This window comes from Acanthochromis polyacanthus, chromosome 7 (assembly GCF_021347895.1).
Source record: "Acanthochromis polyacanthus isolate Apoly-LR-REF ecotype Palm Island chromosome 7, KAUST_Apoly_ChrSc, whole genome shotgun sequence".
Taxonomy (NCBI): domain Eukaryota; kingdom Metazoa; phylum Chordata; class Actinopteri; family Pomacentridae; genus Acanthochromis; species Acanthochromis polyacanthus.
Window position 1 is genome coordinate 12,536,426 of NC_067119.1, and position 266,130 is coordinate 12,802,555.

The window sequence follows — 266,130 nt, forward strand, 5'->3', positions numbered from 1 at the left end:
TAGTGGAAAGTTTGTTTCCCTCATGCAAAACAACACCACCACAAAAATGATTCTGAGCTGAATCAACGCCTTTATGACACAGAAGGCTGACATAAGAAACATAAAGATTACTGGCTTACAGCATTACATTTTATGACACTCCAACACAAGTACTGTACTTTAAAAACAACATAAGTGAGTTCTGAGTTTCCAAAATCAAAGCCACTCAGCAACACACTTGTGTACTTGTTACTGCCTCTCTGGCTTAAGAAAAATGCATTCTGCACGTCTTCAGTCTTAAATTTCATCTCAACAATGGCTCAGATTGTGGACATTAAAAAAAACAGTGAACAAAACAGTAATTTGTCACTACATTTTTCAGCGTAAGGTGCGTCCCAGGAAGAAATACGTTGCTGTTTTTGTGTTTATGCCACTAATAAGTAAGTCTATAAGGCCACATTCTACTGTACGTTGCAGAGACATGAGTACAGCTACAGGAGCAAACTCACAGGGTTCAGGCGGAGTGGATTGTAGCTCAAAACTAATCCCTCTTTCACACCCATCTGCTGACCAATGGGAATGTCAGGCACCAGTTTGGCCTGCTGTATTGTGAGCCAGACAGTCACATCCAGCAGGCTCACGAGTCAATGACTGCACATAGACGTGGCGCTAAAGTGACTCTGGGGGAAGTTACCATCCTGATATGATCAAAAAAAATAAAAATAAAACTGTACAAATGCATGTCCTACAAAACTCAAGAGAAGCAGTAAAGGACATGATGTGTTATTTTCTGCCAGTCATGAGTTGGCAACCAGCGGTTTGCAGATTAAGTTATCTACCACGTGCAATGTGCGTCCTCAACAGCTTTATGAGTGACACACACAAACACACATTCAAGTTCAAAATGCACTCACAAATTAATTTCATGTCTGTTTTTGTACATAAGAAAAGTGTGCGTATGTCAAATTTACAGCACAGCAATGATCATTCCTTGGGCTAGATTTAGTGCCACAACTGCTTTTTGGTAATAAATTGGACACAGACTGTTTCCAGTCTTGCTCAGGAAATGGCAACAACTGGCAGATGCTAACAATTTACTTGACTGAGACACTTTTTATGCAAAAGCACAGTGAATAAGAATGCTAAAACATATCTTGTATTTAAAGTTTGATGGCACAGCTATGTTCAAGTTGCTGCCTTTCTTCAAATCTGGGACTGTGTTTGTTGTGGGTACGTGGCATTCATCTCTGGCTCCTCAGGACGCCTCAGTATCCGACACACAGGACTGAAAGATACACTACATGATATAGCACAATATTCTGCTCTTAAATGAAACTCAAACTTCTCACAGCTCCGACATTAGCCTGGTGCTGAGAGTTCTAAAGCACAAAAGAGCTTTTTCATTGTAGCGAGAAAAATATCTGTGGTGTGTTCTTGAGGTTGAAGGAATTTCATCGTACGACTGTTTATCATTTTCCTCTCAACTAAGGCAACCACCAAGAATTTTCAAGGGCACTCTGAACACGCACAGCAAATCTGTGGACATAGAAAAGGTGCCTCCATGAACCAATGAAGGGGCAGAAACCCACATTATCTCTCTTTTTTCCTGATGAAGTAAACAGTGCGATTGTTAATATGGAAATGTGGTGGTCAGAGAGGCAGACTAGAGACTGGGAGGTGGACATTTTTAAAGCTTGTGTTCAAGGATAATAAAAACAGAAAAGCCAGAGCTGCTTCAGTCTATTCACAGTTCCTGTAGCTGATGAGTATTTTCTTAGTTAAAAGATAAAAATGATGTTGGTTTAAATGTTCTTTGTAATTCCTCTTACAGTGTCCATAAACCAAGCTGCTCTTTTACTAAATTATTAATATCACAATAAGAAAAACACACATTTTTGCCCTTTATTCCAAATTTAATTAAACTAAAGTAAAAACTAATTGTGAAAAGGTACAACTTGCATATCTTCAGTCATGTCATAGATTCAGCTTCTTGTTGATTTTCAGGATTTTAACATGATCATCCACAGAAAGTATCGTTCGAAACAAACACACCAGTCCCTATAGCGATACTGTTTTATCTGACGTGAGTTAAATTGTAGCATCACCATTCATTCTAATAATCGTACAGTTGTATGGCTTTAAAACTCTGGAACAGCTGAGGTGATGCTAAACCAAAATACGGTGGACAATAAAGATATAAATATATTTAGTCAAAACTGGTAATGCACATTTCGACACACTTACACAAATTTTTCATACTTCAATTAAACACAACTGTATGTTAAAAAAAAAAAGATCGTTAAAATCAAGGGAGCTCAGTCCCAACAAAAATATGTGTTTTAAAAGCTCAGAATGTCTTGTAATTATGAGCATCACTTTCTGCTAATTGATGGTAATGCAACTATATTTCTGCATTAGTTTTATATTTAGAATTCAAATTATTTAAAAAAAATTGATGCCTAACAAGACAATTTGACTTATTAAAGCCTGCTAATCCTGCAGTTCTTCCAGTGACCTGTAAATTCTGTCTGACAGATTTTAATGTTAATTCTTGATGATCTCAGGACATATGTGTGGTCTAAAAAACTGCGGTCGAATTTATCTGAACTGTGCTGCACAAACAAAAAGCCTCCAGTAGATGGCAGTGTTTGCTCAGACAATGTCTCCAATCTAGAAATGCGCCAGAAGCAGAGTTGGTCAGGTTACATAAAAAATGCAATCCGGTGTTGTCCTGTTGTCTGCTTGCTTTAAATCATTTCTTCAGTCTGAAGAAAAGTGTGTCTTTTTCTGTCACCCTAGTTTTCTGCAGCACCGTTCAACTCTGACATATGAACAGAAGATACAATTTGAGGTGCATTTTCATAAATAGATGCAAAGAAAAGGCAAGCATACTTAAGGCAGCAGATTAACACAGCATTAATAGAAAAATACTTTTAATCTTATTTACCGTCAAGACAGAAAGTGAAATGTTGACTGAGCTTCAGGGACATTTCCAGGAGTGTGATGATGTATTAGGAAAAGCTGCTAATGTATATTCAAACATTCTCTAAATATTCACCCCAGTCTACATAAATAAGGTGGTGTAACAGATTATAATACAATCTGTTCTACCACCATGAAAGCACAGCAGACCTAATTAAATGAATATTAGAAAATTAACTAAATAGCATTATATTTGTGATAAATTGGTGGTGACTTTGTGCAATTAATTCAGTTATTTCATCACTTAAGATCAAATTATTTCACATTATGGTAAATGGTCTGTATTTATATAGCGCGTTACTATATCTGAAAGATACCCAAAGCGCTTTACAAGATACGTCACATTCACCCATTCACACACTGATGGCGGAAGCTGCCATGCATGGCGCTAACCACGACTCACCAGGAGCAATTAGGGGTTCGACACCTCGACACGAGCTCTCCGGGCCAAGGACCGACCCGGCAACCCTCCAACCCAAGACTGCCACTCTACCCATTAATGCCGCCCCGCAATAACAACAAAGGCTCTCTCTCGTGCTCTCACACAAACAAACAAAAAAAAAAAAATCAAGAAAATACAGATCACATTATAAAGAATTTATTGCAGGCAAACAAAACTATAAATAATAATATTTACAAACTATAAAACAACATTCCTTTTTATGGGATCCATGAAGTTCTGGTAAACAGTCTCTTAGTCTTGGGATAACAACGGGTTTTGCAGTTGAGTTTGGTCACCCTGACCTGCAAGATGTGTACATATTTAAAAAATATTCAAGAAATAAGCCAGATTTGGACGCATTGCATTGTCAGATGCGATGAAGGAGATATATGCACTGCATGTATGTAGTAAAAGAACAAACTCACACATCCACAGTGCGTTTTACATAAAGATGTTCCCTCTATGAGAATGTTTCCTTGTTTTTCTGGCCTTCTACTTTCTGCATGGGGCATTCCTTAGTATGTGACCAATTATGCACACATGTAATTGAACGTATCCGTCTTTAAGAAAATAACTACAAAATCCACAGCACACCATTTCCTTCTTGGCATTTAGTTGAAGCGTAAAGAGGTTTCGTAAGAAGTTTCAAATAACAAAAAGAAAACTTCCATGTGAAAAAGGTTTGAATACCTCAACATTTTGAACCGTTATCCCATTGATTGTCCCCATTTTCTAATCAACGCTGACCGAAAAAAAGTGTCAGAAGTGCAACTATGAACAGCTCTTTTTATTAAAATGCTTGTCTGCGGTAAAATAAAAGTTGCTAGTTTCCTTTGCTCTTCAACATTCCAGTGAGCTGAGAGGGAAAAGCACAGTATGTGTCTGATGAGCGCCACACATTTGGACTCTCACGTCATTGTTGTCGTTTCCTTTCCGATTCCAAACAAAAACTCTCAAATGCTTCTTCTATCTCGGGCTCCATCTCATCTTCAAAGTCGTATCTGTGGAGACAGCGATTTAGAAGCACTCGTGTTACTTTTCAGATCTTGTCACCTACAATATGTGGAAGTAACTGCCATTGGAACGCACACAAAAACACAAGCTTACAGACGCACACAGTTCTGAGAAAGACAGGAGCGAGTTAAGCCCTCTTTCACACCCAACTGCTGACTAAACTGAATCTGAGGCGCTGGTCGACCCTGTTGCATTGTGGGCCGGTCATACACATTCGCCGAGCTCAGGGGCCCACGGGTCAGTGGTGGTCATGTGACTAGCCTGGTGAAATTACCGTGCGATCACATGACCAAAGGTGCGCTTGCACGTGGGGCACTGGTGAACTTGTACAGTTTGTGATGAGAGTAAAACAATGAATCGATGATTCACAGCAAAGAAAATAACCGGAACATGTGAGGAGTTCTTATATGCAATATGACATAATGAATAAAATGGGAACAGCGAAATTATCCCAAGACATCACTTTAACTTCAAGTTTAAAACGTGCAAAATATGAATAAATGTATACGTTTCTTACTCAGAAATCTCCGAGTGTCTCTGCAGTCATCGATTAAACCCCGAAAAAGTCCTTCTGTGCATCAAAGTTAAATGCTTTGAAGTTTTTTTTTTCCATGGAAGTAATTGCGTCCTGCCTTCAAATGGTGTATGCCTCTACATTGGTACTTCCTCTAGAAAATGTCAATCTATAAAATCCCTACCTGTATCCATCCGCTGTAGCTGAGAACAACAGCTCTTCTATGACTTTGCTTAAATGCTATAAAGCCGCACAACAAAACGTTTTTATATTTAGGAGCAATTTAATCAAACATGTTCAACCCAGAAATCGATTCTTAAGAGGAATGAAGTTGCGCAAAGTCCCACCCTGCAAGTTGACCGGATTGGTTACTCCGGTTTCGTATGTATGAAGTTCTGGAATTTGAATTGTTAAGGCGTCCATCAGTACCGTTGTGGTTTTAAAAATGGAAATGATCAGCCATTGTGTTAACTGACAAGATAAGAAACACCATACGGGCATGTTATCAAGGTAAAAACTTGATTTTCACCACAAGGAGTGTTTTGTTTTGCTGTGACAGGCAGTGAGGGGGTTATTAAATGGATGTTTTATAAGCATCTCTGTTTGCAGCTATCGACACTTTACCAACGTAACCAATATAGTTGTTTTGAGCCAGACGGAAGGAAGTGTTTAAACCATACTGACATCTGAAAGGCCACTGGATGTACAACTGTATTGAATAAGCTGCCTCAACTAATGCTAGACAACAAGCCCTAGTATTACTGAGTATTAATGTAGCTGCCACAAAATACGAGCAGCACTGAAACAAGGTATTATGTATATGTTATTACCAGGCACATTTGATTAGTCATATGTAATATAACCAGAGCAGAAGACATCAATAAATCAACACGTAAAATAAGTGACCAAAACTATTAAATAAGGCCTGTTTACTGTCATTTTGTATATTAACAGTGTGTACTTACACTTCATTTCCATTTTCTCCGTAAATATCATGGAAATAGTCCTGCCTGTCCAGGATCTCTTGGTATTTTTCAGCATATTCTGTAAAACCGGAAATACGAACATTCAGGCACGAGAGAGAGAGCGAGAGACTGGAACATGAATACATTTCCATTTAGAGTGGTAGTGGACGGCTTTTCTCTGACATTTAAAAGCCACACAGAACAGCATGGTTGAGGACAGTACAGGCGAGTCAAGTCAAAGTGTTTAGAACAATTATTTCTATCAACAATAACGATACAATGTGAAAAGGTCTATCCTGTTGCTTCACTGGCATATTCTGTACTTTTTAGTTGGTTTCATGTTGCCATTTAAAAATCACAGAACATTTCTATAAGCAGTACCAACAACGCATACACACGAGAGTCTATTTCTATCAACACTCACTGTATTTAGAATTTCAGCCTAGTATTAAAACAAGAGCCTATTTTAAATTAAAATTGTGCACATATATATATATATATATATATATGACAATTTGCAAATATCTGCCTTTAAATTATTGCCATATGCATTTACTTAACAACAGTACACTATTCACAAAGATCACAACAAAGATATTGAAAAGGATTCATGTTCTGATAAAAACACTGTAAGACAAGGGAGCATGGCTTAGAATGCTATTTATAAAGCAAATTATAAGTGGTATATCACTGCTATATATAACTGCATGTAATAACAGAATTGGACAACCACAGTAATCATGAAAAAATGAAAAATGCATTGTGTAAGTCTTGAAGCATTTTCATCACTACGCATAAACCGTACAGAAAACACACGCTGCTGTAGCATGGATGAGCATACATAGGCTCACCTGGGTCTGCTGCTGTAAAAGGAGTGCCGTCTTCTGTGTAGAACGTAGGTTCATTCTAAGAGGGGGGGTAAAAAAACATGCAAAACAGAAAAGCGCAGACAGTGAAAGATGTACATTGAAAAAGATACAGGAAAACTGGGCGTACGGCACAGCCCTCACTGACCATGAAGTAGTTGGGGTCATTTTCTGGAGTGGCGTTGCTGGCAGCTGCAGCAGCACGAACTCTGCCCCAGTCACTGGATCTCAGCTCCACTAGTTTCAGCAGCATCTGCCTCACATCTCTGTAAAGAAAAAAATAAAGTGTTACTCATTCATGACACTGGCGCTGTCTGTGTATGTTAATAAAGTTAAACCTCCACGTATGTCAGTAGGCATCAGTTTCATCCCAGTTGTTTGGAAATCTTTGACAACGAAATATCTCACCAAAAAAATGTTTATACCTGAATTATTTACACACAAGAGATTTTCGTTCAAAGCTTTCCGATAATGAATGACTGTGTGCTCAACAATGCCACGCACGATCATTCAGTGCAACTACGCTTGTCGTTATGAATCTGACTTTGGCTTGAGAATAAGCACTGAGCAGCATCCTGATATACAGACCTGCTGCAGGTAGCATCCAGTAGAATAGTTTCTATTCTTTGGATCAGCTCTTCCATGTCTGCCTTTCCACTCTCTTTCCACGCGTCATCCAGGACAGACCCTGTCAACTGCAAATTCAAAACACATTCTCATTTCCTCCCTTACTATCAGAAATACCTAGAAAATGCTGAATGCAAATCATGGACATATGTGAGGGATTTCTGACACCTTGAGAAGTTTGACAGCGCAGATGAGATTTGCATCCACAGGGTTGGAGAACAGACTGTTCATCAGATCTTTCAGACCACTGAGGAGGATATCTGCTCGTTTCGGAGGTCCTTTTCCACTTTTTATCTAAAAACATTCACACCGTTGGCAGCTTAAACGTCCAGAGCTGGCTGTTTTTTCACGAGATCCACAATATATGAATTTCCTTTATATATGACTATGAAACTGTGTAGGTACATTAGTATAGCTACGTTTGTAGTGACAACGCCTGAAAGAAAACCTTACACACACCAGCAGAGAATAAGTGCAGCCTCTTACCTCCAGATGAAGATAGAGCTCTCCCAAAAACAGCACGAAGGAGTGGAATTTCTTTTGAGTGTCTGTGTCTCCTTGAACGGCTACATCCCTTTGTTCATACTCTTTTCGACATCTACAGCAAATTAAACAGCAATCTCAACAATGGCATATTCTACTGCTGTGCATTTTAGCTCCTCTATTTATTAGGCCTTACATTTAGATTCAGTCAGACTGTATTCACATTTGAAGTCCTAATTCTGCTTGTGAAATACCAACATCTTCTATTGCTTCTATCTCATCCACTTCAAGAGTCGAATTGCTACAAAAAAAATCGAATCTGAATCGGATATAAACACACATAAAACTCAGTGAAAATGGAAATAAAATTACCTCTGCAGGAGCAGCTGACGGAAGTTGCCATTTGGCGGGCTGATGGTGAGGTGATGCGACAGATAGTTACAAAGCCTGGCACCAGTGTAAGAGAAGTTTGGAATGGCAGTCGACTGAAATGGAAACAAAACGTAATAATCAGTGGGGTACCTTGTAAAAATGTGGGTTTTGTCAGATGAATATTTTTATTTATATTTAATGTGAATGCTGTGTTGAGGCAGGGCCAGGTCGAAATCATAGCATCTGAGATTTCTGAAAGCAGTTAAATTTGGGACTATAATATGCATCTCCCAACCTGTGTATAGATCAGCTCCACCAGCTCCTTCAGCGACTCTTCAGTAGTAACCCAGTCATTGAGAACTGCAGTGATGCAATCAATTTCCGACTCAAAGGAGCCTGGTGAGGAGCTCAGGTGTCCAAGGAAGTCTGTGACCATATCGGCTAATGTTGCTTCACCGTAATACCTTTCACCGTCATCATAACAGGTGGGATCCTGTACAAAAAAATCACAGTTGAATTGTGAAAAGATAAACAAACAAAAAAATCCAGCACTAAAAGCAGAACTTCAAGCAAAACATTACTATAAAATGTAGTGGTGATGGTGTAAAAATCCCTCTCACTTCGTATTGGTTAATTCCACCGGGGACAAACTCTGGAGCACTCGCTGAAAGCTTGGATGACTTTACCAAGGAGTCCACATCGTGAAACCCTCTGGAGGCAGACGTATTGCTGGCATTTGCACTTTGTTGGGGTTTGCTTTGTCTTCTAAAGTCTGGAAGAAGAAGCATGTCTTTAGGCAATTGCGATATATATCTATATAAGTCAAGAGTCTGTTATTTAGTTTCTGTCACACTTCCTAGCAAAAAAAATATAATATTATTTATATATGATATCATAATTTTAAAAAAATTGGGTCACAGATATGCATTTTCTTTTTAAAGCAGGCTCAGCCCCAGTAATTATGAGCAAATGTTAGGAGATATGAGCAAATACTAGGAGTATTTAAAACCAGGGGGTGAGTATTTATAGAAGCAGGACGACACATGTGGGATTGACCAAAACAAACTGCAGTTCCTTAGTTCATGGTAATGAGTTAATTTATCTAGCACAATGTTGTAGCACTCTGATATATTTTTAACAGCTTTTGTTCAACAAGACAGTCACCGCACAAAGAAATGAACTACACAAATCTCTGAATAAACACACAAAACTGGGTTCTTGGTAGGATCGGGTCATTGTTGGATTCAGATTTTGCAAGATTTTTGATGGCACAAAGAAAATTCTGACTGACTTTAACCTGGAGGGAAATTGTCTGCAGTGTGAGCACAAAGAATGAAAAAAAAACAAAAAACAACAAGCAATCTAAGGCATAGCACGACAGACATCCACCATGAATGGAACACAACAGTGCACACCACTATACTGTAATGTTTATAAAATAGAAACCGTCCACATGAGAAATGAATGTTAGTTGAGTTCAAAAATACAAAACAGCACAGAGTAGGACACATTGTCAGCAAGTTGCTAGAGGATTCATTCAGTCAGGTCAAATGTCTTTCTAGTGTTGACGTGCAGAGTAGTGTGAAAAGCACCTGGTATGCAGAGGTTGTAAAAATGCAAGTAGTAAAGCATCTATAGTATGTGTAAGCACAATTTTTGTCAGGTTTGGTAACACCTGTGTGCATTTAGAAAAAAGCGGTACATAAGGATTGTAAGTTTCTTCAAATATTGCTAAAATAAATAACTGAAGAAATTCAACTTTTTTATCATTTCACCTTTATAATTGTGTCATATTGCACATATATTACTTAGTTATCTCTACTTCTAGCCATGGTTGTGCTGTTTCCATAGATATTCAGGATTTAACATGCCCAGAAACTACTGGGGATTCACACTGAAAGGGCAGCTAGGAGACAGAGCATGTCAACCTTATGGGGCAATCCCTGTGACTGGTTGGCTGACATCTCAGAAATTAGTAGTGGATTGTGCTGGCTGTGAACTGTAGTCCTGGAGCAAAAGGTTTACACGATGCAAATCCCAATTTCGTCTCATACTGATGTACTAATTTACTTTTGAGACACTTTTACAACCGGTCGATACAGGTTATTGAATCACGTGGTTTTGACTAACATAAGTACACAGTCTTTATGCAAAAGATCACAACAGACCTTCTTATCATGCAAACACTGGATTCATTTAAGTGCAGTTTTACCCAAGGAATAACAAATTAACTCTGTTTTTACCACTTTTCTGCCCTACTCCCTAACATGACCAATTTGATCAGATTTTAAAGGGAAACGGTTTCTTCCTCTTTGCCCTGTGCTGCAGGTTCAACGTAAAGCCAGATTAGCTGTAGCAAATGTTAGCTCTGCAGGCACAAATTTCATCTGGAAGATACAGCCTCACCCGTGACTCACAGGTAGCCAACTATGTGACATCTGAGTGGGGTCTTTATTTAGATGCAGCATTAGCCCACATGAAATAACAATCCAACAAGTGCATGTCGCAACGCCAAAATGCTAAGGCTATCTTGTATTTAGCAGCGAGCTAGATAATGGCCAGATTTAGCCTGGGTTAAACCCCCGACGCTTCACAGAGGAAATGTCAGAGGGATGAAATTTTAACTGTAAATACAGGTGAACCCAACTGTGACCTTTTTTCACCATGTCAGCCGGCGACACGGACACAGAACCGAATCTGAAAGCAGCTAACTGGCTGTTGACGCTAGCAGCTCGGCAACCTCCTACCTCCAGCGCCCATGTCGATGGTCGAGCCAACGTTGTTCTCGGCGAAAGGCGGGGATGTCCGCGGCTGCCTCAGCGGCTCCCTTTGGTTGAAAAGCGTCGTTTTGGAGTCAGCGTCTCCGGTGCCACCACCGAACCCAGGGTCTGCTGGAAGATTACGGGTCCTCCCCGCTCCGGGTGCTCGGTCGAAATTGTCGTTCATGACTGCTCGCTGTCACCCTCGACTCTCAAAACAGCATCTGAAAACGATGGAGAAACGCCGCTCAACGTCTCCACCGCTTTCTGTTTCGTTTGGCGGTAACTGATTGTGTTTGATCGCAGTACAACACGCCCTATCTCTCTTTCATGGTGGCCTTTTCCCGATCGGCTGGGTATCACGGTGTTTAACGCAACACAACTTTTTGGGCTACTTCCTTTAACAACAAACTTACTGTCACTGACAATGTTTGATATCAAAATTAAGCGTTCGTCCTCTAGTGGCGCGGAGGGGAAGCGCAGCAGCACAAAAATGAAAACAGCATGGCATCATCAGTGGTGATAAGATTGTTGTTTTTATTCACTTAAATAAACAATGAAGCAAATACATATATTTATGACAATATAGAAATAAGCCTCCATATTTCATTATCCGTAGAAACCCTTTGTTCATGATGTAGGACCTATTTATTAGGATTACAATTCGTTTCACTGTTTGACTAGAATATATTTATTTCTTTGTTGTTTATTCAGTTTAGTTTATCTGTGTTTCATTTTTTCTGATTAGTTTATTGTTTGTTTTATCTGTTTATACATTTTTAAATATATATGTGTCATGGTGTACTTGCACCTGTAGGCCCCTGTAGGTTTTTGCCTGAGCAAATGAAGCAACACAAGTCAGGATTTTTGGTTCTTTTGTTTTCTTACTTCAACTGGATAAATAAAGTCACAAAAATGCAGAGATTTTGTTTGGACAAGGTACTTTTTATGTGTATGTAAACTACATACATGCCCATGGTGCATTAGTGGTTCTGATTTTTGACAAATCACCAATGCACATGATTTAAGCAAGGCTTTTGGGTTTGTTTGTGGAGTTTTTTTCAATAAAATATTAAGTGGTCAGAGGAATGGAAAATAGCAGAAGGTCCACACTTGTATAGTGCTTTGTAACACTTTACAATGTGTTTCTCTTTACTTTCCTCACATATACACTCACACACCGGTGGTGGGGTTTGCATTTTATAAGTTATTGTACTTTATTTTATTTTACATATTTTATTTTTCAAGACCATTTGAGTCTTTTTAAGTGTTGTGTCCTTCTGTATTCATTCCATGTTTTTTTGCTTTGGTTTTTTTAGGATTCACTGAAAATCTCAATTAATAGGTGAATTTCCCATAGAAAACGACACCCCCGATGACAAATTTGTAAATCAAACTCACATATTATTGATTAGTTTATTTTTCTTCCTCCTGTCGGGAGGTCTAAATACTGTTTCCTAGAATCAGTAAATCACTTACATACTTATAAATACTGTACAGCCTGTTTGTTTAATCAGGTGAGTTTTTGCCCTTAGTCACAATCACGTTTAAAGAAAGACGTCTTAACATGTCATTCTATGTAAACTCAGGCTCAGGTTGTTAAAGCTACTAAATTCCCTGAATAAATACTGAGGACATGACCTCTGTCTGCAGCGTAAGCTACTGCTTTGTTTGTGGGTTTAAGCGGTGGTTGTCTGCATTACATGAACATGTACTGATGGACCTCATATTGATGTAACATATTTTCCTAAGCACCAAGGATTGGATGTCAGACCCGTATTTATCCACGCCAGAAAACGCCGTGGACCGGTGAAACCCTCCCAGAAATGCCTCTCTCCCCAAGCTCACCCAGTAGCTGCCCACTACGAAGCATGTGTTGCACCAGACATCTCAGTGTAAGTATTCATTAGTTGTTTTAGCCTCCAGTCATTTTCCACTTGTTTCCCAAAGCTGGATCACATTATGCCACAGAGAATTCCCGTGCCAGAAATGCAGAGACCCGCTTTGATGAAAGATTACTGCACCTATTTTGTGTTATTGCTGTTTTTGCCCCCCTTGCCAGTGTCTTGGAGGGAGTTCAAACATTCACAAGTATCGGGAATGCAGAAGATGACAACTGACTTGGATTGGTGTGTGTCTGTGCATGTGTGAGTGTGTGTGGTGTCAGCAGTACATTTTATGTAGCTTATATCCCTGTTAATTTATTGTGTGTATCATTATCTACACATACAGAGCAATTAAAAGCGAATCAAGGAGGAAAATACAGAGCTACTGTATGTGGTGTAGTTTCATACCAGGAACCAAATTAGCCTTCCGAGTGTGTGTTCAGTGTTTAGTTCGTAATAGGAAATAGTATTCAATTAAATATAGACTTCCTTTAAACACTTTACAAAGACATCTAAATATTTAGATCTAAATTCGTTCAGAACTTGTTGAGTTTCCAGGTCTTTCTTCTTAGGTGACGCCTACAGATTTATCCTTGGGACGCTACTGTGAGTCTGGCCTCAGAGGTGCACCAGTCACACCATATTTAGCAGTTACTTACAGGAGCAGAGAAAATGTAATAGACAGTGGTACGTAAGGTGCAGAGATGATCATGAAATAACGCTCCACATGTTGCTATCGGCCCTGACTGTCATGGTGGAATGTACTGCAGCATTCCTCAGTTTTAATCATTCGTCACGGTGATCATTAAGGACAATATACTGTAGCTTTAAGGAAATTCTTTTCCCGCACTCTGGATTATTAAAGCGCAGATTGCTTTTGTTATTTTCTCTCCTTCAAATCTGGAGTCACAGGATCAACTTGGATGAATTTGGGAGCGAAGACAATGCCCACTGCCTTTTACACGCCTCCTCTCATCCAACGGTCTCCCAGTTTTTCATGCCTGTCTCCAGATAGATGTTCTAAAAGGCAGGATAAGAGAACATGAGGCCCGGAAGCCTGTGGTGTTAATGTTCTCCCCACAGTCTTTTGATCTGGCATCAACGCAGCTGTCATTGATTAGTGCGTTTGCAGATGATTACTGAGGGAAGTGGGTGGTCAGGCACAGGTCATATCTCTCTTTCCTCCCTCACACACATTTAGATCCTCTTCCATGAACCCGTAGGCAGCACTGATGCAAACCTACATGACAAAACTGTTTCATAATTAGATTTTTTTTGGACAGTATTATAAGCAGGTGCTTCAGCAGATATCTACCTCCAGCGATCGGGGGAATGTTGCAGCAATTCCACAGTAATGGGGAGATCTTAGGAAATGATGTCAGCATCTACAGGCCATACCAAGGAAGCTGCCTCCCTCCCATTTTGTTGTGGTCGGTCTTGTATGTTTCCCGTTTGTTTGGGAACTAATCATTAGTGCAATGGTTGCCACATGGAATATCTGGCTAGGCATTAATGGTTGCCTTTTGTCCCTTTCCTACCTCAGACAGCCAGATAAGGAGAGACCATGACCTGAACATTCACCAGAGTTTCTCTGCACTTATGCTAAAATGCACTCTTTTTCCTGCAGTTCTCTCAGTGCTTGATGCATGAAGGAAGAACTACCACCATGTTGTAGAGGAGAAAATTTATTTTCACATAATAGCATTCCTATAAAAAGTAAATAACGCAAAGCTTTGCTTGTGTTCCCCTCCAGTTAAATATTTCACAAAATAAATAAATCATTAAAATTCAGTCAAAACACAGTGGTTAAGTATCAAACAGTTGTTTAAAATGTGTTGTATTCTCTATTATTTAATGCTGTCATGATAAACTGACTGACCCTCCTCTTTAATGTGTCTCACCGGAGAATATGGATTATAAATAACGTCTTAAGATACTTCTGCATCCACTACAGTTCATTAGCTAGGACAGTATCTTCTGTGTTGTCCACATTACACACATACTCCAGCTGCAGACTGTTTGGCACAGAAAAAAATAAACGTTGCATTCTGCACCCCTGAAAACACAGATATTACCTGCTCCCAACAAATAAAAATGCATGATCTCAGTTAAAGTCAGGAGCAGAGACCGCTTCTTTGTGTGACAGTGTTGGTTCCCTTTTTCCAAATGAGAGATTTCTCAATTAGAGTCTTTTGTTTTACAGCTTCTCAGCAATGAAAACCTCTCTGTCCAGTGCTACGTATTCTCCCTCAACTAGGTGAGTTCTCCAGTTCATACCATGATTGGGAGGAAGTGTGTTGCCATGTTCTTCCTGCGGGTTTTCTTTCCCCTCATCGGCTTCCCGTGGACGTTAAGACCCACAAACATCTGACGCTTCTTGTTCCTCCATTCGGCCGATGCGTATGTGTTGTAGCCGTTCTCTTCAATCCGCTCCTTCAGGGTGCAGTCGACGCCAAACTCTCTCTGCAAAAACAACATATATCAGGTTTCAGTGTTTTAACCCCGACGTGTGAGGTTAAGGCAAAACACAGATCATTTTCTTGTGCAAATCCATTGTGGTCGTGCATGGTACCATTTACTACTCCTCAATCTATACTGCATGCTTTGCTTTGTGTGCTCGTGGAGGAACTAGAGTACACTTTGAAAATTGCATAGCTCTGCTAGAGGTTCCCATGTGTGCACTGGCCTGGTTGTGATTCAGACTTAACCCGGCAGCTAGAGAAGTAAAGATAAGGCATCCTTTGATAAGGACTGAAGAATCTAACACTATCTGTCTCTCTGGAGCATCCAGATTGACCTCTGACTCGGATACTAACCGCTCCGTACAGCTCTCCCTTCCTGCTGATAGCCAGATAGTAGTTGCTGTTCAGGCCTTTGATGGCCACCACTCCCACATCCACTGATGTGATTTCCAGAATACCTAGGATTTAAGCAAAAAGAAGGATACATCAGTATGTGTTGCCATTCAGAAAAAGCATAAAATCCCTGCAGTCATCAGTGAATATTTGCTGTCTTGACTCTTAGTTGTTGTAAATAAGAGTGCAGAAGAACATGTGAGACTGGGAGAACCACACAAACTCTTACAGACATTAGTATAATGGTGAGAGACATTGCATTTGCATGTGGGAATGTGTGGGAATTCTGAGTAAGGCTGCAATTATTCCTGAGCACATTCATCATTTCTGTGATATTATAAAGTTACTTTACAGCCTACACCTGTGTAACAGATTCCAGCTGTGCAGGTCTTTTAGTTTAAAATTAATAGGTGGATTCCATGGAGATTTTGAGGTTGTTTACGTTCTGTTTGGTATTTCGGGTTTCCAAGTCCCCTATACAAATAATTCAGGTATCTCGTAGGCTATTAGAGGGGTTAATTTAAACCTCAGTTAACAAGGGCGTGTTTTTGCTACAGACAGCTGTGGTTATTTGTGTGGTCTCAGTATCAGAGGTCGGAGAGATATAACTTCCTAATGTGTCCTTTGACCACAGAACCCACTTGTCTCGTCTTATCCCGGTGTGTGTGTAAGTGAACCCCACTGGTTCCCATGGCATGTTTGATTTCATGCCGCCCTCCCTGACTTCCTTTCTCTTCTTCCTCTGAGCTGTCGTTATTGTATCCCAATAAGCACACATATGTGAATGCACACACAGACACACACTTCAGCGTGGGGGCGTGAACTCCAGAGTCGACGACATCCTTTGATCAGGTCAGCAGCTCCTCCTCTGTCTGATGACTGTTTGTGTGGCACCCTGCTCTACCTTCAGACCCACTCCAGTAGCTGGGGGGCCTCTGGGGTTGCCAGCGCTGTACATGAGTGGACAGCGGAGGACGCAGGTGTGCCCCCAAAGAACAATCCCTCTCTTAAATATACAGAAGCTTCAGTCCTCATCCGTGAGGTCTTGACTGTATCAGTTTCTAGTTCAAACAGTGGCACCTCGGGGCAGTGAGGTCTGAGGCTGCAAGGCGGTGGTGGGGACTGTGACACAACGGCCATTGAAGATCTGAGAGGAGATGGTTTCTGTATGGGATCGGATGTCGGGTATGGAGTGAGGATGTAAGACAATCTATGGCAGTCTCTGGCTGCTCTGTAAACATGGGAGGGATGAAAGGAAGGAGAACAGAGGAGGACAGAGGAGCCATGACAGTGAGACTGGGGGTGGAGTGAGGATTAGAAAGGCTGTAATGATCACTGATCAAAGTCAGCCACCGGAGGCAGGGGCGAGACAGGTTGTATATACACACATGCACATGGACACGCACTAATGCACTCTCTCTCTCTCACTGGCACACACACACACACACACACACACACACACACACACACACACACACACACACACACACACACACACACACACACACAGTTAATGTTGCAGCAGGTGAATGGGCACTTGCACAGAACTTGAAAACTTCCATTCACTGTTCTCTGCTGAATAGTCAGCTTGATTCACACAACACAAAATACACTCTTCATGTGACTCTCTCCACATTACAACATTATGCCATAAACATTTGCTTTGTATGGGGCACATTTTAAAGCTCCCATATGCAAAATGTGGCCTAACGTGTGCCAGCCAGGTGCAGCTGTTGAAGTGGAGAGACAGCAGTTTTTCTTCAACACGCTGGTTGCTTTTTCCTAATGTGTGGCTTATTTGCTATGCTCTGTTTGGAGTTACAATGGTAAATGGTGCGTCGGTTGTGGAATGGAGGCGCATGATGCCAGTGAGAATTAAAGGCGGTTTTTCCACAGTGGGATGCCAAAAAGCATGTGTTTTGCAGCTTACAATGTTATTCTTTCTCACTCCTGCTATGGCAGTTTTTTTAAATAGATGTTCTGGTCTGCACAAAACAACATCTGGATAGATAAGTCGGAATTTAAATTTCCATTGTTGCCGTTCCCATCCAGAAAAATGGTGTGGAGAGAGGCGTAAATCAGGATATATGGTAATAACACTTGATAAGGACCACACTGAGTATATTTACATAGAAGGGAGATCCAGCCTTTTCCCCACCTCTGAGAAAAGCTATACATCTCCCTCCTCAGACCTCCATAAGAGCACCATCTGTGTTTTACCATGCAAAAGGCCACTGCTTTGATTAAAGGAGATGAATGTGTGCTGAGATGCACACTTACACACACACACACACACACACACACACACACACACACACACACACACACACACACACACACACACACACACACACACACACACACACACACACACATGTACAGCCATATGCACTGACTGAAGTGCAAAAGTCTTGACCTGGTCCCTGCAGCACAGAAACACAACTGGTGTGTTTCTACAAACACAGAGTCTTGACAGTCTCACACTCTCACACCATCACAGACATGGATAATTAGCCTCTTTACTCTTTTACCGCCAACCCGCTGCCCAAGTGACTGGGTCAGCAATATTTCAGTAGTCACTCAGAGCTGTGAGCTCTCTATAAATTTAAGAGAACTCAGCTGTGAATCATAGATATTTTAATTGCGTACTTAGGTATGCAGATAGCTACTTAGCTGACTTTAACATAATCTGCCTCCCTTTTCTCTGTAACCTCAGCACAGGCTCACAGCGGGTTGGAAAGCCATGTGGGACAGTTTTGCACTGGCATCCCCATAAATCTGTGGGAGGCTGGATACTGGCTCTTTAACAGACAGTGAGCTGGGTCCTTGCAGGGCCACAGGCAATACCCAAAACCAAAGCCTGCACACCCCATACAGCTCCTAGACAAAGTATGATGGATATATACATTTGTCTATCAGAATCTTAAACCGAGTGTATCTTTGCATCGTGACTTCTGGTTTTGGAAAAGACTGGCCGGCTTTTGCTCATCGTAAAAGAAAAAAAAACTTGATATTTTGTCACTTCAAGGGAGCATCAAGGGTCTACAAAGGACGTCAGTCCTGGGATCATGTCTAGCCCCAGGGGCCAGAGGAAAGACTGAAGCTGCTGTTGTGTAGTATCCTTTACCTTGTGAACCTGATCTGAGGGCACATAATCCACACACAGTGTCCCCAGACCCCCTTAGGACACAGCTTTTTGATGGCACCACCATTGATACTGAAGATGCACAGCTTTGATGTGGCCACAATGATGTTCAGCCATGTCATTCATGAACTTGTACCTCTGGAGGATCTCCCTTTCACCTCCTTCCCCGATGCTAATTCAAACCGAGTTTTTGCAAAAGGCAACACACTCCTTTAAAATGTGATTTTGTGAGCCAGTATAAAAGATGACAGGGGGGTAAATTATTCATCAAAGATACATAAACTTCATGGTGTTTTCACACAGCCACTACTATGATAAACTGAGTCAGACTTCCTTGCACCATTTTGGTTTTACAACCTAAAAGAAACTACTAACAAAGACAGATGTAAAGGGGTCACTATGTAATATGGTCAGGAAATAAAGCTGCTTCTGTCATGACCTTGTCAAAACAAACATCTCCCCTGACGTTCTGCCTCCCCGTGCCATTTCCTCTAAGTCACTTTGATTGAATGTGTGGTTTAGCTCTCCCAAGAGGAACATTAAAGGTTCCATATACCCGGACTACGGGGATCAGGAACAGAGAGAAAGAGGGAAAAAAAGAAGCATGTGACAATGCGGGAGATGTGTATATATATATATATATATATATATATATATATATATATATGTGTGTGTGTGTGTGTGTGTGTGTCAGTAATAAGCGAGCACATGTGTCGTCTTTGGCTACTATATGATCACACACCCACTGGAGCATGTGAGTGCCTGCTGGCTGATAGGCACACACACGTAGCTCAGTGGGAACGCTGGGAGACTAATGAGAACGCTATTTTACTGACTGATATACTGAAACATACAACATGTAATCACTTTAAAGACACGTTTCTGTGAGTGAGCACGTCAAACTGCTTTAAACAAATGTCTGATCTGTGACTGAGGGTATGTAATTTGCTTGATGCCGGCTGGCAGAAGGGCAATCTGAGTGGGAGAGTGAGTGAGAGAGAAGCAGACTTGGAGAAAGAGTCAAAAAAGCCATCAATGAGACTGACATTCATATCCTCCTCCCCCTACCCCGCTGCCCCCCAGTCCCCTGTTTTCCTGTGGCTGTTATCAGTGCTGTATATCCAGGGTTGTGAAGACGGCCTGATAATGGCCAAGTTATCTGCTCCTGCTCCTTTTTAAACCATCTGAGAGCTACCATCATTGTGCTGAGTGTTTGGACAGGAGAGATATCAGTGGGATGTCTGGTTTAAAACAAAAAGCTGACTCAAATTGGGAATGCTTCTCCCAAATTAACAGCCAGCTGGTGAGCAGGCTGGTGGTCTGTGGAAAAGAATGAAGAAATATGGTTTTCATTGATGTTTTTGCCAAGTTGTATATCCAATTTATGTATATGTGTGCTGGTGCAGAGTTAATGCTTGAAATCCTGATTTTTTTAAATGAGGAAACCCAAAACATTGAGGTCGTTTTATGGGCCAGAATTTTCCCTGAATGAGCAATCAGCAGGTGCTTTTTGTTCTGTGTAATGCCAAAACAGAACAAAAGTTTTGGTTGTGGAGATTAAAAGTCTTGATTTTATACTGGTAATGTGAAATGGTAATGAACTTTGAGTCACTTTTAACTTTTGAATTCACTCAAGAGAATCAGACCTCAGATATGGTCAGACTTGCCTGTGTTTGTGCACTAGTCTGCCCAGTGCGTTACTTACTTAGAGGGTCATCCTTGCTCTTGGTTCCATTGACATTTCCATTCTTATCAATCCTCAGGAAAAACTTCTGGAAAGAGAACAGCTTCCTCCTCCGTATGTCCCCTTGTAGGTGGTTGTAGCTGCGCACATGCCTCCCCTGCGCTACCCTGGTCCGACCTGCGGGGCCTCCGGTGGCCCTGGGTTCAGAGATCACTTCAGTCTCTGAAATGTTCTGTGGCACCCTGAGAGTTCGCGGGTTGGCGAGCCTCAGTCTGTCTCTGCGGAGCTGGTGGCCGGAAGCCTCGGGTAAGGACAGGGAGAAAACCACCAGGGTGACCAGTACAGGGAGAGACAGGGGGTTAAGCAGTCTGGAGTTAACCCCAGAGCCAAAACAGGACCCTAACCCAGGCCTGGAGCAGGACGAGGCAGAGGCAGCCTTACTCCCTCCAGCAGCCCATCTGGTCATGGTAGTGTGCTGTGAGGAGGACTAGAGGCAGCCTCAGAGCCTGGGACATGCTGCTGGGGTCGAGGATAGACTGGGAGGGCAGGGAGGGGAGCCCTCCACAGTCCAGACTGGGTGAGATGGTCCCTCTGCAGAGTCCAAATTACTCAGTGTGTGAGTGAAATTCTTAAATCTCCCCCTGAAGGATTTAATAACTGTTCTGCAAGTCTCTTCGAGCTGATATCCACCGAGTTCCTTTTCTTCACCGTTGAAAGGCTTTTAGGCTGATTATCAGAAAGTGTGCAGTCCAAGTCTGTTTTGGAAAAGAAAACAGTCTGAATGAACAAAGATTACATAAAAGAAAACACACAAAACACCATGTGATATGTGGGCATTCCAGTAACAAACCTCTTTTTCCACTCTCCTTGTGTTTTCTAATTCTTTCTAAATTGTTTGTGAAATTTTAACAATTAGTCTTGGCTGCTCCAGTGTTGGCCCTTGTATTCCCAGGCAGTTGCTCAATTTCAGGGGAAAAAAAAGAAGAAAAAAAATCCAAAAAATATACAGTTTCTTGATATCCAAGCGCAAAGTTTGCCAAAAATCCGGCAAAAATCTTTAGTTCCAGTGAAATAAAAAATTATGCACCGATCCGTCTACCTGTTCGAAAGCTGCTAGAATCCACATGTGCTGGAAAGCATTTTCAGATTTTACTCTGAGGAGGAAAAACAGGATTCAAGACTTAAATAGGAACGTTGGTCAATCCAGGCGCATGTCAGATAATCCATCTGTCGTCTTCTGTTGCCCTGCTGCTCTCGCTCTCTCCTCATCTCTCCCTCCCTCTCTCTCTCTCTCTCTCTCTCTCTCTCTCTCTCTCTCTCTCTCTCTCTCTCTCTCTTCCCCTAAATGACTCCACCTTCGTGCAGCATGGAGGTAACGGTCTGGGGAGGTCTTTCTGTCTCAGGATTGAGTCAGAGTTGTTTGCCTCCTTTTCCTTGATTTGGAGAATTCCTCACCTGAAGAATGATCACAGAAAATGCTTGTGTGTTGCTGTGTGACTCTGTTAGTTATTTGATCCCTCCCTCCTTTACTCGACTTCCCCTCTAACATATGGGAGCAAGTACTGCTCTGCATGTGTGTTTTTGAGTGTGTGTGTGTGCCTATATACAAGCAAATCTAACTTATGAGAGTGGGTGATATGAGGGCTTATCTCTGCAGATGCTGCAGGGCAGGAAGTAGCAACCTAGTAGTATTGATTCAGTCCCTGCAGCCTCACATTGTTCCTATGATTGCTTTATTAGTTAATCAGACAGTGGCTTTGTTTTTACTGGGTATGGTTTCAAAAATATAGAGTTTGCTTGTGTTTTTCATTCAGTGTGATTGTTGGTGGTTGTGTGTGAAGGAGACAAGTGTCACACATAGAAATGAACACACTTGTTACTCATTAAGACGTGATGAACTCGACAAGTGTCCATCCTGATCTATCTCTACAGATAAAAATCACATTAGGTTACGATTGCAGAGTCAAGCCTGGATGCTGCCTTATCACTGCCATCTTTCTAAGGCCTCTCTTTTTTCCCCTCAAGGCACTTTATCGTCGGGCATTATCTCTCCTGCAGTGCTGTAATGCAATGAAGCTCTCCAGTTTCACTCACCAGACCTCTGCCTTCCTCTGTGACTCAGGTGTCTGAGTGGCCGTCAGCCAGTAAGACTCTCTTACAAACCATGCATCATTTGCTCCTCAAGGCAAAGCGAGCGCAGGATGGAGAAATTCACAATGGACTGGACAGCAAAGTTTATTCTGTGAAGTAAATGTGCAAAATATTAGGCACAGTTCTCACAAAGTACACTGATGAGGCAACATTAGCTTATTTTTTACTGATTTTATTCATGTTTCTTACTGAATCGTCATTAACTACACACAAGGAGGAGATGAAAGGTTGCGTTTATGAGGTGCAACTTAATACCAGCGAGAACTTTTGATGCCCATTAAGAGGAGAGCAGTGATGCATGACCTTATAGTGAGACTTTTAACAATCCAGTGTAATAAGCTAACCTTTCGCTGGCAGCCTTATCTATTGTCCCTTGTGTCTTTAATGTCGGCATCTTCCCGGTTCGGTGCTTTTCCTTCCCTTAAGTCGCAGATTTTTAGTGCCTGCTTTAATGTCTGTCAACGATCTATGGCCGGAGCAGCAGCCTGCTCTTAACTCTGCTCTTGGCGTGGCTTTATCTGTGGATACAAACAAAACAATCTTATCAGCACTTCCTTTGTGGTGTCCTTTCCCGCTGTGATAACCTGAATCAGTGCAGAGGACAAGGAGCTGGGAGGAGCAGGAGGCATCACTTATATTGATTATGGTTGTAGCAGTAACAGTTATGCAGATTTATTTACAACGCTAAAATGACCTCGACCTCACCTAAATGACATTGGACCTGTGCACTATGAATGAATCCGTACACATTTTAATGCACATTTCTTTTACCAAATTCACTAATTGGTAAAATGGGTAACATGTTTGTTTTTACTTGCTCATTTATTATTTTACAGTTTACGAGTCTGAAAACTCTGCTGTCCAAATAGATACTAAACCAGATAAATTGTTGCACAAACTTTAATCATTTGATCTTGTACAATTATAATGCTATTTTCCTTCAAAATGTGTGAAAATCTTCTTGTTCAAACACTTGCTCACATAATTTTGTGTGATTTAATTGAAAATATCTTGAGACTAGGTGATTTTTCTAAAACATATTGAAGAAAAATGCCATTTTGGTCATAGCTGCTTGGCTAAAATACCTTGTAGGGTATTCTGCATTCCACATTTTTCAGCGGCTTGGTGCTGACTAGGCATCAGCATACCAAGGCAAAGTTCTGAGCTCATAGATTCTTTCCACTGACAACTAAGAACAGTGTTTTTTCCAGATATCGTTTAAATTAATTCACATTGAAGGCGTGTGTTAAAAATTTTTAGATAAGAGACAGAACAATCCAAAAACTGCACAAATACACCTTCAGGTAATATAAGTGTTCTTTCCACTAAGACTGTAATGTAATGTCGGTGCCTCAGAGGGATGTAAGCTTGAAATGATGCTGACAGACTCACAAGATTTGCAGGATTTCTTTAGAGGCCAAGGAGCAAATTCTTTGTAGACGTAATCATACCTTTGTTTTTTCTCCTAAACGCAATATAAGTGAGATTTGCAGGGTCTGCAGATGGACTCATCTCCCTCATTGCTCTACAGCTTCAGCATTTAACGTATCTTTATAGATCTATCTCCCCGAATTGCATTTCAAAGTTCAGGACAGGAGACAATAGAACAGACAAATGTGCTTCTGATCCCTCCCTACAGGCTGCAGCTTCAGCTGTGTTCTCACACTGTTCTCAAAAACAAAAACATAATTACAACAAAGGCAACGAAAAGTCAAATGCCGGAAATTTATACGCATCAGTGGAGATTTGACGGTACACAGCTCCATCTGCCAAAAAGAAAAACAGAGCAAGGTGACACACATGGAAAGTTTTCCTTTTATTTGTTTTAGTGTGTAATTAAGCGACTTTCGCAAAAGAAGGTTTCAGTTTTCAAACTGAAAACTAGTAAAGCTGTCAGGTGTTTTTGTTGCATCGATGTTGCTCGGCTGTTGTTCTTAAGTCCTTAATTATGTGATTTTTTTTCTTTGAGTCACTCTCAGTTCACATGATAAACAAACAAACGGTATCTTGGTGATCGTTTGGTGACCACTGTGTGCAATTAACACTCCAAAAGTCTGTCAGAAGGTTACCTTTACAGATGTTTTAGAGGAATCAAGTTGTGTCAGGGATATTATATGAGAGGAAAATGGACTTTGGTGAAACATAATACATCAAACAAATAAACCCATCAGTATTGAGCTGGTTTTTTTCAAAATTTCTTTTATTACTTGAACGTTTTAATGTCCTTTCCCAACAATCTATGCTGTATTTTGTATGGATCCCATTGTACATCTGGTTACGAAAAGCAGAACTGATTATAATTACTTATGTTTTGTTGAACTTGGACACGACTGGAACAAAAGTACCCATTTTCAGTCAAATTGAATGCCCCAACTGATAAGATCTCCATGCGTTTCTATTTTAACAACATACAGTATTAAGTGATCCTTTATAAATCTGATCCTTGACATATTTGGATTTCCGCTAGAATGTTTCTCTTCCTGTAAAGCCACAATGGGACTTTTGCTCATGAAACCTATGAGACCTCCAGCTTTAACATGCAGAATTTTTTGTGTGATTTTCTGATGAAGATCTGATAGTAAACATTTAATACATTTAGTACATTTTTCATCAGTACATTTTATACTTCATGATGCATTTTGTATCTTATTTTTCTATATTTGTTATATTACATATATTACATATCGATAATTATCTATTCTATTTTATCTGCACTGCTTTTTTAATGAACTGAGATTAGGTCAAATCGTTCAGTATGTTAACCAAAGCTAAAGTAGTTTAACAGAAGAGGTCACATCGTTTCTGAAATTCTGCATTTTTTTTCAATAAAGACGGCATACTGCGAGCAGAATCTCAAATCGGAAGCTCTTGTTTATGTGGAACATGCCAAGTAAATGCATATTCCACTGTTTGTTTCTGATGTTAAATTTTTCCTTGTATTCCTGGCTTTGCTGAATCCCGACCCTTTGTGTCAGCAGGTGTATCCAGAACTGTGTGAGCTGCCGTTTCATATCCTTGATGCACTGCATCACATTAGCAAGTTGAACTGTGGAAACTCACCTTTTTCATGTCATGTGTCTCTGATTTTGCTTGGCCTCATTGTCAGCGTGGTGGCCCCTCCCTTTCGGTACACTATCATTAAGCAGATGTTTTACAAAGAAAAGCACCTCACTCCGAGTCGCTTAAGCTCAAATCCGTATGTGGTCTACGAGGGAATCAAACGCACAACTCACAAACAACCAAACTGACCTATGGGAACCATGTGTGCGTCTCTGTCTGCGTTCCCCAGGGCCCGATCTGTGTGTGCTGGGTCAGAGGAGGCAAAGGCTTTAATAAAGGAACAGGCCTGGTACAGGGATGCCAGTCTGACTGCCTGGGGACATCCAACCTGATGGGGTCCAGATGAGAGCCACCAGACTGGACTTCTTCTCCCAAAAAAACAGCCAGTTTGTGCACAGATTACCCTCCGCTGCCTCTGTCTGTGGGTTTACACTGGGATTTGAGGGGGTAAGCAGCCAGATTAAAGAAACATTCTGCTTTAATGGCACTTTTTTCATAGATCACAGAGAAATGTGTTACTCCACACTCTGAGGAGATGAGTTTGCTCAGCTCATGCTGGAGGCCTCGTTTTTCTGTTGGTCATCAAATGTAAATATTTAATGTGTCCCTGGCCGTTGCATTGGTGGGTGTCTGGTAACCTTACAAGATGAGGTTGCCGTTTCCTGCTTTACGGTGATCAGTAGATGTTTGTCATGTTATCTTCCACGTCCTGAACAGACACTTACATCATCCTTCTCTGCTGAGTGTTGGTTTCAGCGGGGCAGAGGAATTTACTTACTGGTCAGATACTGGATCAACTCATCCATTCTGAACTGTGTTCCATCTTTCTGAGGTGACAATGCAATATTTTACAACTGTTAGACTGATAAATATGATGCTAGGCTACACTGTTTACAACTTAGCAGCTGTTTTTCTACTGCAATATCTCTGGATGCATTTGAAAAGGATGCAAATCAGTAAGCAGACAATCTTAATGGTAATATATTTGCATAAATGTGATGAAACACTTCATTATGAAGAATTTAATTTCCTCGATTCGCCTGCTTATTTAATCAATTTACAAATTCTTAATTTATTTTTCAGAAAATATATTACATAAAACATTATATATTGTAAAAGAAAATAACAGTGTGATGAGGACTCCATTAATATCAGCAACCCTTAACCATCAGGTACCTTGATGCAAAAACCTCCTGGCAACAGAAAAGGTGCTACAGAGAAATTAAACATGTGTTACATCATATTAAGTACACCAGATAGGATAATTTATATAATGAGTAGCTTATTTGGTCCACAAATGAGCTTAATACTCCCTCTCTGCTTCCAAAACTCCAGTATTTACTGAATAGTCTACATTTTCCCAGAGCCCACATTGTACTACAACAATTAGGCGGTTGGATGTACTTGAAAGTTCAAGTTGTAAATGGAAATTGTCCTGAATCTGACTACATTTTTTGTTGCCAGAAACAGCAAAACAGAGAAGAAAACACCAAAAGGCATCCTTGTTTTGAAAATTTAACAGAAATGTCATATCTTGGCATTTGAGTCAAGCATGCTGTAAGCATCATTGTATAATGTCCTGAAGTTTTGCAGGCAACATGTGTTGGCTACTGTTGGCACAGCGCAGAGAACGTCTGGAAAATCTACAAACAATGAAGTAAGCATTTCACTCTTCAATCCAAAACCACAGTTGTTTGGCTTTCGAACACTTGACTTGTGTTGCACAAAATTAAGAGTAATTTTATGAGCATTTTACCCTTTCTAGAAAACAACCAGCCATTAGACACTTATGTCGTTTTGAAAACAGCTGAAATCGAACTGTGCCAGTTAAGTCACTTTCACGATGTTGTAATGAGTAGAGAGAACAATACATATATTTTAAATGTTTGTTAGTAAGAAAGAAAGACCTTTAGTTTTTTCCTGTTGACTTCATTATTGGCTTTTTATTGGCCTGCTTTTTCCTGTATATTTTTGATCATCCAGGATTCAGTTAAAAAAAAAGAAAACATTTTTAAATGATAAATACACAATAAATGGCTTTAATAATATTTTTGATTCTAAAAGTAAGGGGGAGTCAGTGAATTTAGAATCTGTTCTGTAATTTGCTTCTTTGTTCAACTTAAGCAGCACACAATGACATAACACAATGAGTAATGTGGTTTAGTAACACAAGTGGACGGTGTTTGCTTCGTCATGATAACACACAGACACACACACACTCACTGGCAGTTTTAGGACATGATGCTCCACACTGACCCAGCATTGTGTTACTCCTTCCATTACTGCTGACTAACTCTTGGTCTCTGGCTTGAATGACAGCAGCTGGGTGTGCGGAGCTGAGCAACGTCCGTTCGTGTCAAGTTTTCTGGCACAGAGGAGCCTGGGAAATCTGGGCCAGCTGAACCCGATCCCCGAAACGGAGCCTGGCGCTGCCGATTCGGGCGTTACACATCCAGCAGCATGTGGCGCTCTCAGGAGAGAATGACCTTGTCCGCATGAAAGGTTACGAAGCAGAAGATGGTGATGCAAAGGAGGATATATTCTTATTTATATGACTATTGAAGTGATATTTTAAACTTACTTTTGCTTTACATTTTACAATATCTACTTCATTTTAGACAAGGAAGTTCCTGGCTTCAAACTTGACCAGAATAATGTAATTAGGGATCGACTGATATGGGTTTTCCAAGGGCGATACAGATGCCGATTATCGTTACTCAAGAAAGGACCGATGAGCATTACATGTAATGTTTTCCAGCATGTGATAATAGAGAGCTTGTCGTGAATAACTAGGCTTCTTCATTAATACACACGTGGACAAAATTGTTGGTACCCCTCAGTTAAAGAAGGAAAAACCCACAATTCTCACTGAAATCACTTGAAACTCACAAAAGTAACAATAAATAAAAATTTATTGAAAATTAAATAATCAAAAACAGCCATTACTTTTGAATTGTTGATTAACATAATTATTTAAAAAAACAAACTAATGAAATAGGGCTGGACAAAAATGATGGTACCCATAACTTAATATTTTGTTGCACAACCTTTTGAGGCAATCACTGCAATTAAACGATTTCTGTATTTGTCAATGAGTGTTCTGCAGCTGTCAACAGGTATTTTGGCCCACTCCTCATGAGCAAACAGCTCCAGTTGTCTCAGGTTTGATGGGTGTCTTCTCCAAACGGCATGTTTCAGCTCCTTCCACATATGTTCAATGGGATTCAGATCTGGGCTCATAGAAGGCCACTTTAGAATAGTCCAACGCTTTTCTCTCAGCCATTCTTGGGTGTTTTTGGCTGTGTGTTTTGGATCGTTGTCCTGTTGGAAGACCCATGACCTGCGACTGAGACCAAGCTTTCTGACACTAGGCAGCACATTTCTCTCCAGAATGCCTTGATAGTCTTCAGATTTCATCGTACCTTGCACACTTTCAAGACACCCTGTGCCAGATGCAGCAAAGCAGCCCCAAAACATTACTGAGCCTCCTCCATGTTTCACCGTAGGGACAGTGTTCTTTTCTTCGTATGCTTGGTTTTTGAGTCTATGAACACAGAGTTGATGTGCCTTACCAAAAAGCTCCAGTTTGGTCTCATCTGTCCAAAGGACATTCTCCCAGAAGCTTTGTGGCTTGTCAACATGCATTTTTGCAAATTCCAGTCTCGCTTTTTTATGAGTTTTTTTCAGCAGTGGTGTCCTCCTTGGTCGTCTCCCATGAAGTCCACTTTGGCTCAAACAACGACAAATGGTGCGATCTGACACTGATGTACCTTGGCCTTGGAGTTCACCTTTAATTTCTTTGGAGGTTGCTCTGGGCTCTTTGGATACAATTCGAACGATCCGTCTCTTCAATTTGTCATCAATTTTCCTCTTGCGGCCACGTCCAGGGAGGTTGGCTACTGTCCCGTGGGTCTTGAACTTCTGAATAATATGAGCCACTGTTGTCACAGGAACTTCAAGCTGTTTAGAGATGGTCTTATAGCCTTTACCTTTAAGATGTTTGTCTATAATTTCTTTTCGGATGTCCTGGGACAATTCTCTCCTTCGCTTTCTGTTGTCCATGTTCAGTGTGCTACACACCTTTTCACCAAACAGCAGGGTGACTACTTGTCTCCCTTTAAATAGGCAGACTGACTGATTATGAGTTTGGAAACACCTGTGATGTCAATTAAATGACACACCTGAGTTAATCATGTCACTCTGGTCAAATAGTTTTCAATCTTTTATAGAGGTACCATCATTTTTGTCCAGGCCTGTTTCATTAGTTTGTTTTTTTAAATAATTATGTTAATCAACAATTCAAAAGTAATGACTGTTTTTGATTATTTAATTTTCAATAAATTTTTATTTATTGTTACTTTTGTGAGTTTCAAGTGATTTCAGTGAGAATTGTGGGTTTTTCCTTCTTTAACTGAGGGGTACCAACAATTTTGCCCACGTGTGTAAGTGTGACTATAGTTGAATATGTGAAATAGTAGTGATTAAATAAGAACCTTTTCCTCTGTTCACGTGGGATCGACTGAGATTGACCAGTTTGTCTTGCAGTTACACCAGCTGTTCTTCTCTATTTTCTTAATCTTTTACTGTTCTATTTTTTCTGTTGTCCACTAAGCCTCATATCTTAAAGCATTATTAATAAACACTATTTCAGGATAATTTGTGGCTGCCTTTTAACTTGGCAGCTAGCTGTTAGCGTAGCATTAGCCACTGGGAGAGAAGCTACTTTCCTGGTTTATAGCAACAACCTGCATTTCTTGTTCAGTTTCTGAACTCTGCTTGAGAAACAGAGTGATGACAGAGAGAGGAGGCCGCATCAGACCGGAAGCGGCGCATTGCATTTATCAATAATCTGACAATAAATTTTACCAATACCGATAATCTGTAAAATGCCAAATGTTGGTCACAGTAATCAAACAGGTTGATAATCAGTCTATCCCTAATGATGATGGATCATAAAAATGGTGGGATGGATGAATAGAAATGTAGCAGACTAGCTGAACACCATCATACCTACACATTAAAAGTATTCATAAAAAGAATTTATTTCATGCCTCAGTTACAAAGCAGTGTTTTCACAAACATCACATTTGTTAATGGAGACATGCAAATTACAAATCAGTAGAGGTGACACACCCTATGCATGACAATGATAAGGCCTGCACAATATCACACAAACACGGCGGCCATCTTTACAGTGACCTGAGAGGGATGACCTGCAACACCTCTTTCTCATTGGTAAATCAGAGAGGAGCACCACAGGTTCTGACTGCAGAACTGTGCAGGTTCTGCAGTGGATTTAATTATCGTGGACAATCGGAACAAAAACAACTAAAGCAGGAACTTGTACCTGGAATAATGTAAACACACAGTGCCAGCTCTGAAAACAAAACCACATTTCAAGCAGAAAAAAGCTAAATCTATTAGTAAAAAACATGTTTTTTTCTGAGTATTATTAACAAATTAATAAAAATGTCACAGGTATTTTTTTAAATTCTGCTTTTACAAGCTTCCTCACAAAAGCTACATGTAATAACTAGTAACTTGACTGTTGAGCTGTGAATCATTAGCACCTCAATTATAGAAGCACCTTTAGAAAAAGGAAAAAAAAAAAAAAAAAAAAAAAAAAATCACATAAAGCACCTTCGGCCCAGAAAAGAATTTACAGTAGGTCATGATTTTCTTCTGAATAAAGAAGGTGCATATTGTATCTTCAGCTATAATCTGATTTAGCCATAGCTCTTGTGTTTTGATACATTTTTGTAACCTTTTAATTGTTCTTCTGGATTATCATAATTTTTAAACCAATAATGATAAATTACATGTTTTTGTGATGCATGTTGCTTCATTTTCACATACAATGAATATTATTAACTGAAAACATTCATTGTATGGCAAACCTTGCATGCTGTCCCGAAGCAGCAGGAATTTGCCCTTTAATAAATGTAAGGAAAGTCTGATAAGCATTTTCCCCAACATTGAACACCTCAGACAGTTCAAATACCAATTAATCGTCAGTGTCTTGTGTTGTTTTCTTGCTCACTCTACAAGCAAAACGTTCCATTGTAAAAAGTTACGAAGATCGAAAGAGGTGAAAAAATACAAAGTCCTGCTCAATCCAGGCTTGTTTGTGCTGAGTAAAATGTGCTTGTTCAAGTGGTCATCGGAGCACTTTGGTTTCTCAGTCTGTGGATGGCTTTCTACCAGTATTTCATGAGGATAAAGTTGTGTCCAGCCCTGGTTATGGCCCGCAGGTGGCACAACACTGTCTTTGGACTGACCTGAGAGAACAGCGACCCAACAGCTTCAGCTTGTCACAGAAGCGAGAGGACATGGTGTTCTTTTTGCAAACTGGACCTGAAAAAGGAGCACAGCTTGAGGTCAAATACTGTGAAACACTGAAATAGAGATAGCAAGAAAGTCAAGTTTAGAGCCATGTTAACCCAGGCACCCCCATCCCCTCCAAAAAAACAAACCAGAAATGTCATGAAAAGCAGATTCAGTATTGGCACACACATGCATTTTCTAAGTCATGCAGACAAACCGACTGCTACATACGAACCTGCATTTGTCTTGCATTCCTGCATATTGCACTTCCTGAGTGTTTCTGGTTTGGAAATCTTCTCACAGAGGCTGTTTGGCATTAAAGCCGAATCCTGCTCACTTACACAGCTGACTGCACGCTGCTGCTGACCCCCACCGCAACTCACAGAACACTGTAAGGTCACACACACAAACATCCACACACACAGCGATAATTTAGTCCAAGTCTGTTTATTGTAAACCTAATTATTTATTGTAAAAAACCAAACACACACACAAAAAAACATTTTAAAGAGTTCCTGAATGGGCAACGTGGGACTGACCTCCTCCCAGTCCTCAGTTTTCCAGTGAGTACAGGGCTTTAAACTGCACAGCTCCGTGCTGTTCGGCCTCAGTGTGGTGCTACAGCGGTGAGGCTCGGGGCAGTACACCAGCCGCTCCTTGACACCTTCACCACAGCTGCCAGAGCACTGACGAAAATGCAAGGATTTTAAGTGGGTATCTGCTATCTACTGAGACTGGAACAAAATATATTCCATCTATATTTGCACCTTTACAAAATGAGACACCAGTGTGACAATATTCACAAATTTATTAAGTTGGGAGTGACAACATACATGAAGCATCCTCATAGTAGAGGTTACTTGTCATGACAGCAGCAAAAACTGTCAGCCTTGATGGAAATAGTTATTAGAAAATAGAATAAAATTTGTCAGCTCTAAACTTCAAGACCTGTGGGTTTTAAAAGACATGCGGCCTTAATAAAAATAAAAAATAAAAAATAAAAAAAAAACAGCAAAATGACACCATTAGAGACAGAAACTGTGAAAACAAAGAATGGTTGGCTTTTAAATTTTCTCATGGTCTATGTGCGTTCCACCTGGAAGCTAAAAATCATATTTCATCAAAATTGCTTTATTCTACATGTCTCATTTAAAAATGAGTGAAAAATAAACCATTTGGTCTCACTAGGTCCTGTTAAAAAAAGCACTCCTTGGTATAAACAGGAAGTCATTAGTACTCAGCTCTGGCCATTAGTCATATGACAAATTCAGAGACTTTTCAGATAAACTGCGCTGAAATGCAGGTTGTGTTTATGCAGAGTGGCAAGTAGATAAGCATAGAAAAACACACGTAAAATATTAAAATATTTATAGTACAAAGAGCCACAATTTTGGCAAGAACTAGTAGCACCTGTGGAGAGTTGGAGGATGGCTGTCCATGTTGAGTCCAGTTTTTTTCAAAATGTGTGAATGATGGCATAACTATGTCATGCTGCACAAAATACTGTTGTTTTTTTTTTAGTTCCCTTTACTTCCAGCCATGGTTGTGCTATTTTCATAGAGAAAAAAATAGCCCACAGTGAGTAAAAATGTGACAGGGGCAAAAACAAAACAACAATAACTAATGCAAATGAAACAAATCACCCCCTTCCTTTCATGTTAGATGCGTTCTGAAAATGTTTCTGTAAAAAGTTTTGGCATTAAAGGTACATTTCCCTCAGATTGAAAAAGTAAAATGGCAAAAGAAAACCACACAAATAAAACCCAAGTATCTGAATAACTAGATACCACTTGAGATGTTTTAGAAATGTATTGCTATAAACATCGAACCAAAAGTGTCATGTATATTGACTGGAGTGTATAATGCTCCTACCGGTCCCCAGGGTGATATGCTCCAGGTCATGCAGGACTTGTGGGGGCAAACCAAAGAGCCGAGGGGTCTACTGGACACATTTTGACAGTGGAAAGGTCTGAGAGGACGTTTGCTCTGAGAATCGACACACTGTACATCGCGGTACCTCCTCCCCACTGATGCACAGTCGTTTGGACACTGTGGAGAATGTTAAAGTGCAATAAATGTCTCAGATAACTTGATAGCTGCGACAGCAAACAAACCAACTTCGTCATCCGGAAAAGCAACCGACAACAGACGGGATTATAATTAAGTATTGAGTGTAATTAACAAGTAATAAGTGTAATTATCAGATTCAGTGACAGGAGGAAATCTAATGTTACTCACCTTGCTCCAGCTGCCACTTTGCCAGGTGGCACAGGGCTGCAGGTGACATGTGCGTGCAGGCTCAGGTCTCTTCATGTTGGCACAGTCCTCTTCCTTCTGGGAGCTGCACATGACCGTCCGCCATATCGCCCCAATCCCACATGTTGTTGAACACTGAGGAAGAAGACATATTTAGGTTTATTTTTAATGACAAACCGATCAAAAAGACACAAGGATATTATAGTGTTGATGTTTTAGGAGCTTGGAAGGCGAGAACTAGAACTTCTTAAAGGGGGATATATTCGGTTTTGCAGGTTTTAGTCTTACAAAAGTAAATTCTGTAATTTTATATTGCTTTCAAATCACATTGCCTATTACAAAACAATCTTCAAACATTAGCTTATGCTTTGGAAAGAGGTAAAAATTAACGTCATGTCTGGTATTGTGCTTTTGGAGTTGTCACGAAATGTCTGCACCCACCTCACTCCAGTTTCCTACAACCCAGAATAAATCCAAGCTGACCGGCTCTCTGGCCATCAGGTTGCTTTGGTCACTGGAGATGCTCTTCGGACTCCCCAGTTTCTGGTTTTGGTTCTTAGAGCGACCACCTTTAGGCTTGGAGGTGGGCTTTTTAGCACGAGTCGTAGAACTGTTTTTCTTGGGTGTGACTGCAGGCTTCTTCATTTTGATAATCTTCACTGTGCTTGATGCTGCAGTGGTGAAGACTTTTCTCGCAGATGTCGAAGGAGCTCTCGTTGTGTAGAAGCCAGCTGTTGATGCAGCTGTGTGGTCCCTGGACAAAGGAGTGGTCAGAGTAACCCTTGTTGTCCTGAAACGTGACGTGGTGTGGGTGCTAGATGAGTATTGAGTGGTCTTTGCCCATGTTTCAGTGCTGGTGTGTGGGGTGGAGTAGGTAGTTGTGGTTGGAGCTCCGGTTGTGTGCACAGTAGGTGGACTTGTTTGTAAAGTGGGTGTGATGAGTATATGTGATGTTGGTGTGGTTGATTTAGGAAGTTTTCTGAGGGGTGTAGCTGTGGTGAAAACATCGAGATCAATAATCCCTTCCTCTTCCGTCTTCTCGGTCCTCTCCTCAACAACGTAGTCATATCCTGGAGTGTACATCACCACATTGGGAGTACTTCCCTCCTCCTCTTCCTCCCTCTCTTCTACCTTCTCCTTCTCCACAACATCTGCTTTGCTGTCCTTCTCAGCAAAATTGGGTTTAGCAGGAAAAACTTTCCCTCTCTTATCCTCATTTTTCCCCACCATAACATTGAACTCATAATCATCTGCATCTATGATTTCGGGGACTGTGGTTTCAGGGGTTGAAAGGGAAGTGGTGGTCTGGAGGAAAGCTGTTGTAGTTTCTTTGGTGGTTGTTTTCTTTGCAGTTGTAGGGGCTGCTGTGGTGCTCACAGGAGCCCATGTAGGTGAACTAGGAGGCTTAGTGGAGTTGATCTTAGGTGGGTAAATACGGCGATATTTTGGAGGAGGTCCTGGTCGCCTACGAAGACTTGAGTTAGGGCAGCTCTGCAGGGCGCACAGTGATCTAGACCTCGGTTTGGTTGTGGGGTCACAAGTGTTTTTGGATGGCAGTGCACATGTGACCGTGCGTGATCGAACACCTCCGCCACACGTGACAGGACACTGCGAAGTAAATTTAAAAATAAACACAAAGGATGGTATTAAGATTTTGGGATTCTTGCTTTGAAAGTCTTATCTGCAGAATTAAGGCAGGAGAATCAATGAAAATAAAAAAAATAAAAAATCATCGAAAAAGGCTTACTTCTTCCCAGCTGCCAACAGCCCATTCCTGTCCACAGGGTACATCTCGGTTGCACGGCACCACAGGTTTAGGTTTAAGGAGATGCTTGCATTCCACAGGGTGGAGCACTCTTTCCTCCCCTGAAACTGTGCGAACGCAGAGAACTGTTCGCTTCCTCAAGCCGTCTGATCCACAGGTGGTTGTGCACTGCTGCCAACCCCCAACCCACCACCTGAGGCAAAGGGTGTAGACAGGAAGAGGAGGTGAAGAAATAGACCACCGGCAATCAAACAAACAGGGAGAACATGGCAAGTAGACAACATTGTCATCTTTTTCTAACACTGAACAGGGCTGAGAATTATTTCAAATATTTTTAGCACTGCCAGTGCATTACCTGAGTTCCAGTACCAAAACCAAAAGAATGCATTTCACCTTGCTTGGAGGAAAACACGTTTTTCTGCAAAACCCTTTATTTTTCAGATATGCCAAACTATGTAAGAACTTCACATAAACAGAATAGTCTAAAAATGGCAAAATGGTGACTTAGAATAACTTTCATCTGTTAGTTCTGATCAAAGAGTAAGAAAACAAGACTATTAATCTCCCCAGACCATTGAGAAACACATTTCAGTCATTAACAGAAAAGTACAAAGCCTCCATATTCTGCCCAAATAATTGTGTCATTGTGTAAATCAAAAATCAGTGTCCCAGAAAGGAGTTCAGGACACATTGTCTCTCTTGAGACTGACTGAAAAATCTTGATTAGGTAGCAAAAATGGTAGCATTCTACTTCAAAATCAGCCACACAATTTATTGGGTGAATCAAGAATTGAGTTAGAACCACAGTATTTGTACTAAAGTTGATAGTGACAGAAAAAATATATTTGATGGTACATACCTAGCAGGACAATCCATATTCTTGCACTTTCGGTGTCTGTCTTGTGGACGGTTGTCAAGGTCACACAGTGATTCATCCACTACGCCTACATCCATCTCAAAACAGCGTACAGGCTGTTGTTGCTCACCTAAGATGGATCAAAATTCAGAAAGAACATCAAAATCAAATCAAAAATAGTGAAATCTGCCTACTATGATTGCATTACTGAAGAATTGAGTCAGACCAAGGCCACAGGTGGTGCTGCAGTCCGTCCATGCTCCATGTCTCCATGTGTAAATAGGTTCAAGGACCTCATTTTGAGTGTCTTTAGTCTTCTTGATGACATATTCAAACTTTAGACCTGGATTTCTCTCCTGGAACAGCAACTGGACAACCACAGGAATGTCTAAGTATAATTTCAAGTCTAAAGACATTACTGGTAACTTCACACTGGAATATCTGCAAACTGTGAAAATGAATTTTCACCATCAGTCCATTTAAACCCATTTAACTTCTAGGAACATGATAGCCTACCTGGAGCATGACCGGCTCTTTGGTAGGTCCAGGGGCAGTGAGGTTCTCCATGTTCCCGCTGCGCTCGTAGAAGAACGTCGTCCCTCCGGCCTCATACTCCCCGTTCCACTGGATGATGTAGTTGCCGTTGAGGAAGTACTCCTCGGACCCCATGCTCCTCAGAGCCAGGAAGTTACCTGCTTCCTCCACTTCCTTCACCAGGATGTCCCGCGCCCCCTCGGGTATCACCCCCACGTCCATGTACCCTGGGAGAGTCGGGGAGGGGAGTCAGAGTTACACCAGGGTAATGGATGCCCCACCATGGCTGCTGCCACACTCACATCCAGACTACCAGACAGTTTCTCTCTGATCTTTAATAGAGGGTGGGCTCAGTCTGGGGGGTGGTTGGCATGTGTGTGTGTGTGTGACTGTATGTATTCGGCGTGGGGGGCAATGCCCTCTCTCTGGTTTTTATTGTGCGTGGATGAGGTGGGGGGGAGGGAGGTTTGCTGCATGGGGGGAGGACGAAAGCAGCAATGAGTGGGTCTCTGGAGTTTAATGATGTTTGTGGGAAGGTGTGTGTTTGTGAAAGGAGGGGGAGGTTCGCCCTTGGTCGAAGTCTTTTGAAGTCTTACACATCTGGGCTGGTTATCTGGAAAGGATGCTTTGCAAAGAGAGAGGGGAGGGAGGGGGGAAGGAGGGGAGTCTTTATTGTTTTAGAGCCTCTTTCTCTATTAATCTGTCTTCACGGTATGTTGATTTAGCGGGTGAGTTATACTTTTCCAAGCACAGTTAAAGCAACCATCTTTAGACAAATGCAAACACTGGCCCTGCAGACACACATCGCACCCTGCCAAGTACAGCACGACAAACAGCTGCACAGTGTGGACAACACTGCTTCCATGACAACAAAGAAACAACACAATGGCGTAATGCTAATGAACTGTCCTGAGATGACTTTCCGCCCGTAGACATAAATTCGAATTCTTCGCTTTTTCGCACTGTTTTGGCGGCTACATCAAAACTTTGCCTCACTAACAGCTTGTCTGTTTTGCATTACTGAAAATTTCATAATTGTATGATTTCTTATGCTGAGCTAATTCAATTAGTTTCCAGCTGGACGAGTCTCCTTTTGTGTTGCACTCACCAAAGCCTTCTCCTTCATCAAACGACTTATAAACTGTTTCGCAGCTTGTGCCATCGCCCAAACAGACTCCACAGCGATCCTCCTCTGCATTTGAGTTGATGCCATAGTCACAGCCTACCTCCTACAGATAACACACACACACAAAACACATAAAAACACTGCCAGAAATCACAACACAGGATAATTGACAATTTACACAGAAAATCTCAGTTTTTTTGCTGCAGTACCACTACGATGTGTCACCCTGTACTGCTACAATTAACCCCCTAGCCTCTATTAGTCTCTTACCCAGCCACACTACCTTGCACACTCCGTTAACACAGATGTTTCTGGAGTTGTTGTTCATGAAGCATGGCGTCCCGTCCGTCACAGTGTCGAGCATCTTCTCGGAGAAGTACTGATTCACTGGTCGACAGTGCAGCTCACAGGGATTCACTGATGAAGGCCGTGATATGGGAGGAAAAGAACTGCAGTTTAACAAAAATGAAAGACTGACTATGTGTAAAAATGTCTCATGAACTAGTGATAAGGCATTTTTTCCACAGAAAATCATCTGTATTTTATTTAATTTACTTTCTCTTGTTTATATCCTAACCTCTGGTTCTTATTACTTTTAATATATGTTTTTATTGCAAAGCCGTTTGTTTTTGATCTGTATAAATAAAGACTATAATAACAGTGATTTGAATATACAAAATGACAAGAACACAGAACTTCAGCAAAGACAGCGGCTACACTGAAATGTTGCATGTAACTGGTGAGGGGCATTGCAGTTGCATCGCTGAGGGCTTTTAAGTGTAAATGCTGCCCCCTGTTGGCTGACAGACAATTACATAAACTGATCTGTGTTTTTTTGTTTTGTTTTGTTTTTTAAAGTGGATGAGCATGGAGGGGCTGAGTGTCCCCATCTATTTTTTGTCTGAGGTTTTAAGCACTCACATGGGTTAGCCACAGGAATCCACTGGTAGAGCTCATTGTGGTAAGGCACAGTGTCAAACTCACTGCACAGCATCTCTCGAAAGGTGGGACTATTATTCCGACAGGGTTTCGTGTTGCAGGTTCGATAACGCTTCCTTTCGCCAGTGCAGTACTTGCCCCCAAACTCTGGTCTGTGGAAAACAGCAGCACACTTTCAGAATTTCATTTTTATGCAAGATACAGTAGCAGTGGCAGCAAAATGCAAAAAATTGGCAAGAACAGTGCAAGAAATAGTTCAAATGCACATCATGGCTCTTACTTAGGGTTGTTACATTCCCTCTCTGCTGACTGAACTCCAGTCCCACAAGTCCTGGAGCAGTAAGACCAGGTGCTCCACTGTCCCCAGCCTCCATTCACCGTCTCTGGGAGTTTACCCACGATCACACACTCACCGGAGATGCACCACTGAATGAGAAAATGATGGTGAGATCAGTAAAATAACACTGGTAATATGACGCAAATAATACTGAAGTCTTGGCACTTCCCAAAACAAGTACTGCTAACCATCCCTGTTGCCATGGAAATAAAACTGAAAATCAACTAGCACTACTCACCTTCTCTGGTCCACAACGAGTACCATCAATAGGCGAGTCCAGTTTGGAGCGACAGGAACCGTTCACAGAACACCAAAGAATCTGGCAAACATTCTGAAATAAAAATAACACAGAGGATGATATCAGGCTTTTGGGATTTGTGCTTCAAAAATACAGTCAGGAAAAGTTACACTCAACAATATACAGTCAGGAAAAGTTACACTCAAAAATATAAACGCAACACTTTTGTTTTTGCTCCCATTTTTTATGAGATGAACTCAAAGATCTAAAACTTCTTCCACATACACAATATCACCATTTCTCTCAAATATTGTTCACAAATCTCTCTAAATCTGTGACAGTGAGCACTTCTCCTTTGCTGAGATAATCCATCCCACCTCACAGGTGTGCCATATCAAGATGCCGATTAGACACCATGATTAGTGCACAGGTGTGCCTTAGACTGCCCACAATAAAAGGTCACTCTGAAAGGTGTAGTTTTATCCCACAGCACAATGCCACAGATGTGGCAAGATTTGAGGGAGTGTGCAATTGGCATGCTGACAGCAGGAATGTCAACCAGAGCTATTGCTCATGTAATTAATGTTCATTTCTCTACCATAAGCTGTTTCCAAAGGCGTTTCAGAGAATTTGGCAGTACATCCAACCAGCCTCACAACTGCAGACCACATGTAACCACATCAGCCCAGGACCTCTACATCCAGCATGTTCACCTCCAAGATGGTCTGAGACCAGCCACTCGGACAGCTGCTGAAACAATGGGTTTGCATAACCAAAGAATTTCTGCACAAACTGTCAGAAACTGTCTCAGGGAAGCTCATCTGCATGCTCATCGTCCTCATCGGGGTCTCCACCTGACTCCAGTTCGTCGTCATAACTGACTTGAGTGGGCAAATGCTCACATTCAATGGTGTGTGGCACGTTGGAGAGGTGTTCTCTTTACGGACGAATCCTGGTTTACGCTGTTCAGGGCAGATGGCAGACAGCGTGTGTGGCGTCGTGTGGATGAGCGGTTTTCTGATGTCAATGTTGTGGATGGAGTGGCCCATGGTGGTGGTGGGGTTATGGTATGGGCAGGCGTCTGTTATGGACGAAGAACACAGGTGCATTTTATTGATGGCATTTTGAATGCACAGAGATACCGTGACGAGATCCTGACGCCCATTGTTGTGCCATACATCCAAGAACATCACCTCATGTTGCAGCAGGCTAATGCACGGCCCCATGTTGCATGCATCTGTATACAATTCTTGGAAGCTGAAAACGTCCCAGTTCTTGCATGGACAGCATACTCACCGGACATGTCACCCATTGAGCATGTTGGGGATGCTCTGGATCGGCGTATACGACAGCGTGTACCAGTTCCCGCCAATATCCAGCAACTTCGCACAGCCATTGAAGAGGAGTGGACCCCCCCCCCCAATAAAACAAAACTGCACCTTTCAGAGTGGCCTTTTATTGTGGGCAGTGTAAGGCACACCTGTGCACTAATCATGGTGTCTAATCAGCATCTTGATATGGCACACCTGTGAGGTGGGCTGGATTATCTCAGCAAAGGAGAAGTGCTCACTGTCACAGATTTAGACAGATTTGTGAACAATGTTTGAGAGAAATGGTGATATTGTGTATGTGGAAAAAGTTTTAGATCTTTGAGTTCATCTCATAAAAAATGGGAGCAAAAACAAAAGTGTTGCATTTATATTTTTGTTGAGTATCAAAAAGCAATGAGAACGAACTATTCCCTACAAGATTTCTGACATTTACTTTGAGCTGATGTTCAATACTCACATCAACCTCAGGGCAGAAGGTGGCATTCGGACCGTACTGGAGCTGGCACTGGTGGTGGGTGGTGTATCGGACACCGAGGCGAGCCAGCGGGGTGGTGAGGTCCCTCTTGGAAGGACGGTCATCGAGACAGAAACCCCAACCACGACTAAGACACAAACAGAGATGTGATACTGAATGTGACCTTTTGGAAGAGATGGAAAAAATAAAGGAACAGAGGGCGTGGTCACTGAGAGAGATTCCTGACAATGAAAGAAAAAAAAAGAAAACCTGAAAGTTCAACAGAGAAAGACTTCAGCAGAGAAAGGTTTTGGAAAAAAAACTTTTTTAAAAATGCAAAAGTTGTCTTGTCACCATGCAGGTGTTCCCCCCCAGTGATGGCAATATGCCAGAATCTGAGAAAACTACTTGTCAAAAGGTAGCTATTCTAATAGCTTTCAACAAATATGAGCTCTGAACTCTGACCTTGCAGCTGGTGAAAGTGTTTACAGAGTAAAATTCACCACTGACACACTTTTCAAGAGAAAATAATGAAAGCCAGAGCAAGCATTTGCAGATATTTGTGTAAGGGTGGCCACCCTCTAATGTTCCGTCTTGGCTCCTCTTTCTTTTCTGTCAGTTGCTGGATTCGCATGAATTGAGCCTCCTTGACATATTTGCACTCCTGTTCTTTGCTTCCCTTTTAAAAAAAACTTTGCCATGGTTTGCTTCATTTCTGGGTTCTTCAACAAGCACCACACCCACTGAGCTTTTTGGATCTTTTTTCATCGTCTCCATGGAAATCTTCACTATCATATTCACTTTCTCTGCGTCCATTTACCATTGGAGGTTGGAAGCAGACACACTGTCATCAATGATTTCACAATCTTGGAAATCCACACAGTTTACAGGCAACTCTTACATTCCTCACAAAGACATATACACTGCTCAAAAAATTAAAGGAACACTTTTTAATCTAAGTATTGCATCAAACCAGTGAAACATGTGGGATACTGATCTGGTCAAGTAAGTAACTGAGGGGCTTTTTAGTCAGTTTCAGCTGCTTTGGTGTTCATAACATTAACAACAGCTGCACTAGAGGGGTAACAATGAGACAACCCCCAAAACAGGAATGAGTTTCCAGGTGAAGGCCACTGACATTTTTTCCTTCCTATTTTTTTTCCTGACTGTTTTTCACTAGTTTTGAATTTGGCTAGGGTAAGTGTCATTTCTGGCAACATGAGGCGATACCCGGACCCTACAGAGGTTCTACAGACAGTCCAACTCCTCCAGGATGGCACATCAATGCGTTCCATTGCCAGAAGGTTTGCTGCGTCTCCCAGCCCATTCTCAGGCGCATGGAGTAGATTCCAGGAGACAGGCAGTTAGTCTGGCAGAGCTGGACAGGGCTGTCGAAGGTCCTTAACCGATCAGTAGGACAGGTATCTGCTCCTTTGTGCAAGGAGGAACAGGATGAGCACTGCAATAGCTCTACAAAATGAGCTCCAGCAGACCACTGGTGTGAATGTCTCTGATCAAACAATCAGAAAGAGATGTAATGAGATGGTCTGAGGGCCCAGCGTCCTCTAGTGTCCGCTGTGCTCTCTGACTGGCACCGTGGAGCTCGGCTAGCATTTACCATAGAACACAGGAATTTGCAAGTCCACCACTGGTGCCCTGTGCTTTTCACAGATGAAAGCAGGTTCACCTTGAGCGCATGTGACAGGCATGAAAGGGTCTGGAGAAGCCGTGGAGAATGTTATGCTGCCTGTAACATTGTTCAGTGTGACCGGTTTGGTGGTTGGTCAGTGATGGTGTGGGGAGGCATATCCATGGAGGGATGCACAGACCTCTACAGGCTGGACAATGGCACTCTGACTGCCATTAGGTATCAGGATGAAATCCTTGGACCCATTGTCAGACCCTACATTGGTGCAGTGGTCCTGGATTCCTTGTGGTGCACGACAAAGCCCAGTCTTATGTGGTAAGAGAACTCCTGCAGTTCCTGGAGGATGAAGGAACTGATACCATTAGCTGGCCCCCATGCTCACCTGACCTGAATCCAATAGAACACCTTTGGAACATTATGTTTTGTTCCATCCGACACCATCAGGTTGCTCCTCAGACTGTCCAGGAGCTCAGCGATGCCCTGGTCCAGTTCTGGGAGGAGACACCACAGGACACCATCCATCGTCTCATTCAGAGCTTGTCCCGGCATCGTCAGTCATGCATACAAGCACATGGAGGCCATACAAACTACTGAATACCATTTTGAGTTGCTGCCAAGGAATTTCAGCAAGATGGACTAGCCTGCCACTTCAGTTTTTCACTTTGATTTTGGGGTGTCTTGAATTTAGCCCTCCTGGGGGTTGATAATTTTCATTCCCATTAAACAATGGGGCACTTTTCATTCCTAACACATTAACCAGTCCATATCAATGTAAATATCCAGTTTGTTTTTTTCCCCGTATTGAAATATGATGTATTTTCAAAGCGTTCCTTTAAGTTTTTTGAGCAGTGCAGTATTAAAACTTGCAGAATCATGTTATTTTTTACTAAGATTAACACAGAACAACAAGCAGTTTGTGGGCGATTTTTGCTCCTGTGACCTTTTTACGGTACAACCATGGCTGGAAGCAGAGAAATCTCAAAAATAACGTTTGTGCACATGAATAAAGCTAGATATTATTTAAAAAAAGAGGACAAAATAAATGTAAATTTGATGCTTCATTTTACAAAAACTGAAAAAACCTGGAATCAACATGCATCACATTTTTCCCCCAAAGGTTTAACCAATACTGGAAAAAGGCACCTTCAAAATGTACCTCTATGTACTACTAATATTTTACAACAGTGTTTTTAATTTCTTTTCATATCTGCCTCCTCTCTTCGCTATGGAAACAGAGTGCAGTTCAATCTAGTTTAGCTGAATAATTTTTGTCACACAACTGTTTTTCACAGCTCAGACAGTCATAGCTTTCCAATCAGAAAGGGCAGAGAAATTTTGGGTTTTCACAGGATCTCTTGAGAGCAAATGCTTTCCTTTTGGCATTTTTTTAAAATGAAAAATTTAGAACTATCCCGATTTTCAGCTTAGATTTCATTCTGTTTGATTACTGAACTGCAACTTACAGACAAGTAGGTCAAGTCATGTTGTAAAGATAAAACCTGAGCATTTTTCCTGCTTTTTCACTTCCGGGCTCAAATAAGTGATGTGATGTTGGTGGGGTTATTTTGAAAGACAGCCTGCCTTTCCAACCCGCAGCGAGGTTTTTCAGAATAAAATATGGGTTGAGCCTTACTCGAGGAAGCGTGTGATGTATTCTTTGGAGCAGGACGACCAAGTGAGAGGCGAGCTGTCGTACATCAGCTGTCTGGACATGATGAACGGGTGTCTCCCTTCCAGCTCACAGTCGTTCCCCTGGCCATCATGATGAATTCCAAAGCTGTGTTCAAACACAATCAACAAGACATTTATGATATTATCATTACACACAGAAGAGTTTCACAAGTCTGGGCAGCCCTTATGCTTGATTGTCTGAATGAACAATTTTACAGTCAATTTCTGTTATGATAGGAAACTGTTGGCTGATGCTGGTATGTTTACACTGCTGGCTTGTCAGGTAGATATTAATGCCAAAAAAAAAAAACACCTAGTCATATAAAATATGTATTTCTGAATTTGAGAAAGGTCTGTAGTCATTTGACAGATTTGTGAATTTCTATCATGTCCAGTCAGTACAAAGTGGAAAATTGTGTTGTTTTGTTGCCCATAAAGGATATTATGCAGATTAGTACATAATTTGCACATTATATTAGTAGTATATTGTGTGTTTGGCCTCAGTCCAGGTGTTCAGGTTAAATGAGGATCTTGATTATACTTTTCTCCACCACTCAGTAATTACAACTATATGTACCTTTGACTGAACTAAAGTGACACTGAACAATCCTTTGGAGCAGATCCAGTGTAAAAAAAAAAACAACTGAAAATAATATCTTCTGTTCTTTAATCTAAAGTTGAAAACAAATCCAGCACCTCTGTTCCTTTACTTTCACTGTTACTGAATGATCTCACACCCACACAACAACAAGCCTCTCAGATATCTGTCGTTTGTATGTCCGGTCACTGGATACTTAGTCATTATTTGCATACAGGCAATTCACTAATGGGCTGATGAGCTAATGCAAGATTTTATGACAACTGTACATGTATATCCTCAAACTGATCATGGGAACAAGATGCTTTCTTTTTCCCACTGTTCTGATATTCCATTATTTGGGATTTCTCAACAAATACAAAACCACAAGGAATGACCTGTGGCCCATTTCATGAGCGATGGTGAAGGCGACAGGTAGTCCCGAATCCTCGTTGATGTTGCAGCTGCGGTGAGGCTGACACATCCCAGATAGATGAGACAGACCGAGGGTTTCACAGGGTTGGTTCATTCCTGCACATATGTCTTTCCTGAGGGGGAAATCACATTCAAATTATGTGCAAACATGCTATATTTCTTCTAGAAGTAACGAAATCTACTCAAATTGCTGACATCCTTGTGCAAATTTGTGTGTCTCTTGCCTGGTAACCAGCACAGCCACGTCATGATGAGCTGGGTGTGTGTCGCTTTGGGGATTCAGGTTTTTCTGCCAAGCACAGAAACTAGCCAAAGTGGTGTCTGCATGGTGAACGATCTTCAACCCTTTCTGCAACAAACAGCACGATTAGAGATGCAGAAATCTTTAAATTTCTGCAATGAATATCTTCTCTTTCAGTTGTCTTGACTTCTTTTACATCTGAGTGTAATATGTTTAAAGAGCCATCGCCCAGAGCTGTAGAGATGGCATCATCTTCAGAATGAGAAGGAGCAGGTCATGATCTGCGATACAACTAGTTCACCTTCATTCACTTTCTTGGAAAAAAGCAGGTTTTTTTTTACACAAAAAACAAGAGGATTCTAAGTAAAACAATGTTTCCTGTGCATTTTTAGCAAAATTCAGTTGAACCTCTAGAGACCAAAAGGGGACAAGAACACATCAATATATTCATAGCTTTAAATTGTGCAAACAGACCAAGACTTCAACTCCGTAGTGTCTTCATCAGTGTCAAACTGGACAAAGGCATGAGACAATAAATCTGCTAAAACAATAAAAACAGGCCATTCTTAAAGTTTTGTCTTGTTACGGATATGATCTTAGCAGTGTGAGATAAATGAATTGCTTGGTTTCTCATGTTTCCTCTCAGTTGTCACATTTGACAGATCTTTATTCTAGTACATTTTGCACATTTATCTCTTAAGTTTTAAGGGATTTGTGACCTGTTTTTTCTAGCATGGTGTTATTTGCATGACCACTGACTATAGCGGCTCCCACCCTTAAATTCATCATCCAATAGATTTGAACAAAATGGCAATTACACACATGGTTTGAGTTCATTATTTCAGTTTACTTCATTCTCTGTCCACTTTGACTCCTATTAGGACACAGTAGAGTTGAAACAGTCTGTTTGCACAAACTAGGTTAAGAATTCATCAGTGTACTCTACTCCCTCTGGAAGTCAATGTGATTCTTTGCAAAGCTGAGAAATAGGAGCGTTATACTTTATCCAGTGTTACTGGATATTTGACTGATTTAAACAGTTCTTGCTGTCCTCTGGGTGTTTAAATGTTTGTCACACTTATCTCAGTCAAACTTGGAAAGACTGAAGCAGTAAACCCAGCTGAGTGTGCAACAAGCTGTAAGTGGAGTCAGCTGTCATGATAGGAATGCGTTTCCTTTGTTCGACATTTAATGTTAGAATTGCCAAAGCAAATGTGATAGAAGCACATTAAAGTTTGTTTAGGATTTCTTTGAAATTACCTCTTCTCCTTGTAACAGGATGAGGCGCACTAAGATGACGTGGATGGCATTCCCAATACTGGCATCGTGAAAGATCCCAGCCACCTGTCAACATAAAGATCATTCACTGCTGAAAATGTTACCCCATGTACAATAACTAAGAATGTGTGAGAGCAAAAGTAAAGAGCAAAAGAGTCATTCCATCTCATTTCAACAAATCTGAGGAAATTTTGTTGCATGACCTCCTCTGATCATCTCCAAACTTTTTTTTTTAACTATCCCAACATAAGAATAGATTACTTGCAAAGTTTTAACATCATATGATTGCTATTTGCTAAGTTATAAAATATTTAAATCCCTATTTTTCCACTCGGAAATTGATATTTTAGGTAGAAAGGCTTGATTTAGGAAGATAATACTGGGAACTGACTGATGATATAGACTTACAAGTGATCTGAAGGGTTCAAACACCTTAACAATAGAGCAGGAAAAAAAATTTTGGAATGAATATACCCATTTCTCTGTGGTACAGGGCAATTTAAAAATTTGGCGAAAATGGCATTTTTCAAGAATTTAGGCATTTTTTTCACAAATTTTAATAAGTAACAAGGTTCATATGTTATAAAAATCTCAAAGTACCTTAAAAGTTCTCTCTAACCTAAAAATATCCAAGAGCTAGCTAGTCTCCTTAGACCTCAAAACGATGCCTATTTATGAAACAGACTGAAAAACACCATACATATATTGGCACAGAAACCAATGTGGGACATGGAGTAGAAACATGAAACTTTGTCTGTATAACAATAAACATCCGAATAATTGATATCTGAAGTATCAACATTGTTTCTTGAATCCTTCATGGCCAATTTAACCAAGAAATGCACTATGTTTTATAGGCGTTTTTTTAGGAATTCTAACTAATATATTGCAGTTAAAATGAGTTATATTGCCTTAGGTCCCATGTAAAACATGTAATTTGTCCCCAACTTATCACACCACTATTTCTGTCCTTTGAACTGCTTGAATTTCTCTGAAATCAGGCCATCATCTGCACCAGATATGTGGTACTGTCCACCACGGCGTGTTGAAGGAGCAGTGATTGGACAGAGGATGTGGGCTGTAGGCACCCACACTACGTCATCCTTTCTAGGCCATGTGAACTTCTTGCTGGGACCTTTTGGGTGCATGAATTTCACTTGCAAATCTTCAAATTCAGCTGATAAGTCAAATACGATACCGAGGCTGTCCTGAGAATGCAGTCTGGGAGTGATGCCATTTCTTCTTATTCAGTTACTGTATGAAAGAAAAAACAATGTCTATATAATAATTAACTTCAGATATGCCCTTTGTAACTTATACTACGATGCTGATGCTTCAGATTCATCTTTCATCTTTAGTTGGTCATGTAAATGGTTCCTAAAAACAAAAACGAGGATCAAAATATATAGTAAATTGATTCAGCAGTTGCTCATCTTTGGCACAAGAAACAAATATGAAAGTAAGTTCACACATACTTCACACATACTAGTTCCTCCAAAAAAATTTGAACCGCGTACCATGTATCCCACATGCACTTTTTAATGCCTAAAGTTAGGCTATTTTGGGTCTACACCTGAGTTCAACAGCCTATAAATCAATAAATAAGCTTTATTTTAATGTTTTAAAACTTTTACCTTATGCAACTTTCATTAGTAAAGAAGAAAATTCATTCTTTCAATGTCTTTTCACAAGAATAAGTCCTAAAATAGAGGCATGAAAAACCCAAAATAAAGTCGCCCATGAAATAATAAGGATATTTTGGGAAATTCCACAGTCCAGTATTTTTTTATTTTCATTCATTTCTATACTTTTCTCACCAGAAGGGTAAAAGTTTTGGAAGGGGAAAAAATTCTGACCATGTAAAAGGAGTATAAATTGCTTTTTTTAGTAGTTTAAAACCCTAAAATCATAGGCGAGGATTAAGTTTGGACTGACTATGGGTATTAGATTAGATCATTACTGCTTATACTGTATGTTTATAACCATAATACTTTGCATTTGTTCATAAAATTACCCAAATAAAGCCCAAAAAAAATTTTGGGAGGATCTGAGAAAGTGGTGCAACAAGCATTTGTTGAATTGACATGGAATGACTCAAAATCAAAAGTTAATTCAAACCATGTTCATTATGGTGAAGATGTAGGACTCCACATTATCACTGCCATGGTATTCGATGAGTTTGGAGTCAGCCACTACCATGGTCTCCACCCACCGCTCTCTGCTGACTGAGCGCTGCGAGCGAGGCCGAGTCTGATCCTCCCCCCTCTGCTGCTCCCTCTCCCATTCCTCCCTCTCCCTCTCCACCTGGACGGAGTCACTTGGGGCATCTAAAGCATGGATAATGGAAGTCATTGCTTGCAATACGGTCTTGGCTTATCCTCGCTTGACACAGGTGCAGACTGAACAAAAATGCTTACTTGTGCAAACACCTGCAGGATCAAATGTACACAAACTGAAATACACACCTCGAACTCCACAGGCATTGGGCGTCTTTTTGGACTCAAGGCTGCGTTTTTTCCTCTGACTTTCTGCAGAATCTCTTGGATAGACGACGTGGGGCTCTGGAGCCTCTGCAGGATCATGTGGAGATTTCTGAACAGGTTCAATAAAATAGTGGCCCTCTGGCAGGGAGAAGAAGCCTCTCTGAAGGAAAAAAAAAACGACACCTATGAATATACATCAAGTGATCAGTCTGGGCAGAGCAAGTTTAGGCTTTAATCAAATATTTCCTGACATCTGACAACCTGAAAAGCAGAGCAAACCTATATCATCTTAATCATTAAGAAGATGTTCTCTCTAATCACACCTCCATACTACAACTACTAATTAAATTTTTGATCCCAAAATTGTGCTTAATGCAGCTTTAAATCTCTTTTCAAATGCAACACATTCTCAGACCATGACTAAAAGAGCAAAGTGCTTGTTGCATGCATTTGTGATATTGCATTTATGAGGCCAACAACAACATAAAGTGTAGTGTTTCAATGGTTCCTTTGCGTAAAAAGTGAGAAGGTAGACCTTCTTTTAAAGCCTGCAGAAAAGGCCACTCCACAGCAATTTCCATTTGAGTGGAAACTATCATTAGTCAACAGATCTGAATACGAACCTTTTCTCCTTCCCTCGGGCACATTCTCTGTCTGCTGCAGCCGTAATACAACTACTTCTTTCTAAGTATGCTATGCGTGTCCTTACTGGTGCAGACTATTCACTTGCTGATGAGTTAGGTGTGCTGCTGAACACACACATAGTTACACACCCTTGTACACAAATACAATTATATAAAAACATGCAGTGCATGCATACACATAAGAGGCTAATCTCTGAGTCTTTGTTGCACAAGCATTAGGAAAGTAGCAAGTTGTCCTCATTAAAGTGATTGTGTTTGGTTACAGGTCGTGTATTAAGCTGAGCCCAAACATGCCCAGACTTTTTCAGGATGAACCCTCCCCTCTTTTGTTAAACCAGTTCGCAAAAGACATGAGAGCTGAAAAATTCTTCCAAGAGCCAAAAGAATGGAAAGAAGAAGGTGTATATCTGCACAACTAAGTAAAGAAAGAATCTTCTTCCTTCAGGATGAGTTGTGTATGAATAAATGTATCCAGGAGATGAAATATCAAGAATTCTGAGAATACTCTTGTTCCAGGAGCCAAAGGCAGATGTGAAAAATTAGGCCATGTACTGCTTACAGTTTGGCTGGTTGTGGTTCCAGGGATCTACCCTGCTGTTTACTGCAGTTCTAAACTGTTCAGCTTTCTGGGTCATGCTGTCAAGTTTTACATGTGTCTCTTGGATAGAAACTATCTCCAAGTGAATTCATTCAGCAGTCTGGAGAGCTCTCTTTGGGTATCCTATTGCTTCATTCAGGGAGTTCATGAAGTACAAATTTGGGGTCCCTCTGGAAAGAATACATTACCCCACCTGTTACAAGGAGTGTCCACGAACTGAAGCAGAAACTTAGTGGGATAAACTTCAAGATAGTTTTTGACATTATAAACCACCACTAAAACAACAAAGACAATGTAAATGCCAAACAAAGCTTTCTGTACATGCCTAAGGTTTAGTTATTTTTCTCCAAACTCAGATTAAATAAAACACTGAGAAAGGGTTCTCCAGCACTGATTCAGAGTGTGGCCTTGAGCCAGGGCTCCCAGAGCTGTGGTGGACTCATCTACAAAGCATGCATGCTGATATGCGGACGGTCAGCTGGGAAAGCTTCCCAGAGGCCCTGTGCAGAGAAGACTCAGCTGATTACAAGGCTGCTCTATATCTCATGCAAACACTCTGTTCGATAGGAATAATAAATCACCATGTTGTTGTTTTTGTATTTGCAGCATGTCACAGGCAAAATGCATGTTTTTAGAAAGATTCTATGATATTCACCATTATCCTTCCTATCATTACCTGTATGCATTTCTGAGAGTTAAACTTCAAGTGAGCCCCAGCAGACAAAAGCAGGTGGTGGAGTGCAGATCAGCCAAGAAGTAATGCCACAGAGAGGCCCATCCAAACATTCAGACCATTGCTCTGCATGATGAGGTGCATACCAAATCTAGTCCTACTGTGCAACACAGCCTGCAAGGCTTTGCTCGTACAGTGTGGTTATGGTGTTATTAGTGATCCTTAAATTACCAGATACAGATCCTGTCTGATGTCTCCGCTCATCAAAGAGAGACAACTTAAAAGGGCACCAGCTAGGATTTAATTTTTAACAAAAATGGAGAATTATTCTGGCACAGCTTTTTCTCGGACTCCTCAATTCTCCATCAACCGCCTCAAACTGGAGTTTACTCTGCACTTTCACCACCTCTTCTCCCTCTGCCACCTCCTGCTCCTCTCCTCTCCTCCCCGTTAATCCCCCTCCTCTGGCCCAGAGGAAGCATGTTGTTTGGGTGTGAGGTGCCAGAGCCAGGGGAGGTTACCATAACACAGGTCTGTGTTCTAAATACATCGGCCATGTGGAACTGCTTTACTTCTGTTTCCTGCTTCTGTGGGTTTTGGAGTGCAGGCCAACTGGGTCTGAAATAAAGTCTCTGCTGTTACACAGCCTGTGGCCTCACAAGTGATTAGTGGGACGCAAGGAGAGGTAGGGGTTGACGGTGCTGAAATGTGATTAATCACGACTATTTTCTAGCAAACAGATGCGCATTTATTCTTAGACAAACGTTTCTTGATAATTACAGGTTTCGCTACACTTTTCTTTCTTTTACCTCACAAGATAATTCCACCTGTGAGCTAATTTATTCCTTGGGGGTCAAAGACAATTTTTCATCAGCATCGCGCAAAGAAAGATTCATTTAAGCGAGGAAAATACCAATATAATAGCTCTGAACTTGTGTGTTCTTGCTTTGTGTTGTGCCTGGGGGGTTGCTGAAGACTCCTCTGAGAGAGCTTTGGCTTTCCTGAGGTCGATTATTTTCCCACGAAAAAAACAACAACAGTGAGAGTATTTTAAACCCAAGCGAGTTGTCCCTCATGGTCTCATGTGTACAGCGAACAGCAAGTTGTAACGACATAATGTGAAGTAAATATAGCATAGCTTGCTGCAGTAAAGCACTTATTTGAGCAAATGCATCCTTGTTTTTGCAACCAGAGACAGGATGTTAAAATGACAAGGAGAGGTGTGTATAGCAATCATCAAGCACTGTTGACCGCTTTGTGTCTGACAGAGCTGCAACAGCAAGTAAATTAGCTGATTAGTGAACTGACAAAATAGGACTTATTTGATAATTAAATATGTTATTAAGAAAGAAAACTGTTTCAAACTCCTAAAATGTGACCATTTACTGATTTTCCTAGTTGTACAGTGGAGTAAAATTAATATCTTTGGGTTTTTCTTCTATTAAACAATAAAAGGGATTTGATGGCATCACATTGAATTTAGGAAATTAAGGGGATACTCCACTGTTTTTGAAAGTTTTTTTCAGTGTAAAGCATTAATTGATTTTGTCCAAGCTGCTCTTAATTTAAAGATGACACATCAGATTACACAAACATATCAGTTGGAATCCATGATGTGTTTTGTTGCTACAAAAACATCTTCCAAATCTTTGCTTCACATGCATATCATTTAATGTTTTTTTTTTTTTTTTTTTTTTTTTTGCTGTATTCCTCATGTTTCAGTTTGTTTAGCCCTTAATAACTCCTCCATTGTGCTACATCAACAACTAATTATCGTGACTTTATATTTCAGTGCAGCCCCTCTCTCTTTTTCCTGAGGCTGAATGACCTCCACAGCAGCTGGAAGGATTTCACTCCCACATCTGTCTGGCTGAGCCTTGCTGTTTAGTGGTCTCTGTGTGGTTTTAGCTGCTATAAACCTTCTTCCACAGAACAGAAAATCAGTGTAATGGATCATAGCGGTTTGCGTGGTAGGTTGGGGAGAGAAGGGGCAAACTGGGGCATTTGGTATTACAAGGAGAAAACTCCATATGCGATAGTTTGAAGATAAGTGGCATTTGGAGTGACGCAACACATTCTTCCTTTGAGGATTACTGGAGAGCATGTAAAGTGGGTCAGATATAAATTATGGCACCACTGGGCAGGCTGTCGTTTTGGTCTCGTTCTGACTCACATGCAACAAACGAGCTGCATTTACAAGATTTGGCAGGAAGAGGCAGTGCAACCCACACAAACATGAGAGGCAGGAGGCAAGACGCTGCAGGAGAAGGAATTCCTGCTGTGACACAATCAAACATGAACACTGAAACATTCTTCATGACTAAAAGTGACACATCCTACCATTTCAGAGGAGGGAAAGTTCCTCCTTCTCTACATCCTCTTCCTGTAGGTGTAAATTATGTTAGAAGAACCCTGTAGCCTGCACTGATGAATGAAAACTCAACACCTCAGCAATCAGGACACCACAGACTTTTCCAGATATGTTCATATGGTGCATATGTCTTTTCATACTAAAAATATGCTGGACTGCTCCTTCATCTTTCTGTGGCCCAGCTGTCTTCTCTCCTTTGTAGTTTTGAATTACTTGTATGATTAGAAACATTACAGCTTAAGTTTAAAAAAAAAAAAAGCACAGACCCACTGAGCAAAAGGTATGGCCATATTTCCTGTCTCTCAACATGTCAAATTTTACTGTTTGGCTCCATAAAATGTGACAAAAACTATTACTGAAGCTCTCTTTTAGTGTAGAACAAAGTAACGCTGCCTGTCTGAGGGTCGGGGTGTCGCAGAGAGTTTGTGCAGGAACAGACAGCAATGCGAGCGTGACAGGAAAGAGGAAAACATCTGAAAGACAAAGAAGACAGAAAGGATCTCATGGCTGACTGAGGAACAGCAGCCGACAGCGGGTCTGCAGCACAGTCCCTCTGCAAATAGTGTCAGGAAGTCTTTGAAGAGCAAACTAACAGACAGGGCACTGTCAGATAGAGAGATTTTGCTTTACAGGCAATGCTACTCCAAACCAGCTTCCACAGACTGATGCGACCTCACCTGTGTAGCAGAACCATTTCTTCAAGATGCACCAAAGTATCCTGCATGAAAGCTTCAATCTAATGAATGAGACTCAGGTTAAAATCAACCATCTTCCCCCATCAAATAGTGTGACATCTTACCAGGCCTTTGCAGGTGCTGATGGCAGCGGTTCCCAGCACATCTGAAGCTTCCACGGTGCCAAGAAGGTGGCAGGAATTCCCCCCAGAAGGACGATGCTCTGTGCTGCTGGCGCTGCCGTTTCTCCTCTCCAGGATGTATTCATGGGAAACCAGGTGACTGTTTGCAGTCAAATTGAACATTAAAGTTCGCCCCTTGTAGTTGACCCTGTAGTAAACCTGTCCCTCCACAGCAAGGGGTCGTAGGTCACGCCTGACTCTCCCACTCATAAAGTGGTGGGACAGAGAGTGGGAGATGAAGCCTCCATCAGCGCTCGTTTTCACTGGATGGACAATGGACAGATCTGACTGGGACAACTGACCTGTAGAACACAGCAGAATGAACACAAAGGGGCTGTGAAGCATTGATCACACTGATTTAAACCTTTAGTGCATGTTAGTATTGACATGCACTTCACCACACAAACTTTTTTCAACTCTTGCACTCAATCAAGAACATGCACAGAAATGCAGATTACGTTGAAGCTGCACCACACTGACCTTGCTGTGCAAAGAGGGAGAGCAGTCTGCCGGAGTCTGAGAGCTCTCCGTGGCCGGCTGCCAAAATGAAAACAAAGTGCAGCAGAAAAAGAACCGGGCTCTCCCGCGAACATCGCATATTTCATGAAGCCAAACTCAAAGCACTGGGAAAGAGTCGTCGGCATCGGAGTTCCGGTGGCGTTGGAGGAGACCTCTGCGATCCTGCGCTGCACTGTGTCATGACATGAACAAGCTGAGAGGGGAAACATGCGCCGAGGAACACTGGGAGCCAGATCATGGTTTTAAAAAAAGAGGGAGAAAGCTCCGTCTCTGCGGAGGAAGGAGGGGAGGAGTGTTCTTTGGATCAGTGTCTACTTTCCTTGCAGGATCAGCTTCGGCGGAGGAGGAGTACGACATGGATTTGAATGAACCAGCCCGTCCAGACTTGTCCCCTGCTGCTGCAGCGGCGCATCGTTAATGTGAGAGGACGCTCACAGCAAATTAAGGATTCAGCTTTATGGATGCAAAGCAGTGCCTAGATCAGTGTTGATTTAACTGTGAAACTTTAACTATCAAAATTGGTGTTTATATTTGTCCACTGATGACACATGGTCCAACACTTTAAGGATATGTTTCTTACAAATGAAAGGCTACATTGTTAAAATGCATAAGAAAGAGTCAGTAGTCTGCAGGTACAACTGTGTCATTGTTCATAAACTGATACATATCCATCTTTAAGTGCTTCATAGTCTATAAATGCACATATGGGACTTGCAAACTCTACTCTAAACAATGCTCTTTTCTTTTCCAGACAAACAATAGGCAAATCCTGTGCAAACACATGCATTCTTTAGTTTTCTTTGAGATTAAAGGACAAATATTGGCTCATTTCATATTGCTAGTGCATATTTTAAACAACGATGACTAGAGGGGTTTGCCCTTATCAGTTAATATCAACCAGAAATTATAATCCTGTGTGCAGGTTTCAAGGAAAGTAGATGCAAATACCCTCAAACTACATGTTAAGCCTCTGTTGAGTTCCGGGTTCAAGGCTTTTCTGAGCCCTGAAGGCTGTAAGCCCTTTCAGTACATACTGCTGAGGATCGCTTCTCTAATACAGTATTTATCCCTGCAGCAGATTTATGTGTGACTAAAAGCCTTCTGAGACATGACACATTCCCTCCTGTGTTGTCTTAGACCATGGGAAGCACAGAAGCAGACAATAACATGAACTCTATCTGCAGTGTCATCGCAGCGTCCTGTCCATTTACCTCGGAATCTAAAGTACAAAAGACGTGTGTGTGTGTGTGTGTGTGTGTGTATAGAAATGTGGTTATGGACCTACAGCAGATTTATCCCCTGTAGTGTTTTTCAAAGCTCAACAAAGAGTCAAGTGTGAGTCAAGCAGGAGTTGAATTACTTTAGTTGTTTTAAACAAACTATTTTGAAGTCCTGCTGTAGTGGTTGCACATGGAAAAAGGCTTTTAAACAGGAATATAAAGTTTTTCCCTTATCTCACTGAAATCTGGGCTGGGGAGCAGTTCATTTTAGAAAATTCAATGCTAAAATAACACTGCAAATATCTGATAACGCACAGTTCTGCAGAGTATGACAGTTCAGCTTTGAGCTGATCTCCACTGATCCTAACTTCCCCTCCCTTGGCAGACAAAACCAACAAAAACAAGCCTAATGGGCCACATTGGGGAGTTCCACCAACAGGACCCAATGAAACCAGCATGCAGCAGGAGTTGTGAGCTCTCAGTGTTAAGACTTAAGAGAAAAGCAGCTATTTCAGAAGGAACCGGCTCTGCTTTACTGGAACCAACACCCGCTGACATTGAAGGACAAATGGTGTACTGTTGACTCGTGTTTGACATCTGAAACGTCTACCAATGGACAAGGCAATTTGTCTGAGTTATTAACAAACGATGTAAAACTTTATTGCTGCCAACAATTTTTCTAATTAATGAAAGTGATCACATGTTTCTGAGTGAGGTTGGATTTTAATGTTGAATTGTATCATCGAACAGCATATTTTTCTGAACTTTATTGCTGCAGTCAGCCAGTTTTGTTCCAAAAATGCATCTCTGCCAAGTATCCAGATTTAATTCCAGAAAGTTCTCTGGATCAGATTCAATCCCAGAATGAATCGCCCTCTTATCATTCCCAGAGACATTACCCAAAATGACCCCCTTAAGTCCCCTGTTACAGTAATGTGCAACAGACTGTGAAATGTCTGAACCTGGAAAATAATCAGGACCTTTTGTTAGTTTTAGGTGAGAGAGAGAAGCTTTAACACAGAGAGGCTGGTGCCACATTCCTCATTAAGGCTTCCCTCTGTTGTGGTGAGTAATATGTCTGAGGCAGTTTATTATTTTTACTGGTTCTGGAAATGCCTTAGTGTATGATCAGCATTTTTCCAACTGGGCCAGTGATACCCTTGATTAATACAGAGAAAATATAAGTAAAATAAAGTTTATGTGCCTCTTGCATATATAGAAATTTCACACTGTATAACTGCAGAAGTTTTCTTTCTTCAAATTTTTGTTTTCTATAGAAAGAACATGAATTTTTACCCTCTCAAAAGTCTTGATCTGAGACTATTTAGTTCACAACAAGCCCCATCCATTTAGACCACAAGCGCCAAGGACAAAAAGTTGGCATTGTAACATTTTTTTTAATGAAAACCTTGCATCAAGCATAAGTTTTTAATCCATTTCATTTTTATGTTTTTTGTTTAAAAGGATTCTTCGCCCTAAAAAGTATTTGGGTACTTACAAATGTATGAACTTCATTGCACTAGATCAGAACAACATGTCATTGCCTTCTTTTGATGAAGAAAGGACAGGCATTTAAGAAACAAAAGATGGGCGTTAATCCAAAAGATGACACAAAAGCAAACCACTGTCCTTCCTAAAAATCCAAAAAAGCTAACAAAAGCATGGCATCAGCTGAAGTATGAAATATAGAAACACAACAATTAGTATAATGTACAAACCTGAGGCAAATGAACACAGCGAAGAACTCAGACAGGTGATCAGTAGGTCTAACATGAGGGAAGAAAACAAGACGAAATGACACAGGTGAAACTAATCAGGTCAATCAAAAGGGACGGAAAAGACGTACAATGAACAGAAATAAAAACACAAGCGACAACAGAAAAGTCCATTTCAAAATAAAACAGGAAGTTAATTGAAATTACACAGAAAAAGAAAGAGAAATAGAGGCACAGTAAGCAGAAAAATACAAGAATAAATCACAAAAACAAAGCTAAATAAATTAGCAACCAAAACCTCAGACTGGGACACGTTTGCTTGCAAAAGTGCTTTCCAACATCTGGACAAGGAGTCAGACAGTTTCTGTAATTGCTCAGGTTAAATATTCCTTCATGTTTCAACCAGAATAATTCAGTATTGATGAGCTTACTTTTCTGCAGGGTGTCCTTCAAATGCTCTTAGGTCAGGAGTCTATTGATTTCTCCTGAGATAAATATTCCTTGTTTTCTGCTGAAAGATCCACTTTTGTTGCTTGGATATTGTTTTGGGTGTTTTTTGTCTGTTTGCACTCAAAATTCCTCTCTTTGCTTTGTAGTTTATGATTGCAATTATAAATACAAATTCACCAGTATAAGAAACAATGGCAGACTTTAATGATTCCACCTCTATGTGTCACCTCAGTGTAGCATCATTGAATTTCTCAATAAAAACGTTACACCATCAGATCATTTCGGTTGAATTGGGACTCATCCAAACATAACACATCCCTGAACAGTGCCGTCTTTCTGCACATGTTCTTTAGATAATTTGATTCATAGCTGTCCTTGACTTTATGAAGTTTCTAAGTAGTTTTGTATAGTTTTTCTAAATGCATTTTCCTTTGAATCAAATCCTTGTTTCTCTTATACCTTGTGAAATAACCAAATGAACCACTTAGAGATTTGCTATTCTGTCCAAATACTTTTAGAAGTCACTGTGTTTGCACTGGCCTCGTTACCTTCTTCAGTATTAAGAGGATACATTAAATAGATGGGTGTACTATATGCATCAAGTCTACCTGTGTGCACTTCCCTTCCTGACCACATGGGGCGATGCTGAGCTCCACGCCGTGAACTTTGTTCTAGTAGGAAATGGGCGTGTTTGTTCAGTGTGTTAAATCCTTGGAGTTGTTCTTCAGCAAGAAAACGACATGGACTGAAGTTTGACTGGTAAGCCGAGCTGGTATAATTCGATATCTGCAGAAAACTAACTATAAAATTAATGTTGTCTTTCATTCAGTCCTGCAGTCTAACTGTGGAGGAGCCTCTGACACGGTTTTGTTATTCAGGGATTTGTTTATATTGGCAGGAATACATTTATAGTGATTGTCAGTGTTTTTGTGCTCTGTGTCAGTGATACTTTGCACCTGATTTAATCAACTGGAATGTTTCAGTGTTTTGTTTGCTTTATGTTTGCTCGCCTTGTCATTGTGGTTGTTATCCTTATAGCTTGCAGTGCTTTAGACAGGATTTATTATTCTTATCTGTATCATAAACAATAAAAACACCTCCCCCTCCCATAAACAGGAGTACACTCCATCTGAGCCACAGGGCTGCTCTTCTATACCTCAGGGAACAAACGCAGAGATGGAGGATTTCTGGGCAGGGGCCTTTTGGGTGCTGAAGATTTGGCTGTACCTCATAATCAGCCTCATCATGGTCCCAGCCATGTTTGGATTCTCGCTGGGCATCTCGGAGACCTACATGACCATCCTGGTCAAAACTTTAGAGGTGCTGTCTCATATTTCTTTATGTCCCTCACAGATATTTGTGCTTTATATCATGCAGTTATTCTGATTATTCTAATTCTTTAAAACATGAATATGTCCTGTTTGTCCTCCTCTACAGTGGGCCACGCTGAAGATGCAGCGAGCACATGCAGATAAAAAAACACTAAAAGCTTCTTCATCTAATGGTGAGTAGAAAACTGTCTGAGGATGGATAGATAGACGTTTGTCATAAGGGCACTCTTCTAAAAGTAAGATGTTGTCATATCCTTTATTGAGAAATGTGGAGGTTCAGGGAGAGATGTGTTTGCTGCAATACTGGATTTCACAAGATATTTTATTACAAGTCTGGGCAGGCATGTTGCACTGATACCACATAGTTTTCAAGGGTAGCAGATAAAATGCTCATCGTGTGATAGCGCAGTTAGATAGCAGGTTAAAATTGTTTTATTTTAAAGCTCCAACTGCATCGAGAAGTTTCCAAGTGGCACCGTGAATCAGTTTCCTTGAGAACGTTTATGCTAAGCAACAAGGTAAAGGTGCTCTGGGAACGCTTCCTATCTCGCAAGATGTAATCACTCAGCTCTTTATCAGCCACTAAGCTGTACACAGTGGTATTCCCCACTGTTACACATAAAGGCTTTTTCAGCAAAATGTGGTGTTTCCAGAGTGTGTTAGTGTTATATTTTTCAATGTGGGTGATGACTATAAGAAGTGCAAGTGTGTAATTCACAGAGACAATGCAGATATTGTTCTGAAAGTTTTGATTGAATATTGAATTCAGTTTGTTACTCTAAGTGTTGGACTTTGCCTGCTGAGTTATCAGATAATGAGACATCTGAACTGAGGCAGGCTTAACTGTTCTGAGAGCTGTTAAAAATGAGATACCAAGCAGTGACACTGTCATGACTTCAGACTGCATTTGAAACGGCTAATTTCCTGTGTGATATATTGTGTATCAGATCAAAAGGTGTCAGGCCTGCTTTTAGGTCGCACAGTTGTTAAGGGGGCCTTCTGGGTACTGAAGATTTGGATTTACCTCATAATCAGCCTCATCCTGGTTCCAGCCATGCAGAAGAATCTTTCTGTTAAAGTCCCTGCTGTTATTAAATCTCTTAAAGCAATATCTCATCTAGGCTGTAATCAATACAAGTATTCCATGTCTGCATATTGTGCCATGCAACACTTGCAAACTGAGATAAGTCAGAATTGTTGATTTTTTTTTTTGCACAATTTCATGACCCAGATGGTTTAATGCTTTGATTAATTGTGATCATTTAGTTGTGTTTTTCATTTTTACATTATTCTTGCATGGAAGTTACATTATATACAGTCCTAAATTAACGGCTCATATCATTTAGTTTCTTATCACAATCAACACAGTCTAAAGAGATATGAGATGTGGCGAGGCAGACTTAACTTCCAGCTTGGAACTAAGATAAAAATTCCTATCAGTGTTTCAATTTGAATCTCTGTGTGTGTGGGTGTGTTTCAGGACTCATTCAGAGAGAAGATGGTTCTATGGAGAAAGAGTTAGAAGAACTTAGACGCAGTCGCCCCAAACCACCAGTGGGTGGTGATTTCACACTCAGTGACTGTTTCTATTTCAGCCGACGAGGAATTGAGAGCATTGTAGAGGATGAGGTAAAGTTACCTATGATTCATTGTGCAAATGTTATTGAATTATTATCCTTGCCTGATTTTAAATTTGTTTTCAATTTGAAATTTAGGTAACCCAGCGGTTCACATCTGAAGAGCTGGTGTCCTGGAACTTACTGACTCGCACCAACAACCATTTCCAGTACATAAGTCTGAGGCTGACACTGGTCTACAGTCTTGGTATCTTTGTTAGATACTGCATCCTTGCTCCACTCAGGTACACAGATACTGAAGGGAGTCTGTTGACTGCAGAATCAAGCTGTCAAGTTTATTAGTCCACGAGGGTACTTCATAAAAGTCACCCGGAAACAAGAGGTGTAATTCCTGTTTTAGGGCTTTGCCATGTGCTCTGAGATCACTGTCCACAAACAATCTATACTTAAAGCAATCAAAGCAATCAAAGGAGGAAAACTTTGAGCTGATCTGCTGTTGCTCAAGGACAATGTGTCCATCCACACAGCATCAAGTGACAGAAGCAGCCAATATTTGAACTGTTGCCCTATGAACCCTACTGACCCAAACTGCACCTTCTGACTTCTGTTTCCCAAGCTGAAACATCACTTGTGTGGTCGCCATTTTCAGAGTGTTGATAAAATCATGCATGCTGTTAATGAGAATCTGGAGGCTCAACATGTGATTTTATTACCACAACGATTTAACATCAGTGGACCGGGTGTACTGAAGCCATCGGTGCTGTCGACCTACAGGGTGCCGGTGGAAAATGGACGACTGTTGGTCGAAGAAGGAGGGGAGGAAGGTGTGTTTGTAGGAAGAGAGAGAAGAGGAACACCAAGAGTCTAGGACTGAGAGTAGGGACTTTGAAGGTTGGAACTATGACAGGAAAAGGTAGAGAGCTGGTTGAGATGATGCAGAGGAGGAAGGTGGACATACTGTGTGTCCAGGAGACCAGGTGGAAAGGTAGTAAAACTAGAAGTTTAGGAGCAGGGTTCAAGTTGTTCTACCATGGTGTAGATAGGAAGAGAAATGGAGTAGGAGTTATCTTGAAGGAGGAGTTTGTTAGGAATGTCCTGAAGGTAAAAAGAGTGTCAGATCGAGTGATGAGCCTGAAGCTGGAAATCGAAGGTGTGATGTTCAATGTTGTTAGTGGGTATGCTCCACAGGTAGGATGTGAGCTGAAGGAGAAATTCTGGTTGGACCTTGATGAAGTGATGCAGAGCATCCCTAGAAGTGAGAGAGTTGTCATTGGTGCAGACTTCAATGGACATGTTGGTGCAGGAAACAGAGATGATGAGGAGGTCATGGGCAGGTTTGGTATCCAGGAGAGGAACGCAGAAGGACAGATGGTGGTTGACTTTGCAAAAAGGATGGAAATGGCTGTAGTGAATACGTTCTTCCAGAAGAGGCAGGAAATAGGGTGACCTATAAGAGTGGAGGTAGGAGCACACAGGTAGACTACATCTTGTGTAGACGGTGTAATCTGAAGGAGATCAGTGACTGCAAAGTAGTGGTAGGTGAGAGTATAGCCAGACAGCATAGGATGGTGTGTGTAGGATGACCCTGGTGGTGAAGAAGATGAAGAGGGCAAAGGCAGAGCAGAGGACCAAATAGTGGAAGCTGAAAAACGAAGAGTGTTGTATGACTTTCAGGAAAGAGTTGAGACAGGCTTTGGATGGTCAGGAGGTGCTTCCAGGTGACTGGACAACTACAGCAAATGTGATCAGGGAGACAGGTCAGAGAGTACTTGGTGTGTCATCTGGAAGGAAAGGAGATAAGGAGACTTGGTGGTGGAATGAGGAGGTGCAGGAGTGGATCCAGAGAAAGAGGTTAGCTAAGAAGAAGTGGGACACTGAGAGGACTGAAGAGAGTGGACAGGAGTACAGGGAGATGCAGCATAAGGTGAAAGTAGAGGTGGCAAAGGCCAAACAAGGGGCTTACGATGACTTGTATGCTAGGTTGGACAGTAAGGAGGGAGAGACTGACCTGTATAGGTTGGCAAGGCAGAGAGACAGAGATGGGAAGGACGTCCAGCAGGTTAGGGTGATAAAGGATAGGGATGGAAGTGTGTTGACAGGTGCCAATAGTGTGATGGGAAGATGGAAAGAGTACTTTGAAGAGTTGATGAATGAGGAAAATGAGAGAGAACGAAGAGTAGAAGAGGTGACTGTTGTGGACCAGGAAGTAGCAAAGATTAGTAAGGATGAAGTGAGGAGGGCATTGAAGAGGATGAAGAGTGGAAAGGCACTTGGTCCTGATGATATACCTGTGGAGGTATGGAAGTGTCTCGGAGAGGTAGCAGTAGAGTTTCTGACTGGGTTGTTCAACAGGATCTTAGATAGTGAGAAGATGCCCGAGGAATGGAGGAGAAGTGTGCAGGTGCCCATCTTTTAGAACAAGGGAGATGTGTAGAGTTGTGGCAACTACAGAGGAATAAAGCTGATGAGCCACACGATGAAGCTATGGGAAAGAGTAGTTGAAGCTAGACTAAGGGCAGAGGTGAACATCTGTGAGCAGCAGTATGTTTTCATGCCAAGAAAGAGTACAACAGAGGCAATATTTGCTTTGAGGATGTTGATAGAGAAGGTCAGAAGGAGCTGCATTGTGTCTTTGTAGATCTGGAGAAAGCTTATGACAGGGTGCCCAGAGAGGAGCTGTGGTTTTGTATGAGGAAGTCTGGAGTGGAAGAGAAGTATGTTAGAGTGGTGCAGGACATGTATGAGGACTGTAAGACAGTGGTGAGGTGTGCTGTAGGAGTAACAGAGGAGTTCAAGGTGGAGGTGGGACTACATCAGGGATCAGCTCTGAGCCCCTTCTTGTTTGCTATGGTGATGGACAGGATGACAGACGAGGTTAGACAGGAGTCTCCATGGACTATGATGTTTGCAGATGACATTGTGATCTGTAGTGAGAGCAGGGAACAGGTGGAGGAGAAGCTAGAGGCATAGAGGTTTGCCCTGGAAAGGAGAGGAATGAAGGTTAGCCGCAGCAAGATGGAGTATCTGTGTGTGAATGAGAGGAACCCAAGTGGAAGAGTGAGGTTACAGGGAGAAGAGATCAAGAAGGTGGAGGATTTTAAGTACTTAGGGTCAACAGTCCAAAGCAATGGAGAGTGTGGAAAAGAGGTGAAGAAGCGTGTACAGGCAGGCTGGAACGGCTGGAGAAAAGTGTCAGGTGTGATGTGTGATAGAAGAGTTTCAGCTAAAATGAAAGGAAAGGTTTACAAAACTGTGGTGAGACCAGCCATGTTGTTTGGTCTGGAGACAGTGTCCCTGAGGAAAAGACAAGAGGCAGAGCTGGAGGTAGCAGAACTGAAGATGCTGAGGTTCTCTTTGGGAGTGACCAGGATGGATAGGATCAGGAATGAGTACATCAGAGGGACAGCACATGTTAGAGGCTTTGGAAATAGGTTGTTGCTAGAGATACGGGCCCGTACCCGTAGCCTGTGGACTACGGATACGGCACTTGCCATTTGCCAATCAGATACGCGAGATCTGGTCACGTTACTCCCGGTAGATGCTAGCGGTACGGACCCGTAGCATCGGTACTACAGGTACGGACCCTAAACCTGACCCTAACACTAACCCTAACCTTAACCTTTGCTTACCTTTCAACAGTTTGCAGTGGTTAGCAGCTTCTTGACTCGCGTACAGGTCCGTATCTGTCTGGCAAATGGCAAGTGTCCGTATCTGTAGACACTACCTTGGAGATAAAGTCAGAGAGGCCAGACTGAGATGGTTCGGATATGTCCAGAGGAGAGAGAGTGAATATATTGTTAGAACAATGCTGAGTTTCCCACTGCCAGGCATGAGGCCTAGAGGAAAACCAAAGAGGAGGTTTATGGATGTGGTTAAAGAGGACATGAAGGTAGTTGGTGTGAGAGAAGAGGATGAAGAAGACAGGGTTAGATGGGGGCAATTGATTCGCTGTGGCGACCCCTGAAGGGAAAAGCCGAAAGGAAAAGAAGAGGACCGGGTGCACTGAAGTTGAAAAACAATGCAAGAACAATCTTTCTTCTGTGATGTTTTTTTGGTGAGGCAGGAAACCTTGTGAAGCACCCTTGTATGGTAGTGATACTATAGCAGTACTACCTTGGGATGGGAATAATGTCAGTGGATGGATGCTAAATGGTTTACTCTGGGGAAAAAATATGTTCTGTTTGAGTTGAGATTGATGCCTATAGAAAAATGCAAGGTGTAAGAGAGGAAGAAGTTAAAGCTATGACCATTTTATACACAGCTTGACTAGTTTATTTTTTCACAAGTTTGCAAATAAGTGGTGCACCAAAATTTCAGTGAACAATGCACCCTTACAACACGCCTTTAATCCTTATGCCATGCTTCTCCTACATGTTGAATTTACTCCTACTTCTAACCTGCTTAACAATGAAGTCTAAACGCATTACTCTCTCTGCAGGATAACACTGGCCTGCATTGGCCTGAGCTGGTTGGTGATAGGAACGTCTGCTGTTGGATTACTGCCAAACTGGAGGTGAGCGTAAAATATAACTAGTCCAAAAATCAACATTTTGTGCACCTTACATTTTGCTTCACTCTTGTGGAATCAGCCTCTGACTTAATGGTGCATCATTTGTGCATGCAAACGTCTGCTTTCAGGATAAAGTCGTGGCTCAGTGAGTGGGTCCATGTTATATGCTACAGAATCTGTGCCCGAGGACTCTCTGCTGCTATTCGCTATCACAACAGGTAGGATTCCAGATAAGTGAGAAAAAAAATCAGAAATAGCTCTATCTTTGGATTCTGACTCCACTTTTCAACTCACAACCACAGGGAAAACAAGCCCAAGAAAGGCGGAATCTGTGTCGCCAATCACACCAGTCCTATCGACATCATGATTCTCTGCAACGATGGTGGTTATGCAATGGTACGCAGTGAAATCCGCCATGAAGCAACATAGTTGTACATTTTTATATTAAATTTATGAACATTAATTTGTTGTTTTGAGCAATGAGAATTTCTAAAATCCATCCTCAGGTGGGGCAGGTCCACGGAGGTCTGATGGGAGTTATTCAGAGAGCCATGGTGAGGTCTTGTCCCCACATCTGGTTTGAGAGAGCAGAGATGAAAGATCGACACCTAGTGACCAAAAGGTTAGTTTCCACTCTCTCTCTTTGTAACTCCACATTTCTTCAAGGGCTTGTCATTGCTTGTCTTTCTCACTTGTGTTTTCTTTCTGTGGCTGCCGTGGCACCAAGAGAGGTTGGCGTTTTCCTGGCAGTAAAGAACTTCTCGAGTTTATGTGTTTCTTGCTATCCTAGTGAGAACAGATATGTTCTGGGATGTTGCTACTGAACAGTGACTCATGCAGTTTGGCATCCAGTAGCTTATTGTTTCCCCTCGTGCACCAAGACACCCATGATAGATGTTAGATGTACCATCAAAAAAAACACCCCAAAGACACAACATGTATATATTTGTATTGTCATGAAATGGTTTTCATTACATATTGTGTTCCAGGTTGACGGATCATGTGAATGACAAGACAAAGCTTCCCATATTGATATTTCCAGAGGGTGAGTGTGATCATGTGGAAAGATAGAGTTACTTTCTCCACAACACCAGTTTGATGTATGTGTCTTCAAAGAGTCTCAGTGAGTGTTGTTATTCCAGCTCAGTGTCTGACAGTAGTCTGGCCACTGAGCTGTGACAAATGAGCCGATATTTAATGTGGGTTTGGAAGCAGCTCACACAGCTCTGTCTCTTTAACTTCCTGATGTCTGGTTTCTATAGGAACCTGCATCAACAACACATCTGTCATGATGTTTAAAAAGGGAAGTTTTGAAATCGGGGCAACAATATATCCAGTAGCCATTAAGGTACTTCAGTCTTCTCCAGCATTCATTCAGATATTTTCTAGCCTTCTAGGTCACATATTTCTGCTCCTCACTGCTTGTCTCTGTATGTTTTAACCTTTCTTAGTATGACCCAAAGTTTGGAGATGCTTTCTGGAACAGTTCAAAGTACAGCATGGTCAGTTATTTGCTGAGGATGATGACTAGCTGGGCCCTCGTCTGCAACGTCTGGTACCTGCCGGCCATGCACCAGCAGGTATGTTTGACATGAGTCAAAGCGTGTAAGCACATGTATGCATTAAGCCATGCATATGCTGCACAAATGCAAACCCCACCCTTCTACATATGCACATGAACAGTCATGTTTCCATCACCGCAGAGGACATTATACTGAACTGGAGACTGTGGACTTGCCCTCGCCTTAAGCAGAGGTCCTAGCTTTCTTTTACCTTCCATAAGCCTAACCTTTCCCTTACCAAATAAAGTCATTGCTCTAAAATTGAATGATTATAGGGACATGCAGACAGATTTATGACACCACAACATGAGCAATAAACACATCACAGAAGACTGAGTTTGTTCTTTATTCAAACATGTCAGGAAGGGGAAGATGCTGTCCAGTTTGCCAACAGAGTGAAGTCGGCCATCGCTCACCAGGGAGGACTAATAGATCTACAGTGGTAAGCTTGAAATTAATCATTTTGGAAATTCCCAACAAGGTGGTCAGTTTCTTTGAATGGTTTTTCTTCTCTGTTGTTTTTGAACCAGATTAAGCCTTATTCTAGATAAAACTAGAGAATATTTTTAGAGCTCAAAGTCTGCTCTTCCACAGCTCGAGAGACAAAACTGTGATTCTAACTGAAGCCTAATTTCAGTTTTGATTTTGTCTGACATGTTTTTCTCCTAAAATTAGTAACAGGAAGCATACTTGAGACTTAAAGATACCCGAGTTACATATAGCTCAGGTACACTACTGGCCAAACGTTTGGAAGAAACTTCAAGTTTCTGTTCACAATGCCTTTCTTTAAAACCAGTATGAATTCTATGTATTCGGGGACATATTTACTGCATGATCAGACTTTGCTTTCATTGATATGCACCATTTTCCTCAATTTACCTTTAGGTATACATTGAAGTTACCAGACAATTGCTGAATAAATCTTACCAAACGAAAAGAAGTGCTTAGTGTTAAGATTGAGAACATTTACTAGAGCGACAACTTCAGTGCAAAAGTTTTAAAAAAATCACAGTTTACAATATTCACTTTAACTGTTTGACTTTTGAGAGTGCATACAAAAATCCTAATAAATCTCAACTGTGTCCATATCTCTAAAACTACCACAGAAATGACTAGAAAGAAGCAGCCGAGGGAAGAAACAAGAGTACAGATACAAACACCTGATAATTATAGTACAAATGTATTCTGATGAGTGACTCTTTATAATAATCATGTTTATTTTGTTGCCAAGTATACCAGTGAAACTATGGCCTTTTTTTGTACAAATTTGATCTTGCTTCCAAACTTTTGGCCTGTAGTGTATCTCCTTGAAGTAAAAATATAAAATAAAGTATATGGGAAAAGACACCTGAGTCGTATATAACTCAGGTATCTCCTTTAAGTTTCAATTATGGCTTCTCCTGTCTAACCTATTTCCTGTTATTATATACTATTATTTATTCTTGTTAATTGTAGGAGAAAAATTAGAGAAATATATCAGACAAAACTGAAATAAGAAACTCCAAAGCTATAAAGTACCAGGCTTTGAACAATAAAACATTTCCTCTGGATTTAAATCCAATTTCTCCACCTAAAAGTCAGGGAAACTGAACTGTTGTCTTTGAAGACAAGTAATTGCACAATTACACATGCAGCTAGTGACCTATTGTCAGTTTAAATTCTGACTTTCCTAAGAGTAACAGAAGCAGTTCTGTGTCTGAACATCAAACATTAATATCATGAAAGCGATGTACTGGCATTGATCAAGAAGTGTGTTGTATGAGTTTTAAGTGATCGTCATCAGTCTCAGTTTCTCCTGACTCTGTACGTCTGCCTCTGCAGGGACGGAGGCCTGAAGAGAGCGAAGGTGAAGGAAACGTTTAAGGAGCAGGAGCAGAAGAAGTACAGCAGCATGGTGGTGGGAGACGACAGCAGCAGCAACAGTGATGGTTAATATAATGGACAACCCCCTTTTTTTGTTATTGGAAAAACATATACGGGGAAAGGCCACTCTCCTCCAGTGTTTTCTCACCAACTTGACCTGTCAGGGGAAGCAGTATGACAAACTAGACACTGTGAAAACTCTGATACAGCTGAAAAGAGGCGAGTCTCAGTGACAGACAGACGGCACAAGTGCAATATTGAACTTTATGAGGAGAAAATTGACCGTGAAAAGGGAAAGCTCTGCATTTTTACTTCTCCTTCAGATGCCTGCTGTTTTGATTGAATGTTAATGCTGAAAAATGCTCAGAATGAAATGTGTGATTGTAGACAAGCCACTGGTTGGACAAACTGGATTCATGACTGCCTATACTTTTACAGCTAGTTGGCCTGTTCATGTTCTATTCATTGTTCAGTTTTTGTCAAAAAATAAATTTTAGTTTACAAATTGAAAAGTCTGTTTAGTTATTTATAAGGTAACATGACACATTTTAAAGACATAAACCAGAAGCAAATAGAATGACTTTGATTTTAACACTAAAGAAATGGCTTAATGCATTCGTATTTTGCAGAGATATGAAGTAAAGTAATTAACACTGATAAGAACCAAACTATGCCACATAGTTTTCAGTTTAAAGTACAACCTTTTGGAATAATCTTCAAATGTAACACTGATAGAGATGAACCTTCATTTTTGTTGTTCCAAAAGGAAACTTGAACACCTCACTTGTTTTTCACAAAGCTGCAAAACCAAAATATGGACCAAAACTACACACAAGTTTGGCACTTAAATAATAAATACTCTGAGTAAAAGGTCAGTTCTTTAAATGTTCACATGAGTTTAAACAGCCTTAAAGTATAACACACAGCACAGACTTTTTGGATCGCTCTTCACTGGAGGATTTTTCGTAAGTGCAGTCCTCACAGTCATCAGTTGTCTCTGGGATTTCCTCTTTAGCGTCTGAAAGCAAGTCAGAGACAGATTTGTTTTAAGGGCTTGTTCTGTAAATGTGCGAATCTTGATGCAGTGATGTTTCTTTTTTTTTAACAAAATGTCAGTATTGTCACCTTCATTCTGATGATCACTCAGATCCATGTCTTCCTTCTTTAACTGTGTAAAAACAAATATTTAATCACAGTTTGTTTGTTTTTTTCCTGCTTCCGCTAAGCCAACCACTCATGAGCCTCTAAATCATGACTCTACTCACCTGCAACAATTTTTTCCCCCCCTTTCTCATTTTGAGTTCCTGATATCTGCAAATTTTACCAACAAATGAAAGGTCACATCATTGCCAAGACACTGAACAGAATTTATTTCTAAGGAATTATGCCTGGTAGATATACAGACAGCTTTTCTTTAAAAACATGTGACCCAGATGGAAAAACAAATGGTACGTTAAAACACTTATGAGCCAGGTTAGTGCCTCACATCTGCGTCTGCACAGTTCAGACGACAAACAGGTTGCTGTTGATTCAGTCAGACAGTGTTTAAATTAAGCTGCTTTTATCTCTCAGCAATAAAAGCCAATAAATCTGCACTGCAACAAATCTTCAAGGGTTTTGCGATGGTGATCCTGTGTCCTCAGGACAACACAAGCTGCCAAATCTAGCCAACAATTTTCGGGACTTTTCAGTTCTACGTAAATAAAATAGTTGCAATTTTCCAGTATAAAATTGCACTACTATCTCTTTTTCATCTTTGTTCAGCATTGCAAATCAAAAATCCTTCCAAAGCTAGATCTAATTTCCCATCTCACCGTTGCAGGTAGGAGTCACAGTGTCTGTTGACAGGTTGGATTTTCCCCTTCAGTCCATCTGGTTTCCATGTTGTGCTTGTGTCTACTCCTACATCCACCCTGCCTGCAGCTCCAGATGCAATAGGCATTGCTGCCAGGAGAAATACAGATGAAAAGAAAAAAAACACCTCACAGTCATCTGGATGTAAACCTGCTGTTGCAGATAAGATGGTGCTAAAAAAAAAACAACTTTCTTGCCTCTCAGAATTTCACACACTCCTTGTGCTCTTGTTGTTGACTGGCTGTTTGCTGTGTGAGCAGGAAAATGTGGCCGCTGAGTTTATGGAGGTGTTTGTTGTCGTATCCATGGCAACGGTGCCTCAAAAGAATGGAACAGCAGTGAGGCCTCAGTGAATGTGATGAATCAACTACTTTACTTTAAAATAATTACAAATAGTCCGAAACACTTCAACAGGTGGTCTGTCTTACAAAATCATTTTAGCAGCCAAGAAAAACAGCCTTTCAGTGATCATGTTTTTTTGAGTTTATGCACTAAGTCCTCTAGTAGTTTGATTTTTCTGACTGTCCCAGTAAAAAAAAAACTATGAACAGAATGACTATTGTAACATACAACATAATTGTTTTGCCTTTTTTTCTTTTCACATTTTAAACAACTGAAGCAAGATTTTAAATTTGTGTACTTTTACCTTTGTCGTAATTTTTTTAGTCTATAAATATGATTCTGACTTCAACAGTCACATCTATCTGTGAGCTGAATTAAATTGAATTTATCATTTCAAAAGATTTAGTTTGAAATAGTTTAAACAAATTAAACTTTAATTTCTTGACAGTTCTTTTCTCATGTTATTTGTTGTGCGAAAAGATGTTTCATTTTGAATCACATTTTCTCTCTTATTCCATACACAATTAGACAATGTGACTGAACAAAAATGAGCATTTGCAATCAATAAAGAAACTTCTGAGGAGCCCAGCACTTTATTCTTAGTAACTTACAAACAAATAAGCCGGTTTTACATCAACTAAACTGCAGCATTTACAACAGTTGAAGGTCGAAAGAGTCAGAAATTCCAGCAATCATTGATGTTTTTGATTATAAGCAGCTGCTATGAAACAATCATGAGCATGTTCAGATGACCCGTGTGACCTGACAGTCCCTGTTAGGATTCTTCCTTCTCATCTCCATGTGTGATGGTGTAGCAGAGCGACTTGTAGTCGATGTTGCCAGCTGGATCAATGGGCGCGAGAGCGAAGGCCTGATCCACCTGCAAGTTTATGAAGCAACAATTTGCCTGCTGAACGTGATTTTAAAGAATGTCTTGCAAATGTGTCACCATAAAAACAGAAAGCACAAACCTCCTCTGCTGTGAATTTATCAGCCTGGTTCATCAGTAATCGTTTAAACCTGGATAAACAAGACAAAATAAAATCAAAGATGCTAGAAAGTCGCAGCTGCTATGGGAAGTATGAATGATATAAAAGCTAATTAATTTAAAGCCTCTTACTCGTCCTTATTAACGAAGCCTGTCCCGTTGGGGTCAAAGAGTTTGAAGGCAGCCAGGATGGTGTCTTCAGGATCAGTGCCTTTAGGAAAACAACATATCATCTGAAAGTTCCTCAGAGAGATTCAAAGATTCATTTAAACATGTAAAAAGTGCTCACCATTGAGTTTCTCCCCAAAAAGAGTCAGAAACACAGTGAAGTTGATGGGACCCTTTCCCTCATTCAGCATCTCATCCAGCTCCTCATCTTTGACATTAAGTTTCCCTGGAGCACACACATACGTACCAATGCAAACATAGTAAATCAGTTTTATTCAAATGCCAGAAGAAAAGCAGAATTTAGAAGTGGAGCTTAAAAATGATCAGAAGAGAAAGGGCTGAAAGTACCCAGCTGTGCATAGGTTTCCTTCAGGTCCTGCTTTTTGATAACACCATCTCTGTCCTGGTCAATGCAGCCAAATGCCTGCAGAATAAAAGCAATAATAATAATAATGAGAATAATAACAATGATAATCATAAGGTATTTAAAGAAAATGTGACACATTTTTCAGTTGTAGAAACTTTTCTTTCAAATACAAGCCTTTACAAGGACCAGCAGGTTGTCATTCATTCAAATGAAATTCAGTTTTTTTATCCTGCATAATTCAGATGATGAAATTCTTACATAATCAGATATAGAATAAATTGCAATTTAGGCTTTTCTTTGTAATAACAACAAACAAGAGTCAGCAACTTGGTTACAGACAGCATTATTCTGAATAACAAGTGTAAAACATGCTATTGACAATCAGCACTTCTGAACAGTTTTATTATTATTAATTTCGTATTGCAGAAAAGGAAAATGGTTGCATCAATTTAATAGGACAAGGACATTTCTATAAATAAATAGGGGTCATTTTCCATTTGATGTGATTGAAGTTAACAAAATGTAAGTTTTATAAAACTGCTGAAGCAATGAACTCTACTGAATAAACTTGACCGCAACCAGAGTATATTTGTCATTTGTGCAATTTGTTAGTGAGGCCGCTCTGTCTGTTCCAATTGTGTCATCTAGAAGAGGTATATTTTCTAAATTATACATTTAAAAATGAAATATCACAAGTTTCCAAGATGCAGCACTGTACCTCCTTGAACTCCTGGATCTGGTTCTGCTCAAACATGGAGAAGACATTAGAGCAGGACTTCTGTGCCCCCCTTTGTCTCTTATTGGACGCCTTCTTACTCGCCTAAGGAGAACACAAACCACTTAGAAGTAGACAAAACAGCTCTTTTTTTTTCAAAAGTAGCATAACATTTTTAAATACACAACAAGCTAGATACAATATAAGAAGAGGATAACTGAATGATCTGATGTTTTTTTCTTTTAAACATCATTCCTCGCTAAAAGTATCAAAAAACTGCAAATGCTCACTGACTTACCATGTCTGAATGATCGTGCGTGGACTCCCAGCCAAAGGTGTGATGCTGGGGTGGGTGTTATGTACGGCCCATCTTATCTTCTGTCCTCCTATAATAGCCTGCGATGGGCAGCACAGACCCTTACATGGCCAAGGCTGCTCTCGGTGTGTCGCTGAGAGAACCTGATAAGAGGTGAGGCAGTCAGGATTCCTCTGGGCTGGAAAATAGAGATATGAAGAGAGAAGGGAGAGAGGAGACGAGGGAAAGTGACCTCTGATGTTTGACAGTGACTCAAATAAGCAAAACTGAGAGGTCAAACCATGCTCTAAAGCTTAACATTATGTGCAAAATCGCATTGCATTATGCAGCTCAGCAGACAGAATTCCACATCAAATTAGATTAGATAAAGTCATGGACAGAAAGATGTGTGGACTATCTTTTACTTCAGTAGTGCATTTTGCTGATACATTTCTTTTAACGTCGTTCCTTTCTCATTTTAAAAAAAAGCTTTGTGTAAATAAAATTACAATCTTAACCACATTTTGTTCTAAAAGAAATGCAAAATCTCCCAAATACTGAAAATTTTCAAGATACTTGACTGGATGATTGCTCCAAGCATCTTAGAGAACTTTCCCCATTCCATCTGTGGATTTATTCTGTCTCAGTGCTTTTTGTTTTTCTTCATTTATTTCCATACTGAGTCCATGATGTTGAGATGTGGAGGTAATGCCATCTTTTGCAGGGCTCATTGTTCTTCTTGTTGCTCTTTATTACTGTGCCTGTATGTTTTGGATCATTGTCATGCTGGCAAATGAATATGAGAATAATCAGAAGCCTTTCAGATGGAAACAAAGCTAATATAAAGTTTTTTTGTATTGTACTGCTAATGAGTTATATTAACACGTGGAGATCTATGTTCACAAAGGCCAGCATGATAATAGCTGCATTTACAGGAAAGAAGATATTTTTTCACTCTATGTTTGATAGCTTTCACTCAATTAATGTGACTTTGGAAACTCTAGCTTCAATTTTTTTACCATGTTATTGGACTTGTACTTTCCTTGCAAGTCATTAGATTACTATTTTTGATGTAATTTAATGGCACTCTTTGTAAATTTGTAAAGTTGACAAATGAGAAATAACACAAACTAAAAGTGCAGTACTTTATTGGAGCAGTTTTATTTACAGTCAAGCTTATTCATATACAAAGCACGTTTCGTCATGCACATAAGACATCATACTGGCTAGCATACAAAGGTTGTTTAAATATACAATAGCAAAGAAATAATATAATATTTCTCAAACAGGGATTACACAACAAAGCAAAAGATTCAATTTAGTCTTAATTTACAAAAGCATTTACAAAATCCTTGTCTTGTACAGCAACCAGGCTCTGGTCATATAATACAATCAATAATCAATAATAATATATCTTACAGCCCACACTACAACAGGCGGCCACACACAAGGAGCATGTATCCTAAATGATGCTTTCATGCCACCTAATGTTTTAGTTGCAACAGCAAACCAGTTCTTCAAGTTCAGAAACACTCAGATTGCTACAAGTTGGTCTATCAAACACAGTTTATAACACAAGTGGTTTGATGCTTTCTTGTCCTGACATCTCCCAGCGATGAGTACTCAGCTTCCCTTTGGAGCCAGAAGGAGGCCTGAGCTGCATATTCGTGGATGACAAGACAACAATCTTCTCCAGTCAGAGTTTCTCGGCCACCGTTTTGCCTGGAGACAGCTCGGTGCACAGCTCTGTTTACTGCGTCAGCATGTATGCAGCCATCTTACAGGCCACTGCTGAGATTAGAGCCGCTCCACGACCGCTGCCCTCTTCTGACTGGATGAAGGTGATGTCACAGTGAGGCGTGAGGTCCCGGACCACTTTGTGGAACCTGTCACGGAAACTGAGAAACAGAAGCAATATGTCAGAATCAGTCAAATCTCCATTTGTCCACCTCCTCTGCTGATGTTCATATCCTCCCTAATGTTTACCTAAGTAACTGTCTATTTTAAAAGTAAATTTGGGGGTTTATTATAAGGAAAACAAGCAACCACTGAGTCCTGAAGCTATACACTGTATGTTTACATAAAGATGTGGAGGAAGCACTGTAATCTGCAGAGGGCATTTTTTCTTGCTCTTCCACAATGGATTTCCCCTTTATGACTAAATATTGGTACTTTGCCTGCGAGTTGTTTCTTATTTGATGCATTTACTGTCAATTGTACAACATGTGAATGATTTTTTGTTAACAAATAGTCTTTGTCTTCAAATAACCAGAAGCATGATTTCATTAGGTTGGATTTATGATTTCGAAAAAGTAAACCCAATCATATAATCAACATATTTACTATTACCATACAGGATATAATAATGTCATTTACTACATTCAGAAATTAGGATCTTTTCATGGTCTAGAACTCGCAGCCTTCCTCACCATGGGTGCAGCTTGTAGACAGATCCGTCAACCCCCACTGTGATCTTCAGGGATTCCTCGCAGCGTCGCTCACGCATCCAGTTTATCACACCGGCCAGTCCAGCGCCGCACATGTGAGCAGAGCGAGTGGAAACACTCTCACAGACCAGATGCACAATGTCACAGTCCAGCTCTGAGGGCAGAACACCCAGAGAGGACAGGATATTGTAGATTTGCTTCCTGTCCCCGGTGTCACTGAAAAAAAATCCAGGAAGCAAAATTTTAAAGAAGATGCACAATACACATTCTGTAGTACACTGAAATTTTGCATATTATTGTATTTCCAGTTCCACTGTTAGTGTTACTAAGATAAATAGTTTTGATTGTTTGCATGTACAATTAATGTCTGACAAGATCTTATCTTTTTAAAGACTATGTTAATAATACAAAATATTTAATTGTCTCAGAGCTGTTAGAAAACTGCATCCAGATTCACCGATGCTCACCTCTCCACCTGTGAGACATAGCGCGTCTCAAAACTTCCACGTGTCTTCAGCTGCTCTGAGGCTTCGCCGTTAAACAGCAGATCTTCATTCACCAGCTTCATCAGAACAAGCCTCACCAGCTCGCCCATATACTTCCCGCTGATCAGCTTCTCATACCTGCAGGAGTCCGAAAGAAAACAAGAGAGAGGGGACTTTAAAAACAGTTGTGAAATGATGTGTAACATCAGCAAACAAGTCATTTTCTCTGCGAGGGGCTGGGTAAGGAGGAGGGCCGGTAAGGAGGGCAACGTCAAGGCTAAAGAGGCTGGGCTCAGCAGTTGTCTGTGTGAAGGGGCTGCCAGTGCAAACAACCATTAGGCAGAGAGGGATCATTAATCTGACACCGCGTCCTGCTGACTGCCCACTGACGTATGAGGGCCATAGCCATTTACAAACATCCTGAGGAAAAACAGCGTGTAGCATAGCAACTACACAGACACCTCAGGTGAGAGGCAGGTGAGCACTACCAGAGAAGGATGATTAGTTTTGAAAAAGTGCTAAGAGGGCGAGGGAGGGGGCATGTGGCACGTTCGAAATTACAGTCTGAACTCCATGCCAACCACTTTGGGCTTCAAAAACTAATGAGCGGTCTTGTCACGGGTGCCTGTGTGTGCTGAGCTTTCCTGTGTGAACTTGACCGTGCTTAGTGTTTGAGCTAAACGTGTCCTTTTACTCACAGCTGATGCCCGGGGTTAATTGAGGACTCGTCCACCACTCTGTCGTACTCCAGCCTGAACTCCTCCAGCTCGCCGTTGTCTCCGAACGCCCCCCACTCTGTGTTCACGCACATCCGACCCTCTTCGCCTTCCACCAGCTCCACAGTCCTCATCTCCTCCATGTAACATGCATTGCAACCGGTGCCTGGTAAAAAAAGAAACAAAAAATGCAAACTTTAAGTTGGAGGTCTGTGCATTTTTGTGTACCTTTATGTGCCGTCAGTGCATATAGGAATGCAGCTTCTTACCAACAATCATCCCAACTTCACAGCTGCGGTCCTCGTAGTAGCAGGAGATCATGGTGGCTACTGTGTCATTCACCATGGCAACCACGTCCATCTCAATGTCCTATACAACAGAACCAAATTAAAAAGCATTAGACTCATGCTGCTGTATACAGGTGCAGTTGTGTTGTTTACTACAATGAAAACTAATACACGGTCACTCACCCCTCGTCTCTTGATGGCATCTCTGAGCAAACCAACAACATTGTTCCCTTCTGCCCCAGAGGCCTTGAAGCCTTTGGTCCAGTTCAGCAGGATTCCCTGTGAAAATACACAAGATAATCTTTGAATATACAAACTGTACAAAATAATCAGATGCGTCTGTGAATCTTGCATGTAAAAGGGAATCAAATGGTCTTTTTTTCTCAGAGTAAAGGGTGATTGGGGTCATTTTTACTCATTTTAATACTGTTACAAAAGTAAGTCTGATGCACAGTGTCACATCTTACCTTATCAAGGTCCTCATGTCGTACTGGAAAGGAGAAGGTAAAACCCAAAGGAAGCTTCTTGTGCTTGATATGGTGTTTGTCCAAAAAGTCTGACATACACTCTGCTATGTAGTCAAACAGCTGCAGAGACAGAGAAAGAGAGGACATGAAGGCACAATAATTCATTTTAAGAGTTTTTACTTGAAAATCACATCACGTTTACAGTCTCTCAGAAGATTTTAGGAGCTCTTTGACATTTTTGAACAGTCACCTTAGAGCTATTCCAGCTCTACTAATAGGAAACTACAAATAGCTGGCAATAAAAAATGATCACCTATTGAGAAAGAATATATAAATAGAGTTACTAACCATTTCTGCAGTCCCTGTCATGGCATCTTCAGGAATGGAGTACATTTGGTTCGTTGTCTCCACCTTCCAGCTCCTCTCCTCGTCTTCACCCACTTTCACCAGCATCACACGGAAGTTTGTGCCCCCCAAGTCCAGAGCCAAGAAATCACCCACCTCTGTCACAAAAAAAAATACGAGCAAAACTGTTACACCTGAGCAGCACGTACAGCCTTTCACTGGCCAGCAGCACATTACACTTTACTCACATTAGCAGGATTTTATCTACAAAGTACTGAAGAAAGATTATCTACCTGATCCCTCAGGAGTGGAGCAGACATAAGTTGGAAGCATTTTGACACTGGCTTCTTCGTGAGTCTCTAAACGCAGTCCTCTCTCCATTTCACGCTGCATCCTCTTCATGACTTCTTTTAGCTCTTCTTTGTTCCGACGGAACTCTGACAGGATCTGCTCCACCTGTAATCAGAGAAAAGAGACAAGCAGGTCAGAAAGCTGCACACAGGTTTTCCACAGTTTGACACTGGACAAATGTCAGAGAACCAAGTTGTATAACAGAGTTTTCAAATGCAAAAATTACAAGTGAGATGCCAAACAGGCAGAAGAATGACAGCAAGACACTGCTTTAAGATACACAACTATAAAATTAAGTGGAGAGGCCACTAACTTATGCAACAGAACATATTTTCAACAAAAAACTGGACAAAATAAAACTTTTCATCCAATTTCTCCAGGCAGAAATGACTTACACTTCCAGACAAAAAGCAAATCTTACCATGAGGATTTTGTCAGCCAGAGGGCCGTAGCCGTTAGGCATCTTCACCATCTGGTCGAGATGAGAGCTGATACAAGGCATCTTTGCAGGTTTAACTAAACGAGCGTGTGTGTGTGTGTGTTTCTAGGTGTTTGGTGAGTGTGTGTCCACCCTGTGTGTGTGCAGAGTCACTGAAGTGTGAGTACCACTGAATGAGATCCTCAGCTGGTTTTATGCTCAGGTGAAGTGGGCAGGACGCACCAAAGGCAAATGCCCACCCCTTTTCAACCTCATTCTATCTGGTGATGGTGCAAACACACACCCCCAACACACACACACGCACGCACACACACACACACACACACACACACACACACACACACACACACACACACACACACACACACACACACACACACACATCGCCTCTGTGCAAGGTTAGAAAACTCTAAATCTATGTGACCCAATTTCTCAAAATTAAAACTTTGGTCTGGATTAAAGTCCAGATTTAGTTCAGGGAAATATTTTATATTTTTCACATATGCACTACCAGTCAAAAGTTTGGACACACCTTTTCCTTCAGTGTTTTTTGTTTGATTATTTTATACATCGTAGATTAATATCGAAGACATAGAAACTATAAAACAATAAATATGGAATTATATTGTTAACAAAATCGTGTTAATCTTCAGTATTAATCTTCAATGCAGAAAATAATACAAATAAATAAAAAGTATTGAATGAGAAGGTGCGTCCAATCTTTTGACTGGTAGGCTTAGTAGACCTTTTGGATGAAATTAGATAACATGCATTCAGAGGCTTTTTTTTCTCTTGATATTTTGTACAAGAGGCTTTATCATAGTCAAGTATATAATTATTTTATTCCTTTGGTAGAAAATATCTCTAATCAAACATAGAAACATGAACAACACATAATGGTGACTTGGTTAATACACTCGCAGATTCACAAAGCACATTCTGAATAACAGGTTTTTATGGATGATGACATTTTAAATGGTTTCACACTGGCTACAATAAATCTACTGGATAACAGTAATCTCATTATGATCTGGTGATATATGCTTTTGCTTCTCTGTCTTATGCTTTTTATTAAACATTTAATTCAGTTTAATTGCTGCTACTTTATCACAGCTCTCCTGAAAAAGAGACTTCTCAAATTTCCTTTGTTAAATTAACCTCATTAAAGATAACCTCACATAAATCTTTGTGATTTGTCACTGCCAATTACTCAGTACCCATTGCTGTAAAATATTAAATAAAGTTTAGTCAATTATTCTTTGATCTCGTGTGGCAATGAGTGACCTGCGGGCCACATATGACTCACATAACTGGGCTTTTGTAACACGACAAATCCAACAAATCCTAAATCAAATAAATCCCTTTTTAGAAGAACAACATACAAGGTTAAAGGGTTGCTCAACGCTCGGACTTCAGAGGCCCGAGATAGTTAAACAAGTTTTTAAAATTAGAAACATGCCTAAAATTAGCAACAGTTTGGGATGAATGACCTCCAAAACTAACAATAGTCATCCAGAGGTGAAGGTCTCTGCTGCTTATCAGCTCTTGCAGTTCACCTGACCAGGGTTCAAAGCTTTTCTTAGCCCTGATTGTGCTACATAACTTTGACCCTCTTCCCACAGCTCTAACGGGAAGATCTGATGGTAAAAAGAGGGACACTGACCCATTCACACACACTTTTTAGAATTTATACCATATAACCTATATGGTACCTGGTAATCCGTATGTTATATATCTGATGCAACACGATATCAAAATGAAACATCCAAGATGGCTTGTCCATTATTTTATACACATTTTTAGAATGTTCAGCTGCGATGTCTGGCATGTTATGAAATTGTGGAATCTCGTGATGAAACATGAATGTCAAAAGAGGAACGTATTACCACTAACTTGGGGTGTTTCCAATGTGTTGGGCAAAATCTCCTTCCCTAAGAAATCTATTTGGCTTTAATCAGCTGTAAAATATTGCATTTAATTGAATTTCAACTGTACGTAACCAAAACAGTTGAAAAGAATTCTGAATTATAAGAAAAAATCTTTCAATTTGCAACATAATGCCAAGTAATATTGCTTACTGATAGTGTGTGGTAACAAAAATAATAATTTTTTACAATTAATTTTGTATGTAAATCTCTACATAGTTAGAATGTGATTCTTGTGTTTCGTGCAAAATCTGCTCCTGTCTGAAATCTCTTCGACTTTTAGTAACTATAAAACATCACATGCATTTAATTCTAACTGTACATGACCTGAGCTGTAACGCGCGCACACACACACACACACACACACACACACACACACACACACACACACACACACACACACACACACACACCAGCCAGACTCGGTTTGCACTGAATCCATTTACGGAAAAGAGTTGAATGTGAGCCAAGTGCTTGTCAATGGCTGATTATCCAGTTAATTTAACCTGCTGGGCTGTTTGCACAGAGACCAGCATGATGGATCTCCAGCTGTCTCTCAGAAGGAGCTTCAAAGACCGGGAAACTATGCTAGTCGATTATAAGAAAGGGAAACGTAAAGATCTGTAGGTGTATGGTGTATTACCACATACTGTACATCAAGGAATTTGTGCCACAGCCCCCTTTTCACCGCAGCACAGGAGCGGATTCATTCAAATTAGCACAATGAGGTGGAAACCTTTCAGCCCGTCCTGTCACATAGACCCTCATTAACTTGTGCCCTTCCTGATTTACCAGAAACACCTGAATTATTTACAGGTTTTACCCTTTCTAAGTTAGTCTGCTCATTTGATTTATCCACAGACATTGCAATAATTCGTTTTTCTTTTCATTATGTGTGATGCATGAAAATGCTTGCATTACAATGAAATATATGAGCATCTGTTTGTATCAGTTGGTATGCTAACTGAAATTGTTGATGCATAGATACTGTAGCTAAGTAAAGAATAACAACAATGAAATGTTACACTTGGAGTTGAAACATTGCACCTGCAATATTTCACTTTCATGCACAACAATTCAGTGTAATGTGCAATATTCCAGTTTCATGTGCAATATTTCATTACGTTGTGTGATACCACTTTACTGCCTCTGTGCCTTCGCAGGTACTACTTCTAACTTATATATTGTATAGCTTTATTTTAGCATACTTGTTTTATTTTCAACAGTGCATTTTACTTACATCTTATTGCTTTTAAATCACTGCATTTTCTAATGTCATGTAATTGTGTTTTGTTTATCAGTACGTGGCAAAAGACTCTCCTTAAGGATCAATCAAGTTTGATCTTATGTTATCTAGATAGATAGATAGATAGATAGATAGATAGATAGATAGATAGATAGATAGATAGATAGATAGATAGATAGATAGATAGATATTTTCATTCCTTGTCTTACAAGGTCACTTAATCATTTACATCCCTGGAACATTATTCTATCATTACTTTCGTGAACTAAATCCATTTATATCTATTTACCTTATCCATCGTATCACGACGAGGATCAAATCCCAGAAGTCCTGCTGACCATCGGTGCTCTGCAGTGGAAGTTTACTCCTTTTTTCCCCCCGGGATTGATTCACAGATTTCTTTTCTTGAAGTGTGAAGTCTTTCCTCAACGTCCGTGAAGCAAAAAGAAAAATAAATAAACAAACAAAAAAACACGATTATATTGTCCTCTGATGGGATGCTGCAATATTATATTCCCAGTGGATGATCTACATAATGACGCGCAGCAACTCTCCAAAAACATTTACATTTCTGCAGGATTTACGAGGCCTGCAGCTGTTAAATGCTTTCGAGACAACGTTACAGATTCATTCTTGGTGATATTTTAGAAGAAGAAATCTAAACTCCTTCTTGGACACATTTTTACGAGAAGAAAACTACGGATTTATCTTCATTGGTGCAAATAAATTACCGATAAAAACTGTAGATCCGTCTTCATTCTTGCATTTAAATGTTCCAGTTAACATCCCCGATCTGAATCCGCATCCATCAGTCAGTTCATCAAGAAAAATCGATGAAAACGTTGGATTTACCTTCCAAATCTTCACTCCAGTGATGAAGATGAAGTTTTTGAGCAAAAAATGATTTTTTTGTTTTTTTTAAAAAAAGATAGAAATTTCAAAATTGAGCAAACCTCCAATCGGTAGCTGAACTTGTCGGTGACAGCATCTTAACTCCAGGATCACTTCCTCCCCAGCTGACCTGGCAACAGATTCACCTGGAGGCTTCAGCGGTTTCCATGCCAAAATGAATTCAATGTGTTGCCTGGGAAATGAATAACAGGCACACTTCTGGCATGGAAAACACTTACTTACACCGAGTTAAGTGACCAGGGGGGAAATGTTAAATGGAGCAAGATTACCATAGAAAACGTCAATTGAGGTGCCATGTTTTTGGCGCACTAAACAGCTGGTAGATCAAAAAAAAAAAAAAAAAAGAAAAGAAAAGAAAAAAAACCCCACCAGCAACAGTTTCACAGCTTTAGGCCCATAATCAGAATTAAAAGACTTAATGTGAGAGTTTTTCTGTCTGTTTTCAATTTTTAAAAAAAAATCAAATTTATTTAAGCAGTATGCCAAAATCATCATAGTTATTTGCAAAAACATGTATTTTTTTTTCTATGATTAGAAATTTTAAGGTTTTTATTGTTCGGCTTCACATAAGCAGGTAGTAGTCATATACATAAATATATGTATATTAAGGATTAAAAATGTATGTTTTTTCTGTTTTGTTAAATTACAGATAACATCTAGTAAATATCACAGAAAAAATATGTTGTGTATATATTTTAAAAAAACAACAACAACAGGGCAAACCAGGACTTTGATGTCCACATTAAAAACCTCCAGTAATTTGTTCTTTCACAATGTTTGACCAAAAGTAACTGTTTTACAGTATCTGAGTCCACTAATAATATCATTATTTTCTTGATCTATTTTTACTAAATCATAAACTGCAAAGCTCTTAATATTCATCTTTCTAAATACCAGGTCAGTTTGTTATCTTTTTGTCAGAATATATGTCAAGGAAACCCTGATAGCTTACAAGTTCAATAACACTATGACTGTGTACAAGCATGTCACTTTGAGTTAGTTGTCTGTTTAATTACCAATTTTTGGAATTTTCTTATGTCGTTTTACAATGTTTAATGGTGCTGAGCTACGCTTTGAAGTAAACATTAAGATAGAAGCATGAAGATGAAATTCATGAATCCATTTGTGGTTGATCACACGGGATACTTTTATGCAATCATGGCAAGCAGAATGAAATGGCAGTGTGCCTGATAGCTGGTTCTTTTATTTATTTTTCCATCAGAACCCCAGAGAAGGCGTTGCAATGACCAAAGTGCAGGCAGAGCTGGATGACAAAAAATAAAAAAATTTGGCAAATCACCTTCCAGAGCAGAAAATATATCATCAATGCTGAAATGTATGTATGTAATGCATTTAAAAATACATATACATATACTGGATATGGAAATATGGAAAGTTCACACTTTCAGAGGCAAGAACCAATTTCTTATCAGTCATAAGGTCATAGGCCTCACAACTGTCACTGTAAGACTTAAAACGTGCTTCCAGCCACACCAGACATTTGATTATGGTTTAACGACTGTCTAGTGATTTATCTACTTGTTAATAATTAAAAAGCTTTACATAACGTCTGGATTAAAATTTGAGTTTTTTTCTAATAGTAAAGAGAGATTTATTTTTGTTTCCCATTTGGGATTATAAAAGAATGCAATTTTACAGTATGTAAGTCGACTAAAAATTGCATTATTTTGAAGATTTTTTTTCTGTTATTTTTATGTTTTCATATTTTCTTTTTAGCATTACAATATTTCACAGTTTTGAAAGTAATTTCCTGGCACTGTTGTTGCCAGATTTCCATCAGATTACTTTTATTCCAATGTACATTTAAATACTTTAAGCACTTGCACATGACTGGTGTCACAAAGCTATTGTCTGAATAAACTGTCATTTAGATAAACTGTGGTAGTAATTGTTCCCATATCTTTGCATTATCACTATGTCCTGTGCCCTTGATTATAAGTCAATAAAGGTGTCATGTGCCATTTAAAATAGCTTTGAAGGTCCAGGTCAGCTTTTAGAATGCAGTTTTTGCAGTTCACTAAATTTTGACTGAAATTTCATTCATACATCTAAATGAGCTGATTTTATTCATTAGTGTTACATTTTCAAGATTATAGACCACAGGATAACCGCAAAAGAGTATTTTCATTATTTTATATGTCAAACCCAACAATAAATCAAATCATTTAAAGTCAAAACAGAGATAATAGACATACCAAACACATACAGTCTTAACACTGGAAATAATGATATAGTATTGCCTCTAATCTTCCTAAATGTCATCACTGATTACATTTTTAACCGCAAACATTTTTGGTCAAAATTTTTCTGTTACAAGAAATGTTAAAATTTCAGGTTAGACGTTGAAGTTACATGTATTTACATATTTTCATGTTAAGACTGATTATGTTTGATTGATATAAAAGCAGCAGTATATAAAATGGACGATAAAGCTTTAACAAGTAAATCATAATCAGTTTTAGGCCAAACATCACCTTTGTGGCACTATATACCGGAACTATGAAAACAGCGGTGTACTTGTTTCCACCCGAGCCAATATTCCATTGAACCGTTTGGGCACCGTGACGTGGTGGTGATTGGTCACGAAAGTACACCTTGGAAACTGAAAGTTAGCGCTAACTACGTTGTGTTTAGGTCACTGGACGCATGCTAAACCTATTTACGAGTTTTAGTTTATGTGGAATAAGAAGTTTGTTTGGGTGTTTTGACGGGAATCAAACAGTTTCCTGCTGATTTGCTGGTAAGTTAGCTGAGGCCTCCCGTAAAGCAGGTAGCATATGTAGCTAGCAGCATACTTGACTAGATTTATTAAATGTAAACAATTTTTAAACCATATATACGTTATCGGTCTGCATTTATCGCTTTCAGTTAACCTATGAAAAGAAATAACGTGCTTCGGCCGAGAATGGCTAACAGTAACTGGCTAGCTTGGTAGCTATTGACGAGGCGGCTCCTTTCACTTGTTAGCAAACACTTCAGTCAAGTTTGTGTAGCAGCGCTATTGTTAGCAGCTAAATTAGCTAACTGAGCTGGATAAGGGATAATGCACTCATGTGATCCTGCTTGTGTCATGTACCTAATTAGACCCTCAGGGCTGACTGACCAGAACTGATCCGGAACCGACATGAAGCTCTACAGCCTCAGCATCCACTTTAAAGGAGCGACCAAAGCCAGCCTCCTCAAAGCGGCCTATGACTTGTCCTCCTTTAGCTTCTTTCAGCGCTCCAGGTGCGCCAGACTGATTACTATCAACATATCTGATCAAGAAAACATAGTTGCCAGAGTTGTCTTTAACTTTGCAGTTACCAGCATACGTTTACATTCCATAACACCATCACTGACTGCTTCTTTGTGTTTCCTGCTTGGTGACATTGTTGTTTTGGTTTGTGTAGTGTTCAGGAATTCATGACCTTTACCAGTGCCTTGATTGTTGAGCGAACATCTCAAGGAACTCGTGCCTCTGTCAAAGAACAAGGTAAAAAGCTAGAATACATACGTGGAGAACTGTATTAATCTAGAGGGAAATTACAGTCACTCAGCAGCCACCTCACATAAACAAAAACGAGGATGGACATAATAGACCACAACTATACAATATTCAGATTATTGTCAATGAGGAGGAAAGAAACTTGAACCTGTTAAAGAATTTAGGCAAACAGTAATTTCAGTTGAATGAGATTTTACTTAATTTGACTCAAACCAGTTGACTTGAATATTCCTCTTTTCTTGTCATTGGAATGCATCATATAAACATACCACTTTAACCCTTAGTGTCAATCAAACTGAATTCCCAAAATGACGTCTTTTGACATGACTGTTTTAACTCATTTCAGAATCAGCCACTGTGTGTTATGACTCCTTAGCAGGGTTGTCATGGAGAGCCTTGTGAAAAGCTTTATTTTAAAAAATATCATGCTTTATGATAACAAACTGCACCGATACATTCTAGGTTCACCGATGCCATAACACCAGGAAAACTATTTGGAGCACGCTTTTGTTTTGATGATCACACCACAGATGGTTCCTCTTTCTTTCAGAGTACCTGTGCCATGTGTATGTGAGAAATGACAACTTGAGTGCTGTGGTCATCGCAGACACAGAATACCCACAGAGAGTCTGTTTCACATTGCTTGACAAGGTGGGATTAAGAATATATATAGCACAATATTATTTATGGCAGTTGGCTGTCAATTTCAGTATTTAAACTTTTCTCTGTTTTTCAGGTATTAGAGGAATTTTCCAGGCAAGTGGACAGTATAGACTGGCCCTCTGGTAATACTGAAACCATAAACTACAAAGCCCTGGATATTCACCTTTCAAAATACCAGGTCAGCTTATCTTTTTGTCAGAATTTATGTTCAGGAAAGCCACGATGGCTAATAGGTTTGATTTACAATGATTGTGTACCAGGAATTATGTCAGTTTGAGTTTTGTAAATTTCTTACATCATTTGACAATATTTGAAAGTGCTGAGCTACGCTTTGTAGGAAACGTTAAGATGGAGGCATGACGATGAACTTCATGAATCCATTAGTGGTTGAATTTATTTTTATGTAACGGTGGGAAACAGAATTCCACGGCAGTGTGCCTGATAGCTGGTTGTGTTATTTGTTTTCCCCCCAGAATCCCAGAGAAGCAGATGCAATGACCAAAGTGCAGGCGGAGCTGGATGAGACAAAAATCATTTTGGTATGCGACCTTTCTAAGCAGAGACCCAGTTTATTATTTAAAGCTGTAAAGTATGTATGTTATTCACTTAAATATGTATTTTTTCTAGTTTAACATAGCAGAACATACATATTGGATATGAAAGCTCACACTAAAATCCTAAACTGAGAAGGGCAAGAAGCAATTTCTTCTAAACTTCAAGGTCATAGGCCTCACATTTGCCTCTATACAGTTTGCATGAACTGCTTTTTAGACATGCTTTCAACCACACCAGATGTTTGTTTAGTTTCTCCAAACCAGCACACTGGAAGGATAGAGTACAAGGTGGCCATGATAGAGAAGAGGAGACATAAGGCTTTAAACTGGAATAAATGCTACATATTTTCAGGCGATCTCCCCAGAGAGACATCAATACTCTTGCATTGCATGAAATGTGTCGGAAATGATTGCAGAACATTAAGAAGAGAGAACCAGAAACAGCAGTACAATACTTTGCTCACACCGGAGGTTGAAGAGAATGCTGGAGTTTCTGTTCTGGAGGCGACAGCGAATTGGCAAAATGCTGACCCACTTTATGTTATGTCACGTCTAAAAGGTGTTCGTTGACGGACCATCAGAATTCTTTTTCCTTATCTGGAAGACTGTAAATCCTTCTTAAGACATAGTGGTAGAAATTATCATCAAACCAGATTCTGTTATTGGTGGATTGCTGATAAGGTAAGATAAAAGTTATTGGTCTCTCTCCAGATAAATTCATGTGTTGCAGCAGCTAGATACAGATGAGGAAGCAGGGCAAAAATTCCAAAAGTACAATGAGGCTAAGAATACAGATAAATTAATGATATAATAAAGAAATGTGCATTTTTTCACACTGATATGTACAGATATGACACATATGACATTTTTAGACAAATTGTGATCCAAATGAAAGTCAAGTCATAGTTTCGCCCTGTGTGCTATTTTCTCAAGAAAATTTTGTCTTCTGCAGCACAACACCATGGAAAGTCTGTTGGAAAGAGGAGAGAAACTGGATGATCTTGTGGCAAAGTCAGAGCACCTGGGAAACCAGTCCAAAGCCTTCTACAAGACTGTAAGTACTGATGACTCGCCTCACAAACGCTGGACTGCATTCCTGTAGTCAGTCGCTCTATAGAGACTGTATGTGTGTTTGTGTTCAACCCCGCAGGCACGGAAACAGAACTCATGCTGTGAAATCATGTGATGTCGCTGCCTCGTCCTCGTGGACACACCTCTCTCTGCCTTTCTGCTTTTCCTACAACTCCCATCATGCACCAGCCGCCAGCTCTCAACAAGGACAGAACAGACGCGGTCTTATCCAAGACGGGCTGCCAGGATGAGAGCGAGAAAAGGGTGGCCGGCCGTAGTGTGAGCTCTCTGGATTGTGACTGATGGGAGCTGAAGGAGTGATGGGGTCTGGTCAGGGGATAAACAGTAACATTTGAATTATTTTTAACCTTTCAAATGGTAAACATCTGTGTGGTGTTTCAGTACCAGCTGCAGGCATACTAGTGTGACGTTGTGTATTGGTGATGTGTCGTTGAAACGTCTTCAAACCATTTAATGTTATTCAGATTGAATCAAAACTTAATAGTTTGATCTCAACTCTTAATTTTTTGGAAAAGTATTAACCACAGTTGTGCTTTTGCTTTGAGGCAACTCTGACAATCTGACAGTCTTATCTCATGTGTTGTTACAGCATGTCACTGTTGCTGTTCAATTGTTCAAAACTGTTTTTCTTGCAGGCGTAACCTTTTATGCCCACTAGGGGACCCTGTTTATTCACTTTATTGTTCCATCACACCTCGAAGTTGAGGTCAATCTAAAACTTTCATGTGAGTGATCACGGCAATGTGATACCAAAATCTCACAGCATAATTTTTGAACATCTCTCCTATACTGCATTAAGTTACATAATTTGTTTGCTGTTTTCTGTCTGATAGTGTTAAATGGAATCTTCAACATTCCCACTTTGAATGATTGTGTTGTTGAGTGATGATGCAGATGCTTAAAGCTGACAAGAAGTGGGAAATGTATAAAGATGTTTCCCATAGATGCAGCCTTATTGCAGTATGGCTAACTTATAACCCTCCCCCCTGTCCTGTTTCTTCTCGTTTGCTAGGTGTACCATAGCCACGCGTTTCTCTCTGACATCCAGCACACATGACACTTGAGCAAATTTTACACAAGTCTGCTCGGGCGTGTGCACTCCAGAGCACGTCTGTACCTCTCAAACCCAGGATCGCTGACATTTTGCCATCTTTTGTTGCGACTGAGGTGATTCTGGGAAGCTTCAGGTGCTGTTGCACTCCCCGGCCTCTTATTACGTGCTAGCATCTTTACTCACAAAATGGATCTAACGTTTAAAAGACAGCAGACACGTTGAGGGATATCATTACAAATCCACTCTTTACCACACTCCACAACTGACTTTGATTTACTGTGAGCACTGTTGGCTTTTTATTTAGGTCTGATTGGGTAGAAAGTTCTTTCTTCAGGAATTGCTTAAGATAAAGAGATGCCTTTGGTTGTGTATTTTAGATGTTTCTCTGCTTTTTTTCTCTCTGCTGTATGTGTGTATGATTTGCTGATATACAACATCCAGCTGCAGGCCGCGTTGGTGTCGAGTGCCTGTGTGTATGACGTGAGGATCGTGTGTGGAGTCTGAATTTGCTCTTTCTGCTTTTACTGTGTAAACCTTTGTGCAATATCTGCAGACTGTTGGTGTGTGTCTCTCTGTAAACTAGAGAGAATAAATGGAAATATTTCTCATAAAGGACAGTAAATTGACCTTTGTATATGCTATTCTTATGACTAACTCCCACGTGAAGTTTGACCAGGGTCTCTGAGATATGTTGAATTTGTTCTTTTAAAAATTCCAATTAATGTGTTGAATTTGATCATCTGTCAGATCTGCGGAGTTATGCTGTACCTACGAGATCAGGTCTCACTGACCAGTGTGTTAGACAGTCGACACTTTTAACGTTTTGATCCAGATGTGGTCTTCAAATTTAAAACGAGTACTTAAATTAATAAACTTCTTTTCTGTCTGTATTAACATTTTGTTTTTCGAACATTGACTTGTTCATACACTATTTGCGGAACGTGTAATCTTGCTTAGATAAACAGAAAAATAGTTCCTTGTGTGCCATGTCTTCATTGTTTCAGGCATCCATGTGGAAATTATTTTTCCAAAGTACCTGTGAGGTGTTAGGATATCCCGTGAAACTGAAGAAAAAGTTGCTCGTGACAATAACAGGAAATCAACAGTCTTATATCAGCTAATCTCTATGTTGACCGTTAAAGAAAGAAAGAAGCTGGTGCACCTTTCACGTGTTGTAGGAAACCTTATAAATTAGCGTTAACAAATCATGAAGGATTCGGAGGTATGGCAAATTGTGAAATATCACAAGCAAGGTGGTGAGTAATGAGGTCTTTTCAGTAAAATTTAAAGAATTCATTGCAAAAATCCGTTCAAACCTTTAAAATGCCTGTAGATCACTCAGAAGTCTTCTACACAAATCAATAATTCAAAGGTCCCATTTTAGTGTCTGTAGCTTTAAATGCAACTGATGTGCGGCTGTCTACACCCTCTTCAGGAAGAAGACTCTGCATTTGTGATTGACAGCTCAGTGCTCTGACGGCTGTATTACAATGCGAGATTAGTGGTGCAGCAAATAACATTTAAGTTAAGAGTTTTATTTGTGAGATATAACCAATCAAATCACTCCAGAAGACAGAGCAACCATGGCTAGATAAAGGTTCAGAGCCATATATAATGTATAAAATAAAAATTGAATGAGAAGGTGGTTTCATTAAAGTTCCTGCATAAATCTATTCACTGTATCTGACTGGGGGTAAAAAGTTGCCTCCCAGTGCTTTACTCATCGTACGCTTAAGGCAAGATTAAGGTTCTAAACTTTCACCAGTTTATGACACACACATTTATGCAAATTTTCATCCACTAAATGTAAAAAACCCACAAGCCACAGTTTATTATAGTCAAAAATCATACAGTAGTTACAGCATCCTGAGTAGAATTATTAAACTGTCAATTTCCAATAGCTACAAAATAATCACTATACATTTCTAGGTTTTAACAGTAAATGCTGACTCAAGTAGAGGCGATTGATTGTTCCTGGCAGCTTTGAGACTTTTCCCAAAACATCTGTAAGAATCAAGGGAAGATGTAAATGCTACTAAATAAAGAGAATATAGATAGAGTTTACAAAAATATAAAGAGGTACTATTCCAGGCAAAGAAAGCATGCTTAAAATGTAACTGCCCATTTGTTGCTGCTACAAAAATATCTACACAAACTAAAAATACTATAATCCCTGTGTCTGAGACACAAATACACACAGCTTATTGGTCAGTGGAGCAAGCTGTGGCCTGAGCCGCCCCTCAGTAGTGCAGTATTCACAGAATATGACCGAAAACAAGTAGCGCAGTCGGACCTGCCAGAACAGTGTTTCACATCATCATGGAGCTTTTAGTCAACAGGAGCCTCCAGCAGACAGTAAAGCTAATGGAAAAACCCACTTAGTTGAGGGAGGGTTTTTTTTGTGGTTTGATCTTTAGTTCTATTAGAAGCATCATCACCAGAGAGCAAAGTCTGATTTTAGATTGCAGTCTACGCTGCTGTGACCTAAATTGACCAGCTGAGCAGATGCAAGGCACTTTAATCCTCCCTACACAGAAGTCCTCTGTTGTCCTCGTACTCTCACCTTGCTGGGCTTTCTAAAAGGGAAACAGAAATGAGTGTGTGGCATGACGAACAACAGCAACATGAATATGATATGGAAAAGTGCAGATTATGTGAGGTCATTGTGATGACCTGGGATACAAAGTTCAAACATGTGACGCTAGAAATCAGGTGAACAAACAGCACTTTCTAAGATCACTGTCAACAAAACCAAATTGAAGCTGCAGCAAAATCAAGTTAGGACTTGTGTCTGTTTTTTACCGTTGCGGTGGCGACACCATGCACTTCCAGAGGACCGCATAGAGAGCGAGTATAAAGGCAATGAACACTGTGGCTGCTATTGCACCTAAAGTATAAAAACATTAATTTGTTCATTAAAAACATAACTAGACAAAGTAAGTGTAGAGTAGCATTATCTATTGCATGTTGTATCTCGAGCTGTAAGTAATGTAGACATAATTTGTTTACCTACTTTACATCCTTCTGTGGTGAACTAACCACTTCCTCCATAGAAAACAAAAACAAAGTTTTTTGACTGTTTATGTTCATATTCATGCTCCTAATTTTCCCCTCTATATCCACTGCATGTACTGTATGCCCAAATCCAAGGAATTTTCCACTCTATAAAAAAAAGCAACTGCAGTATCCTTTCAGTGCTTTGGGGATTTTTCTCTGTCACAGGCTGTTACTTTTCAGAGCTCTGTAGTCTAGTATCCAAACACTGCTGGGAAGTTTAGTTCCCTTTTCAAATTTATACTTTGTATCTGCTGAAGCTAGACACAAAAACACTATTTTATCCTGACCAACAATGAGTTATAAGTCAAATGAAATCAATTAAAATTTAAACCGCTTAACTTTTGCTCTCGGTGACAGACATAATAATATGCATATTCAATGCTTGTAATCTGAAGCAATGACAGCTTTAAATTTTAAAACAATCGGGCGTTATCGTCAGGTGGCATAAAGGCACCATGCTCAGGTTCAGTTCAACAGTTTGGTTACACATTTGCATGCTTTCACAGTGAAACGCTGCCACTATTGTAGGGGCTAATGTCAGCCCGTACCCTCCCCAAGCAAGGAGAGACACAGAAACACAAGAGAACTGAGGTCAACAGAGTGCTAAAGTTCTCTCGTACAAGGTTCAACTGATAAGCAAGAAGCAGAGCTGCTACTGTGTGTCAAAAAAAAACAAACAAAAAAAACATACAAAACCTTAAATTAAGGTTGAATGATCTGGGTAAAACATGCAATTGTGATTTTTCTGACAGATAATGCATTCTGATTTGCGGTACATTAATTCAATGTCAAGCTTCAGTTCAACATTCACTGTGTAACAGCTTTAAAACGTGATGAAACACTATGAAATGAAGGTCACACAAATGGGGGTGGCATGAATCTGTAAAACTAGCTAGTACAAATCCTGGGTTAGAAATGCTGCATAACTTGACATTTGCTAATTTCATTTAAAAACACAACTTCGATCTCAAATAGATTCATTTTCAGCCCTTCCTCACATTCAAAGGCTCACAGAGCAAGTGTGTGACAAAAACCGACAGTGTTAGAGCTGAATGTTTTTTTGAAAATCCCAATATCTGCATTCCCTTGCAATCATACTCCTACGAGAACTGCTAAATAAGACGCTTCTGAATATTTTTTAAGCTTGCCCGACCGTCAACAGTGTAATTTCATTCCTTTTCCCTGAAACTTTTGTTTTTGTTAGCCGTTGACTCAAGGTGGTGCATCTTTCAGGTCTTACATGGTGCATAAAGACATCAGAGTTTGGACAAAAGCAGAGCTCACCGGGGATGATTCCGCTGCTCTTGGTTAACGAGTCCTCAGCGTGAGAAGGAAGAGTGGCAGCTACAGCTGAAACTTCATGAGGAAGAAAATAGAAATACTTGAAAACAACAGAAAAGAGAGTTTGCTACACACCGATCTCAGTGATGACACTATTCGGAATTTAAAATGTCCACGTGGACATAAAAGGCTATGATCTAGCATGTTAATTACTCATAGATAATGAAGCAAAGAAATTGTAAAATTATACATCAATTAAGTAATACTTTCATAACAAATTCACATGTATTTAGATCTTCATTCCAAACCAACTCTTGCAAACTCATAACAGACAATTGTGGTAAAACTGTGTCAGAGGTGAAGAATGAAATCTGTGGCTATTCAGTAAATTACTTATGAATAGTTTGGGCATGAATGAGTCAGTTAACTCTTCTGATGTCTCATTTCATGAATAGATTCATTTTTTACACTCCCCAAAGAGGTTTTAGCCAGGACCAAAGGAAAACCACCAACTCTACATAATGAGAATAAAAAAATATCTATATATGTTTTATATCAATTGTGATCACTAGGGTTTTAATTATTCTAGCATTATAGCAATTTTTACTCGTCAAATGGTCAGAAGTAATAGGAAACTAAATAGATTTTAGTCTAATTAGGTAACAGAGATTCACTGAGTACAGTGAAGTACACAAACAAATCCTGCCTACTGTCCTGTACAGTCACACCCCCACAAAGGCCCAATCTCAGCCCAGAAAAAAAGACCTCAATCTGAAACTCCCCTCACTGGTAAATTGATTTTTTTTTCATGTGTGGTCTGTGATTTTTCCCTTGACACAGTGACAAATTTGTGTTTTTTGGAAGGCGGTTACTGAACTTCCTTGGAGTTTTGCCATTTTGCGTTGTGTCACGGTGATCTGTAAATAGTACTGACTGCCAGTCATTTGAAGTTGACACATACCGCTAAAAGGAATTCACCTGAAGTTGATTCCCCTGTTGGTTCGGCATTGTAGCCTCATTTAGGTAGTGCAGAGTGAAATCCCCTTTTTATGTGGCAGAAAACAGCCACAAAGTTCTGCTTTTTAGTTGAATAAGATTAAATATCACAGTATAAAGTAGATAATTAATCAGTTTAGACCACCCTGCTAAGCTTAGACATGTAACTCAAGAGGAAGATAGAGCAGATAAAGCTTCTCACCATTTCTTTGTTGAACAGTGTGCAGAAGCTGCTCTCTGAGATCTGGGTCGACCATCTGAAAATGCAGCAAAACACTCGTGTTGGAACAAAATTATGTAGTGCACAGATCACTGAGAGGTCAACGTGTCTTCTGCAGATTAATATCAACGTAATTTAGTTGCATTTGTTGAAGAAGAAGGTAATAAAAGAGGGCAGATGTGCACAAAGTCATGCTGTTTGCAGCTGAGGTGGAAACGTGCTGCAGGAAGTTCAACAATGTGGAAAATCTGAGCGCAACGACAGGGCGAGAAGATAAGAAACTGTGCGAGATAATTAAATGTAAGTTAAGGTGCAAGTTTCCAAAACATCTGCGCCATGGCAACAGTTTTGCCTGTTAGTTAAACGCTGATAAAACAGCTGCGAGTCCAGGTAGAAACCTTATAAACAACTGCAGCAGTTCTGCGTCAGGCTTCAACCGTCGTCTCCAGATCCCGAGACTCCAGCTTGTTTTGGCACATTGCCGTTCGCCAGGAAGAGAAAAAGAAGGCTGTTTCCCACTTTTTAGCTTCTCACCTTCGAGCTGTTTCCGTCACTGATGACAGCCCTGCTCTTGTTCTTCACCTCTGTCCACATTTCTGAGGCTGAGACTTCATCAGTTCTTGCTGTTTTCTTATCACCTCAGCTGTGCGCCCAGACGCGCCTCTCCTGCTGCATTCAGGTGCCTCTTTAGAACTCGTATTTTACGCAAACACAAGACAAGATACATCTATTTGTATCAGTAGAGTGAAGTGTTCTTTTAATTAACGGTTTAAATGCCTCATGCGGTGAAAATCCATGACTTCTACGGTTGTTAAACACTTGGAGATGTAAAGTAAAAGTTGTTAAGATATGAACACTTAAACTTCTGCATTTCCCTCAAGCCCCCCACCAACTCAATAGCCTCCCAGCTTTACAAGTGAGTAAAAATTTCAAAGAACTCCTACACACCAGCTGATGAAACAATAGTAATCTGTCTGTCTCAGACTTTGAACAGTCTTGCCTCCTCACTGCTTCCAGGTGAGCTTTTCAGAGAGAACAGCTGCCTCTCAGTTCACCAGGATGATTTGCTTTCTGGAGCTGCTTCTTCTAAAATGTCTCAGCCACAAGCAAAGCACAGCAAATGTTCTGCTGTTGGCTGCAAGAGTGAACACAAGAGTCTCCATGCACTCCCAGCATGTAAGGAAACAAAAATCAAACCTCTGTTGCCAGACATTGGACTGAATATGAAATAGAGAATGATACGTATCCCTTTAAGACTACATGCTAACCAGTGCTCACTTCAGAGGCAAGTTTGGTTTAGACTGGCTTTCTTAGCATAAACTGACTCAAACCCTGAAACCCCAGTCAGAGATAACAGGTACCACAGTTGTGGTTGAGAACTTTTTTTTTTTTATCAATCCGAGTTTTCTGTTTCAGGTTCTGTGTGCTTTCACATAAGACATTTTTTAACGCACAACGTAGCTCTTCTTATGCGCAAAATGAACCAGTTGTCCTTTCAGTCAACAGGTTGTTACAATGGAGAAGTATAAAGAACATTAAAAATTAATTAGTGCAAATGATGTAAAAGAGGAATGTTGGTAGAAAACTTGGTATATTTATTTCACTGATCAATGCAGCTGCTTATTCCTGACGTGACAGCTGCACATCAGAGCTGTTAAACTTTAAACTTCATTCTTTTCAACATGATATTCATGAAGTGCACTTTGGTCTGACATTGCCCCATAATGGATGACATCATTCAGGTGATACCATTCATTATGACATGCCAAAGTGAAATTAGTGTTACTGATTGAACATTATCAGTAATAAATATCAATAGTTAATGATCTAATCTGTGTTTTATTAGCTGCAGACAACTGTAACGTAGAATGGTTCGGGAAGCAAATGAGGACCAGTTATAAAAGCAAATTTGTCTTTTGCGTCACCGACTGAATACACGTAGGTTAAAGTGACAACATGATGCAGTGTGTGCTACTGTAACTACAAGGCTTTATTCGGTGATACTAACAACGTACAGCTCAACAGGTTTATCGCTCCTTCTTCATCTAAAATTCAAAATTGAAAGGGAGATGCTTCTTATAGCCCATTAAAATCCAGAACCTTCTCCAGAGCAGGTTAACTGTGCAGCATCAGTTACCATTGTATAGCAGGCTAAAAGAGAGCCACCTTCATGACACTAAAAACTAGTAATTTTAGGTTAAAGAGCCAAAAAAACAAAACAAAAAAAACATGAAAAATACTTTGTAAAAGCGAGAGGTCGGCAGCAGCTTTCATTTTTTCTTACAACTTTTCGGTGCCCCCCCCCCCCCCCCCCACCACCACCACACACACACACACACACACACACACACACACACACACACACACCACTACCACTACTAAAATTAATCTGATCCACCCCTGCTGAAGACATCAAAACTACAAAAAAATACATATTAAATTATGTTGTAAACAAAAAAAATGTTAATCTTCAGTATTAATCTAAAACGTAGAAAAAAGCATTGAACGAGAAGGTGTGTCCAAACTTTTGACTGGTATTGTGTGCATATATAAATTCTTTAATCTGTAAGTTCACAAAGCCATAAAGAAACTCAAACTGGCCTTTCCTATGCCATACATATACAGTATGTGGCCACAACCTGCTTAAATAGAGACAGTCCAGCCGCCACTAATCCACTCTACTTTATGTGCTATCGGAGCAGTTGACTTTGTTTTTCACAACTGTGGTGTGACAATTTTTCGTTTTCAGAACCAGTTCGACAAGATCAAAAAACCACAGGCTGAGGTTACATAAGCTAGGTAATGAGTGGGGAATGTGTTGGATGGAAATTCTACTGAATGAATCAGCGCAGAGATACAGTAACTGTTGACTGATTCAAAACTGAGATGAGATACATGAGATTCTAATCATGTGAGGTGGTTGGTTTCATCAAAGTCTTACCTTTGACTTTAATTAAAAACTTACTGTCTGGATTTGTAAAAGAGCGAGATGTGCGGGTAGTTTTGATTACACACAGGTCTAGTAATATATATATATAATTCAGATTTTTCTACTTGAGCTCCAGTGTGTAGGATTTTGTAGGAATCAGTGGGGTTGTAGACTACAAACAACTGAGCATTCCTTTGCTTTAACCTCTCAGAGGCATCAGGGTGAGTAAAAAAAAAAACAAAAAACAAACAGAGGTGGCTGCTACAGAGGTGGAAGGCCCCTGTAGAAAGATGGTGCCACAACATGACAGACACCATAAAAGAAGAATGACTACAGTAACAAAAATATGTTTGTGAAATATGAAAACATAATTAGAAATATTGTAGTCCATTTCTGCCAATAGAATCACCCTAAATCTGGATCTTTAGAAGTTTAAACAATGGTATCAGCTCTGGGAATGATTTAATCTGCTCCAAACCTTCAATGATAGCTACTGAGTAAAAATATACGTCTTTTTTTTTGTTAAAGAAAACATTGCTTGTATTTACTGCAGCCTTGTGTTAGAAAGTACAACATAGAGAAGAAAACCAGCAGAAACTGTCTTCTATACTAACAACATTTGTTATAGCAGCTCTTGTCCAATAGATGGCAAACTAAATGCTTTACTCTGAAGCTTTTGGCTGATGATGGCTTTTGGAAAATGAGAGGACGCAATGAAATGAATAATTATTAAAAAGCCTAAAATTGTCTGTATTTTCAGATTAACCGAGTAACAGGCAAAGGACATATTATTGAACATTTACTATTTTAAACAAAAAAAATGTCAGTGTGTTTCAGTTATTTTCATTTTGAATTAGCACACAGTTTCAGCCTGTGAGCCATAAGTAACTACGTTTTTACCCCAAGAAGAACATGCAAACACACAGCTTTGTTATTCTTGGAGAAAAAATGACAGTAATACAGATGCGACCTTTGCTGAAGTTATACACCTTATTGGTTTGTCACGACTTTAAAATGGCAAAAACAAAAATATGTCAGCGAAAAGAATTTGATTTCTTGGAGTTGGCAAGTTAGAAATGCACCAGGGAATTTCACTTCATATAAAAGTGTATTATCAGTTAAAACCAATGTCTGGCTATGAACTGCAGATTAAAATGTCAGGAAACTTGGAGGAGAATAATGTTGTTACGAAGTGGCCTGTCCTAACAAGCAGAGAGAGTTCAAGTGTAAGATTCCTTTTTATTTTGATATTTCAGTCAGACCTTTATCACAGTAAAAACACTCTTCTTTTACCATTAGTCACTGATGGAGGAAATCCAGAGAAATGAAGTCAGTCTACAGAGAAATACATTTCCTTTTATTGCTTTTATACCAAAGCCGTTTTACTATAATTGTGTTCCTTACTAAATAGCAAATGCAAGTAAGAACCAACAGGAATTTGAAGCTCTACAAGTCAAGTTTATACACCCGATGATTTGATAGTCATTCAAACCTTCAGAGTCATTTCAGTAACTTGCTGCTACTGCCTGAGTTACATGTTGGAAAGGTTAAAGGAGATGTGCATCTTTCTACCATGCGCCTGTCTTCTCTCTCTGCTTCAAAAGTTCAGTTGTCTTATCAGTGTGAGCAGTGACATCCTGTAGATAGCATCTCAGTTTCTTCACACTTTAGAAAAAATCTTTACACTGAGTTCATCTTCTTCTTTGGTAAACATGTTCACATATAAAAGCACCGAGAGATTTATTTTGACTTCAAACACAGAGGTGTTTCGAATGTTCCTCAGGGGACTTGCTGTGTGTGTTCCATAGAAACTGCTGATGCAATCTGAAAGCTACTATTTCAAAAAGACTCCCATATGCAAATAGCACATTTAAATTACTACTACTACTACAACTTCCAAAACATGTTGGAAAGAAGGCTCTCTTTACGACTAATAAAAAAAAAGTATTTATCGTATTTATACTTTTGAAATGAGCAAATTATACATATGTTGTAGAAGTTTTAGTTTTGTACACAGTATACTTTTAAAAAATCTGCAATTTTACAGATTTCCTCCTTTATATTTTACACGTTTTTCCTTATTTTTAAAATACACAGAAATATCCCTAAAATGATAAAACTTGAGTGTAAATTTACATTGATCAAATGTAAAATAACAGTAACGCTGGTATCTGAATAACTACAATGAAATTGTTTTATTTACATAAAATGTTATTAAAATACATAAAATGCTAATTTATAGTAATTTCAGAAATATATTACATTATTTAATAGATAACACTGAGTTAGTTAAATTTTAATACTGTACATATAAAGTATTTATAAAATGAGGCACAATTATGGACTATTTACAGAAAAAGAAATACCGGTTTCTCTGTAATTTACATAGATTTGTTTGTTAAACGACAGATATCCTGTACAGAAGGTTTTACAACAAAAACATCAAATTAACGTAATTTACATCACATACTCAAAAGTCTAAAAGAATACTTATGATGTCATTTAAAAATAAGGCTATTGTGAAATTTCATTTTGTTATTATAAGGGAGTAGTTTTGAAGTCCAATTAATGTGTTTGTTCTACTCTTCTATTGTTTTTATGTTCTAAAAAGCAATAAAAGGTGAATTACAAAAAAAATAAGGCTAGAAAGTGTATTTTAATTATGGAAAATTACTGTATTTTTTATGAGATGACTATTTTCCCTACTTTTACAGTAGTTTCAGGGGGCTCCACCTCCCGAAACTTTATTGTTTTTGTTTTGTTTTTTTACAGGCTTTTTACAGTATACTTATAAAGTAACATTAGATATATAACCATATATGACAGTACATGATTCCTGCAGACATTCAGAGGGTTCGAAACTGGATTTGACTTCACTGGATGTGACTTGTTGTGGCTCTGAATAATCCTCCACCATGGAGTATATGTAACTCTTGTTTGTGATGCTTGTTATTCGTTGAAGGGTCGGTCTGTCCCAGTGCAGAGTGGCTGACTGTGGACAGTAATCTGCTTGGATCAGCTTACAGGAGGGTGGCATGGATGAAGGAGAGGAATCAGAACCAGGAGAACACAGTATGTTTGCAGGCTCAGGGTCTATCAGTGTGGTTGTTTCCATCAGAGGAGGTCTGGCGTTCACAATCTCAATGACACAGCTGATGCACTCTTCTGCCTTCTGAGAATGTAGCCTCTGATCAGTCTATACAAAGATGCAAAGGGTGTAATAATAATGCAAAAGTAAGGGAAATTAATTGCTAATCTTAGTGAGTTTTAATACCAAACACTTGCAAAAATCTGCAGACTATTGTAGGTTCTTCCGGGGATCGATTATCGTCTATATCTACCTGAGTTAGTCCAATATATTCTGAATAGTTTGACATTTCAATGCTCTCTTCAACAATATTTTAAAATATGCATGTGAAAAACATCTCCTCTGGTTAGCACATATTCATTGTTTCCTCTTTGTGCGTGATTTTGCTATTCCCTGGTTTTTCCATACCTCATTCAGGTAGCTGTCAAACTCAGGGATTTTAATGTTCATACCAGTAGGATAAGCAAATATCTTCTTCAGCCTGGACAAACAGAACAGAAAAGAAGGTAAAGGTGAGAGACTCCAAGTCATCTTCTTCAGGAATTATTATTTAGGTGAAGATTTAAAGCCGATATTACTCACACTTTTCTTTGGGGCCACAGGATAAAGGTGCAGCCCAGCAGTAGCAGGATGGGAGTCAGAATCTTTGCCAAGTGAGCAGAATCTATGATAGGAAACAGAAGATGAGGTTCATGCAGTCAGGGCCGGCCGCTGGCATAAACACTCTATGCCATTGTTTATAGCCACATCCACTAAAGGGGGCCACACCACAATAAGTGTGTGATTCGCATTTTGTCCCTGTCTTTATTCCAATAAAACATAAATCTGTTAATGCTGTTAATCATGTGCATGTGTGTTTTAAACCAATTACAAGCTGTGCACATGATTTGGTAGTTGCCCTGTGCATGTTTTGGGGCCACAAAAAAATCTTGCTTAGGGCCACCAAAGTCCTAGGGCCGGCCCTGCATGCAGTCAACTAGTAAGATTCGAGCTTATGCACAAGACTTTTCTGAGAAAAAAAAATCCACTCATACTGTTGAACTGTTGCGTTGGATGTTATGAAACTCACAGTTGACTCTGGTCCTGATGGTGATGTTGGCCGGCAGCCCAGGACCTTCTTTAGTGAGAGCGCTCACTGAGCAAACATATTCTTGGTTCTGCTTCAGACCATCTATGGTCACAGACTTCTTCAGGGGATCTGCCACTGACATGTTGAACAGCTCTAGATATGCACAAGAACAAAAATGCTTTATTTGTTTTTGTTCAGCAGATAAACCATTAAAATGTGGCTCAAACCAGCATTCATCTGAGACTGCATTTAACGAATAAATGCAGTAAATTCAAGCATATGACTGTTCTGACAGTTACTTTATTTTTCACAACAGTCGTACTGTGTATTAATTTTCAACACACACACATACAGAGATCAAAATGAAGAATTATTCAACTCTGACAGCTTTCCTCTGGACTCACTTGCAACCTGACCAGGCTTCATATCAGATACTGCTTCCTGGACTGTAACCAGATAACCAGTGATGAACGCAGGATGAGTTGGATCATTTTCATTGTAACGCCACTCCAGCGTCACGGATGAGGAAGTGCTCTGAACAGGTTCAACCAGACGTGGGGCCTGTACAGGTTCTGAGGAAAATGGGGGTGGTATTGAGGAAGGAAGACAGATAGAATCAACTAGAATGACAGCAACACACAGAAAGCGGCAATGCAACTTCCCCAAACTGATGTGAAAAGTCCAGGAGCTTTCTAGCTGATGCACATGCTGATTTACTGATGTGGTATTTTTCCTTTCTAAAACCCAGTGTTCTCACAGTTTCTTCATTGCATCATTATTTATTTGCTGTTTTTTGTTGCTTCATAAGATACTCCACTCTGCATAACAAATAACAGGAAGAATGCTATCTTGTGTTGAGTAGATGTCCTAATTATGAAGACATCTGTGTCAAAATTTTTGCTACCACACCTTAGTAAAAGTTTCATTTAGTTGCAATTTCAGTATGTCTCAACATACAGGCTCCTAAGGCAATACACTGGGACGAAAAGCACAGTGCAAAAGATTCAAAGTCATAAAGAACTATTATCTGTGTAGGACAAGAACAAGGAATTCTGTTTTAAAAAAAATTGTATGACCCCATCATGGAGTCAGTCTGTTATCATAACTGCTACAGTCAGAAAAAGAGGAACTATTTGAAGTTCTCCAAGTTGTTGAAAAATAAGAGTCAAGTATCAGTGCACTTACAAGACCTGATGCTATCACATTGATTTGATTAAGGTCTGTTAATCTTTACTGCACTTTGTGTGACAAATTATCACATTAAACTTATCACTGAATTATTTTTGAAAACTTCCTCAGTTTGCTTTTAGTGCAACTTTTGCACTGACTCTTCTCCTTCTATGTTCCTGTGATAGACAGAATGCCTAATCAACCTCATGAAGAAATACGGTGGACAAATGTGCATTAAACACACGCACGCACGTTTTCAGAACATTTGAATACTCAGTCAAAAAAAAAAAAAAACTCACTGAGCTCCTTTGAGTATCCCGTCTGTATCTCCAGCAGCTTGTCTCCATTTTCTGTGCATCCATAAATATTGAATGTATACCTGCAACCTGCTGTGAAATTTTCTACAAAACAAAAGTGTACAACAATAAATGCCAAAATAAAAAAATAAAAAAAACTCTACAGCCATCATTTAAAGGGGAACAACAAAACTACAACTTACCAGCGGGTAGGAACACGGTGTTGTCTCCTTCTGGCACCTTCATCCACTGCAGAGTACAAGGCACTGCATTTCCCAGAATGCAGCTGTAGCTACACCACTCCACAGTGTAGCTACAGGTGACAGTGCTCTGCCGATCCCATGTCAGATTGAAGCCGCCATCTGTGGTGCTGCTCAGCCGCTTCTGTACGGGAAGTTTTTCTGTGTAGTGACACAAACTTCGGTCAGTTTACATGTACACTGCTGGATGCAGTGAATTAGACCATGTCTGAGTAGACTAACTCAGATGTTAGCAAAATTTTGGCCTTCAAAACCCAAAAAGAATGGCTCCAGAGGCTTCAATCCCCAGAGGTGGTTGAAACACAAATGCTGCACACATGTGTGAACATGCATTGATCTGTTTAAATAAGGGCATAATGACAACACAAGAGAATGCTACAGTCAAACAACCCTTTTGCTATTTTACAGTCATTTAACATGGGCTAGAAGCAGAATTCATCAGTCAAGGTTATCTCCATTAATAAACTTTTGTACAGGGTAAACACACAGTATTTAAGAGCAGTGGACTTACAGTTTTTTGTCCATTGCAAGCATTATAACTTAAATATGCCATTTCTAATTGTTTTTCATTTTGATATGGATTTCTTTAAATCTTGCACACCCTTCATCTGCGTCTAATGACCACACAAGGGGTCTGACCCTCATTTTGGAAACCACTGAGTTAACTAAATCTACAAGTGTTGGCATTAATAATGTTAAAATCAGGAAATGGGACATAAATTCAAAACCGATCCAAAGAAAGACATCAGCCAAAAGACAAAGCTGAACAATCATTCAGTTTGCTACTCTACCTGTAAGCTGTTCATACATTTTTAGGACATCCAGCTGACAGATGTACAAAATAGCAATACAATATAATTACAAACAATAACACAGTATAATCTTGTGTGGTGAAATTACTTTTTCAAGAAAGCAAGCATCACTTTTACTTTCTTAGCTGAGTCCAGGGAAGTTGTTCACCTGTATAGTCCATTGGTGGGATGGTGATGTGGGCGGGGATGGAGGAGCCGGTGTGAAGAACAGCCTGGACAGTGAAGTCACACTTTCCTGGTCCGATGAAGATCTCAGCCTGGCTCTGTCTGCTGTCCTTAATATCTGTCCGGATGTTCCCCTCTTGTGACCACTGAACTTTGTATCTTTGGACATTTACTGCTGTTGCTGTTCCAACAATGTGCTGTGAATAAAATGTGTTATTAATGGTGGAAAAGGGTTGTTCTAATGGTGACATTAAACTTCCTGAAAACCAAATTGAATCTGGGTGTTGTACCACCCAATTATCTGCCCTAAATGAACAAAATTGCTTAAAGGCTTACTGGATTCCACAACAGAGTAACTGAGCGATTCAGCGGCTGTATTCTCCTCCATAAATCCAAAGTCACCAGTGGATCTGAGAAACATCACAGGCAGCAGAGCATTTAGTACCAGAACCAGTATACTTGTTGTACGTACTATACAAACTTTAATGTGTAGGTTTGATGTATTGTTGGTTCATCTGATTGAATGTAAAGTGAGGAAAGGAACTCTAGGGAGAAAAATGAACCTTTCTGGTGGTAATCACAATGTGCTGGGCATTAATGCTTTCATTGCCATTTATTATTTTTGGTTTTAACTTTGTCTGACTGTGTTTTTACTCAGACTTCATTGAATCTGGACCCTGCATACACTTTTCTGTCCGGGTAAGACACCATTTCATACTTACCGGTCGTGAAGTTTATGAGTGGTGTCCATTCTCCCCACAGTCTCCCATTGACAGAGCAGCGTACCCTGGTGGAGTAGTCAGTGTTGGGAAGCAGATGTTCCAGTTTGACTTCACAGAGACCACTCACATCATTGCAGTGCAGCTGGTACACAGATGGTAGGTTTAAAAAAAACACATGCATTAACATATCTGGCTTTTAATTCTGCAGTGTGAGCATTTAAACCACAGTAAATGTACCTTGGTGGTGTCATCTGGGACTGCAGAGACCTGACAAAGGGGGTTCATTTGAGTCAAGTTACCTTGTATGACCCAGGACAAGGTAACGTTTGTCACCCCAGGGATCACTCTGTCCCACTCCACTATAGGAAACACTAATGGTGCACACATATGAAAAGCATATTATAGCAAAACTCAATTTTCAGCATTGGAAGAGAAAAATCGAAGGTCGTCTCAAAAGGTATTGCAAATTTGTATGTGCATGTGGTTTGAGCCTTTAGACTTTCAAAAAAACAAGTATATTGAGTATATACAAACAACATATACTGTACATTCCATAATCTCCAATTTTTTGTTTGGAGATTTGCATGACTTTCTACCTCTGTCTAAGATGTTGAAGCTGTAGCTCTCCTCCTCCTCTCCCAGTTTGTCCTTCACCGACACACTGATGTTGTATTCCTGCAGCTGTGGCACAGCTGGGAAAGTACAAGGTGATTGCTTGCAGCTGATGGGAGCCTGACCTGAGTTTCTGCATTTTCAACAAGAAAGAAGTGCATAAGAGCAACATTTTTCCTTTCATTTTGTGACAAAATAACTATTGGCTGCTTACTCTATGGTAAAGTTTCTAAGTCCTATTTGTCCAGTAAAATACAGTTGTCAAGTTGTCGTATAAAGATGCATATCCTGAGAAAATAGATATGAAGGTAATTCTAAATAATTTAGACATAAAGGTTGTCTTACGAACATAGTTATTTGCATAAATCGAACAAACACTAGAGATTGAGTCAGAAGACAAGACCAAGAGGTTCAAAACAAGATAAAAAAGAGAAACTGAATGCTCCCTACAATGTTATTTTGCTAGTAGGAATTGAATATACTGGACCAATATTTACACAACTGCTCTATATATGCCTGGCATTCTGCAGCAAATGCATTTTTAGTGGCGTGTACCCTATGCGCAGAGTGTGTGTTTGAGGGTTGCGATAGTCTTGTCGTCTGACTACATCCCAGGCGCAGGTGACAGTTGTCATGTCTGAAGTCGCACAGTTGAAGTTTACAGGCTTCTGGGGAGGAACTACAGCATATACACACACTTACACACATGTACAGGTTGTTCATCAAAATAATAAAGAATAAAAAGAATATATATAAAAAAAAAAAACAATTCAAACTCACAGCTGACATAGTTCAGGCTGTCTTGTCTGCCTGTTGTGTCATTGCAACTGATTAAAACAAATGTAAAAGGACCCGCTGGAAAAGCCAGGTTTTTTACAGTAATGGCCTTGACTCCATCTCCAACACTCTCAAGAGGGTATGGCTTGTTCCCGAAGGCCATGCCCGTGATATTGACTCCTACTGGGGGAACACAGCAGAACTTAGGGTTGCTGCCCTCCCTCAGCACTTGGTCGACGGGATATATCTTGCTCTTGTTCTTTGCCTTGACCCCTAAAAGACAGAGCAAAGTTATTGTGCAGTCTGATAAGGATCTAGCCAGTTTTGCATACAAGGAGATGAAGAAATGTCAATGACATGTTATAGAGCCTTTATAAGTCAGCTTACACCACCTCTTAATACAAAATTAAGAGATCAAATAAAAAGTTTTGCTGAATGATAAACGATAGACTATTAAAATGTTTCCCATCTCAGAGTAGGAGGCGTGTTCCAACAGATGTTTGAAATGACTGCAGCCCACACTGCAACTGCAACACTTGAGAAACACTGATCTAAAGCGAGATGAAGGGGAACAGAGCTGGGGACTCACTCTTTCTAAAAAAAACAGAGACTAGTGCTCATTGGATGTCATCACAAAGCGTTAATGAGTGCTGCAAGGATAGCACTTTCCTCATAAGAGTGTATTAGTTGTTCCTGAAGGTTATGCTTTTGATTCTTGTTGGGGCAGTAGAGCAGAACATGGGCCTGCTGTCCTCGCTCAGCACTCACACTTTGAGTTGTGTTGTTTGTGCAGGTATTTCTGACTCCAGAGTTGCATATTTCTGATCTAGAGTTAATAGTTCCATCAACATCCCAGCTGTTTACTCTTCTCTTGTTTATTTTTTTGTTCATTTCTCTGTTGCCATTCTGTTCTTTCGCCCCTTTACCCTCACCACATCCAGTCGAGAAAGACAGCTTCCCTCCCTGAGCCCGATTCTGTGGGAGATGTTTTTCCTGATAAAATGAATTTCTTATGCTAAAAACGTAATTTTTTCCCCTCACTGTGTTCAAGTTCTTGGCCAAAGAGAATCTCTGGATCTGTTGGGTTTCTATCTATAATATCATACTGTAAGATCTTACCCTTATCTGCGAATTGCCCAAAGATAACTCGTGTTGTGAATTGGCTGTATGTTAATAAAGCTATCAAGAATCACCATCTCAGTGAAATGGTACACTAAAGAAGTTGCTTTTTACATATGTGGTTTGGTTTTACTCACATTGATTGGGAATTAACAGAATAACATATTACCATCATTGGTTGTCCAGTTGCTCCAAGGACTCGGGACGGACTGATTATAGAAATGTCGTATCCTGACTGAGTGATCAACACACTCCAGAGGCAGATCAGAGATCCATGTGTGATTCTGTGAACCTCCAGAGGATACATTCACGATCGTCTAAATTCACAAAATCAAGATATATCATATATGAATTCCATTAGACTTTGTAAGTACTGTTATGTTAAAATCTAAACTACCAGTACCGTAAAATTACTGAACTGCATCTATGTTTAAAACTAAAAAAGAAATCCAGAAAACAAACTCTGCAATACTCACATTATAAACAATGGTGCGCTTTTCAGTGCGACCAATCTGGATCTCATAAACTTCACCCGCTGAGACGCTGTGGTTTACCACCCAGCTCACCACAAGACTTTGCCTGTCACCAAGCCTGATGCTTAGGTTTGATGATTGCCAGACTGGCACGAAATACAACACAATGCATGTAAAGTTATAGGATGTAACAAGCAAAGAGCTTTAAAGCGACTCAAGATATTTTAAGTTGATCCAACTTACCAGTGTCATCACTGCATTCACTGTAATTCACAGAAAATATTCGATGCAACCAAAGCAAGTTAATGAAGGATATTCTGACATTTATCATCCTCCTAGTTGAAAAATGTTCAAGGTCAAACCAGAGTTAAACACCGACATTTCACTGCACCCACTAACTGAAAGCCACGAGTCAACGGTAAATAGCAGCCTACCGTAGGATTGCATAACGCAACATCGGAACTCGTGGGAGGAGTGTAAAAAATCAAGCTAGTATCACTATATTGTGTCTTACGCAAGCAAAATACACTGTCAACAGATGTTTGCCACAATAGTTTTATATACACAATATTAATGGGACATCACAGTTCTGATTATAGAGATTACAAGACAACACATATTGAAACAAAAATATTACTGTATACAGTGCATGAAGCAATTTATATGCAATAAATTATCAGAAAAAGCAATGAACTGAAAACAAGATACACCCATTCTTTACAGAAATCAATTACAGTATCGGATAGTGAGATTTTTGGCACTTAAGTGAGAAAAATAACGATATAGTTTAAGATTCTCCTCCAACACAGTGTGCATAGGTAGCATTTCCAGAAAACTGTACATATATGTAAGATTTTTACAATAATGTCAGTATATTTTTATCTCTTGTAGATGCTCACAATCCCTTATAAATATTACTAAAGATCAATAGCACTCTGTACATAGTTTGGGGCTCAACTGGTTTCTCTATGTTCATGTTTAAGTGCTGAAGGGAAAAGGATGTCAATACTTCTGTCCTGATTTCCTGGTACTTTAGTGTTTGTAGCACAAAGGTGCATCTGTCATCAAACAAGTGCAACAGACAGCTTTAAAATCATAGTAGCAGTAAAAACATGGGCAGTACAAGTATAAAAGCTGATTTGCAAAAGGCACAATGGTTTGATCACACTGGAAGAGAAAGACTAGTTCAGCACATACACCGCTAAAGGCACATAGTGTATCGTTTATACCTTCTCCCTGCAACTACCCACAATCCATTTGATTAGTCAGGATTTTTTTAAAAATAATGAAACTATATCCATCACATTTAGATGAAAACAAATGCACACATGCACAAAGAAGCAACCGATACATTGTTTGTCCAGTTATACGTTAGGCAGCTTGCATTTCTCTGTCATGATCCTCAGAGGTAAACAATGTTCTCCTCTCCTCCCTCCTCCCCATTTTGTCCTTCCAGGGAGAGGTAGGCCTGCGGGGGGAGGAGAGGGGTAAGAGAGGGAGAGGAGTAGTCCTCGTAAAGTTTGTGACCTGTGACCTCCGACCTCCAGGGATCTGGACACTGTCGGTCCAGCAGTGGGTTGAAGTCTGCTGGTAAGAGAACGACACAAACTATTAAAACAAAGACTGTGTTTTGGCTGTGCTTCGATATGTATATCGGTTATGATACATGGTGACACAACCAGGTGTTGAAGACTTCAGTGACCGGGATTGAAAGAAGAACACGACAGGTAAAATCAGGTGTAATCAGGGAAAGAGTGCCGCCATTTAGTTTGTCCATGAAGGAGAGAAATTCAAGGTAGGCAAGTATGTAAATAAGCAGTTAAGCCACCTAAGAGGTGATAATGATTGCAGGTAGACTTGGAGGGAAAAGTTGTCGTGCCACAGGAGATAGTTTGCACTAACCTGAGGTCTGACATCATGCTCCGTCAGCAGAAAGTATATTACTTTGAACTGACAGTGCACTAAGAGAACTAAATTGAGGAGGCATATTAAAGGAAAAACCTTAGATAGGCAGAACTGGCAGTAGAAACAGGACAGTAAGGTGAGAAAGTTAGAATTTGTTCAGTAAAAGTCAGAAGTACAGGACTTGCAGTACAATCAAATATCTCTATTACTGGGAGAATTGGGAGGGTGTGGACAGAACCTGTGTAAGACGGTCAAAAAACTGTCCAATGAAGCTGCTAAGACAAGTCAGTAGATCTGAATAAGGTGAAATAATGTCAGTTAGAGGCTAACATAGATAAGTAGCATCAGTATTGTCACCTCCTGGAGCTCACGTGAATGGGGCTTGGGTCTGTAGAATACTGTATGTGTCGTACTGGGTGTTCTGCTAGTGGAGATGGTGGGCAGTTGGAACTGTCATGGAAGGGGGTGGTTCTATCTCGAGCTGTGGGGGACATGTGGAGCAATAGGGCAGGCTACTAAACTCATCAGTAGAGGGCGTAGTGGGGTGGGTTTCTTCACTGAGTGCTCATCGTTCTTGTCAAAGTACAAATACCTTGTGTTTGCCTGAAATGAAAAGGGTACTTCAAAAAGCTCTCAACCCCAACTAGAAACAGATTTCTGGACAAAACTGTAAACTATAAACTCTCATATCACTGTCCACAAACACTCAAATATTTGAAGCAATCAAGACAAATCAGAGTAAAGCTTTCAACTGGCTGTTGTTGCTCCAGAACAATGTGTCGTCTACACAGCACCGTGGCAGAATGTGACTGTAAACTGTTGCCCCATGAACCTTACTTACCCAACCTGTACCATGTGACTTATATGTTTTGCAAACTAAATCCTACTTGCGTAGTTGTCATTTTCAGAGTTAAGTCTTACATGCTGTTGAGGAGAACATGGAGGCTTCTTCCAAGCTTTAACATCAGTGACCAAGTGTATTGAAGTTAAAGGAGACTATATTGAGGAGTAATGCAAGAACTATCTTTCTCATATGAAGTTTGTTGGTGAGACCAAGAATTGTCTAAGGTACCCTCATACAAATGCAGTATCACGTTGTGGTTTCTACAGTTTTAAATGATTTCATATGCAGTATAGTGAGTCGTCTTACTGTTATTGGTCCTCTGTGGCTGTGCGGTGACCCTGCTGCTGAATGGCTGGATGGAGTCATTCAGAGGTCGTGGACAGCTGTGGTTGTAACTCGGGTACGTCAGACCATCCAGAGGCTGTTTGTTGTGTGTTTGGCTCAGCAGGGTGTTGAGGCTGTTGTAGAGGCTGGCGCTGAGGCCGAGGTTAGCGGTGTAGCTGGAGCTGTGCAGAGGCCCATCGTGGTTCTTCCTCTGCATGGAGAGCAGATGCTGGTTGTTGGTGGTGGGCTGATGGAGGTGGTTCTGTTGGAGGGAGGCGAGAAAAGCTGCCTCGTTCTCATACACCGAACAGTTACCATCCAGGCTGCCTGAGCGGCTGTGGCTGGTCACCTGGGGCTTTGAAACAACAGCAGAAAAGCAGATATGATACGGTTTGTTTAAAAGGGTTTAGTGTTTTGTTTTGGGGGTTTTCCATCTCAAATCATCAGGGACCTTCTGTTCAACCATCTCTGATTTGCTTGAAGCTTTTGTCTGGTGATAATGAAAATGGTATCTGTGAAATGTTAGCTTGATCTATCAATTACTTTCTGAAATACGGATAGATTTTTAAATTACACACACTGTTTTGCACATTTAAATTTAAACGACAATATCTTAGGAACCATTAAAGATAAAAGCCTGGAATTTTCACTGCTATTTCTCATCAAGCTATTGATTTACAATCAGCAATATTGAACAAGTAGATCAAACAGTTTCTGACTATGGGTGTGTAAACACATACTTTAAAAAAAACTGCAGTCATGATGACGTGCAATCTTTGAAAACAAACAAAAAAGGATAATGCAGAAGTCAACAAGTGATACTTTATGTACCATACTATATAGCTGCATGTCACAATAATACAAAACAAATAGAATAACTTTTAAAATGAAATATTTGATCACAAAAATAGGAAAAAAATACTTTCATTAAAATTCTACAACTGATTGAACTGGTATGGCAAGTTACACAACAAAAACAAAAATATCACCAGATCGGCTAATCCAAGCAAAACATTTTTAACATGAGCATATTGTTCATTATTGGACACAACTTTGGAGGCACAAATATTGATGTGGAGGAGACTTGTTATGTAGTTTTGTCTAATTTTGGGGGGGAATTATCATCATGAGGTCATTAGCATGAGACTTTATATTCATATTCACCCATGTTAGAGTTTATTTCAGCTACTTGTCCAATATTGCAGATTCTGAATCCACTGCATAACGGACAATAAGTGCAGGTGAAAATGTCAGGCTATTTTCCTCTACAGGTAAAAGCGAGCCATGTTGCCATCCAAACATAGCCTCAAATTTCAGTGTGCGAACAAACGTGCTTGAAAGTGAAAACAGTTTCTCAGAAACTATTTTATGTAGCAAGCTGAAATTGTACTACTATCTTTATATCTATCCATAGTATATGATATATCAGAAATAGTCAAGTTTGTTCTAAAAATGTGATGAATTGAGATGAAATGACCCTTTTCACTTTTGATTGCTTGGATCCTGATTAACATTTTCATCTGTACACCACTCCTTCCCTCTTTCTGTGCTTTAATATCCCCTGCTATAATACACTATCACCCTGACGTCACTCCTCTCCCTCACCTTGTATCCATCCAGCGGTATCGTAACAGGCAGGCTACTCTGGCGGTTGTGTCTCCAGCTTTGGAGCAGCCTCTGTTGGGCTTCGATCCTCTCCTTGTCCCTCTCCACGCTCCTCTGGCCTTCCCTCAGTCTGTCCAGGTTCTGCTGATACTCCAGCAGCTGAGCCTTGAGCTCCTCACGCTCACACCGCAGCCTCTCGGCCTCCAGGAGACACTGCTGCTCTCGCTGCTCCAGCTCATTCTCCTGTTCACTCTGTAAGAATACAAAGCTTATACACATCAGGGACATAAGACACTAGTTATCTATCGTCCTGAGGTTCCAGTAAAATCAACTTCTGTTAGTTGATTGGAACTAAAAGCTTTAGAACGTGCAAATAATATGCAAAATGAGATTGAGATTTCCATATTTAAAAACATTTACCACGCTTAAGTGATCTGTTCTACATTTAGGTTTGTATATTTAAATCTATATGGTGTGCATTATTCCTGCTTTTGCACTCATCTAAAAGTAGGCACAAGCAAAAACACAATAAATGGAGGCTGATGAGAGAAAATGATGCACAGATCTGTAACAGGCAGATGTACAAACATGTGTTCAAAAGCAAATTAGGTTAAAGCACTTAACCACAAAACAACATCCGAACTTTACTACACATTATGTACTGATGGTATCAACAGCTATGTGAAAATATCTGATCATGAGGGTGAATTTATCTGGCAGGTGTTATTCATCTGTGGCATCCTTCACTTTTTACGTAAACAACTGTTTCTATATTCTAGTATTTTCTAGTAATCTAATATAACATGTCAACTAAAGGTGTTTTTTAGCTCTAATTTTACAGCTTAAATAAATGTGAAATAAGATTTTTTTTCTTGTTTTTCTCAGCAAAAGAGGACATCTCCGCAGTGAACCAAGGTCAGCCTGATAAGAGGAACAGAGGAGAAGGAGGGGCACTTTGTTTTTCTCTTCAGTTTCTGAAAACTGCAGCCTGTTTTCATCGTGATCAAAGATTGGGCTAAAGTTCAAATTCAAATTCTACTTCTCTCATTTATGCTCATGAGCAAAATGCATATAAAACACAGAAATCATAAATTAAATTCTGAACGATTACACATACGATTGAAACATGACATAATCAGCACAAATCAAGTGAACTATTTCTCCACTACAAGAAGATATTTTATGTGTCGCACCGAACTGGCCTGGAATAAAAACAGCCTGGAAGGACAACTGACAGACACATGAGAGCACATTTAAAGAGCATCAGCAGGAAGCTCACCTGTTGTTTCTCTCTGGCTGAACACTCTTTGTCCCAACGTAGCTGCTCTTGTTTCAACTTCACATGGAGTTTCTGAACATCATCCACGTCTTCTTTCTTCCTCTCTAAACCTTTCTTTTCCGCTTCTTCTTTCTTCTTCTCAATATTCCTGTTCTTCTCCTGTTCCTGGGTGACAACAGACACCGGTTTATCATTTGTTGTCGATGTTCCAAAAAGAGGCAGCTGAACTCTAGCAGGAGAACAATGATTTTATGGTATGTGTTTTTATTTTAATATTAATAGTATGTGGCTGATACCAGGCTGCTTTGGAGAGACGTGATGGTTCGGAGCTGAGGTCTTTCTCCCTCCTGGAGAAGGAGTTTGTGGACTTCATAGCAACTGTCCTGGAGCGTCACAGCAGCCTGCAATCATGAGAAAACACTTAATCACACTCAAGCTACTACCTGTTACATATGCATTGACATCATAGTTGAAAATTCCAAAGGGAACGCAAAGGAAATGAACACTCGTCCTCCCAATGAAAACAAGAAAAAGGCAGAGGGCTTTTATTTTGAAAAAGTTCTACAACATTTACTCATTGCAGCAAAACCTCTGACAGGTCAAACACAGATATGTGCAAAATGTCCTAAATATATAGAAATGTTTGAACATGAGCAGAAATCTATAATTTTATCAAACTAAATTACCTTACTATTAACGTGAATAGGTGCCACATGCATGGACGGTAAATCTTGCCAATATGTATGCTGAATTAACTAAACTAATTAAACTAATTCAATGAGAAATGTTTGTTTGCAGAAGCTAATATCTGAAAGCAGGACAGAATGCTTTATTGCATCAGATTCAATTATATCTTGAATTGTCATCTGGTTTCAGAATTTTTTCTGAAGACATTTCCACCACAAAACGTGCAGAAAAAGAACAAAGCGATGCATAAAGAGTCACATAAATGCAGAAATGTAAGTGTCTGATAATCGTTTTTCTTTAGGAAAGGTGTCCAGTCTACGGGCTGCTCAGCGGTGTAGTGGTTAGCACTTTCACATTGCAGCAAGAAGATCCCTGGTTTGAATCCCGGGGTGGGCCTGGGATCTTTCTGCATGGAGTCTGCATGTTCTCCCTGAGCATGCGTGGGCTTCCTCCCACAGTCCAAAAACATGCTGAGGTTAATTGATTATTCTAAATTGCCCGTAGGTGTGAATGCGAGTGTGATTGTTTGTCTATGTATGTAGCCCTGCGACAGACTGGCGACATGTCCAGGGTGTCCCCTGCCTTCGCCCGAGTCAGCTGGGATAGGCTCCAGCACCCCCTGCGACCCTAATGAGGATAAAGCGGTGTATAGAGGATGGATGGATGTCCAGTCTACCAGGGCCCCCACCTGACCTCCTTTTCTCTCCCTCTGATGTCTGGCAGAGCTGTCCTCCACAGCTGCCACCCATTACTAATTATCTCATCCACAGAACTCTGGGCAGCTGTGGTTCGGCACACCTGAGAATCATCCTCGCAATAAAAGCCGGTCTCAAACACCATACCCTGCCAGATCGTAAACTCTGCTCTAGTAGTCAGTTTGCTCTAGCCGCCTTTTGCAAGTCTCTATTTTTGAGAAAGCCTTGTACTAATCCCTGTTTAGATCGCCGACTCAGCCGCCCGGTCTCCCCAACCCAGCTTGCCCTCTGCAGTCCCGGATTCCCCTCCTGACCGTCACTCCCCCTTAGTTTCTTTAGACCAGTGATTCTCAACCCTGTTCCTCAGGACCCCATGTCCTGCATGTTTTAGAAGCGTCCCTGCTCCAACACACCTGATTCAAATGATCAGTTCGTCATCAAGCCTCTGCAGAAGCCTGATGACGAGCTGATCATTTGAGTCAGGTGTGTTGGAGCAGGGAAGCATCTAAAACATGCAGGACATGGGGTCCTGAGGAACAGGGTTGAGAACCACTGCTTTAGACAACCCCAGCTCACTTCCCACTCGCTCCTGGTTTAATTTGTACAATAAATCCACCTTGTGTTCCTGCCTCAGTTCCTCGTCTGTGTGCTCTCTGCTCGGGTTCACAGTCCTTCCTAATGTTCTCATTAAATCTATCTCCATGACTGTCATATTAAAGGTTTGAATTTGGCAGCATTTTTTTTGAGTGTTTTCTGTCAGAATTCAGTCTATTGAACGCATATCCCTTGGAAATCCTTATCAGATATAGATTTAGGTCAGATTAAGGTTGATTTCATTCTATTTAAGGTAACAAACCTATAAATATTGCATTATTCTAGAGAGAAAGAAAATAGTGTTCCATGGCAGTCACATGACTATCAACAATACTATAATGTGCACTTTGTTTTTTTATATTCCATGTATATACACTGTGTCCAGTACTAAATATTAACTCATTCTAACCAGATATGAACTCATTTGGTTATGAGCTGTGGGTTCTTCTCACCTGCAGACTGTAGAGAAGCTGAGTCAGGCTCTGCACACTCTCTGCCACCTATAGAACAGTGTGTTAGCACAGTGGAACAGTAGGATAGATTTTTTTTTAATTAACAAACAATGCTCAAAAAGCAGTACAACCTTTATGAGTGTCCCTTTGGTGTCGCTCTTTCTCAGCTCCACAGCTGAGCTCCACAGCACATTGTCTAGCCCTGTTAACTCGCTGTCTGATCCCAGAGAGGCAGAGCTCATACTCAGCGTGCTCAGATAATCCGCTGTGGGGACATGGAAAGAAGAAGGTATGTGGTAAATGTCAGGGCTTGCACATATTATAATATGTGGTTCGCCCACATCAGCAAAGGTCAAAGACAAAGTTAACAAAATGTCATTTAGAAGAGCAGCTTATGTCTGTGACTCACGTTCAGAGGGAGACTCCTGAATGCTGCTGCCGTGGCTGTTGTAGCTGCAGCACTCTGGTCCTCGGACAGGAGAGCTCTGGTTTTGAACAGAAAGGCCATCACGAGCCTGAAGGATGGTGATCAGGTTCTCCGCTGCAGGAAAGACAAATATTGTCAAACCTTATGATCATACTACAATAACTCTACAGCATGCTATACTTATATTAAATTATTTAGTTGCAATTTTCTGTTTTCCTATCGGACAGTGTGCAGACTTTTTTGTACAGAAATTGGCCAATTTACGGTATACACATTTCTGAGATAGATATACAGGCCTATTTAAAACAAAAGATTAATACCGTATTTGTTTAGACTGATGCACTTTACAAAGCTGGATTTTTGCTGACTAAATACGTGTACACCTTGAAAAACATCAAAACAAGGAGTTGTCAATGCAAAGAACTGCACAACACAGCCTGAAAAGATGTTTGATCAGCCAAAAGAAGCATAAACAACCTTTGTTAATCTACTATAATGATGGATTTAGTGAGTTTGAGAGAAGTTAAATGTATGAAAGTTTTAACAATTTGGCTATAACAATCCTGTCATCGTTGTGTATAAAAGCCTTATTCTTAGATAAAGTTTGCCACAGTGATTCCCAGGTACAGACTTAAATTTGGTTAGAATAGAATAGAATATTCTTTATTGTCATTATACAATACAATGTATAACGAGATTGCAGAGCTTATCCTTTTCAGTGCCAGGAAATCTTAAAGATAGAGTGAATATAAATAACAGTGAATGAGGTAGTGGTGTCTTTTGCACAGTTACAATATATTGTTGGCTGGGTGTGAGACATTTGAGAGTTCAGGGGTGGTGATGGTTCTCGGGAAAAAAAGCTGTTTTTAAGTCTGTTTGTCCTCTCTTTTATGCATCTGTAGCGCCTTCCAGAGGGCAACAGATCAAAAAGCTGAGAACCGGGATGTGAACTGTTCTGGATGATGTTCTGAGTTCTGCTGAGGCACCAGGAGGAGTACATGTCCATGAGGGAGGGGAGAGGACAGCCAACAATCCTCTGTGATGTTTTGACTGTCCTCTGAAGGCTCGCTCTGTCTGCCTCAGTGCAGCTCCCGTACGAGGGGGAAACACAGTACTCACCACAGTAGATTTGCCCCAAACCGAAAAGCTTTATGCAGTCAACCCCTAGTCATAATCATGTGTCATTTTTCAGCTTGTGAATTCTGCAGCCACACAGCTTTACGTTTCTTACCTTCTCTGAGTGCAGCTGTGAGCAGTGAGGAGGCCGGTTGTGGCGTCTCACTGTCCATGTACTGTGCAGGTTGTACCAGTAGGTGGCGATGCGGTGCAGGTTCTGGTGAACGGAGGGTTAACTCTGTGAGCTCAGCATAAAGCTGCAGCTTCTCCTCCAGGCTGTTGCAGATTCGCTGATCCTGACCCAACAGTGTCTCTATAGAAAACAAAGATGAGGATTTATTATTGCTTATGGTTTATATCACAGGATTTTATTTCATGTTTTGTAACAACACAAGCTCTCCATGATATCGATAAATGCCCGACAGACACGCAATTGAGATTTTTAGTGCATGCATAGTTTACTTTCTTACCTTGGAACTTGGTGATCTTCTGGACTCTCACCTCTGCAGCTTGCCTGGCTTCCTCTGTCTCAGCCGCTCGCTCTTCCTCTTCCTCTTCTTCGGGACAGCTGCCATGTAGACCAATAGGTTAGGTAATGAGTGACACAAACATTTACACACATTAACTAGGCACACACAGACTCGAAGCAGGACAAACACTGTGGACTTGACTTGAACCACGTGTGCTCACCTCTCTACAGCTTGGCGGATGTGTCTCATCCATGCATTCCTCTCCTCCCTGGTGGTCGTGTGAACTTCGTACATCTCTGGCCCCACAGAGGAGGCAGAGATAAGGAACATCCCTCTCTCCTCATTGGCTACTTCTCTAACGATGAGCTTCTGCAGAGGAATTACTGGGGGCTTCTGGTCCTGAAGGAGTAAAGCCAAAGAAATGGGTTGAAGGATGGAGAGGATCAGATTGATTCATAGAATTGTTTGGGTTGATTCTCACCACAGCAGCAAACACGAAGCGCTGGTCTTTCTCTTGCAGGAAAACCAGAACGTCAGTGAGAAGAAGAGCTAAAGTATCTGAAAAAAGACGACACACGTGTAGAATGGTTATCTCAAAACAAAAAAAGAAACCTAGTGGTGCAAATGATCTCCTACACACCTTTCAGACGCCCCGTGGCAGTCTTCCAGTAGACGAGCCCTTTGTGCTGCAGAACCCTGTGTTTGCTGTGCAGGTCCTGTTTGCGAAACATTTTGCCGTTTTTGAGCTTGGCGAAGCTCTTGTTCTCCAGTCTGGCCAGAACTTCCTGCAGCTCCTGACACCTCTCATACTTATTCACAGTCAAATCCACAGCTGCGATCACGTCACGGATCTGAGCCAAAGCACTTGACAAGTCTGAGTGTTCCTGACTTCCCTCTGTGGGCAGAAATAGCAGATCAGTGTAATAGAAGTAGCAGAGAGGTCATAAAAACCATCCACTATTCACACAGTTTTTCAATTAAGCAGCACTCAATGTAAAAACAGAAACCTTTAGTCTTGTTGTATATCGATTGTGTTTAAGACATGACAATTTTATACATCCAGTAACTTTTATTTGACACAAAAGAAGCAACATCTTTACTGAACCCCTAAAAAACAGAATGCAAAATTGATCATTTTCTCTAATCATGCAAAACACACTTCAGTTGCTGTGACACTTTACTGATCCAACTGCATATTGCCACTTTATATGTAATGATCATAATCAGGATCATGTTACAAATTTTACACCAAAATTTGGTATACAAGAATTTAAAAAATACCCAAAATACCCAATGTGCCATTTGTGTTCCACAGAATATATAACAAGTTCAAGAGTGGCATATATTTGCATATTTGTTTCGGAAGCAGTAGAGCTGATTTACCCTGAGTGTACTGTAGTATCCTCTCCAGCAGTACCGGATACTTTGTGATGCGCTGAGTGACCAGCAGGATAAATTCTGGGACTCCTCTTCGTCTGACCAGAGAGTTATTGCTCTGTTGCTGTGAGCAGAGAAAATTTAAAAATGAGAAAATGAGCTGTTCAATTGAAACATTTTGCTATAAAACTGTGGGAGGTCAGAAAACAGGAGCTTACTCTGACAAAATTTTGGAATTTTTTGTTCTGTTGTTTCAGTTCTTTGAAGACATTGACAGCCTCGATGTGGTGACTGCAGAACTCTCCGTACACCTGCTTCATCTTCTCAGCGTTTTCATCTGAGAACTGACAGAGAGCATCGGATGCTGAGTATATATGCGTACTTGTGTGTATTTATGAGCAGGAATCCACCTTCACCAACCTGCTGAAGCAGTATATCGCCAATCTGACGGATGAGGTAATTTCGGGAATTGTCAATCTCCGTTGCGGCCTGCCGGCGTTCCTGCAACGCTCTGAAGAGGTTTCTGTGGAAGAGCAGCAGCGGATCCAAGCAGGGAAAGATCCGAGCTACGCAGTCCCAGTCCAGCTGCAGCTCCTCCAGCATTCCTCTCCTGAACACCTCGGACATGACGGTCAGGGTCTGGATGTGGTGCAGCTCCGTCTGCATCAGCTCTGCATGGTGAAGAGCAACAGTGGATTATGGGTAGTGAAACATCTGGTGGAAATGTCTGTGTATACAGTTGCTGATGGTTTTGTTGGTTTCTGACAGTCTCAAAATAAACCTCAGAGAACAGCAGGGTTACTCTAGCTGACAATGAGTAGGATTTTAACATCTTAACACTAATAAGGGGTAAGATTGACCATACATGTTTTACAGAAGTCTACACTGGATGCAGACAAAAAAGGGCATCTTTGGAAAACATTTACAGTGGTAAGTATGGACAGTGTATCTCAGTATTTGTCAAAGGCCAGCTCAGAATGTGGGGAAAGTCAGTCCAGATCCAATCCTAAATTGTATTATAAGTACAACATGTTATGAAGTGTAACATTTTCTGTTTGAAATTACATTTTCTATAGATAAAAATGTTTAGAGTAACCGTGAAAATAGAGTGTGGACAATATTCTCAGCGTGTCCCCACATGAATCTGGTTCTAATGTGGTTTAATTCCCTTTTGTTGACATTGTTGTCATGGCCACATTAACTGCTGGAGAGAGTTAATGTGCATTGCTGTTGCCGAGTTATTGCATTAACGCAAGACCAGAAAATTTGATCTCCATCTCTAAATCACAGATAGAGATTGTGTCTCATTTTGTCTAATACACAGTTTTTAAAACTAGTATAAATATAAGATTAAGTCTGAGTCAGAAAAAAAAAACATAGATTAACTGTCTGAGCTGTGTCTGCCTTGGTTTTGTGCTGGACCAATCAAAGATGAGAGATAACAGATAAGATCAGAGATGTGATGCTAGTGTTGTAATCATACATCTGAGTCCAGGGACACTGACTCTTCTTTACTGTCTTCAACTTGAGGATCAAATGTTAATAAGATGCAGACTTCTGAGAACTAAGTTTTCGAGCCTCTGGTGGTTTGATTCTTTGGCTCAAGGTTGATTTTAATCAACCAAATTTGCTTTATAATGACAGAGAACGTAAAATATGAAGTGGACATTTACATGAAAATACAATAGTACTGGAAACTGATGATATGATGAAAGAAAGAAAGAAAGAAAGACTCTCACCATAAATAACATCCTGTCGTTTGACCGTGTGCCTGTCATGTTTCCTACAAAACTCTGGACTGACTGCGAGACTCCACGACTCGGCATCGAGTCCCAGCAGGTCGGCTGACAGGTCACTCAGCAGAGGAGCATCGACAGCATCTGTAGGTACACACATAATGAACAATGTCTTAGTTCTAAATCACTGTTTGAACTGATGCAGCCACCACACGCCGTAAGTCCCCCTCCTCACCCTGTGTGGTGATTGGCAGGTCGGTGGACGGGGGAGTCGCTGTGACTGGAGTCCCCTCATCAGACAAAGAGCTGTTGGTGCAAACTGTGACGCTGCAGTCAGCATCCACCACTGCTGCATCACTCAGCCTCCTGCAGAGGATCAGCACAAGTAAGAATCAAATATGAAGCTTCTTGACAAAGACAGAGTGTATGTATTAGACTGCATTTTTTTATAAAATACAAAAAATAAGCTTTTATTTATTTCAGCATTTTGAAACAGATGATAGTTTTGGAGGCTGAAGTTAAATTTGACTTTTTTTTTGTGTCAGACAGGACGGAATGGAAGGAAGAAAGAAAGACGTTCCCACAGAAAAGAGATTAGTGATAAATGATTAATTTATCCGGTTTATCTGACCCACTCAATAATAAAATTATAGGATTTACACATTTGAAAACCTCCCGAAATAAAATAAAATACCAAATTAATCTATTTAAGTCAAAATAAATGTAAAATTTGATTAAATTGTTTTGTTGTTGGTGGTGGTGGTGGTGGTGATGTGGCAGTCCAAATAAAAGTATTGCCTTGACTTTACCTGCTGTCTATGGAGATGGAGAGGCTTTTGCAGAGAGGAGCGACTGTTTCTCTTTTCTCTCTGGTCATCGCTGGCAGTGAAGATGAGGATGAGGAAGAAGGAGTAAAAATGGAGGCTAGAGAGTTGTCTTTCATAGAGTCTAAAGGGAAGATAAACAGGAAGAGTTATTAGTCATACTTTGGAGGCCTTCCCACTCCACAAATAAATACTTCAAGTGTTTTATTTAGTGTTCAGATGCTTTGTTTGTATCTGTGTAATCATCGACTGTAACAGCAAATGGATCACAATACTCTTTCGCTGTTTAAGCGGGCAGAGAGCCTGCAGTTGTGACAACATGTTGTAGTTAATGAAGGTGATTATAAATGACCTTTACACCTTTTCCAGATATCAGATATTCAGTGAAGACATAGAGATTCACATTAAGAAATAAAATGATCCTGTTCATGCAGCAGAAACCACTGTAGGCATACACAAACACATAAACACAATCCAGGCCAGGTCCCCCACTGAGCTAGATTAAAATTTAACTTTTTTTTCTTAACCTGCAAGAACCCAGGGAGGAGCAATGGCTTACTTAATCCACTAGTGTACAAACAAGGGAGGACAGGTGAAAACTAAATGAATCAAAGGACAAGGGAGGACACTGGTGGGGGAAGAACTCACTCTGCGGGAGAGATAAGGTCTTGCTTTTGATCAGCAGTGCATTCCTCTCCTGTAGCTTCTGGGGGAAGACATAATCATATTAACATGAGCAGCTGCAAATCCTTGTACTATAAATAACAAGATGCTGTGGTTGTAGCACAAGAAATTCAGTCAATATTGGAGTCAATTTATGCCTAGCTGAATCTGCCCTCAGTTATTGTGGTTGTGCATCACTAGCTGACGATGTTCAAAACATTCCAGGCGTTCCTTTGTGACCACATACTGGAATTTACTCTTCCTGTGATCTACTTCCTCTCAGCCAACCTCTACTTCAGATTAGTTTTCTTTTTTGGCATTTTGCCTTCATTAAAAGCATAGCTTGACAGGAGACACAGGGTGAGACAAAATGAATAACCATAAACAAAAGGGGGATTTTAACTGGACGGCTCAACTGTGCGTGTCTTGACACAGTTGATCAACGGTGACCAATTTTTAAAAATATTTCCCAGGAATCATATTAATATATATATCGCAATAATTAGATCCAGAACATTGAGTGGCAAGTTTGATTTATGGAAGTGTTAGCTATAGCATAGCCACAACTGCAGAGTGACAGTTTTTCAGCTCAGAAAGTGTATTTAAGCAATGTTTCTACCAGTGTGTCACCATTTTGTCCATATAATTAACAAGCACAGCAACACATGTGAAAATCCACAAGCTCACAGTATGTGGTTTGACAATAGGTGGTAGGCATGGGTGTAAATAATGCATGCATGCAAAAACAAATGTTTCAAATATTCATAGGATTGGAATGCTTTTTGATGGAGGAAATGCACTTTGTTTGCCCCTCAAGGTCAATGCAAACATACTTTAGTGAGAATCCCATAAATAAGAATGCCTTGTTTACAAGAAAACGCCACAGGACACCTAAAATTCTAAATTCGTTTATGTGACAGATTTACAGTCTGTTCATGCAAACTACTAGTAATAACAATGTCAAGTAATTGAACTACTGAGAAATTGTGTCACTCATGAAATTATACTCCATAAAAAAGTAAGCATTAGCATGACTCTTTGTGTCAGATCTCGTAAAATACCACCACACTGTTTGTGTCTGCACTGCTAATCATGAGCAAAATGAAAGAGCCTATAATATATACATTTATAAGTTTATGATTACTTTTTGTTCCTACTAGAATTTACATGCTTTAAAATTCAAAAACACACTACCTTTTTCATAAATTACATTGCTGCAGCACCTCTTATCCCTCTCTGTCTGAAACACTCTGTTTTAGCTACTGTCTCTTTAAGACCCACCTCCCGAAAACCTAAGTCTGCTGTGACTGGTCTGGTAGGCAAAAAAAAAAGTGAGGTACTTAAAGCTGCTGTCTGGAGTTTGAATCGCAGCGTCTCCCAGAACACTGTTGGTCCCACCCTCCCTCCCTCTGATTTCGCCCCTTTATTTGTGCACGCGCGCCGTACATGAGAGAAGTGCCCGGAGTGCTGCAGCATCTCGCCTGTTTTGCTGTTTTCCCCTCTTCTACATTTAGTACATTTAGTAAATAATAAAGGAATTACGTTAGAATGTTGTATTGAGTCTAACTTGTCCTAATACCAAAATAACATGAATCTGCTCGGACGAACTAGTAAAGTTTCAATATGTGATTACACTCGTGTATCCCTCTCGATGACGTTGTTTATCAAACTTAGTGCATTTACGCGTGTATATGTGTTACATTGTTTATTTATTTCTATCTAGAGTTCAGAATTGCATGACTCCTCTGACGAAGAGTATGTCCCAGACGCCCCAACATCTTCCTCCAGAGGTCGGGCATCTAAACGAAGCCGTCAGGCGGGCTATGGAGGCCGTGGTCGGGGAGCGACGCGAGCACCCCGAGCCAAAAAACGTCCTGCAGTCTCTTGGCCTGACAAGCCGTGGGATTGGTAACTTTTCTGGAAGTTGCTGAGCCCTGATGCTCTCTCCTCCACAAGCAAAACAAATGTGCGCGCGGTTGCGTAGTGCGTAGCTCGCCCACCTCTGCATGGGCTTGCTTGCTGTGCGCGTAACCGTTGATTGACAGCATGACAAAGCTGAAGCTCGAACTTGATTGGTCGGCAGCAACCGGCGCTTTTTGGAATAACATGGGGGTCTATGAGAGGAAGGCGGAGCTCAGGAATAAATTTTCATATCGCGTTATTCTAACTTTATATTATAGTATCGAACTAGACTAACACATTTAAGCTTTGTTAAAAAATGATACATAGATTGAAAACAAACGGAAACTCCGGACAGCAGCTTTAAAGCATCCCCAGATATACACTACCATTCAAAAGTTTGGGGTGACCCAGAAAATTTCATGTTTTTCAATTAAACTCACACTTCTATTCATGTGTTACCAGAATTGCAAAGGGTTTTCTAATCATCAATTAGCCTTTCAACACCATTAGCTAACACAATGTAGCATTAGAACACAGGAGTGATGGTTGCTGGAAATGTTCCTCTGTATCCCTATGTAGATATTCCATTAAAAATCTGCCATTCCTAGCTAGAATAGTCATTTACAGCATTACTAATGTCTAGACTGTATTTCTGATTAATTTAATGTTATCTTCATTGAAAAAAATAGCAACATTTCTAAGTGACTCCAAACTTTTGAACGGTAGTGTCAGAGTTTTAGAAGTTGCAGAAGCACCTCTAATGAAGAAATAACGGTAAGGGAAACTGATAATGGTTTGTTCATTTGTGTAAATGTGTTACATGATGATGCAGATAAGCAACAGAAGAAAAGCTAGGTTGTAAAATCAGGCATTTCAGACAGATAAGTGTTAGTTTTTTTTCAGTGGAAGAGAATGACTCTCTGGTTTTGTAAGCTTGCAGATCTTTCCCATGTGCAAAAATATAACACTCTAAAGCAAATGGAAAAAACTACGAAAAGAAATATTTTATGGGCTCTTTAAAATAGATCAAACTCAATGTCGCCCCAGATATGCATTGTCTGTCACCAACAGCTGTTTTTTAAATGTTTGTATAGTCTTTCAGGGTGATTTTTTTTTCCTTTAAACTATTTTGAAATCCTTATTCTAGCTTGTTGATTCAGAGATCAAATGGCATGCGTGATGTTGACGGTTACCTTTCCACAGGCCGCAGCAGACTCTCGACAGTTTTTATGGACGTTCATGAAACAATCTGTAAGCAAAGGAAGACGAAAACTTGGTTAATTTCATAAGTTAACTGATAATACACACAATTACCACATCTCTGGAGTCAGTGTCCAGATGGCTGTCAAACTGCGCTGCGTCTCGTGAGCAGCGTTGACTTCATGGAAGGAATGCAATTGACTTCATGTCTTCTGCTGAACAAAACATCAAGGCAGCACGTGCGAAGAAATTTAAACAAAGCCTAAACAGTTCAGCCACCACAGGACATAAAACAACAACACCACTGACAGTGTAATACTCACTGGAGCACTGCAGCAGCTCCTTCCCAGAAACAGACTTATCACAGGCCACACAGAGAGCAGGACCAGATGGAGTTACAGGAAGAAACTGGTGTCCGTTAGCAACTCCTGACTTCTCCTTTCCCTCCTTCACCTCTTTCCCCTTCACCTAAAATACAAGCCATAAATATTTTTCATTTTCTCATTCAGCTGACATTTACTGCAGTTAATGCCCATTATCATGTAAAACCACCAAAGTAGAAATAACATGGGAGAAGGAGGCATATAGAAGCCATGCTCCTGCTGAAACACACCTGTTAAAGTGAAGCCAGAGGAGATAAAGAGGCCCCTGAGCGAGCTTTTCTGTTTACTTAGTTAAGGTCCATGGGGACGGCTGCTGTTCTGATGTTTTATCCTCAGGAGGGCCTTTGGGGGATTCCTCTGCGTATGTGCGCGATGGAGCAATGTTTATTTTCTTATCAAACTTTACAAGGAAGTGTAAGAGTGTGTGTTTGTTTTTCGACGGTCCGTGTGCATCATGTGTCTGTACATACATGGAAACATGTCTTCGAACACACACGTGTTCACAAGATTAAGAGAATACTACGGAATGTGTTTTGGGTCCTCACGCTGTGTGGAGGGAGGTCTGTATGTTATGTAAGAGAATATTTTCATTGCGTCCTGTTGCTAAGACCTGAAGAGAGGGAATTTTCTACTTCGCCAAATAAAGGCACCGCGCTCAGACAATGGGACCCCAGCGCAGGAATTCTGACCTGGCTTGTCTCAGAGGCGGTAAGCTTTTTACTGCGCTACTCCGGGAAGCCTTTCAGCTGTGGCTTTCTTTTTTTTTTTACTTTATCATAAAGACCAAGTATAGGGATTTTCAATCACGTTTTAAACACATGTGGGGTAAATCTTAGCCAGCAAGAATCATATTTTCCACTGGAGTCCACTTTGCCACCTCACCTTGGTCTTGCTTCGAGTGCTGGACATCCTGCTCTTGAGGAAGCTGAAGGTCCGGCTGACTTTGTACTTTTCCGACTCGACCTTAGATGGAATTATGTATTTATCCCACTCCTCATCCTCGATCCTGTGTCAGTGTGAACATATTTGTCACCACGATTCCTTACATCACTTTGGCCTGTGTGAGGCTCTAATCCAAACATGCACACTGTTTCTAATATGAGTCACTATTTTATTAATAGACTAGAAAGAGTTGAATAATCAGGTACACTGGTGTCATGCTGGAATGAAAGAATGTCCAGACAGTCTTCCAGGACCCCTGGTCTACAGATTATTACTCTTAACAACATGCTTGGCATGCTTGGAAGTCACTATGGACTCTAGTGGCTGCTATTTATAGTATGACCTTGGCAAAATGCAATTAATAATGTGTCAACTATTTACAGCAACTAGTTACATTGGTCGTTCTAGGTGAAAGGCAATAATGACAGAACGTAAAGAAGAGAAACATGCAACATCACATCAAACTTGTCATAAAAAGTGCTATAATCTAGTTCCGGACATCCCTACATCAACAAATACAGCTGCAAAGAATCCATGTGGTAAGTGGATGAGTTGAGGAATGATTTTTATGGCGGGGTTAGAATGAGTTAAGCCACGCATGCATGGCTGTGAGGCCGTTTTGGTGAAAACATACTCTTTGAGGAACTCTGTGAGGGTGAGGTGTTGGAGCGATGCGCTGCTCTCCTCCTCTGCTGACTGGGCCCGCTTACGGAAACCCAAAACCCTGCATGGATATAGAACACCTCAGACCAGGTTGCTGTTGTGTCTCAGCTCATTAGGTAACTCAAAATGTGATATTAAAAATTAGAGCATTTCTTTGACTAACAATGTGTGTCTGGAAATTAAGATGACTGCAGGTTTCAAATATGGACAGACACAATGATGTTACATTATGCTTTGGTAGGTCATACGTTATAATAGCTGATGCTTTTATGCAGAGGTAGTATCCACATCTTGTTAATACTGGATGGACAAAAATGGTTTGTGAGTCTGATCAGACTGGTGTTGTGATTACTGTACGGTTAAAGTGATTTATTCTAACGCAATAATCCAAGGCTCTGATATGATAATTTAATTGCCTAATATGATGTTCTACAGTGTTTCCTCTGTTAGCAAGGCATGGTTACCAGCAACACATGATGAGCTTATGAGGCAGTGAGATGGAATCAGCTGTAAAATGAACAAGGTGAAGTGGCATTTCTGAAATGAAATCCAAATAAGCAAAATGTGTTACATGGTAGGACTGTGAAGCACATGTTAATCCGAAATTAACCATTAAAATCTATACTTATGGTAAATACTACAATATGCGCATGCTGCAAATTCAGTATTGCTGATGTGGTCTAGAAATGAGTGAGATGTTTCTGAGGTCTGACATCCAAGAAGCCCTGAGTTTGGCTGTTTATTGAGGGTTATTTTGAGGTTGCAATCAGAGAATATACATATATATGTATATATGTATATGCTGGCCCCAGTTTCGCAACAGGAAGTATGTCACATCCTGCACACTCAGACTCCAACCACAGGCTTAACACTAAAGAGACACACACACAAACACACATTTCCACATGCAGACCCCATCTAAGCCAGTGTCTAACCGCTGGTCAACACCGATGCCTAAAAAAGGGAGGAACCTCTGTGCAATACCCTAAACACAGCTGAGCAGATCTGGCCTGAGCTTCATGAAATGATACGCTGGTTTTACCTCTTTTCTCGGGGCGTCTCAGTCAGGTTGAACGCTCTCTGTTCTGTAATGTATAATAACGAGTATGAGCAAATTAGTAAGCCAGAAATGCATACCAAAACATTTGAAAATACTGTTATAGATAGAAGTAAGTCAGCTAAGAAGATTAAAAAACCACTATCCCCGATTAAAGCTGAAACAAATATAGGGATCATTAGACAAGTCCTGATCTAGCAAACAGCTCCAGAGAAAGAATAAACACAGCAGCAAGTCTTGTCCTGAAAATCCAGATGACAGCATAGATGGAAAAAAAAATTAAAAACCAAGAGGGAGACAAAACGCATACCCAAAGGGAAGCTTAAAAAACCCTCAGAGCAGAAACAACTCATTATTCAGATGATCTGTAGGAGCTGAGCATTTTTCCAAAACCTTAATCCCCTACTTTTCCACCATTATTATATATGAATTAGTTTTTAGATGACTATTGTTTTACTAAGAAAAAAACCCTTAACATTGAGCTTTGCAGTCTGTTTTTGATCAATTCAAAATAATAGTGACCCTGTTCCTTACTGAGATAATAACTTGTTACACATTGAGTGTTGTGCTCACCACCAAGAATTAAACTGTACCACAGAGCTGCATAATTCAGCCAACAGTGAAAAACATCTTTTTTTTTGCAAAATTGTGTAAAAACAAAAAACAAAACATGGAGCCCAGCCGATACTTGGCCAGTGCCGAAAGTGATTTTTAGGAGAAAAAAAAATGTTGACTTTGATATTTTTGCCGAATATTCATATGTATATATATGTATATTCAGCACAAATTGGTCAACATATATGCCTAAACCAAAATCTGGTGGACCAATTTATTGATCGGGCTCTAGAAAATATCTGGGAAAATACTTATTTTACAGCAAAGTGATTGTGTTTTGCACTGTAAGTTTTTAAATCTTCTTCAAATATATGTTTTACAGAGGGCAAAGATACCAGTTGTGCCTTTTAATTGTGCAGCTCTTGTTAGTCACCAGTTGGTCCCATGATGTATCAAAAAGAGCGAAAAGACACCAAAATGCCTCCACCGACCAACCAGGTTGTTGTCCGATGCTGCTCTTGTACTTACTAACTTGGTTGAGACGAGAGAGGGATTTAGACAGAGATAAAGCTTGAAGTAGAGAGCGACTGCTGCTGAATGCTCCATCTACACAGGACAGAGCATGGCCTTAATGCTGCACATTCATATTTACTCCAACGCAGAACTGATGCTAAACACACAGAGAGCTTCAGCTGATTTATGACAGCTGTCTGGTCTTCCCCCCTGTTGGACATGTGGCACATTTGTCCATTCAGCTGGCTCTTGGGAACACAGAGGTCGCAGGGCAAAGGAGTCATAGTTCACTCACCTTCTGCTAAATCAGTGATAGTCGCGTCTCGGTTTAGCAGAGGCCGTGACGGCTTCGCTTTAGGGGAGGTGTAGGAGTAGGAGCGCAGGCGAACCTCAGCTTCCTCTGGGTTCTGGGTGAAGAAACATATCAGAAAGCAGAAGTTCACAGGTTCAGGAAAACCGGAGAGCAGCAGAATCCTGCCTGGTTGACATTTTCCACCCACCTCTGACTTTCTATCCACTTTATTGAGCTGTTGACAGTGTGTGCTTATCTTGATTACTGATTGTCAGTAAGGCAGACTTTGCATTTGATGTCAGACATGACTCTTCATTGTTTAATTGCATTTGTACTGAATTTTTTACAATAAACCTTTATGCAAAATTGATAAATGAATGAAAGTGCAACACAGAAAATAATGGCAGACATTATTTGAGTTAAATGAAAAGAGCCTAAAAACAGGTGACCTAGTAAAAGATAGACGGTAAAATCTTCATAGACATAAGCATTCAGCAAGAATAATCTCCAGTCTAGAGGACAATATACTCATATAATCACTCTTTTAATTTGTTATTTGAAACAAAGATGTTGGTGAACCAAAAGGCGGAGAATTTGTACAAATATCTTGTGACAAGCCAGACAGGATTCTACAAACAGAAGTATGAAGGTCTAACCTTGGTGGACTTTTGTGTGATGTCGGAGTGTGCACGATTAAAATCTGGTGACGTATCAAAGGAGTCCCTCTCCTCTCCTGAGCTGGACTGCAGGATGGATTGCTGCTTTAAAGACGAGCAGGGGTAGGAATGTCCCAGTAAGTCCTCCTCTCCACTGTCACACTCCAGACTGGGGCTGTTTACGCACAGAAATACAAACACACACATGTTGAGGTTATAATCCCGCAGTACGATAAATTATTCAGTGGCTGCTACTACATCAATCTGCATTAAGGGTGAGAACAAACTTGGAGACTTGAAGAATCTTTGTGACAGTCAAGAGTTGTCACACACTCACTTTTGCTGAGTATAGCTGTTGACAAGACCAGATCAAACTACAGACCCATATTAAGCTTTGCTCAGACACAAGTCTGACAGGATCATAATGTCAACATCTGGTCAAAGATTTAAAGTCTAAACTCCAGAAGATTACAAGACAACAAGCCGGTTTGTGTTGAGCTGCACTATTTTGCAGAGACCGAGGCAGATGCACCCCTATGACCTAAGAATTACCACGGATGGCCATCATGGACAAATCTGCAGCCTTTTGATGGCTTGTGCCAGATTCTGCATCACTGAGGAAACTGGAAGGAATGTTCACTTCAACGGACAAACAGCTCAATTGTATTCGAGCTTCCTGTCACTTTCCACACCTTCACTGACTAGACACTGCGCTAAATGTCACAAAATTGTTTTGCTGAAATTCCAAACGGAATAGTCTTAGCACAGGTTAAATAGAAGACTGCCTATGATTCAACACATTTCAAATCTGGTGCAGAGGTTTAACGATCTGCTGCATTGATTTTTTTTTTAAGAAAAGTAGGTCAGCCTGCATGCAATAAAAAACTAATCCAGTTTGGAGGCAGTTATTAAATTTCTTTCATAAAAATAGTTCACACTTTGATGTTAAATCGAGAATTAACAGCAATCATCTCCTACCTCAGGCCCCGGCTTGACTCTGTCAAGCTGCATCCTTTGTGATTCAAACCCGGAGAAACTGGCAAGCATGTCTGCGTCTGACGCCTCTGTGCTCCCTCGAACAAACGAAGGGCGGAAGCCAGGGGAGAGGAAGGAAAAGATGGGGAGGAAGCAAAGGGAGAGGGGGGAGAGATGCGAGGGGATGGCTCCCTGTGACTCTCTGGGCCAGGGTCTTGGACTCCTCTCAGCCCGTTGTGGGGTGAGGACGGGTACCGGTTCTGGGAGCAGTTCCCTGAATTAGGTGGAGTCACGGAGAAGGAATCCCAGCAGGAGCTGCCAACGTGGGACGTGGGACTGACCTCATCCTCCCCTGGAGAGCGGTATTTAATGTCAGCGTCGTCCACCTGGAAAAGAAAAGGTGAGAAAGCAGTTAGAAGGAACCGGAACCGTTCTACTGCCTGATTTGTAGCTCGTCCACTGAAACATTTCACATCTTGAGCCAAGTCTGCCAATTTTATGAATGATATCACTGCTAAACATTGTTTTTTCACTCTAGCTGAATAGAAATAAATATCACAACTCACCTGGTCTACCAGCATGGCGTTGGCGTAAACTTGGTCTTTGCCGTGTATCATCGCTGACAGCCTGGCAGCTGCTGCTAGAGTCGGGGATGAGGCCTGGCTCTCCCTGATGGACTGGCTTTTCTCTGTAGAGAGGGAAAAAGCCAAAGAAAGAGAGAGAGAGGGGATTTTTCAATATTACATTTGGTTTCCACAGCAACGCCAAATAACTCACAAACACAGGAAGTGACATACACATCCTGGGCAGTTGCATGTCATTGTTCAGGACTAACAGTCTCTGTGTGAGTGTCTGTGTCTGCCTGAATGGCTCATTGCACACACACGTGAATTGGTGTGTGCATGGAGTTGCGAGCAGACTTCTGTAGACATGTTTCTTCCCCACCCTGCCTTCGATACGGCAGGCGAGTGGAAATAACTCCCGGTGAGCACACAGTAGCATTGAGAGGAACCCTTTCAACACAGTGGAGTCACTGTGAGCAGCAGTCTGGTTTTGCTGTTAAACAGGAGAAAACACTCCTGCTCTGAAAACACACACACACACACACACACACACACACACACAGCTCCCTCTGGGATGTAAAACGCACACCCTCTCCACAACAAAATTTCTTAGAAGGTATTTTGGGATAGAAACTAACTTACACACATAAACAAAGAAGCTAAACGTTGCCAGTCACGACACACATGACAACAAAACCTTTGATGAGACATTTACAGTCAAGTATAGTTTAGGATTTTCTCTACAAAGCTGAAAAACTCAACTCTGATGCAAACATGGAAAAAAAGTAGCTTAAATGTTTGAGTCTGAACAAATGCAGTTGCTCCGACTGCAGATGAGGAGCATGTGAAATGATCAAAAGCTCCAAAACAGCAACTAAATTGTGAGCCAACTGCTGTTTTCAAGGTTGAGAAAGCTCAAACGTATGAGTGTTTTTAGTTTAAGTAGGTTCCACAGTTTTTTTTCTAATATATAGAACTCTTTTCTGTCTAACTTTGTTAAATCCCATGTCCACACTCCCTATGCAGCCTGTTTTACGTCTGAACTTGTATGATTGAACCCTGATTGAACGCTAAGAAAAGCACCTCAATAAAACATGAATCTGGGATACAGACTTCATTTACTAGTGTTTTTTTTCTGTTATTGGTCTACCATCAGTCAAAAAGTGTCCCTTTGAGAAACATCAACTTCAAAATCAATGATCTTCAAAGCAAAAAAGTTTTTGGCTTTAAAACTCCAATCAAACCAAACAAGTCATAAGTAGGTCAAACAAAATCCTATCACCTAATTATACTTTTTCAGAAATCCACCAGCTTTCTCTCAGTGCTCCAGTGCAGTCTCTAAAAAGGCATAGAGCAATAGGCTGTCTACAAATTCAGTGGCTTACGGGTTATAACTGTATTGTACATCTGAATTGCAGCATTGAATAAGAGATTTCACACTGCACATTCATTCGAGATTTAAAAAAAATAAAAAAATCTAATCACATTAGCAGCCGGTGCAGCACTTGTCACACTAACCAGAAGAGGCAGACTCATTAGCTCAGTTATATTATTATGCTCATAATGACCATCTCACCTCAAGATGGCCAAGTTGTGCCTCCAGCAATGCCAGCGGGGCAAAAACATGTCTTTGGCATGTTAAACAGTTATTAAAACGAGACTCAACAGTCTTCTTTACAAAGGAATCTGCAGTTTATCCATGGTTTCCAGGCTTCCAGCACCGCAGAATGGAGAGGAGATGTCCAGCATTTGTAACAGAGAATAAATCAGACTAACAATTGGCTGTGCTTCCTGTAGGCGGTAAGTCCAATAAATCTGAGAGGCAACAGGGAGTCAGGCAGACATTGATGAGGACACCAGATGATTCCTGTTACATCCCCATCTAATATAAATGAATTAACTTGACTACTGCAGCATAAACAGAGCACCCCACATCAATCCTGAAAAGTTTTGAAGTCTGAAGTCTCTCAAGTAGAAAGCTGCAAAATGTTACAACCTGTAGTTAAGAAATGTCTGGACCTTCTTAGTTCCACGTGAAAACATTACTCTGTATATGAACCTGAATCAAAATCCATTATACCTGCACACAGTCACGTTAGACCTTCCACTATGTATCACAGGATTAACTTTAGTCCAACATCAAATCCACGGAGGGGGGTTAGATCCTGGATGTGGGTCAAGCTGCTATTTGAAAGCAGATACCGTTTCATATAAACCCACTTCGGGGACTTGACAGGCAGGCCTAATAGTTCAGGTTCTGGGCCCGGTCCAAAGCCACAGCTGGCTGCCATGGGCTCAATCATTCACACACCTCTGACCCATAAACACTGCCTCAGTGAACATTACTGTCAGGCAGCGTGATCTGTGTTTAACATTAGTTAACTGGGGAAATAACAGAGAGGCAGGGAGTTCATATTACTAACAAGTTAGACCTGCACTAAATCAATCTTTCTGTCTTTATCGCCGAGACAGACGCTGCCGTCCGCATGCTGCCGCTTGAAAGGGAGTTTCAAGAAATGCAGAGCCATGTGTGGGGTTATTTATATAGGATTTTTGCTGGTGGAAGATATATTTGGAGTGATGTGATATTCAGAGCATGTCCCTGAGTGAGAGCCAACCCTATACAGTAGCGGTGCCTGGAGTGGCTGCAGAAAGTAAAAGAGAGACCAAGGATCTCTACAGAGACTCAGACAAAGACAGCAGTCAGTGCCAGGTTTCCAGACCAGGGCAGTTAAACACAGAGAGTGACCCCTCAACCCATGCACACCCCTGGGAGAGACGGCAAGAGAGGGAGAGATGGAGGAAGGCAGGATGGAGAGGGGGGAGGCAGGGCTGTCACAAGGGCTCTTTCTCAGGGTTCGCTCTTTTTAGAAGCTGTTTGGCAAAAACAAAATAATCATAATTATTCATTGTATAAACACCTCAGCTTGTTTATTATGAGTACGCGAGGATTATTTGCCCGTGCTGTCCCTTCTTTCATGATGTCAGTTAATCACACTAAACAACTATTACTTTGGAGATAGCGGAGAGAAATTAGGATCACAGTGAAATAACAAGCCGAGTCTAAAAGAAACATAACAGCGGGAGAAGTAATTATTTAACTTTAGTGTTCAGGACGTTTAAATCATAAAAGCAATTGTCCACCAAAATCCACAAACCCACTCTGAGTTATGACACCTGCGGTCAAACATCCCGGTCCAAGCATCACATTCCCATTGTGTTTACATTTTGGTGCGTCACCCTAGTCGAGAGAGCCAGGAAGAGGTAAAGCCAGAGTGAGCAGTGATCACTTCTCAGAATGGAGAAATAAACTTGTGGCTCTGTACACCTGAAATCACATTTCACTTCAACAGGTGCATTGTTACACCACAGCCGACTTCTCAAAATGTTTAAATCCCCCTTGAAGACTACATGGTCAGTTTAAAAGGTTTATTTAGTGCCACTGTTTCTGCTTCTTGGTGGAAGAGCAGCACAGACAGGCAGTGTGTATGAAATGTGCCGACGTCAATCACAATTACCAAACAATAACATGGACAATCTTGCGAAGGTTTATGGTGAAAGACGAGGAAAAGACCGCTGGAGTTGAGCCATGACACAGCCATGGCAGTAACACGATCTTCTTCTGTGTCTGTCTCTCAGTTTCTCACTCTTTCTCTCTCTCTCTGTCTTCTCAACAAACACAAAGCCACTTGCACACAAGCAATGAACTGTTTAACCACTATGGTTTAATTTTGCACTATTTTAAGAATCCACTTAAGCTCTCCCATGACTAACAATGAAGCAACAAACTTGGATGCCAAGTTTAAGTACCAGTATTAACTTGATTCCGGTTCAGTTTCTCATAATGAACCAAAGCAAACACCGTTTCAATTACTTCTTCAGTGACACCTAAACAAAAAACGATTATCAACTGCAGGTGCCCGATCCTACATATATGAAGGCATGTGTTAAACTGTGGGCCTACCTTTTGTCAGATGAGGGCACGACTCCTCAGTGGGTTGCATTCATGCACACGACAGTGTGTCCTTAAGATGCCAAAAGCCCCAAACCACTCAATCAGCCTCAAGTGGACGTCTGACATTCCCCAACATACTGTCACATATCAGATTACATCAGTGACAAACATTTAGTTATCTCACTCTGACTGATGCAGTGCTGCAGTGGAGGCCTCTGAGTAACAATGTGTAATGGGAACAGTCTAATTTTAACTTTATTGTTCCACCATGAATGGTAAAACTTGTCTGCCAACATGGCAGATTGCAGTGAGCTCCTAGATTTTCCATCTCTAACACGGACTAGCTGCATCATCTCTATGATCGGTGTTTAAAAAGCAGTCAGCTTTCTCTCTCAAATGAATCCACATGCATCCAACGTGTGTCAAACTCTGCAGATGTCAACATGTCAGAAACACATGCTTCAAGGATATTTCTGTCAGTGAAGTGAGAAATGAGTAAGTCAACATTTATGGCAACTGACATAACTGTCAACGTGAAAGGGCAGCAGGACAGATTTTCACAATAATTACTGCAAATACGAATATGTTACCTTTTTTGCCCATCTTCCTGCGCATCCTCATCTTAGGAAACGAAGGCCAGGAGTAGTTGAAAGGAGAGTCTGAGTCAGAATCCATGATTTCTGATCTTAAAGAAAATCTTCATCTGAACAGCTCAAAGTGCTTGATAAATAAATGAGCAGTGCCTCGATTCACATAATTTCCCACATGGCCGAACAGACAGCGAACTAGCTGCAGCACTCACTCGCCTTTTTCCAAAGCCCTGGTGTAGACACTCTGACACTTCATGAGTGAGCCAGCATGTTCCCCTGTGTCTCCCCCAGCCAACCCTCTCCCTAGAAATCCTCCCCTTCCCCCCTGCAAAACTCTGAACCAACTGTCCAACAGAGCCGGGACTGAACCCTGTCTTCTCCCTCTGCTTCTTCTTTGAGTTTTCTCTCTATTTAACACTTCTTCCTTCCTTCCTTTTCTGACGGCTCCTCTCAAAACTGTGGCGACTTCTGGGTCTCTCTCTTTCTCTGTGTGAGTCTCCCTCATTCACTCATCTACCACACACAGTATACTGAGTGAGCGGGAGGGAGATCAACACATGCTGACAGGAGCAAGGGGGAGGAGGGTACTGACTGCCGGAAAGAGTGACTGAAGGACGCAGAGAGAAACAGAGAAAGACAAAGTCAAACAGAGGAGTGACTTCAGAGTCTGCAGCGAAGACAAACATGAGGGCAGACAGCTCAGCGGAGGTGAGTCTCAGACATGGGAGAAATCATTAACCCTGTGAGTTCATCATTGTCTCAGAGATATACCATGTCTGCAGAGCTGCACGCTCCACACACTTCAAGGTACAAGCAGTCCTGCCCAAATATGCCGAATGCCACATCTGAAGAGACTCCTTCTCAATCACTCCATTCTCTCTCATTCTCTATATTTTAGCATGTCAAAGCCAAGCTGTGGAGGGAAAAGGAGAGGAGGGAAGGGGGGCAGACAGACAGCCAGCCAGGTCAGCAGCCTCACCATGGAGACAGCAGTGAGAGCTGCTGCTGTTTTCTTCTTCCACGTCGTTTCTTTCCTCCTTTCCCCCTTTCTCAGCAACCTGCAGGAGTACAGTGCTCCGTTTGCTGCAGCGAGGATACAAGCAAAGCCTCTCAAATGGGACGGTAAAGGAGTTTTAAGAGACAAACGACACAATAGCGAGGTGGAAAGAGGCCAAAACATGGGTTTATAAATGCACATAAATGAAGGAATGTGATTAAAAAAAAAAGAAGAGAGAGACAGAGAGAAAAGGGGGATGAGGGGGGTTTTGTAGGCAGAATATATGCAGAGGAGGGGAAAAGAGGTACACTGTGACTATAGAAAGTAGTTTCTGTGTGTGCATGGGGAGCGGGGGGGAGGAGGGTGTTGGCACTGTACTGGTGAACATTAATGCTGTCTTTGTGGGGTCTGTGTGAGCTTTAATCCTTTTTTCCGTTCTCCAATTAGATCCCTCAGTCGGGGTCGGAGACTCTTGTTGGCGCTCCTGGCGTTGCACTTATCGTCTGTTGTCACTCTGCCAGACTATCCATATCATAAATCCCTTTCTCTCTTTCTCTCCTTTTCCCCCATTACACACACACACACAACACCATTTTAAAACTCCTCTGCTCTCCTCTCTCTGGGGATCTCAACAAGCTGCTGGAAAACTGCATTCAGCAAAGCCCTGGCAACCCCCATTCAGCCACAAACACCCCTTTTTTTCACTTCCCTATACCCCTTGCCCCCTTTAGAGCACTCTTCCCTGCTGCATTCTTCCTCTGAAACACACAAGTGAACGCACACACACACATCGACCTCCTTCCTTTCACCAGCTACGGAGAGCAGAGCTCTTCAGGCTGCAGTGGCCTTTGCTATTTGTTCACTAAACTCACATCAAAATGCTGACCTGGGAGGTGTGGGTGTGCACATTTGTGTGTTTGTATGTAGGTATTTGGGTGCAAGTGTGTGTGTGTGTGTGTTTTGGGTGGGGTATTTAAATATTGGGGGCATTAGGAGGGCAAAGATGGGGGAAAGGGAAGGGAGGAGGGAGCATTTAAGACCAAATAGAAACGCTGTGATTTTTCTCTTATAAACTCTAAATTATTATATTTATATTGTAAATGTTGCAAATCCTTCTTTGGCGATAACATATATAATTACAGCCATGCCAGTGAATTTACAGTAATCTGGACAGGGGAAAGGAGAGATGACATCAAGAAGACAGGGGGAACATGACAGCTACGTTCAAAATTCCTCATCCCTCCCTGAGGGTCTGTCTACACAAGTTCTGTCTGTCTATTTGATGACGCATTCGCTCGAGTTAAGCAGCCATATTGCCATGTGTCAAAAAAACAGGCTGTTATCACAATGTCAGCTTTACTGCTTTACTAAAAAACAGAAACACTTACTGGTCACTTGTGATGCCTGACAGCTCCGGTATGTCTAATGGAGAAATTAAATTCTTCAAGGGTCAAATAAGCATTGTTATCCCGGAAAAATGTCATGTATGAAATGTGAGTCACTTCCAGCCTGAGCTGTATTATTTCAGTCAAGCGTGCCACTGAGGGGAAACTTGAAGAAAACAGTACACAAGTGACCCATATTATTTCATCTGAGCCGCAAAAGGCATTTAAAGCGGTTGAACGGGGTCGTGAGGTGGAAGTCATCAAAGGTTGCACAGAAGCTTTGAAAATCCACAGTCAGACAACCCAGACAGATACTCACAGATACACATATGCATACAGAGTCGGATGGCTAAAGCATTTAGCATGGAAAACTACACCAGCCACAGGACATTAAGATTGCAGATGTCCAGTGCCAAGTGTTAGAAAGCCCCAAGCCTCAGCTGGTAACCACAGCATTCTTACACTGAGGCATCAGTCTGTTCTGCAGAAATACAAGGCAATTATTAACCCACAGGATGTTCCCACTCTCAAATCCTTCTCTTCCCGTCCAGAAGGCAGATCAGAGTGAAGCCACCTTCAGCCATGGTGTTAGGAGTTCACTTCTGTTCTCCTGAGATTGTTGGCAGAAGCAGGATGACTCAGAGTTAACTACAGGACTACATGTAAAAGATTCCTCCTCAGTGCCACAATAACTGCAAACACAGAGTGACAAGGCTGCAAAAATTCAAAACAGAGGGTGGGGGGGGAGCAAAAGCCGCCGTGGGCCTGAAATGTGATCCTATAGTCAGCAGGGATGGTAGACAGCCATAGTGGAGGATTAGACCTGAGTTCCAAGTTCTGTTCAGGAAAGGAAATGTTTCCTGCAGTTGGACTCACTTAACTATTGGAAGCTACTTGGATAACTTCCTATGAATATAACACCACCTAAAACAACAATGATCACTTTCAGTCTGCACAAAACATGAGCTTCAGCCGAAGTACCGCAGGCTCTAAAATTAAAACCACGTCTAAAACAGGCTTCTGTTGAAAGTAACACTGCTTGGAAGAAATCTTAAAATCTTTACCAGAGTCAGACTGCGAAGGCTCGTCCTCTTCTTCGTCCTCCTCATTCAGGCAAAACATCAGCTGCTCCTCGAAGTCCTCAGTGAAGAAACTGGGAACCTTTAGTGAAACAGCATGCACATTTCCACAGTGAGACTTTCACTTTATGCATACCACAAAAAAAAGGACAAGCAGAACTAAGTGCACTAGCATACATGTGTGGTGAGTGCCAAGGGGTGTGAAAAAGATCAATTAGGAAACCATCTGCATCACATTAAACAGGTCCTATTGGATGACCAGGATCATGTGCACACGCCACACCTCTCAGAACATGAAACACACTGTTGACCGCTCACAAAGACATCTATTCAGTGGCGTGTGCAAGGTGCCAATTCCAGCACCTTGACAATAAGAGTGAAACAACGTGCAGCATTGATGGCAGTCGGTGCCTTGTTTTAGCCGTGACCGCAGTTTGCCACTAGCTGGTGCAGATGTTTCAAGGAGACTGAATGAGGGGTCCTAGAGGTTTCAATCTGCCACTTGTAATAACATATTTCAGGCATTTTTAAGTAACACCTATAGTCCTCAAAGTTTTAAAAGGATGGGTAAGGTAAGTTTATATCTAACTCATCAGTTGAAGCTGTTTAACTCTGTGAACTCCGAGCAGATTCTGGGTGTTTTTTGCTCCTGTCACGTTTTTACTAACTGTGGGTTCATTTATCACTGCAATGAGAGAACTCAAAAAAATTCTGTGCACTATAGCAAAGTTATAGTACCATAAATCATAAATAAGAAAAACAAAAGTTGTATTTATTTGATTACTTACTTTATAAAATTCCAAAAAAAACAACCTGGACTTACCATGTGCAACAGTTTACAAATGTACACAGGTGTTACCAATGTTAGAAGAAAAAAAAGAGGGCTGTACATATTAAAGATTTTAATACTTGGATTTTTATTTTGTTTCCTTATTTGTCTCCTATGTGTTCTGTGTAAGCACAGCCTGTAGTTCAGCCACACACAAAAAACACACAAAAAACTGAAGTCTTGTCACATGACTGTTGGCTGTAGCCGAGTCACTAATCGCTTCTCAGATGCAACGACGGGCAGAGCATTCTTTAGTTCTTTACAGAATTTGATTTCTGCAAACAGTTGATTTTTGCTATTTTTTAAATGAGACATGGAGAATAAAGGGATTTTTGATTAAATCATACAACTTCAAGCTTAGGTTATGTTAATTTTCCCTATAGAATCACATGTATCACATGATTCAGAGACTGCCCAAAATTTTTACATGTTACAGTTGTGTTACAGTTTCTGTAGGTCTCAGTAGGTTTAGGGGTTCAGAGGGTTAAACACTAGTTCTAGGAAGATTTACCGTGTAAATGAAATATATTCTGGTCATATTCTAATCCATAACTGCCAATCTAAGTGACTTATTATAAGCAAATCAATCAGTGCCTTGTATCAAATACTTACATTTTCTTCACCAGCAGAGCTTCCTCCATTTATGTCAGGATACAGCGCTTAACAAAGAGAAAACATATAGCCATTAAACTTCAAAAGAGCCTCAAGAAAGCACGGATGTTTCAGTTTTTAATGATACCATGTAAAGTTTTAATTTTATATTCTTTTCAAACCTGGGGGGATATTTTTTACTGTGTGGCCTTGATCTCCTTTCTTTTTATTTAACCACCATGTGCATCCCAGATCAAAGGCCACAGCATATGATCACTTACCAGAAATAAAAACACGACACACAGAAATTAGTGTTTGGGTGGTTTGATTAGTGGCTCGAGGTCATGTAAATATATAAAGGCAGGAAATGTACAAGAAGGAAGTAACAGCAACTCACGCAGTGCAGACAGGGTGGGAGAGAAAGTCAGAGACAAGAATAGAATCATGAGGGGAAGTCCAAACAAGGGTTAAAAAAAGACAATATGTATCATATAAAACACCATTAAGGTCCTTCTGATTTTTCTATGATACCAGAAAACACATTTCCTGATATATTGATGTCTACTAGCTCAACTGTTGTTCAGAGAAGAGGGAGAGACAGAGAGAGGAGAAGAGATATAATATTTTAAATTTCATCTGGCTATCTTGTGTGTTTATAGCCATGCCAATAAAATATCTCAAACACTAGAAGACAGACTGCTATTAAATTCTGTAGAGTCATTCATGATGCCCAGAGGCTTAAACTGTAAAGACATTGTTGATTCCCAGACTTCTCCTCTAGCACCACCAGCAGGTCAAAGTCGTATCGCAGTATGATTTACAGTCACTGCACAAAAGGCAGAAATTGCATTCAGATATCTCAGAGTAAATTGTAATAATTTCGGTGTTCACCTGACCTTTTGTACAGCTCCACCATCAGGTCAAAAACTTTAGTTTCTGAGCAAAATAAAATTCTTATCATCCACATGTGTACTTTGAGGTTTGTAATAGCTAACAGATGTTAGCTAAATAACATGCTAAGCTAAGAAGTGTTTTTATTTTTTATCGTTTTGATGGAAAACTTCTGAATTTTATTTCATTTTATTCATTTATTTTAAGTAGCAGTCATTTTTAAAATCCAGGAAAAATGATTGTCATAGATGCTGGGTAAATTGTGTGCACTATTAACTGTATTTATTAAAATCAGCCAAATGTCGTTGATAATTTATGAATAACTGACTAAGAATTCATCATCCATCCATCCACTGAACTCCAAAACCCATCAGCAGATTTGAAAGGATATTTGTCTTTTTTAAAAATGCCAAAATCACACAACTCATCTAGCAAGAAACTGTAAAAACAAAAAGAATCATCAGACAAACAGGCTTTCAACCAACAATGTGTGCCATGTGGGGGGGAATTAACCAAATCCAAGCTTAAAATCTGTGATATTTCATGTTTCATTTTTTAAAAATGCAAAAAAAAAAAAAAAAAAAAATAGCACTTGCTCTAATCAGATTCAGTAAAAAAAAAAAAATCTTTACTTATTGGTGCAATCAAGCAGCAACGAGCAGCTCAGATTTGACTAACAGTCACACAACAACAACTCAGGGACTTTTCAGCTGAAATAGTCTCAGAGCAGGAGACAAATATGGAAACAAATTTAAAATGTAAGTAGTAAAGTATCTACAGTATGTAGAGTCACTTTTTTTCCATTATGGTAACACTTGGAAAAATCTTGCACAGGTTGATTCTTGGCTTTTAATTTTTATTATTTTTTTTTAGAAAACAAATAATTAAACAATTTAAACCTCTGCTTTTTAAATGATGTATAACTTTTTGATGTTGTTATACTGCACAAATCAGATTTTTTTGAGTTTTCTCAACTTCTTGCCATGGTTCTCCTGTTTCCATAGAGGTGCAGGACGTTATATTGGAGTGAAGAATGAGCTCAGATTGAGTAAAAAAAAAAAAAAAAAAAAACGTGACAGTAGCAGAAACTGCTTGGAGTTCTGAAGGTTAATCAGCAAATTAGCTGAAAGCACTGTTTCTCTTTACACCTTGCTTGCTGTCTTGATTGGTGATTTTACTGTTTAGTTGGGCTTGCAGTACCTATAAAATCCCAGATGAGGGCAGTCACTTTCTATTAGGGTCTGCATGGGACCACAGTTAACATCCCTAACAAACTACGGCTATAAAAAAAATTGGCACATCGTTGCAACATGAAAGAAAAGAATGAAGATAGTAAGGTTTAGTTTATCCAGGCCAAGCCCTAGAAAAGAGACAGATTAAGAGGTGTGTGATACCATTGTCTGCAGGATCATCCACTAGTTCCTCCTTCCCTAAGATGGTCTCCACCCGGTCCCTCCTCAGTGCTTTGATCTGAGAAAGAATAAATGCAATGCTTGGGTGTAAAGATGCAGTAAAACCAACATCAGCAGAGCAGGTCAAAGCAGCCAAAAGCAGTGCATAGTGTGGATTGTGACTGGTTTCGTCTTTGGTTTGCTTTCTTAATTACACAATTTATATCTGGCTTTCTTGCTGAATGGACTTTTAGGTATATCATTTTCAGCAATAACCAGAACCATTTCTGTCTGTGTAGAAATTACCTCTAAAAAGGCTAAATCTGTGACTTTTTTTGGTTCATTTGGTCAGATGTTACCTTTCTACACAGATCTTTACATACAGTACGCTCGCACATACCTCTCTGAGAAAGTCCACATCTCTGAGTCGGTCTCTGAGAAGCAGGATATCAGCGTGTCTGCTCTCCTCTGAGCTCCACCTCAGGTTTTGTCGGACAGTCAGAGTCAGGTTTCCTGTGTCATGACAGAACCTCAGCAGCCTGGATCTGTCTGCCCACACCTGGGACAGGCCTGCTGGAGGTGTAGCCAGAGGGTTGGGTGGGCTGCAGCCGGACATCGGTATTAGGGTCAGTTTCTCAGAGAATACTGTTTTATTTTGCATTTTGGATTAAAAGACGTTCCAAATGATTAGAGCATTTAAATAGATATCTAAAAGTATGCATGATGGTCCTCCTGCGCTTCTGGCCAAGCAAACAGCTGTGAAGAAGATTTATGGATCCAGATTTTTTCTGACTGACTGAGTCTGACAGGTAATACTAACAGGTGTTTAGCATTTTATGTGTTTGTAAAAATGCCATTCAACAGGTATATTTACAGTAACCGAGAAATCTAAAGAATGACAATTATCTGAGGATAAAAGCTCGAAAGCTTTCCCTTGCCCGTGTGTGTGGGAAAGCTCTACACTGGATGCAGAATGTTTCAGCAAAAACAGTGACTCATTTGTCAGTGTCTCTCCTGTAAGTGTGCTGTTAGAGCTTGTAATCTTACTGTGAGAGCAGATCCAGGAGCTCAGTGTTGCCTGCTGTCTGTGCCAGCTGCAGCGGTGTGACTCCGTCTTCGTTTGGCAGACTGACAGCCATCAAACCCCCCGGCTGGCAAAGCAGCAGCTCCGCCAGCCGACACAAACCCCATCGCACAGCCAGGTGGAGGGGAGACTCTCTGGGACTGTGCTCTGGAGATGTGGGTAGAAATAAAACACCATTAACATGAAAATTCTGCAAAGATTAAAAAAAGCAGTGGGATCTAAGACAGCTGCTGAATGAAAGAGGGAAGTGGGATTAACAGTAAGAGCAGTAAAAACCTGACATGTTGAGAACCTTGGCTTGATAACCATCTAATCATTGTAATTAAATGAAATGTCAATAATTGATTTCTTGTCTTGTACAGCTCTGAGTCCCTCCGCTCCACTGACCCACTTAAAGGCAATAAAAGCCTTTTAGCAAAGTGGTGACAGATTTTTGTTCCTGTTTCTGCATTTTTCTGTGTCTGTCTCAAGATGTGTTCCCTGTAAATGTCATGCATAACATCAGTTATTCGCAAGAAGCTGTTAAACTCAGAAAAATGCTAATTTAAAATGTATTCTAGCAGCATGAATTGATCTTAATCTTAACACCTTTACATTTCTGACAATTCCTTTCAGGCTTCAGTACTATTCTTTTTTTCTAGTCTGTGCATTTTGGTCTTTGGTCAAGAGAAACTTTAAATTCTAAGAGGGGTGGACAAAATAACAAAAACACAGAATTACTCTGTGGTGACTCCCTATTTGGTGAATCTCATAATGTTTGAGTTTTCTTTTGACTGTCAAACTATTTGATGTCTTTCAGAACAAATACAGTCTGTTACAGTTTTGTTGTTTGACATTTATCGTCAGAATTTTGGTTACTTTTACCCAAAGCATTGCAGCACTTGAGGCTGATTCTCAAGCAACTCCATCTTGACTTCAATAAGTCATAATTTTAAAGGCAACAGCATGAGTCACATAGCAAAAGGGAGTTTTTGACAACTTTCAGAAAGGTCTGACAGTAATTACGGTATTTTCATAACTGAGTTTTCAAGGAATGCAAGGCAACTTGCAGAATTACAAAGAGGTCAGACAGATGCTACTTGAACTGACTGTGCCTTATCTACAAAGACTGCAAAAATGTGGGAAGACGAAAATGAGTCATAAATTGTACACAGTTTACACTGCAGTTCAAATGATTTATCAGTTAATTGATGTTATCAGCCGATACAGGCTTATCAGTGATATTTTGGGCGATATATGTTGTCTAACATATATATGCTTTTTTTTTTTAAAGAACATTATGCAGTAAAAGATGCTTGGGGGTAATTCTGGAATAACATCATCATGTCGTGCGTAGTCAGACCCACTGGGTGCATCTCATTGTCACTGAGCCCAGGATGCACTGATGGTGCCCCTGCAAATTGTGACAGGGGATTTACTTTGGCAAACATTTGCATGGAACGAGGCAAGAATTGTCATTAAAATAGCTAAGAAATAGCTAAATGTGTGTAGCAGAAAGGAAAGAGAGAGTCAACTGAAATGAATTGCAGAAAGGAAAGATGACCATGGTTTGGACAATCATGTATTTTCCAGCAGAACTCAGTCTGACTCCACTGCTTACAACACTCTTGGTGCTCTCTGCAGTACATGTGGCAGAGTATGCAGTACAGCTAAGCAGACAGTGGTGTGGTGTCTCCACGGTAAATTGCAGAAAGTGCATTTCTTACTCCATCACTTTACCTTTTCAGTATAACTAGCGCATGTATAAAGGTGATCCGCAAATATATCCATATTTGAATTCAGCATAAATCAATCAATTTCAGTATCTGTCCAAAAAAGCTACAGTTGGTCAGAATGTAGATAATACCTTGGCGGGGGGGGGGGGGGGGGGGTAACAACTGAGGGGCTGTAGCAAGATATTACTTGGCAAAACCACAAACATAACCTCAACCATGGCCATCAAACACAATTAACATTTAGATCAATATCAAACAACAAACATATCACAATCGATCATGCTATTTGCTGCAGGGGGCTATTTAACTGCAAAGTACTACACTGTATGCCATAATTTATTCATTCACTTGCACATCCTGTGACTGTGGAGGTATTGTGATTAGATACGTGATTAGAACTGTTCTTTGTTTTCCAATGGACAGTTCAGTAACCATTAAAAAAAAATATGAGCATTACAGGTGACAAAAGCAAACCTTTATCCACATACCGTCAGAAAACTAATGCTTCAAAACAGCAAGAAATTGAGCTTACTTTAAAAAAGAAACAATCCAACATTTATTTCAAAGCTATCTCCACTTAAGGCTTTAAAGATTCATTTTTCCTTTTGTCTGTATCCAAAAATCCATCATGGTGCAAGCCTTGTTGAGCTATGACGGCAGATTTTGCAAGATAACACATTTTCCAGCAGTATGTCAGAATTTTAATGCTCAGTTTTCAGAACTGCACTCAGTTTGGGAAAAAATAATAATTAGTTTCAGTGTCTCTTGATTTTTGAGACAGAAGGGAGGGTTATTCCAGTTCCTACACTGTCTTTGAAGTCCCTCTCTGGACACTGAAATTCATCTCTGTGTATCAAAATTAAATACGTAGAAGTTTTCATGTTAGGGAAAATAATTCCCTTCTGCCTTTAAACAGCATAGATGTAACTCTACATCATTGCATCCTCCAGAATGTGCAGACCAATCCCTGTACTACTTGCAGCAGCTTGAGCACAACAGTTCGCCTGTGACCCTGCTAAAACACCGTAAAACTATTATGCATACTGTTTAGCCCTTCAAGTTGAGCTGACTGGTTCTTTAGGTTTGTTAAGTATAAAAATCTGGAGTTTCAATCGTGGAAAATGCTAAATCGCGACGTTCACTGTGTAGTTTGCTCATGATGTGTCTTCGAACATATAAAAAACACCATATGACAAGAAAACAAGGTAAAACATTTGATTTTCAACAGAGGAGCTATTTAAGTTTTCCATTGCCTTCAATAATATTGAATGCTCTGTAAGCAAATGGTGACTACTAAAGGAAAATTGGGAATTGATTATTGAGTCATCAGCAATAGAATGATGTCACAAGCAGCGTTATTAAATTAACTGCAGACATTTAGAAGGAGACGCTGCGACAAAACAGACTGCCATAACTATATTACGGCTAAATCTAGTTTGTTATTTATGTAGGTGGCCCTACACAAGCACTGGGATCATACAAACAGATGGTGGCATCTAGTAAACATGGTGGTCAGCGTGGACAGAGGCCATACACAAGTGCACATATGCACACTCCGACTCAGATTAATTGAGCTCTGCCTCGGGCTACTTCCAGTTGGAAAGACTCTATTAACCACATTACATGCTGCTAATTGACTTTGATGAATTTAGCAGAAGCTCGCATGTGAACATCGTTCACTTCCGATTTCAGGCTGGTGGAAATTGGGAATGATGGTGGAGAGGATATGGGAGAGTGAGGGGCAGCAGAGTTGAAGAGTTCAACCTCCTTGTATAATACTGGCTTCAAGCATTCAGAGCAATGCTGAGTTTTGACAAATGTTATGACAAAAGCTGACTGCCCTCATTTTTGTAATTTGTTCATTAACCTACATGTAAATAATAAAATATAATAAATCCCTCTTTACTTGTGTCTGTCTTTAAACCAGCTCTCTCCAATTCAAACATTCCCTTTCCATCTGGCAAGTACTTATCTATTATGCACCATTTTAAATTTCTATGTCCTTACGTTGTTATTATTAAAAACCAAATAGAATATGCTTCTGATTAGTATATCTGTGCAGGAATGCCCACTATGCATGATAAAGACAATCCTGCCCTCACCGTCTCCACTGTGGCTTCCCAGCACATTCCAGTTCTGGGGGATATCCAGGTTGGCCATGGCCAGGGCTACGCGGCGATCCATAGCCCAACGAGAGCTCTCCTGGCCCAGGTTGAAGAGGCTGCTCAGCTCCTTGTGATCGGTGGAGCTCAGGCAATGTCCATGGATTACCAGGTGCTCTGCCAGGTCCTGAGAATAAATCAGTCATGAATAAGATACCATCTGTGATTACTGGACGACTATAAAAAAAATTAAAAATACTTTTTAAACTACTGCTTCTCTGTATGTCTTTCTAAAGATACAACTATGCAACAAAATAGATTTCCTTTTAACTGATTCCTATCAAAAACAAGCATGTTTTGGAGATTTTTTCTTAATTATACCCCTTGACATGACAAAATGAGTGACTTTCCACTGATTCCACTAATAACTTTCAAACAATAATTTTATCCTCTTACCAAATACATATTTCTGGGAAACCTAATATGGGTTATTTCCACAGCATGCACACAAGAAGAATCTATGTACACACAGGTAGTTTTTAGTATATTAATACTCATCCATGTGTGAAATGTATATGATCGTATGTGCTCGTCTTCTTACCTGTGCATCATCGTGAACGTACTCTAATGAAGCCCCACCCACCCAGGTGAGAGGTGTGGTTTCAGAGCACAGATAGGCCTGGACAGACACCATCTCAGCCAGGTTATGTCCTAAAGAAAAACAAAAAGCTAGACTTAACACATTTATATCTGTCTGATGAGAAAAAAAATAGTATGAGACTTAAATTGGATTTTTTTCTCCAATGTGAGGCACTGGCTCCAACAAAAATATAGCAGACACAATGCTCCCAGTGACTGATTAACTATCTCAAAGTTCCTGGACTCTGTTACAAACAGTAATTAAATGAACTGAATATAACTGCTGCCCGAGTGCTAGAACATCTATCTGACAACGCATTTATGATTTGTGATAAATAGAACACGATTAAAATTCTACACACCACTAGTATGGGGCCTAGACGATGCTTGAGAATGTTAAACGTGTTTGAAAATGTTCTTTTTGTATGCAAACAAAGGCCTATATTTCTCTTATTGGTGTATAAGGAGATCTTATTCTATTAGTGCAGCTCTTATGGAGAGTACAGAGCCTTTAGGACAGCCTGCTGTCAGTGTCAACCTACACAGAGGCTCAGTAACAGTGACATATTGTTCCCTCCTGAGAGCAAGCTGATAAGACTCTGTGTCTTCTCCAGACCTCAAGTCATCAACAGTCTATGTATTAGAGTGTATGTGTGAAGATGTACCATTTGTGGCTATATCAGTATATAAGAGAAGAAAACCTGGGATTGTCAGGATGTGCAGTTTAATGTCTGACCATGATTTTGTAAAACACAACACTCCACATGTATACAACAACACACCTTACAGACATGTACGTACCAGGCACGATAAAGCAGAGCATGACATCACTCTGAGCCCTGGTGACATGGACCAGTGTGGATCCCTCCAAAACAACGTAGATCTCTGCATCCTCTGGCACCGAGTCTAAACCCTCCAGCAATGCAAACACCTTCGCCTCGCCCTGAGACAAAGAAAGGTGAGAGAGGTTGAGAGGTAAAATAAAAAAAAAAAATAGTGATGCTAGACAGCAAAAAATTACATCTATTCCTAAGTGTGGAAGCTCATTTCAAAGCACGACTTTACTCTGATGCAGTCGGTGTTGTATATTTCTGTCAAGTACACCAAATCCCCTGACAGCATGCCTCCAGAGGGTACAATAAAACATCTCCCCCTCAATAAAAACAGGAATGTCTTAGTGTCTACCGCAAAAACCTGCCCTGATCCCAACAGGCATGAGCACTTTAGATTTCTCATCTGAAGCAAAAAAAAGGTGAAACAGAGCAGAAGAGTCACACTGATACATAGAGTGATTAGTCACCTTCAAATCCTTTCTGTAGGTCAGGTGTGGGTGTGACAACATGTTATATGTTGACCTTACAAGACTGTAATTTGTTAGTCAAAAGGCCTCACTTGAGCTGTTCGGATTCTAGGTCACTGATTTGTCTAGGCCTGGGCATTGTTTAGTTTAACGCTTTTTAGAAGAACTGATAAGTTTTGATAGCAGGAGCCAAATGATAACATGGTAAAAAGAGGACAACACTAATAAATCACAAGCTAAAGTGATGTAAAACTGGCTGTGCCTGAAAATTGTGGTTTCTCTCTGGAACTATCAAAACAAAGAAGAGTTTAAAAAAAAGGGTTAACATATGTAAACATTCAGTGCCTACTTTTGGCACTAATATTTCAAAAATACTGGGCGTATAGATATATTTCTGTAACAAAACATTGCTGAGGTTAAACAAACCAGACATATGAATCATGCAAAAAGATTTCATATAGATATCCAACAAACACTACTAAACGCTGCATATTATGCACATATACAGGTTAACAGTTATATTTTGGGGTCCACCACAATATGTTAAATGCTTTAATAGTCAAAAAACACATTGAGGCCCTCCTCCTAAAGCTCTGATTGCACAGCTCAGCCAAGAACGCTGTTGGTTACTAACTTAGGCAGGTAAGGAGCAGTGCTTTCTGTGGCAGAGAATAACTCCCTTTGGGCCTTGTAAATTTACAGATCTTTTACGTGCCCAAAAAGCAATATCACACATTTAAGGGGCTGTTAAATATACAGTATGAATGCACTCACAAGCCAACAGCACACGACAATAGGATACTGAATCTTTGAAGAAGATCTGCTTTCAGATAGTTAAATATTTATTTATTGGATTCTAGACACTTAGGGACAGAAAGACAAGTTGTAAAGAAAATGCTGACATGCTGTCACAATACAAAGATTATATGGAAAATGTGAGCAAACAATGGTTGGAATGAACAAATAATTCCCCTGTTGATTAATCTCTCTTAATTATTTTCTCAGTTAATCGATTAGTTGTTTATTCTATAAAAGGTTAGAAAATGATGAAAAAAAGTTGATGAATGTCTCCTGAAGCCAAAGATAAAGACCTGAAAATGTCCTGTTTTGTCCTCAGTACAAAAATATTCAGTGTACTGTATAAGAGGAGAAAAGAAAGCAAAAAACATTTACATTTAAGCAGTTCCCAATTAGGGAATTTAGATTTTTTTCATAAAAATGTACTGACGTGAATTAGTTAATTATCAAAATGGTTGATGATGAATTAATTATTTGACAACTAATGGATTATTGCAGTTCCAGAGCCAACACTTGCCTGTTCACACATTCAGCAAATATAAGCAACATTAGCATTCATTTGGAGTCATGTTAGCATCCACCTGAGAAGTGTAAGTCCAATATTCACACTTTATTCCTTGTTAGTTCTTTAGCAGCTGAATCATCTGTGGATTTGTCTCTATGAGTAACTCTGGATAAATGTCTGCAGAGTGTAGATATCTAATGCAAATGAAATGCAATTCCAACATGAAACCTAAACAGCCACTTTCAATCCTTCAAAATAAAAAAATAAAACATTTCCCTGGGCCCCTAGCCATTGTATAGAGCTGCTGCCTTCTACCACCATCCAACAGTCACAGGGGAAGAAATCTATTGTAGAAGATATCAATTTGTCCACCTACAGTGGCCTCAATAGGCCACTGAATTTAGGCCACAAGACATACGGCGTGGGTTATTCTTGGAAACATATCAAACGACTGACGGAGGCAGGAGTAGAGGAGACAGGCTGGAGGAAAAAGGCACAGCAAGAATGCAAAAATAAATGTGAAAGGCAAAAAAAAATCCATCACAGACTAGTGCTTAATGGTAAAGTAGTATCGCTATCTTATCTCTTGAGAGTCTGTCTATTAGCCTTGCATCACCTCAATAGCTGACCTGGTTTCTCACGCTATGAAACTGAGAGGCTTTTCTCTTTACTTCTCTCGCTGTCTCTGATAAAGTCTGTGAGTAATCCTGCCTCCATTTCTCTCTGTCTCACCTAATCCATTCTCAAATACCAACTTCTTTATCCCTAGTCTTCTATTGTTTCACAAAGAGAACCGCAAATTAAAAAATTTCAACACAGCTTCTCCTGTGTCCTCATTAAGACTCCTCACGTCCGGATGATTGACCAGATGGTGACCACTAATGATGCCGTGGCTACTAGATGAAATACTGGACTTTAGAGTAGGGACGACGAGAAGCAGAGGGAGAATGGATTGGAACAGACTTTGAATCAGTTTATGTTGCATTAGGTGATATGATGTGTGCCAGTGTGGCCATATGCTACTTTTCACTTTGTCATCCTCTTTGGCACAGATGCTCATGAATGTTTGCACATAGTTGATCTCAGAAGTTTGAACACACTCAAATTGAAATCAATAACACCAATATTTCACCACTCTACAGCTTTCATGTTAGCAAACTATAGTTTTGATAAGTCGGTTAGAACTTCTACTTTGCCCAAGGTACAAGTGATTTTTCCAACCATTATATTTGGACAGATTATTTAGCTTTTAATTCAATATATGACATTTTCAGCAGGTCAGAATGTTACTTACTCTAAACATACTGCGCCTTTGAACAGCACTGAAAATTCCAGAAAAGTATGTCACATCTTTTGAAGCTTCTAACTAATTAGTCTGTTGAAAATGTACCTGTAGCTGCATTTTAAGGCCTATCCTCATACTTAATGCTTCTTTGGTTGACACAAAAAGACAATCAAGATAAAATCTGCCAATACCACAATAAAAAAAACAACAACACAGCATCCCTGTGCCTCCGTACATGAACAGAGAGAGCGTATTGTGTCTCTTCTCTAGAAACTAATGCACTTTGGTCCAAAAACTGCAAATCCAGCATCATGCGAACGTGTATCTAATTCTACAGTAAACTGAGTCCTCCATCAACATAACCTTAAAGGCTGCTCAGCAAGAAGAAACAACCAAAACAGACTACAGAATGTAAATATACAGGTGGAAAAGGATGTTATTTTCTGGGAGAAATGTCCTTTGGTCTGATGAAGTCTTTGTCCATCATGACCATCGCTATGTTTTGGAGGAAAAAGGCAGGGCTTGCAAGTCAGAAAAACACCATCCCTACAGTGAAGCACGGTGGTGGCAGCATCATGTTGTGGAGTGGTTTTGCTATGAGAGAGGACTGATGCACTTCACCAAACAGTTGATGTCATCTAGGATGGAAAATATGCGGGCTAGATAGAAGAAAAATCAAGACATGAGTTTGAAATTTAAATCTAAAGAATGGGTCTTGAAGATAAACATGGACCCAAGCACACTTCTAGATTTGTGGGAAAAAAGGACAACAGAGTTAAGGTACTGGAGTGTCCATTCTGATCTCAATTTAATAAAATGATTGAGCAAAGAGGATGAAACCCGATTTGGGTACACCTGTTTTATAATTAGGAATAGGCCGAAAATTCTACAAGTGATGATGAGAAGTTTGTTGAAGGCTCTCCAAGGCATTTGACCCAAATTAAACAATTAAAAGCCAATGATATCAAATACTAACAAAGTATATGTAAACATCTGACCCACTGTGAATGCGATCAAGGAAAAAAAGAAGAACTAAATAATTTTCTCTATCATCATTCTGTGATTTCATATTCCTAAAACATAGCAGTGATAATAACTGACTTCAGACAAGGAATGTTGATTTTGATTAAATGTGGGGAAATATGGAAAAACTGAGCCAAAATGTACTCATCAATTGCTAGTAGGTGGATTACCATCCAGTTCGGCATCGATATCTATGTTGCACAAAGGAATTAATTATCTGTCATTCATATAGCACCAACTTGCAGGTAAAAGTTTCCATGAATGTAATAAAATACCTCAGCCTTGGTAGACAGCTTGATCTGCAGTGCAACAATGAATCCATCTATTCTGATATCTTTGGTGAATTACCGAATTTTCGTCTGGTTACAAAAGCAGGTGGTTCTAAGTGAAATAGCTCAATAACTATGACTCAGGTTGCAATGAAAGTTGGTGAAAGTTGTCAGTTATCATGACCCATATTTGGCTTATGGTCAAATACCTGAAAAAAAACTAACCACTTTCCCACTCACGTCATGAAGTTTACCTTATAAACACTGGGACATAAGCACTGTCACTGTGAGCATCTTAGCAAGCTCATGTTCACAATATACTCCAAAACTCAGAATTGCAAAACCACTTTAGATTAGCTTTGTTCAAACACAAGTTGGCTTTCTACAGTTACACAATCTACTCTCTGCATTTAAAAATGAGCTGTTACACAGTATTGACAGAGTTGGTTTTTCATTACACAAAAAGGACAAGATGGTTTTTCCACACTGACCATTTGGCGACCTTTCGGTAACCTTGTGAAAAAGAAAAAGCATGAAAAATGATTCAACTGAATTGAAAACACTGTGAGGAATGTATTGTCCCTTTGATCCCAGAGAGGCATTAGTTCTCATCAATGTTTGCTTACATTGTTAAGATCCCAAACTGAAACCAATAATGTTTGATTGCAGTCGTGTCCTGTTTGACTAGAGCTAAATCACAGACAACAGATCCATTCAAAGGTTTACCACAACCAGAAACACCACAGATCAAACGGATGGCAAATACTACGTGAGTTTACTGCGGATGAATCATACAGTTACTGATTTGCTAGTTACAAACACAAATGCCAGGCTGCTATTGTCCCTGTTGTGCTGATGGATTTGTTTTTCTAAGAAACTTTGATTTACTCCTCATATAATCCAACAGCAAAACCAAGAAATGTTTTATCAAAAGACACATTAAGCCGACAACATCAAGTTTCTGTTTATCACAGTGACTCGAGTGACAAATCTGAGGACAGGTTTGCCATGTGGGGTCACTGAGGATGTATTCTAGTCAACTTAAATAAACTGAAATTTCATGTACTGGACTGATGCACGAGCAGAACACAATTCGAACAATGAATTAAAGTTTATTCTAAATGAGGCTGCTGATCTCTCACTGCATTCCAAACTCTATTTGCAGACATTTTCCACTGGGATAACCAACTCCTGAGATTAATTGGAGAAGCTGAACTTGACTGCAAACTGGAGCGCATACTTACATACAGAGGCACTTTCCTTCTGCTCAGCTCCATCTGCACAGAAACTGCAAGCAAAGACAGACATTAAAGTACATAGGTAAGAGTCAAAAATGAAACAACAGAGGCAAACACATGCTCAGTGAAGCCATGTGACTCCTTATTACCTCTTTGGTTATTTTGGTTATTCTGCCTTTTCCTCTGATCTCAAAGAGATTATCAAACCTTTTATGTGCCAACCAAAGTCAGGGATCCTCTGAAGAGACAGGATAATCTTTTGATCCCAAGTATGTGAATAATGATTTTAATGATGATACTTTCTGCCTCGGTTTGTAGAGACTGTACCAGAACACCAAATGTGCTCAAATCTGATATGCAGGCAGTCTAATAATGTGTGTGTGTGTCGGGAGGAAATCGATAGACTATCAGTGCTGCAGGGTTCAGATCTGTTCTTCATCAGTGCTCACTTCCTTAACTGGACACAACAGCAAAGTCTAAACATACTCCAACAATTATTTTTTTTATAGCAGTTGCTTCCTGTGTAATCACATTCTGTTTTGCATTTACATTTCTACATTTAGAATGATAATAAATCAATTGCTTTGCCCAATTTTCTAAGTGTGAAAGCTATATGACACAGCAAAATTGCTCATCACAGTTGGGATGTCACTGGCTCTATAGTGGCTATTTTTTAATCAGACAGCTCAAACAGTTTTACTTTAACTGTATTTATGTGCTTTTCCCTCATGATTCAAAGTATTTCAACTCATATTCTAATGCTGACCTATTTAGCTGCAGAATAAATGGGAGGCTGTTTTAAAAGGTTGACACATTAGCAAACTGTCAGAAGAAACATAAGAAGAAACGGTTAAGATTTCAGTACAAAGGAGGATTACTGATTTACCTACCTTGACAGGAGATCCGGCAGAAGAAACCCGATGGCACGCTGCAATTCTGCACAAAAAAGCCCTTAATTCAGATCCATCCTCCTGGTGAAAACTGCTAATTCAAGTGTCAGTGCTAAGGACACAAGTTCAGAAACAACCTTCAGTCGCTGCTGTCTGCAGTCTGAGCTCCAGACTCCTCTGACAGCAGCATCTCCCTCTTTCTCAGTTGATGCTTTCTGCCTGCTCAAATGCAAATTCCTCCCTCCAAGTGAAAGTTCAGTTTCTTTGAGGATACAGCGACCTCCAGTGGAAGAAGAGTAGCAGAGAAAATCTTTGAACCTTCACCATCTGTGGAAATTTACTAACCACACAAGTGACCCCATTTTTCCACCTGTTAGAACACAGTTCCAATCACACAGTTGCAATATGACAAAGATTTATTTTTATCTGCTTATAAAACAATATCAGATATTCAATGTGAACTCATTCACACACTCAAGCACACACACACACATTTACAAATTGAAAATGTAATTACAAGACTGACAAAAGCAATGCTTTGCTTTACATCCACACATTCAGAGATTCTTCATACAGTAAATGCATGTTCTCTTTGAATAAGAACATCCCTAGAACACAGTCTCTTAAAACCTATATCAAAATATTTCTGTCTGAAGTTTATGACATGTAGCCTGTCATGTCAGGAAGTGTGTGTCTGATGTTTCAAAAGGGCTGTAAAGGCACTGTAACCCAGTCTGAAGCAGTTGTTCCCCTCTGTAAGTCTCAGGTGACTTGAGGCTGTGGTCTTGAGGTACTTGCTTCTCCCTGAGACAGTCCGTTGGACCTGCTGACACTAGAACACGGGACCTCCATCTTCGGGAGGGAGGACGCAAACATTGTGTCCAACATGCCCAGAACCTCCACAAGTTCCTTCTGGTAGTCTATCTCTCGCTCCAGCAGTTCCTGCATACGCAGCAGCTGTCGGTCTATGACTGGTGACTGGCCCAGTATCGACCGATAGATGTCCAGGATCATCTCAGCTGCTACTACAAGCACAGGAGCGAACCTCACATCAACCAAGTTCCTGGAGAAGAAGCAGAATAATGCAATGACTTGGCAATGTTTTGTGCATGATTTGACACAGAAACGCACACAGCCTAACTAAAAATCATACAACACCACATTCCAGTGATGAGCCAAAACATTATGAGCACCCCTGCCTAATATGTTGTTGGTCCTTCATGTGACACCAAAACAGCTCCGACCTAAGGTGTTAGGAGCAGAATATTTGTTATTTAAAGGTCCCCTATTATACTCATTTTAATCAAGCTAAAGTTAGCCTCATGTGTGCCTACAATGTGTATTTCAAGTGTTACCTAAAATACTGCACAGATTATTCATGCTACCACGCTTTTGTTGCTTCTAGTTGTGGTTTCAGTGTGCAGCTTTAAGTTCAGCTGTTCTGTGAGTGATCCAAACCCAATTTTAACACTCAGTTTTTGAGGCACATTCCAGGTAAGAGCTCAAAGCAATCCCACTGTCATCTTCCTGGGGGCTCTGACATTGACTTCTCCATGACATTATTTCAGGGACTGGTTATAGTTGGCGATATATTAGCATGGCTGCTCCATCTCGGACAAAATGTACACAAACCAAGCGCTGATTATGTAGGGAAGAAAACAACTCGGAATCTGTCACTGACAACAGCTGGCTACTTGCTGTTGTGTATCAAGTTTGTGGAGCTGTTCAGTCAAACAGGATATACAGATGTCCATGATTTTCCTGATTTTTGGTAGTTTCTTAAAATGTATGAACACTAATGTCACCAACAGGGAACGAACTACTGAGCTGCCGATTCAGTGTCGTCTTGAAAGCGTATTCCTTATTTCCTTTTCATACCATTCCAATCCTTGATGAACTCACGCACTGAACAAATATTTATTGTGTATTATATATTGTGGTGTGGGTTAAGTTAGGCCTTAGGATGAAGACTGGGATTGGCAGAGAGGAACCCAGAGAAGGAGAAGAAACCATGGCACAACAGCATGAGAGAAACATTTCCTGATCTGTGGAGAAAGTAAGGAAAGGAAGAGAGGATCTTTTCTCCTTTTTGTGCCTTTCTGGACATGTAGATGTAAAATCGAAAACAACGAAAAACTCAATTTTATGTAATATGGCCCTTTTGAGTTGGAAGCTGGAGGTACCACAGGTCACAGTGGTTCCAACAAATCTCCTTGGCTCCTCTACATCCAGCCTGATGACTGCACAAACCAACTGCAGAACCAGATCTTGATATGTGCTGCTGTTGTTTCAACTTATTCATTTCATCTGTGAGGGATCATAATGTTTTGGCGCGTCGGTGATGGCGAGATCCCGATAAAGTCTGCTTGAGCAACACAGTTTTATTTGCGTCTTACCCTATGAGGAAGCTGAGTAACCGAGAGAGCTGCTGTTCATCTCTTCCTGCCAGTGCATTCTTCAGCGTTCCTCTTCGATCCAGCTCTTTCATAACAGCCAATGGAACCTCAGGGTTTCGCAGTCTTATCCATTTCTAGAAACAAAATGAATCCCGCTTGTGCGTTAACAAACCGGAAAAGGGCAGCATGAAAACTAGACGGAATCTTGAGAAATTTGCGATCTTGCTGCTCATGCTACAGAAGCATGAAAGGCATACCTCCAGAGCGCAATCCAAAGCCTTGGACACATTAAATTTCTTGAGCTGTTTGTCATATTTGGCCAAATATTGTTTCACTGGCTTACTGACAAGATAATCATCCTAGAAAAGGAAGGAAGGAAGAAAGAAATGCTCAGGGGGAAAAAAAAAAACTTATACAAATTTCGGAGCAAGCAGAAAGAACAGGATTCAGCGAACATCAGACAGTTTGACTTTTCAAACATAATAACTGAGCAGGAAACATCCCATCTCACACTGTTGACTAAAGCTGCTACATTTAACTGAATATAAGCTCACCTGTTTAGGGATGTAATTCTTCCCTTTCACAAAAACACGGTATGACGGTCGCCGCCTCTGCTGGCCACTTATTTCCCTCGACTCTTCAGGACTTTTCCTGTGTTTGATACTCAGCATACTGTTGGTCATTCCCACCACAATGGACTGGTCATCCGGCTGAGGAGAAGAACACATTTATAGTTCTACTACGAGAACTTAAGATTTATTTCCTCCCTCCACACAGACACATCGCTTTTAGGAGCAGCTCTAACAAAGTTCATTTCAGACTGAGCTATGACTGATGCAGCAATATAGTGGAATATCATAAACTTGGAATAAAAAAACATTAATATTCATTTTGCTGGTTAAAGCTGTGACAGAGTTTCTTTTTGTGATGATTGGAAGAGAAAAGTGCATAAAGGCCAAAGTGAAGAAACCCTTTATGAGTTCACTATCGGAGGTTGCACACTGTGCTCTAGAAAGCCCAAACCAAGAGGAGAGGATGTACTGTCTCATCTGCTTTTGATTTAGTTCACAAGCAGTGCCTGATATTTCTGCAGGCCGCCTCAGAAACTGAACCTATCTTTGCAGAGCTGATCTCTCAAATCACAGCTCGCTCTGTTTTTTTTTTTTTTAAGTTTACAGACCAAAGTAGGTCAAATAAGGTGCTTCCCACAATGGATGACTATAACTAACAATCACATAATAATGAGTGTGTTTCTTACAGCCAAAGCCAGACTGAGGATAGAGGCAGCATAGTCGAAGTTGTGGACCGCTTTGTAGTTTGTTGTGCTGTACACCTTTACATGCCTGAAAGACAAACAGAGGCTCTGCATTACGTCAAATCCATTCATTTGTTCAGCTTTAGTTTACACAGGGTGGTCCAATCAGAGCAGTTTGCATGGACACCTTGTGCACACAGGACTGTTCCTAGAAATACAATTCATCAAGTCCTCAGCTGCCCAGACAGACACAGTGGCCTCTGAGCTCCACATTTTAATTTTTTCACAGCAGACTGTTTTTATTTGCCTGCTATGTTAGAAATGCTTCCTCCACATACAGCTGTGCAGGTACCTGTCCAGAGAGGCTGACAGCAGTCTCTGTCCGTTGCTGCTGAGTGCCAAACAGGTGACAGTTTTGTGATGGTTCCTCAGTGAAACCAGCGGCTGGCCTCCTTTTAGCAGATCCCACACTTTCACATAGCGTCCACCTAAAGAGAGGGATAAAAAAAAAAATTGGGAATTCATTTTTTTTATGAACCAACTGGATAGGTAAATACGAAATCCAATGTGTGTATAAATGCAGTAATTTTCATAAAGGCAGTGGTGCAAGAAGAAGTATTTTAGGTTTGTCTCAACTGGAATAACAATGAAGCATAAAATGGACTTAAACGCTGTTGTCTGCCTTATTGGTCCTAGTTTGTCTAGGCCTAAAACGATTTTAAGCTTTCCTACTTGTGTTATGTCCTACACATCAACCTGTTTAAGGCTGAACGAGACAGCTGATCATAAAACGCTTAAACGCTGTTGAGACAAGTCAACACATTTTCTGGATGCGTTGTCTGAACATGATTATACTGGCGACTACCTGCAGAGACCAGGAGTCCCTCAGAGGGGTAGAGCAGGAGGCTCTCTACTGGCTGGCCGTGGTCCATGGTCATCACACTCTTATCCACTCTGGCATCAAACACTTTCAGTGTGTGGTCGTATGATCCTAAGAAAATATATATTGATAATTACACAAACACAGAACAAACTTTTTCTCTATGGCATGCATCCTTCCACCTGCAGTGGCACGGATTCAACAAATCAAGAGTAGCATTTGGTGTGTGATTACTTACTTTGTTTGTTTCTGCTGTAGACGCTGACTTTGCATATTAATTAGTTTTTCTAGTTGTATCATTTACTTTTTTTCCCTTAAATATAGACTTTTGTGATTACTAATTTTTTCATATTTGTTGCTTTATGAAGAAAACATGCAAGATCATTCCTGCAGCCTGTAGTGCTACATATGTGCTGCTAACACATCATAAACCTGGTGGTCCATATTACCTTTCAAAAGCTAAATGTTAGTAGATTTTCTGTGACAAATGGCTTCCTGGCTGGGAAAAAGATAATCCAAGGAAACACCAGACATCATTACTGACGGGCCAAGAAGTGACCTTCTGATAATCCCCTTACGCTAGTTCCATTTCATTTGAAAAAAAACTGAGCTTCCATCTCACCAGTAATGAAAAGGTCTCTGTTGAGTTTGCTTGTGACACCACAACGAATGTAATCTGTGTGTTCTTGGTAGACATTTAGATCAGTGGCATTTGGGATGTCCCAAAGTCGGCAGGTGTAGTCATCTGACCCTGTGAGGATCTGATAACGGTCTGAGGTGAAGTCTGTCACATGTACAGCCCTGAGAAAAAAATAAAATAAGAGACAATTTTACCACCAGTCCATGATCAGAAACGTATGAGTCAGTGAGACAGCTCACATGTTGTCAGAATTCTTGCGATCATCATGAACTTCAGTCGATGGATCACTCAAGATTTCATCATTCAACATTTCCATCACTACACAACTCCAAACAACACTGTTGCTTAGTCTCCTGCACTCTTGAGCAGGACAGCAGCTTAGAATGAAAGATATTTTGTAGTTTGATGGCCGTTCTATGCAGTGTGTAAACTTACTGAAACTGGTTCTGCAAATTGAGAGAAGACGTAGAAATTCAAATTATATTATGCAGTAGTAATTAAGCTGCGAAAGGCTCAACAGAATTGTCACATTTGATTACTAAAGTCTAATTGCTTAAATCGAAGGCAACTCCTTGGTTCTTGAGGATTTTTTTCTCATCCAAGGGTTTTCTCAGTTCAAACTGGTGGGGAGTTCCAAATATTCATTTCAGGTCCCCTGAATGTCCTTCCCCACCCAAAACTCGCATTAACTAACGTTAAGGAAACACTTAAAATTCCCTGTCAGTCAAAGCTGAGGAAGAACCTTAGATGCGAGGTAAATCATCTTCAAGAGCCAAAAAGAAGTCAAGTTATCTTGACTTCACAGCAGAAATGAGCACGGTGCCAAGAAAAAAGTAACATTCTTATTGATTTTCCTTAATTTGCTAAAGATTAGCAAAATGATACTGACAAAAACAGAAGACACATGGGTATTCAATGCATTTTCAGCAAATCTTTACTCATCCAAGGAAGAAAATTCAACTTAAAGTGGAGAAAGGATTTGTTCTCTCACCAACAGCAGCACAGCTCTAGCCTGAGACTGACTTTTCACACATTTCCTACTAACTTAACCAACATAATCTCTGCAGGTGCTCAAGATGTAGCAGGACCATTTTGGAACACTCAGTATTCAGTCTAGGACAGGACAACTAAAACATAATCAGACAGTGACATGTATGATACATACTTTGTGTGTCCTCTAAACATCCTGAGTGCCACCTTGCCGCTGACGTCAAACAGCCGGACGACAGAGTCCTCGCATCCTGCCACCAGCAGCTGACCATCTGACCTGAACCTGCCACAGTATGCAGTGTCCTTAAAGCGCGTAAATGTCTTGACAGGCTCCTGGGAGGATGGCCCATAAATGTGGATCTGTAAAAAAAACAAGTGTTTGGATGAGAACAAATCATAAAAAAAATGTTGAATATTTATTTCTTTATTACTCATCAAGGAATGAACTGACTTGAACCAGAATTATCTACAAAATATACACAGATCAAACTCAGTGAATACAAGTAATCTAAATGAATACAAGTAAAGGCAACATACTCGTGTGAATGCAGTCACGGCAAAATTATGTGGAGTCACGGGGGAGAAGTCTATGTTTGTGATGGCTCCAAATTCTTTTATCTGGACTGGTGCCTGTAAGAGGGAGAACAAATGCATATTGCTGAGACTGAGCAACAACAATAAAGATACATTTATTTCAACTCTGAGACAGAGCAGAATATAAGACATTCATTAGTTTATAGTCATATTAAAACAGTATACAGCAGTAGAGACTTACTTTGTAGTTTTTCCAGTAGAGTGTGTCTTGTGTGACTTTCTCTCCTAGTTTTGGGTAAACTGGGATTTTTGTAGGTTTAAATGAAGCCATTTCTGTGAAGTTCACACAACAGTTTTTATCTGTGGGGATACAAAAACGCAAACTTGAATATTTATTAATATTTATATTAGAGCTATGATATCTGGGTTATGTAACCTCCTAAACCTTGTGAGTACTACAAACTTTGCAGTGCAGGTCAATAACATTCAAATCCATATAAATGTTCTGTACTTTTCTGTCAAAGATTCAAAAATATGACAGGCAAAATCTTCGGGGAGTGATACAAAATTATGCACGTCAAAAACATGGTAAACAAATATTGTTTTGATCCACCAGAACATAATCTGCACACAGACAGAATGATACAGTTCACATTAAACTGTTTTTCAAAACAGCATCAGAATCCACCAAACTATAAAATTAAACTTACAAAAGGTAGCTGCTTCATTATAAAGCAGTTCTGATTTTGCCCAAAATATTTTAAAAATAAAAACAGCTAAGCTCATTATTTTCCCAATAGCTACAAATATCGTTCCAGATTTGAAATGAAAAGCAACTTATTGGACAGACTGCGACCCAACGTGTTCAACACAGCACAACTTAGTTAGCATGTGAGCTTTAGCCGGCTAGCATGTTCTACTAAACTGCGTTCTGCTGATTCTCACCTTTGAACGGAAACGTCCAGGAGTGCCAACTTTTATTTCAGGTATGATCTGCTGAAATTAGATGATACTGAGATTGGTTTGTTTAAGTAAACCAAAAGGTGCTCATTTTAACGAGTGATCACGTTGCATCTCGGTGCATAGGAGGACGCCATGACTATAAACGTCACTATGTCTTCTTCTTCTTTGACTATATTGACGGCAGACTGGACGTCACGAAGCGTAATGCTGCCCTCCACCGTCAGGTAAACAGAATGAGTCACTTCAGTTCATATTTTTGAGAATTATCCAATCTAAAGCAAAAAAAACTACACAAACAACCAAAAAATATTCAAGATAAGCTTCAAAAATAACTGAAGGTTATTCAGAAAAAAATTATCAATCAATCAAAGTTTATTTACATGTATCTTTTCAAACAAACCAAACAAAGTGAACAATTCTCTTTTACAGTAGTAACCCGAATTTTTAACAACCCATAACAAGTTGCATTAAAAAAAGATAAAATTACTATTTGAGACATTATTAAACAAACACAACCAAATTTCGGAAAAGGAAGTGGAATTATGAAATATTTCTAAAATTACTATTTATAATGAATATTAAATACCTTTTGTGATAGATGTAAGCTAAAAACCCATTTGTTCAGTCTGTAGTGTTTTGTTATTTACCTGCAACTGAGAAAACATAGGATGGCAAGAATAGATTTAGAGACTAATGCACACCAAAGCAATCAATTAATTTAAACAAAAAGCTTTTTAATGCATTTCTGCTGCATTTATTTTTAAAAGACAGATAAAGGATGATTAAATTAATCAAAAATAATGATAAAGTCAAAATGATTAAATATATAAATTAATTGAAGTATGCTGTAACTGTAGAATTGTAAATAAATAATTGCTAATGTTTATTTTAAAAATTTAGCTACAACTGTAAACAAAAAAACAGTTTAACACTGGAAGATAAGAAATTTCAGGATCATTACCAGCATTATTATTTTTCTACTTTATTTTAGCTTTTTTGTATTCCTAACACTTTGCTATTGTAGGGACTACATTTATTCTGAATATATTATCTTGATTATTTTGTTTATTTTTTATTTTATTTGACCTTTCTTGTACCTGGTAAAAATGTTTGAGTACCAGTTCTCATTTGCAAACATGATCTGGCCAAGAGTCGCCTGCAGGAACAAATACACATATAAACCAAGGACACAAATAGACATATAAATATAAAATATAACAAAGATAAACAGGTCAACAAGTTGGAAGCATGGAAACATATGCATTTGAGTGGAAAAGGATGTGTTTGAGGCACATAGACTTATGGTGAGGTGTGACTATGATGATTTCTTTTGTTCTTCTTTTTGCGTCTTACTATTCTTATTATTATTGCTGCTGCTGCTGCTGCTGCTGCTGCTAACAATATTTTGTAATATGTCGCACAAGAATTTCCCTCGGGATTATTAAATTTCCATCCTATCTGATTTTAACTTTAAGTGACATTAAGGCTGTTAGAAGCATATATTGTGAAAAATTGCGGAGCCATGCGGTCCTTCTGTATCTCATGACGTCACTTCCTCTTTTCCCTCCTTTCTCCGAGCTTCTGTCGACTGTGTGACACGCGTGTTTACACTCTCCCAGGTCAGTTCACGCCTGTCTACCTTTTAAAGCTGTCTCATACACATTTCAGCTTAACTCAGTAGGTAACGAACAGCCCCAGTGTGACACTACGCATTTAAATTCAAGAAAATTGTCAGCTGTTTTTGCTTGCTGACACAAGTTCGAAGAGGCCCAGGCTAGCTTTTTTAGCTTGATTTGCTACCTAGCCGGCAGTTCAGTTGACATAAGCATCAGGTTTTTGAAAAAATAAACTTTTAAGTCTCAGATGCTGGAAGATCAAGCATGTGCCCACCTTAACATTTTCGCTAAGACAGGTCGTTAAAAGCAAGCTTATGAAGTCAGTTTCTAACTGGTCTGTCTTAGCTTTGATTCGTGCCTAACTTAGCCACTAACTTTAGCAGCCCACCTCTGTCTGATTCAAGCAGATCTCGAGTCGAGACTTTAAAAGTGCAGCTATTTTTGGCCTTCTGACAGCTGCGCATTCTTGCGTCAAAAAGCATAAACGAAGGCGTGGATTGGGGGACTTTTGGGTATGACACTGAGTGTTAATTATAGACCCCATGTTTCAAGTGAACTGTTGAGTACATACGTATAGAGCTTACAGTTTTAGCAACTGCCAATTGTGTTAGTCATGGAAGTAAGATTCATATACCATCCCATATATTTCTCTGACATTGAGTATGATCAAACTGAATGAAGTCAAAAAGAATGAGTTAACAACCCAGACGTTTATGGCACAGTACCACCATTGATATTGGAAAACAAAACTGACATTGCCATATTTTTTTTCTTTTGATAGGATAAAAACAGATGTGAATTTTCAGTGTATGGCTTAAATAACTATTTTTGTTGTTGTTTTGGGGTGCTGATTCAAACTGCATAAGACTGCGATAGAATATCTGATTTTGGTCAACATTGTTTCTATTTATGTCAGACAGTTTTATTGATTAGTCTTGGAAAATGAGAACCATATAGCTTTGTGTAGCATGATGTGTTTGACTTAACTGACATTGCACTTCGTGTACTGTGACAGTTGCTCACGCTGTGATGTGGGCGCTGAAATAATATATTCTGCATCACTAATTGACATTAGTGTCACAACTTCAATGGGATGGCTATTGTATTTTATGCATTTTTCTGTTCTGTATATAGTGAGAATTTGCTTTTCCAAATGACTGAAATTTGTAACAAATGATTACATTTTCTGATAAGTTTGTGTTGTCTCTTATATCAGATGAAGGAGTCGATAATGAACCAGGAGAAGCTCGCCAAACTGCAGGCGCAGGTCCGCATAGGCGGCAAGGTGAGTTGTGAGTGTATAATGTAACAGAAGTGTTGTGTTTAGGTTACAGGTTCATATATTATAGCAAATTTTGGTGTGTCTTAGGGGTCAGCCCGCAGAAAGAAGAAGGTTGTGCACAGAACAGCAACAGCAGACGACAAGAAGCTGCAGTTTTCTCTGAAGAAGCTGGGAGTCAACAACATCTCTGGTATTGAAGAGGTACAGCAAAGTCTTTCTGTTATGTACAACGACAAGCAAACAGTACACAAGCATTCTTCCTGATATTGATGCTTTTAAGTTTGGTTTCTGGAAGTAAAGACTATTAAGAGTGTTAAACACATTGTACAAGGATTTCAAATTGTGATCAAATGAATCCTCTTCTTTTGCTCCATTTTCATGCTGGAAAACCTGATGATTAATTGATTAATTAGTGAAGTCAGGGTAGCAGGGAGAGAAGTGTGTAATGACCTGTTGCAGTTTATTTTCCGGGTAAATAATGAAACGGTGTTACACAATTTGTCCAACAAGTTATTTTTAATATAAAAAAGCATAGATGGTATTAGTATATGTATCATCGATTGGAAGCAAGTGGTTGTTACATCAGCAAAAAATGACTTATGAGGAGGCAAGAAGAACAGTTACATTTTTAAAAAGTGAGTATTTAAAGTGATCCATAGTTTAAAAGCAGTGTCCAGCGAAAGCAGGGCATTTGTGTCATCCTGTTGGATAATCACCTCACAGTTTATTCATTTATTCCATTCAGTTTGTTTTGTTTCTCGCTTCAGGTTAACATGTTCACAAACCAGGGGACAGTGATCCACTTCAACAACCCAAAAGTTCAAGCCTCCCTGGCTGCCAACACTTTTACAATCACAGGACACGCTGAGAACAAACAGCTCACAGAGATGCTCCCAGGAATCCTAAACCAGCTTGGAGCCGATAGTCTTACCAGCCTTAGGAGATTAGCGGAGACTCTGCCCAAACCAGGTACTCCCAACAGTCCTGTCCTGACCTGTTTATACACATGAGTTTTGTCTGCTGTCTGTTAACAGTTTGCTTTCTCTTTCACCCTCTTCACAGCCAGCGAGAACAAAGCCCCCATGGTTGCTGCTGAAGAGGAGGATGATGAAGTTCCAGGTAAGCAAATTTCCACAGCACATTCAAAACAAATGAACACTCATTCTGTAAGAAAAGGTTTATCGAAACATTTGCATTTATTAGACACAAAAGCAAACATTTTGGATTGGTTTATGTGTACTGGATCACATGAAACATCTATGCTCTTAGAAAGTGTAGTCACAGTGTGTCTGGATATATTTTAAACCTTTGATGCACAAAATGAGTCAAAAGTGACCCAAATCCACTGGAAAATGCCGTATCTCCTGACCCAAACTGCACATGAAAGAAGTGAAGGAAGTAAGACAATTCCTCTGTCAATGACAAAATATTTGGGTTTGAAGGGATAGTTTCGTTTTTCTAAAACTGAGGTTGTATGAGGTACTTATCAATAACCAGTGTATTAATTACAGTAGATTACAGTGGACATGTGATCAGTTTAGAGAACCAAGCAGGAGGAACAACACAGTAGCAAAGCGGTAAATTGCCATGAATGTGGGCAGCAGTGAAATGTGTTTTTGCTACCTAATAAATGCTGAAAACATGAATATTTATTGTCATTCCACTGCTGTGGCTTACCATCAGACAGTACCGTTTGACAGGGAACTGAAACTTTTATATTACTTTATTGAGAGCTGTCAGACTTTGTTGACTAAATCCATCATTTTACTTCACAGTTGGTTAGTGTTATTAGGTGCAGATCTGAACTATCTTGTAATTCCAAAGTCTTACAATGACTCTAGTGTTCTATAAAATGACTCATTTTGTAGCATGTTTTGGTGGTTCTGAAGGGAATGATATGACTGCCTCAGTTCCCTGTAAGAAAGGGATGTCTGTCAGCAAGTTAACATTTTGTACATTAAACTGATTTTAAAAATGTATTCATTTCAGGGTTGGTTAAAATATGCTTCATTGCTGACTCCGTCCACAGGCTTTCGTGTTGGTTCTCCTGTTTGCTTCTCCAGATGACAGCTGAATTTGTTCTGCAGTAGCTAATACCCCAGCTACTTTAAGAACCTCATACAACCCCACTTCAGCTAACAAACTGCCCCTTTAAGTCAGAGGGCTGATTCAAATGTAGTGCAGTTTAGTCAGTTTATTTCAAGGAATATTATGCTTTTCCAGACATTTTCTTGTCCTGACATGTTACCGTTTTCTGTCTGCCAACCTTTATCCCTCTGTTTCCATTTTCAGATCTTGTCGAAAACTTTGATGAGGCTTCAAAGAACGAGGCCAACTAAAATAAAGAACACCAGCAAATGTTTCAGAGTTCCTCTTTACTCACCATAATTTGGCACAGCCGCATTTTATTCATCTGTTATTGCTCTGCGGCTACAAAGAAAAGTTGCTTTTTAATTGTAACTGTAACAAGTGGACAAAAATCAACTTTTTTTTAATAGAAACCGTTACGTACACTTCCATCTTGCTATGCAGTGCACGTAATATTATTTAATGCAGTGGAATGTGCAAACCCTTCTCTTTCTGACGCTGCCTCTCCTGTGTTGTGATGCCACACGTCAAAAATGTTATCAGTGGAATAATAAAGATTACAGTTACATTTCTCATTTTGTGTATGCTCTACCAGTTCTTTTCAACTTTTGAATGAAAACCATGTTGATGTTGTTAAATTCATGCTGTTGGTTCTGTAAATTCATGATTAAATTCTAATGGATTTCTAGTCAATGATACGCAGGAATATGAACGTAGGACGATGAATAAAACACCCTTAGCTGTGACAGGAAACCAGCACATGTTGTCTGTAAGTGTAAATTCACACTGGACCTGTGACGACTGCAGGACTGTGAGTACATTCAGAAGCATTTGATAGACTTCACAGCACGATACACACTCTAATATGTTGAATGTGTGTCATACAATGCAGTCTTCAAATCCAGCAAGTAGCACCTCACGATCTGTCCAGCTGTCCCTTCTGTGTGTGTTCTGTGTAATATTATTAGACAGTCAAATTATTCAAAAAGTATTTCTCATGAATTGCATATTTTCTATGTTGACAAATATGCTTTTATATGAACAATCAAAAACAAATTGGACTATATTGGAAATACAGGCTCCAAAGTAGAAACTCAACACTGCAAAGTTACACTTGGGATCATTGACCTTGAGTGCATCTGTAATTTCCAGTTAGCCTAATTGTTAGGAGCATGGTTGTAAAAACACCTATGAACACAACAGCTTTCTCAATTTTGGATTTTTTTTTTTTTTAGTTGTGCCTGTCCGTACGTTTGCATCGTGACACAACACTGAAAGGAAACTGTTAGAGGAACTAAAAATCTGTGAGGCTTCAAAAAGATGGAAAAGGATACGAAAACAGAAACCATGTGTATTGTCTGACAAGACATGAAGCTGCCTCAGCATTAGTACAGCATGAAACTACAAGATGAAGCTCTGGTAACCACATTAAAAAAAATAAGATGACTCCCAGTCTGCAGAATAATTTTACATCATAATGAACCAAAGCACACATATGAAATCACACAAAAATGCAAACTATAACCTGGCCAAGGATGCCACTTGACCTAAATCCGGTGAAACGCCTTTGGGTTATTTTAAAGAGAAGGCAGAGCAACTCAACCCCTACAGGAAAGAGCAGCTGAAAGAAAAATAGTCTCTTGTCTGAAGAATGGCAGAGCATCTCTCCAGAAAAAACACTGCACTGAGGAGGGTTGAGTTTCCTTTAAAAGCTAAAGATAGACATGCAAAGTATTAAAAAAATATGAAACTAAGCAATGGAAGGTGTACTGACTGTTGATGCATTGAGATGTATGGGGCCTGCATTTTTTCACAGTTTTGAGCTGTTAGTTTTTAATTTTACAAGAGCAAATATCCCACTGTTTTACTTAGAAGTAATACAATTATTGTACGGTGCTGCAACTTTGAATCATTTGGCATTAAGGGGACATTTCGTAGCCACTTCTGTTGTATTCTGTAAATAGGAAACAAATCATTTTAAATTCCCAGTTACGCTTCATAATGCGAGTTACAGCTGCCTTCCTTTTACTCGTCAAATCTCGAACACTAAATGGTCTTTGAGGGCTATGTGTCATAGTGAGAGTGGAATTCATTTTCAGAATAATTTGTCACACGTGTTGCTTATAAATTGTAGCTTGTGTATGTAAATCACTAATGCTCTGGTGGAAACATCAACAACCTGCAATGGTGATGTTTTCAGAGGATTCGCCTATAATGTACCTATGTGAGAGGGTCAGTACAAAGGTGAATATGTCTCTGACAGACGTATGAATATCAGTCAGGAATAAATCTGTGATACTCATTAGAATGACAATCCAGCAGGTGTAGTTGTATCCAAACTGAGATACCGTTGACCTCTTTCTGGGGCAGCCCTGATGAATCCATCTGTTATGTGGACTGAAATGACCTCAGAGAATTTCATAGTACTGAACGCTGTGTAAGATTGAGGAGTTTTTTGTTTTTTTTTGGTTTCATACCAAGTAAGGCTTTGAACTGACTGGGACTTTCTCGCTTTTTTCTCAATAATTCATCTGATTTTGAGGGGAAAAGAAGCTGGGTGACTCAGAACCATCTATTGAAGTCTGTCTTATGTGAAAGAAAAGAAAAACAGGCAGCATAAAAATATGCGCCACTTGGTAAAATTCACGCCCGAACAAAATCAAAGTTAAGCTGTGTTTTCTTAGGTTTAGGAAAACAAGTCCAGTCTACCGCAGAAACCAGAAGTGGCAAAAAATACACACCACCAGTACGACAAATTCTGACCTTAATAAATGGGGTTTTGAATATGAATTTCAAAGAACCGAAACCTTTTGCTTTCTAATATTAAACCACTCTCTAACGCAGACTCATGAAAAATGCTGTTTATTCCTTTAAGGAATTGAAATCTGAAACCGACTATTTTTGTTTCGGTAACATAATAGCTTCAGCAGAATTTTAGATCTGCATGTGGTAACATGATCCATGTCATACTGTGGATTGTAGATTCTATTGAATTTACCCGACAGAATGTGGAAGGACAAAGGTATTTTAACACCAAATGTTGGCTCCAGGCATGTGGAAATCCTTTAGACACAGTTTAACTCATGACAGAAACGTATGATCCACTTACAGCATGTGTGAGGATGAGCACATGAGGGGTAAATGGCTAGTTCTGCCATAGCTGACATTTGGCCAAGCAAAACTGGGCTGCCCCATACATCACTGATGGTCAGGGGAAGTCCTGCTGTGTCTTTTTTTTTCCTGAGTCAAGTAAGTGTGAAAGTGTCTTAACTTTGCATTAAAAGTCCTCATGTCAGCATGTATGTTGGTGTTCTTTCTGGATAAAATAATCCCATATTATTTCTGGGATTCAAATCAAGGATAAAGGGTCAGAATTCCATTTAAGATCAATGAATTATGATCATTAATGCAAAGACAGCTGGATGTTTGTCATTACCTATTAATCTGACAGGTGAAATTTTCACTAAAATGACCATTCAAGTGAGAGTAAAATTGTGAAAAATGCCTAATTTCTTTCATTCATTCACATTCAGATTTTTTGTGTGGTCAACTATCAACAAATAAGGAACCAGTGTTCGGTTAATGACATTTGAGCCTACATTAAAATAACTGTTCAATTATCGTAAATGTTTAAAGGTCAGATGTGCATTTATGTGTGGGCGTGTGTCCTGTTTGTGTGTATCCATGTTTGTTAATCAGATACTGTTTTCTCACACGCTGTGTTGGCCTGCAGCATTTCACATTAAAACCTGAGGGCACCCCCCACCTCAACTCACACCTACATTTCTTGTCTCAATCGTGCAGCCCTTCATTCGAAACTCACACGTTATCAGTCTAAATTTGACATGCAAAACAGCATAGAGGAAATGCACTGCACTCCATCTCTGTCAACGGGATCTTATCAGTTCAGCAAATCTTTTAGTTTCTCTCACACCTCTGCGTGCAGTGATGATGCTGTTGATGATGATGAGGATGATGATGATGATGCATGCTGTGGGCAATCATATAAAAATTACGCTCAGTGGGCAGTGAGAGCATACAACCATCAGGACAACCACGGCTGAACTTCTGCGTTCTATTATAGCATCGCCTTGGCATAACTTCATTAAAATGGTAAGCAGAAACTCCAGAGAATCAAAGAGCACTAGATGCTAAAAATATATGTTCTTAATCATACTTCTTAACTGGTTATTTCATTTAAATGTGTATATAAATAGAATAAGGAGTAAATGACCCACCTTATTCACTGTTTTTTCACTGTTTTGTCATTTTTCATTATTATAGCACATTATTCTAACTACAAGAATTTAACTACATACTTTGTTTCCCATTTGAAGATGAAATATGTAATAATCACTACAAAATCACAGGATAATTAATTCGGTTTTAATGCAAGTATCATTTGCAGTAATTATCTTCTAATCCTCTCAGGAGACCTGCTCACTGTGGATATTTGGGCTTCTGTTGATCAGCCTCACAGGAGCACATGGACTCGACTACTTTCCAGAAAACTGTATGTCTTATTTATGATACGCACATTATCGAATCTCAAATTGTTTTACATCTGACAATCTTGGCATATATATATATTTGTTTTGCATGTTTCTATAGTTGTGGTGGCCAAAAAGAATGATGCAAATCCCGTCACACTGACCTGCGATACGAAGACCGGTGGAGCCGTCACATGGAAGTTTGATGGCGAAGTCATAGAGGACGACACTCAGTTGAAAGGTTCAGATCTGATCCTGTCTGAAGTAGATGAACCCATGTTGGGAGAATACAGCTGCTGGAGAGGAGGAGAGATGTTATCATCCACTTATCTGCTGCTGGAGGATGAGGAGGAGGATAAGTTAGGTAAGACTGTTCAGTCACTCTGAGTGACTGGAATTTCTCAAAAACATGAGCAAAGAGTACCAATACATGTGGCAAAGTCAAAGACACTTCTGAATCTAGAAATGGTCTCTCATTAACTTTGTTTATCATTCTAGATTCCTTAATCAGCTGTCGAGCAAAATCCTATGGCTGTAGCTTCAGCTGCACCTGGACCAACAATAAATATGCAGCAGTGCGCCTTGGACTGGGCCATGAATGGTAAAGGAAAACAGCAACAAAAAGTTTGAGTGAAAAGGTCAAAACAATCACAAAGAGTCTGTAAAAATCTATGTATCCATGTCTGTGATATGTCTTGTTTCTGTAGCCGTCGAGGCTTGAAGTCTTGTCGCTGGGTCATCAACAGCCTGGATGGGGGATTCCAGTTTGAGCTGCCTCACTCCCTCTCACCCTACGCTGAGGAGAGTAACCGGCTGGAACTCACTGCTGAGGCTATCAACAACCACGCCATCCTCAGGAGAACCAAGAGCTTTTACCTCAGAGACATCAGTGAGTAAAACTGAGGGGATTCAGCAGAAGATTATCAAGCAAACAGCATCTTTTAAAACATTTACAGACAAGCTTGTTCACAGACTAAATGCAGACATTGATCCTAAAGGGTGAAATTAAACACTGGGTTCAATGTCTGGGTTCTATTGATACATTGTTCAGTAAAGCAACTTTCTGATTAAGTAGAAAGTCAATATAATCAGTCTATCTAAAATGAAATGACAGTTATACAACAGTTGTGAATTCAGCCTGACAAATGTAGCATTACAAGTTATTGTGTTTGAATGTTTTCATGTTCTAACAACTTATATTTATTGTATTTTTTTATTACTCTTTTAACCTACTGTGGATGGTTGTGTTTTCCGTGGTATTGATGCTGACTGGGGGAACAATATTTTGTTTTTTTCGTGCATACAGATGCACAGAGAAATGACAAATAAAGAAATCTTGAATCTAATCTTTTTTTTTTGGGGGGGGGGGGAGCACAAATAGGAAAAGAAGACAAAATTCTCACTCATACCTTACTACCTTCTAACTTGTAAATCCTTATTTTTCCTGCTAAATCTTTATTTTTATAGGTATATTTTAACAATTCCCCATCTTGATGCTTTTTATTCAGTTCTATTTTTTTGTTTTATTTTTCTTCTTTTCAGTTCAACCTGATAGTCCCCAGATTGTCAAATGTCAGGAGGTGGGTCAGAACCTGAACGTGACCATTGATCCTCCAGCCAACTGGTCCACTCCTCACAGCTTCTTCACTCTGGAGCATCAGATTGAATATGTGCTGAAAGACGATGGCAATGTAAGCAAAGCTCACACTGAAACAAAGCCTGATAATGCTTAAATGTCTGACATCCCCCCCCCCCCCCCATTTTCTCATTGTTTCTAATTGCGTGACTTGTCTGACTTTAGACTGGACGTTCTTCATCCCAGCTGATACCGAAGAGTATCAGCAAGCTGAGGGTTCGCTGCAGAGACCCGCTGGTGGTCTCAGCCTGGAGCCAGTGGACTCCCTGGAAAAATGTAACCTGCTGACATGATTTGAAGCCAATGCTGTCGGCTCTCGCTCTTTCTGTGTTCTAATACGTCTGCAATGTCTGCTCACGTCCTCTCATCTGTTTTTTATGATGTGTTCATCTTTATGTTTGCTGCTATCAGTGATAGCCAAGAGATAGCATAGCACCCACCACTCATTTTGATTCATATTTATTTACAGAAGATCAGCATGACATTAATTTTGCTCATGATTTTACTCCAACTATTTATTTGTGTATTTATTTATTATTTATTTGAAATTAAACGCACTAAAAGTGAAAGACAAACTGTTACAGACAAAAAACACTACTACTGACCAATTTGACTAAGCTAATAGAGAGAATATAGACACTAGACTCAATATGAAATTAAAAAAAAAATTCAAATTATATTTAATGAGTAGTTTTGTGCATTTAAAGACACTTCTAACTACAAAAATCTACACAATTTAATACGAATCAGAAGTCAAACTTAAAATAGTGTGGTTCAGTGGGACCTTTACACAGACTTCCGCATTTCTTGGCTGTTTTTTCTGTATCAGTGTGTTGGTGTTTCTGTGTATTTTGGTGGTTTGTGCAGTGTAAACCAAATGGCTATTAAAAGAGCTTTGTGTTTCCTTCCTCAACTACTGTATGTTCCTTCCTTATTCATGTCTTGCTGACTGACAAAACAAAGAGAAAATCCCATTTATTGCAATACTGTGTAAACCCACATGCATGTACATCATGAATACGGGTGTGGACAAAGTATGAGAAGCTTTAGTCACTGATCATTTCCTCGAAAGTCAATTCTGTCAAAGCAGCAGAAATGAGGTCATATGTTTGGAAATACTGAATGCCTTCTACAGAAGTATTTCTTGGAACACAAAATTGGATGCAATCTTTTTTACTTACTAATCGTCACATGTTCATACACACAATGGCAAACCAACAACTAATAGACATGCTGCTGTTTATTAAAAAGGAAAAATAAGTTTTGGTTGTTTTTTTTTGCTCAGTTCAGGTACTAAAATAGACAGTGTACATACTGCATATTGCATGTCTGGTATCTGTTGAACATTTTTTCTAATATAGCATATTTTAAAACAGAAATTAATTCAAATTAAATCAGAAAATAAAGCAAATAGTGCAACATTAGCAACTGTATAATGTGATTATTTGCAGTATTCATGCATTAATGTCATTGTCAGTGAGAAGTTTGTAGAAATACAGATTCCCTGAGGCTAACTCAAGTAAGCAAGTGGCAAAATGCAGCAAAGGTTTATCAAAGATGCACCTATAGATAATGCTCATGGTGTTTTTCATGCATAGTTGTATAAATAGATGAAGATTTCCGAGTCCAATGTTTTCTTTGGAAGCCTTAAAAAGTATACAAATGGATTTTTTTTTGTATAATTTGACAGAACTGGAGCAGAGCTTGGTTTGCTTGAAGCTCGCACAATAAATGATGCTAATGCAAAGAAAAGGCATTCCACAATGTGGCTACAATACTGTATGGCAATGACAATTGCTAAACACTAATTACTGATATTCAGAACCTGAGCTTGCAAAGACAAAATGAATCCAACATCGTGAACTTCAAAGACTTTAAGCATTTTCATGTAATCATTTCAGACCCTAATCTGTCATTAAGTTGTTGCAGGTGAGAGCAGGGAAAAAGAACCCATGTCAGTACAGAAAGAAAGAAGGAAAGAAGAAAGGAGGAAAGAAGGAAAGAAGGAAGAAGAAAGAAGAAAGAAGAAAAGAAGAAAGATGCTGGTTTGAATGAGGTATCTTAAAAAATGTTTGACAAAAGCATGCATTTCAACTGGGATTGTGCTGGTGTTCAAATTAGGGGATAGAAACAAGATGGTAGGATGCTAATTTACGATGGAATTAAATTGTGCCATTGATTTGTTGGGTCAGATTGAAGATGATCATAAGGTTTTTATATTAGACTTTGTAAAGCTCTAATTTGAAAAAAGGCATCTCATTCTCTCACAACCAAAATGCTTTGTTCTATATACTTACTGTATGTTCAATTTAACTGGAAATTTACTGAAAGTGGATCCCTGTCACAAGATTGAAAACTTTCTGTACTGCAGTATTGTATTTTGCATTTTCATATCCCAGCACAAAAGAATAAAATTAACCGTGACTGAAATCCGTTTATCTGGCTTTCGAGTCTTGTGATGGTTCACTGCCAGTCTATCATGACTCTTTATGGAACATGTTAGGAAAGGAACAGAAAAGAGACACTAAACAAATCTGCTTTGAAAGTAATAGAGCGACACGTTATGAAATATGCTTTAACACTTTCCTGCCACAAGTCAGATAGTTAACCAATGATAACAAAATGCTTACAACCCAGCTAGTCCGAAGCTGTGCAACTGGCTTATTATTTAATGTGTTAATTACCATCAGAATTAGTCAGATTCAGCTGTGGAGAAAGTATCCAGGATTCATGTAAAAGTATTGCATCGAAAATACATAAGTATTAACAGGAGAAATTAGTTATATTATTTAAGTGAAAGTGCTGGTTAGTCCTTCTGACTGGCATATTATCATAGAGGACATTTTCAGATGATTCATTCTTTATTAATTTACTAAAGAAATTAATTAACAAACTCAAATGAATGATTTAACTTTAAACTTTAAAACTCTACTTTTATATATTATGAAAATGTATCTAAATTAAATGGTCAGTGTAAATTAAATATCATATTAATATTTATTAATTAATTATGAACATGAATAACATACAACACAATGCAATACAATTTCCCTATTGTTATTGTACAGTGTACAATGAAGTTAAGCAACAATCCTGTCTGCATTCACACAATCAGACATTTCTAAAAGTACAATAAGAAATGTTCAAATATAAAATACAGCATCTAGTAGAAAACAAACAGTATATGCAATTGCATCTATCAAAACTCTGGAAGAACTATTTAACTCTTTTAAAGATAGCTCATTTGGTCTAAAATTACTATTACTCTGCAATATTAGTAATTTACAAGTTCGCCAGTGAAATTTAATCATAAAAGAATATTAAAATTAAGAGTTTTCAATATTTAATTTCTGACTAATTTGCACATTAAGACCTTAGTTTATTATATATAATTCAAATTGATCTGAATATCTCAAGATCATGAACTTATGATATTGTATATACTCTAATTACCTGATTTCTTGCCAAACTGTCCTTCATGAGGCTGTAGCTTCATTAAACATGCTGGCATTAGAGTGGCGTCAAATCTCTTATCTAATTCTCAAAAACAAATGAAGACATTTCCTAGAAAGTGGACCTCCAGCTGTATCAGGTGCAGAAATGGGGGGCCTCAGGGGCCCAGCAGCTCCTTTCTGCCCTGCAGCCCGCCACACAGGTTAATCCGTCTGTGCGCTCTACGCATGTGCAGAAAAAGAAGCGCGGAAGTGATTGCTAACCTGCTGCTCTGTTGTTCATCATTAACGGACAGCAGCGTGGCTACAAATAGACGCCACTCCGCCCTGAAGGATAAAACCACGCCGAGGATTCATCTATGTCACGTCGTGGAGCTCTACAAATGTCCTAAACATGGCAAACGTTGCTCGAAATACCGCTGTAATTTCATACCTGTGGACTGTTTTCATGCTGCTCAGTCGCATGACAGGTGAGTGTGAGAGGAGGAGGCGTGTTGGAGATGCTAGTGAGCAGCTCAGTTAGCTAACAGCTAGTATTAAATGAGGACTTCTAGAAGCTTCTGTCTGCTTCTGTCATTATTCGTCAGTCTGTGTCATTATTTCCCTCTCATATCACCCTGCTGCTGTGGTTTATCAACACTGACATCATTCTGAATATATAGTTCTCATTTCTAAATTAAGCCAGTCCTAATAAGTGTTTCTTTTATTTATGTATTGTTTGCATCCTCCAGGTCTTGGGGTCAATGAGCTGCTGTATTTCAGGATCATCAGTCCAGAGGAGATCGGGTACATTTTCAGTGCTGCACCTGCTAAAGACTTTGGAGGAGATTTTGTGAGTGTGCTGCTGTGTTTTATTTATTCCATGTGTTTTGCCCAAATGTTCAAGCCTCAGATACATATGTTCACTCACACTGTAATTATATTTTTATTCTGTCTTTTTTTGCCCCTCAGACATCATCTTACGATGAGATTTTTCTTGTACCAGCAGACCCTGCGGACGGCTGCTCAGAAATGACAGACAAAGAAATCCTTTATGGACAAGTAGTCCTGGTGGAAAGAGGGTATGCATGCTACAGCATCTATAACTGCACCTGTATTAGAAACTGAATTTGTAAAATATGGAGCCAGTTAGTAATGCAAGGGTAGGGAAGGAAACGGAGGAAGAAACTACAAAGAATAAATGTAGGTGATTCAAAGTATAAGCTACCTCTGGAATAAAACATATTTAAAAGACATTTATTCTTGCTAAAGTGCCCTGTTCATATCAGTGAAGTTACCTTCCTGGTCCATACAAAAAAAAGTCCTTAAGGAGACCATAGAATATGTGCTTAGAAATTTTTCTTTAGCATTTTGCAGTTTCATTGTAGGAAGAGTAATAATTTATGGGTGACAGTTTGTCTTACAGAGAATATCCCATTTCACATGGAACTGCCCAGCTTTTATCTCACTCATGCAGCAATAAATGACAAACCATGGTTAATGTTTACAATGTCAGCACAGTTTATCAGCACTACCTGGACAACTAGGGCTTTAACTATCAATTATTTCCATTGTCACTTAATGTTGGTATTTTTTTCCGATTACTCGTTCAGTTGTATAAGATGTCTTAAAACGGCAAGGAGGGGGAAAAAAATCTATTTCTTTCCAAGCCCAAGACGACATCCTAAAGTGTATACAACCCAAAGATTTTCAATTTACTGTCATAGGGAAGTACCAGATACCAGAAAATATTCACATTTAAGACAACACATTTTTATTAGCCTTTATTATGTATAGGACAGTGGCGAGAGAGAGAGAGAAAGGACACATGGGTAGAAGAGTGGGGGAATGACATGCAGTAAATGGCCATGGTCTGGATTTGAACCCATGACCGCTGCATTGGGGACTATAGCTGTTGTTTATGGGTCGCCCCCTCAGCCAGCTGAGCTATATGAGCTCCTGCCAATTAATTTATAAGTTCATTAATCATTGCAGCTCTGTGTATGACTTTGTGCCCATGGCTTGGAAAAACATGTATATTATTTCCAAACCCTCTTACCCATAAATCTAATTCTGTCCTTTGTGAATATATTTGAACAGAATTACAAGCATAATTGGCATTAAACTGTTCTATAGTATGGGTCCTAACAGTAAAAACAAAATGAAAGAACATATCTGTATTTTATTGTGTGTTTTAAAAAATCATCTGCAGAGAACAAAATTACTGACCACGGTGTTGTGTGAACAGTGACTGTTTATTTTGTAATGCTTTGCTGCAAACTGTGCAAATCCAGCGATCTTTACAGGACAGCAGAGTCTTAGCAATTATGTGACGGGAGTTACTTAAACAGCTTATGTTTGCTGGCATATTTTAAGATCATTTCTCACATTTCTGTCTTTGTTTTTGTGTGCACTCCAGAGGTTGTTCCTTCGTACAAAAGGCCCGACACGTGGAGGAAGCCGGGGGAAAAGCTGTACTGATTGCTGATAATGTAGAGGACAATGACAGTCAGTACCTTGATATGGTCTCTGATGGAAGCAATGCCAAGCCGAGCATACCTGCTCTGTTCCTGCTGGGACGCGATGGGTAAGACATGATGCACAAACGACACACACAGAAGTCATCCAGATCTGTTTTATTTAACGATCAGTCCAACAGATTCCAGGATGTTGACCCTTTCTCTCTTTTCCATGTATTCTAGGCTGATGATCAGACGATCTCTGCAGAGACAAGCGCTGCCCTGGGCCGTCATTTCAATTCCCGTCAACGTTTCTGCTTTGGCCTCGTTCCCGCTCAAGCAGCCCCCATGGACACTTTGGTAGAAATCGCTCATCCACGACTTCATCCACGTCCTCACACAGCAAACAATCTTTCATCATCTTGTCAACTCAAAGCCACACAAGCAAATTCAAACAAATTCACATGCTCCAGTGGGGAATCAGTGAAATGATCATATGTACACATGATTAAACAGCCGAGGGTGTGTGGTGCAAACCTTTTTAACTAGGTGGAGGTAGACTGGGAAATTGATTTTCAAGACTCAGTTGAAGGTAGAAAAAATTAGACACTGCTTTTCTGTGAGTGTATCTTCCAGGAGAAAAGTCTCCAAGAGCTTGTTTTTTAGATCATCTGTGTATTATTCCTTGAAACTATGAAGAAGTTGTTGTTCATTAATTTAACACATACAGATGAAAAACTTTTCTGTTTGAAACTGTCAGAGAAACTCATTGTAACAAACAGGTCGTGACACTCCTGATTATTCTGCATGGACTTCAACACATTTGCACTCTAATGAGAAATGGACATTCATTTTCTCGTGGTAAAAAGAATAGAAGATGAAACTGGTTTTTGCACTAACTGCTGTCATTTATTGCCTTTCTGAGTTGGACGTTTGTGTGCTACTTTTAATATGTGAAATCTGTCTGCTGATACTTACAATCTGTTTGTGTAGATAAACAAGACTGGGGAAATAATTACAGTAACATGAAAGAAGTGTACACAGTTGCTAAAAAGTGTACAGATACAACTTAAATCCTTGTTTCTTGCTAAAAATGCATGGAGGGCTGCTGTGGTGAAGCTCCATGCAGGGCTGGGCACTAGAGGTAATCCTGTATTATATGCACTGTGCAACAAAAGACTCTCACTGCTACATTATTGTTCCCAAGAACCACCAGTTTTACACATTCTCTCTGAAGGCAGTTGCTTATTTAAGGCTGAAAAGATTGCATCTGGTAGCCAGAAGCTACGGTTGAGCATTAATAATAATAATAGCTATTGCAGTAGTAGTTTTGGTCCGGTGTGCCAATAAGAAATGTGTGTGTTTTCAGCAATAATGACAGCACTGTAGGTCAGTGTAAATAGCAGTGCAAGTGTAAATGTATTCACTGCCTGGCTGCATTACATTCAATGAACTACAAAGAAGTTGGAATATGTTTTTGTAATTTAATCTGTGGGCTCAAAAGTCAAACATTCCAAACAAAGAGGTGGCGATCGAGTATTTGATTTGTTTTTAAGTTAGACTAAAATTAAAATGCATCTCTTCAGTCATGATTTTGACCAGAGCTTCAGTATCCCACATAGTTTGTTGTCAGCTAAATGTTAGGCAACAAGTGTGAAATTTACCAAATGTCTATTTTGGTGTGAGAAAGGCTGCCTGCAGTCATTGAAGTCTGTTCTCTGCTTATATAACCGTTTACAGCAACTCTCCTTTTATCCCAAATAATAACAAACGTGTTTGTCAAACACAGTTTCCTGTTGTTGTATGTTTTAGGAAAGTTTGGTTCAGTTAATTATTTTTATTAATGTAGTGCTGTGGAGGTTTATATTCTAAACTGGTTTCAGAGGGTGTTGAATAAAGATGTGGCAAAATCTATTCTAAAACTGAAGTTTATTGTGAATTAAGGAAGTGAGTTTATTGTGAAATAAGCTCCCGATATTGCTGACTTTTTTACAATGTGATCAGTAGAGATATAGTGATGTTGCACTTTTGGTGCTTGTTTTGGAAATTACTTTTAGTTTTCACTTTGTGAAAAAAGCAGGGATGTTGTTAGGAAACGTATAAAGCAGCTTAGTGGTGATTCATTGCAAATTGTTCTTTATTGCATGTATTCAAACTTGAAATAAGTAAATCAGTGAGTTCAGTTTTTGGTTTACATATTAAAATTGTGTCACTTTTCTTGGCCAGGTTATGAAGTTACACGTGTCCATTGACATAATTATTTCTAAAATTAGTTCACCTTTTTTAAATTTATACAGCCACAGCAAATAAGTTACATATTAATATTGAAGTGTTAGTTTCACTGAAGTATTTATTTTAAAACAGCTTCTGGATCTTGTACAGCAGTAGATGTTGCTCCACATTGTTTTCAGTTTCCTGAGTGAAGAACTCACCAACAGATTGTTCTTACAGTAAACATTCATCCCTGTGAAAGCTGAACTCCACATTCATGGTCAACACAAGCTCTTTCCTACTGTCGGTCTGGGATTGGTCGCTCTTGTAGGAGCTGGTACTTGGCCAAGATGAGCAGTTTAAGTCTCATGATCACTAGCGACAAATATCATCTCTACAACTGTTCTGCTCTGTAGATAACAGTGCTCACACCTGCCAAAGAAATTCTCCTGAATTGTTGTTTATGATGTTTTTGAAGACTGTAAAATGGGACGGGAGGATACAGTAATAGAGGGAGACGGAGGAGTGAAAATTACCTCCAGTAGAGTTTGTCTCTTGTAATGTTTTATTGTTTAATTTATTTAGATACATTTTTCTGACTTAATCCAATTAAATAAGTAAACAATGTTTTCATTCATGGCAGCACATTTATTCAGAATTTAGGTTTCATGCCTGATTACGGCATCAAATGTGGAGCTGACCGTGGTCCTGAAGCAGTTTGAGTCACTGAGCATGTCTAATCTCGTTTTTGTTTTTTTTGTTGTTTTTTTTTAACACTTGCACGGTGCAATAAGACAATTTTTTTTTTTCATAAATTCTGAAAATGTGTCTGGATGACAATGATAGAAAGATCGCACATTGATAGAAAAGAAGGTAAAAGTTGTTTGGGCTTCTGTTTGCAAGTAAGGTTACACTGCACGTTTCTTTTTGCTGAAAGTACGTTTTAAGACGGCTGTTTCAAACTTGTTGCTTTCATTAAGTTTCAAACTTTGTATTGAGGTTGGGCTTTTTTTAGTTGGCACAAAACTATCATTCTGCTGTTCTTTCAGAGAGGCCTGTTACAGTAAACATTATACTCATATATAAGTAAAGAATAATGTCTGTGAAAAGTGTTTTCATGTAATTAATTTGCTTAACTTAGAGGACATATAAATCATGATAGATGTTTTGAATCAAAATGCAAAGACCAAACTTAATTGTTAGAGCATTACTTTCGGTAGCAGTGCTTTGCTTCAAATAGCTTTGTCCATTTGAATAATTTATTAGTAGAATAATAATTGAAGTTTTAAAATGAACCTTAAGCTAATTTTTTTTAATGTTTTTTTTTTTTATGTTTCATATTTGATTTGGTTAGTAGCATGTTATTAGGTTTTCATTCCTTCAGATGAAGGCTTACATACTAGAAGAGGTAACAGAACCATTTCAGTTCTTGCCCAACAGCTGTGCTTTACTTTGATGAAAGTCTGCAAACCTAAAAATCAGTCAAAGTCAGAGAAAACTCCAAACCATTACTGACTAATACCGGAAGCACATAAAATATGCAAAAAAGGGACAATAAATGCTGCAAATGCTTGCCTTATTCTCTAACAAACGGTTTTAAAATGCCTGTGGTTCAGCACTACACACCGACAGCACAACAGGTTGACTTAGATATAACCACAATGTTAAAACAAATGTAAGCTTAGATAGTTAAAAACAGTATTTTTTTTTTCTATTTCTAATACTCATTTACCCCATAAATCATGATACTAACCTGGACAGATATCCCCTTGCAAGATAAACATTCTGCATTCAGATGTTGTGCCAAAAGTTGATGTGCTGGTTAAAGCTTCTACATCCAGTTTATACATTTACATCTGCTTTTATCCACATCAACCATGTGCAAAAAGTTATACAAATCTTTTTGATATGGTTCATCTTTGTGGAACTTTTCCATTTCTTTTAAACAAATAATTGTCAGAAATCCAAGAAATTTATAGTGTAAACAATCACGATAGTTACAATTACAGGCCACATTAAAAGATAATATATAACCTGACTCGTGGATGGTTTATATATACATTTATATAAAGAGAAGAAATTAGCTTTTTCCCTCAGCTATCCTATTCTTTAAGTTCTGTCACAAATATAATGAAGTCATTTTTGATGCATTAATCATATTTTAACAAACAAATTTTTTTAGTAGCTGCAGTAACTTTTTGACAAGTAGAAACTTGCATTTTATGAGCTGAACTGATGCTTTGAAGCCATTTCGACCTGTTAAAACAACTGGACTGGTTAACATTAGGGGCACAGAGCAGGTAGAATGAAGCAGAGGCAGGAGGATGATCGATTTTTTTTTTCACTTTTTTGGAACTAAATTTTTGAGACAATATTAGTTTACATTAGCTATTTACAGTTTTAATTAGCAGTAATGTTTCAGAATAAACAAATTTTGTCACTATGTGTTTAATGAATTTGTTGTTTTTCTTATTGAGAAATTCTAGCCCTGTTGTGAATATATACTTATAGGACTGTCAAGACAGTGTTACTGATTCAACACCTAATTCTAGATTACAAATTTGGAAAATTCAGGGATGCAAACAGCTTAGAAAACGAAAACCTCACCGGCTGTATATTGAATAGGCTGGAGATAAAGAGATGACAAACCTACGGATGTCAGAATAAAGTTCTGAGTGGAGTCCTTGTTATTTCCATGACTTGCTGGTATCTGCCTTCCCGTGACAGGATTCAACTCTGGAATTAAAAAAAAAAAAAAAAGAACAGTTACAGACAATTAAATGCATGCGTAAAATCATAAATGTCGAATTTTGCGCGCAGTGCTTTCCCAGTCAGCCCGACTCCCAGCGCCAATCTGAGGACGATATTAACGAAAGAGGGGTACCACAGCAGCAGGAAGGTTATGACAGCAAAGATGATAATTCTGAGTGACTCCTTTTTGCTCTCCCTCTCTGCGCTGGGAGGATCTCTCGCCAGCTGGTATCTGGCAATAACGTACAGTTTGATCGTCATGACCACTTTGGTGAGCACGAAGCAGGAAGACGATGCTGAACACGTACAGCTGTATGGCTTTGGAAAGTGGCAGCAAATTCCTGGCGAGCAAGTGCGCAAAGCTGTAAACCCAACAGTACAGGTTGATGCCAATCACGAAATGCCTGGTGATGAAGCGGCTGCAGATGAAGGGATGGCACACCGCAAAATAGCGATCAAACTGCTCGAACAGAAACGTCAATATATTAATGCCTAGAAGTGACGGTAGCACGTTGTAAGTGCCGTTTCTGGAAGGATATCCCTCCTGGACGTCAAACAGACTCGGATAATACACAGAAAAGCCCACCAGCGTGTCGCAGATGGTGTTGAGCATGAAAATGAACCTGTTCTGGAGGCGCAGCGCTTTGGTGGCCAGGATGCCAATAACTATTCCAGCCACCAGAACAGTAGCTGTGGCGAATAAAACCTGGAAGATAAAGATGAAATAATCCTCAGGACTGTCGAAGTCCACCGACAGAGGCACCATGCCTGTCGTAGTCTGTTGCGTTGGAGAGGAGCATTGTTTCTGCGCAGATGGTTCTTAGGACCAGTATTCTATAGCCCGAAACGTGAAGTAAGCAGCATTAATCCTATGGGATGACACCAGTGAATGTGGTGGCGTTTTCTTTTTCATGCAAGAGCCCTGCAGAAAAGTCACATATTTTCCTAACATGCACTTTAAAAACACATCTGCCAAGCTGTCAGAAAAAAAATATTTAAAACAATAATGTAGCGTTGTAATGTTCAAAAAACTGAAAATTATGACAAATATCTGTAAAATAATCTTATTTGTTAACGGATTTTAAAAAGTTTATGGTCACAAAGAATGAAATTCCATTTGGAAGAAAACCGATTTTAAACGTGGACATTATTTACAAGTGTGACCTGTTTCAACAGTCAGCGTGTAAACAGATTTTAAACTAAAGAAAACAGAATAAAAAGTGTCATTTTTATGATCAAACGTAAAAGAACAAATTGCTATTTTTAAAAATATGGATTATTGTTCAAATATAAAGAGTTGAAAAATGGATAAAATGCTAACTTTTTACATTGTGTCCACTGCAAAAAAAAAAAAATAGTGTTATAAAAGATTTAATAAATAAACATTTATTAATTTTAGCCATCTTTGACAGTAAAACTTTTCCTTAGAACTTTTTTTTGGATGTTACAGTATTGTATCATTTTAAATGTATTTTAGTGATTTTCACAGTTATTAGACAGGGCTTTCTTGTACAGTGCATTAGACTTGTATTCAGCTTTTGTTGGGCTGTTAGTCCTCATTAAAGCAGCCACAATATAAAATAGTTATCTTTAATGTTGTACATGTATGATAAAGAACTTGTTGCTGATACATGTTCAATATTGCTGGAAACTATTTCCAGCTAAAGTGATCCTAATCCACTCCTAAACAGGTTCTTCCTTTGGCCATGTTCCACCTCTCCAACAATTTTCATGACATTTTTACGACAAGCAAATATCACTGAAAAAATGCAGTTTAATAAAATGTCAGAGAGCACTGCATTCATATGGTCTATGTCAGTTTGCAGGAGATTTGATGTACGAGTACTGCATGTGTGCCCGAGACTGTTTTTGAACTTCACCACCAGAGGGTGCTGTGGTCTCTTTGGGTCAGTTTCTCTCTTATGTTGCCCAAATTCTTCCATGCACAATATTCATATAGGGAAATCGGGCAGAAAAGGTGTCAGGAAAAAAAACTTTTAAAAAAAATACACAAAAAAAATAGTGGAATACTGTCATATTCAAAAGTGTAACAACTGGGAGTAAAATATGTCAAATAATGATATTTTAGCTAATTAAATACATTATAACAGAAGAACATTTGGCATTCGTAAAAACTGTTTTTTGAGATTGATATTTTCATTTTTAGTCTAGTTTTGTTTTTTTTCTAATATTTTTTTCTAGACATTTTCTGCAGTTTAACAAAATCTTTAAAATCGGTAAAATGTGAACAAGATTTCCTTTCACTTCTTATTTTTTTTAATCATAAAATGACTGTGAATTACTTTTATTTTTGCTGGTTTAAATGCAGTCAAGCATTAGTTTAAAAAAATGCCATTTTAAATCCTTAACATAGACAGTTGTTGTTTGAAATAATAGCATATATCTGTAAAATAATGAGCCTTTTTGCTGATTTAAATACAGTAAAAAATTATGCATCCAAACATTTGAAAATAATTTATTTCTATTTGTAAAAACACAGTTTTGATGTGGGGATCATGTCCTGCTGTGCTCATCTGTAACTGAACTAAACAGGTAAAATCTATAAAATGATAGTTTAAAGCAATGCTAGAATAACAGTATTCTTTTAAGTCTTTGTTTATTTTTCTTTTTTAAAATTGTATATCAATAAATTTCAATCCAATAAGACAAAAAAGTCATAGTTTTATGGTTACATGTTAGAATTTATATAAGTACAGATTTTTTCTTTGGCAATATTCAGAGTATGAGCCTGTTCTTTATGGTTGAAATTAATTTCAATTTCTGTGATTTTATTTGTTTTGTCTGTAATCTTAACAAAGCAGAGAAAATCTATAAAATGAATCAGTTGAAGGCTGCTTGAAAACTTTCTTTTTCTATTCGTTTCATTTGCAGTTTGCATTGTTTTCCTGGTCCCTTTTAGTAACATTCAGTCTGTTCTCCCTGCGGTAGTTGGAGTCCTCAGTAAACAGTCAGTGAACCTCCAGCTTCCTTCCTCCCCTCACAGAACAGGACCAGACTCTGACAGAGAGGCAAATGAACAGCTGCTTAGCTTTTTTGCACATTTTAAATGACACAACTGACATATTTGCTGCTCGTCTCACCTCCTCTTGCACCTCGGACACACTCTGGCCCACACCGTCCACAGCATGGCTCTCCTCAGGGCCGGACTCCCCCACAGGTACACCGCCGGAGTGGACACTGCGTTAAAGCGAGCCAGGACGGCGAACAGATTGGTGGCTTGGTTCCTGAAGTTCAGCCCGACTCCCAGCGCCAATCTGAGGACGATATTAACGAAAGAGGGGTACCACAGCAGCAGGAAAGTTATGACAGCAAAGATGATAATTCTGAGCGACTCCTTTTTGCTCTCCCTCTCTGCGCTGGGAGGATCTCTCGCCAGCTGGTATCTGGCGACAACATACAGTTTGATGGTCATGGCCACTTTGGTGAGCACGATGAGCTGCAGGCTGACAATGCTCAGAACATACATCTGTATCGCTTTGGAAAGCGGCAAGAACACCATAACGATTGTCTGGCTGTAAACATGACACCAGCAGTAGACATTTGCAAAAACGACCATCCACCGTCTCACAAAGCGCGAGTAGATAAAAGGATGACAAACTGCGAAATAGCGGTCAAATTGCGCAAATAGAAATGTCATAATGTTGACCCCAAGAAGAGAGGGCAGCAGGTTGTAAGTGCCATTTCTGGAAGGGAAGCCCTCCTGGACGTCGAACAGACCCAGATAATACACCGAAAAGCCCACCAGAGTGTCGCAAAGGCTGGTGTTGAGCATGAAAATGAACCTGTTCTGGAGGTAAAGCGTTCTGGTGACCAGGATGGTAACGACCACAGGCCCGGAGAGGAGAACAGCAGTGGTGGCGAACAGAATCTGGAAAATGAAGATGAGATACTCCACAGGACTGTCGAAGTTCACCGCGAGAGGCACTCCCGCAGTCAGAGAGTGTGTGATGTTGGAGAGGAGCATCGTTTCATTGGCGCAGTGTGTCGTTCAGTCACTTTATGCTGCTGGTTTATAAGCAGCTGCTCGTCTACATCCTAAACTGTCCTGCCTCCTGAGGCTGATCTGATCTCACTTATGCAGTCTGAGGCTGCTTCTGGTTTAGACAAGTTAACCCTCCTGTTATGTCAACTCGACCCATTTTAAAGTAAAAAAAAAATAAAAATGCAATAATAAGAAAATAATAATAAAAAATACAAACAGAAATTGTTAAAATAAGTTTTGGAATATTTTATGAAGATGATTCATTTCACATATTTGTAAACTAACCCCGAACAGAAGAGCTGTCTCTTACTAATTTATCAACTCCTTAAAAGAAAAAAAAATAAATGAAATTAAAAGTTAAAAATTTTTTTAAAAGTCAATGTCACGTAAAGCTATTGTATCTTTTATTTAGGTCTTTCCAATGTGCATTTAAAAAATGTAATAAGTATTTTTTACTTTAAAAAACGAGTGATGCAAACAATTTTTATTGGGATTTTTTTTATTTCTGAAAGTTTTGGATAATGAATTGACACAGGGACATTATTGCTATTCCTGGGAAACAAACCTAATGGAGTTAATTACAGGAGGGTTAATTAACAGTTTCTCATCCTAATTTTTCCTTTTTTATTTCAGTTTCTTTTCTCTTCTTTGTTGTAAAGTCAGTGTCAACACTGAAGAGATTTTGAAGTATTAAATTACACACACTCATCAAATAACTGCATATCTGTAAAATATAGTATTAAGTAATTTAACAAAGCATGTAAAATATGGATTTAAAAAAGAATTTTAGCACATCTTAATTCATAATTTTAATTGTAATATGACTTTAAATTAACTTTGTTTTTGTAATTTGAAGCAATTGTTCTTTCAAATAATGGCATATATCTGCAAAATAATGATCTTTGTGCTCAACACTAAAAATAGTTAAAAGAAGTTGTTTCTATTTGTAAAGAAGAAATTTTAAGATTTTTTCTGTGATTTTATTATTTTATTCATTTTATAATGGAAAATATATGAAACTTTTTAATTTGTTTTCTGCTTTAAATGCAATCAAACATAGCATGTTTTACACTCAAACATTGTACAAGAATGAATTACTATTTGTAAATCTGCAGACTGTTTTTAGTGGACATGATCAGTTATTTTTGCCTATTTTTCATGCTAAACATTGAGATATATCAGAACAGTTCTGTGATTACCTAGAACTTAACAAAACTGAGAAAATCTGATCTGAAAATCTGAAAATTGCAGATTACACACACTAATCAAACAACTGCAAGTTGTGCTCTGAATCTTTCTCCAAGCTATTTTAATATTAAAATCCAAACAAAAATCTACAGAAATACATCACTCGTCCCATTACCCACATGTACTATATAACTATTTGGCTAAAGAAAAGAAACAAAATATTTATGCAGGCAAGCAAACGCATAAATAACCCGATTCTGGATATGGACATGTTGTTTGTTGCTGTTATCTAGGTGGCAGTCATGGCTGGAATAGTCTGACAGGGCAAGGAGGGGTAACAATCAACAGCTGCCAAAATGTGGTAAGAAAAACACCTTTACAAACTGTACAGAGAGGTCAGTATGGTAGCAGTAGAACATGTGTTGGAAAGCATCCCTTGATGCACTTGAACACATCATCAGTGTTGTTTACTGGAATCACTGGGTGTTTTGTTTCACCCTCGTCCAGGTGACCTTACTGAGGTTGAGGAATCCTCATCCTGTGTCCAAGTGGCATTCTGTTGTCCCCACTGCTCCCTCCTTTTTAACCAGAGCTACCTGGATGCTCTCTCTGCTGCATCCATGTCCACATAAATATAACAGCATAAAGAACAACTTTACTGTAGCTTTGAATATTTAATGCTTGAAAACCAGTGTGAGAAAGGTTCAGTTGTTTATATAGATGCATTTCACAGTTCTTTACGCAATATATAAAAGATGTTTGATGACCAGAACATGAAAACCCCACATTCGTCCGATTTTTTCAGTCTTAGATCCGGCATCACATGTTTAACTAGGGTGTTATATCTGAGTACGGCTTCTTCACAACAACTCCACTGATTTGTTTCATGGTGCAATAAAAGATGCACCAAGCTGACACAAATCCTCTGTGTCGAAATCCCATTTTGACAAACTTCAACATCACACAGCAGAGAATGTACTCGTTCAGTTCCAGATACAAGGACAAGCAATTCAGTAGCAGCAAATTTTATTGTATGTTGTACTGTCAAGTTATAACAAGAGGCCTGCAAGCTGTTAGAAACAGGTGGGGCAGTTATGAGGAAGATGAAGCGACCATATTCCAAATCTTTTAACACTTTTTCAATTTTGTAAGGATCCTCAGAGATGAGGTCTTTCTTAAACTCATCCAAATTACTGCACCAGTCTTACCAAATGTAAAACAAGAACAATTGTCAATATTTTTTAATGTTGTTATTATTATTATTAATAATAATAATAATACATTTGAATTCTTGGTTTCATCAGCAGTTTGAAAACTTGTATAATGTAAAAATTTAAACAAGTGACTTTAAGAGAAAATAACTATTTCACAACCCAACAGCCTTGGTCATGGTCTCTATCAAATTTGTTGTCATTCTTTATTCCTGCAAAATTTACAGACAAATATTACAATTAATGTTCTTGCTGAGATTGGAACAACAGAATTCAATAGATGTTTCAGGGTTTAGTATAATTCAATTGTTTTTGTAAATCAGTAAAATTACAGTTACATTTCTGCTGAAAAACAAACAAAAACCTTCTCAATTAGAGACTTTATGTTGCCATAATCTCAATTTTGATCGTGTCACATGATGATTAAAATGATTGCAGAGCAGAACCTCTTTCATGGCTTTCACAACAATACAATGCATATGTTAGTTCAAATTTGTTTTTCTTTTTCTCTTAGCTGTTTCAGCCCCTGTGTTCTACAGATGTTCACATAGTGGTTGTTTTCAAACAAGATTGTTGCAGGAAACATAGTTATTATTTAACTTAGAGGTTCATCAACAAGACTTCCTCGTTATACAGAAAAACTAATTCTGGTGATAAATGTTTGCTAAGAACTTACTTGTTGTACCAAATTAGTATCATGCTTTCGTAATCTCAGGGAGAGAGCCAGGCCTTGACACCTAAAATAATGTAATGTATGTCTATGTAATATAATAAGTCCAAGTTTCAGATGGGAAATCTTTTGAACATAAAATAGAAGTTGTTAAAAAGTGAAAACAAAATATCTGAGCATTTCAATGTGTCACAAATGCTTAAGTTCAACATAAATGAAAACACATTTTATCAAATATATTCAAAATTATTTTAAATGTCATTTTTGTTTCATTTGATGACAATTTAAAACCACTGATTTTTTTTTTTTTTTTTTTAGAGCAGAGCCCTGATTGTTTATTAAAGATTATCCTTCTGCTATCATTATCATCAGAGTCCCTCTTTTTGAGGGGAAACTTATCAAAAACCACAGTCCGGATCTGTCCAGGATGCTGAACATGTGAGTTGTAGTGGAGCTGTCCATGGTGCTCAATCTTAATGACTAATCCAATTGTAAAACTTTGTTTGTTTCAATTTTATAAAAGTTAACTTTCATGTCTAATTAATTTGTAAGATGACGGTCTAACACCCATTTATAGGATTAGTTAATTTAATTTCTGTTGCACTAGTTTATAATAAACTTCACATCTCTTACTCTAAATGTTGAACATTTTAATTGTTCTCCCATAATGTGGAATGTTATTATTAAAATGACACAACCTAAAATAAAAAAAAAACTTAAAAGACAATAAGATAAGATGCAAAGACACTAAATAAAGGGGAAGAGCAGGCCTCTATAACTTGCATTACATAGACTGCAGTTTTCTAGAAAGCAAAATCTCCCAATAAGTTTCATATAAGCAACAAAACCAACACGTTATCATAAACGTCCTCCATATATTGAATTTTGTTCTGTCTAATGTTTGATTGGTAAGTGTGGCAGGTTTGTTTCGTATGAAAAATAATGTATCGTTTCCAAATTAAATGTCAGATTTAGTAGATTTAGCCCCAAACTGGAACAGATTACCCGAAAAACATGTCATGTCTCGTCACATAATCTCAAACTCAGGTCATATTCTACCTTTTAGCTGATATTCTAAATTCTCCCTCAAAAACTGCAGTTTCCAGTCTGAGCACTGCGCTTTGTTTCAGTCATTATAAAACACGTTTTTAACGCAGTGATAGAGAACTCCCATTATCACAGGTGGTCGTTAAGATAACTTTATGATGATGCTCGCTGCTTTGTTACTGTTTTTCACTCCATCAAACGTAGAGCCAATTCTGCAAAGAGAGAGAGAGAGAGAGAGAAGAAGTGGAGAAAGGCATAAGTAATCTAATAATTTATATATTTTTAACACATCTGACATGAGATTCTCTGACTCTTGATGTGTCTTATATGTAATATTTACCTATTAATAGTTACATCGCTTAACAACTATTGTACAATTAAATGCTTCTGGCCAATTTAACTTCATCTAATAATTTAATTTTGGCTTTAGAATCGAATTGTCCTTGCAGTATCTCAGTGGGGGGAAAAATCATGCTGTTGCCAGTCTATGAGAAAAAACTAACACATGGCCCGAGGATGTTGACGTTTGTTAACTGTGTTGCTGCTGATTTGTGTGGAATAAAAACACTAAAATTTTTCATTAAATCTCTAGTATAACAGATTTAGGTCGTTAACTATACTTTAAATCTCCAGTATAATAGATTTTCGTCGTTAGATTGTGAATTTATTCATAAAATGCTCTAAACATTTTCTCTGGCCAGTGCTGCAGGACTGGGCAGAATTAAAATAATTAAAATACACTCATGCTGTGTGTGCAGCTTAGACACGAAGCTTGGTATCTTCAGGACTTTTTTCCCCCTGAATCTTGGTATTGTGATTAGTTCTTTCTGATTGTTTTGGCAGTAAATGAGGCCTAAACCAGCCTGGAAAACAATATTCTGATCAAGGATGATGGGCCTGTTTTCCATCAGACAACATGACATGTAACTAATCACTTGAACCACATTTTAAAGACCTTAGCGGTATTTTCAGATGTAAAGAATTTTAAAAATGCAATTCTAAGAAAGTATTATTATTTTTCCAATTCCTTTCGTCCGACCAACCTCGTGGCTCTCTTACAGCAGCAGATTTTGCTCCACACACTCTTCCACACGGCATCTCGGAGCGCAGGGCTGGCGCACAGGTACAGAGACGGAGTGCACAGCGCGTTGCTCCGCGACAAGATCTTCATCGGGTTCACCGCATCGTTTTTAATGTCGAGATATTTCCCCGTCAACGAGGACAGGATGGTGTAGAGCATGGCCGGACCCCAGAGCAGCAGGAAGAACACCACCACCACCACGATGATCAGCAGCGACTCCTTCTTGCCGTCTCGCTCCGGACCCCGAGGCTCCCGGAGCAGCTGGTGTCTGGCCACGATCAGCAGCTTCACCGTCATGGTGATTTTGGTGATGATAATCAGCAGCAGACTGATCCTGCTGTATATTCCAATCTCTATGGCTTTAGACAGCGGCACCATGTGTTGTATAAGCAGCTGGCCGTACACGTGCACCCAGCTGTACACATTTATGCAAATAACCACTCTGGTGTTGATGAAGCGATCGTAGAAGAAGGGATGGCACACCGCAAAATACCGGTCAAACTGCGCAAATAGAAAGGTCATGATGTTGACCCCGAGCAGAGTGGGAAGGATGTAATAAGTCCCGTTTTTAGACGGGAATCCAACCCGCACATCGAACAGGAATTGATAGAAAATGCCACAGCCGGTCAGCGTATCGCAAATGCTTGTATTCAACATAAACAGGAACCGGTTTTGTTTGAGAAGCGCACGGGTGCTGATGATGCCCAAAGCCACGGAGCCTGCAACCAGCACGGTGCTCACTCCGGCACAGATGTGAAAAATAAAGAGGAAATAGTCTCCCGGACTGTTGAAGTCAACGCACAGAGGAATCAGAGTCATGGAAACGTTCATGGTGCTCTGGGAGCAGCCGAAACACACATGACACCAAAACTGAACCGGAGATGTGTTTTAAAACCTTTCAGTCGCGTTGACTTTTCATTTCAGTGTTGAGGGATGCAGGCAGGAGGAGACACGATGAGAAGCTAAATGACGCCCTTTCCAGAAAGAATTATTTTGTTGTTAGAACCTTCTGAGAAAGTTCTAGTGATTTTGTCAGCAGGCAACTTTCTTTTAGATCCCAGAATGTGTGTTTTTAAAGTCAGGTTTGCTCTGAAGATGCTTCTCCTAAAACATTTTCTGAATGTTTCATTGAGAACATCATTCCATTGTCATCATGCAACATTGTGTTACCTAAACAACATCCCCAAAACATCCTCAGAATGTTTCAAGAAAGATGTTCGTCACATTACAGAAACGTTTCTTAAAAACGCATTATGTCTTCTGAGGCCTCAACAACATCTTGAACATTTTTTGAAAGTTGGTTTCTCAGAATTTTAAATAGCTTGGTTCACTTTTCACCTCACAGGAACATTATTTGAATTTAGATGCTTGAAACATTCTTTGAACATTCGACTAAAATATTTTATTTAAAAACTTTTTCCTTGAGTCAGCGGTTACCTTTATGATAATCAGTCTTTGATGTGCCGTTTTTTCATGCAAACAATGGAAGTTTTGTATTAATGATAGCAGAATAGTTCAAATTTAACGTCTTTAACCCTCAACCATCTTGGTCCCTCTAATTTGGAAGAACCTTGTCGAAAATGCTGACCTGTCCAAGGTGCTGAACCTTGGACAAGGTGCTCTTGTATAAAGTGTGCTGCTGCAGTGCACAGCGGCCTTCTGTGTTTCTGCCCAACCTGCATTTGTTATTTTTAGTTTGTCACTAGGCTTTTTATGACTGTTGAGTTTAGCCTTTCATTTGATTTCTATACGAGTCGTTTTCCCAGTTACTGAGGACTTGTTGTGTTGGAAACCTCTTTCAGGATGAGCGATAAATCATTGGTGGAAATTGTATTTACATCATTTATTGAGGTCAGTTCTTCACGACAGGCTTGTGTAAATGCACCAGTAATGACTCAGGTTTTTAAAACAGGATATAATTGTATGCCTATTTCTGTCTGTTTTCGTCGTAAATGTACACAGATTTTATGAATCTGGCCCAAGAATTGTAAAAAAAAACAAAAAAAAAAACAAAAACGTGAGAATAAATCAACAGAACATCACAATTTACAGGCCATTTCTATCAGTCCAGTTAGAACATAACTGCATGCAGAATGCTGCTTTTTGCATTTCGGAAAGAAAGGAAAGCCCAGGATCAGCATTGCAGGTATGTAGAAATGATCCCCCTTAGCTGAGCAGGTCTATTCTCGAGCTTTTATCACAGTTGAACACGTTGTTTCAGTATAGTAATATTTTTCATTTACACTGTCACTCACGAAGATGATGGAATTACCTGAAAACCTGCCCCTGAAAGAAAGGTGAAAGACCATTATCACTGACTTTTCAAATTGCTCAAGTTTTGTTTCGTTTTAAAAATATCCATAGAATAGGTCATGAAAATTCCTTTTTGACATAATATATTAAGATAAACTTTACAGCTCTTACTGTAATCGTGGTTGAGTGGCATTTAGTTTATCCAAAACAGCACAACAGAATTTGCAACAATTTATGGAGGTGTTTAGAAAATTGTTTGGTTTTATTACCAAACAAAACCAAAAACTACAAAAAGCGCATTAAATAAAAGCAAGTTGAGATATTGGACATAAAACTAATAAAACAAAAACACAACAAAAAACTTCATCTAAAACCTGCAGTACAGCACCCAATCCATATTCCAAAAAGCCACAAAAGTATGAAAAAAAAGAAATCGACACACATTAATTTGTTTTCTTCTGTTAAAAGCTTTAATGAAAAGAAAGACAGAGGTAATTTGAAGTGGAAACACATCATCATTTCCAAAGAAAGAGTCAGAATTCGCGACCTCAAAAGGATTGCCCTCGAAATGTGTGTGGCACTTTGGGGGAAATTTTCAGCTGATTTCTCCTCTCATAATCTCAACACAGATCATATTTACATTTTATGAAAGAGGTGAATTCACAAGCGAAAGAACGGTTTAACCTCCCAATCTGCTAAGTGCTTTTTGATTATTTTTAAGGAAACATTCAAAACATGACGATGACTCACAATTTAAAAGTGCCCATTCAGCTGGTGATTTAGTCCGCTGTATTTAGGATAACCTGCTGCTTCATTATGATACTCTTGTCACTCCAGCAAAGTTGAAACCAATTCTGTAAAAGAGACAGATGGTGGGGGGAGGAGAGAGACAGTCACAGTCTAATGTGTCTTATTCATGCACACAATAGAAATGCAAGTACGTTTTCCACCACATGTATTGCCCAGATCATGTCTTACCTCGCCCTGCGCCTCGGACAGACCCTCCTCCACACTGTCCTCCACACGGCCCCGCGTAGCGCAGGACTGCCCCAGATGTACACAGCTGGAGTGACCAGTGCGTTCAGACGCGCCATGATGGCAAACAGGTTGGTGGCTTCATTCTTAAACCTCAACCCTTTCCTGGTCAACTGTCTGACAATGATATTGACAAAGGAAGGACACCACAGAGCCAAGAAACAAATCACCACAAACACAATGATGCGCAGCGACTCCTTCTTGTTGTCTCTGTCCGCGCTGGGCGCCTCTCTCACCAGGTGGTTCCTGGCTATAATGTAAAGTTTAATCGTCATGAGCACTTTAATGAGAACTATAATCTGCAGAGTCATGACACCAAACGCGTTGATCTGCGCCGCCTTGGAGATGGGCACCATGTTCTGCACCGTGAGGATGAAGTAGGTGTAGATCCAGCAGAATGCGCAAATTCCGATCACGACAGATCTGGATATGTAGCGGTTGTAAAAGAAAGGATGACACACAGCAAAGTAGCGATCAAACTGAGCAAAGAGGAAGGTTAGCACGTTAACACCTAGAAATGATGGAAGGATGTAGTAGGTCCCGTTCCTGGAGGGGTAGCCCTCCTTGACGTCGAACAGGCCCAGGTAGTAGACAGAGAAGCCGGTCAGAGTGTCACTGATGCTGGTGTTCAGCATGAATATGAAGCGGTTCTGGCCTCGCAGAGACCGGGTGGAGGAAATCCCGATGACCACAGAGCCGGCGATCAGCACGGCGCTAGTGGCGAACAGAATGTGGAAGATGAAGATGAGGAAATCCTCCAGAGTGTCGAAATCCACCGACAGAGGGACGGTGGCGTTAAGGAGCATCCTGACGCCCCGCAACAATCATCCCGGATATTTATAGATGAACGGTGCTGAACGTTCAGAGCTGAAGCAAATCTCTGGATCTCTGGAGAATGACGGACTGACATGTTTACAGGTGACGCATGTCAAATGAAAGGATAAATTAGAACTAATGACAAAAGGTCTCACATGTGTTTGGTGAAGGAAAAACACGCGGATCACCTGTCATCTCTGTGCGCTCTTTGGTTTCCACAAGACATTGCGACCTTCTTCTAACTGGATGAGTGTTTTAGTTTTTTTTCATCTGTTTTTTTAATCAATATCTTCGTATTTCACATCGATTTTTCTTCATCTTCATCAAAAACAAACGCCCTTTTCTCAACTCTGCCTTCTCTTTTCGTGATACTGCAGTAAGATATTGTTAGTGTGTTTTGGCTTCTGCAGTCCCCTTTTGTTACTGACAATTGCAGACAATGATCATATTCAGATAAGTTCAAGTAAAAACCAACAAAGTAAAGTATTTTAGACCAGAACAGATTCACTGTGACTTGACACTGGTTCTCAAGGTCTCTGGGACTCTACTGGAGGAATGCACACCATTTTTCCAACAAATTATATCACATTTATGACAGAACAAACAGTATTTTTTGTGTATGCCTTTCAAAACACTACCTTACAAAACCTCAGGCATAATAACACAGCAAGTAAGCAACACAAACAACATCCAAATACAGCTGAGCTTGGCAGGTTTGCTTTTCTAATTGAGTTTTCGGTTGTGATTTGAACTGTGCAGCTGATGGATGTGTTGCAGTAGTGAGTTCTGAAGTCCTGGTGCAGAGCAGCTGAAGGCTCTGGCAGAGCTGGGACAAGTTCAAACAGATTTTTGATGCAGATGATATGCAGTTATGGCATGTTTTTTTAATTGCTTGTTTGTTTTTTGTATTGTTAATATGTAAATTCATACCTATTTTCAGTGATTTTAAGAGTTATCTGTTATTTAACAAATCTGGGGGGGAAATGTTAAAGAACTATTTAAATTTGATTAAATAGCACATTTTCTTTCAACTAATGGCAAATATCTGTAAAATGATTCGATTTTCTGCAGATTGTGGGGTCAGTGTGCCTTGCTTTCCTCTAGCCCTGTGGTAGACCGGTGGCCTAATGTATGTGTTGTTGAACACTGAGCCAGTTATGCTGTGATATTGTCATTGGACTGGAATCATGTGATGATTTAAGAAGCAGAGTTTGAAGTTATTTTGAAAAGATTGTGGAGAATACTGGGAAGAAGGGCATTTGGTGTTTTAATGATGGTGGTGGATGGTTTAATTGCTTTAGCTCTGATGATTGTGAACGCCACAGCATGCGATCCGCATCATTTTCATCAAACCTTTCTATGACCCATTATGCTCCATGCATGGGGGCATTGCCATCCTGGAAGAGACCACTTCCATCAGAGCAACTGTGGGGACAAGTGAACCCAAACCAAGGCAGAAAATGATATTATCACTGGATTGTGTAACCATTTGTTGGTTTTTGATCCATTACTTTGTAAAGGCTTTTGAATCACAATACCACACAGTACGTTTTTTCAGCCACTAGAGGGAGGAATAAACACTTTTTCACATAATACTTCACTGCAAGCAGCACTCCAACCAAGAGGCTCTATCAATTCTTGTCTCACTCATATAGTGTCGTGTTTGTATTACTATTACCATTTGCAGTCAGCGTAGAAAGTCTTAATGTCTTACAGCCCTCACTGTGGACATTTTGTCAATAGAACTGCTTTTGGTTCACTGCTTTATCCACAAAGATATTCTCCACAAGTAATATCACTGTTGGGTCTCAGCTTTAGTATTTGTTTTAGTCAGATTAAGTAGTATTTTCTAATATAAATTATTCAAGTAAAACCATGCCATAGACAACACAATGGGGTCTTAACACTAACATTTCACAGCAATCATAATCTTATCTTACTAGAAAGCACTTAGGGGCAATGGCTTTTGTTTTAAATATGTTGTATAAAAACAAGTGGCTTGCCTTGATTTGACTTTTCTGTTACTCACTTAATAAGGACAGTGTTATTAAAATGACTGATAATAACAGCAGTGATAGATATAAATCCATCTTGAACACACACATTTGATGAAAATCCTTTTCTTGCCCCATACAAGAGGATTTACAGACCTGGATGTGTAGATTGTAAAAATATGAGATCAATGAAACACTGAGTTGTACCATTCTTTCCAAGTCAATCTGTCTGAATGCAAACACCTTGAACGGGTAACACATGCTTCTGGCAGCTTCTTTAACACTGTAATAACAGAGAAACATTGTGTTTCATTTACATATCTAAAAAAACCCGAATATTCAATTAACTGAATTTATATAATCAGAACTGGGAAAATTAAAGAGAGTTCATGGAACTGTTAGACTGAAAACTTAGCTGAAATAAGACCGAGGGAGATTCCTTATACTAAGACTGTACAAAATACTTTAAATATCACCGCTGTTTGTCTACTTTCTTGTTCACACCCTGAAATTTAAACTCATATTTTCAAGGGTTGGTGTCTGCTAATACATGTTGTGCTTTACCTAAAAAGAAAATAACATAATAAGGGCAATTAGATAATCAACTGATTAGAAATATTGGGCACCCTGCTCAGACAGCAGACATGCAACTCTGGACTGAAAAGTTGCCAAATGTGATTTAGAATGAAATGGTATTTGAGTTGTGATCACGGATCAAAGATTTTTATTGCACATGCTACAAGGCCTCTCTTGATGCTGCTTTCCTTTTGAAAATTAAAAGCATTGAAGTGAGGACTACAAGTTGTGATGGCGGCTTTAAAGTGAAAGTAAAAATGTATCTACGTCTTCAGATGATGATAAAAGTCAAGAGCCAGTCATTAGAATGAGTTGCTGTGTTTTCTTATCAGCTGTTTGTGCGCTTGTTGTCCAGGGGAATTAAAACCACTGAGGTCGACCTCCTGTCTCAGCCTGACTGTGCCTCCTACATAAACCAGAAGAGAGGTGAAGCCCCTCAGCTGCTCTGCTGCCAGATCTCTGCTGTGTGATGAAGACCTGATCCCTCTGTTTCGCCACCCTCGCTCACGTTTTCTCTGCACCGATGAGTAACAGAAGCCACGTGTGGTCTCCCGTGCTGCCCCTCACCAGCTTTGGCAACGTGCTGATGTTTCTCTTCAGCATTTTCTTGGCCGCAGCCATCATTTTCCTCAACGTGTCCACGTCTCTCTCCATCCTGCTCAACCGGGCTCTGCGCCAAGAGAACCGCTTCATGTACATGCTGAGCACCTGCTTCAGCGACATCTGCACCGGCGTGTCTTACTACTATGTGGGGGTTCTGGATGTGAGGGACAACTTTAACTCCCCCACCAGAACCTATTTCGTGGTGCCCACATTTCTAGGGGTGTCTTTCATGGCCATCCTGGCTGCTCAGGCCGACAGGTACCACGCAATAGTGTCGCCCTTTAAATACTCGCAGCGCATGACCCGAAACAAGACCCTAATGGTCATCTTTGCGTACTGGTTTTATGCGTTTTTCATCGTGGCTGTCCACAACCTGGTTGCAGTCGGTATTGCCAAAAGTATCACGAGCATTGGTTCGTTTATTGGGAACATAATGATGGTGATTATAATGATAGGGCTGAATATCAAACTGTTCATTATAGCCAAGTTCCAGCTGGAGAGGGAGCAGCCCTCTGAGGAGACAGACAACAAGCGCTCGTCGGTGTATCTCATCCTGGTGGTGGTTGTGTTTTTCCTGGGAACGTGGCTTCCCATATTCTGTCATGTCACTGCTTGTAATTTCATTGGCGCAGTTTGTTACACATTTAAGAATGAAGGCACTGACCCCCTTCGCATTTTGCCCCGGGTTAACGCCGCCCTGACCCCCCTCTTGTACATCCGAGGTTGCGCTGCGCTCAGAGCAACGCTGCTCAGCAAAGTGTGGAGACCCTGTTGTAGGAGGAGGTGAGAGGCTGATTCTGGTTGACTTTTCGATGTTGTGCACAGATTCCTGTCGTGATATTTCAATTGTGCTGGTTTTGATGACTTGTGGAGCCTAGAATTACTTTATTGGTCCGCAGAAACCAGAAAAAAGGCTGTCATGGATGTCAATATTCTGAATCTAACAATCTGTTAAATGCGTTGACATGGATGTATCGCAGGTTGTGGATTGCAGCATGATATATTTCAAGTGTCTTTCGTGTTCTTTTTGCTTGGTTTTTAGTTGAAATGATAGACTTTGCCGCCTATTTGTCTGCCAGAAACACTCCTAAATGTTCAAGTGCATTCAGTACTAAGCAATCAAATCCTGAAATTGATCCAAAATGACTTCTTTTTTTCTTTCTCTCTCCTTCTCCTTCACTGAAGAGTTCGTGCTCAACAACTTGGCCACACCAAACAGCCGCTCCCCGGAGCGTAATTTCAAACTTGGATCCTTTCTAAGCGGATAAATGTCAAGAGTCAGTGCCCTTTTAAACTCATGCCAACATAACATCATGGATGAACGTCAACTGTCAAACGCTGAGGACAAGTTGAGACTCTGGGTTTCTTGGAAGATGCTGGAACTGTTTCATGAGCACATCTAACGTCTGTTCTTACATCTTGTTCTTTTATTATTATTTTATTGCTCACATGCTTTTACGTGATGTTATTTTGCACAGAACTGATGCAAATCACAGATTGACTGTTAACGTGTGATCTGAATGGAGCTGTTATTTTTTAATACTTGGAGCCAAATATAGTTAATAAAAATATAAAGCCGTCCATAACTGAGTGTGCGCCAGCTGTTTGTTATTTATTGAGCATTCTTCATGTTGTTTTTTCTTGTAATTGTCAACATGCAGAATGCACAGATATTTAAGATGTCACAGTTTGCCATTGAAGTGTAAAAGAATGATAGAAAAGTAGTTGTGAAGCTGTAACAAACTGAGATTCTAGCTATTAGAAATAACATTTATTTTGGGGTTGTCACATATTTTCTGTGTTTTGGTTCCTCGGATCAGTCTTGCTTGATTGCGCAACTATGTGTGCGTCTCTGCAGAGGATGCAGTTTCCTGGGCAACCACACAGTGTCAGAAGAGCACTTTGGCACGTCTCCATAACGTCCACATCCACGGAATGTGAACCATAAGCACAAATCACGGGAGATTACACTCCATGCTGCATCTGGCTGAGCCTCCAGCGCCTTCTCATTATTAACTGCAGGCAGCATTATCAGAATTAAATCTCGTTACTAAAGACTTAAAGCAAGATATGTTGCTCCAACCCATGAGTGGGGTTAGATCCACATTTCTATTGGCTGAAGGGCTCTCTGTGCTGAGAGGAGGAGCCTGCAGATGGCCACACTTCCGCACATCTGGTGCCCAGTTTCTGAACCTCAACCCCCCACCCCACCCCTCTCTCTCACACAAACACACACACACACACACACACTTTGATGACACTCCTTAAATCATCAGGTCAGTTCAGGAGGATTTCGAGTCACCCCGGTCACCAGACGGCCTGTGCGTCAGTGTACTGCACAAAAAGACCCAGAGAATCACGCGTAAAAACATTGTCCGTATTCATAATGACCAAACCAAACAGAAAAATACAGAGAAAGAGGATGGAATCATATTATCATTCTTTAGATACTGAGCTTTCAGGCTTTTAAGCAAATATTGTCCTAAGTCCAGCTATTTAACAGAGTTGAATCAGTTTTCTGTGCTGCATTATGCATAATAAACTTCAAAACTGCCCACTTTGCCAGAGAAAACCTCTTGAGCTTGCAGAGAAACATGGTGCACACTGTAAGAAAAAAAAACAGAAATAACGCTCCACGCTGCAAAAAAGTCAGATTGTTTAATCTGTATCAGCTTTTTATATTCAAACCAGGATAAGATATGATTTCATTAAAAAAAAACTTGATAGAATAAAAAACCCAGTGATCAACATTTTGTATCCACCAACTGAGCAGCATTAAAGAGAAACTGGACTCCAAACACAGCCCTTTATCAACATCACATGTTTATTCAATTGCTCTTTGCAGTTACAGAAGCGAGCTTACATGTTACACAAATAATTGTCGATTTGGATGTGCTTGGTGCGCATATCTGCATTGATCAGTGGAGTCCCATGGCTCAGTCACGCTGCTGACATAAGAAGGCCTGAAACGCACCAAACCCCCTCCGTCATTCCCTTTCTCTGCCATCTTGCAGGTAAAGTTGCCAGGGGTCCCAGTTTGAGAAAGTGGCCAAACCCTCCCACAGTGGGATGTTTTCTCTGCTGCACTCTGGGCTGGTTTCTATTCAAATGTGGGTCAGGGGTGAGGAAGCCTAACGTCATAAGCTTGCAACATGGCGTCCCGAAGGCTGTGAGATGAGCAAGAGGATGGTAAAGAACGCTTGAGAACGATCCTACCGATGTAATAAGGTATTTTTCCTCCATTATTTCTCTTTTACGTGCATCGTGAACGCGTAACGGAGCCGCTTTCGTGTCTGTTTCGTTCGGATCGGTTTCCCTCACAGCTGCTGCAAGAATCGCAAGGCTTTTCGGCGTTGTACGGTGGTGCGTGTTTTTTCCCTCAACGGCGTGCCAACAAAAAAGGGGCTCCACTGGTGCCTGTTCTGGTTCTACCAGTCTGCCTGGCAAGCCGAGAAAACCCAGCATTCGCTCGAACGCGTCGCGGATCCTTACGCGAAACCGCAAAGTGAATTGTTTGCAAATGTTGTGGCGTTTATTTTACCGTCGTGGGCTTCCATGAGATGCCCCACAGGACGAGAGTGTACCAGATAATTACCAGGCTGGCAAAGCACGCTAGGCGACAAGGGTGGAAAAGACCCACAAACGGTTTTAGCGAAATGTCCCCACACTTCACCACGTTTAATCGGTTTTGTTTTATAACCCGATATGATGAATGAATTGTTTACCAGAATGTGTGGTGATGAGCGGAAGGTTTCATTTAAATCGATCGCGGTCATGTAAGCACCGCAGACTTTTCTAAATGGAATTGAATTGCACTTTCTGTGATAAATGAAGCGATTCTGTTGATTTTACGCACGGTGAGGTTTTTTTTGCGCATTCTCTTGATAATCGTGGAGATGTTGCAGTCGATACCAACAGTATAACCTGCATTGTTTATATGTAGGTTAAGCCACCGTGGTCTTAGATAGGACTAATTAAAAAATGATTCAACAGGATTGACTTGCAAATGAACCCAGTACAATGAGGACGCAGATAGTTTGTGGTTTTAAAACGCTCTTTGCCCAACATGGATTCTACCGATGCGGTGGATTGTGTATGTCTTCATAGCCTATAGGTGGACTGGTGCTATACATCGACCATCTTTGTGATCGGATACAGGGTGGGTGTAGCGTTACATTGTGACCCAAAACAGCTGTATTTCATACCAACAGGGCTGCATGACACTGATTTTCTGTCTTTAAATGACCGCTCGGGTGGGAAAAAAACAAGCAATCCGAATGGAATATTGGTTTATTAAACTCTTGACTGAACCACAAATACGCAGTTGCTTATCAACCAATGTATGTGTTCAGGTGTGAAGGCAGCTCTGCTCCCCAGGTGATTAGTGTTGCTAAAGTACCAAGGGGCATGGCGATAATAAGGCACAGGAATGCCAGTAATGTGTTTCCTTGACTGTGACTGGCTGCTGTTTTGTATGACCACATTTTAGTTCTGTAAAAATATTTTCACATTGCTTATGCTTCACATTACTTTTTTTCGAGTGAAAAAGATGGCAGAGTAAACAAGATGCAGTTAAATTCTATGTTTGTGAAGATTCTTATTCATCCAGGTCATGATAACCATAAGAGCTTCAGTAAAAAGCAACTGGACATCTCCTGTGGTGTATATATATATATATATATATATATATAGCAATGATGTGTCTCACCATATGTCACTTGTGATGGTGCTGCAGTGAAGTCTGTGATGATATTTATTTTCTTGTTTGTAGTTTAATTGCACAAAATTGCCATGTTTTTATTCTCTACTTTGAATACATCCTCTGCAGTTGTTATTGTAAACTCATTCCAAGTAGGCATTTCTGTTTTCTTTTTTTTTCGGCACTGTCCTTAAAACTCAAGTCTTGTGAAAGTTGTGTATTACAACAATGCAAAGATAAATCCAATCTGTTTTCACAATGTCTTATCCTGTTCAGGGCGCTGCAGCCTATAATATGAAGATTACAAGATGTTGTTTTGGCTGGCTACACCCAGTCTGAAATGTTGTTGAAGTGTTTAGTCGAACCGCCTGCTGGCTGAATGATCAGTTCAGTTGTGCTTTTCAACAAACGCAAGATTTTTCAAGCCTGGACGAGGTGCATCCAAACAACATTTTGCGCTTTTATGTACCTAATCTAATTTGGTGAAGCTTCTGAAGCTAGAATAGGACTTCTGGCTGTCCTGCCTTAAGCATGTGATGATTATCAGTGCTGCATGTGTAACAGCAATAGGCTTTGAAGACAGTAGTGCAATTGTGAGTAACTGACCAGGCAGTATTATAAATATCATCCTGAAAATGTGGCAGATCAGTAGCAAGCTAGTGTCTTTACTAAAGCACAAAAAAGGGTTTAATACTGACTCTGAAGTGTAATGCAGTGCACTTTTGCATGGGAGATGTAGAAGTAAGAGTAAGACAAGTTAATTTTGGCCATTAAAATGACCGAGTCAACTGATCAGTGTGAGTAGTTTCATTGATTACTGTGGGCTACAAAGTCGGGCCTGGAGGCTAATGTGAGGCCCTTGTGTGTGTTTGTTTGTGTGTCTCATGATCGGATGGTCTTGCCTCACCCTGCTTGTCCCTTCCCCTTCTCAACACACACCTGTGCAGAGTGTGATCATGGCTTACAGTGGCATGTGTGGGCAGCACGATGCAGTAAGAAGGCTACTTAGTCTATATGTTCTGCTGACATGTTGAGCGAGGACTTATAGATTGTGCTCGGCTGCTGTAGCCTTACGGATCTGTCTTCTGTTCTGCGCTGCCTCGCTGTCCGAGGGCTAGTTTGGTTTGTTTAGTGGGTAGAGTACCTCAGGGCAGGGTTGTTGTTGTTGTTCTTTAAGAAGAAGAATGTGGAATGTAGTGCTGATAGCCAGAAGGTTATGCAGTGTTTAAAGGCTGGAGGAGGAAGAGGAGGAGGAGGAGGGGGCGGCAGCTTGGTTAAACCTTGGACCATGCAGGGTCTCGCCGCACCCAACATGCTCTCCTCAGCCCAGGCATTAGGCACCAGGTCATGTGCTAATGCAGCTTTTTAAAGGTGTGAGGTGGCGGTGGGTTGAGGTTATCCCATCAGGTTTATTCTCTCAAGACAGAGGCCCTTTCATCACACCAATCATCTGCTCATTTGTCAGCAGAGTGGTTGATTACTTTTGGTGAGGAAACACAGTGGGATGCAATGTGCGTGCATACCATTGGAAAGTCTCAGCATTTGTTTCAGTCTTTGTTAAATTTCTCCAGGGAGCAGTTTAAATGAGTCACAAAATGTAGTTCAGTGCAGAGGTGTGCATTTGTACATACACCCATGACGGAGAGAAACAGCAGTAACACACCAAGTAGAGTTGGCTTTGAAGTTTCCAATTTTGGATCTTGGTAAATACTTGGATTGTTCTTCTTAAAGTCTAACTAAGCTCTTGTGTAAGCTTCTATCATCGTATTTTTTTTGTAGCAATGAAAGCACATTCAGGTTGTGAATCAACAAGAAAAAAATATGCAGACTGTTAAGACTACAACAGATAATTAGATTTCTTGTTGTTTAATCTGTCATTTAGTTTCTCAGTCAATTAATTTGTTGTTTGGTGATGTCAAAAAACGCCAGAAAATAACCGTCAGCGTTTCCACAAATTCAAAGATGAAAACCTCAAATGTCTCGTTTTGTCCACAACCCAAAGATAATAAGTTTACTGTTGTTGAAGAGTAAAGGAACCAGAAAATATTTAAATGTAAGAAGCTGGAATCAAATAACTTTTTTCTTAATAAATTGCTCAAATTGATTATCAAGCAAGCAGACAATAAACTGATTTATCAACTAATCATTGCAGCTCTGCAGTCTGTATACCAAAGCATTGTTTTACATGTTTGATTCTTGTGATAGTGTTTAAAAATGAACTAGATACAACCTAAAACTGCTTGATGCTGAAACTAAAATATTCAATAAGGCATTTGATAGGATTTGGATATGATCAGGAGATTCAATACTTGATTATGGATTCAAAGCACTTCTGTCAACCCAGAAATATTGGATTAGTTGCATATACAGTTGTAAAGGACAAGCATTCAGATTCACTTTTCTCAGACTTTAAATGTTTGTTTTGGATATTACTCTTCTCATGAGACAGACATATATTTTTTTTTAAATTTACAAACAAAAGGCCTCTGTGTCTTCTATAGATATTAGGAAAGCTGTACAGTTGTCTCTGAGTACAACACAGCTGCTGATATCTGCTCATATACTCCCATTAGGATGAGAAATAACAGATTTCTGCCCTGTCCAGTCTGTTTTAATAAGCTCCCATCTTATCTTTAATGTTTAACTGTAGCTTTTCAATCATGACATTAAATTGTTTCATGCTGATAAAATATTTTGACTTGATTTATAATGGAGTGGGCCACAGCTTATAAAAAAATAAGGGTGGAGTTTGTGGCCCAGTTTAGGCAACTACGTCTAGCACCCTCCTCTAAAATACACGTGGAGGAGGAGTAATGGCACGCATGAAAAGGCAGTCTTCTATACCTATTTGTCATTCTAGATTTGGCTGTGGTTTTAGCATCTAGGATTACTTATGGATGACATACTACCACAGAATAACTTACTTCATACCTGCTTGTCAAGTTGCAATATAGGAAGAAACATGCACACCCTACAGTTAAAAGCAGTTATTTTTCTTTTGACTACTGTTGATGCCCAGCAGAAAGTACATGCTGCAATCCAAAAAAAAAAAAAAAAGTTTGATTACAGGTTCAGTCTTGCACAGGACTCTTGAATGGGAGTGATTGCAGCCCAGCACCGGCACATCTGGGGTACGCAGCAGCCACCGCTAGCTGTCCTGTGATGAAGTGAATGGGACTTATTTCATTCCCCTGCACTCTAGACAGGACTTGTTTGTCTGCAACATGAAGTGCCTGACAGAAAATGAGTCTTAATTGGAAGAGTTCTGCCCAGACTGCGGCAGAGTTATTATAATTCATGTAGCCCCCCTTCAGCTGTGCAGCTCTCTGATCATGCACCTGTTCACTAGCATTTTAGATCCAGCAGTTCTGCAAAAATTCATACCTTTGAGACGGTTCAGATCTGCCTTTGTCTTGTCTTTATGTTTTTGAGCTTCACTACAGCAGGCCGTCTCTCCTGCAGCTTTTCTGAAAAGATTATATCCAGAATTGGATCAGTGTTCAGAATTCCAGCAGACTCTCTGCTTCACAGCTTTTCAACCATTTGCTATGGAGACATGAGCACAGGCAAGATTTTACATCAAGCAAAGATCACAGCAAGTGATTTCAGTTGTTATTTTTACCCTCCATTGTCAGTGAAATAAGTCATCTGTGTATTGTACCCTCTCTTGATATATCACTGGATATAGTTTTTAAAAAATCTAATTGTACTGAGGTTTTAGATTGAACTGTATGTTTAAAATGCTTTTTAATTGAAGCATTGCTCCCTTTCTCTATTGAAATCATGGAAGTATTGCTGATGTCTTGACTTGGATTTGTTAAATTTGATGGAAACAAGTCGCAAGGTTTCCATAAATGTGATGAGGGATTAGGATAAAACGATTAACGGTACATTTCAGCTGGAGATGCCTAATTTCTTTAACATGTGTATGTTTAAGAGATGTTTTATTTGTGTGGAAAGTTCAGACAGGAAAAGTATCCCTAGTAGTAGCAGGATGGAAAGAAACCTGATTATTCATCACGGCTGTAGCCAGTCAAACTCTGGCATTAAAAATAAAGAAGTTGTAAAACATGAAAATACCTGAAGCTCTCCCACTGCACAGTTTGCCCAACTAAGGTGCCCCAATACTCATCAAGTATGCCTGGATTCAAATCATCATAGAGTGGAAATTACCTGCATGTAACTGCAAGTTTAACAGTAGCCAGGTTAGTGCAAATGTGTTCTCCAGCTCCCTGATCTGCAACAGTAACCTGTTTTTTTTTGTTTGTTTGTTTGTTTTTTTGTTGCATTGCTGCGGACAAAAGTGTGGAATCCTAATAAATGTCTTGCGATTGGTTTGCAGTTTTTCTTCTGATGCTGCAGGCATTACATAAGTGTAAAGAAACACATAGCTGAAAAGCCCAGCTGTTTGGTTTAATCTCCTCCTTGTACGTCGAGCTGCCCCTTCACTTCGGAGCAAAACTCAGATAGGTAATTGCAATGCCCACACAAGTGCTGCGTGGATCAGCCATCACCCATGCAGCAGCGTCAGCCATCTTGAAATGGCTCAGAGGTGGTTGCTGCTTGGTGTTTGTATTTCAAACTGGCTTTGTACCATCCCCCTAAACCCCTCCCCCACTGCCTCTGCCCACCAGCATACTCTGAGTGTGTGTGTGTGTGTGTGTGTGTGTGTGTGCTGTGTGCATGTGTTTAAGTGCACTGTCTCTCTTCGTGCACAGCAAGTCCTTTGGCTCCTGTACATGATTGCTTCTCATTCTCTGTCCACTTCAGTCTCTCCTGCCTACCTATCGGTCTCCTCTACCGCTCCGTTCCGCAATAACAGTTCTGCAGTCATTTCTGGCTATTGTTTAAAGGAAACCTGGAAGTAAATCCCGGCAATAAAACCTCGGTTGAATATGTTTTTGTGAAAATCCTACTCTTCCTGTTTTCTATTGGTTGTCAGCAGATGACCTTTCACAGTAGTAGGGTGTGCTTTGTTATTGCGCCACAGGACTTTGCCTCACCTCTGGCCTCTCTCTTGGCTCTCTACCCCTCTGCTCAGGAGATTAGTGCCACAGCCCACTGCTCCCTCGATCACCTTCCCTGCATGCACAAACACCGGCTCTGAAAGGTTTACTAACTTGCTGTTTAATCCGTAAACTCCTTTAAAAAGGGATGGAATGACAGGTGGCAGTAAATGAAGTCAAACCTGATCATCCAGATCTCCAGTTTAATCGGCTAAATTTGGAGAAAGACGTTTATACACAGCTTGGGGCACTTTGACGCTAGTTTGCAGTGCCAAATCAACACACATGGATACTTTATCCTGATCGCGTCTGTCAGTTGTGTGCAAACATCCCTGTCTGCTCATCCCCTCCTCAGCAGGCTTCTGAAACAAGTCAAGGTTAAGGCCAAGCAGCGGGGTGCTGCGTTTTTAAAATGAGGTTGCCCTCTCTATCATCATGCCATAGTTTTTGAAAAGGTTAACACTGCAGGCAAGGTAAGCTGATCCTGTGCCTGTGCTTGAAGGGCAACATCTTCCCTGGTCTGTTACAGTGCGAGGCTGGCTTTGGTTGGTATGTGGTGCCATATTTGGTGGGAGCAAGTCTCCTTTCTTGCTGCCCCCCTGACCAGCTATCATGCCAGCTCTCAATGTCCGTGCCAGTCATTGCAGGGGGCTTAAAAATACGGGGATCTAACCTCTGCACAGAATGCTGCTAAGCCAACTATGTAACATTATACATAGGAACTAGTCTTCCTGCATACTGGAAACACCTTTCTTGCTGTTCTCATAGGATCATCTTTCTAACAGTTCACCCATCCCTGACTTTACACTCTGACTGTGACGCTGCAGTGGGAGAACAGCCAAGATGCAGTGTTGAATTTTTTTTTATTTTAGAGTGTGAAGAGTGTCGTGCACTCGCAGATGGAGCTACAATGATGGTGCAAGCCCTCTCTATCCCCTGTGGTATAACTCCTGTTTTCCTGGGCAGCATCGCTGGAAGGGGAGCTGGGCCTACATGTGTCCCACCCTAGCTGCATATAGATCAGCCGTAATCCATTAGCAGCTCCCTGGAATCCAGCCGGCACAGCACTGGAGGGGCCAGGGGGAGAGCGTAGCTGTGTGGGTGATGGGGGGAGGAGAGGGAGAACCAGGGATGAGAAGAGGAGGGGGTGGGGGAGGACTCTTTTTTTTTTTTTTTCTCCCTCCCTCCTGAACTGGCTTCTCTACTCTGAGCCCAGCCCCCTTTTATGTCGGTCTGCTGGAAAAGCCTCTTGAATCCCCCCATAAAGCCTGCAGAGGTGTGTGTATGTTAAGCGAGAGACTTGAATGATATATGGCTTCCTGGCTGGCATCGTAGCAGAGGCCCTTCTTTCTCTCACAGCCCTCTTCTCCATTATCGCCTGCAGGTCTGAGTGCCGTAGACCCCCGTAGCACATTTCTGCAATTAACAGATCTGGGTTATGCATTCCCGAATAGCTCATTATGATTCACAGTGGAGACACTGAACTGTTCCTAGGATGTGTCTTGTGTGCCTGGTGAGAGACTGGTGAAGGTGGAAAGATAAAGAGAAAGGCAGAGATGGTGTGGAAGAGAAACAGGGGAGGGGAGGAAGGCCGTGAGTAGAAGTGTCAAAGCAGAGCAGGCAAGTCCAGGCCTGGACCAAAGTAATGATCACTCCAGCTGATTGTATCAGCTCGTCTGACTGTGGCAGAGCCAGCTTTGACACATCAGCCAGCCATCACCAGTTTACAGTTCAAACTTGCTTGTTCTTGTAGGGGTTTCAGTACCAGACAGTTTTCACAATGGGATGTTGTCAGTTCACTTCAGATAATTAGATGAATGCTATAGAATGTTATATTGTTAAGAGAAACCCAACAATTCCAAAGATCCGTTTTGAGCAGCTCTTTGGTGACAATGAGAAGGGGGGGGGGGGGGGGGTTTACAAGACGCCAATATACCAGCATTGCAGCAGAATACATCCAAAACAACACAATATTCTGCTGCTCAATCCTTGAACAAAATATGTTGCCTTTTATCCCAGGCCTGGCAAAGAAATTCTGCCATGAAAAAAATTCCTCTTCTGAAACATAACTCTAGTTTTTCATGGTCATCCAACCAAAAGAAATACTACTACATTGCATGTGCAATGTGTGTTTGTTATAGTGTCCCTATAGACTGTGTAATGATTATTAAACTTAAATGTAAGGGTTTGGCTAGTATATTTGTTAATCTGAGAAAGAAGTGATGCAAAATGTAGTTATGGGGCTGGAAATTTCAGATTTCTCGATGAAGTATGGCGATCCAATGCAAGTGTGCTAGAAGCTAACTTTCTCAAAGTCAATAGACCATCTTAATGGTGAACTACATTTTTTATTTTATACATTTGTGCGTGGTTAATATACACACAAAATACTTGCAGCAGACTAGCTGCTTCTGAGCCTGTATAGCAGCTTGTTTGGATAAAACACAGTACAGGCATGTATCAGTCACTAGGGTGTGCAGTGTATTTTGAAACAGTAAATCTCTAGGTTGGCACGGGGTTAAAATGGCACATTTTCACGTGTATTTACGGCTTGAGTTAAGTATTTCTCTGCATTACTGTGTAATCGCTTGTAATACCGTTTACCCGGCTGTAGTCAGGGGCATTAAAGATGTGTCCATTTTCCTTGCATGCTCATTGCCTTAAGACTATGTTAAACATGAGCCGCAGGCAGCATAGCACACTACTACTGTTACCATCTTTGAATCTCTTGCATTACATTTCAGTAACAAAATGTATGTTTTTAGTGTCAGACTAGAAACGGAGCTCTGTAGCATGTAGTAGGTCATCAGCCTGTGTTTTAACAGTGAATGAGATTGTCCTAATTTCATAAATGAGGGCCTCTCTGGAGGATCGAGTGGTGCCGTCCTTGTCTGAACCACACCCTCCCCCCTCATGTTCAGCCCTAGTTCCTGTGTAGTTTTACCTGCTCAGGTGTCACCTAATCCCTTCCCCCGGCACTGTTGTGCCACCGACCCCCCCACCCCCACCCCCAGACAATGGGGCAGGGCTGACATTACCATGACCTAATGGAGACGAGAGTGAGACGAGTTTCCAAAGAGGGCACCCCACCGAAACTAGAGTTACTCCAGTGAGATAGGGAAGACGAGCTGAGAGGGAGGCACCTTAGAAAAGTAGTTACTTTACCCTTTCCTCTTCTCCACCCCTGTGGCTTTTGTGCCAGAACAGTGGCAATGTGTACAATCAGAACTTGATCCATGTAGGGTTGCAATTTGTTTTTAAAGGAAGATGAGGGGGAGGGATAGGTTCCAGTTTCTAAGCCGCTGTGTGATTGTGTGGCATGCTGTGTTAAGTTTGTTAATTTCCCCGTGAGGGCTAAAAGCTTAGATTGATGTACTCGTATTGGGAGTCATAAGAAATGTAGCTTAATTGTTAGTTGTGAGGGACATGCAAGTACTGTACATGTTAATTAAAGCAGTCTCGAAAAAATGTACTGCTTTGAAGATAAGCAAGCTCTGTTTTAGTACTAAAGCTGTGCATGCTGCCTTGACCAAACTAGTATGACACTGCATTTTCAACATTTTTGCTTTTTTCTTTTGAGATGTAGACTCGTGTTTTTTTTTATTTGTGCTCTTTTTGCAAAGATCACGACTCTTAATTTCTTCACTATGGCTTACAGACTGTATTAAACAGCCTGTTAGCTGAATTTCTAACAGTGCCTCACTTTTCACATCAAACTAACCACCTTTTCTCTTTTTTTTTTCTTTCCAGCTTCAGGTGGTGTTCGTGTAGGAAGAGAGAGAAGGAAAGACGGAAGGAGGAAATGGAACTGCCAAATCATGCCAAACAACTGCTGCTGCAACTCAACCAGCAGAGAGCCAAGGGCTTCCTGTGTGATGTTATCATCGTGGTGGAGAATGCGCTCTTCCGTGCCCACAAGAACATCCTGGCGGCAAGCAGCATCTACTTCAAATCTTTGGTCCTCCACGATAACCTCATTAACCTCGACACAGAGATGGTTAACCCTTCTGTATTCAGACAAGTTCTGGACTTCATCTACACTGGGAAGCTCCTGTCCTCATCAGACCAGAGCAGTGAGCAGAACTTTAGTGCCCTCTTAACCGCAGCCAGCTACCTCCAGCTCCATGACCTCGCTGCTCTGTGCAGAAAGAAGCTCAAGCGCAGTGGCGGGAAACCTCTGCCAGGTAAACCCTCCACTCCAGGTCCCCTTAGCCGCTTACGCCTCAACAACCAGCGCCTTTCCTCTTCTACCCCTGCTGGCCCCAACAACCACTATCCTCCAACCCCTTCCGATGCCGACCAACCACAGCCAGATGAAGGCCTTCGGGACAAGCTCTCAGACGATGAGATGTTTGTTGGCAGCTCTGGGAAAAACGGGAATGGGGGCAACGGCAGCAGTAACGGTAACCTCAGCAGTGGAGGAAGTGCTGGGGAGCCAGACCTTGGACTAGACCTGTCCAAGAAGAGTCCTCCTTCTGCGGGCACAGCCACTGATGCCCTCAGCCCGCACAGCAACTCCCAAGAATCCCCTCAATCTGCCTCAGTATCCACAACCAACAGTGCCTCACTGGACGACTCTTCTACTACCCTACCAGGTGGTGACACCTGCGCCTCAGAGACCATGGAGCTCAATTCCTCCTCTAAAACTTCAGAGGAAACTCAAAACCAGCCTGATGGGCCTCCACCCCAGAAAAAATCCCGGCAGTGTGCTCGCAAGAATGAATGGCCTAAGAAGGAGGCTTCAGGGTTGAAGTCTGAAGATCACGACAGGCCCCTGGTCAATGGTGTGATTGTGGGTCCTAAAGATGGCCGCTCCTGTGGGATTGGAGGGGCCAGTGGTAGCAGCTTTGCATCTGACCAGTCTTTCCAGTGTAAAGATGAGGAAGAAGGAGGAGAGAACGGCCAGGACCACAGTGAGGAAAGTGGTCAAAGTGATGGGGAGAGTGCAGGAGGTGGAGGAGGAACAGGAGGGGGACACCACAGCGCCAACTATGTGTACAGGCAGGAAGGTTTTGAGCCAGCATTCGGAGACAACCTCTATGTGTGCATTCCCTGTGGCAAAGGCTTCCCCAGTTCAGAGCAGCTCAACGCTCACGTAGAGACACACACTGAGGATGAGCTCTACATCAAAGAGGAGGGAGGGACTTTTGTGAAAGAGGAAGATGAGGAGGAGGCTGAGGACCTCTCTGCCCCTGTAGGTCCCTCCAGCTTTGGCTCTGAAACACGTCCGTTCAAGTGTACAGTCTGCAGTAAGAGCTACAAAGACCCAGCGACGCTGAGACAACATGAAAAGAGCCACTGGCTGACCAGGCCCTTCCCCTGCAACATCTGTGGCAAAATGTTCACCCAGAGGGGAACCATGACACGTCACATGCGCAGCCACCTAGGCCTCAAGCCATTTGCATGTGAAGAGTGTGGCATGCGCTTCACACGCCAGTACCGTCTGACAGAGCACATGCGTGTCCACTCTGGAGAGAAGCCGTACGAATGCCAGCTATGTGGGGGGAAGTTTACCCAGCAGCGCAACCTCATCAGTCACCTGAGAATGCACACCTCACCCTCTTAGAAATGCATCAAGCCAAAGAACTCTGGGAATAGAAAAAAAAGAAACATTTCTCTACCTTTTTTCCATCTCAAAAGCAAAGAAATGCGCACGCACACACACACACACACACACACACACACACACACACACACACACACACACACACACACACACACACACACATTCACATGCAGACACACATAGTTCTACACATTAATTCCAGTTTAGCCCCGGCTAACTGAATGATGTAGCTGTTAGCCACAACGCGCTCTTGGTGATGGTGGTATCTTCAAGTCATCATTAATATCAAATGACGTCTGCTCGCCTCTCAGGAGTTCCAGAGGGACGATTTACTCCTGTCTCTCTCCAAAGTCACGAAGCCATGGTGGAGTGGCACGACTGCTGGTCTGTTAAATGTGAATGTGGGTATTGATGTAATGTCAAGCCCCCTCACCTCATACCCTTCAGCAGCCTTCCTCTGTTCTACCTTTGAGCATTGAAGTCTTTGAGTTTTTCAGATTGTTACTCAAGCAGATGAACTGAAGAGGCCCCTCTCTACTCCAGAGCTATTTTGACCAAAAAAAAACCCGTGCAAACAATACTGGCAATAATTCAGCAAAAAGATTATTTTTACCCTGACAGCTTTATATCCTACGTTATGTTGGTGATGGGTATCTGTATGTAAGAGGAGGGGTAACTGGGTTTGGGACCATCTCCATGCTTTAACTGAAAGTCCTGAAAGAAGGTTCATGTTGGGATGACATTGGATCAAGTTTTAGTTTTAACAGATGACAAATATTCTAAGTCCCCTCTACAGCTTTTTGCGTCAATGTAGAGACGGTTTTCATTGTTTTCAGTTTTTTGCCTGCTAGTGCTGCCAGGAGTGACTCCTGGTTGGAAAGATGAACCCATTGAGGTACTTGTTTTACTTAAAGAACTTGTAATGTTTCAGTGAATGTTAAAACTGGAAGGTCTTGGGATGTTTCTTGTGGAGGGGAGGGTTTTGGGAGGGTAGTTTAATGGGGGTAGGGAGAGGGTGTTTTAGACTGAACTTTATGCTCAGTTGGTACGTTTATTTTTCTGTCTGTATAGCTTTCCTCCCCTCAGAAAAAAAGAAAAGTCTATTTATATAGGCTTGTGACCTCGCTACCTCTGATTACTCTTACGAATTCTATGTTGATTAGTTGAAAGTTCCTATGTAATTAATTGTAAAAGTGTGTAGATTATGGTAACTTTTCACCTAATGCTTTAACCTGCCCATCTCTCAACACAGGTTTTTGATGCTCATAGATTTTACACATTAATATTATTTTTAGCTGTTGTTTGTACTTGTCAAATATAGCTTTTTCGGGCGCCCTGTTCATTGTGGCCCCACTTCAAAGTGTACTGTAGCTTCCTGCCTGGAGCAAGTAGTGCTTAGTTGGTTAGTTTAGATGTATAGTGTTCCAAAGATCTTATGAATGTTGAGGAGAACAGAGCTAACTAACAAACATTGCTAGACAAGTTCATAACCAAAGTTTAAAAAAGATGTACTTAAGATATATAGCATACTAAATTATTTCACTTTTAATTTTCTTTTTCCTGTATAAAACAAATTATGAATTATATTCTAAGTCCAGGCGAAGAAGTTCACTCTTTTGATGGAGTTTTGGCCAATGACTCTGAGACTGACGAAGATTCTTGTGGTTTGCAAGGAAAGCTTGTGCTGATTGGTGGGCCGGTATAATGTAAACTTTACCACCTGACGAAAAACTGGTAAAGTTTAAAGACATGTTCCCTGAATGTGTTTTTTTGTTTCTTTTCGTTTGTATCCAGAGTCCTTATCACTTTATATTCCCTGACTTTAAAAACAGGACTTGATGACATTTTATGTGTTCTGTTCAGACCAAAAAACAAGAAAGGAGAAAAAAAAAAAGATAGGAATTATAATCAGAATTTTAATGTGAAGTTCAAGTTGCTTGTTAGTTTTGTTTTGGGTTTTTTTTTGAGCCAGACTTGTGAAAACTTGTAATAAGAAGGGAGAAGCAGAGATGCACTGGACAACTCAATGGTCTCCTGCAGCATCCTTTTGTTTCTGATTGTATTCCATTATATGACAGAATGACTTTAAATTATTTTTAAACTATTTTAAGCTTTACCTCATCATAAGCAACCACAAGTTGGGAATGCCCCCTCTGTTGTCTGTAGGTTTCACTGAAACCTGTCCAGTGTATCGACTCTTAACAGTTACACTGTGGAGCATGAACCTTCACTACAAGTTTTTGGTATAGGCATTCCTCTGTTATGTTGGTTTAACTGTCCTCTTGATCTTATTTTTTAATTCCTCTTTCATCCTCATGTTATGGTCTGTGAAATGTTTATCATAGGGATGCAGCTACAGTTACACAAACATCACTACCGTTTTAAGGTACCTGCGTCCTGGACTCCCAGAGTTGTGAGTTACTTGGTTTTGTTGGATGTCGGTGTCTTGCTGTTGAGCAGTTGCTGTTTAGTGATTGCATGGTACATCTGATTTCTTCACACTCCCCCCCCCCCCCCCCCCCCCAAAAAAAAAAAACAAAAAAACAACAACAACAACAAACCACAAACATGTTATTTATCGCCTGATACATTGTTGCTTGTGACCTCTTCTAGCATAAGAGGGAGTCCACAATGCATTGCCTTCAAACGTTATTGTACTTGTCAGCACTTCCTGCAGTACAGCGTAAAGTCTGTAATGCAAACAGTGTTTTTGTACAAGATCTCTAGCCATCTCTGCAAAAGATTTTGCAGCTGCATTTGAATGCTTGCTTGACATAACGAAGAAAGAAAAAAAAAAAACTACGAACTCCAAACTGTGACCATACTACTACTACTATTACTACTGCTACTACTACTTGTACTACTACTATTCAAATACTTCAGGGATTGTTCTGCATCTGTGAATGCAGGCTCTCAGCTACATTTGTAAGATATAGCATTGTATCAATTTCTCTGTATTTTAATCATGGGAAAAGCAAAACACTAGTTTCATATTTAAGACGAACAGGGGGGTACTTTTTCAACTAACACAAAAAGCCTTGACAAAGGCGAGGCAGCTCGAAACAAGTCTACATTTTAGTTAGTTACACAGTATGTTCAGAAATAGTTGCAAAGTTGTACAAAGAACTAAGAAGAAAAAAAGCTCATACCCAAATCCACAAACTATTTTTTAAACCAAAGCACATTTGAATGATTATGGAACCATGTGTGGCTCTAAAAAGAAACATATGTATTTATCTCATTGTTTACATAAACTTTTACAGTTTTACAGACCTCAGTCGAGGCTCGGCTAACCAGGGAGGTGGGTTTTGTGTGTTTTTTTTTTTTTTAAAAAGGCAATGCTTTTCCACAGAAGTTGCTGCCAAAACAAAAGCATAGCGTTAAAGATGGGGTGAACTACTGCATATTCAATTAAGTGGAGGGTGTATAGTTTCGGGGCACTCCCTCCCCAACTTCCCCTCCCTGCCAGCTGGCTTTGGGGTGACCCTGCGCCCCAGTGCGCCTGCCCTCTGGCCTGTCTTCAGATGGGACCACAGCGATGGGGGGTGGACGAGCAGTGTGTCCTTGACGTATCAATCAAAAGGCATTGTTAGTCAAGGTCTTTAGCTCAATGTTGTGTCTCTGTGTTTACCCAAATGCACTTGAGGACTGCCTCTGCTGCGTGGGTCTCTTAAGATGTAGGAGTGGGTGGGTGATGCTTGAATGGTTCGGCTGGTTTTAGTCGTCTAACATGGTACATCTCTTATGCTGGCGGTTCTTGAAACCTATCTGGAGAATGTAGCTTTTGATTTGTTCACTGCATGTAAACAGGCTTCTCTGGTAGTCTTAACTGTGAATGTTATTGTTGTGTTTTTTTTCTGCTTTTATGATGGTTTGAAACTTTTTTTTTTAGCTACTGTGTTTTGTGGGTAAAAGCAGCACAAACCTCTGGCTGGCCGAGCCTCAAACAAAGTTGGTGCAAACACTTATTGACAGTGTTCTTTTTTTATCAAATGTCTATTGTCAGTGATGAATGTATTTATTTCTGGGCCTGCCCTCACCTCTTCAAAGAATTTGCTCAGTGTGTGAGACTGAGGTGGAGGCAGGACCCCCCTTTTTTGTTTTATTTTTGTTTTGAGGATTTCAAGCTGAGAATCAAAAATGAGACACAAAACATAGCCATTAACCACAATCTGTGAAGTTGACCTTTTTTGTGGGAGAACTGACTTTATTTTTTCCAACTCAAAGAAAATGGTCTATGGCATTTATTATCTTCTCAGTTATACCTGACAGTCTGTAGGGTTTTTATTTCATGTAATTCACTATGGGTGTTTTTTTGCCCATGCGTTGCTGAGTTCTCGCTGAACGACTGCACACTGGGGGAGTTGAACTTTCACCTCTTGTGTGTGTCTGTGGATGCAGGCAGGACACTGTCACTGCCTGTGCAGAGCGGAGACTACTGTATCTTTTCAAGCTTGCTCTCCCTGGGTGTTGCCATGCTGCTGACATGAAAGGAAAAAAAACATTTACACAGCAGAAACATGCACATAATCCACACTTCGCTCCTCTGAACAGTAGTGTTCTCCTCTTGACTATTGTTACATTTCTTGTCTTAAACCACTCGCCACTTCTTCCATCTCTTTTACACGATGTTCAAGTTTTTAGTTTCTGTTAGTTCCACATTGGAGGATTTTAGAAAGGTTGGATGAGATAGCTTTACTAAGTGCACTTTGTATGTTTTCCAAAGCCTCTGGAAAAGAACCCGGATGCTCTCATATCAGTTCCGATTTAACTGACGGTTTACTCTTTGTCTTTCTCTTCTTACCTCATCATTGTTGCTGTGTTTGTTAAAATATCATATCATTATGCAGTGTTAAAAAAGCTTTAAAATCACATATACAAAGCAGGAAACTCAACCGAGAAACTGTGCTCGGCTCCAGGCGTTCAAGTTTCCATCTCATTTCTTGGTATTATTGTTGTTACACCTTTTCGCGGTTGTTACTTCTACTATCCTCTCCAGGCATTTTGTATTGTAGAGGGGCTGGTCTGTCTAGCTGTTATGGAGATGCTCCTTCTTACCTCGGCAGACTAAACCAAAGCCAGTTTTAAAATGGCCTCCAGTGCCATTAAACCCTGCCTAAGCTTTATTGTCCCTTGCGTTATCTCAGATACACCTGACCCCTGCTTTAGCCCTTTGACCCTCTGTAATCTTTGTTACTGCGGAGGAGGACTGTATCCTCTGCTCTGCTGCATTTTTTTTCCAGTATTTACTGTACCTCCAGTGACAATGTACAGTAGTGACAAAAAACAGAAAACACCAAATTACCTCAAAAACTTTCAGTGTTTACAGAAATGTGCTATCTTGCCATTACATGTATACTTTTTTGCCGTCCATCTGTAACCAAAATATCCTTTTTGAATTAGTTTAGAGCAGCGTATCTTCATACATAACTTCTCATTTACTTATGTTTATGAATCTGTAAAGGCACAGTGTCACCTTGATGTGCACTACATTAATGGAAAGACATAATTAGCTGCTAAAAAAAAAAAAAAAAAACTACTTGAAGAGTTGATTAGTGGAGCTGCCCATGAAGCGGGTGTATCGAGCTTCCTCTCTGGTTTTCTTCAGGATCAGCCACTCAATAATGTATCAGGATCCATGGGCTGAGAGGCTCTGGAATGGACATGCAGGGTCTTTGCTAATGAATAATTAAAGGCTAGAAGCCCTCCCCCTTGGCAAACAGACTTCACATGCAAAGGTGTGCACGCCCAGGTGCACTTTTGATGGCATGTATGCGCGTAAACCTCCACCAGTGCAAACATGGATGCCACCGTCTAGACTTCAAACACCACCTAACACGCACACACCAGTATTTAAGGGGAAATTCGCTGACCCTTTTTGTGGCTTTTGGCAGCACCCAGGCTGGGCTCTCTCTTTATCTCCACTCCTCCTCAGAGAGCTCGTATTCAGGTCAGAGCCGCCACCGTGCATAGCGATGGGGCTCGCAAACTCAAAAGTGTCATAAAAGTGTAATACAGCTGACCTCAGCACTCACAACCTTGCAGTCTTAATGTACAGCAGTGAGGAAAAATAAACTGTTATTTTATGATCTTTTCATTAAAAGCTTGATTGAAAACCAAAACTGTTTCTTAGGGGTTTTTTTTTCCTCTGATTGTGGTGTTGGGATGCCACGCTCACTTGTTCTCATTTGAGATATGACCACCCTGTGTAGGTTAACTCAGGGTTAATTTGTATACATTCTACGGACATGCCTAAGTGATGTGTTGATACATGATATGCAATTCATTCGTGTGGAATGAAAACCTGTTGGCAGTCTTCCTTTCATACTGTAGTTATAAGGCCAGCATGTGTAGGGAACAATGAAGTGAGTAAAGGGTGGGGATGAAATGACACATTGCAGTAGTTATTAGTTCAGTGAAGCTTTCAGAACTTGGCATTTGACATGGCACTGACTGAATTATTCAGTTATTCTTTAATTCACAGTTTACAGTAGGCAAGCGTTGTGCCAAGAGTCCTAAGTCAGTAAAGCATCAATTTGTGGCAACAAGTACTTAATGCAAATGTGGTTTATGTGTGTTTGACAAATGTTGTCATGATCTCTGAGTTATTTCCCTTCATCACATTGCTCAATTTTTTCCTGTGATCCACAAGCAGTTCACACACATGGCGTCTTTTACTGGCCTAGTTGTGCGACTAAATTAAGATGTCTTGAAAACTCTCCCATGATCATCAGACATTTGTTATGTCTGATACAAGAGTATGTAAAAATGTTCTCGGACTTATCCGGAAACAAGGAGCGTAACTCCCATTTTGGGCCATAGCTTCAAACATAAAAGTCTTTTTACTGTCCACCAAAACACAAATGTTTGAAACGAAGAGAAATTGAGTGGAAAGCTTTGAGCTGGTCTACTGCTGCTCCAAGACAACGCGTCCGTCCACACAGCACAAGTGGCAGAAGCAGTCAAATGTTGCTTTGAACTGTTGCCCATGAACCTTAGTCACTCAACCTGCACCTTCTGTCTGCCATAGTGAAATCACACTTCTATAGTCGCCATTTTCAGAGTAAAGATGGGATCATACATGCTAAAAATGTTGACCTTTTTCCACAAAGACATAGCTAAGCTTGAACATCAGTGGGCCAAGTGCATTGAAGTGACTTATTTTTTGGTGAGGCCAAGATTTTTTTTTTGAAATACTCATGTGTTGCTACTTAGCATTCATATGGCTTTCTTGTGTAGCTCCTTCCTTATTCCTGGACAAACACGGCAAAAACGATGTATGGTAACAGGAAATGTCTCTAAAATCTTTAAGAGAAATACCAGCCACAGGGAGACTCTGGTTTGTGCATGTGATCACACACAGATCCTCACAAACCAGAATTGAGGGAAATTTACAGCAAATGTGCTGGTAACAACGGCACAAAATACAAAGCAGAGAACCACAAAAGCAATTGGCTTCCTGCTGATACAAACACGAAACGATCTACTGTTGACAAGCCTGCACTGAACTGACCATATGATTGTGAAATTAACTAGTATAAGCTCCCAGTTTAGAAAAAAGATAAACAATGACAAATTAAGGTTCAGTGTGCTCAACCATTTCCACAAACTACTATGAAGTCATTGTGCCCATCACCCTGTAATTGTAAGTAGTTTCAACATTCATTTTCACCTCCTGTACTTAAGCCAGCTATGCTAAAACACAGCCTTTTCCAGCCTGTTTCCATTCCCCACCCCCCAGTGACTCTTTCACATTCTCCTTTGATGCCCATGGCTGTGGGCTGCTGACCTGCCAATCACCTACATTGCACTTGCATAGATCACACATACTCGCTCATTGACACACCCTCCTCGGGTATGTAGATGAGCTCCTTCAGCCGTCTCGTCTGCTTTACCTTCCTCAGTGCCTTCCCTGCATTGTGAGTTCCCTCCGTTGTCTTCTTCCTAATATTGAGTCCATAATCTCCCTTTCCCTCTCTGTACCCTCCCATCTAACCATCTATCCATCTATCCCATCATGCCGGCTCAGGTCAGAGTGTAGTGAGCTGGCACATTTATTTCTCCTCTGTGCCATTAGCAATGCACTGTGCCCCTGGAGGTGTCACATGCTAAATGACCCTGAATGGGGGTCGCAGAAAAACAATGGCCCTGGTGTCGATAGCCCTACCCTGTCATCCCCCACCCGAGTCCCTCTCTGCACTAACATCAGCGCCAAGCCGACACAATAGTGAGAGCCGAGGGGGGTGGATTGGGTGGGTACAGCGTGGACATCACCCACAGCACAGATCTGGAGTTTGCCAGCTAGAGGTCATTCAAGTCGACCGCTGTTTTAGCTCCTCAAAAACAGCCAGTAGATACATTTGTTGTTATTGTTGTTTTGGTGAATTTGGTGAAGAACGAGAATCTTTAAAAGGTCCCCAGTTGCTCCCCGGCTTTTCTTATCCTGGTGGGTCTTCAAGCATGAGCGGAATTTACCAGGGTCTGCCCAGGTGGGTCCAGGCTTGCCTCTGCTCGTCTGGGATGGCCCTCTATAATCTGAGGAATGTGAATGAGAGATGACTGGCCTGCCCATGTTGGGCGAGGGAGATGGACAACGTCTGCTATAAGTGGTACACACACACACACACTAACACACACACCCACACCCTCCTTTATCTCCAGTGCCAGATGACCGTCTTGTCTATGTGCTGATATTAAGCAGATAGTCTTGTCTTGGTCTCTGGCTTTGTTTGAACTTCTGTGTGAGGAATAGTTTGGCATTTTTGCTAACAGACTTATTTTTTGCTGAGAGTTATTTGAGAACACTTTCAACATGTCTATATAGTAAATATGAAGCGACAACTAGAAGCTCACATAACCCACAAAGAACTTCTGCTCTGATTTTTTGCACAATTAAACAAAAGCAGTCTAATGTATGAACCTGTGAACTGTAGACACACTGATATGCACCCATTTTTTTCCTTTGGCCTTGACACAACAGAGCTTTTATTTATTCCCTTTCATTTTCTCTTTGTAAATGAAAAAAGGGCAAATGTGTTGGTTTCCTTTTCCTGTCACTTTGAGGATGTAAATATTTAAAAATGTACAGTGAAGGGTGATTTGTGGACTTACAAGTATGTTTCTCTGCCATTCTGAAATGTTATTCAAAGGAAAATATTCCAAGTGAAATGGAAAATAGAGGTAATGATCGAAAAACAAGTTTGCTCAGTTATTTCCCCATTTTCGATCTTTATACTAAGCTAAGCTAACTGGCTGCTGATATTTACCACTGAGTTAAATTGATACTGCGTGAGAGTATTATCACTCTCCTCATCCAACTCTTGGCAAGAAAACAAATAACTATAACTCTGAATAACTATAACTAAAGATAGAGACGCTAGAGACTGAATGTGCTGTTTCACGGACTTCTGTAGGCTATTTTGTTCTGTGATCAGGTTGTGTATAATTTAAAGTAGAAACAAGAATATTATTAGAGATACGAATTCCAAAAAGTGAATGCAAAGAGTTTTCTATTGGTCCAAAGTTGTTGTAATGGATATACCTGCTACCTACAAACTAGACTCATAAAAAAAACACCCTTGAGAGATTGGATCACCCACAAGTCGAATTTATGCATTCTGATCATGTGTGCATATATCTTCAATGTTTTGATGCCCATCAATTATTAACAATGTGTTGAATTAATGCCTCAGAGCCCCAGGTTGTCTGTACAGCCGTTTTAAGATGTTCCTGGTTGAGTATTGGGGGGAGAAGCCAGGGAAATGTTGATTCACTGCTGCCTTCCCCTCTGATACAAAGCTCTGTCCTGTTCATCTCCTGCTTCCAACGCTTCTCCTTCTCTTTTTCATAGTTGCATCTTTTCATCTCCCTGCCTCTGCCTGTGGGGCCACTCCTTCCATCCATGCAGTTAACTATGCCCTCCTCCCTTCTCCTTCTTCCTCAGGGAAGAGGGCAATGGATCCCGTCCCATTGGGAAGACACGTCTTGGCACAAAAGTGCAACGCTGCAGGCAATGTATATATCTCCATTTGTGTGGTATTTCATTGATTTTTTGCCGTGCGAGTGTGCACACGTATATATGACAACACCTTGCTTTAGCCCTTTCTCATTATTTCATCACACACACAGATGTTTCCCTGACAGCGCCAGTCTCATGATGGTGCAGTACAAGGATTCACTCACCCCTTCATCAATAACCCATCAATATTGATGTGGACTGAGCACACTCTGAGCATCAATACTTGATCTTAAATTCAGTGGGTCTGTTTATGGACCACTGGGAGGATATCCAAGGTCTGTGCTGCAGCTAAGTCAAGAACACCAGGCCAAACCAGGGCCAGCGAACTGCACGAGACATATTAACTAGAAGTAGCTTGTTGGGTTGTTACGCTCCTGGAATCGCAGAGTTAGATAAATCTCACCCTTCTTTAACATGCGTGAAAATCACTTCCAAATTCTGAGCCAGGTGCAGCCTTTCTTTTAACGGCAAACAAAATACAGTACCTATGTATCTGCCTGCTTCTGTCCCCTCCTTTTCACTTTCCCACTCAAGAAATTAATCTTTTCTCTCTTTTTGTGCCCTCCCTTTTTTTTCCTTTTTTTTTATGAGGCCTCAGTCTGAATTGAACCTGGACTGCTGAGTCACCAAGCGCTTGACGGTGAAAGGCAGAGAAAGAGAGCAGAGAGCGAGGGAGAGATGAAGGAGAAAGAACTCGGCAGGTGGTGGGCACCGCCGCAGCTTCAGCCCGCCGAGTCTTTTCAGCTGGCACACAACCGCTAGGCTGCCACAGAGGCCCTGCTTTCCATCAGAATATTCCCCCTCTCTTCCCCCTCTTTAAACGATAAACGAGGAGAACAGGCTTGGGCCGGAATAATAGGATCCTTTCTTTCTGCCTCTGCCATGTGTGAGGACAGGAACAATGGCAGAGACCGGGAGGGGAAATGATTCAAAGTGAGATTTTCACCTGCTCCCTTCAAACCCCAGCTCTGCTCCTTTCAGTGCATGCTAATGCCAGTTCATTTACAGAGTAGTACTGTAAGCTGTAGCACGCAGGCACACACAAATAACGCACGGGACCTTTTTTCTCTTTGTGACAGACAGTTTAGATTATTGTGCTATGAGACGTCCATTTCGGTAATCATACTCATTATCATCATTATCCCATTTTCAGAGCTAAATAAGAATTAGAGACTGTCTGACCTGCTTCGTGTTGCAGAGTCTGTTTTGGGGTTTTGTTCAGTCAGGGTGGCAGTTGTGGATTTCCTTTCTTTATTTTGTCAGGTGATACTGTGGTTTTCTGCGAGAGAAACCAGCGAGGCGTTCAGGAGACTTTCTATGCCATCTGTAGGATTTGAATTTCTTACAAACCCCTTCAGGGACACCTAAACTGTATCAAGTCTGTTCTTTTGCCTGAATCAATCTTAATTAATGTCTATGACGTCTTGGCACCGTTTTGAAATCTGCCAAAACACTTCTGAGAACTTCTTGAGAATTTTGTTCTTATTGATTGAAACAATAGTTGACCAAACACTTTAAAAACGCTTAAAGTACACTTTTGTTTTGTTTTTCTGAACGCATTTCATTTTCCTGTCCAGTTTAGAGAGGATACAGGAACTTGACTGAATGTGCTTGTGCAAGAAAACCTGCCCACAGTCTCATCAAAGTTGCAGACACTATATCAATTTCTCTTTTAAGGGTTATTTTTCTACCATTTTCAAGCCAAAAAGCTCAAATTTTACTGATCCTACCTTGTCAGTTGTGTGCATTTTCTGCTTTTCTTTGGTTTATGTAGTTGTAAATCCAACATCATTGGATTTTGATCTGCTAGTTGAACAAAATAAGTCACTAAAATACATACTATTAATCTGGGATATTGAATGCCCTACATTTAATCAACTAGATAATTAACTTAAAAGACAAATGACAACAGATTAAGAGACAATGAATCAATTGTTATTTACGGCTTTACTTAACTGAGTGAAGAAAAATATAATAAAGTGCAAATATTAAACATCGCCTTTAAATATGAGGTCATTTACTGTTTCTCAGTCATTTGCCCTCTATAATGAAACATGCAGGACATTCTAGTGATTGGAAGGGCATCATGGGGGGAAAGGTATTTGTCTCAAAGAGCAATCAGTGTCATGGAGTATGGCTAAACTCATTGGCTCTCTAATCTCCTCCCAGTTGTAATAATTTCTTTATATCGCTCCCTGTGATTGTGTGTGTGTGTGTGTGTGTGTGTGTGTGTGTGTGTGTGTGTGCGGTTTTATTTTGATCATAACTCTCTGCCGTGGCGGCTGAATTAAAACTTGCTTCTAATTTATCATTCACTGGCTGACTATCGGTGTTAACAGCAGTGTGTGCATAAACACGCTTATCTCACCATCACACAGATAATCTAGTGCTGAAAAACACAGCAATTAAATGACCGACTGCGCTGCTGATATACAGTGAAACTTTAAATTTTCATTTAATAACAAGACTGCGGCACTTTTATTGCGTTCTTCAAGTCCACAAAGTCATTTCAACGAAACAGCTGAATGCAGACACGTGCATTTGCACTAAGAGTTGACACAAGAAGTAGTGTGTGTTACTCGCTTAAATGCCACTTTAAATGCTTCCCTTAGCCGAGATAAATATCAAAGTAGTACACGGGAAAGAAGAATAAAAGAAAGCAGCTAATTTCAGGGTTGAATATGTTTAAAGGAATAACAATGATGGCATGAAAGAGCCTTGGAAGATCTGGCACTGTTAGAAGATCAAGCAGTGGTTCTGTGAGGAGACACGTATTTCAGCTTCAGAGAAATTCCTCTTCTTTCCTTTTTGCTCCTCATTAAAGGTCTGCAGGATTTAGAGTTCAGAGGTACTTTACACAAAGCTGCTTCATGGGTTTTATGCAATATTAAACACAGTGTTAAATAAAAAAGGAAATCGCACACATTGTCTGTTGGAGGCATTGTATGATTATTTTGTCCTTCAGAATCAAATTTCTGTCGGCTAATAGTTACAAATTACACGATGCAGTGCATTTCAAAGCACTGAAATATTAATTAAAACATTAAAACGTTCTTGAATTCTTTAATATTTATTTATTAGCCTCAAAGTTCAAAAGAGCATATATACTGTTTTTAAATGCTACATAAGGGAAGTTACGTGTTATCATTTACTTTTTAAAATTTCTTTTCTTGTGACCTTTATGGATTTACTTGCCGTTATTTTGATTTTAAAGATCACAACTGGCTTCAATAGGCCTGCCACCAACTAACATGTTGATCTTGTCATTGGCTCTAATGTTAACTTCGACACTAATCACGTTGCTGTGTGTGACGTTAGTTTATAGTGCTGTGAGTATGCTACATGCTGCTGATCTATCATCTCAATATTTTTCTTTTCTACTTTGCACGATTCTAACTCAGTTGTCTAAAAAGCCAAAGGATGTCCGACTGTCCACAATATAAATACATTCCTATGACAAACTCTATTAATTTTCAGCTTCTGGCTGACCATGTGGCTGCTCATCGTTACTGAGAATCGAGCTTGTTGTTACTCTTGTTACTTTTGTCACCTCTTTGTCTAAACCATCTTTCAGTGACCTGCTTTCCAATCCTTCTGGCTTCACATCCCTTAATCATTTATTCTCTCCTCTTCTCTCCTCTCTGTCTGCTTACATTAGTTTAGTCAGAGGACCTTCTCCCTTCCTCTAACCATTTCACTTTACGCCTCAGCTCCTGCTGTAATTGGACAGAATTTGATCTGCGTCCCTTTCTTTCTTCTGTCAACTTATTCCTTCTTTCCCCCCATTTTCTTTTTATTTCTCTGGCTTGCTCTCTTTTCCCACAATGCAATATATTCCCTTTTTTTAAGCTTTGTTCATTGTGTCCATTCTCGCTCTCTCTTGAACCTTCCTCTGCCTTTTGTGTCTTCACTTTGTGTTCAAACACAGAGGAAGAGAAGGGAAGGAGAAGAAGGCAGGGCTGAAATAAAGGTAGAGGCTGTTTGTTACAGGGTAGGTACAGGGTTGGAGGATAGCTCCCTGGCGACACTGAGCTACACCCTTTGCCCCGAAGCCACTGGAGTGCATTGTGGGAAGGAGGTCAGTGGCAGCCTCCCTGTGCACATGTGAGAAGTTTGCCTTCAGGGTTTTCTGCCAGAAAGCCTTTCTAAAATGAAGCTAGCATTGTGAAAGGGTCTATTTTAACTTGTGATCTTTCTCTAAACTTACAAAGTACTTTTATTGCCTAAATCTACTGAAGCGGTCTTGTTGCTTAAGCCTAACCAGAGTAGAACTGAAAACTGCATGAAACAAATCAACAAAATAATTACCCAACATTGACTTTTGGTTACACTCCGGACACAAACCCTAGCCGCCTGTGTGAAAGTCCAATGTTTGACCCCTTCATCTACCCCGACCTCCTCCTGAAATGGACTTTGCTGTTTTGTATGCTACGTGACTTTCTAAATTCTTTCTGCCCAGAAGAGAAGCTTTTACCACCCACTATCTCTTCAGGGAGGAGCGTCTGAATAGGCTGTTTGTGCAGTGTACAACAACATGTAATGTTCATGTTGTGTAAACCGGCATTGATTGAGCAGTAACTCTACTTATGTCATCTCACTGAGTCCTTTAATCCTGAATAATTCAATTACTAATGTACCTTCTGGTCTTTTAAATGCATTTGTTTACGGAAACTAAAGCCAGCTAATTTGAGCTGGCCTAAGATGGTGCATGATTGATGGGTGGTACAAATGTGACTGGGGGCCTTATTTCATTCAGTAGCCTTGAATTTTTGTATTTATTTTTTTGATGAAGGACAGATTACTGGTCTGAAAAAATATTAATAATGAAGATTTCCTCTGTTTTTCAGAATACTGTTGTGTTATTTTTCTGTTCTTTTTTATCGTCTTCCTAAATTTGCATAACCTAATGATCTTACTCTTCTGCTTCCATAAAATATTTTATCTGCATTTTGCAATGTTGCATTACAGTAAGCTAATGGAAAAAACAAAATTTGGGAAGAACGTCACCAACTTTGAAAATAAACTATGCTGGCCTGAGGCGGTTTTTGACTTTTCCGAAAAAGAGTTGATGTGCGTAATCAGACATGGAAGCACTTTTTTTCTGAACATTTAGCTCACATGATTATTCAGGTTCTGCTTCTTTCTTTATCTTTGTCAGCGTAAAACATAACTATTTCAGCTGACATGACAGAATAATTACAACTTGACTGGATAAAAGTTGTGAGCACTTCCATTCTTCCCTCATAAATGGCAAAAGTTTTGTCTGTTTCTTCTTCATCTTTAAGTGTTTTTGTGGCTGGCAAACATTTTATTTTCTTAATGACTTCTTCTACTCTGTCTGTTACATCCATGTGTACTGCAGCCTATGCAGCCACTTTCTGACGACATGGAAACGAGCCCAATTTCTTTTTTTCTTTTTTGCAACAAAAATCAGTTTTGAGTTTGCTGGAAAATTATAAGGAAACACAGCTGCTGTGTGCATCTCGTGAGTATCATAAATATGTTAAATGCATTTCCTTCTCAGTAAAACATTTCTAAAGATGTTTTGCAACAGCTGTACACAATACAAACAAAATGGAAACCCATGCATAAAACATTCCCATTTAGCATTACGAGTGGTCAGAAACTGCATAGTGTTCCTTTATTGTTGAGAGAATAAACACAGGACTGACAGAAACAAGTCAAAATATTTCCATTTGCCAGTGAAAAACAATCAATTTTCACAACGGAGCAATGCTTAAATGCTCAAAATCCTTTTCTAATTTAATTTTTTTCATCAATTATTTGCACACTTGCACATGTTCCACTTTCATTCTGCTTTATTTATAGTTGTGTGAATATTAGTAAGCTCCTCCGAGGAAAAAAAGTAAAAATGTTGCTCCAACACATGAAATGAGCCTGCAGTCACAGCTGAATGGGGTCATTTCTAGATTGAAGGCACCTAGAATGGGTCTAATAACCTAAGAGCTGTGCCTGACCCTGTATTCAAGACACCATTACTATGCTAATGCTTACACAGCAATTGTGGCTGTATTGTTCGGTGAAGGCTTCCCTGAGCGTTGCCCGTATGAGTGCATTAGAGTGAGAGGGGTGGGGGGTGAGAGGGAGACTGCTGTATGTAATGAGTGTACATGTGTACACCAGTGTGCGTACCATCCACTGTTAGCGCTCGTGCAATCAGATACTTCCGTGTCTGATACCTTCCAGGAGATAATGGAGCCCACAGTGGATGAGTGAGTGGCAGCTTCTTGCAGAGCTCACGGACTCATCAGCTCTTTCTTCGCTCCCAAGTTTCTCCATGCCCTCCCCCAAGCATCCTCTCCTCATTCTGAGGCTCCTGGTGATTGGCCGGCAGCAGGGAAGGATGTTATAGTGTATGAATAATTGAAGAGAGGGAGAGAAAGAGTGAGGCAGAGATGTGTAAACTGACCCTTAGCTCTCCTCACCCATAGCCAGCCTCGCTCAAGAATCCACCTTCAACCGTGCACCACCAAGTTAGCAAACCATGCCAGCTGGCTATGGGAAAGAGTTAAATTTAAATAGAGCTATATGAAGATGCTGGATTTCCCTCTGAAACATGGTGTTTGCATCCTTTACTGTATGCATATGTGTGTATTGGTGTGTGGGTGTGCACGAATGCATGCACCTTCATTCAACCGGGGGTCAGTGTGAGGCTGCATTGCGCTTACCCTTCCATTCTCACGAGACTACTCCATTCTGCAGCTGTACATGTCTGTGTGTATATGTAGGAAACAGGCAGGAGTGTGTGCGTGTGTGTGTGTGTGTGTGTGTGTGTGTATGCGCACAAGTGAGTGGGTGAGTCAGTGAATGAGTTTTATGCCCTCCTGGTTTCTTTTAAGGATCCCAGAGAGCCACAAAGGAAGAAGAGATTGTTGCCATGCAGGCTTGACCCTATTCAGCTCCTGAAAGATGTGGAGTGGCTCCAGCGAGGGCCAGTGCAGTCAGTCAGTCAGTCAGTCAGTCAGTCAGTCAGTCTGTGCAAGGCTGATGAGCAGTGCAGACCCTTAAAGGCAAGTAAACACAACACACACGCTCTCGCTATACCTTGTGAGGTTGCCATGGTTTCTGGGGAATGTCGCTGGGCAAGTTGAAGCACATCTCTGGTAATTCCACCCTGCCTGGCAGCAATGTTTGTGTGCGTGAGTGTGTGTGGGGGAGTGCGTGGCAGGCAGTAGGGTAAATATGCTGTGGCTTGCAACCTGTGAGAGGATTCCAGATTTCACATGAGCGAAAGATGAGGAGCGTGTCTATTTAGTGTTAATATGTGCTTCCGCAGCGATATCACTTTTCCCCAGATGAGCACGAATGAAGTGTGGATGACACAATGAGTCATAAGAAGGACTCTGTGCAACTGATTAGAGCAAAAAAGAATTCAGCTTCTCCTTAGTGCGACTGGTGTAGGGCGATGTATGGAATTAACATTACATAGCTACAGTGTTAATGATTATTGATTTAACGTGGCAGTAAAGCTGCTGGTCATGAGACCCTCTGCTGTTGCATTTCTTCATGTCATGTTATGGTTGCTTCTGTGTGAATGGCCCCTGATGGCTCATATTCAGAAAAAACAGCCTCTCCTCTCTTCTGGTGACCTTTTCTCTGCTGCTCATTACTTTCCAGTGTTCTAATAACTCACTTTTGTACAATGATTTCACTTTTAACAAACCATAATTCCACTGGTTTTAGCCTGTTTTACCATAAATAACATGTATTTTACATGCCATCTGGTAATTCTGTTGATCTGCTGTTCTGTTTTAGATTTTCCAATACATTTAACCACTCTAGGCAGCTGCTGGTTTCCATTCATTTATTTTATGTAAACGCATGACTAGCAGGCTCTTGAAACCTGCTTGAACTGCGTAATCTACTATATCAAACATTAAGCCTGCGTTAACTTTTGTGGCATTGTCATTGTGGAGCCTTTTCAAATCAGCCTGAAAGAGTCAATTCAAATACAATGGATTAAAGGATCAAACGTAACCCAACGGACGCAATGAAATTTGATTAATGTGGCAACGTTCCTTTCAGATTCAACATCCCTGTTTTCTCCAGCTTGTAAACATACCTTAGTATTAGCAATTTAGTTTTGAATCTGCTTTATCTCAAGGAAAATTACAGCAGGGATTCTAGAAACACGTGTCAGTGCTGTGATTCATCTCCAGAGTATCGGGGTGGAGGAAAGAATATCAAAGACGGACATTGCAAAACCTGAAATAAAACTTCAGCTACCCAGATGGCCAAATACTGTTGCATTGAGGGTAGGTGAGTCAATACGCCCTTTGTATTGTGACTGAACCACCCCTTTAAGCTGCATTGTTACACCACGATATATTTTCTTTGCAAACATAAGTGCATTTTACTGGACAATTCTGGTTTATTTCAACCTGACATAGTTCCCATTAATGTTCCTTTTGCGGCTCAGTGGATGTTGGAGGACCAGGGAAACAAGGAGTCACATAAAACAATGTACAAGCTCCCAGCATGTTTGTTTTCAAGTCTGACTGAAAGAATAGAAATCAGAAATTAGCTTCATTAGTGAGAGAACAGTTTTCCTGACTGATCTCATTCATCTTTGCATGCCGGTTTGTTTTTGTGTGTTAAGGTGTGGACAGCTTTCATGTTTTCATCCATTTGGGTTGCAGAGGTCAAAGTAAAGATGGTCAGCACATTAAATGACTGTTTACTTGTTGTAATAGCTTTTATTTAGGTCTGTCCAGTCCTGACCTTTTATTTCTGTTGATTTTAGCGACAGTGTAGATTCTTTCATTGTTGTTGAGATCACTCTAATGCTTGTACATATTGAGATTTCCCAAGTCTGATATCAACAAGGTAAATGTTTCCTCTTCAGTCAGCACGTCAGAGCAGTGACCCTTGGAAAACCTCCAGTTTTTCCGTAATATATTGTCTTTTAGGGTGGTCTTGTTGTCCGGTGACCTCCATCCTCTGTGCTACATCTTCCATTTGACTCTGCTCCATGTTTGTGTGCACCAGTTCAAATAAATAACATCAACCTCGGATCTCCTTGTAATGGTCCACAGGGTAATCCCCCGCTGCATTTAGCTGGTGCGTTTCCAGAGAGTCAGCCTTAAATGTGTAAACAAACCAGTGTGCACGGATGAATATGCAGGGTGATTAGATCAGCTCGTTCCAGATAGAATGTCCTGAATGCAAACGGCTGTTTCAGGTGATTCATTACTGGGTTCACTTTCAGTCACACCTTACATTAAACATGTGAAATGAATCATCTGATAATCACATTTTCTGGAAGGTCATGTTTGCATGCCTTTTCACGTGACTCCTCCTTTTTTTCCTGATTCTTTGGAACAGAATCGAAGAGTGAAGAGGTCACATGGCGCGATAAGCACATTTACGGGAAATACAAAGGTTTAAAAAGAAAACAGAAGTGTCCTTTAAATTCTGTTTTGCTTTGTCCCATTCAAGCAAATTTCAAGTGCTAATTGATTTTCACATCATACAAAATGAATGAAAACCAGTTCTAACTGGAATGTCGATAAGAAAAGTCTCAAGCATTAAAAAATCATTTCAAGCCTTGCGGCTGCACTACAGTAAAGTACATATAATAACTGGCAAGCTAAAACCTTCTTTAAAGTCTTCTCATGGCTTAATACATTTGTTTGCTCAAGTGTGTACCTGCAAGCCTATAATCTTTGAACAAATACATACCAGCATATAACAGATAAAGTGGTACTCTCTTTGCCTCTCCTTTACTCTCTCCCTCTCACTCACTCACACACCTATGCAAAAGCTCCGTCCTGAAGCAGGGAAGTGGCCTCTTGACTTTGAATGTTGGGCCAATAACAGGCAACTTCATTATGGTCTCACCCCCAGCAATTGGACAGTTATACCGTGGCAATAAGTCGGCAGGCAATAAAATCACGAGCTACCTCAGGGGGACAAATGAAGGCACTCACACACACATGCACACAAATGGATGCAATAATCGTCACTCTGGGTCTTTACACACACATGTACATTAAAGGTAAACTCAGCATTTTTTGACTGCTTCCTGCACTGAAGCATATTTCCCTTTTCTGTTCCTTCTGGAGCGTGTTGAACCTGTTCCCCTCTAGACTAGACTCCACGACCCCACACATACTGACAGCATTTGCTCCGGGCTCCTAGTTATTTTGCTGTTTTAGAAAAGAAGGTCGAGCTGCGCGTCTGTCACGGACACTTTTAACACACTGACTGGGTGCACGCTCCAAACACATATAATATTATATAATATTATATAATATTGATGTCACATCTAGGTGTGTTTCCTCTAAAAAAGAGAGAGAGAGAGAAGAAAAACAGAATGGGGTTTTCCTGGACAAGCAGCGAGAGGACGGAGATGATTTTGCCTGTGACGGCTTTAGTCGGTCCACCTCAGCATTTCTACCTCTTTGTGGGGTCTCAGTGGCCCTTTCACACTCCAGTCCTTAACACCCACCCTCGCCTTCCTTAATCATAGTGACCCAGCCCACCTTGAGCCCATGTGCTTTAGCATACTCAGCAGTACTGTGGTAATCAGTAATCAGCCTATGGGTCTAAGCCTCTCTCCACACCAACACCACTGGGCTCTTCTGTCATCTCATCCCAGCCAGAGGAGATGAGAGCTAAGCATCACTGTACCTGCCTTTTATTCACACAGGCAAAGGCAAATGATTTCTTTATCAGTGGGGAAATAGCTGCTGTGATTGGCTTGGAGACACTGCAGAATGTAAAGTAATACAAAAGGATTCGCTCCCTGTAAGCAACCAAGAATACATTGCAGACATGGTGTTTGCAGAGTGACACCAGGACGTACAGAAACAGTGAGATATCTGCATCTTTATGCATGTGTCAACACGCATTCAGCAGAAGGAAGTCACAAATGCAACACAAGTAAATATTGCACATGAAACTTGCAGAAAAGTAATGCGAATACACCAGGGCTTTCACTTGAAAAACCCTACAGCACTGCTTGTAATTGGCTTAGAGACATATTTTGATTTTTTTTCTTTTGCTGATTAAAATATGAGCTGCACAGTGGAATAGTGGTTAGCACTTTCGCCTTGCAGCAAGAAGATCCCCGGTTCCTGGGCCTGGGATCTTTCTGCATGGAGTTTGCATGTTCTCCCTGTGCATGTGTGGGTTTTCTCCGGGTACTCCAGCTTCCTCCCACAGTCCAAAAATATGCTGAGGTTAATTGATTACTCTAAATTGTCCGTAGGTGTGAATGTGAGAGTGATTGTTTGTCTGTATATGTAGCCCTGCGACAGACTGGCAACCTGTCCAGGGTGTCTCCTGCCTTCACTCGAGTCAGCTGGGATAGGCTCCAGCCCCCCCCCGCGACCCTAGTGAAGATAAAGCGGTGTATAGAGAATGGATCGATGGATGACTAAAATATGACCTTCACCTGACAATAACAACACAAACTTGTGTTTTGTTGACTCACAAAATCTTTTTCATACCTCATTCTCTCAACTGATCACAATCACTTTTTAATTTGTTATTCCAATAAATTAATTCATAAAATGAAAATATTTGAAAATTAAGTATCTGCAAACCAACTTTCCAGCTGCGTTAAGTGTTTGTTTTAATGTTTCCATCCAGTTGAATTCCTGTCATATTTGGACTCGCTCTTCAATCAGGTAACAATAACACGTTCCATGAGAATGCCTTTGGTGTTTGACTTTCCATTTGTCGATGTTGTAATATTTTAGTGCCTGTTTAATTAAATCAAATATTTCACAGTCTTGGCACTTGCAGCTTTTGGCAGCAACATAATCAAGATGGCAAATCGTAGCAGTCAGAGACAGAAAAAAAATGTGTTTGTGTGGAATTTTCCTCTTGAGAAATCAAAACACAAGGACACATACTTTCCAGGTCAAATCAATGTTTTTTCCGAAAGGCTTGCACTACCAACCTTTGCACAAGCTACAATTACATGGTATCTTGAGGAAAGAGCCATCGCACAAAGACAGTGGGGGCGGGTATCATTAGTGTTGCCACAGCAACCTCCATCAAGCTCTCTTCCTCATTTTATGAATTTCCCCCCACTAATCTAGCTCAGATACCGGGAAGTGGCAGTAAATGATTTATTAACAATCTGATGGAATTATTCCTGATCATGGGCATTAATTCTCAAAGTGCTCAAATGTGACATTGTACATGCATTTATTTGCCGTACAAATAGGCATTTACTGCTTGGTCATTTAAAGGGGTCATCATTATCATCCTACCATGGCTCACTTTCATTTAACACACAGACTAAAAGAGCACAGCGGTGGCAACCTTATCAGATTTAATAATCTTGCCATCTTCCTGTCATTCAAGACTGACTGCAGCACTGAACTGCACTGTACGATGTGAAACACAATAATGTAACACCATGATGTGACCTAGAAGTCGCAGATGTATGTCTTCTTTGGTATGATTGCATGTGTTAGATTAAAAAGAGCTGCAGAGGAATCATCAGCTCATAAAATGACACTGATGAATGAGATGTTAAGTGATGCTTAAAACACCCCATAGCTTCCTTTTCTGCAAAAACACAGTAAAGTGCAATCTCTAATTTTCATTGTGGTCCTCCAGTAACACCAGATACTCCAGCATATAAAGAAAGAAGATGCATCGAGCTCCTTTTATATATAAAATAGGCTGCAAATTATTGACATCTCATCATGGATGCTATGCAGCTGATGTGGAGGAAAAGTCTTCTTTTGTTGTGCAAAACGATAAATAACAGGACTACTGTTGACTACTGTACCAGTAGGGCATCATGAGTGAAGTCTGTCCACTGTTTCTGATTCAAACTGTCAAAATCTCATCATTAAACTACAATCAGTCAAGCAACATACAGATGTGTGGTGGTTTACTAGTGTAAATAACCACAAATCCAATAATAATAGTATCAGTTATGTGAGCTCACTCTACTGTTACAGTATCTCCACTCCTGTGATTCACGCTGTGTTTATTTTTTTTTCTTGTTTTGTCACCTCTTTCCCATCTGATGTTCAGGTCAGGCCCTCTCTGTACAGTGTTAAGGTTTGTGCTCCCTGCTGTCATAATAAAACCTGATGGCTACAAGATCTGACGACAGACTGTGTAAAATTGACATTCTCTCTGATCATCCCTTTCTTCAGAATGGTTTCCTCTGCCTCCTTGTGTCTTCTCACTTTATTCCTCTATTACTCTCCTTCCGCATATCTGGCAATCTCCTTTTCTGTCCCTCATTCCCTTTCATAACCACCACCCCCTCTCTGTCTCTCTGTTACTTTTTTTTCTCCCCCTCCCGCTCTTTTCTCTGTCTTTGCTTTCTGGCATGTTCATTAGTCTGACAGGAGAGTGCTGTTAATCGTGGCGAGCGGAGGAGGGAGGTGAGAGAGCCCCAGGTCCATAATGCGAGCCAGCATGGTGCATACGGTACATAAACACATCAATGCTGCCACCTCAGACGCCCTACAGAAAGGGAGCGAAGAGCTGCATGTGTGCACGTCCTCTGCAAAACAGTCATTATCATGGCCATAATAAGCATGGGGGCACACACATGACTGAGAGCCGGTCTACCAGATATCTGGGGGAAAAAAACAAAACAATGATCAACACACACACAGGCAGACATACACACACACTGTACACGACAGGTCTTTACATTAAGTGTTCTGTTTCATTCTGCAGCTGTTTCATCTGAAGCCATTGCATGATAATCGCCTCAAATGGATGTTGTCACTAAGCGCGGCGGTCATAAAGTCCTGCCACTCTAAGACATAAAAGATTACTCTGAGCATTATAAAGACATCTCAGAGATCAATTACTGTTCTGTATTTCATGTGATTTTAAGGGATGTTCATGCTGCACATTATTTTTACATTATTGATAAAATTGAGAGCATGTTAGTGATTGTTGTTTATTTACTAACCATGGCTACAGTGTGTATGAATCAGCTTAGACAATGACAGTCTTGGGATTTCATGAAACTCCAATTAGAGGCTCTCTATATTTTGAAATTTCAGCCTTTTCCGTGAAAAAATTGAGACGGCAGTTTTGTTACATAATTACAAACGGCAAAAATGACCACTTTCTGCCGCTCCATCTCCATGGTGAACATGTGACGGTAAGAGCATGAGGAGAAATCATGAATAACCTTTCTTATGAAACCTTCATTAGGATCTGTCAGGGCTCTTTGATTAACATTAATGGGACCAGCCTCCATTTCTCATACCGTTTTTCCTTGCTTGCCCTTTCCACCCATTTCTCCTCCATCCTTCTCTGCAAAACCTGCTCATCCTTCCTTCTCCTCCTTCCTCCCTCCTTTTATTTCATCCTTTCGGTGTTGTCATCTCTTGTCTTCACCGTGCGCTTAGCTCTAATAATCTCCTCCGTGATCAGCTCCAGTGGAGATACGGTGCCAATCCGATGAAGAGCGGTCTGCATCCCCCTCCATCCTCCCCTCCTCACTCAAGGCTCAACACCCGCATCCTCCCCCCTTCTGCAGTCCCTCATTTCCCTTATGTTATCTTCTTCCCTCCCTCTCTGCTCCCCCTATTTCTTGTGTCCTCACCTACATGCTCTCTGTTTCTTCCATCTTTTTGCCTTATGCAGATATCTCCCTCTGCTCTCTGGACCCCTCGTTGCTGAAAACCGTGTGGTCCGGCTCCATTCATCTTTGTCAGGCTGCATTAGCGCCATGAGGAGCAAGTACACACTTGGGTCCCTGGTTGGTCTGCCGTTGAGGGGGTGGGGAGGCCATGACAGCAGGCCTCTCCAAAGCTGGCCAATGAATATAGATCACCTAGCTATTCTCAACCACTGGGGCCCTGAGACCTTCGCTGGCCCTCTGGGACTCCCAGCCCTCAGACTGGGTCCGACCTGCTCTATGTGGACATGCAGGCAGAGCTTCCAACCAAGACAGCCTCCAGCAGCCTTTGCGCGTGACTTGTATGAACACTTTGCAGTCAATAAATGGTCAATTGTGCAATATATATGTCGTGTTATTCAACAGCAGACTCCAATCTGATGTTTTTATTGGAAACGGTAGCATTTACAACCGTAGTAGGAAACAACAGCCTTGGGAATAATGAAGAGGAACAAAGACAACAGCACTGGGTTTACTTTTCCTTCAGCAGATGGGAATGGATCACTTGAGAATTTTTATGCCAATGTTTTTCTTCAGTTTATTGACATGACGGAAACGAAGCAACCGCAGAGGACACTGAAGTCACATTGTTTCTGTTTTAGTGGCAAAATTAGGGGTTTTAGGCAACCTGGGTGGAGTTTACATGTTACAGCTAAAAACTAGCACAAAATAATTTCAGTTTTTAGGTTTGTCCATGTAAGTCCAAGATAGCAAAAATAAAAAGTGAAGCAATTAGTTATTTCCTCTCTAGAATATAAAATTTGACAGTGTGGAGAAGGACTTTAACAGCTTTTAGACTTGCAAACAATAAAAATAGTAATTAAATGTATTGTTTCCGGAGGTAGGTAAAGGTTGCACTTGAATTCATGTCCTCAGTTTCTTTGTTGTCAGAACTCATTTGTATGAATTATTATTATGGAGTTTTCGTATCATAATGTCTCACAAAGCAACCACAGCAATAGAAAACATCAGTCCCATAAGGCTATAAACTTAAACAGATCCTGTTTCATATTGTAGCTGCAGGTACTGATGGTGATATTTATTTTACAAGATTTCCATATTTACTGTCAGTATGCCCTACGAGTAGAGGAATCATAAAGATAACAAAACGCACTTGAATTTTACTTATTAGCCACTTGAGGGGCGAAAAAGTGATTTGGCAGTCAAGAATTACTGTAATGCACATGCTAGAAATGTAAATTGTTCAAATATTGTAAAAGCAGAACAAAAACAATAAAAATCTGCTTTATGTTGTGCTCCTGCGCCTGTTTTGTTGCACCTCTGTGTTCATTCTGTCAGTTTCTCCCACAGTCTTTGATATACGCCTGATTCTCCAGTGAGTGCGGGTGCAGTAGACCAGCATGCATTGCAGCACGGGGTGCTTTGATTTGAATAAGTGCTGTGATTCTCCCATTCTCTCAGCTGTATATTGCTCTCTTTCACCGCTGCTTTCACTTGCTCGTTACATGAGAGACCCACAGATGAATGACAGAGACACTCTGCACGTTTGCTCACAGGCAACGTGGGAAATGTCGGAAAGGAAAAACATACAAAATAACTTGCAGACTGCACTGTGGTAACCCAAGAGCTGCATGTCCCTGTAAATGAACATAGCAAATAATGTCAGACATGAAAACAAACCATGCTTTTACATGTCTGCACAATTGTAATTGTGGATAATACGATGTAATGTTGAATGTAATATGACCTCTGTACATACAGAAGAGATCAACACCAGATGATCAGGCTCAAGTGCTTGGGCACTGGTGTGTGCAGGGTGTGCATGCATGTGTGTCCGTGTGTGCTAGCCTTTTTGTGTGCATTCTTTGCTTGGGCTGCATAGCTGTGAAGTGGTTGCTTGTGAATGCCTGTGTCTTGTGAATATAAGGCGGTGAGAGAATTAAGTCCCTCCTGTAGCTGCGGTCAGCCGTGTGCCACTGTGGATAGGTAATCTGTCTTGCTGTATTGTGCCCAATCCACTGCAAGCATGCAGCAGGCATGCTAATCTTCTTGGAGAATTACTAAACCAGCTCTAAGCTCAATGCTGCTGTTTCTTGAAAAACACAAAAAGAAAAAAAGGTGTGGGTGTTTTAGAATTTACTTTTAATCAAATATTCAGTGCTCATGTTGTGTCTACTATACATTATGTTATGTTAGTTGTCATGTTAGCTTCATATTTTCATCACATTTATTTTATACACCTCAAACAAATCTAGCTTAAAGTATTACCGGGCTGATGTTAATATGTTGTGTGTGCTTATACGGTTCTGTGTACCGAAACAAAAAAGTGCTGTTGGTGTGATCTTGAGCTCAAGGCTTTGGATCACCTTTCCCTGATCTCATTAGGTGCAAATGACCCAGTTGGTATAAGCAGATTGCTGATGAGTTGGCCACACTCAGGGCTAAATGCCACCAGTGTAGATGCTGTGGAGGGATAAAGTAAGAGAAGTGGTTGGAGGAAGACTAAAGATTTTAAAGATTATTCAGTTTAGTTTATTTTTATTTTAGTAACACTTCAAACCATAAAAAGGCTGTGTGTTGATTGGCCATAAGTGTGCTCTGATTCTTAATCAATGCTATTAACATTCTAAACCCATGAATGGGTAACTTTCTGTTCATATACATACAGACTGATAAAAAATTAAATGATAAAGCAGCATAAATGACAAACATAATAAATGCAGAGCTGCACTGCTTGGTACAATTATAAACAATTAACCAATCAGGCTCTGTGGCATAAAAATACTGAGCAGGCACAGCTGATTCTGATTTTGTATCAAGGCGAAGAGAGGGAAACATGTGAGTGACTTGTTGAGGAATGGCGCTTTCGTCACAAAGACTAGTGTATTAGTAGACACAGTGATTTAAGTGACGTCTGCATTTAGATAATTGCAAGACTTCGGTCAGAAATTGTGGTCAACAGCACACATTTGATGGCTGTGATGCTTCTGCATTAGTGCAATATGCAATTTGTACTTTCTGAGGTGACTGGGATGGTCAGTGCAGGATGAGATCTGACTGTCTGCAAGAGCAGTTTGCTGACAACTGCATGAAGAGGGATGTTATTGTTGGGTTGCTGTGCGTTAACCCCTGGTCACAAAGATGAATACACATCTGAGAGTTCAGTGGTGCAAAAACCAAAGGCACTGGATGTGGGAAAAAGCGATTTGATCAGATGAGTCATCTTTCATCATACTCTCACCAGGTGGGCGACTGCATGTGTGGTGAACATCAAGAGAACGTGTCCTGAATACTTGACCCCTTACATTGAGAGGATCTGGAGACTGTTTTAAGGAGTATTTTATTGATGGTGTAATTTGAGTCCACTTGTTCCCTTAGAGTGAAGAGTTCCTGCAAATCAATACAAAGTCATCCTGAGTGATCACCTTTATTCTACAATGAAGCATTTCTACTGTGATGGGATGACAACGAACCCATCCATAGGACACAAGGGGTCAGTGAGTAGTTTGATGACTGTGAAACTCATGTGAATCACATACTGCATCCTTCACAGCCATGAAACACCGATGAAAGATTTTGACCAACATGCGCTCTCCACCACCATCTTTAAAACATTAAATAAGGAATATGTTTCAAAGAATGGTGTTATCTCCCTTCAGCACATTTTACAAGCCGTGTAGAACAAATACCTTGATGCATCGAAACTGAAACCCATTTATGTTGTTTTTTTTTCATTTCCATTGTCACACATCCGGTTATTACAAATGCTATTAGATTTGTTTTTCGTTTGGCAATTTCAAAACAAAAATTAAACACTTCTCATAACAGCAACTACAACAGCAACAAACAAAAAAACCAAAGCAAGTAAATAAGTGTTTCTGATTGAGAAGTTTGCAGGGAAAGAGAAGGCAGGTAGTTTGAGGAAACAGCAGACTAAGCTACATTTACTTTATTTCATGTCACATCAACTCAGTTTAGGCCACTTGTTGCACAGCAGGAGTTGTATTTCACAGTGCTTGTCACAAAACTGAGCAAAATTTACTTTGCTTTGAATAAATTTTGCCAGTGCAACTAACAAAGTATATATTATATATATCTATATATATATATATATATATATATATACACGTACACTTCTTTTCTATATATGCCATATACACATACATACGTGTGTGTATATAGCATATTGCCTTTAATAGTGCAGTAGAGATAAAACAGGAGATGTGAAGAAATACAGCAGAAGAATGACATGCACCATCAGGTCACCTTTTCTGTTTGTGTATATGTGGACGCATGTTTGCCAACACACACATGGACGCACAAACAAATACTTGTGCAACATATTGCACACACACTCTGACAAGGAGGCGCCCCTGGTCTTGCAGCAGTTCAGAAAAGCGTACACCAGTTAGCAGGATCGTGAATATTAACTCAGTAACACAGAAAAATGGTAATTGTGTTTGGACAGCCCCCAAGGTAGATGGTGCCACAGTTGAAGGCGTTTTATCATTTCTTCAAGAAGCCGAAATTGCCATCCAGTGTTGACTAGTGTATCCCAGGGCTATTTGAGATTCAAACACAGACAGTTGAACTGCTCACACACCCACTCCTAAAATGCAAATATAAAGGGAATGGCCCTCAGGCCCTCAGGGGAAGTGCACAGGGTAGCTATTAGAGACAGAGAAAAAAAAGAATAACAGATTACAGAGAAAACAGAGCAAGAGAGAAAACGAGCCACATTCCTCCATGCCAGGGGAATCTTTGCTGCAAAGGCTCTCCTATACCTGTCAGCGTGAACAATGCGAAAATGCACATTTAAACCTGTGGTACTGGTTGCCCTGCTGAGAGCTGTGAGCTGTAACTAACATGCCTCCACTGACAAAAACTGATGAAGCTTTCCATAGCTTTTTAATAGTGCCGGTGTGCACATTTGCATATTAGACTCTGTGGTACAATTTAAGGCCTGCTCAGTGACGTAGTGGTTAGCACTTTCGCCTTGCAGCAAGATCCCTGGTTCGAATCCCGGGGTGGGCCTGGGATCTTTCTGCATGGAGTTTGCATGTTCTCCCTGTGCATGCGTGGGTTTTCTCCGGGTACTCCGGCTTCCTCCCACAGTCCAAAAATATGCTGAGGTTAATTGGTTACTCTAAATTGCCTGTAGGTGTGAATGCAAGTGTGATTGTTCGTCTGTGTATGTAGCCCTGCGACAGACTGGCGACCTGTCCAGGGTGTCCCCTGCCTTCGCCCAAGTCAGCTGGGATAGACTCCAGCACCCCCCGCGACCCTAATGAGGATAAAGCGGTGTATAGAGGATGGATGGTACAATTTGATGAGATAAAGCTGTAAAGTAACGTGTTTCCTCACCGAGAAGGTGACTCATGTAGCCCTGAATGTACCCAGACAGCAAACCCACCAACAAATAAGAACTTTGTAGTTAATACAAACTTATGTAGAAGCAGTTCAGGCATCTTAAATTCCTTTGGCCTCTCCATTCCTTTGAGTGATGCAGATAAACTGTGACTTTAGCATGTGCTACCTCCATTTCAGAAATCCAGAAGTCCACTGAAAGATATTAACGTAACTGACAACTAAGCAAATTATGTGATCCAGCAAGGTTCTATGCAGGAATAATAGATGTGAACCGGTTTGCAAACTGACTGATGTTTTACAATTTGACGAGGTTTTCTCTTTTAATTTTGGTGCTTTGTGTAAAACCTGTACGATCATGTCACCACATGTGTTATTTGCTCTGTCAGACTTCTTATTAGCTGCGCTGCCACCTTCCCGAGCAGGCGCCAATTTCACAAACACAGAGTCTGACTCTGGCCTTGATCTAAGTGTTTTTCTTTTAGCATGTTATGAGAACATTCAACAAAGAGTCTGACAGCGCAGGAAAAAAATACAGCAAAAGAAATGCTCAATACACATGTATTAGAAATAAGATGTTGTGACTTAACAGGCTCAAGATTCAAGATGTGAGATTCACAAGATTCAAGGGCAAATTTCTGTAATGGTTCAATATAATTCAGAAATGTTACTGTTATTATTACTAAAGTCATCTAGATAGATTACATTAAAACTATGCAATACTATTACACTACAGATCAACTGAATCAAAGGACAGGATCAAGAAAATCTGAAGAACCATCAATCTGTTATCACACAGACAGAAAAAAAAACATTCAATCCCTGCTTTACAGTGGGTGCTGACTTGGGGTGGGTGCTGAATTTGCTGCTAAACAAAGGTTTATACTCTGTTAAATAACACTACAAATCGAACATAACTGGCACTCCTCTATGATTTCATGACAGGAAATAAGTTATCTTTCAGTTCATTTGATCCCCCTAAAAGTCTAAAGTTACGAAACTCATTTTATAATTCTTGGTAGGATGTTATTGAATAATTTAGCTAATTATGTACACTACAGAAAACATTTGATTATTGCTTTCATTTTGTTGTTAAATATGGGCATTGTGCCAAAAAAATTTAATGTTTGCTCAAGACATAGGATTATTTAATGCCTCTATTCTGATTATCACCTCAAATTCTGCTTGTATTTCTAAAAAAAAAGAAAAAGAAAACGTGTAGGAGGACTAAACATTTTGATTTTTGTGCAACAATCATGCCTAATATGTAAATTGAAATTTAGTGTTCAGTCTTTTATATTCTACAAGATAATCTGAGAACTTTAATGTTGCTTTATATTTCAGCATTGTGGCTAAATTTTAACTAAGATACAGAAGATCTGTTCTGGGGAAGTCAAGCATACAAGTTGTTCTTTGTTCATCATCTTTGCTCACATTTCACAACATATTGAACAAACTTCTCTATTACTGTGTCTGGCATTTGTGACACAGTTCTTTTCTTGTTTCATTTTTGCTTGTTAGCTTTCCATGAATTTTTAGGAGAGGATAATATTTAAGCGTTAAGTTGTCCTGAAACTCCTGCAAAAGCTCTCAGTTACTTCAGATGAGTGTCTCAGTGAGCACATCCTATTTTTAGTTATTTTAGAACTGTATTTGTTATGTGCAAATAGCTAAGAGTTTAAATGGTTTCATCATGCAAAAATAAAACAAAAAATGTCAAGTATACCACGGCCTTCTCATTGGTCATAATAATTTTCAAAGTCCTGTTGAGAAGGGCAACAAAAATGCCAAACACACACATCTCAGTGGCTCACAAACATGTTTCAGTTTCTGTTATAATTTCCTTATAAGGTCATCTGAAAAAAATGAAATGTGGACATTTCTTATCCTCTTTGATTTCTGTGTATCTGTACATTTCTTTATCTATAAGTGTTGTGTTCTTTTTCGCTCGTAGCATCTGTTAAAAGAGGAGTTCTCAATACATTGTGCGTTTAAGATGGTGTTGTGTTCAAGTATGCTTCAATTTTGTCTCGTATATTGTAGTAAAGAGGATAATATTTCGGCATATTTATTTCTATGAAGCTGGAAGCTGAGGCTTTAGAATGATTCAGTGCCATTTTACCAACTCCCCAATACTGTGCTGTTTTTATCACTTGTAATGAGGCTCACAGTCATTAAAATTGATCCAGGTTCATGCTTGGAGGAAGTTTTGTGCACGTTAATTACTCATATTGTAAGTATGTAATTTAAAAGGAAACCCATCAATTAATCAGCCACCGATTAGTTAAGCATATATTAGAAGAGAAGCAGCATAGTGGCAATATTTTCTGTGCGTGTGTGTGTGTGTGTGTGTGTGTGTGTGTGTGTGTGTGTGTGTGTGTGTGTGTGTGTGTGTGTGTGTGTGTGTATGAGAGCGAGAGAGAGAGAGAGAGTTGTTGCCTGCTCCCTGACCCCTCTCGTGTAAACACGGACACACTCCGACGAGGTGCTGAATGGCAGTGATTACGAGAGAGGGAGCTCTTTGCAACACACACACACACACACACACACGTATATACACGTACATACACACACTCACACACACTGGGAGCTCTGCCAAGGAGGGAAGACCTACAGAGCAAGGCTTCCCCTGGCTCGCTGCCAGCACTCCATTAACAGACCGAGGAGGAGAAGGAGAGCAGGAGGGAGGGATGGAAGCTGGAAGTGGGAAAAAGGGGAGGTGAGGAGGAAGGAAGAATGGAGCAGCAGAGGGGAGGGAAAACTTTATTGTGTGGGGAAATAGAATAAACTTCTAAGTGATTGTGCATTCCTGGATAAGAATGTTGATGGAGCAAATGAATTTAATGAGATTAAAGTGAGTTTAAATCCGGTTGCTGGTTCTGCATCACAGAACATGATGTAATATAGCATCAATAGTGGTAATGTTTTTGATGTGACAAACAAAAAAGTATGGAAGAAATCCTTTAAATTAGTGCGGCTTCCCCTGTTCAATTTTCACTTTTGACTATTTCACACTGAATTATAGCATCAACATGACAGCATTTACACTTTTATTCATCATAAAGACTTTGTTCTTAAGTTGACACACAACTTTGTGACAGTCAGCTGCCACATAATACAAATGTTATTGTGAACCAAGAAACTGTGACCAACACATAAGACCTCAATAAATAATATGGAAGAAGAGAAAATGTGTTTAGACCACAAAAGTGTTGAATGAAACACCATAAATTGTCAATTCAACAGCTTTTTAGTGAATTTGCAAAGCTTCAGAAAGCAAAAGTTGATACATTTACTTTGTTTACATGTTCTAAGACAGCTTTTAGTGTTGTACAAAATTTCTATGTTTTTCTGCAACGACAGATTTGAGGAGTAACAATGACAGCATTAAAATGGAAATCATTTAAAAAGAACAACAAGGAGGAAGTGTAGCACCGTAACTCATTAAAAACAGATCATTAGGCACTAAATAATTGACAACATCTTTCTCCAAAAACATCTCTGGAGAACTCGGCTTCTTTATAGTGAGAGGGAACAGAAGTACGTATTGAGAGGAGCTGAGCATGACACACTTCAAAGCTGAGTGACGGAGGGATTCCGGGATAATAAAGGGGACCAACAAGGACAAATAGACAAAGATCTTTGTCAGGGTCATGTGTTGTTTGCCAGGTCATGCTTTTCCTGTCCTTTGCCCGTCTGGTCTGTTATCAAAGAGAGCCTCAGCCTTGTCAGCTGACTACAGATGGCCATGTGCTGACCCCTGGAACCTCCAATCAAAACATGTGATGGCTGTTTGTGCCCCAGAACCACAGTCAGCTGGACATGCTCATCTTCCAATACAAGAGAACTTTATTCATCCTCTTAAAACAGCTGAGCTCAAGTCTAAGGAAAAGACCTCTGACCAGGACACCTTATCTGGAGACAGTAAATAATTGACCAAAAATATGAGCAACATTGGGTTTTACACTCACCTCTATCATTTTTCAGCAACTTCAGAGTCACATAGATTGTTGAGGACAAACAGTCCTGGAAGATATGCATTTCAAAGCCTCGCTCTCCGCTCTGATCCTATCAGGTTTCATAGCCACAGTGACCAGTTGGCACACGTCACATTTAGACTTTAGTCACCTTCTATCAGTGTGAACCAAACAATGTCGGTACTATTTATAGAAACATTTAGGCAACATTTACTGTTTCTGAGATCCTAGTTCTGCTATTGCTTAAAAAGAACAATGCGGTTTAATTTGTATATATCCAGTAGGATCCGAACATGAGCTTCACTTCATGCAAGTTTTTACCACAGACACATATTTTCAGCCTATTAAAGTACCCAAGTTTAAGTACAAAGATGCAAGACAATAAAATGCTCAGAACTGGTATATTTGTTGTAATTTAGGTCAGTAAAATTAGCTTAATATAAAATTTAAATGTAAAGTCTCCAGAGACTATTGCTGATAGTGAGCTGTCTGTCAATCTTTAAATTCCTCTTATATGATGTTGCACCAGAATTTTGCATGCCAAAATAAATTCCAAATTTCAAAGAAGTCTGAATGCTTCTCTACTGTTTTACAGGTATATTGATTTCTGATCTTTGTATGAAATTTCAGTCCATCCTCCAATATCGTAATTTGTTTACTCTATGGCCACTACAAATATTAAACAGTCTTCAAAAGAGAATGGAGGATAGGTTTTTCCAATGCAAGTATGGTTTGTAGCAAAATTCTTACAAGAACCTTCCTTTTTTAAAAAAAAATAAATAAAATAAAGACAAACACAGTACCATCACCCAATGACTGCTGTGGATGGATTCACAGCAACCTTCTATTGACTGAATTCAGCATAACACACTGACTTTCAAACATTTCAAAGACCCCTTCAAATGCAGCAAAGAAAATCCATCTCTTATGAGTAGATATGAAGGAGATGACCAGGAATCCTTTACAGCCCTCGATATCCCATAACACACTGCTCACAGGTGACAATCTAAAGTCATGTCTTGTGGATGATGAAGGGAGTGTAGCTTTATGGCAAGACGTCCCCTTCTGTTGAGTGGGGAATATCTATCAGCACCACTGACCAAATGTGCTGAGAAACAACATGAGCTGACTTCTGATCTCCTGCCAGTCCATGTTACTGTTAATTCCTACTTGACAGAGTGAAATGCGTCACAATAGGCAATAGATGCCTCAATCAGACCACCAGTCAGTGATTTATTAGAGAGTCCAGAGTTGGTAAATACAACAGAGCTATGTCAAATAGAAGGAGAGGGGAAGAGTGGACCTTGAACAAGTCAGATAAAAAGGAAATGGCTTGCTTTTGTTGCCAACCTGGACATAATCTCAAGGCTTTGTAGGAAAATACAGCTTGATTTGTTTGACACACTGTTTTCCAGTTATCCTTTGTATATTCATGTGTCAGGTGTTGAATCAATCTGTTGTCAGTGGTTCCTCAGAGCAATGTCCTGCTCATAAACTTCCCAAAATGAACCCCAGAACTCAGGTGATTTATGCGCTGCTGTGGTAAGGTTCATGAATTTTGAAAAAAACAAAAAAGGACGACCAGTGTTTTCCTTCGTCTTTTTTGGTCCACTGAGCGGCACTACTGCAATCTGAGACTTCCTCTCTGTGTGTGAAAGAATGAATTCAAAGCTCTCTTGTGTTTAATGCTGCTAAGCTGCGCCGGCAGACTGCAAAATGGAATTTGACCTACGAGATGTCCCTTTTAATCAGAGGTAATTGACACAATTAGACCTTCATCATAACTGCATTTGCCCTTGCCAAACATGCAGAAGCCCTGCAGTGCTGAGCCTCCACGGCTTTCTCCGCTTTTGGCAGAAATAAATGCTTGCAAAGAGGAAGAGCTGCCAGGTCTTCAACCCATAAACTGACCCAGATAATTCTAACAGAGAAAAACATGTTGCTTTTGGGAAGAAACTGGACAGATTGTGTGTTGTAAAACACGATTTTAATCACTCAGCAAACTTCTGTAACTCATCTGTAGTCTTCCCACATGTAAAAAGGTTACTTCTTCTCTCCAAGCCTCCCTGCTTTGTCAGCCTCCCACAGTTATGTGAGAACTTTGTGCCACTGGATGGTTCAATTAATATACAGTAACCAGTTTCTTCTTTTAGCCCCTCCATTCTCCTCCCTCCCCTGCTGAGGGGAAAAATGTGTCTCATTCCAATTTAATGCATGGCCAATTCCCACCTCGACAGAGCAGTAATTAAAATCCACACGCAAAGCCCCATTCATCAGTGGAGATGACAGAGAGCGAGAAAGAGAGAGAAGAGGTGGGGGACAGGGGGCTCCGTCGCTTTACCCTTGAATTTAGGAATCCCAACTAGCTTGTGAAGAGTGAAAAAGGGAGGGAGTGAGGAGTTGAGGCTGATTTCTCCAGACATCTCATACATGCTGTTTTGAGTTTTCAGATCTGTACTCGTTCCTTAGACTTTGTGATGCCCAGAGTGTGCTTAGGTTCAAATACATACGGATGTGCAATATAGAGAGATTTTGGCATATACAGCGCCCTCCATAATTATTGGCACCCCTGGTTAAGATGTGCTGAAAGCCTTAAAATAAATTCAATTTTTATTGCAGAAGCATACTCTCACACTGAAAATTGCAGAAAAATGTATTATAGGAGAAGATTAGGTGCTGTTCTGTTGGCAAAAGGAGGCTGTGCAAAGTATTAACATCAGGGAACTAATAACTGTGTCACACATGATTTGATGTAAAAGAATTATTTCTTAATGTGTGATTTTTTCCCCCCCACTGAATAAATGCACTTGAATTAAAGGTTGGATTTTCCTTTTTTTTCATTGAAGTCTTATATTATTTAGAAAAAAAAGAATTTAACCAGGGGTTCCAATAATTATGGAGGGCTCTGTATATCGTACACTGCTATATCTGTACCTACTTCTATGTATATATATATATATATATATATATATATATATATATATATATATATATTAACATACACACACACACACACACACACACACACACACACACACACATATATATATATATATATATATATGCCCAGCATATATGTGCATGTCATCTTCCTCTGAGTAATTGCAGCTCTGTCTGAAACCTGCAGTGTTATCGTCTCATTACCATAGCACCCCCAGCTTTAAGCTCCGCCCTTCATATTAGTAATTTCTCCCCTCCCTTATTACAGATCCCCCACCTTTTGCACCCCGATGGCAGATTTTCTGTTTTGACAGAAGCCCCGCTGCGCTCCCTTGGCTTCGCACACACACACACACCACAACACAAACACTGCATGACCGTGACCCCTCTGAGAGACCTGTGCATATCCACAATGTCCTTCTGGGCTGCAGGGACACCAGAGGGGCTCTGGGAGGTGGACGGGTGTGTGTGTCATTGTTTGCCGTCTGTGATTACGTGTGTTGCCACCCAGCAGCTGTTTGCATGTTTTATCCCGCTGTCCATCTACACATGGATGGGGCTGCGTCTGGCGCCTTGGTGACATCACATCAGTCTTGGGCTCAGTTAAAATATCAAAAATGTGAAAAGAAAACGAAACGAGCCAACTCAGGATGTTTGCTGTGCCTTTTTTTTGTTTTTTTTTGCATGAATGAAATCATCCAGTGAGATTTCATTTTTTCAAGAGGATTAAAAGCAAAAAAGGGGGGTTTGATTTGTACAAATTGTCATTTCAATCTGCATCAGTTTTGTTTCAATCTTGACGTGAGAAGAAAGCATTTTAAGCTATAACAAGCAACATCATTCTCTATGCAGCTTCTCCACTGCCAATAGTGGTGGTGGCATATGTCCAAGGCTTCTTCTGCCCCTCCTCAAAACCCCAACCTTCTCCCTGTCTGTCTTTTTTCTCCCTATCCAGCAGTGGACTGCACTTGAGCTTGAATGGCCAGAGCAGGACAAGCAGCTGCTGAAGCACCAGAGGGAGAGAGAGGGAGAGAGGGGGGACGGCAAGGGGAAGTTGAGGGCGGGGGGGGGTGCAGCACAGATTTTAATGAGATGCACAGTGTCAATGGCCACTCTCTCTGAAGAGGGCAAGAAGAAAGGGGTGCTCTCTCTTTCTCCCCACTCCCGTCTCTCCTCTGTGCCCCCTTCCTCCGGCTCTCCCTCTCTCTATTCCTCTCCTGCCCTCCTCCCCAGCTGGTGAGGAGGCTTTGTTCGGCGCCAGATGATACCCCAGATGCCCCAGCCCAGCCGCCCCTTTCAGCTACATTCACCAGCCTCCTCTCGGGTCAGAGGTCAGCACCGGGCATCTGAATGGGTCTCCGTGGCAACAGTGGCCATGGCGGTTGAGAGAGTGGCAGAGGCTTTTTTGTTGTAGACCGGTTGCCATGGACAGTGCCTAATTAATGTGATTCAGCTCCCATGGGGAAAACTGAAGTATGATTTTGGGGCAAGAATCTGCCAATTTTAGCTTAAAGTTGTCACACAGCAAGATTGGCAAAGACATTTTTGTTGCTGATATTAAATGTGGAAACTAGTTCATACTGAAGGATCTAAAATGAAAAATACCTTAAACTGGGAACAGCAACAGAAATAGTTGGTAACTAGAGTGTTTTTGTGGAAGCAGCACACATTTCATTTGGCTCTTTTCGGGATGTTACAGTGCTGATGTCCCTGCAGTTTGGTGCTGCTTCAGCCCTCTGCTGGGTAAACACACAACTGCATGATGCATCAGCCAGTAAACCGAGGAAAAACTTTAATGTGCATCAAAGCCTCATTTTGATATTTGGAAAAATGTTGTAATGCTGATTAATTTTGCTTGTCCTAGTTTGTATTTTTCATTCAGACAAATCCGGTGAAAGTACTGGATTTTCTTTCAAATTGGCATGTTGTAGGACAAAATAGGGATAATATATCATAAGGAAAATAAGATACAGGGTGATCGCATTCAAAAAGTGGTTCTTTCTGGATCTTTATTACCTCTGTCCACACAAGGCTGTTTTTATGATGTAGCACAACTGGAATGAATCAGGCCAAATGCAAAGCACACAAAGACAATCTGGTAAAGAAGAGCAGGCCTGTGAAAGTGAGTCAGCACAGAGAAGCAAAACCGGAGGTGGAGAGGTGACAAGGTAAGAGGTAAAAGGACATTGAGGTGACAGCAGAGAGGGAGGAAAACAAAGAGGTAAGAGGCTGACAATGCTATTTTTACACCCAAGACTTGTGACGTTTTCTAAATGCAAACAAGCAGTGCCATGATGTTCTTCTGAAGTGGAGCTTTAGGAGAGCTAATTTTTCCATTGTCATTTTCATTTAACCTTTGTTGAACTGATCAAAAACTATTTCTGATTTACAATAACAGCTGGGCAAGCAAGAAGACATTTCTGGAAGGAACAAAGGCATAAACTGATATTTTCTTGACTTGAGAGTGAAGCACAGGTTCTCATCCTGAGTTCTCACTTTGTTGGTGCGGCATGTGCACCATGTATGAAAGTGCAAGGCCAAACATCGATATGACTCATGGCCTAGTATTGTGAGGTCAGTGCTGACTTTGTAAGCAGCACAACAAAGCCTTGATGTTTACATACCGTTAACCTTTTCTTCTTTAAAATTGTAAGAATTTTATTCAGAGACTTCGTGCCTGAAATGTGCCAGCTTTTCTCGGGCCCTGACTCGGGTGTCTTGGCTCCCTCTTCTCCTTGCAGCCTCTGTTGGTCACGCTGTCCAAACAGATCAAAGGTCACACGATAAGGAGAGGGCGAACACTGGGCCCCATTCAGTGGCCCGACCAATAGCGCATAGCACGCGGGCATCGAGAAACAGAGAGAAAAAGACAGAAAGAAAGGATAAAAAGAGAGTGTTTTGGCCCCAATGTGTGCCTTGACAAGCCCTCAGTGAGTTCTGGGAAAGTTCTTTCTGTAAAGCAGCCATAGAGGTCCTTTTCTAAACATTGAGTTGTTATGCTAATACAGTATTTTGTATTGAATACAGTGAAATATATCATCTTGATGGATTTAGCTCTCCTGTTGGGACGGCAAGTATGTGTGTGTGTCCTCTGTGTGTGCATACATGTGTTTGCATGTTCAAACTGACTGTGTTTGTCACCCACTGGCTGTTAGCTTACAGGTAAACAGTGACTCTGTGTTGGTTAAGCCTGTAGCATTGAAACCTCATTTGAATGATGTCAGATAACACAACTAACCAAGTTGATCTTTCCGTTGCCCTCTGACCACATGCAACCGATTTCTGTTTCCTTCTTACATAATATCACACAAACACACACTCAGCTGAGACAGTCAATGCAATAAATCTCACCATCATTAAAGTCATAATAGTCCGTTTTGGAGACCTGTTTTAGATTAATTAAACTTTATAGTCCTTTTAGAGGAGCTGCTGAAATGTAGGTGTTAATATTTTGCACCTGCATGTTTTTCCATCTTGTATGAGCACATTTGAATAGAAAATAGATTTAATGTCGACTTAGTCTTTGTAAATGATGACATTTGTGCCTTACTATGTATGCAAATTATAACGTGATTACATTAGACCAGCTATCCATCATAAGAAACATTTTATTAGAAAGAGCTGCTCCTTGTTTGTACAGACATCCATGATTTGAGACACCTAAAAGTTGGTCTGATTAAGTGCGACAAGGTTCAAACCTAAACTTCTAAAACACTTTTTCTATTCTCTATATCACATTTTTTCGATCTCATTTGTGGTCAAGGCGACTTTACAATCATAGAAAATGCTGCCTTATGTCCCTGGTTTATTGGATGTTTCAATGATTTGAGATTAAAAGAAGCTCGGCTATGGCAGCGATGACAAAGGGGGCAGCCTGACCTTTATGTGCCATCAGTTGTTTCCCTTCTCCCCCTAAAAAAAACACATCAACGCTTCCATTCAGGGCACGGCAGCCACTATTCCTGATTAGCTCCAGCATCTCATCAATAGGCCTGACTGTCTGCTCTGGCCTTTGGACAAATAGCTCTTTCTACTCAGCTTCACTCCTCATAGCTCTAATGGCTGGGACAGTTCAGAGAAGAGTTACTTATTGCACAGCACATGCTGGGCACACACGGCCACGGCTGCACCCAGCTCAAGAAGCATGAACGTGTCACAAGACTTCCTGCAGTGGAATCCATGTGACGAACAAGGACATAAGGAGCCACAGTTAATGTTTGTGCACAGAGATAAGGAGAGAGTTTTTCTGTTGACTGATTTCCCCAATTAGAAAGTTATCAAACATCTCAGTATGCAGATGCACGATAATCACTCATGTGACTGTTTAAATATCAAACCCTCCAACGTTCCAACCAATATACCACCCAGAGACAATCAGTATCAATGCAGCATTCGTTTATAAACAGTGTGAAAGCAGGAACTTTCTTTTCCACTTCTTTCGAGCCCTCGGCATCGTTAGGTTTAATGAGCTGGAAATGTCAGAGTCAGGTTAAACACAGTGAGGCACTGGTATATTTATCTAGCTATTAGGTCTAATTATGTCTCTCTCTTAATTAAGCTAATTTTTATTCATATTGCCATGTGTTGTTGTTGATATCTTTCAGCTTTTTGCGTGGAAGCACAATTTATTTAAACTCTGGAGGATACATTTGGAGGGAGGACTGGATGTTCTCTTCTAGGAAATTCTGAGTGTCGAACACTTAATATCCTCCAATCCGGTGAGTTTTTTGCCACTGATTTACACATTTTGGGATTGATTTAAAGTGAAAATGTCTTTATCAACAGAAAGGAAAACAAAATTTTGGGAATAATTCAAATTATAATGCAAAAATAATACAACAAAGCTCTCAGGGATTCTGCACTGCTTTCAAATATTCTTCTGTGGATCAACTTTTCTCAATTTATATATATCCCTGCTGAGTTAACATATATATATATATATATATATATATATATATATATATGATTTCCTTTTCTGTCTTCTTTTGTGTCTTTAGTTTGAGGCAGTAACTTCTTTTAAGGGATTTACAGGGATTTTTACAGGGGTTTACAGGGGTTGCTGGACCTAGCAACAATTGAAAAATCCTTTATAAAATATATTTATTCAATAATTCTTCAACAAAATACGAATGAAAGTTAATAAACTGAATTTCATATCAAGTAGGCCATTCCATTTTATTACCATGAACCCAGTTTATGGAAGAGTTTAGACGAAAGAGTTTTGTTTTGTTTTTTTAAATTCTGTAGAACCACGGTTCAAATGCAATGTCTGATTTTCACTGGTTAATTTATATATATATATTTTTTTTCACTTTTGTCAGATTCAAACTATTTCTGTGACCATTGTGGGTTTTTCCTTCATTTTGTCCACCTGTGTAAGAAGACACTTTACATTTATGATTATTTCTGTGTAGAAATCTTTATTTACAGTTGAATCGATTATTTATTTTTCAACAAGTTTTTAGTTCTTTTTCTCCAAGTAGTTGAAGAAAGACCACTACAAATTAACAATTTTTTGCATTGATATAAAATGTAATATATCAGAAACTGATGACATAGTGCTGTATTTTATGTCTGTCTCTTTTTGTCAGCCAAAAATGCTTTGCCGTGGTTGGGGGTACTTTCTAATAGTTTTTCTGATAGTATACAGGGGGTACGTCACTGAAAAAAGGTTGAGAATGCGATTTTTTTTTCAACATGTCATAAAAACATGCCATATGATGAAATAATGTAAAGTAGGCGTGAAAAACACTATAGAGCAGTTTTCTTTGAAAAAAAAATCATCATGAATTTTGTCCAAAAAAAGCGCCATATTACTATGTCGAAAAAAAAATGCGATTTTTTTCAACATGTCATAAAAACATGCCATATGATGAAATAATGTAAAGTAGGACGTGAAAAACACTACAGAGCAGTTTTCTTTGAAAAAAAATCATCATGAATTTTGTCCAAAGAAAACGCCATAGTATACTATGCCGAAAAAAAATGCGATTTTTTTTCCCAACATGTCGTAAAAACATGGCATATGATGAAATAATGTAAAGTAGGACGTGAAAAACACTATAGACCAGTTTTCTTTGAAAAAAAATCATCATGAATTTTGTCCAAAAAAAGCGCCATAGTATACTATGTCGAAGAAGAGATGTGATTTTTTTCAACATGTCATAAAAACATGCCATATGATGAAATAATGTAAAGTAGGACATGAAAAACACTACAGAGCAGTTTTCTTTGAAAAAAATCATCATGAATTTTGTCCAAAAAAAGCGCCATAGTATACTATGTCGGCAAAAAAATGCAATTTTTTTCAACGTCATAAAAACATGCCATATGATGAAATAATGTAAAGTAGGACGTGAAAAACACTATAGAGCAGTTTTCTTTGAAAAAAAAATCATCATGAATTTTGTCCAAAAAAACACCATAGTATACTATGTCGGAAAAAAAAATGTGATTTTTTTTCAACATGTCGTAAAAACATGCCATATGATGCAATAATGTAAAGTAGGACGTGAAAAACACTATAGAGCAGGTTTCTTTGAAAAAAATCATCATGAATTTTGTCCAAAGAAAACGCCATAGTATACTATGCCGAAAAAAAATGCGATTTTTTTCAACGTCATAAAAACATGCCATATGATGAAATAATGTAAAGTAGGACATGAAAAACACTATAGAGCAGTTTTCTTTGAAAAAAAATCATCATGAATTTTGTCCAAAAAAACGCCATTGTATACTATGTCGAAAAAAAATGCGATTTTTTTTTCCAGCATGTCGTAAAAACATGGCATATGATGAAATAATGTAAAGTAGGACGTGGAAAACACTATAGAGTAGTTTTCTTTCATTAACCGAGGGGTACCAATAATTTTGTCCACGTGTGTAAGAGGACACTACTTTTATGATTATTTCTGTGTAGAAATCTTTATTTACAGTTGAATCAATTATTTATTTTTCAACAAGTTTTTAGTTCTTTTTCTCCAAGCAGTTGAAGAAAGACCGCTACAAATTAGCATTTTTTACATTGATATAAAATGTAATATATCAGAAACTGATGACATAGTGCTGTATTTTATGTCTGTCTCTTTTTGTCAGCCAAAAATGCTTTGCCTTGGTTGGGGGGTACTTCAATGAAAAAATAGTACGCAGGGGGTATGTCACTGAAAAAAGGTTGAGAATCAGTGGTCTATATGAGTAGAAGCCTTGATCACCATCCAGAATACTGATCCAGCCAGCACAGGCTTTAAAGTTACATCTCACACTAATGCAAAATGTGCAGCCTACTGTATAGACACACATACACAAGAACATCTTGATATTGAACCTCTGGGATTAGATCAGCATACCTGCAAGACCACGAGTGAGTAGCCATGACAGTCAGTGATCTGATCCTATCAAAAATGCATCAAGGTGTTTCCCCTCCAGACAGTTGTATGCAATGAAATATTAACCAAATCTGTGTTGAGGATGCACCCTCATGCGACCATCGGCACATTTTTCTTTAATTAAATATGTGGGCTTTTGATTAAAACTGCTTATATATCAGCTGTGAAAACTAAAAGCAGCAGCAGCCCAGTGTGCTGTCAAGGGATCGCCAGTGGCGGATCTTTCGTGAGGGCACGGGGAGGCAGGGACCCCCCTGTGATCTGATTGGCCACCCCATGTGCGATCAAGTTGCATCCTATTTTATAGACTTTTTTTTGTTTTATTAATGTTTTGTCTTATTTCGCTTCGTTTTATTTTATTTTAATTTAACTACCTGGTTCTATAATAATTTTCTAATTCTTTAACTCTCAAAGTTTTTCCACTTTTAATTTACACCCTTAAAAGAAATTCATTTTTCAAATTACCTATTTCTCTTGTTAGCTTTTACGTGCCAATGTAGCTAACTGTGTAATTGAATTTATTGTGATTTTACCATTTATTCTAGTTTACAGTTCTTATTTTTCTCATATAACTTGCTATGTTTACATCTTTTAGCTGTTAAAGCACTTTGTGAACGCTGTTCTAAACAGTGCTATATAAATAAAATCATTACTTTTATTATTGCTACTTTAAAGCCTAGGGACACATTTGATAATTCTTGATAGTTCTTCAACCTAAATAGGGTTTCACTGATTGAATTTTCACTAATTTACATCAACTGATTTCGGCTAGGAGATGTTTAAC

At 40.1% G+C, this 266,130-nt stretch overlaps 20 protein-coding genes across 25 annotated transcripts; 7 read left to right on the forward strand and 13 right to left on the reverse strand.

Annotated features, from left to right (window-relative positions):
- Positions 1–3,543: 3,543 nt before the first annotated feature.
- Positions 3,544–11,415, reverse strand: paip1 (poly(A) binding protein interacting protein 1). The gene is made up of 11 exons (XM_022207772.2): positions 10,992–11,415; positions 8,865–9,016; positions 8,540–8,737; positions 8,245–8,357; positions 7,876–7,987; positions 7,558–7,683; positions 7,351–7,457; positions 6,911–7,028; positions 6,748–6,802; positions 5,897–5,975; positions 3,544–4,404 (listed from the first exon to the last, which is right to left on the reverse strand). The coding sequence occupies exons 1-11, from the start codon at positions 11,188–11,190 to the stop codon at positions 4,317–4,319; spliced, it is 1,347 nt and encodes a 448-aa protein (XP_022063464.1). The 5' UTR covers positions 11,191–11,415; the 3' UTR covers positions 3,544–4,316.
- A 3,143-nt stretch (positions 11,416–14,558) lies between these two features.
- fgf10b (fibroblast growth factor 10b) lies at positions 14,559–21,813 on the reverse strand. Its single transcript, XM_022207773.2, has 4 exons — positions 21,424–21,813; positions 20,595–21,328; positions 15,706–15,809; positions 14,559–15,352 (listed from the first exon to the last, which is right to left on the reverse strand). The coding sequence occupies exons 2-4, from the start codon at positions 21,037–21,039 to the stop codon at positions 15,161–15,163; spliced, it is 741 nt and encodes a 246-aa protein (XP_022063465.1). The 5' UTR covers positions 21,040–21,328; positions 21,424–21,813; the 3' UTR covers positions 14,559–15,160.
- Positions 21,814–30,808: 8,995 nt separating this feature from the next.
- Positions 30,809–56,172, reverse strand: adamts12 (ADAM metallopeptidase with thrombospondin type 1 motif, 12). The gene is made up of 24 exons (XM_022207778.2): positions 55,900–56,172; positions 55,363–55,721; positions 50,260–50,437; positions 49,913–50,121; positions 47,777–47,860; positions 46,500–46,624; positions 46,239–46,388; positions 45,226–45,369; positions 41,948–42,092; positions 40,160–40,252; positions 39,865–40,010; positions 39,567–39,736; positions 38,929–39,062; positions 38,628–38,748; positions 37,502–37,746; positions 37,212–37,353; positions 36,989–37,115; positions 36,112–36,322; positions 34,806–35,972; positions 34,347–34,499; positions 33,981–34,157; positions 32,648–32,794; positions 32,344–32,497; positions 30,809–32,138 (listed from the first exon to the last, which is right to left on the reverse strand). Exons 1-24 carry the CDS (start codon positions 56,015–56,017, stop codon positions 32,023–32,025), a joined length of 4,815 nt encoding a protein of 1,604 aa, XP_022063470.1. The 5' UTR covers positions 56,018–56,172; the 3' UTR covers positions 30,809–32,022.
- A 3,775-nt stretch (positions 56,173–59,947) lies between these two features.
- Positions 59,948–70,678, forward strand: agpat9l (1-acylglycerol-3-phosphate O-acyltransferase 9, like). Its single transcript, XM_022207775.2, has 14 exons — positions 59,948–60,082; positions 60,440–60,643; positions 60,761–60,827; positions 62,135–62,283; positions 62,370–62,515; positions 66,670–66,744; positions 66,870–66,959; positions 67,044–67,137; positions 67,248–67,363; positions 67,731–67,786; positions 68,004–68,089; positions 68,193–68,321; positions 68,666–68,745; positions 70,125–70,678. Exons 2-14 carry the CDS (start codon positions 60,500–60,502, stop codon positions 70,234–70,236), a joined length of 1,344 nt encoding a protein of 447 aa, XP_022063467.1. The 5' UTR covers positions 59,948–60,082; positions 60,440–60,499; the 3' UTR covers positions 70,237–70,678.
- Positions 70,679–72,936: 2,258 nt separating this feature from the next.
- Positions 72,937–75,076, reverse strand: myl7 (myosin, light chain 7, regulatory). The gene is made up of 7 exons (XM_022207776.2): positions 74,899–75,076; positions 74,604–74,705; positions 73,867–73,942; positions 73,640–73,744; positions 73,483–73,561; positions 73,334–73,382; positions 72,937–73,242 (listed from the first exon to the last, which is right to left on the reverse strand). The coding sequence occupies exons 1-7, from the start codon at positions 74,899–74,901 to the stop codon at positions 73,138–73,140; spliced, it is 519 nt and encodes a 172-aa protein (XP_022063468.1). The 5' UTR covers positions 74,902–75,076; the 3' UTR covers positions 72,937–73,137.
- A 950-nt stretch (positions 75,077–76,026) lies between these two features.
- Positions 76,027–80,588, reverse strand: gck (glucokinase (hexokinase 4)). The gene is made up of 10 exons (XM_022207774.2): positions 80,415–80,588; positions 79,936–80,098; positions 79,646–79,800; positions 79,298–79,417; positions 79,014–79,109; positions 78,813–78,912; positions 78,526–78,709; positions 77,810–77,965; positions 77,325–77,558; positions 76,027–76,793 (listed from the first exon to the last, which is right to left on the reverse strand). Exons 1-10 carry the CDS (start codon positions 80,493–80,495, stop codon positions 76,646–76,648), a joined length of 1,437 nt encoding a protein of 478 aa, XP_022063466.1. The 5' UTR covers positions 80,496–80,588; the 3' UTR covers positions 76,027–76,645.
- Positions 80,589–87,062: 6,474 nt separating this feature from the next.
- Positions 87,063–92,362, forward strand: ykt6 (YKT6 v-SNARE homolog (S. cerevisiae)). The gene is made up of 8 exons (XM_022207779.2): positions 87,063–87,276; positions 87,621–87,764; positions 87,929–88,011; positions 88,574–88,674; positions 88,760–88,864; positions 89,160–89,225; positions 90,193–90,294; positions 90,391–92,362. The coding sequence occupies exons 2-8, from the start codon at positions 87,661–87,663 to the stop codon at positions 90,424–90,426; spliced, it is 597 nt and encodes a 198-aa protein (XP_022063471.1). The 5' UTR covers positions 87,063–87,276; positions 87,621–87,660; the 3' UTR covers positions 90,427–92,362.
- Positions 92,363–93,187: 825 nt separating this feature from the next.
- On the reverse strand, positions 93,188–97,614 carry sb:cb288 (uncharacterized). Its single transcript, XM_051950945.1, has 5 exons — positions 97,475–97,614; positions 96,923–96,977; positions 95,728–95,799; positions 94,189–94,273; positions 93,188–93,962 (listed from the first exon to the last, which is right to left on the reverse strand). The coding sequence occupies exons 1-5, from the start codon at positions 97,532–97,534 to the stop codon at positions 93,914–93,916; spliced, it is 321 nt and encodes a 106-aa protein (XP_051806905.1). The 5' UTR covers positions 97,535–97,614; the 3' UTR covers positions 93,188–93,913.
- Positions 97,615–101,088: 3,474 nt separating this feature from the next.
- On the reverse strand, positions 101,089–110,887 carry osmr (oncostatin M receptor). The gene is made up of 17 exons (XM_051950832.1): positions 110,676–110,887; positions 110,436–110,578; positions 110,129–110,276; positions 108,844–109,113; positions 108,619–108,742; positions 108,048–108,196; positions 107,689–107,822; positions 107,452–107,593; positions 107,066–107,139; positions 106,713–106,926; positions 105,696–105,893; positions 105,496–105,597; positions 104,431–104,598; positions 104,027–104,179; positions 103,540–103,621; positions 103,366–103,438; positions 101,089–103,065 (listed from the first exon to the last, which is right to left on the reverse strand). Exons 1-17 carry the CDS (start codon positions 110,761–110,763, stop codon positions 102,658–102,660), a joined length of 2,670 nt encoding a protein of 889 aa, XP_051806792.1. The 5' UTR covers positions 110,764–110,887; the 3' UTR covers positions 101,089–102,657.
- Positions 110,888–110,971: 84 nt separating this feature from the next.
- On the reverse strand, positions 110,972–159,910 carry LOC110960521 (rho guanine nucleotide exchange factor 28-like). 5 transcript variants are annotated; one of them, XM_022207780.2, is made up of 39 exons: positions 159,688–159,910; positions 158,804–158,847; positions 153,181–153,322; positions 152,342–152,451; positions 151,741–151,927; positions 147,887–148,070; positions 147,240–147,441; positions 146,843–146,918; positions 144,579–144,625; positions 143,123–143,219; positions 135,135–135,256; positions 134,572–134,954; positions 133,594–133,768; positions 132,941–133,052; positions 131,563–131,605; positions 130,492–130,581; positions 129,798–129,921; positions 128,856–129,000; positions 128,526–128,581; positions 125,416–125,473; positions 124,753–124,891; positions 124,179–124,309; positions 123,947–124,087; positions 122,628–122,878; positions 122,426–122,551; positions 122,214–122,331; positions 121,471–121,725; positions 121,312–121,388; positions 121,051–121,229; positions 120,831–120,928; positions 120,476–120,673; positions 119,227–119,358; positions 118,949–119,082; positions 118,818–118,865; positions 116,686–116,790; positions 116,390–116,554; positions 115,111–115,362; positions 113,488–113,860; positions 110,972–112,016 (listed from the first exon to the last, which is right to left on the reverse strand). In XM_022207780.2, exons 2-39 carry the CDS (start codon positions 158,834–158,836, stop codon positions 111,835–111,837), a joined length of 5,490 nt encoding a protein of 1,829 aa, XP_022063472.2. In that variant the 5' UTR covers positions 158,837–158,847; positions 159,688–159,910; the 3' UTR covers positions 110,972–111,834. The 5 variants fall into 5 exon arrangements, with proteins under 5 accessions (XP_022063472.2, XP_051806788.1, XP_051806789.1 ...); XM_051950828.1 differs by having other exon boundaries at positions 110,972–112,019; positions 159,688–159,909; XM_051950829.1 differs by lacking the exon at positions 130,492–130,581 and having other exon boundaries at positions 110,972–112,019; positions 159,688–159,909.
- A 175-nt stretch (positions 159,911–160,085) lies between these two features.
- Positions 160,086–167,502, reverse strand: utp15 (UTP15 small subunit processome component). 2 transcript variants are annotated; one of them, XM_022207782.2, is made up of 12 exons: positions 167,328–167,502; positions 166,624–166,715; positions 166,386–166,478; positions 166,024–166,208; positions 164,841–165,019; positions 164,204–164,329; positions 163,691–163,826; positions 163,342–163,426; positions 162,638–162,793; positions 162,341–162,442; positions 162,084–162,217; positions 160,086–160,750 (listed from the first exon to the last, which is right to left on the reverse strand). In XM_022207782.2, exons 2-12 carry the CDS (start codon positions 166,711–166,713, stop codon positions 160,450–160,452), a joined length of 1,587 nt encoding a protein of 528 aa, XP_022063474.2. In that variant the 5' UTR covers positions 166,714–166,715; positions 167,328–167,502; the 3' UTR covers positions 160,086–160,449. The 2 variants fall into 2 exon arrangements, with proteins under 2 accessions (XP_022063474.2, XP_022063473.2); XM_022207781.2 differs by having other exon boundaries at positions 166,624–166,742.
- A 1,381-nt stretch (positions 167,503–168,883) lies between these two features.
- LOC110960524 (transcription factor BTF3-like) lies at positions 168,884–172,906 on the forward strand. The gene is made up of 6 exons (XM_022207783.2): positions 168,884–168,964; positions 170,178–170,246; positions 170,331–170,444; positions 171,011–171,212; positions 171,306–171,362; positions 172,536–172,906. Exons 2-6 carry the CDS (start codon positions 170,178–170,180, stop codon positions 172,580–172,582), a joined length of 489 nt encoding a protein of 162 aa, XP_022063475.1. The 5' UTR covers positions 168,884–168,964; the 3' UTR covers positions 172,583–172,906.
- Positions 172,907–173,726: 820 nt separating this feature from the next.
- Positions 173,727–178,838, forward strand: si:dkey-88e18.2 (interleukin-12 subunit beta). The gene is given in 7 exon segments (XM_051951119.1): positions 173,727–173,750; positions 176,763–176,844; positions 176,943–177,185; positions 177,320–177,422; positions 177,529–177,710; positions 178,364–178,512; positions 178,623–178,838. Coding segments are annotated over 7 exon segments (999 nt in total).
- A 3,293-nt stretch (positions 178,839–182,131) lies between these two features.
- Positions 182,132–187,185, forward strand: LOC110960526 (protease-associated domain-containing protein 1). Its single transcript, XM_022207785.2, has 5 exons — positions 182,132–182,379; positions 182,641–182,741; positions 182,861–182,970; positions 184,308–184,475; positions 184,591–187,185. The coding sequence occupies exons 1-5, from the start codon at positions 182,304–182,306 to the stop codon at positions 184,709–184,711; spliced, it is 576 nt and encodes a 191-aa protein (XP_022063477.1). The 5' UTR covers positions 182,132–182,303; the 3' UTR covers positions 184,712–187,185.
- Positions 187,186–189,324: 2,139 nt separating this feature from the next.
- LOC127534847 (G-protein coupled receptor 183-like) lies at positions 189,325–190,942 on the reverse strand. The gene is given in 3 exon segments (XM_051951120.1): positions 189,325–189,592; positions 189,594–190,087; positions 190,928–190,942. Coding segments are annotated over 3 exon segments (777 nt in total).
- Positions 190,943–192,406: 1,464 nt separating this feature from the next.
- LOC110960546 (G-protein coupled receptor 183-like) lies at positions 192,407–193,488 on the reverse strand. The gene has a single exon (XM_022207818.2). It carries the CDS (start codon positions 193,292–193,294, stop codon positions 192,407–192,409), a length of 888 nt encoding a protein of 295 aa, XP_022063510.2. The 5' UTR covers positions 193,295–193,488.
- Positions 193,489–196,794: 3,306 nt separating this feature from the next.
- LOC110960547 (G-protein coupled receptor 183-like) lies at positions 196,795–199,340 on the reverse strand. Its single transcript, XM_022207819.2, has 2 exons — positions 198,472–199,340; positions 196,795–197,640 (listed from the first exon to the last, which is right to left on the reverse strand). The coding sequence occupies exons 1-2, from the start codon at positions 199,338–199,340 to the stop codon at positions 197,571–197,573; spliced, it is 939 nt and encodes a 312-aa protein (XP_022063511.2). The 3' UTR covers positions 196,795–197,570.
- Positions 199,341–200,970: 1,630 nt separating this feature from the next.
- LOC110960513 (G-protein coupled receptor 15-like) lies at positions 200,971–202,981 on the reverse strand. The gene is made up of 2 exons (XM_051951282.1): positions 201,741–202,981; positions 200,971–201,616 (listed from the first exon to the last, which is right to left on the reverse strand). The coding sequence occupies exons 1-2, from the start codon at positions 202,601–202,603 to the stop codon at positions 201,577–201,579; spliced, it is 903 nt and encodes a 300-aa protein (XP_051807242.1). The 5' UTR covers positions 202,604–202,981; the 3' UTR covers positions 200,971–201,576.
- Positions 202,982–203,610: 629 nt separating this feature from the next.
- LOC110960548 (beta-2 adrenergic receptor-like) lies at positions 203,611–207,372 on the forward strand. The gene is made up of 2 exons (XM_022207820.2): positions 203,611–206,569; positions 206,972–207,372. The coding sequence occupies exons 1-2, from the start codon at positions 205,707–205,709 to the stop codon at positions 207,021–207,023; spliced, it is 915 nt and encodes a 304-aa protein (XP_022063512.1). The 5' UTR covers positions 203,611–205,706; the 3' UTR covers positions 207,024–207,372.
- A 1,245-nt stretch (positions 207,373–208,617) lies between these two features.
- On the forward strand, positions 208,618–227,179 carry hic2 (hypermethylated in cancer 2). The gene is made up of 2 exons (XM_022207786.2): positions 208,618–209,014; positions 219,242–227,179. The coding sequence occupies exon 2, from the start codon at positions 219,294–219,296 to the stop codon at positions 221,055–221,057; it is 1,764 nt and encodes a 587-aa protein (XP_022063478.1). The 5' UTR covers positions 208,618–209,014; positions 219,242–219,293; the 3' UTR covers positions 221,058–227,179.
- The last annotated feature ends 38,951 nt before the right edge of the window (positions 227,180–266,130 follow it).

Bases quoted from the DNA above. Each gene is read 5' to 3' on its own strand.
- paip1 (XM_022207772.2), bottom strand. From the start codon at position 11,190: ATGAACGACAATTTCGACCGAGCACCCGGAGCGGGGAGGACCCGTAAT. The intron at 7,684-7,875 runs GTAAGAGGCTGC...GAATGTTTTTAG, and splicing joins AGCTCTATCTTCATCTGGAG to ATAAAAAGTGGAAAAGGACC. The intron at 7,458-7,557 runs GTGTCAGAAATC...TTGAATTTGCAG, and splicing joins GCGCTGTCAAACTTCTCAAG to TTGACAGGGTCTGTCCTGGA.
- fgf10b (XM_022207773.2), bottom strand. From the start codon at position 21,039: ATGACCAGATGGGCTGCTGGAGGGAGTAAGGCTGCCTCTGCCTCGTCC. The intron at 15,810-20,594 runs GTAAGTAACGCA...CTTAAATCCTAG, and splicing joins GAGCAAGGATGACCCTCTAA to GTATTCTGGAAATCACATCA. The intron at 15,353-15,705 runs GTTAGTATCCGA...TTGTTTTTGCAG, and splicing joins AGGGAGAGCTGTACGGAGCG to AGAGAGTTTGGCGTCGACTG.
- adamts12 (XM_022207778.2), bottom strand. From the start codon at position 56,017: ATGCGATGTTCGCGGGAGAGCCCGGTTCTTTTTCTGCTGCACTTTGTT. The intron at 38,749-38,928 runs GTAGTGTGGCTG...TGTTATCTGTAG, and splicing joins GTGTTAACGGAGTGTGCAAG to GAGGTAGGCTGTGACTATGG. The intron at 37,747-38,627 runs GTGAGTGCAACA...CGACTCTCCCAG, and splicing joins TGATGAAGGAGAAGGCTTTG to GGTACATGGACGTGGGGGTG.
- agpat9l (XM_022207775.2), top strand. From the start codon at position 60,500: ATGGAGGATTTCTGGGCAGGGGCCTTTTGGGTGCTGAAGATTTGGCTG. The intron at 62,284-62,369 runs GTAAAGTTACCT...TTTGAAATTTAG, and splicing joins AGAGCATTGTAGAGGATGAG to GTAACCCAGCGGTTCACATC. The intron at 68,746-70,124 runs GTAAGCTTGAAA...CTGCCTCTGCAG, and splicing joins GGACTAATAGATCTACAGTG to GGACGGAGGCCTGAAGAGAG.
- myl7 (XM_022207776.2), bottom strand. The intron at 73,745-73,866 runs GTACTTTCAGCC...TGTGTGCTCCAG, and splicing joins GGAAACCTATGCACAGCTGG to GGAAACTTAATGTCAAAGAT. The intron at 73,383-73,482 runs GTAAGAGGCTTT...TTGTTTATCCAG, and splicing joins GGCTTCGTTAATAAGGACGA to GTTTAAACGATTACTGATGA.
- gck (XM_022207774.2), bottom strand. From the start codon at position 80,495: ATGCCTTGTATCAGCTCTCATCTCGACCAGATGGTGAAGATGCCTAAC. The intron at 78,913-79,013 runs GTGAGTGACCGT...TCTGTTGTATAG, and splicing joins ATGCCATCAAGAGACGAGGG to GACATTGAGATGGACGTGGT. The intron at 77,966-78,525 runs GTGAGTAAAAGG...GGACTCCTGCAG, and splicing joins ATTAACCCCGGGCATCAGCT to GTATGAGAAGCTGATCAGCG.
- ykt6 (XM_022207779.2), top strand. From the start codon at position 87,661: ATGAAGCTCTACAGCCTCAGCATCCACTTTAAAGGAGCGACCAAAGCC. The intron at 87,765-87,928 runs GTGCGCCAGACT...TGGTTTGTGTAG, and splicing joins AGCTTCTTTCAGCGCTCCAG to TGTTCAGGAATTCATGACCT. The intron at 88,675-88,759 runs GTGGGATTAAGA...TCTGTTTTTCAG, and splicing joins GTTTCACATTGCTTGACAAG to GTATTAGAGGAATTTTCCAG.
- sb:cb288 (XM_051950945.1), bottom strand. From the start codon at position 97,534: ATGTGGACAGAGGTGAAGAACAAGAGCAGGGCTGTCATCAGTGACGGA. The intron at 96,978-97,474 runs GTGAGAAGCTAA...CTGCATTTTCAG, and splicing joins GTGACGGAAACAGCTCGAAG to ATGGTCGACCCAGATCTCAG. The intron at 93,963-94,188 runs GTAAAAAACAGA...TTTCCCTTTTAG, and splicing joins ATGGTGTCGCCACCGCAACG to AAAGCCCAGCAAGGTGAGAG.
- osmr (XM_051950832.1), bottom strand. From the start codon at position 110,763: ATGATAAATGTCAGAATATCCTTCATTAACTTGCTTTGGTTGCATCGA. The intron at 110,277-110,435 runs GTGAGTATTGCA...TTGTGAATTTAG, and splicing joins AGCGCACCATTGTTTATAAT to ACGATCGTGAATGTATCCTC. The intron at 104,180-104,430 runs GTGAGTCCAGAG...GTGCATATCTAG, and splicing joins GAAGCCTGGTCAGGTTGCAA to AGCTGTTCAACATGTCAGTG.
- LOC110960521 (XM_051950828.1), bottom strand. From the start codon at position 158,836: ATGGAGCTGAGCAGAAGGAAAGTGCCTCTGTAT. The intron at 131,606-132,940 runs GTGAGTGAACTA...TATACATTACAG, and splicing joins TATCACTGATTTAGCAGAAG to AACAGAGAGCGTTCAACCTG. The intron at 124,310-124,752 runs GTAAAGTCAAGG...GATCCTCTGCAG, and splicing joins TCCATCTCCATAGACAGCAG to GAGGCTGAGTGATGCAGCAG.
- utp15 (XM_022207782.2), bottom strand. From the start codon at position 166,713: ATGGCTTCATTTAAACCTACAAAAATCCCAGTTTACCCAAAACTAGGA. The intron at 164,330-164,840 runs GTGAGATGGAAG...ATATTTTCTTAG, and splicing joins CAGAGACCTTTTCATTACTG to GATCATACGACCACACACTG. The intron at 160,751-162,083 runs GTAAGACGCAAA...CTTCTTCTCCAG, and splicing joins TTACTCAGCTTCCTCATAGG to GAACTTGGTTGATGTGAGGT.
- LOC110960524 (XM_022207783.2), top strand. From the start codon at position 170,178: ATGAAGGAGTCGATAATGAACCAGGAGAAGCTCGCCAAACTGCAGGCG. The intron at 171,213-171,305 runs GTACTCCCAACA...CCCTCTTCACAG, and splicing joins GGAGACTCTGCCCAAACCAG to CCAGCGAGAACAAAGCCCCC. The intron at 171,363-172,535 runs GTAAGCAAATTT...TTCCATTTTCAG, and splicing joins GGAGGATGATGAAGTTCCAG to ATCTTGTCGAAAACTTTGAT.
- LOC110960526 (XM_022207785.2), top strand. From the start codon at position 182,304: ATGGCAAACGTTGCTCGAAATACCGCTGTAATTTCATACCTGTGGACT. The intron at 182,742-182,860 runs GTGAGTGTGCTG...TTTGCCCCTCAG, and splicing joins AAGACTTTGGAGGAGATTTT to ACATCATCTTACGATGAGAT. The intron at 184,476-184,590 runs GTAAGACATGAT...CATGTATTCTAG, and splicing joins TTCCTGCTGGGACGCGATGG to GCTGATGATCAGACGATCTC.
- LOC110960546 (XM_022207818.2), bottom strand. From the start codon at position 193,294: ATGCTCCTCTCCAACATCACACACTCTCTGACTGCGGGAGTGCCTCTC.
- LOC110960547 (XM_022207819.2), bottom strand. From the start codon at position 199,340: ATGAACGTTTCCATGACTCTGATTCCTCTGTGCGTTGACTTCAACAGT. The intron at 197,641-198,471 runs GTTGGTCGGACG...CTCTCTTTGCAG, and splicing joins TGCTGTAAGAGAGCCACGAG to AATTGGCTCTACGTTTGATG.
- LOC110960513 (XM_051951282.1), bottom strand. From the start codon at position 202,603: ATGCTCCTTAACGCCACCGTCCCTCTGTCGGTGGATTTCGACACTCTG. The intron at 201,617-201,740 runs GTAAGACATGAT...TCTCTTTTACAG, and splicing joins TGTCCGAGGCGCAGGGCGAG to AATTGGTTTCAACTTTGCTG.
- LOC110960548 (XM_022207820.2), top strand. From the start codon at position 205,707: ATGAGTAACAGAAGCCACGTGTGGTCTCCCGTGCTGCCCCTCACCAGC. The intron at 206,570-206,971 runs GTGAGAGGCTGA...CCTTCACTGAAG, and splicing joins AGACCCTGTTGTAGGAGGAG to AGTTCGTGCTCAACAACTTG.
- hic2 (XM_022207786.2), top strand. From the start codon at position 219,294: ATGGAACTGCCAAATCATGCCAAACAACTGCTGCTGCAACTCAACCAG.